Consider the following 288,358-nt stretch of genomic DNA (forward strand, 5'->3'; position numbering starts at 1 on the left):
AACGGCCACCCCATGTTAAAAGAATTCATGCACAGGCATCTTCCACCCTTCGAAATGAAGTTCGGTACCTAGCCCGCATTGGTCTCATCAATCACCTTGGAACTCATTTTGGTGTGGGAGAATGTCATCCTCGGCTCCAGGGGACTGTCTAAGAAGGAAGAAGATCATTAGTCCCCAGGCGGTGAAGATGATAAGCTACCCGCTTGACTTGGTGTCGCTGTGGCACCCACATTGAAATCAGCAGAAAACACAGCGGTAGTTACCAATGTCCCACCGCAGGAGGGCAATGGTCAGCCAAAGCCCAAAGGGCAGATAAGTCAGTTCATAAATAGAAAGGGAGCAAATTTCCATGGCAATCTCGCAATCGCCTGACACAACGTCAGCAGAACAGCCGGGAAAAGTGGCACAGACGGCAATCGCGCTGCTTTTCCAGGAATTTCGAGGCCCTTCCGCTGAAATGTCGGCAGGTGATCTGGAAAAGCCCCGCAAAAATTCAACAACAACAACTGCATTTATATAGCCCCCTCAACATAGTGAAACGTCCCAAGGCGCCTCGCAGGAGTGTTATCAGACAAAATTTGAAACTGAGCCACATATGGAGATATTCGAACAAGGTGACCAAAAGCTTGGTCAAAGAGGTAGGTTTTAAGGAGCGACTTAACGGCGGAGTGGGAAGTAGCGAGGCGGAGAGGATTAGGGAGAGAATGCCAGAGTTCAAGACCCAGGCAAGAGAAAGGCGCGGCCACCGATGGTGGAGCGATTATAATCAGGGATGCTCAAGAGGCCAGAATTGGAGGAGCGCAGACATCTCAGGAGGATTGTGGGGCTGGAGGAGATTACAGAGATAGGGAGGGGGCGAGGGCTATGGAGGGATTTGAAAACAACAATGATAATTTTAAAAGCTATGAGAAATACTAGCAGTGGTGAATATAAAACTGTGCTGAGCATCTTTCTGTAAAACTAATACTTCTCTGCATCAAGCTGATGAGATATGCTTGTTAACATTCCAAGTGACACAGATAAGCAATCAATCACAGACCTCAAAAGGCCTCGTTGAAAGCACATTTCAGACGTAAACCTAATTGACAAGGGAATAGCATGCGCTGAAAATGCCACATTTTCCATTCTCTGAATGATAGCAAATATATTGCATTGCAAAGTCGTGAACATCAATCATTCCATAGGACAGTATTAAAAATATTTGTTTCTGACAACTTCTCTAAATCACGGCGAAAATGATATTAAAGAGTTTGAGCTTTAACAGCATCAAGCTCATCGCAGGCTCTTTACAAATCCATCTTCAATCGAGTAATCTCACCGAGGCAGCTCATAGAACAGGAATATCAGTGCCATTCATCACACCCTGGTGTCAATAGACATGGGACGGGTAATGGGCTAGGAGCATTACATTACCAGTGAGCAGTGGTGTAATAGACTTTGTCAGAAACAGATCGTTTTCATACTGCCTTGTCGCAGATTGATTTTCATGAGTGTGCAATGCAATTTACTGGGTGACCCAATTTTCTGAGGAGCTGCATTTTGGAAGCCATGCCCCTTGGAAGCATACAAACATCTGAGTAGCATGGGCAGAAAAAGACCAGCTGGTCCATCAAGCCTGCCCCACACTTATGATGGCTGGGGGCATCATGATTGGACCCTTCCCAACTCCCCCGTTCCCCCCCCCCCCCCCACGCCAAGGCATGTGATCTTCCGGGAAAGGTAAAATAAGGAGTTTTTCTTAATTAAAAACAGAAAATGCTGGAAATCTCAACAGATCAGGCAGCATCTGTGGAGAGAAACAGAGTTAATGGGGTTGAAATTGAGGTGCATCAGAAAGCTGGCACACCTCTGATTTTTAGGGTGGTACTTACCGCTGGAATTCCTGGTACGGTAAGTAGATCCATTTTTTTCAAAGTCCTACTGGAAGTGGATCATAATGGGGGCAGGTCTTAGGCTCAAAGCCAGGCTGACTGGCTGAAAATGGTCAGGCCTCTGCCACTGTCAATCAGCGGTGGAGTCTTGGTGACGTCACAGCGCGTGAGTGTCACCGCGCGCTCTCCCCCCCCCCCCCATTAAAGGGCAGAGATTCGATTATTTTTTTATCTTTGGCCGGTGGGCCACCAGGGAGGGTTTCGACCGGGCCAGCAGTCTGGCACCCAAGAGCGGCTGCTAGGCTGCCCATTGGCGGCCCGGCCTAACCCGGGGGTGGTATTTTGCCGGCCGATCGGCAAGTTGGCCAGCAACATTTTTTTACATTGTGGCCGTGGTACTGGGCCTTCCCTTTTAAGGGTCGCCACGCTGCTGGGCCACACTCACTCTTCAGAGGATGCACCGACAGAAAATCCTGTCGGGGGCCACCACACGGTGGGGGATTGACAAGTTCAGCTGAATATCGATCGGTAATTTTTCTTTTATTTAAAAACGGCGGTGCACTAACTGATGACTCGCTTTTGGCGTTCATCATAATTGGGCGGTATGGGGTCCAGGCCGAAAAATCCCCGATCTAAATTTCGGTCGGGTCGGCCAGTTGACCCCAGAGTGGTGGCCATTCGATTTTGACGAGACCCTGAATTTCAGCCCCAACGTTTCAGGTTGATGACCCTTCGTCAGAACTGGCAATAGTTCGAAATGCAACCGATTATTAAAGATGTGCTGGGGTCCTGAAAGTGGGAGGGACTGAAAATGAACATTTTATTGAAACACCCTAAGGACAAGAAAAGTAACATGGGATCGTTCTATTCATTTTAAATGAACATTTTTTTTGCCACCAAACCCACAGACCAGGCAGGCTGGGAAATGTGTGGGCGGATACAGACATTGTGGAGTCTGGCTCACAAGCGAGACAGAGGCACTGGCCAATGGGGCAAAAGTGCGATCTGGCAGGCCAATCAGGGGTCGAGTCGGGCCTGAAGCGGGGAAATCCTCAACCAATAGGGACTGCCCGGCTCAGTTTGAAAATATGACTCAAATTATGAATGTGGACCATCATCCACCTAATTAATATGGACAGCGGACAATAGCCCTGAGATCACTGCAGTAATGGCCCATCAAAGGGGAGGCCCAAACCAATAGACTCCCAGGGCTGTAACAAAGGACCAGCAGACTTTTAGGCACCAATGTGCACTGAAACAATATCCCTGTCCTCACAACTATCTGTACCTGTGACATCTTCTGATTAAATATTCAAAGCTATCACCCCGCCCAAACTTACACAATGGACCACCAACTGAGTTTGAGCACGGAAAGGCCAGAACTAAATTGGTTATAGGACCCACAGAACCACCAGGAGGTAGAAACAGCAGGGTGTGGAAGGAGCTTGGAGCTTGCATCTAGAGAGAGCTCTCTCTCCCTCTCGCTCTCGCTCCACCAGAGGAAGAAGCAGCAGTTCCGCAGACGAAGCCAGCGAGACTGAACACCAGCAGGCAGTGGCAGTGACTTCCCACAGCTGAGCTGAGCAAGGAAACCAACCGGAGGTTGGAGGTTGGAGTCAGCTTTTGGGAGTTGAGTCAGCTGTTCACAGGGCCCTCGCTCTGGGGAAGGTGGTGCTTAACTCCAGCAGCTTTTTGCTTAGGAGCCAACCGAAAGGCAAAGAGAAGAAACCGACGCAACATCGAGGAGGAATACCGAACCGACCAACAACGTAAAACCCACCCCCGAGGGACCCCGAGCTGAAATAAGTGCCCCCAGAACCCCAGAGCTGATAGGATTGAGAGTATAGCTCAAACCCCCACACAGACTCAATTTAGGATAGGAATTGGTAAGAAGGGTGGAAGTGGGAGGTGTGGTTGGGTGTGAGTGGAATGTTTTAACCTCTTATTTTCTCCTTCCCTGTTGCGAGATTTTTCGTGTTGTTGAGTGAGATTGTGCCATTACTGCTATTTATGACCTCTTCCTATGCCCTCTATCTTGGTGTTTACTATTCTAAATAAACAACATTAGCCATTTTGTACTCTTACCCACTGTGTCTAGTGCCTCATTACTCACCCATCCTCATAAATCGCATGTACAGAACCCCAGGGGAGTGTGGATTCGAACCCACACTCCAAGCTCCCCTTACAGCGAGGGGAACATTTTGTTCCCTTTACACGCTTTTTTTTTAAACAAAAACTCTCCCCCTTTTTATTTTTATTTTGTTTCTCTCTGTTTTCCATGGTAGCTGGCAATTATTCCACCAGTCACACCCTATCTAGACATCTTTTGTTTCCTAATGTGTGCTATTACCATCTCAATTCGGCCCATCTTCCCCTTTGTCTCTCAAATCTCTTCTGCCTTCCACCCTATCACAGGCCTTCCCTTTTGTTCTTTCCACAACCCCTTTCAGGACTCCAGCACTTCCTTAAGTTATATTTCGAACTATTGCCAGTTCTGACGAAGGTTATGTTATATCCCTGTGGAAGTGTCCAGTTTGCATAAGAACATAAGAACATAAGAATTAAGAGCAGGAGTAGGCCACTCAGCCCCTCGAGCCTGCTCCACCTTTTAATAAGATCTTGGCTGATCTGACTTAACTCCACTTTCCCGTCCGATTCCCTTAGTGTTCAAAAATCTATTGATCTCAGTCTTGAATTTACTCAACAACTGAGCATCCACAGCTCTTTGGGGTAAAGAATTCCAAAGATTTATAACCCTCTGAGTGAAGAAATTTCTCATGTCCATGCCAGCCAATAAACAGCTATCCAGCCTAATCTCACTTTCCAGCTCTTGGTCTGTAGCCCTGCAGGTTACAGCACATTCAAGCCTCTCTTAAATGTGGTGAGGCTTTCTGCCTCTACCAACCTTTCAAGCATTGAGTTCCAGACCCCACCACCCTCTGGGTGAAGAAATTTCCCCTCATTTCTCCTCTAAACCTCTTACCAAGTACTTTAAATCGATGTCCCCTGGTTGTCGACCCCTGTGCCAAGGGAAGTAGGTGCACTCTATCTAGGCCCCTCATAATTTTATACACCTCAATCAGGTCTCCCCTCAGCCTCCTCTGTTCCAAGGAAAACAAATCCAGCCTGTTCAATCTGTCCTCATAGCTAAAATGATCTCAGTCCTAAATGGCAGACCCCTTATCCTAAGACTGTGCGCCCTGGTTGTAGACTCTCCAGCCAGAGTAAACAGCCTCTCAGCAGCTACCCTGTCAAGCCCCCTAAAAATTTTATACGTTTCAATGAGATCACCTCTCATTCTTCTAAACTCCACAGAATATTGACCCATTCTACACAATCTCTCCTCAAAGGAAAACCCCCTCATCTTTGGTCCTTATATTGCTGCTAATTGAAAATCTTGATACACGGCACAAGTGCCTCTGAAGGCGAGATACATGGCCGGCGATGTTACGTGATCAATCGATAAGAACGTGAGGGAGTCAAGAATACTACGAGCGACCAAGCTGAGATCATACAACTGTCCTGTTATCCCAGTCTCGACATATGGAGCAGATATATGTGCTCCTACAGTTTGAGGCCATGGCAGGGCTATGGGGACAGAACAGAGGAGTGGGACTAATTAGATAGTTCTTGCCTAGAGCCGGCATGGGCACAATGGACCAAATGGCCCCCTTCTGTACTGTTAAATTCTATGATTCAGTCAAGACTGGTGCCTTAGCAATGGTGCCACAACAATCATGTGGGCGGGGGGGGGGGGGGGGGGAGGGGGAGAAGGGGAAAGAGGGGCCCGCTGATGCAACTGCGCAAGGATCGCAGAGGTCAGATGGGTCATGGCGCAACCCAAAACCATCAGGCTTCCAACAACTGCTAACAGTCGGGGGAGGGTATCGCCCAGTCCAATGAGAACCTTGACATGAAACGAGCCCTTGCAGGCATCTCTGACAAGGCTCCCTTCAGATTGGCGTACAATTCGCGGCCGACCAGCACCTACCTGGATCCACGCAGTCATAGAGGGCCTAAATATACTCACCTCCGGTCTCCACACCATGTGGCGCTCCACGCAAGACAGGGAAGGCTTGAGATGTCCCACACACCACCACACTCATATTCAGCAGCTGTGAAAAGCCTCTTGACTTCAATGGAAATAAAAATGGGGAGTGCAGCGGAGTTGAGGTAGCACATTAGCCATGATCTTATTGAATGGCAGAGCAGGCTTGAGGGGAGGGTGTGGGGTGGGGGGGGGGGCGATCGGCCTACACCTGTTCCTATTTCTTATGTTCTTAAAACGGGCTGCTGACTTGCTATCACCCACTTTGCGCATCGCACCAAGTCAAGATCTACCCCCGAGGCCTATTGCCCAACAAAACACACTGAGAAATGAGGAGCACTGCAGAACGTCTATTTTTCTTACCCCACTTGTGTCAGCACTATTCGTTTTAAAAGATGTTGGTTGACCTGCAACTCATTAACCACATTTCCCAGATACAGCATTTCGCCCTATTTGTTTAGTGATAAGCTGAAGCACAGTGCAAATACGCAACAGCCAACAGCATGCATGTTAACTGTGCTCTGGAGTAACATCATTAATATAGTTCTTTAATTCCTGCTGCATTAGAACTTGGCGATGACAGGGGTTCTAACTAGTAAACTGTATTTTAGGATCGATATCGGGGTAGTTGGGGTGGGGGGGTGGGGTCATATTAACCTAACCCGGCCGATGGGAACCTGATGAAATGGGATCAGTCTGCCCGATTTATTCTCCCCGTTGACTTCAATAACCTACTCTGCTTCACTCTGCCCTGTTAACATGCTTTACACTCAACAAGGTGCTTTCGCCCAAAACCCTAAATTCTCTGGTTGAACCTTTCCACTTCCTGTACTAGCCCTCCTTGTGGATCCTGGCCATTGTCTGAGGCTGAACCAGACTGTTTTCAACCTCGCCATCCTATTTGACCCTTAGGTGAGCTTCTCACCCAATTACACTCAAGGCTCCCTACTTCCACCTCTCCAGCAATGCCGGCCTCCATCCCTGCCTCAGCTCATCTGCTGCTGAAACCTATTTAAAACAGAAATGAGGAAGAAGTTCTTCTCTCAGAGGGTCATGAATCTTTGCCATTCTCTGCCCCAGAGAGCTGTGGAGGCTGGGTCATTGAATGTATTTAAGGTGGAGGAGGTACACAGATTTTTGAACGATAAGGGAGTAAAGGATTATGGGGAGCAGGCAGGGAAGTGGAGTTGAGGTCAACATCAGATCAGCCATGATCTTATTAAACTCCAGCTCCTATTTCTTATGTTCCTATTCCAATGCGCTCCTGGTGGGCCTTCAATCTTCCACCCTCCATAAACCTGAGCTGATCCAATACTCTGTCAATGGAAAGTTTCTCCTCATTTACCTTATCAAAAACTTTCATGATTTTCAACTATCTCTGCTCCAAGGAGGACAAAGCTTCTCCAGTCTCCTCACGTAAGTGAAGTCCCGCATCCATGGTACCATTCTAGAACATCTCCTCTGCACCCTCTCTAAGGCCTTGACATCCTTCCGAAAGTGTTGTGCCCGGAATTGAAGACAATACTCCAGTTGGGGCCTAATTAGTGATTGAGACTCGCGGTTCACTAGATTGATTCCTGGGATGAGAGGGTTGTCCAATGGTGAGAGATTGCGTAGAATGGCCCTTTATACTTTGGAGTTTATTGAATGGTGGTGTATTCTTGAGGGGTTGTATGCCCTACTCCTATTTCTTATGTTCTTATAAAGGTGTAGCATGGATGAACAATCAAGAATGAAATTAAATCTACATTGCAGAATGGTTCCGTAAGCTTGGAACGAGTGGGGGATTCACCCTCTGTGACCATATCATTCCAGACAAGGTTGATATACTCAAGGTTGCCCAGTTAAGCAAGCACGTCTACTCACAGCATATTACCGAATGTTTACTGAATGGCATTTTTGCTTTGAGTCAATGACCTCAAACAGGTGACCTGCACCATGTACTGGCATCTGCCATTGTGACATTCAGGTAAACTTCTATTTTGCATTGATGCATCGAGCGGGCCAACTGCGAAACCTTGTGCTAGCCTTCCAGCAGGAACTAAAAGTAGAAAGAAGAACAAGAGACCTGTTGACTTCCTTTACCCTTTCTCTCGCCCACCCCCTGTTAATACTTAAGAGAATTAGAACATAGGAACATAAAAACATAACAAATAGGAGCAGGAGTAGACCATTTGTCCCCTCGAGCCTGCTCGGCCATTCAATAAGATCATGGCTGATCTGATCTTGGCCTCAGCTCCACTTCCCCGCCCACGCACCATGACCCTTTATTCCCTTATCGTTCAAAAATCTGTCTATCTCCACCTTAAATATATTCAATGACCCAGCCTCCACAGCTCTCTGGGGTAGAGAATTCCACAGATTCACAACCCCCTGAGAGAAGAAATTCCTCCTCATTTCTGTCTTAAATGGACGACCCCTTATTCTGAGCCTTAATTTTTGACTCATCGGGACCCTTTGTCGCATCCTGTACTTTGCTACCTTGCTTCTCCCGTTGTCAATTGTAGTGTCTTTACACACTACTATAAATTCACACGAGGCACATTCTGCAGACAAAGTCACTCTGTGACCCGAACCTTTATTCACAGGACCAAGAAGTGATGACCCTGCGTGGAACCTCCCTTTAAATACCTGGAAGACCAGGTGAGGATTGTCTCCGTCAAATTTACCCCCTGTGGTCAAGGTGTGCATTTCTTAGGTGTATACAATATGCAGTGTTGTTACATGAAGTTTACAGTTACATGAAGGTTACATACATGACATCTATAGGTCTTCATTACTCCACACAGAAAGGCACTTTTATTCTGCTTGTGTGATAGGTCACTTTCCTTAAACTGTTGCAAAACTTATTCTGAAACTATGGCCCCTAGTTCTAGATTCCCTCACGAGGGGGAACATCCTCTCTGCATCTACCCTGTCACGCCTCCTCAGAATCTTATATGTTTCAATAAGATCATCTCTCATTCTTCTAAACGCCAATGAGTATAGGCACAACCTGCCAAACCTTTCTTCATATAACAACCCATTCATCTCAGAATTGTTCAAAACGACTCATTCTCACTAATAAAGGAAACTGTGGTACTTTGTAACTGTTATGTATATAAACCCTGTAATTACCATGTCTAACCATCAGAGGGCTTATCCCCTGGAGTCCCAAGTGATCCCACAATCCCTTGGGAGCACCTGCATATAAGGAGGCCTCACAGGCTGGAGACGCACTATGATCTGTAATAAAGGACTACAGTGATACTTACTTTGAGCTTAGAGTATCTAGTCTTACTCCTTATTCAAGACATAACAACTGGCGACGAGATACCGATGACAAACCCCACCGCAACAATGCAGAGAACTGTGGGCATCCTGGAGAAATTTTCAGAGGGAGATGATTGGGAAACCTTCGTGGAGTGACTTGACCAATACTGAGTAGCCAATGAGCTGGAAGGAGAAGGGAACGCTGCCAAACGAAGGGCGATCCTCCTCACCGTTTGTGGGGCACCAACTTATGGCCTCATGAAAAACCTGCTCGCTCCAGCAAAACCCACAGACAAGTCGTACGATGAGTTGCGCACACTGGTCCGGGAGCATCTAAACCCGAAGGAAAGCGTTCTGATGACGAGGTATCGGTTCTACACGTACAAGAGGTCTGAAGGCCAGGACGTGGCGAGCTACGTCGCCGAGCTAAGGTGCCTGCAGGACATTGCGAATTTGAAGGACACTTGGAGCATATGCTCAGGAACTTCTTTGTACTTGGCATTGGCCATGAAATAATACTTCGTAAACCTTTGACTGTAGAGACCCCAACCTTGAGTAAAGCCATAGCGATATCCCAGGCATTTATCTCCACCAGTGACAATACCGTACAAATTTCTCAGCACACTAGTGCTGCTGCAAGTACTGTGAACAAAGTAACGTTGTTTTCGAATCGAAATGTACATGGCAGGATTTACACGCCTGTAGCTACACGTCCGCAGATGACTCAGAGTCCGCCATCAAGGGTGGTGAATACAGGCAATTAACATCTTGTTGGCGCTGCGGGGGTGATCATCAATTCCATTCATGCGGTTCAAAGGATATGTTTGCAAGGGCTGTGGAACAATGGGACACCTCCAGTGTATGTGCAGGCGAGCTGCAAACCCTGCTAATCCTGCAAACCACCATGTTGCAGAGGAGGACAGATCCACGGTGGATCATGACGAACCAGATCCTCAGACTGAGGAGGCAGAAGTATATGGGGTGCACACATTTATCACAAAGTGTCCCCCGATAATGCTGAAGGTTGAATTAAATGGACTCCCGGTGTTCATGGAGCTGGACACGGGTGCGAACCAGTCCATAATGAGTAAAAACACTTTCGATAAGTTGTGATGCAGCAAGGTTCCAAGACCAGTCCTGACTCCCATTCGTACTAAACTGAGAATGTACACAAATGAACTGATTCCCGTAATTGGCAGTGCTACCATAAAGGTCTCCTACGATGGTTCGGTGCACGATTTACCACTCTGGGTGGTACTGGGCGATGGCCCCACGCTGTTTGGCAGGAGCTGGCTGGGAAAGATACGCTGTAACTGGGATGACGTCCAAGTGCTTTCGTCCGTCGATGACACCTCATGTGCCCAAGTCCTAAGCAAGGTCCCCCTGCTGTTCGAGCCAGACATCGGGAAGTTCCAAGGAGCAAAAGTGCAGATCCATTTGATTCCGGGGGCACAACCCATCCATCACAAGGCGAGAGCAGTACCTTACATGATGAGAGAGAGGGTGGAGATCGAGCTGGACAGGCTGCAACGAGAGGCCATCATTTCGCCGATTGAATTCAATGAGTGGGCCAGTCCGATTGTTCCAGTCCTCAAGGGAGACGGCACCGTCAGAATCTGTGGTGATTACAAAGTAACCATCAATCGTTTCTCACTGCAGGATTGAATGGCCTATTCCTGCACGTATTTTCTATGTTTTTCTAGGATCAATACCCGCTACCAAAGGCAGACGACCTATTTGCGACACTGGCGGGAGGGAAAATGTTCACAAAGCTGGACTTGACCTCGGCCTACATGATGCTGGAGCTGGAGGAATCTCCAGGACGACATCTTGGTTACAGGTCAGGACACCGTCGAGCACCTGCAGAACCTGGAGGAGGTTCTTAGTCGGCTTAATCGTGTGGGGCTCAGGCTAAAATGCTCGATGTGCATTTTCCTGGCACCTGAAATGGAGTTCCTGGGGAGAAGAATCGCGGCGGATGGCATCAGGCCCACCGATTTGAAGACGGAGGCAATCAAAAACGCACCAAGACCACATAACCTGATGGAGCTGCGGTCATTTCTAGGACTCCTGAACTATTTTGGTAACTTCTTACTGTGTCTTAGTACATTGTTAGAACCCCTGCACTCTTTACTGCATAAAGGAGATGAATGTGTATGGGGTAAAAGCCAAGAAAATGCCTTTAAGAAAGCTAGGAAGCTGTTATGTTCAAATAAATTGCTTGTGTTTTACGATCCATGTAAATGTTTGGTACTAGCATGTGATGCGTCGTTGTACGGGATCGGGTGTGTATTGCAACAAGACAATGAACTTGGGAAATTGCACTGGTTGCTTGTGCATCCAGAAGTCTGTCTAAGGCCGAGAGGGCCTACAGTATGATCGAAAAAGAAGCATTAGCATGTGTTTATGGGGTAAAGAAAATGCATCAGTATCTGTTTGGCCTCAAATTTGAACCCTAACCCTAACCCTAACCCTAACGACCATAAGCCGCTTATATCCCTCTTTTCTGAAAGTAAGGAGATAAATACGAATGCATTGGCCCGCATTCAAAGATGGGCACTCACGTTGTCCGCATACAACTACGCCATCCGCCAGAGGCCAGGCACAGAAAACTGTGCCGATGCTCTCAGTAGGCTACCATTGCCCACCACCGGGGTGGAGATGGCACAGCCTGCAGATTTAGTTATGGTAATGGAAGCATTCGAGAGTGAGCAATCACCCGTTACCGCCCGAAAGATTAGAACCTGGACGAGCCAGGACCCCTTACTGTCCTTAGTAAAAAAAACTGTGTGCTCCACGGGAGTTGGTCTAGTGTCCCATTAGAGAGGCAGAAAGAAATAAAGCCATACCAGCGGCGCAAAGATGAAATGTCTATACAGGCAGAGTGCCTCCTATGGGGTAATCGTGTAGTTGTGCCAAAAAAGGGCAGGGAAACTTTCATTAGTGATCTCCACAGTACCCACCCAGGCATTGTAATGATGAAAGCGATAGCCAGATCCTACATGTGGTGGCCTGGTAACGATGCAGACTTAGAGTCCTGTGTGCACCCAGTTAAGCAATGCACCCACTAAGTTTATGGTCTTGGCCCTCCAAACCGTGGTCTCGGGTTTATGTCGACTATAAAGGCCCACTCTTGGGAAAAATGTTTTTAGTGGTTGTAGATGCGTACTCCAAGTGGATTGAATGTGTGATAATGTCGGAAAGCACGTCTGCTGCCACCATTGGAAGCCTACGGGCCATGTTTGCCACGCACAGCCTGCCTGATGTCCTTGTGAGTGACAATGGGCCGTGTTTTACCAGTGCCGAATTCAAGGAATTCATGACCCGCAATGGGGTCAAACATGTCATGTCTGCCCCCTTTAAGCCAGCGTCCAAGTGTCCGGCAGAACGAGCAGTTCAAACAATTGAGCAGAGCTTGAAAAGGGTAACTGAAGGCTCAATGCAGAATCATTTATCCTGAGTCCTGCTTAGTTACCGTACAAGACCTCACTCGCTCACCGGGTTCCCTCCCGCTGAACTCATGAAAAGGGCACTTAAGACAAGGCTCTCATTAGTCCACACTGATCTACATGAATAGGTAGAGAGCAGGCGGCTTCAACAGAATACATATCATGATTACATAGAAACATAGAAACATAGAAAATAGGTGCAGGAGTAGGCCATTCGGCCCTTCGAACCTGCATCACCATTCAATAAGATCATGGCTGATCATTCCCTCAGTACCCCTTTCCTGCTTTCTCTCCATACCCCTTGATCCCCTTAGCTGTAAGGGCCATATCTAACTCCCTCTTGAATATATCCAATGATCTGGCATCAACATCTCTCTGCGGCAGGGAATTCCACAGGTTAACAACTCTCTAAGTGAAGAAGTTTCTCCTCATCTCAGTCCTAAATGGCCTACCCCTTATCGTAAGACTATGTCCCCTGGTTCTGGACTTCCCCAACATCGGGATCATTCTTCTCGTATCTAACCTGTCCAGTCCCGTCGGAATCTTATACGATTCTATGAGATTCCCTCCCATCCTTCTAAACTCCAGTGAATAAAGGCCCAGTTGATCCAGTCTCTCCTCATATGTCAGTCCAGCCATCCCTGGAATCAGTCTGGTGAACCTTCACTGCACTCCCTCAATAGCAAGAACGTCCTTTCTCAGATTAGGAGACCAAAACTGTACACAATATTCCAGGTGGGGCCTCACCAAGACCCTGTACAACTGCAATAAGACCTCCCTGCTCCTATACTCAAATTCCCTAGCTATGAAGGCCAACATACCATTTGCCTTTTTCACTGCCTGCTGAGCCTGCATGCCCACTTTCAGTGACTGATGAACCATGACACCTAAGTCTCATTGCACCTCCCCTTTTCCTAATCTGCCGCTATCTAGATAATATTCTGCCTTCGTGTTTTTGCCCCCAAAATGGATAACCTCACTTTTATCCACATTATACTGCATCTGCCATGCATTTGCCCACTCACCTAACCTGTCCAAGTCACCCTGCAGCCTCTTAGCGTCCTCCTCACAGCTCACACCACCACCCAGTTTAGTGTCATCCGCAAACTTGGAGATATTACACTCAATTCCTTCATCTGAATCATTAATGTATATTGTAAAGAGCTGGGGTCCCAGCACTGAGCCCTGCGGCACTCCACTAGTCACTGTCTGCCATTCTGAAAAGGACCCATTTATCCCGACTCTCTGCTTCCTGTCTGCCAACCAGTTCGCTATGCACGTCAGTACATTACCCCCAATATCATGCGCTTTGATTTTGCACACCAATCTCTTGTGCGGGACCTTGTCAAAAGCCTTTTGAAAGTCCAAATACACCACATCCACTGGTTCTCCCTTTTCCACTCTGCTAGTTACATCCTCAAAAAATTCCAGAAGATTTGCCAAGCATGATTTCCCTTTCATAAATCCATGCTGACTTGGTCCGATCCTGTCACTGCTTTCCAAATGTGCTGCTATTTCATCCTTAACGGTTGATTCCAAAATTTTCCCCACTACTGATGTCAGGCTAACCGGTCTATAATTACCCGTTTTCTCTCTCCCTCCTTTTTTAAACAGTGGTGTTACATTAGCTACCCTCCAGTCCATAGGGACTGATCCAGAGTCAATAGACTGTTGGAAAATGATCACCAATGCATCCACTATTTCTAGGGCCACTTCCTTAAGTACTCTGGGATATAGACTATCAGGCCCCGGGTATTTATCGGCCTTCAATCCCATCAATTTCCCTAACACAATTTCCTGCCTAATAAGGATATCCTTCAGTTCCTCCTCCTCACTGGACCTACTATTCCCTAGTACAATCGGAAGGTTATTTGTGTCTTCCTTCGTGAAGACAGAACAGAAGTATTTGTTCAATTGGTCTGCCATTGCGCAAATGTGTCATGCGAAATTGAAGTAAATGATCCTGTATTTGTGTTGAACTATGGACAATGTCCCAAGTGGATTGCTGGCACTGTTTTGGCCAAAGAGGGGAGTAGGGTGTTTGTGGTCAAACTCGCAAATGGACTCACCTGCGGAAAACACTTGGACCAAATCAAACTCAGATTTACAGACTATCCAGAACAACCCACAATATATTCTACCTTTTTCGACCCTCCAACACACACACAAGTGGCAACTGACCCAGCGGTTGACCACGAAGCAGAACCCATCACCCGCAGCAGGCCAGCAAGACTCACCACCCACAGCAGTCCAGCAAGGCTAGCTGCGCAGCAGCCTAGCGAAGGCCCAACAAATGACTCACCAACACCAGCAGTTGCACTGAGACGCTCAACCAGGGAAAGGAAGGCCCCAGATCGACTCACATTGTAAATAGTTACACTATTGACTTTGGGGGGGGGGGGAGTGTTGTTATGTATGTAAACCTGTAATTACCATGTCTAACCACCAGCGGGCTTATCCCCTGGAGTCCCAAGGGATCCCTCAATTCCTTGGGGGCACCTGTATATAAGGAGGTCTCACAGGCTGGAGAGGCACTCTGAGATCTGTACTAAAGGACTATGGTCACATTTACTTTGAGCTTGCAGTAGCTAGTCTGACTCCTTATCCAAGACATAATAGTAACCATTTGACTTCTAAAATGTGTCTTAATGGTTAAAATTTCAATGTGATCATAGCGTGCAATCCTCCTCAATTGCTCTGCAGCTTTTTAGCTGGTCAATCACTTTCTACACCACTTGTCTTCATGGTCCAACACCATGGTTACCAGCCTATCTTGGTTCTATTCCCACCTGTCCCAGTGCAGTCAGTACATCCTCAATGGTTTCTCCTCCTGACCCTGCACAGTCACATTCATAAGATATTAAAAGGTGCACCTGAAGTGTATAATAAAAAGGAAGAGAGTAGCTAAAGTAAACGTTGGTCCCTTAGAGGATGAGACTGGGGAATTAATAATGGGGAACAGGGAAATGGCAGAGACTGTGAACAAATATTTTGTATCGGTCTTCATGGTAGAAGACACTAAAAACATACCAATAATGGATAATCAAGAGACTATAGGGAGGGAGGAACTTAAACCAATCACTGTCAATAAAGAAAAAGTATTTGGGAAAATAATGGGACTAAAGGTGGACAAGTCCCCTGGACTTGATGGGTTGCATCCTAGGGTCTTCAAAGAAGTGGCTGCAGAGATAGTTGATGCATTGGTTGTAATCTACCAAAATTCCCTGGATTCGGGAGAGGTCCCAGCAGATTGGAAAACTGCAAATATGACCCCCCCCCCCCATTAAAAAAAGGCAGACAGATAGCAGGAAACTATAGACCAGTTAGCCTAATATCTGTTGTTAGGAAAATGTTGGAGTCCATTATTAAGGAAGCAGTAGCAGGATATTTGGAAAAGCATGATTCAATCAAGCAGAGTCAGCATGGTTTTATGAAAGGAAAAGCATGTTTGGAAAATTTGCAGGAGTTCTTTGAGGATGTAATAAGCAGGGTGGATAAGGGGGAACCAATGGATGTGGTGTATTTGGATTTCCAGAAGGCATTTGACAAGGTGCCACATAAAAGGTTACTGCACAAGATAAAAGTTCACGGGGTTGGGGTAATATATTAGCATGGATAGAGGATTGGCTAACTAACAGAAAACAAAGAGTGGGGATAAATGGGTAATTTTCCAGTTGGCAAATGGTAACTAGTGGGGTGCCGCAGGGATCAGTGCTGGAGCCTGAACTATTTACAATCTATATTAATGACTTGGATGAAGGGACCGAGTATAATGTAGCCAAGTTTGCTGATGATACAAAGATGGGTGGAAAGCAAGTTTTGAGGAGGACACAAAAAAAATCTGCAAAAGGATATAGACAGGCTGAGTGAATTTGGCAGATGGAGTATAATGTGGGAAAATGTGAGGTTATCCACTTTGGCAGGAAAATAAAAAAGCAAATTATTATTTAAATGGACAGAAATTACAAAATGCTGCAGTGCAGAGGGACCTGGGGGTCCTTGTGCATGAAACACAAAAAGTTAGTATGCAGGTACAGCAAGTGATCAGGAAGGCTAATGGAATGTTGGCCTTTATTACAAGGGGGATGGAGTATAAAAGCAGTGAAGTCCTGCTACAACTGTACAGGCCACACCTGGAGTACTATGTACAGTTTTGGTCTCCGTATTTAAGGAGGGATATCCTTGCAATGGAGGCAGTTCAGAGAAGGTTCATTGGGTTGATTCCTGAGATAAAGGGGTTGATTTATGAAGAAAGGTTGAGTAGGTTGGGCTTATACTCATTGGAGTTTAGAAGAATGAGAGGTGATCTTATTGAAACATATAAGATACTGAGGGGACTTGGCAAGGTAGATGCAGAGAGGATGCTTCCCCTCCTGGGGGAATATAGAACTAGGGGGCATAGTTTCAGAATAAGGGGTTGCCCATTTAAAACTGAGATGAGGATGAATTTCTTCTCTCAGAAGGTTATAAATCTGTCGACTTCTCTGTCCCAGAGAGCTGTGGAGGCTGGGACATTATATTTAAGGTGGAGATAGACAGATTTTGAGCGATAATGGAGTGAAGGGTTTTGGGGAGTAGGCGGGGAAGTAGCACTGAGCCCAAGAATAAATCAGCTATGATCTTATTGAATGGCGGAGCAGACTCGATGGGCCAAATGGCCTGCTCCTGCTCCTATTTCTTATGTTCTTATGTTCTTATAAGGCCACAAAAGTCCCAATGGCACACTGGGTTTTACGGCAAGGTGTATCAAATATACAGGTCGAGATGTAAGTGTCTCACAAACAGCAATGTAACAATGACTAGATAATCCGTTTGTTAGTGATGTTATTTGCGGGATAAATCGGATGAGATTGCTGCCAACGAACCTGAAGTAATTGCTCATGCGCAGTCCCAGTGGTTTTCTTGTGTGTTGTCGCCGGATTTCCCGAAATGAGGAATAAAGAAACGGATTTTTAAAAAATTTGTTCATTTGTAGTTTAATTTAGAAATTGAGTGAATTGTAGAATTTATTCAGGTCCGAGCCACTTGGTTGAAATGGGATTGTGATCTGCCTCAGTGTGTCTGATCAGACATTTCTGCTAACAACTCCTGCGTCGACAGCCCTGACAAGTGATAAAATAGGTTAATTGTTTTTAAATTGACAATGCGGGGTGACGAGCAAAGGGTCATGATACCAGAGGTCGAGAAGGAATGAGAAGACTAGGCAATGGTGAGGTGACAGCAAGCTCGACTTTTAAACACCTGTAGATTGTCAGAGGAAGGGAATATTGAGGGAGGGAATAAGTTCCAGAAGTTTAAGATCCCAGGAATGTACAGAATGTGCAGGAGAAAGATGATGCTAATTACTGAGTGCTTAAAAATGTTTTCTGCCAAGCGATGGGTGCTTGGGGACTCTCAACTGCATAGCGACACGAGCCGTTGTGAATGTTATTTTTCAGTTTCCACGGCTGCAGGAGTCACTACGGGATAAATATTGGTCAGGACACTGGAGAGAACACCTTTGCCCTTCTTCGAAATAGTGCCTGAAATGGCAGATGGGCCTCAATTTAATGTTTCATCTGAAAGACGACAGTGCAGCACTCCCTCAGTATTGCACTGGGAGTGTTGCCTAGATCTTGTGCTCAAGTCTCAGAGGCGAGAGTGCTGTGCACTGAGCCACAAGCAGCAAGACTCTTGACCTTTCAAACGAAATACAATAGCCACATTTTTGTGTACATACCATTTATTATAATTTATTTGAAGAGGAGGAAAAATAATTGTCTCAGGAAATAATTAGTTGCTGCAAAAGACTCCTCCATATTTAAAAACAAATCTTATTACATGCCACAAGCGGAATTCATAAAATGTATAGAATATGAAGGGCCTTGGGAAAGAAACAGGAACATTATTCCGCCACGGGATGAATAGAAATATTTATAATTTTATCCATTACTGGACTGGTAAGGCTTGATTTCCTGCCTCCCAAGTCTAATGCGTGACTGAAGTAGGGTTACCAACCCTCCCGAATTGACCTGGAGTCTCCAGGAATTGAACACTAATCTCCGGGACTCTGCTGCAAGCAACACCCTGGAGAAAAATCATAGGGACGTTACAAAATTGAGATTTTTTTTTTTTTTAAATGTATTTGAGCACTTTTGTTTATTAGTTATAAAAATGTTGGAGATGGGAAAAGAGACAGTTTGACTGACAGTCAAGCATCACGAATCAGGTAACAAAGAGAACGCTCTGGAGTTTAGAATCATTGAAACATACAAGATTCTGAAGGGGATTGACAGGGTAGATGCTGAGAGGTTGTTTCCCCTGGATGGAGTGTCTAGAACTAGGGGGCACAGTCTCAGGATAAGGGGTAGGACATTTAAGACCGAGATGAAGAGGGTTGTGAATCTTAGGAATTCTCTGCCACAGAGAGCTGTGAATATTTTCAAGGCTGAGATATAGATTTTTGGAGTCTAGGGGAATCAAGGGATATGGAGATCGGGTGGGAAAGTGGAGTTGAGGTCGGTAATCAGCCCTGATCTTATTGAATGGTGGAGCAGGCTTGAGGGGCCGTAGGGCCTATTCCTGCTCCTATTACGTTCTTTCCAATTGGCCGTGGGGTGGGGGGGGCAAGGTGCCGCGAGGATGGACATGTTGGGCAACCAATGTCGGGAGTGTGGGAGCGGGGTGGTCGGAGCATCATGTGATGACACCTCCAGGAATAAGTTGCCTCAAATTAATGAAAATTGAATGAGTGTCTGTTTGCCCCTGTAATAAATCACCTGTAACTGAAATGGGGGGGGGGGGGGGGAATGCCTTGCTTTGAAACTTGGGGGGGGGGGGGAGAGGGAGGGGATGTGGGTCGATTTGTTCTCCTGGGCGGGATCACGAACAAGCGAGTGTCAGCAGGGGAGGCTGAGACAATTTTAATGTCCAGGCCTCGCTAGCAGCCGCTTCCTGGCCGAGGCAGCCAGAGGTCGGTGGGAAGCGGCTGCCTGGCAGTTAAAATCGGGCTGCTTGGAGGCCGTTGTCAGGGAGACCCGGGGAATGGTACCCTACACCAGGCAGGTCCAAGGGAGCACTGGGAGGGGGTGTGGGTGGTGGGCGCGGGGAATTGCGACTGGGGCAGAGACACGGTGGGATAAGCAGGGGAGGCCCACAAGGAAATATGTTTCAAAATTTGAAAATGTACACTTATCTGGGTCTCTTCTGACCCTGGAATCCAGATCCAGATCCCGAGAGCTTTGGCCTTGTGGAGAAACCACTACTGCTCCCCCTGCTCAGACCTCAGGTAAAAATAGTCGAGTCCCAATGACATCATCAGAGCCTGATTTGCCTATTTAAAGAAGGACCCACGCTGGGTGTATTTTGCCGCCTGCACTTTATAATTGCAGCCAGGCAAAGCAGGGCAGGTGCGGAATGGGTAAGCCCCTTAGTTCGATTTTTACCTGCCCCTCCTCCCTGTCAGGCCATGGGGGGGATGGGAAGGGAGTTAAAATCAACCCCACAATTTTGGAAATAAAAAGGATGATTTTATCCTTTGGCACTCCTGCCACAGAAGTTCCAAACGGGGAAAAACATTCTCCTGTCTGCCTTTTCAAAAAAAGAACCAGATCCTTCGAGTCCAAAGACACTCACAAAATCCAGCTCACACTGCTTCGGGATTCTCTACACATCTGTAATTCAATGCTGGCCATCTGTCAATCTGCACCTTAAAGCTTATTACCACTACTCGTGCAATGAACAGCAATTAAAGGGCTATCGTTGTTATATATGCAGACTGTAGATATACTCACTGTGTAGTCACTGTATAGTTGCATAAAATGGAGACTTGTTACCTGATGTACGATCAATAAGGTTTACACTGTGTATATACTATGCTGGCACCACTAGAGGGTGCAACTGGTGGAGACCGGGGTTTGCTGCCCCTGTGGCAGAGGCTGTCCACCAGAGGGCTCTACGGTGGGAGACCTAAGGGTCACCTGCATAGGTGTGCAGGGCCCAGTATAAAAGGCTGCTTACCGTGCTTGTGCCTCACTCTGGAGTTACGAATAAAGGACCAAGGTCACTATAGTTTGAGTACAACCCATTGCCTCGTGGAGTCATTCATAAGTGCATTACAGACATAACAACTGGTGACAAGTACACGGACTTTCATTCGATTATGGCTACCTGTGGCACACTTAAGTACTTCGCAGAGGGTGATGATTGGGATGCCTTCACGGAAAGGCTCGAGCAATATTTTGTGGTTAATGACCTGGCAGAGGAAACGGACACATTGGCGGAGAAGCGCAAGGCTATACTGCTGACCAGTTGTGGACCCGAGGTTTACCGCCCTGTCAGAGCCTTGTTGGCACCCACGAAGGCCAAGGATAAGACATACAATGAGCTGACTAAATTAATTCGCGACCAACTAAAACCAAAACAGATCATCCTCACGGTCAGGCACAGATTCTACACTCACTGCAGACCTGAGAGCCGGGGGTTGCAAAATATGCTGCCGACCTCAGGAGACTTGCGGCACCGTGTGATTTTGGCACGCACCTCAACCAAGCATTGCAAGACATCTTCGTTATGGGAATTGGCCACGAGGGCCTCCTTCACAACCTATTATCTGCCGACAGCACAGTCAACCTGCAGAAGGCCATCAGCATCAGTCAGGCGTTCATGACCTCGACCTGCAGCACCAAGCAAATTATTCATCCTGTGGACTCAAATTCGGCAAGTACTGTACCCAGAATGGTGTCTTTCACAGGCAACACTGTAGAACGTGGCTCTGCCCAGGGCAGAGAGCACAGACCTCAGGGTTCCAGAACTCAGAGCCCGCCGAGGGGTGCTAAACAAGTAGCACCATGCTGGCGTTGCGGAGGAAACCATAGGGCTCACCAGTGTCGGTTTGCTGAGTACGTATGCAAAGCCTGTAACATGAAGGGCCACCTCCAGCATATGTGTAAAAGAAATACGACTCACCATCGAGCAGAGGAGTCGGTAGATGACTTTGATGATTTGGCCAGGGAGGCAGCTCAGCCCCAAGAAGAAGTGCATGGATTGTATACCTGCACCACCGATTGTCCTCCAGTGAAGATGGAAGTCGAGATAAATGGCATTCCAGTCTTCATGGAAGTGGACACGGGAGCGAGCCAGTCAGTCATGAGCCAGGATGCCTTTGAGAGGCTATGGAACGAAAAATGACCCGAGCTGGTTCCAGTACAGGAAAAGTGGTGCACCTACACCAAGGAGCTGATCCCAGTCCTTGGTAGTGCGGATGTAAGTGTAATCCACAATGGCATGGTGCACAAGTTACTTCTGTGGATTGTTGCAGGTGATGGTCCAACGCCACTCGGAAGAAGGTGGATGGGGAAGATCCAGTGGAAATGGGAAGACCTCTTCACTCCAGCAATCGATGTCCCCCGTGCTCAGAGGCAGAGCAAAACCTCATCTTCACTTGGGCCAGGCACCAGAGAACAGACCAGCGCAGCACCTGAGGCACAGACCATCCATCATGACTGTGTGGCAATGATCAGATCGGAATGATCTAAAAGTACCATCCCGGCTCCAGTGGCAGGACTCCTGGGGAGGAAGATCGAATTCACAGGCACTCTTCCAGCTTTTGTGGCAGAATCATGGGAGAGAAGAATCAAGGCAGTCGACCTCGAGGACAGAGGCAATATGGCATCCCTTCTGCAGTGAGGTGCAGCGTGGCTGAAAAAAAATATGGCTGTGGCCATCGCTCGAGGTGCAACACTGAGGGACCAACACGTGGTGTCTAACAAAGGATTTGATTGGGGTAAAGCCAGCAGGGTTCTCTTAAAGGAGACCTGCAACCAACTGAACTTAAAGAGACATTGTATGCATGGCAATCAATAGAAACATAGAAACATATAAACATAGAAAATAGGTGCAGGAGTAGCCATTCGGCCCTTCGAGTCTGCACCGCCATTCAATGAGCTCATGGCTGAACATGCAACTTCAGTACCCCATTCCTGCTTTCTCGCCATACCCCTTGATCCCCATAATAGTAAGGACTACATCGAACTCCTTTTTGAATATATTTAGTGAATTGGCCTCAACAACTTTCTGTGGTAGAGAATTCCACAGGTTCACACTCTCTGGGTGAAGAAGTTTCTCCTCATCTCAGTCCTAAATGTCTTACCCCTTATCCTTAGACTGTGACCCCTGGTTCTGGACTTCCCCAACATTGGGAACATTCTTCCTGCATAGAACCTGTCTAAACCCGTCAGAATTTTAAACGTTTCTATGAGATCCCCTCTCATTCTTCTGAACTCCATTGAATACAAGCCCAGTTGATCCAGTCTTTCTTGATATGTCAGTCCTGCCATCCCGGGAATCGGTCTGGTGAACCTTTGCTGCACTCCCCCAATAGCAAGAATGTCCTTCCTCAAGTTAGGAGACCAAAACTGTACACAATACTCCAGGTGTGGCCTCACCAAGGCCCTGTACAACTGTAGTAACACCTCCCTGCCCCTGTACTCAAATCCCCTCGCTATGAAGGCCAGCATGCCATTTGCTTTCTTAACCGCCTGCTGTACCTGCATGCCAACCTTCAATGACTGATGTACCATGGCACCCAGGTCTCGTTGCATCTCCCCTTTTCCTAATTTGTCACCATTCAGATAATAGTCTGTCTCTCTGTTTTTACCACCAAAGTGGATAACCTCACATTTATCCACATTATAATTCATCTGCCATGCATTTTCCCACTCACCTAACCTATCCAAGTCACTCTGCAGCCTCATAGCATCCTCATCGCAGCTCACATTGCCACCCAACTTAGTGTCATCCGCAAATTTGGAAATACTACATTTAATCCCCTCGTCTAAATCATTAACGTACAATGTAAACAGCTGGGGTCCCAGCACAGAACCTTGCGGTAACCCACTGCCATTCAGAAAAGTCCCCATTTACTCCTACTCTTTGCTTCCTGTCTGACAACCAGTTCTCAATCCACGTCAGCACACTACCCCCAATCCCATGTGCTTTAACTTTGCATATTAATCTCTTGTGTGGGACCTTGTCAAAAGCCTTCCGAAAGTCCAAATACACCACATCAGCTGGTTCTCCCTTGTCCACTCTACTGGAAACATCCTCAAAATATTCCAGAAGATTTGTCAAGCATGATTTTCCTTTCACAAATCCATGCTGACTTGGACCTATCATGTCACCTCTTTCCAAATGCGCTGCTATGACATCCTTACTAATTGATTCCATCATTTTACCCACTACCGATGTCAGGCTGACCAGTCTGTTATTCTCTGTTTTCTCTCTCCCTCCTTTTTTCAAAAGTGGGGTTACATTGGCTACCCTCCACTCCATAGGAACTGATCCAGAGTCTATGGAATGTTGGAAAATGACGGTCAATGCATCCGCTATTTCCAAGACCAGCTCCTTAAGTACTCTGGGATGCAGACCATCAGGCCCTGGGGATTTATCGGCCTTCAATCCCATCAATTTCTCCAACACAATTTCCTGACTAATAAGGATTTCCCTCAGTACCCCTTTTATATCCGGAAGGTTGTTTGTGTCCTCCTTAGTGAATACCGAACCAAAGTACTTGTTCAATTGGTCTGCCATTTCCTTGTTCCCAGTTATAACTTCCCCTGATTCTGACTGCAGGGGACCTACGTTTGTCTTTACTAATCTTTTTCTCTTTACATATCTATAGAAGCTTTTGCAGTCCATTTTAATGTTCCCTGCGAGCTTCCTCTCGTACTCTATTTTCCCTGCCCTAATCAAACCCTTTGTCCTCCTCTGCTGAGTTCTAAATTTCTCCCAGTCCCCGGGTTCGCTGCTATTTCTGGCCAATTTGTATGCCACCTCCTTGGCTTTAATACTATCCCTGACTTCCCTTGATAGCCACGGTTGAGCCACCTTCCCTTTAACCGATTAAGATTGTGAACAAAATGTTGTTGCGAGATGTCAGTACCAGTCCTAATGTAAAGAACAAAATGTTGTTGCAAGATGTCGGGAATAGAGTGTCCCCAAAAGTAGCAAGCGAGCGAATTCAGGAGGGTAAAGGCACTGATCCTGATGCCCTGCCCCAGGTGAGCTACAAGTTATAGGCCAGTGACCTCAGGAGAGTGAAGGCACTGTTCCTGATACCCTGCCCCAGGTCTATCCCACGCTGCAGGCATCCGATGGTACTATTCGCCATGGACCTGGAAACGAAAACAGCGCCAATATGCGCAGTCGGCCGCCATTGCTCACCACCCGGGTGGAGACGGTGCAGCCCCCAGACCCAGTCGCTACCTCGGCCGTGTCTGGGAGCGAAAGGTCAGAACCAACAAGTTCCCCAAACGGGACCTGGAACAGCCAGGTTCCCAACACCGTTAGAGAGCAAGCAGAAGATTCTGCAGCCCTCAAAAGAGGACACGAAGGCCACACACATCTGTGGCTCTGCCCACCACTAGTCAATGGCAAAGGCCCTGAGTCCTGGCTAGGTGAGCGAACCAAGCCCACCACGCTAGCAAGGGGCACAGCGCTGCTATCAGCGTCCGTTGCTCTGGAACCTGCGCCCTCGCATACCTTTACTGCTACCTCAGTACTTACCATGACTGAATCATGAATGCAATCTACCCAATCTTGGTGCACGACCGCAAAACGTAACGAATGTAAGTCACTGAACCAAGGTGTCCGATACAAACTGTAACTTCCTTTCTTTGTGATTGCACTGTGTATGATCCTGTATGTTAATGTAACGATGTAACGGGCCTGCTGCATGATCTCGCTTGGGGGGCGGTGGGTCGGAAATTGATGTGTGTAGCCATGGACACACACATGGATCACACCCAGAACCCACTGGAACCTCCACTGCTTCGTCGAACCATCCAAACTGCTAACCACTACCCAACATTGTGGCAAAAGGACTTGGGAGTTAACAGGGAGAGAGCCAAGCCAAAACACAGCCAAGGTGCAAGGGCTATTGGCACTTAAGTCTGGGGAGAGCTAAGCCAGAGCACATAGTGCAAAGGTAATTGGCACAAAGGACTTGGGGGAGAGTGATGTTATATATGCAGACTATAGATATACTCTCTGTGTAGTCACTGTATAGTTGCATAAGATGGAGACTTGTTAACTGATGTACGATCAATAAGGTTTACACTGTGTATATACTATGCTGAAACCACTAGAGGGCGCAACTGGTGGAGACTGGGGTTTCCTGCCTCTGTGGCAGAGGCTGTCCACCAGAGGGCACTGCGGTGGGAGACCTGAGGGTCACCTGTTTAGGTGTGCAGGGCCCAGTATAAAAGGCTGCTCACCATGCTTGTGCCTCACTCTGGAGTTACGAATAAAGGACCAAGGTCACTAAGTTTGAGTACAACACATTGCCTCGTGGAGTCATTCATAAGTGCATTACAGACATAACAGCCGTGGTGTGACATGAAGCCTTGGAAATTTCATCTGATTTACTCCAAGTTGAAATGACGAATCCAATGATAGATTTTAAGGATAACACTTTAATAACAGTCCATTTTATTTTCCTCTCTAGTTAGTTAAATTAGTCAGAATAAAAGCGATGCAAAGCACAGGGTAACAAAAGGAAGATTTTACACTAAGATGAGAGTGCCAATATCTTGCAGATGACTGATTAGCAATGCTGCAGAACCCCATTAGTCATCAAAGTCTGTATAAAGTTCTGTCTGTGTTCCGAAAATCTTAAGGATTGGTCAACAATGGTGTTTGTGCGGTACAACGCACACCTGATGAGGCTTTGGATTCAATATTCCCCCTACGACAGGCGTGAGGTCCAGTTCGGTGACGCCGGGGGGACAAAGCAAGTCAAACTTCTGCAGCAAGGCTACAAAGATCAGGAAGAGCTCCACTTTGGCCAGTGTCTCTCCCGGGCAAATCCTGCGACCTATAGGACCAGAACAATCACCAGTGTTAACAGCTACTTTATCAATGCATAAATACAAAAGGCATAATACTGTGGATGCTGGAAATCTGAAATATAAACAGAGAATGCTGGAAATACTGAACGGGTCAGGCAGCATCTATAGAGAAAGCAACAGACTGACCTTTTCTCAGAACTGAAAAAAATTAGAAATGTTAAAATTTATAAGCAAGTACAGTAGAAGGGCAAGGGGAGAAAAGAACAAAATGGAAGGTCGGTGATTGGATGGAAGGCAGGAGAGATTAAATGACCAGCAGAATCATTGCCAGCACTGACTGTCCAAAAATAAAAATGGGATAGAGGTTATGATCTGAGATGTTGAGACTGGAAGGCTGTGAAGTGCCTAATCCTCAATTAGACACTTTAGCCGGTTATTTTCTATGTTTCTATAGTCCTTACTACTAGGGGGATCAAGGGGTATGGCGAGAAAGCAGGAATGGGGTACTGAGGTTGCATGTTCAGCCATGAACTCATTGAATGGCGGTGCAGGCTCGAAGGGCCGAATGGCCTACTCCTGCACCTATTTTCTATGTTTCTATGTTTTCTATGTTGCTGTTCCTTGAACTTACGTTGAGCTTCATTGGAACAGTGTAGGAGGCCAAAGACAGAGATGCCAGAGTGGGAATGGAGCGGAGAATTAAAGGGACAGACGACCAGTCACGGTTGCGGACTGAATGGAGGTGTTCAGCAAAGCGATCACACAATCTGCGTTTGGTCTCCCCAATGTAGAGGAGACCTTGTCAAAGCATCTCGGTTATCAAGATAAGCTAAAACAACTGGGACCCTACACTTTAGAGAAGCTTAGGCTTAGAGGTGGTCTGATCGAGGTTTATAAGGCGATGAAGGGAATAGATTGTGTTCCAGTTTGTTAGGGAGGACAAGGGGTCACAAGTTTAAGTTGTACAAGGCTACATCTAGGTTAGATGTCAGGAGGTGGTTCTTTTCCCAGAGAATAGTGGACCTCTGGAACAAGCTGCTCTCTCATGTGGTGGACACAGACTTCACTGAATTCCTTCAAGCGAGAGCTAGACCTGTTTCTGGCTGCGGCGGAGATCACCTCTGACAGAAGGTAGGTACTACAGGGAATTCAGGGCCAGAGTGATGATCTGGACTAGTTTCCATCACCTAGATAGGTCAGAGAGGAATTTCACAGATTTGTTTCCTCAAATTGGCCTGGGTTTTTATGTTTTTTGTCTCTCCCAGGAGATCACATGGTTTCAGGTGGGGTGGGGAGTGTAGATTGTGATACACAAGGTATCGCAAATGTGTGGAACAGGCAGGATGGACCAGAGGGCCTTATCTGTCCGTCATTATCCGTATACTCGTAAATCTTCATCTGGGGGACCCTGCATGGATTCATGGATTGGCACTGAACCATCTGGACTAGGAAGGTCCCACATACAATCACTGGTCTGTATTGAGTTAGCATATCTCAGTTGGGGGCATCAGTACATGTTCTGCCCAAGTGGGCAATTAGGTTCAGCATCCCAAGGGACAGAACAACATAAACCAGCCAGCCTTCCTTTCCTTCATTGATGTGCTTGTATGATGCCAGGTACTGACAGGAACAGACTTTACCCAGTGATTGCCCCACAGTCAAGTAGCTCACCAACACCACGAGAAGTTTAGCCAGTTGATTGATGTACCAAAGTGGGCATTGACACCCATAGAAAATCAGCCAATAGGCACCATCAGGGGTGATCCCACCAGCGTGAAGCAGAACTCGCAGGGAGACCGTCTCAGGGACTCGCTGACTGATGGCTCATGATTTTCCATCCATTCATTTTAACATTGGAAAATCGTGAGAGACAGACACGAGATACAACTTCCGAGGAGCAGCCTTCGCTGCGGAGAGTGGAGGATGCTCAACGCAGCTCCATCCGAAGAGACAAGGTTAAATTGTTCAGCCAACCCAGATATCCACAGTTTAAGGGGAAGTTAGATAGGTACATAGAATTATACAGCACAGGAGGAGCCATTTGGCCAATCATGTCTCTGCCGACTCTTTGGTAGAGCTATCCAACTACTCCTGCTCTTTCTCCATGGCCCTGCATTTTTTTTCCCTTCAATTATTTATCCATTTCTCTCTGGACTGTTACCACTGAATCTGCCTCCACCGTCCTTTCAGGCAGTGTGTTCCCAATCACAACAACTCGCTGTGTAAAAAAACGTTTCCTCATGTCACCTCTGGTTCTTCTGCCAATCACCTTAAATCTGTGTCCTCTGGTTACCGACCCTTCTGCTATTGGAAACAGTTTCTCCTTATTTACTCTATCAAAAGCATTCATGATTGAACACCTCAAATCTCCTCTTCACCTCTCTGCTCTAAGGATAACACCCCCAGTTTCTCCAGTCTCCCCACATAACTGAAGTCCCTCATCCCTGGTACCATTCTCGTCAATTTCTTCTGCACCTTCTTCAAGGCTTTGACAACTTTCCTAAAGCGCGGTGCCCTGAATTGAACACAATACTCCAGCTGAGGCCTAACCAGTGTTTTATAAAGGTTTAATATAACCTCCTTCCTTTTGTACTCTATTTCTCTCTTAGTAAGTGGAGTAATTGTTCACGTTACCTAGTGCTCTCACTAAACTAACTGCCGGTGATACATGCACAGTTACATAGCATTCCTATACTAGAACTGTATAAAACACTAGTAAGGCCACAGCTAGAGTACTGCATACAGTTCTGGTCACCACTCTGTAGGAAAGGTGTGATTGCACTAGAGAGGGTACAGAGGAGATTTACGAGGATGTTGCCTGGACTGGAGAATTTTAGCTACGAGGAAAGATTGGATAGGCCGGGCTTGTCATCTTTGTAACAGCGGAGGCTGAGGGGAGACTTCATTGAGGTGTGTAAAATTAAGAGTGGTCCGGATAGAGTGGATAGGAAGGACCTATTTCCATTAGCAGGGGTGTCAATAAACAGGAGGCATAGATTTAAAGTCATTGGTAGAAGGATTAGAGGGGAGTGGAGGAAAACTTTCTTCACCCAGAGGGTGGTGGGGGTTTGGAACTCACTGCCTGAAAGGGTCGTAGAGTTAGAAACCCTCATCATTTTATAAAGTACTTGGATATGCACTTGAAGTGCTGCATACGACAAGGCTACAGATCTAGAGCTGGAAAGTGGGATTAGGCTGGATAGCTCTTTTTTGGCCAGCACAGACATAATGGGCTGAATGGCCTCCATCTGTGCCGCAAATTTCTATGATTTCTATTTCGATGATTCTAAAGCCAAGGATCCTATGTGCTTTTTAACAACTTTTTCAACTTGTCCTGCCAAAGGTACACCCCCATGTCTCTTTGTTTCTGCACCCCCTTTAAATTGTACCATTTACTTCATATTGCCTCTCCTCATTGCTCCTACCAAAATGTGTCACTTCACACCATGTTAAATTTCATCTGCCATGTGTCTACCCATCTCGCCAGTCTGTCTATCTCCTCCTGAAGTCTGTTAGATGAGGGAGAAAGGTATAGAAGTATAAGGTGATGGGGTGAGATAAAATAAAGAGAGTGGGAGGAGGTTCGTGTGGAGCATAAACATCATCATAGGCAGTCCCTCGAAATCGAGGAAGACTTGCTTCCACTCTAAAAGTGAGTTCTCGGGTGACTGTACAGTCCAATACGGGAATTACAGTCTCTGTCATGGGTGGGACAGACAGTGGTTGAAGGAAAGGGTGGGTGGGGAGTCTGGTTTGCCGCACGCTCCTTCCGCTGTCCGCGCTTGATCTCTGCACGCTCTCGGCGACGAGACTCGAGGTGCTCAGCGCCCTCCCGGATGCTCTTCCTCCACTTAGGGCGGTCTTTGGCTAGGGACTCCCAGGTGTCGGTGGGGATGTTGCACTTTATCAGGGAGGCTTTGAGGGTGCCCTTGAAACGTTTCCTCTGCCCACCTGGGGATCGGTTGCCGTGTAGGAGTTCCGAGTAGAGCGCTTGCTTTGGGAGTCTTGTGACGGGCATGCGGACAATGTGGCCTGCACAGCGGAGCTGGTCGAGTGTGGCCAGTGCTTCGATGCTGGGGATCGAGAACTGACGTTGGTGCGTCTATCCTCCCAGGGGGTTTGCAGGATAGAAACATAGAAACATAGAAAACAGGTGCAGGAGTAGGCCATTCGGCCCTTCGAGCCTGCACCACCATTTAATATGATCATGGCTGATCATGCAACTTCAATACCCCATTCCTTCTTTCTCTCCATACCCCTTCATCCCTTTAGCCGTAAGTGCCACATCTAATTCCCTTTGAATATATCTAACGAACTGGCCTCAACAACTTTCTGTGGTAGAGAATTCCACAGGTTCACAATTCTCTGAGTGAAGAAGTTGAAGAAGATCTTACGGAGACATCGTTGGTGGTATTTCCCCAGCGATTTGAGGCGTCTACTTGTGGAGCATAAACACTGTCCTAATGGCCTGTCTGTGTGCTGTAAATTCTATGCAAATCTATGTAATACGCACTTCTGGAGTGGAGAGATAAAGGCCGAGAAAAAATGTCACTCAGAAAACAGCAGTGCATTCAAACACATGAAGTACAGACAGTGGGAAGCTTTTGAGTTCCATTCACAACTTGGCAAATGATTATTTATAGAGCATTCTAATCTGTTGAGAAGCAAGTACACAAATCATTTAAAGCTGATAGACAGATACAGAAAAGCAATCAGAAAGACGAATGGAGTGTTAGCCTTTATCGCAACGAAGTTGGAATACAAAGGAGAGGAAGTTATGCTTCAGTTGCACAGAACTTTGGTCAGAACCTATCTGGAGCACTGCGTTCAGTTCTGAGCACCGCACCTCAGGAGTGATATACTGGCCTTGGAGGGGTGCAGCACAGATTCACCAGAATGATACCGGGGCTAACAGGGTTAAATTGTATGGGCAGGTTGCATCCACTAGGCTTGTATTCCCTTGAGTATAGAAGATTAAGGGGTGATGTAATTGAGGTGTTCAAGATGATTAAAGGAGTTGATAGGGTAGATAGAGAGAAACTGTTTCCTCCCTGGTGGGGGCAGCCCAGAACAAGGGGACATAACCTTAAAATTAGAGCGAGGCTATTCAGGGGGATGATGTCAGGAAGCACTTGTTCACACAAAGGATAGTGGAAATCTGGAATTCTCTCACCCCAAAAAATGCTATTGATACTGGGGGTCAATTGAAAATTTCAAAACTGAGATCAATAGATTTTTGTTAAGTTAAGGATATTAGGGGATATGGAACCAAAGCGGATACAGATCAGCCGCTGTCCAACTGAATGTCAGTCCAGGCTCGAGGGTGTTAGAAACATAGAAACATAGAAAATAGGTGCAGGAGCAGGCCATTCGGCCCTTCTAGCCTGCACCGTCATTCAATGAGTTCATGGCTGAACATTCAACTTCAGTACCCCATTCCTGCTTTCTCGCCAAAGAATTTTCATGTTTTAAATACTGAGTAACTTTCCAGATGAGCTACCTGTAGAGAAAGGTATGAAGGCATCTCTTTTCACAAACTTGCCCGCGGCGTCCAGAAAGTGAGCTGGGTTGAATTCGTCGGGTTTTTCCCACTGCGTTTTATCGTAGAGCACCGAGGCCAGTAAAGGAATGATGTAAGTACCCTATGGAGAAAAGAAAAACCTATATCTAGTGCTTGCTTACAGTGCAGCTTGCTGCCTTGATACCGGAATGGAAAAGATGCAAAATGAGCGGGAAGCTTGAAGCAACACAGACGGTGACATTGGATCACATGGCAAACTGGGAACAATCTCAGCACCAGAACAGCTAGGCCCCAGGCCTAAGGCTGATCGATTAAGTTAGACAGGCCTGCTATGGGTCCTCTGATGCCCAGCCAGTCAAGTGGACATAAGGTTCGGGCAGTTGTGACACAGTGTACAATTTAAAGTCGTGCTTCTTATTCGTGCTTGATAATAGCACTGAAATAACTCACAATTAATTCGGCTTGAGCTAAATGAACAAGCTGATGTTGCTGAATACTGTAAAATGGTAGGACTTTATTTCCTTTTTCTTTATTGTATAATCTGGATTATATCATATAAAACACTCTGGGGTAGAACCAGTCTCCCGTTATATGGGAATCTAGAACTAGGGGCCATAGTTTCAGAATAAGGCGTTGCCCATTTAAAACGGAAATGGGGAAGAATTTCTTCTCTCGGAGGGTTGCAAATCTGTGGAATTCTCTACCCCAGAGAGCTGTGGAGTCTGGGTCATTGAATATATTTAAGGTGGCGATAGACTGATTTTTGAATGATAAGGGAGCCAAGGGTTATGGGGAGCGGGCAGGGAAGTGGAGATGAGGCCAAGATCAGATCAGCAGGCTCGAAGGGACAGATGGCCCTGCTCTTATTTCTCATGTTCTTATATCCTGGAACCGATCAAACTCTTACTTACGATGTATTTGCACCTGAGTATTTTTGAAGCCTACCTTAGGGATGAAATATCCTTGGAAGTTGGTGTCCACGGTTGTTGCTCGTGGGATGCCCAACGGGGCGATATTGGCAAACCTCTGTACCTCGTGTATAACTGCATCAGTGTAGGGCATGTGCTTACGGTCCTCCATTCTGGGAGATCGCTCTGATCCGATCACTCGGTCGATTTCTTCCTGCACTTTCGCTACAAGAAGAATAGACTAAAGTGGGTAGGAATTCATCTTGGGCTGCAGCGCAAATTGGGTGGCATTGCATTGGACGCCCGTTATACGCAACTACTGAATATCAAGCGGGGCTTATAACGTGGCTCTACCCCAGAGTGTTTTATATTATCTAATCCAGCTTATATAATAAAGGTAAAGGCACTGCTCCTGATGTAAATCAGTGTTCGGTACCACATAGCATAAACCCGTAGACCAGCTTTGAAAAGTATGGGATTTCTTTCCTTCCCGGTCTTTTCGATTCCACCAGTGGCACAGGCTGCTCCTGAAGTGGTACGGCACAATTCTGCTCCACCATGGCACATCTGACCACCAGAGCTCGGATTGGAGTCAACTCTCCAAAACAGGCCGCACCACACCACTCCATGTGCTGCTGATGCTTGATCCAACAGTCTAGCTCGTTGATAGGAGCTGGGGGTGGGGGGTGAGGGGTAGCGCGGGTGTGGGTGGGGCAGAAGGGGCTGTCGCTGGGGGGAGGCCGCGAAGATTCTTCCCTATTGGCTCATGATATAGCCCTGCAAGCCAATGTCACAATGGGTAGGGTGGAGAGGAAGCAGAAAGCTGACCAGTGATATATGCCTTGAGGCTATTTGGTTTTAGCTGGTTAAACTCTGCCCCTGTGCACACTTCGCGAGTCACTAAGCCTTGGCTGCTGCCAACCCTTGAACTAGGTTCTGTCAAGAGGACAGCTCATTGAATGTATTCAAATCACAGATAGATAGATTTTTAACCAATAAGGGAATTAAGGGTTACGGGGAGCGGGCGGGTAAGTGGAGCTGAGTCCACGGCCAGATCAGTCATGATCTTGTTGAATGGCGGAGCAGGCGCGAGGGGCTAGATGGCCTACTCCTGTTCCTAATTCTTATGTTCTTGTGTTATGTTATGTTCTTATGAAAATCAAATTAAAATTTTGGATATGTACCATCAATCATGAAACACCTCAAGCTCCCTCTTCTCTTTTCCATTGATGTTGATTGACTTCCTACATATTTCCAGAATCTGCAAGTATTTATTTTTCGAGTAAGTGTACTGTTTTCCAATAGCAGAGTTGCTTTTTCATGTCAGGCAAACAGAAATTCTATTTATAGGCACACAAAAACAAGAGGAGGCCATTCAACCCCTCAGGCCAGTTCTGACATTCAATTAGATCATGGCTGATCTGTGGTTTATCTCTATCTACCCACCTTAATGTACCTACCGAACAAAAGTTTTTCCAATCTCAGTACTAAAATTTTCAATTGATCTCCAGCCTCAGTAAGGGAAGAGGGTTCCAGATTTCCACTAACCTTTGTGTGAAGAAATGCTTCCTAACATCACTCCTAAATAGCCCAGCTCTAATTTTAAAGTTTTGCCCCTTGTTCTGGACCCCACCCCCAGAGCGAATATCTTCTCTCTATCTACCCTTTCAAATGCTTTACTCATCATGAACAGCTCAATTTGACTATTCCTTAATCCTCTATAACTCAAGGGAATACAAGCCTAGTTTATGTAAACTGCCCTCATAATTGAACCTTTTTAGCCCCCGGTAACATTCTGGTGAATATTTTTTTTTTATCGTTCCAGGTTGAGGGCATCGCTGGCAAGACCAGCATTTATTGCCCATCCCTAATTGCCCTGGAGAAGTTGGTGGTAGCCACCTTCTTGAACCTCTGCAGTCCTTGTGGTGAAGGTACTCCCACAGTGCTGTTAGGGTGTTCCAGGATTTTGATCAAGCGATGATGAAAGAATGGCGATATATTTCCAAGTCAGGATGGTTTGGAGGGGAACTTAGAGGTGGTGGTGTTCCCAATGTGCTTGCTGCCCTTGTCCTTCGAGGTGGTAGAGGTCGCAGGTTTGGGAGGTGCTGCCGAAGAAGCCTTGGTGAGTTAACTGGGTTTCTCAGTAGTTTGGAGATTGGAAAGTATGGTGATGGGTTTTCGCACATGTCAGACACCTGACTGACCAAGAGAAGGTGCCATTCCTTTGTTGAGAGGGTGGTAAAGGCTGGAGCCTTTTCTTCAGCTTCTGAGAAGCTCACTTGTCAATCAGCAGAGTGAGCTGCTGATTGGCAAACGACCAATTGAGCTATAAAAGTGAAAGGGATATTTGATGTTACTCCTTACCCTGGATGTCTGGGTACTTCATCATGATGTAAAGTGCCCAGCGAATGGTGGTGGCCGCAGTTCCCATCCCAGCGATGAACAGGTCACTTGTTGTGATCAGCAAGTTCTTCTCATGGAAGTAGGTGTTCGGGTTTCCCGACTCCTTGAAAAGAGAATGGAGATCACAGAATAAGATCAGAATACGCTGTTTCAATTAATCTGCAGTGTGCATTTTCACAATTATCTGTTTCTGTTATTCTATCGTGTGAGTTTCCATTGTAAACTCCATGTTGGTTGCACTGTTGTATAAATTATCACTCCGATCTCAGACCCTATTATTCTGGGGTTGTGAGTTATTACTGTAATCTCAGACCCTATTATTCTGGGGTTGTGATTTATTACTGTAATCTCAGACCCTATTATCCTGGGCTGTGAGTTATTACTGAAATCTCAGACCCTGTTACCCTGGGCTGTGTGTTAATATTGTAATCTCAGCCCCTATTACCCTGGGCTGTGAGTTAATACTGTAATCTCAGACCCTATTATTCTGGGGTTGTGAGTTATTACTATAATCTCAGACCCTATTATTCTGAGCTGTGAGTTATTACTGTAATCTCAGACCCTATTACCCTGGGGTTGTGAGTTATTACTGTAATCTCAGATCCTATTATCCTGGGCTGTGAGCTATTACTCTAATCTCAGATCCTATTATCCTGGGCTGTGAGTTAATACTGTAATCTCAGACCCTATTATTCTGAGCTGTGAGTTATTACTGTAATCTCAGACCCTATTATCCTGGGGTTGTGAGTTATTACTGTAATCTCAGACCCTATTATCCTGGACTGTGAGCTATTACTCTAATCTCAGATCTTATTATCCTGGGCTGTGAGTTAATACTGTAATCTCAGACCCTATTATTCTGAGCTGTGAGTTATTACTGTAATCTCAGACCTTATTATTCTGGGCTGTGAGCTATTACTCTAATCTCAGACCCTATTATCCTGGGCTGTGAGTTAATACTGTAATCTCAGACCCTATTATTCTGGGACTGTGAGTTATTATGGGAATTTGAGACCCTATTATTCTGGGGCTGTGAGTTATTATGGGAATTTGAGACCCTATTATTCTGGGGCTGTGAGTTATAACTGTAATCTCAGACCCTATTATTCTGGGCTGTGAGTTATTACTGTAATCTCAGGCCCTATTATTCTGGGGCTGTGAGGTATTACTCTAATCTCAGACCCTATTATTCTGGACTGTGAGTTATTAATGTAATCTCAGACCCTATTATTCTGGGCTGTAAATTATTACTGTAATCTCAGGCACTACTATTCTGGGCTTTGAATTATTACTGTAATCTCAGGCCCTATTATTCTGGGACTATGAGTTATTACTGTAATCTCAGGCCCTATTATTCTGGGCTGTGAGTTATTACTGTAATCTCAGACACTATTATTCTGGGCTGTGAGTTATTACTGTAATCCCGGACCCTATTATTCTGGGCTGTGAGTTATTACTGTAATCTCAGACCCTATTATTCTGGGCTGTGAGTTATTACTGTAATCTCAGACCCTATTATTCTGGGCTGTGAGTTATTACTGTAATCTCAGACCCTATTATTCTGGGCTGTGAGTTATTACTGTAATCTCAGACCCTATTATTCTGGGCTATGAGTTATTACTGTAATCTCAGACCCTATTACTCTGGGGCTGCGAGTTATTACTGCAATCTCAGATCCTATTATTCTGGGGCTGCGAGGTATTACTGTAATCTCAGACCCTATTATTCTGGGCTGTGAGTTATTACTCTAATCTCAGACCCCATTATTCTGGGCTGTGAGTTATTACTGAAATTGCAGACCCTGTTATACCAGGGCTGTGAGTTATTACTGAAATCTCAGACCCTGTTACCCTGGGCTGTGTGTTAATATTGTAATCTCAGCCCCTACTACCCTGGGCTGTGAGTTAATACTGTAATCTCAGACCCTATTATTCTGGGCTGTGAATTATTACTGTAATCTCAGACCCTATTATTCTGGGGTTGTGAGGTATTACTGTAATCTCAGACCCTATTATTCTGGGCTGTAAGTTAATACTGTAATCTCAGACCCTATTATCCTGGGATTGTGAGTTATTACTGTAATCTCAGACCCTATTATTCTTGGCTGTGAGTTATTACTGTAATCTCAGACCCTATTATTCTGGGCTGTGAGTTATTACTGCAATCTCAGACCCTATTATTCTTGGCTGTGAGTTATTACTGTAATCTCAGACCCTATTATTTTGGGCTGTGAGTTATTACTGTAATCTCAGGCCCTATTATTCTGGGGCTGTGAGGTATTACTCTAATCTCAGACCCTATTATTCTGGACTGTGAGTTATTAATGTAATCTCAGACCCTATTATTCTGGGCTGTAAATTATTACTGTAATCTCAGGCACTACTATTCTGGGCTATGAATTATTACTGTAATCTCAGGCCCTATTATTCTGCGACTATGAGTTATTACTGTAATCTCAGACCCTATTAATCTGAGATGTGAGTTATTACTGTAATCTCAGACCCTATTATTCTGAGGCTCTGAATTATTACTGTAATCTCAGACCCTATTATTCTGGGCTGTGAGTTATTACTGTAATCACAGACCCTATTATTCTGAGATGTGAGTTATTACTGTAATCTCAGACCCTATTATTCTGGGCTGTGAGTTATTATTGTAATCTCAGACCCTATTATTGTGGGGCTGTGTGTTATTACTGTAATCTCAGACCCTTTTATTTTGGGTTGTGAGTTATTACTGTAATCTCAGACCCTATTATTCTGGGGCTGTGTGTTATTACTGTAATCGCACACCCTATTATTCTGGAGTTGTGAGTTAACACTGTAATCTCAGTTACATAAGAACATGAGAACCTAAGAACATAAGAATTAGGAACAGGAGTAGGCCATCTAGCCCTTCGAGCCTGCTCCGCCATTCAATAAGATCATGGCTGATCTGGCCGTGGACCCAGCTCCACTTACCCGCCCTCTCCCCGTAACCCTTAATTCCCTTATTGGTTAAAAATCTATCGATCTGTGATTTGAATACATTCAATGAGCTAGCCTCAACTGCTTCCTTGGGCAGAGAATTCCACAGATTCACAAGCCTCTGGGAGAAGAAATTCCTTTTCAACTCGGTTTTAAATTGGCTCCCCGGTATTTTGAGGCTGTGCCCCCTAGTTCTAGTCTCCCCAACCAGTGGAAACAACCTCTCTGTCTCTATCTTGTCTATCCCTTTCATTATTTTAAATGTTTCTATAAGATCACCCCTCATCCTTCTGAACTCCAGCGAGTAAAGACTCAGTCTACTCAATCTATCATCATAAGGTAACCCCTTATCTCCGGAATCAGCCAAGTGAATCGTCTCTGTAGCCCCTCCAAAGCAAGAATATCCTTCCTTAAGTAAGGTGACCAAAACTGCACGCAGTACTCCAGGTGCGACCTCACCAATACCCTGTAAAGTTGCAGCAGGACATCTCTGCTTTTGTACTCCATCCCTCTTGCAATGAAGGCCAACATTTCATTCGCCTTCCTGATTAACTGCTGCACCTGCAAACTAACTTTTTGGGATTCATGCACAAGGACCCCCAGGTCCCTCTGCACCTCAGCATGTTGTAATTTCTCCCCATTCAAATAATATTCCCTTTTACTGTTTTTTTTTCCAAGGTGGATGACCTCACATTTTCCGACATTGTATTCCATCTGCCAAACCTTAGCCCATTCGCTTAACCTATCTAAATCGCTTTGCCGCCTCTCTGTGTCCTCTACACAACCCGCTTTCCCACTAATTTTTGTCATCTGCAAATTTTGTTACACTACACTCTGTTCCCTCTTCCAGGTCATCTATGTATATTGTAAACAGTTGTGGTCCCAGCACCGATCCCTATGGCAGACCACTAACCACCGATTTCCAACCCTAAAAGGACCCATTTATCCCGACTCTCTGCTTTGTGTTAGCCAGCCAATTCTCGATCCATGCTAATACATTTCCTCTGACTCCGCGTACCTTTATCTTCTGCAGTAACCTTTTGTGTTGCACCTTATCGAATGCCTTTTGGAAATCTAAATACACCACATCCATCGGTACACCTCTATCCACCATGTTTGTTATATCCTCAAAGAATTCCAGTAAATTAGTTAAACATGATTTCCCCTTCATGAGTCCATGTTGTGTCTGCTTGATTGCACTATTCCTATCTAGATGTCCCGCTATTTCTTCCTTAATGATAGCTTCAATCATTTTCCCCACTACAGATGTTAAACTAACCGGCCTATAGTCACCTGCCTTTTGTCTGCCCCCTTTTTTAAACAGAGGCGTTACATTAGCTGCTTTCCAATCCGATGGTACTTCCCCAGAGTCCAGAGAATTTTGGTAGATTATAACGAATGCATCTGCTATAATTTCCGCCATCTCTTTTAATACCCTAGGATGCATTTCATCAGGACCAGGGGACTTGTCTACCTTCAGTCCCATTAGCCTGTCCAGCACTACTCCCCTAGTGATAGTGATTATCTCAAGGTCCTCCCTTCCCACATTCCCGCGACCAGCAATTTTTGGCATGGTTTTTGTGTCTTCCACTGTGAAGACCGATGCAAAATAATTGTTTAAGGTCTCAGCCGTTTCCACATTTCCCATTATTAAATTCCTCTTCTCATCTTCTAAGGGACCAACATTTATTTTAGTCACTCTTTTCCGTTTTATATATCGGTAAAAGCTTTTACTATCTGTTTTTATGTTTTGCGCACATTTACTTTCGTAATCTATCTTTCCTTTCTTTATTACTTTCTTCGTCATTCTTTGCTGTCGTTTAAAATTTTCCCAATCTTCTAGTTTCCCACTAACCTTGGCCACCTTATACGCATTGTTTTTTTATTTGATACTCTCCTTTATTTCCTTGGTTATCCACGGCTGGTTATCCCTTCTGTTACCGCCCTTCTTTTTCACTGGAATATATTTTTGTTGAGCACTATGAAAGAGCTCCTTAAAAGTCCTCCACTGTTCCTCAATTGTGCCACCGTTTAGTCTGTGTTCCCAGTCTACTTTAGCCAACACTGCCCTCATCCCACTGTAGTCCCCTTTGTTTAAACATAGTATGCTCGTTTGAGACACTACTTCCTCACCCTCAATCTGTAGTACAAATTCAACCATACTGTGATCACTCATTCCGAGAGGATCTTTTACTCGGAGATCGTTTATTATTCCTGTTTCATTACACAGGACCAGATCTAAGATAGCTTGCTCCCTTGTAGTTTCTGTAACATACTGTTCTAAGAAACAATCCCATATGCATTCTATGAATTCCTCCTCAAGGCTACCCCGTGCAATTTGATTTGACCAATCGATATGTAGGTTAAAATCCCCCATGATTACTGCCATTCCTTTTTCACATTATTCCCTTCATTATTGTCCGACCCACCGTGAAGTTATTATTTGGGGGCCTATAAACCACGGCCACCAGTGACTTTTTCCCCTTACTATCTCTAATCTCCACCCACAATGATTCAATATTTTGTTCATTAGAGCCAATATCGTCTCTCACAACTGCCCTGATATCATCCTTTATTATCAGAGCTACCCCACCTCCTTTCCCTTCTTGTCTATCTTTCCGAATTGTCAGATGCCCCTGTATGTTTAATTCCCAGTCTTGGCCCTCCTGCAACCACGTTTCTGTTATTGCCACCAAATCATACCCATTTGTAATGATTTGTGCCGTCAACTCATTTACTTTATTTCGAATGCTGCGTGCATTTAGGTAGAGTGTTTTAATACTAGTTTTTAAACCATGATTTTTAGTTTTGACCCCTCCTGCAGCCCCTTTATATTCATACATAATGTCCCTTCCTATTACCTTGTGGTTTACACTTACCCCAGTGCTACTCTGCTCTATTGCCTCCTGCCTTTTGCATTCTTTCTTGTGGTCCTGTTCATCTGAGCTCTCACCCACTCTAACCAGCTCAGAGCCCTCTCCTGGGTTCTGAATTCTCCTCGCATTGAGGCACAGAGCTTTCAGACTTGCCTTTTTATTACACTTTGACCCTTTAGAATTTTGCTGTACAGTGGCCCTTTTTGTTTTTTGCCTTGGGTTTCTCTGCTCTCCACTTTTACTCATCTCCTTTCTGTCTTTTGCTTCTGTCTCCATTTTGTTTCCCCCTGTCTCCCTGCATTGGTTCCCATCCCCCTGCCATATTAGTTTAACTCCTCCCCAACAGCACTAGCAAACACTTCCCCTAGGACATTGGTTCCGGTCCTGCCCAGGTGCAGACCATCCGGTTTGTACTGGTCCCACCTCCCCCAGAACCGGTTCCAATGCCCCAGGAATTTGAATCCCTCCCTGCTGCACCACTGCTCAAGCCACGTATTCATCTGAGCTATCCTGCGATTCTTACTCTGACTAGCACATGGCACTGGTAGCAATTCCGAGATTACTACTTTTGAGGTCCTACTTTTTAATTTAGCTTCTAGCTCCTACGATTATCCTGCTCTGTGGATAGTCAAACAGTCTGAGATTCTAGTAATCTGAAAGAAAGAAAGAAATTACACTTGTACACCACCTTTTGCAATCCCAGTTCATCCCAAAGTGCTTGACAGCCAATGAGTTGTAGACACTGTTGTAATGTAGGAAATGCAGGCACTAATTTGCCCACAGCAAGATCCCACAAACGGCAATGTGATATTGTCCAGATTTTGGTGATGTTCGTTGAGGGATAAATGTAGGCCCAGGACACTGAGGAGAACTCCCCTGTTCTTGTTCATAATAGTTGCCATTCAATCTTTTCCATTCACCTGAGAGGGCAGATGGGGTTTAACATCTCATTTGAAAGACGAAGGCTGTATCCAGTGGGGTTCCGCAGGGCTCAGTGCTTGGTCCCTTGCTTTTTATGGTATATATCAATGACTTCGACTTGAATGTTGGGGGTATACATAAGAACATAAGAGCATAAGAAATAGGAGCAGGAATAGGCCATACGGCCCCTCGAGCCTGCTCCGCCATTTAGTACGATCTTGGCTGATCCAATCATGGACTCAGTTCCACTTCTCTGCCCACTACCCATAACCCCTTATTCCCTTATTGGTTAAGAAACTGTCTATCTCTGTCTTAAATTTATTCAATGTCCCAGCTTCCACAGCTCTCTGAGGCAGCGAATTCCACAGACTTATAACCCTCTGAGAAAAGAAATTTCTCCTCATCTCAGTTTTAAATGGGTGGCCCCTTATTCTAGTATTATGCCCTCTAGTTCTAGTCTCCCCATAACTGGAAACATTCTCTCTGCATCCACCTCGTCAAGCCCCCTCATAATCTTATATGTTTCAATAAAATCATCTCTTAATCTTCTGAATTCCAATGAGTAGAGGCCCAACCTACTCAACCTTTCCTCATAGGTCAACCCCCTCATCTCCGGAATCATCCTAGTGAACCTTCTCTGAAATGCCTCCAAAGCAAGTATTTCCTTTCGTAAATATGGAAACCAAAACTGCATGCAGTATTCCAGGTGTGGCCTCACCAATACCCTGTATAACTGTAGCAAGACTTCCCTGCTTTTATACTCCATCCCCTTTGCAATAAAGGCCAAGATTAAGAAGTTTGCAGATGACACTAAAATAGGCTGTGTGGTATATAATGAAGAAGAAAGCTGTGGCCTGCAGGAAGATATCAATCTACTGGTCAGGTGGGCAGAACAGTGACAAATGGAATTCAATCTGGATAAGTGTGAGGTAATGCATTTGGGGATTCTAACAAGGCAAGGGAATATACATTAAATGGTATGGCACTGAAAAGTGTAGAGGAACAAAGGGACCTTGGAGTGCAGGTCCACAGATCCCTGAAGGTTACAGGCCAGGTAGATAAGATGGTTAAGAAGGCATAAGGAATACTTGCCTTTATTAGTCTAGACATAGAATACAAGAGCAGGGAGGTTATGCTTGAACTGTATAAAACACTGGTTAGGCCGCACTGCAGCACTGTGTGCAATTCTGGTCACCATATTACAGAAAAGATTTGATTGCACTGGAAAGGGTGCAGAGGAGATTTACAAGAATGTTACCTGGACTGGAGAATTATGGCTATGAGGAAAGATTGGATAGGCTGGTTCTGTTTTATTTGGAACAGAGGAGGCTGAGGGGAGACCTGATTGAGCTGTATAAAATTATGAGGGGCCTGGATAGAGTGGATAGGAAGGACCTGTTTCCCTTGGCAGAGGGAACAACAACCAGGGTTTATAGATTTAAAGTAATTGAGGGGAGGTATAGAGGAGATCTAAGAGGGAATTTCTTCACCCAGAGGGTGGTGAGGGTCTGGAACTCACTGCCTGAAAGGATGGTGGAGGCAGAAACCCTCACCATATTTAAAAAATACTTGGATGTGCACAAAGTGTCGTAACCTACAGGGCTACGGACCAAGGGCTCGAAAATGGGTTTACGCTGGATAACTCTTGGTCAGCCGGCACGGATACGGTGGGCCAAAATGGCCTCCTTCTGTGCTGTAAATTTCTATGATTCTATGATTCTAGCCCTCCCTCTGTATTGCATGGGAGTGTCAGCCTAGATTTTGTGCTCAAGTCCCTAGAGTGGGACTACGAACCCACCACCTCCTGACTTAGAGGCGAGAGTGCTACTCACTGAGCTGAGGCTTTGGGTGTAGATTATCACTGTAATTGTGTTATTTTATTACTGGGTGCATATTATTACCCTACCTCTTGCTGTTTGACAATGTACGTGTCAATGAAGCTCCTGACATCATTCTCATTCATTTCTTGCTGTTTAACTTTGATGATGTCCTTCAAGCACATCTTCAGCATCTCAAAATGTTTGCAAATCTCTTTGTGACTTCCAGGCAAAAACCGCAGAAACGGATAAGCATTAAACACCTGCCAAACATTATATTAAACCATTAGTCGCTATCAAAATAATTCGGCATTAGCAACAGCTCATCGCTCCCACTCAAAAAGTTTGCACGGGGGAGAGCAAGTGGTATTAAAATTTATGCAGCAACAATTTTGATCTAAGTTTTCATGAGCCTGGAAATTACACTACGCGATGTTATTGCAAGTATGATGACGGAATTTGGATCAAATTCATTCTTTTAATGGAGCCATTAACCCACTTTCTTTAAATGGGCTAATACCTCTGTTAGAGTCAGATTTCTTTGTCCAATACTTTAAACTTCATACTTAACATCGCAAAGCGAAATTGTTAGGAACATGAACAGGAATTAGGCCATTCAGCCCCTCAAGCCTGTTCAGCCATTCAATTGGATCATGGCTGATCTGTGGTGTCGATATCAATGAGGATGAAAATCGGCCGGTTTCTACAAATTGAAAATCTGCCCCATGCATATGCATATCTCTTGGCACTTCACAATCTTTTTAAGTGCACCAGTTCCATTCAATAGTGCCAGGTGCAGGCCCTTGTCTCATTCAAAAGAAAACAGGAGCAATTTTAACTTTGGCCAATAGTGCAAGACGGGTGATATCAAATTGGTGCCCATTATGCATTCCGCCTGACTTTCCCCTCCATTGCCTTCCAATGTAAATCGGACATGGTATATAATCGGGCGCCTAATTCGATATCGCCCATGTTACACCTTCACCCAGAGTTAAAATTAGCCTAAACATTTCCAGCAATGCCACACACTTGCGATACTGCACGGGAAGGTAAGTCTAATGTAAATCTTGGAATAGGGCTCAAACCCACAACTTTCTGATAGAGGAGTTTCGACGTTAGCAGTGGAGTCAATGAATGGAGCAACTGTCCTTTGCCTTCTGAATGCAACTGATTGGCTGTTCTCGCTCTTCATATTCAGGGCTCAGGACTAATAGCTGTTCGAGCTCCAATCGCTGAAGGTGTTATGGCAACCTGTAAAGCGTGACATTCCCACAGTTGTAAGCAGCAAAAGTTACCTGAACCATGGGGCTGCCAAGCAGTCGAAAGCTTTCATGGACCATGTTTCCTATGGTAAGAAATGTCTTGTCCTCATAATCAAACCTGTCTCCAAAGACGATAGAACAGATGACATTGGCCGTGGCAAAGTTTGTAATAACATCCGTGTCAAACGGCTGGCCTGCAAACACAAAGATGCAAAGTGGGAACAGATAAATATCAGTCATTAGGAGAGGTATTCCTGAATCTGAGTTCATGTGAGTGTTTCCAAACTTTCCCCATTCATACCAATTTAACTCCTTCACTCACTGCATATATGCATGGACATACACGCACTCACTCACTCATAGATATACACACACGGATAAGATCATTTGAATCCAAATACATACATGCACACACCCAGATACAAACACACACCCAATATGTGCCAGATGTCAAAGTCCACAAGCTAAAACTCAACCAAGGTGCTTGCAAGACACTGGGAATTTCAAGAAATCGCAACAGTTAGACCTGCTCTCTATCTCCATGAGTACCCTCCACGCACACAATAACAAATCAGTGAGCAAATTCACCGTGGCAATGAACGGACATTTAGAAATTCACGCACATCCATTTTTCCGCTTCCTTTGCCACCCCAATTTCCATGCAATGCGGAATGTATGAGAAAAAAACTTTCCAAACTTAATTATACAAATGCGCAATGCACCAAACTTTGAATAAGATCATTTGTATCCACCATTGAAAAAACGCTAGTTAGGCCACAGCTAGAGGACTGCGTGCAGTTCTGGTCACCACATTACCGGAAGGATGTGATTGCATTAGAGATGGTGCAGAGGAGATTTACGAGAATGTTGTCTGGACTGGAGAATTTTAGCTATGAGAAAAGATTGGATAGGCTGGGCTTGTTTTCTTTGGAACAGAGGAGGCTGAAGGGAGACCTTATTGAGGTGTATAAAATTGTGAGGGGCCTAGATAGGGTGGATAGAAAGGACCTATTTCCCTTAGCAGAATGTTCAACCAGAGGGCATAGATTTAAAGTAATTGGTAGGAGGTTTAGAGGGGATTTGAAGAAACATTTTTTCACCTCGAGGATGTTGGGAGTTTGGAATTCACTGCCGGAAAGGATGGTCGAGGCAGAAACCCTCACCACATTTAAAAAGTACCTGGATATGCACTTGAAGTGCCGTAACCTACAAGGCTGGAAAGTGGGATAGCTGTAGGCTGGATAGCTCTTTGTCGGCTAGCATGGAGCAGATGGGTCAAAATGGCCTCCTTCTGCGCTATAAATTTCTATGATTGAAATACAGCTTAGTATTACTCGGGAGATCAAACAAGTTGGGTAGATTCTTCAATAAGGAAAATCAAACAGAGTCTGCAGCAGGTGCAGTTGTGGTGGGTCCAATGATCTTCTCTGATTTCATATTTCTCACGTACTTATACAGCTAAATCTATGTGAAATTGTACATTGTTTCATCCATTTGTTTTTATCTTACCTCATTAGATAGAATGGACTACCCGGACACACTGCTGGAAACGCACCTCACTACCTCCATTCAAACTCATTATTGAGAGGGTCTCACAACTGTGGAGCTCCTAACTTCAATGTTCACTTAATCCTATAATCATTTACAGAATTTTTAAAAATTGTCATCTCACCACGTGTTATGGTTTTGCTCATTACCTCCTCCTACTCTGTTCAATCTGAATTCTAATTCTGGCCTCTTGTGCATCCCCGATTTTCATCGCTCCACCATTGGCAGCCGTGCCTTCAGCTGTTTAGGACCTAAGCTCTGGAATTCCCTCACTAAACCTCTCCGCCACTCGACCTCTCTCTTCTCCTTTAAGACCCTCCTTAAAACCTACCTCTTTGACCAAGCTTTTGGTCACCTGTCCTCGTGTCTCCTTCTGCGGCTCAGTGCCAAGTGTTGTCTGATAACACTCCTGTGAAGCACCTTGGGACATTCTACTACATTAAAGTCGCTATATAAATGCAAGTTGTTGTTGTTGAATGATTTCTTACACTATGGGTCCTGGTCCATCATTTATTCCTTCACCTGGGATTACCGAGTTACCTGGGTCCAACCAGTAAATACTAGACAAGTGTGTGCAGAGGAGTTTAACCCCCTCAATGGAACTCAACCAGTTTTTATCCATTAATTTAATGATTGATAAAATCAGATGGGCTTCCCTGCCAGACATGATTAGATATACTGAAATTGATTCACTGGTTCCCGGTGCAGGAAGAGACAAATTCGCCTCTCTGAATCATTTCTTTTTTTTCTAGTTATTTATTACACAATTGTTTTAACCTCCCAGATATAAGCAAGCGTGCATGGCAGGAACTTTAAGGGCTGAAATGTCCGATATGTGAGGTCGGAATGGGTGAGCAATGATTCCTCATACAGTAATACTGAACTAGCACTCAGGCTCACCTTTGTACGTTTCAATCTTTCCCACCAGGAAGCCAGCTTCCTCGATTATCTTTTCCTCGATGGATTTCTTGCCCATCCCGAAATCCCGCAGAGTCGATAGCATGAACCTTCGCATTTGTTTCCACGGCTCACCATTGGACCAAACAACACCTGCAGGTCAAGCCAAAGAGCTCGTCAATTCTGTACGGCCTGCCTTAGTGAGATGAAGAGGTCAAAGGCCAGCTAATGTATACTATAATGACAGGGACACTCTAGTTATCATCTATAGAATCTTACAGCATGGAAGGAGTGCATTCAGCCCATTGTGCCTGTGCCAGCTCTTTGATAGAGCTATCCAATTAGTCCCAATCACCTACTCTTTCCCCATAGCCCTGCAAAGTTTTCCTTTTCAAGTATAAACCCAGTTCCCTTTTGAATGTTACTACTGAATCTACTTCCACCGCCCTTTCAGCCAGTGTATTCCAGATCATACTTCCAGTCCTTTGCTTTTTGTAGTATATATATTAATGATTTAGACTTAAATGTAGGTGACAAGATAAAGAAGTTTGTAGATGATACAAAAAATGGCGATGTGGTTGACAGTGAGGAGGAAAGCTCTAGACTGCAGGAAGATATTGATGGACTGGTCAGTTGGGCAGAAAAGTGGAAAATGGAATTCAATCTGGAGAAGTGTGAGGTAATGCATTTAGGGAGGTGCAACAAGGCAAGGGATAAATGGGAGGATACTGCGAGGTGTGGAGGAACAGAGGAACCTTGGAGTGCATGTCCACAGATCCTTAAAGGTAACAGGACAGGTCGATAAGGTAGTTAAAAAGGCATACAGAATGCTTTCCTTTATTAGCCGAGGCATAGCATATAAGAACAGGGAAGTTATGTTAGAACTGTATACAACACTGGTTAGGCCACAATTTGAGGATTGCATACAGTTCTGGTCACCACATTACAGGAAGGATGTGATTACACTGGAGAGGGTGCAGAGGAGATTTACGAGGATGTTACCAGGACTCTAAAATTTTAGCTATGAGGAAAGATTGGATAAGCTGGAGGTGCAACAAGGCAAGGGATAAATGGGAGGATACTGAGAGGAACAGAGGAGGCTGAGGGGAGATTTAATTGAGGTGTACAAAATGATGTGGGGCCTAGATATAGTGGATAGGAAGGACCGATTTCCCTTAGCAGAGTGATCAATAACCAGGGGGCATAGATTTAAAGCAGTTGGCAGAGGATTAGGGGGGAAATGAGGGAAAAAAATTTCACCCAGAGGTTGGTGGGGGTCTGGAACTCACTACCTAAAAGGTGGTAGAGGCAGAAACCCTCATCACATTTAAAAAGTACTTGGATGTGCACTTAAAGAGCCATGACCTACAGGGCTACGGACCTAGTGCTGGAAGGTGGGATTCGGCTGGGTAGCTCTTTTTCGACCAGCACAGACACAATGGGCCGAATGGCCTCCTTCTGTATCATAATTTTTCTATGATTCTATAATCATAACAACGCGCTGAGCAAAAAAAATTCTCATCTTCCCCTGGCAGTTTTGCCTTTTCTCTGGTGTTCCTATATGTCCAATTACATTATAATTTCTTTCCTCAAAATATTCTCATTTTTAAGCTAAGCCGCACCATCTATCCTCTTCACACAAGAGAAGCGAGGCTCTTTAGCTTGGGGAATTGCAAAGGAGGACTTACAGGGCTGGATTTGGGGCTTGTTGGATTTTGGGGTGTTAATCGCGGCGGGGGTGTTAAAGTTAGCGCCTGAAAATTGTTTGCACTTCCAACTGCAAGTTTCAGCGAAAATGTAAGTTGGAGGAGAATTGGCGTTAAGTCAGGCGTTACACAACGGACTTTGTGTGCCTGAGCCAAAGCTACGGTGGTGCAGATGTTTCATTGTTGTTTAGTGCCCTGCAACATAACGTTGTATATTGTATGGTTTTATTTTGGTGGGGGTGTTTTTGTGACTTGTTGCAGTAACATTTATGGCTCATCATTTGCCATTGGTGCCTTGTGCATCATCCCAACATTCACCGGAGATGTGCCTTCATGGGAGCACATAGTGTGTCCAGTATTAGCTCCATCCCTCAGTTTCCTCCATTTGGGGGAGCCGGTCCATTCCCCGCTGGTGACGTGTGACTCCACGCTGCCTCCCCCGTGGATGGGGTGGCTATCCAATGGGGCCCTCGCCAGGCTCCTCTTCATCGTCCTCCTCTTCCTGAGGTGACCATGCAGTCCCCACTGGCAATGCCTGGCCTCTTATGATGGCCCAGCTGTGTAACATGCAGCACATCACAGAATTCGGATACCTGCTGAGGGGAGTATTGAAGGCTGCCTCCAGAGCGATGCAGGCATGGGTCTGTCTGTAGGAGGTAGCATATCTTTGTCAGCACTTCCTTTTGGAAGCGCAGCCTTCTCACACACTGCTCCTCAGAGAGCTGGAGGTCTGAGTGTTGATGCCTGTAAACCCGTGTCGGGTAAGCCCTCCTCTCCGGATGTGTTCGGCCTCTCATCATCCATGGGCCGACATGGCCAAGAGTCCTTCCTCTAGCTTGACACCGCCTGGAAATAGCATGGAGCATGATACACTGGTGAACTAGCAATTCCCTCATTAAATTCTCTCACTGAAGTTGTAAGGGCACTGTAATGGCAGATAAAAGTGAAGTTTGCAAGTTGGAGCTTCACACAGCATTATGTGCGTAACCGTTGTAGTCAATGTGACCTGCGATGTAGGACCCTCATACTAGCATTTAAAAATGCTGCCAATACCGCAGGCTGCACCCTGGGACCGCCTGTTTTTTTCAGGCTTTTCCTGGGGCGGGCGTTAAATGAGGCGTTATGGCCGATTGTTCCATCTGGGGGCGCTAGCGTAGCCTTGCACGACGATAGATGTCATCATCATGCTACAAACGGAGGGGGTGGGCGGGCGCAGACCAATAGCCGAATCTTCCACCCGGGCGGTAAATCTTGGACACCCAGCATAACGCCCAAAAACAGCATTTAATGCCCCACCGGGACGCTAACCAAGGCGCAACTGAGCCCACAAGCTATTTCAGTCGAAGTGTGAAATATATCACGTCCCACCACCTGCACAAAGACATTATTAAAAAAAGCTACAAATTCACCAGCAGTCTTAATTCGAAGCCTCTATATATGTATGGCTCAGCAATATCTGTTGGGCGAATGGCCTCTTTCGGTGCTATAAAATTCATAGAAACATAGAAATTAGTTGCAGTGGTAGGCCATTCGGCCCTTCGAGCCTGCACCGCCAATTAATAAGATCATGGCTGATCATTCAACCTCAGTACCCCTTTCCTGCTTTCTCTCCATACCCCTTGATCCCTTTGGCCATAAGGGCCATATCTAACTCCCTTTTGAACATATCTAACAAACTGGCCTCAACAACTCTCTGCAGTAAGGAATTCCACAGGTTAACCACTCTCTGAGTGAAGAAGTTTCTCCTCATCTCAGTCCTAAATGGCTTACCCCTTATTCTTAGACTGTGACCCGTGGTTCTGGAACTCCCCAGCAATGGGAACATTCTTCCTGCCTCTAACCTGTCCAATCCCATCAGAATTTTGTATGTTTCTATGAGATCCCCTCTCATTCTTCTAAACTCCAGTGGATACAAGCCCAGTTGATTCAGTCTCTCCTCATATGTCAGTCCTGCCATCCCGGGAGTCAGTCTGGTGAACCTTCACTGTACTCCCTCAATAGCAAGAATGTCCTTCCTCAGATTAGGGGACCAAAACTGTACACAATATTCCAGGTGGGGCCTCATCAAGGCCCTGTACAACTGCAGAAGACCTCGCTGCTTCTGTACTCAAATCCCGTAGCTATGAAGGCCAACATACCATTTGCCTTCTTCACCGCCTGCTGTACCTGCATGCCACCCTTCAATGACTGATGTACCATGACACCCAGGTCTCGTTGCACCTCCCCTTTTCCTAATCTGTCACCATTCAGATAATATTCTGCCTTCCTGTTTTTGCCACCAAAGTGGATAACCTCACATCTATCCACATTATACTGTATCTGCCATGCATTTGCCCACTCACCTAACCTGTCCAAGTTACCCTGCAGCCTCTTAGCATCCTTCTCACAACTCACACCGCCACCCAGCTTAGTGTCATCTACAAACTTGGAGATATTACATTCAATTCCTTCATCTAAATCATTGATATATATTGTAAATAACTGGGGTCCCAGCACTGAACCCTGCGGCACCCCACTGGTCACTACCTGCCATTCTGAAAAGGAGCTGTTTATTCCAACTCTCTGCTTCCTGTCTGCCAACCAGTTCTCTATCCACGTCAATACATTACACGCAATACCATGTGCTTTAATTTTACACAACAATCTCTTGTGTGGGACCTTGTCAAAAGCCTTTTGAAAGTCCAGATACACCACATCCACTGGTTCTTCCTTGTCCACTCTACTAGTTACATCCTCAAAAAATTCTAGAAGATTTGTCAAGCATGATTTCCCTTTCATAAATCCATGCTGACTTGGACCGATCCTACCAAATGTGCTTTCCAAATGTGCTGCTATTTCATCTTTAATAATTGATTCCAACATTTTCCCCACTACTCATGTCAGGCTAACCGGTCTATAATTACCCGTTTTCTCTCTCCCTCCTTTTTTAAAAAGTGGTGTTACATTAGCTACCCCCCAGTCCATAGGAACTGATCCAGAGTCGATAGACTGTTGGAAAATGATCACCAATGCATCCACTATTTCTAGAACCACTTCCTTAAGTACTCTGGGATGCAACCTATCAGGCTCTGGGGATTTATCGGCCTTCAATCCCATCAATTTCCCTAACACAATTTCCTGACTAATAAGGATTTCCTTCAATTCCTCCTTTCCGCTAGACCCTCGAACCCCTAGTATTTCCGGAAGGTTATTTGTGTCTTTCTTAGTGAAGACAGATCCAAAGTATTTGTTCATTTGGTCTGCCATTTCTTTGTTCCCCATTATAAATTCACCTGATTCTGACTGCAAGGGACATACGTTGGTCTTCACTAATCTTTTTTTTTCACATATCTATAGAAGCTTTTGCAGTCTGTTTTTATGTTCCCTGCAAGCTTCCTCTCATACTCTATTTCCCCCTCCTAATTAAACCCTTTGTCCTCCTCTGCTGAATTCTAAATTTCTCCCAGTCCTCAGGTTTGCTGCTTTTTCTGGACAATTTATATGCCTCTTCCTTGGATTTAACACTATCCCTAATTTCCCTTGTTAGCCACGGTTGAGCCACCTTCTCCGTTTTATTTTTCCTCCAGACAGGGATGTACAATTGTTGAAGTTCATCCATGTAATCTATAAATGTCTGCCATTGCCTATCCACTGTCAACCCTTTAAGTATCATTTGCCAGTCTATGCTAGCCAATTCACGTCTCATACCATCGAAGTTATGTAAGAATGCTTTGATAAAGAGGCTTAAAGGTTCTTTACCTCCAATACCTAGTCTGCTCTAACTCAAACAAAGCAGGCAAGCTGGACAAATGTTCCTCTGTGGAAAATGGATGTCTTGAAGACCCTCACTACTTATTATTGATATAATCCCCACCAATCCTGCCCTGAATTCTGAAGTTCCATCTCTTTTAATGGTGTTATTGCAAATGTTTGGAAGAGGACAGAATTTAGAATGCATTTGATGTCCAAACTCCCAATCGTTTCAATTGGCCCAGTTCATGGCATCTCCAGCCCTGAGTTAGAGGCCCCTGAGCACATAATCAAGGCTTACACTTCAGGCAATGCTGCATCATTTCAGGTGCCTTCGTTAGGAAGAGATATTAAAACTGAGATCCCGTCTGTCTCGTCCTTTGGTTCCATTGGATGTTAACTATCCAATGGCATTATTCAGAGAAGAACACTGAGTTCTCCTGGTGCCCTAGTCTATATCCCTCTCTCAACCAATACCAACAAAAGCAGATTGACTGATCCTCCATCCAATTGGATGGCTGTTTGTGGGACCTAGCTGTGTACAAATTGGCTGCCAAGTTTCCCTAAACAACAACAGTGACTGCATTTCAAAAATAATTTATTGTATGTGTTAAATCGCTATGTAAATACAAGTCTTTTCATCTGCAATTTTTTTTTATTGTTCCTAGGGATTCTTCATCCCGTGCTGTAAATCTAAATTCTTGGCATCCTACAATCCACATATATTTGTTCTTTTGAACCAACTGTAATTCAGCTTTCAACTTCCACCCATCAGTACTAGATTAACTATCCATATTGGCAACGTGGTCATGTCTACAACCTCCTGTAATTGTGCTTCTAATTCCTCTCCGTTAGCAAGTGTTAGTTGCAGCTCAATGGCTAGCACCCTTGCCTCTGAGTCACAAGGTTGTGGCTTCAAGTCCCATTCCAAAAGACTTGAGCACAATGATCTAGGCTGACACTCCAATGCAGTGCGGAGTGAGTGCTGCACTGTCAGAGGTGCTGTCTTTTGGATGAAACGTTAAACCGAGGCCCCGTCTGCCCTCTCAGGTGGATGTAAACGATCCCATGGCACTCTTTCAAAGACGTACAGGGGAGTTATCCCCAGTGTCCTGGCCAATATTTATCCCTCAACCAACGTCTCTAAAACAGATTATCTGGTCATTATCACGTTGCTGTTTGTGGGAGCTTGCTGTGCACAAATTGGCTGCCGCGTTCCCTATATTACAACAGTGACTACACTTCAAAAGTACTTCACTGGCTGTAAATAGCTTTGGGATATATGGTGGGCATGAAAGGCGCGATATAAATGCCAATCTTTCTTTTTCTTTCTCCATGTGTTATTGTCTCCATATTAGCAGACAACACTTTCTAACACTTTGATGACATTGCTGGAGTCTGCTTGCAGTGCTACGATCACCATGTTATTCACACCTCCTCATGACCAATACAGGAGATTGCGGTGCTAATGCATTTTCTTTCACTGACCGCAGATTTACTGAGGCAGCCAGGTGTGTTTGACTAACTCGTACATTTACAGCTTCTAATATTCTTATTATCGTGCTACACTGTGCTAAAGTTAGAATAAATAGATTTCCCCAGCTACTTCCCCGGTTAATCTATAAAGTGCATAATTTGTTTGAGTGTAATATTTCCAATAACGACAGGGAAATGCAATTGGAAGGATGAGGAGCCAGTATGGTGAATACTCTCTGTACCTCAATACACTGCCAAGGACCGTTCTTCTAGCAAGGTCAGGCTGTGCAAGAACACATAGCAGAAAATTACCAGATCCTTCTTTAAGAACATTCATGATTGGTACATCAGGTCTTCCTAGGAATTCGTCGGCATGGTTAATGAGAGCATTCTTCACTGTCTCATACCCCGCCAGCACCACCACTTTCTCCGGACCCAGTCTCACTGAATATACTGTGCCATATTTCTCTGAGAGCTGAAAAGAAAAGAAACAAATTGTGTCCATCACTCAGCGGGTAGTTTATTACACTAGGAGATAGGGTTAGATGAAGAGGTGTGGGAGGAGGCTCATGTGGAGCATAGACTAGTTGGGGGCCTGTTTCTGTGCTGCACATTCTATGTAAGGAGAGAAGTGTTACAAAATACATTGATGATGTAATGGGTAACCACCATGGACTATTGAGACATCCATGTAAGTTTACCAATAAGGCACTCCCAGTTCAGAGCACGTGTTCTAGAATTGTACTTTATTGTTGTAGTTCCATCTCCAACCCAACCCTCCTTTTTAATTTGTGTCAGTCGTGGCTTGGTTGGCAGCACTCTCATTTCTGAATCATTAGGTTGCGCTGTATGCACAGCATTTTGAGACCTCTTCCTGAACATGTGAGAAGTGCTATTGAAGTGTAAAAGATCACCTTTGTGTTCACACTTAACACTTCCCACATATTTTTTTTTTTTTTTTTTGAAATTCGTAGCCAATCGTTCCAATTCTTTGTCAAATCACAAACGCCAGAGGTCACCTTGGGCCCATTCAAGGATCACTCTGCGCCAATGCTCTCAGCCAAAAGGCCTAGAGCCACTGCACCGTTCCTGGAAGTACTGCAATACCAGGTTCGTGCCATGGAGGTGGATGGGTCAGGTCCCCCACACACCTCCGTGGAGGTGGATGGGTCAAGCCACCCCACCCACCTCCTATTTCCAAAAAAGTAAGCATATACCTTCCTGATCCAGGGAGAACCACCTTGGGGTTATGGTGGTTACTCCCCTGTCAGGTCAGTTACGCATGATCTTAGCCAAAAGGTCCCACATATTGTCACACTACTTGCACTTTCTTTCAGTTTTGGAGGATGTAGCACCTTTCTTGCATCAGCTGTGGCTCAGTGGGTAGCACACTCACCTCTGAGTCAGAAGGTTGTGGGTTCAAGCACCACTCCAGAGACCTGAGCACAAGAATCTAGGCTAATACTCCAGTGTTACACGGTCGGAGGCACCGTCTATCTGGTGATTGCTGTTTGTGGGAGCTTGCTGTGTGCAAATGTGCTGCCTTATAACCATGATGACACTTCAAAAGTACTTAATTGGCTGTAAAGCGCTTTGGGATGTCTTGTGATTGTGAAAGGCCCACTGTTAGAAGTAGGGGATTAGTGAATTTAACCTATGATCCCTAATGTGGATGGTTCTCAATTTCCACTGGATTGTCAAGAGGGGAGATCAACTCAGGAACCCTCATCGTTGTGGGAAACAGCTGAAGATTGATTTCAAACCCTCAACTCAGACTGAGCTAAATGCCAAAATGAAACTCAGAACCAACAGAATTACAAAGACATACGCTGAAATTCGACAGGGCTGCTCCCAGTCTCCCGCTTTTAGCTATTTATTCCATATTCTCTGAGGTTTCCACCAGTCTCCTGAAGTTATGCCTGGCGATCAACTGTAGCCCCATGAATTGTCATGGCCACATTTTTATATTTAAGTCAAATTTTTCACACATCAAGTGAGAGAGATTAGGAGAATATTTTTTTATGCAGCAAGCTGTGGACATGGAATGCCTGGCCATAAACAATGGGGGAAGTTTTTAAAATGGAAGTGGATATATATTTGAGAAAGAAAAATGTTAAAAGACCTGGGGCAGGGGAATGAAACAAAATGAATAATACCTGTTTCAGAGAGCTAGCTTGCTGCGCTGCTAAGATTCTATAAACTCAAACGTGTACATTTGGTTTGCACGTTTTTGATAGCGTTTACAATTTGAATTGTGTCCAAGTGTTGCAATCAAAACAACCTGTATTTATATCGTGCCTTTAACATAGAAACAATGTCCCAAGGCACTTCACACAGGCACAAGGAAAATATGAATACCTAGCTAAAGAATTAACCATTAGGAGGGTTGGCACAAATCTTGGTCAACAAGGTAGGTTTTAAGGAAGACCTTAAAGGAACAAAGGGAGGTAGAGAGACAGAGAGGTTTAGGGAAGGAATCCAGAACATAGGATCTAGACAGCTGATGACACGGCCTTTATTGATGGGGCAAAGGGAGGAGATGCACATGAGCCCAGATGCAGAGGAATGGAGAGTCGTGGGGTCAGGGGGTGAGGAAAGTGGGGGGGGGGGGGGGCGGGTATAGTTTATAGGGCTGGAGGATACAGAGGTATGGAGTGGTGAGGACATGAGGAGATTTCCATATAAGTATGAGAATTTTTAATTTGAGATGTTGCGGGATTAGGAGCCAATGCAGGTCAGCAAGGACTTGGTGTAGGATAGGATACGGGAATAATCAGCACAATCAGAGAGGATGTCATTTGTGCCTTTGCTTCGGGTCATTTCGGTTCTGTGGTGGGGCAGAAACCAGATTAGAGAGATTCAACAGAGAATAATGCTAAATATGAGCACGAATTTTGGAGGCAACAAGGACTTTGGAGAGTAAAGGAACTTTGGAGACCATAAATTGCTACAGCACAGAAGGAAGCCGTTCTGATGAGGTGGTAGTTTGAAAGGTGGAGGGATCGAGGGTGAGTTTTTTGAGCAGTGGATTATGATGGCAATTTGAAAAGGTGGGGCCGCTACCTGAGCAGAAAGAACCATCCACAATATCAACTAGCATTGGGCCAGGATGGGAAGTTGGGTGGTCAGTAGTTTAGTGGGAATGGGGGTCAAGGAAGCAGTAGGTGGGTCCTCTTGAAAGACATAAAAAAAAGAATGAGCTTCCGTTTCTTAGTGCCTTCCACAACCTAAGGAGGTCCAACAGTGCTGCATAGCCAATGAAGTACTTTTCAAATGTAGTCATTGCTGTAATGCAGAGAAATGCAAGAGCCCACAAATAGCAATGAGACAAAATGATCTGTTTTTTTAATGATGTTCATTGATGAATAAATAATAACCAGGACGCTGGAAGAACTCCCCTGCTCTTTGCTGAAATAGTGACCATGGGATCTTTTACGTCCACCTGAGAGGGCAGACAGTGTCTTGGTTTAACATCTCATCTGAAAGAAGAGTGGAAGAGAGTAAACGGTTTTTAGGAAACAAGAGCATGAAAGGTGAAGTGAATATTTTTGTTCTTGTTAATGCTTATTTTGTCCCTTTATAAAGGTGAGTAATGTTGGTGCTGGGCAGTCAAAGACTTTCACATTGCGGGCATCTAATGTCAGCCTCACATGTTCCTCAGTCAGATACAGTTTGGGTTAAGTGCAGCGTTAAGCATTCTCTGTGTTTAACCGGTGGCTGAGCTGGTTAAGGCAGAGTGTCTAATCCATACATATCACAAAGACTCGAGTTCATCGCTTGTTTGGCCTTAATTATTGGCCTCAGCCTCCTTGAGTTAGACAGAGAAATGAGTGAGGGCAACCACTCCTGATCGCTATCCAACAATGTCTGCTGGAAGACATCGGTGAGCACAGGATCGCACTTGGTTGTGATGCTCAACTAGCTTGATAACACTTAACTAACCATGATGACACTCAACTGCCCTGATGATAATCAACTAGTCTGAAGTAATCAGGAAGGCAAATGGAATGTTGGCCTTTATTGCAAGGGGGATGGAGTATAAAAGTAGGGAAGTCCTGCTACAACTGTATTGGTGAGGCCACACCTGGATTACTGCATACAGTTTTGGTCTCCTTATTTAAGGAAATATGTACTTGCAGTTCAGAGAAAGTTCACAAGGTTGATTCCTGAGATGAAGGGCTTATCATATGAAGAAAGGTTGAGCAGGTTAGGCCTATACTCATTTGAGTTCAGAAAAATGAGAGGTGATCTTATTGAAACGTATAATATTCTGAAGGGGCTTGACAAGGTAGATACAGAGAGGATGTTTCCCCTCGTGGGGTAATCTAGAACTAGGGGGCATAGATTCAGAATAAGGGGTCGCCTATTTAAAACGGAAATGAGGAGAAATTTCTTCTCTCAGAAGGTCGGGAATCTTTGGAATTTTCTACCCCAGGGAGCTGTGGAGGCTGGGTCATTGAATATATTGAAGGTGAAGATAGACAGATTTTTGAATGATAAGGGAGTCAAGTGTTATGGGGAGTGGGCAGGGAAGTGGAGTTGAGGCCAGGATCAGATCAGCCATGATCTTATTAAATGGCGGAGCAGGCTCGGGGGGCCGAATGGCCGACTCCTGCTCCTATTTCTTATTTTCTTATGAAGGTACTCAACTAACCATGATGATGCTCAATTAGCCTGATCAATGTGTGGAGACTTTCACCCTCTCAGGTCTGGGCTGGGTAGAACTCAAATGCCAGAGGTAAATATTGACCTCTAGCCTACAACACCCTCCCTCCCCCAGGTCCCTCCTCTTGTCATATTATGTCAAATTATGTCACATCCAATGTTAATCTGACAATAATTTCTGTATTGACCTGACCTGGGCATTCTGTTGATTCGATAATTGACGGTGATATCCATGAGACAAATCCCCTTTTACTGTTCTCTGTTAATATTTCATCTCAATAAAAAGCTATCATCTATTTACTTTTTTCAAAATGAAAAATAAAATTGACTGCTGAGCCATACAGGTCAGTCTTAGCCTAGGGTTCAATCCCTGGTCTGTGTTAACATGGCTCGGTCATTGGTGGGTGTTCTATCAGTTCCTTAAAGACCTCTGGGCTAGAGAAGGATAACAACATAAGAAATAAGAGCAGGAGTAGGCCATTGGCCCCTCAAGCCTGCTCTGCCATTCAATAAGATCATGGCTGATCTGATCATGGACTCAGCTCCACTTTCCTGCCCGCTCCCCATAATCCTTTACTCCCTTATCATTCAAAAATCTGTCTATCTCCACCTTAAATGTATTCAATGTTCCAGCTTCCACAGCTCTCTGGGTCAGAGAACCCCACAGATTTACAACTCTCTGAGAGAAGAAATTTCTCCTCATCTCAGTTTTAAATGGGTGGTCCCTTATTTGAAAACTATGTCCCCTAGTTTTAGTTTCCCCTATCAGTGGAAGTATCCTCTCTGCATCCACCTTGTCGAGTCCCCTCATAAACTTATATGTTTCAATAAGATCACCTCTCATTCTTCTGAACTCCAATGAGTATAGGCCCAACCTACTCAACCTATCTTCATAAGTCAACCCCCTCATCTCCAGAATCAACCTAGTGAACCTTCTCTGAACAGCCTCCAATGCAAGTATCTCCTTTCTTAAATACGGAGACTTATACCTCAATTCCACTTTCCCGCTCGATCTCCATATCCCTTGATTCCCCTCGAGTCCAAAAATCATTCTCTCTCAGCCTTGAATATACTCACCGACTCAGCATCCACAGCACTTTGGGGCAGTGAATTCCAAAGATTCACAACCCTCTGAGTGAAGAAATTCCTCCTCATCTCAGTCTTAATTGGCAGACCCTTTATACTGAGACTATGCCCCCTAGTTCTAAACTCTCCATCCAGGGGAAACAGCTTCTTAGCATTTATCCTGTCAATCTCCCTCAGAATTGTATATGTTTCAATGAGATCAGCTCTCGCTCTTCTAAACTCCAGAGAATATAGGCCCAATCTACTCAACCTCTCCTCATAGGAAAACCCTCTCATGCCAGGAATCAATCTAATGAAACTTTATTGCATCACCTCTAAGGGAGGTATATCCTCCCTCAGGATATATCTGTCGCGGATCCAATGTCCAACTGTTATACAAGTGACACCTGCCGAAAAATAAGTGTGTGCATTGGTATCAGGTGCAAGCAGTATCGAGCTCAGCTGTGATATCTCACACAGTTGTGCAACCCATCAGGTCTCACTAGGCTCGTGTGAAGAGCAGGCAAGGTACTGAAGGGCAGCCAGCACCCATGGAACTGCTCCCCAACACAGAGGCCCTGTCTGCCCTCCCATAAAAGATCCCATGGCACCAATTGGAAAAAGAGCAGTGGAGTTCTCCCCAGTGTCCTGGGTCAATATTTACCCCTCAGCCAACATCTCTAAAATGGATGATCTCGCCATTGGCAATTTGTGGGGGTTTACTGCGCACAAATCTTGAGGTGAGGAGATGAGGAGGAAGGTAAATTGAACCAAACAAAACTAGTGACACTGTAAATATTACACAACTGAGGGGGCTCAGCATCACTGTGTTTAACACAATAGCAGCTGAAGCATTTCCAGTGGATAATTCCTGTCACAAAGTCCTGGCATAAGTGTAAGGCTCAAGACAGACCTAAATTGGATCCTGTCTTAACCTGAATGAACAAGTTCCATTGCATTAACATTTTCCAGAAAATCAAAGTATCCTTGGATCTCTAGGAGTAAATGGCCACTGTGGATGATGTCCTGCTCCCAGCTTACAAATGTACGAAAAGTGAGCAAAAAAACCATTGGGCCCATCAATATTCACTCTATCCACGCGATGGTAAAACCTCGTGCAATGCCCTTGGCTCAATGGTAGCAGTCTCGTCTGTGAGTCAGAAGGAGGGGGGGGGGCGTTCAAGCCCCCCTCCAGAGACTTGAGCACAAAATCTAGGCTGACACATCAGTGCAGTACGGAGGCCCTGTCTGCCCTCTCATAAAAGATCCCACGGCACCAATTGGAAAAAGAGCAGTCGAGTTCTCCCCAGTGTCCTGGGCCAATATTTATCCCTCAGCCAACATCTCTAAAATAGATGATCTCGCCATTGGCAATTTGTGGGAGCTTACTGTGCACAAATCTTCTGTGTGTTTCCTACATTACAACAGTGGCTGTACTCCATTCAAAGTAAAGCGCTTTGGGACATCCGGAGGTCATGAAAGACATTATATAAATGCAAGCCCTTTACTTTAATTTTGCCTTCGCCAGCCACAATTCACACTGACTCCAAAGGGGGAAAAATTACAGGGAGGATAAAAACATGACCAACTTAAGGAAACACTGTGGCAATAACCTTCCCTATTCTGCAAGGCAACGAAGTACGCTCCAAAGCTCCATGGTTACCAATCTTACGTCAGTGGACAAAATGAACTCAACCCCACAAATGTCTTCTCTTCTCAGGAACTTCTCAAGACTGAACGTACTGAAACATACTCGATGGTAATTTAAAATAATCAGTTCTAAATAAGTCAACAAGCTCTACAAGATCATCAAACATCTCAGGTGGAATTCCTCACTTCCCCTTGCCACCATTGCCACCTCGAATGAACTGGGAAAGCTAGTCGCAAAGTCATGGGATATCTGTCCCGGGATTTTCTGTCCAACAGCATTATGGATGGGAAATCTTTGGACAAGCCGCCTGAGATTTTCCAAAAAGCCGCCTGTTGTGTGTGAAGCATCCTGGCGTGGCCCCTCAGGAATACTGTTAACCGCAAAGTCTCACCAGTTAATGCCTGGTCAGTGGCCAATGAGTCTCTCTTACCTCAACCAGGGATTTGTAAAGTCTCCTCAGGTCCAGCTGGTGCAGGTTGCCGATTATTGGGAGGGGTGTGGGTCCAGGGGGGTAGTTGGACTGAGGCCTGCTCCCAGAGCCAGCAATGAAGTAAATCAGCAAAATCACAAATACAGAATAAACCAGTACGGTTGTGGTGACACTGAATGGAAGCAAGTTGAACAGAGACATTGCAGATGGACTTATCTGTGGAACCAAATCATCGGTTTCTTTCACTCCGTGTCTTCCCTGGATGCAGACATTAACTTCTATTGACTTTACGCAGGGGTTTGACACTCCTGCTTTGCCTGACTGGTGCCTCGCATCTATCCAGAAACCAGTTACATTCCAAGCGTAACTTGCTGCATGCAGTTGGACAGCCCATAATCAGATCCCTTTGCCTCTTTTGGAAACTATCCAAACAAGTTCATTGGACTTTTGACTGCACAGTGATTCATGTTCAAAGACCCTCCAATGGACTGTGACCCACCTCAGAGCAAACATGGCACATCGAATTTGTCATACGATTGTTGAAAAGCTCTTTGAGCTCAACAGAACAGGTCAATAAGGCTACAATTAAAACATTAGCTTTATTAATCATAGAAATCATAAAAAATTTACAGCATGGAAGGAGGCCATTTCGGCCCATCGTGCCCATGCCGGCCAACAAGAGACTCCCACGTGTGCCTTATTTTGCTGTCACATTCATTTGCTGACACGGAAGCCTAGATATGAGATTAAAAACAGAAAAAACTGGACATACTCAGCAGGTCAGACTGTGGAGAGAGAAACAGAGTCAACTTTTCAAGTCGATAACCTTTCATCAGCCTAGATATGGCTCTTGATATATGATATCTTGTCTCGGTTGAGTCGGCATATGCAGTTTAGCTGCACTCTGTACAACTTTGTGAGGGGTGTGATCGCTGGGCGAGCGCAACTGTGAACTTAGTAATCCAAATTCTTCAGTTTATGTTGAAATGTGTCTAGTGAGCTTGCAGTTACGTTTTCATTATCTAATTGGTGCTAGTCCACAACTGTTTATTGGGAAAAAGCTGAAACTGTGTACGTCCTTCTTGACCAGTCGTCCATTAATTTTTAGCTATTCCCTATTGTTGATCTATTGTTCTGTGCAGGTTGTGGCACACTTTCCATTCTAATTCCACTTTGCCCAGTGATAATCTTACACATCAAGTGGAACCTGGAGTTCCTCTCCTCTGAGTCAGGAGCTTGTGGGTTCAAGTGCCACTCCAGAGACTTGAGCACAAAAATCTAGCCTGACACTCCCAGTGCAGTACTGAGGGAGTGCTGCACTCTCAGAGGTGCAGTCTTTCAGATCAGACTTAAACCGAGACTCCCGTCTGTCCTCTCAGGTGGACATTGTTATGTCTCAAATAAAGCAATGTAACTGAGTACTGTAAACTTGAGTAAGTGTGACCTTAGTCTCTTTATTCTGACTCTAGAATTCCGGCACAGCATGGGAGGCCTGCTTATATGCAGTGCTCCCAAAGGATGCTGGGATCCCTTGGGACTCCCTTGCGCCCTTTGGTGGTGGTAGAATTCTGGTTACAAGGTGTTGCATACATAACATCACTCCCCCCCCCCAAAGTCAATAATACACTTATTTACAGGGTGAGACGATCTGGGGCTTTCCGCTCCCTAGTCAATCGTCTCGGTACAAACACAGGTGCAGTTGAGTTGGTTGGGCCTTCACTATGCTGCTGTGCAGCTGATCTTGCTGGGCTGCTGGGGATGATGAGTTCAGTTTCATGGTCAACCGTGATGTCAGTTGCTACTTGTGTGTGTATCAGAGGGTCAAAGTTGGTGGTGTCCTCTTCAGGTTGCTTGTGGCTGTCTGTGAATCACAGTTTGGTTTGGTCCAAATGCTTTCTACAAGTTAGTCCATTTGCCAGTTTGACCTCAAACACCCTACTCCCTTCTTTGGCTACAACAGTGCCAGCAAGCCATTTGGGACCATGTCCATAGTTGAGTATAAATACAAGGTCATTGATTTCAATATCGCGTGCCAAATTTGCGCGATCATGGTACATGCTTTGTTGATGCCGCCTGCCCTCGACATGATCATGGAGATCAGGGTGGACTACAGAGAGCCTTGTTTTGAGTGTTATTTTCATGAGCAGTTCGGCAAGGGGAACCCCAGTGAGCGAGTGGGGTCTTGTGCGGTAGCTGAGCAGGACTCGGGACAGGCGGGTCTGCAGGGAGCCTTCCGACATGCATGTCAAGCTTTGTTTGATGGTTTGGGCTGCCCGTTCTGCCTGGCCGTTAGATGCGGGTTTGAACGGGGCAGATGTGACGTGCTTGATCCCATTGCGGGTCATGAATTCCTTGAATTCAGCGCTGGTGAAGCACGGCCCATTGTCGCTGACAGGGACATCAGCCAGGCCGTGCGTGGAAAACATGGCTCGTAGGCTTTCAATGGTGGCAGTGGACATGCTTACAGACATTATTACACATTCAATCCATTTTGAATAAGCATCCACAACAACCAAAAACATTTTGCCTAGAAACTGACCAGTCAATGTGGATCCTAGACCACGATTTGGAGGGCCATGACCACAAACTTAGCAGTGCTTCCCTGGGTGCATTGCTCAGCATGCAAGACTCCAAATCTGAGTCGATGCCGGGCCACCACACATGGGATCTGGCTATAGATTCCATCACTACTATACCTGGGTAGGTACTGTGTAGGTCGTGTATGAACGTTTCCCTGCCTTTCTTAGGCAAAACCACGCGATTACCCCACAAAAGACAGTCCGCCTGTATGGACATTTCGTCTTTGCACCACTGGAACGGCTTGATCTCTTCATGCATCTCCGCTGGGATGCTGGAGCATAAAGGATCCTGGCTGGTCTAGGTCCTGATCTGGCGGGCCGTCACGGGTGACTTTTCATTTTCAAATGCACCATGAGCAAGTCTGCAGGCTGTGCCATTTCCACCCCGGTGGTGGGCAATGGTAGCCGACTGAGAGCATCAGCGCAGTTCTCTGTGCCTGGCCTGTGGCGAATTACATAGTTATATGCAGACAGCATGAGCGCCCATCTTTGGATGCGAGCAGAGGCATTGGTATTAATACCTAAGCTCTCTGAGAATAGTGATATGAGTGGCTTAAACTTAAGCCCAAACAGATACTGGTGCATTTTTTCACCCCGTAAGCATATGACAGAGCTTCTTTTTTAGTCATGCTGTAGGTCCTTTCAGCCTTGGACAAACTCCTGGATGCATAAGCGACCGGTTGCAAAGTTCCCGATTCATTTGCTTGTTGTAACAAACACCCGACCCCATACGAAGACGCATCGCAAGCTAGCACTAAACGTTTACATGGGTCATGCAGAACAAGCAGTGTCTTGTGATTTCCCCCATACACAGTCATCTCCCTTGTGTAGCGGTTTTAGCAAGGTGCTTAACCCGGGTAGGAAATTACCAAAATAGTTGAGGAGTCCCAGGAACGACCACAGCTCCTTCACATTCTGTGGTCACAGCGCACTCTTGATGGCCTCTGTCTTGGCGTCGGTGGATTTGATGCCATTTGCCGTGATTCTTCTCCCTAAGAATTTGACCTCTGGTGCCAGGAAAACACACTTCGAGCGTTTCAACCTGATTCCCACACGATCTAGCCGACTTAGAACCTCTTCCAGGTTCTGCAAGTGTTCGATGGTGTCCCGACCTGTGATCAATATGTCGTCCTGGAAAACCACGGTGCGCGGAACCGAATTTAGCAGGCTCTCCATGTTCCTTTGAAAAATAGCCGTGGCTGATCGAATCCCAAACGAGCATCTATTGTAGATGAACAGACCTTTGTGCGTGTTGTTGCAGGTGAGGCCTTTCGAAGATTCCACCAGCTCCTGCGTCACGTAGGCCGAGGTCAGGTCCAACTTGGTGAACGTCTTCCTTTCTGCCAGCGTCGTAAATAGGTCGTCTGCCTTGGGTAGCGGGTACTGGTCCTGCAGCGAAAAATGGTTAATCGTTACTTTATAGTACCCACAAATTCTGACTGTGCCATCGCCCTTGAGTACCGGAACAATCGGACTGGCCCACTCGAACTCAACTGGCGTGATGATGCCCTATCCAGCTTGATCTCCACTTTCTCTCGCATCATGTATGGCACCCCACGTGCCTTGTGGTGGATGGGTCGTGTACAGGAAACCAAGTGGATCTGCACCTTCGCCCCAGAGAAATTTCCGATGCCTGGCTCAAACAATGACAGGAACTTACTCAAAACCTGGGCACATGAGGCGTCGTCGATGGACGAAAGCGCTCGGATGTCGTCCCAGTTTCAGCGGATTTTTCCCAGCCAGCTTCTGCCGAACAGTGTGAGGCCATCTCCTGGTACAATCCATAGTGGTAGTTTGTGCACTGCTCCATCATAGGAGACTTTTACTGCTACGCTGCCAATTACAGGGATCAGCTCTTTAGTGTAAGTTCTCAGCTTGGTATGAATAGGGCTCAGCTTGGGCCTTCGTGCCTTGTTGCACCACAGCCTTTCGAAGGCCTTTTTGCTCATGATAGACTGACCCGTGTCCAATTCCATGGATATTGGAATTGCATTCAGTTCAACTTTTAACATGATCGGTGGACATTTTGTTATGAAGGTGTGTACCCCGTACACTTCTGCCTCCTCGGTTCGAGTCTCTAGTTCAGTCTGATCTACCATACATCAGTCTTTCTCTGCAACGTGGTGGTTTGCAGGGTTTACAGCTCGTCTGCACATTTGCTGGAGGTGTCATATTGTTCCACAGCCTTTGCACGCATAGTATTTGAAGCGGCATTGATGGGCTCGATGATCGCCTCCGCAGCACCAACAAGGTGTTAACTGCTTCGCATTAACACTTGATGGCGGACTCTGAGTCATCTGAGATCGTGCAGCTGCAGGCGTGTACGTTCTGCCATATGCATTCCTGTCTGAAAATGACATTAGTTTGTGTACAGTACTTGCCGATGCATCTTTATGCTGCAAAATTTATTTGATGTTATCGCTGGTGGACATAAATGCCTGGGCTATCGTTACGGCTTTGCTCAGGTTCAATGTTTCAACAGTCAACAGTTTGCGAAGGATAACCTCATGGCCAATGCCAAGCACAAAAATGTCTCTTAGCATTTGCTCCAGGAATCCATCGAATTCGCAGTGTCCTGCAAGGCGCCTTAGTTCGGCGACTTAGCTCGCCACTTCCTGGCCTTCCGACCGTTGACATGTGTAAAACCGATACCTTGCCATCAGAACACTCTCCCGGACCAGCGTACACAGTTCTTCATATGATTTGGTTGTTGGTTTCATCGGATCAAGAAGATTCTTCATGAGGCCACAGGTTGTTGCCCCGCAGACGGTGAGGAGGATCGCCCTTCGTTTATCAGCGTTCTCATCCCCTTCCAGCTCGTTGGCCACGAAGTATTGGTCTAGTCGCTCCACGAAGGCTTCCCAATCGTCACCTTCTGAGAATTTCTCCAGGATAGCAACAGTACTCTGCATTTTTGCGTGATGGTTCGTTATCTATTACATATCGCCAGTTGTTATGTCTCAAATAAAGCAATGTGACTGAGTACTGTAGACTTGAGTAAGTGTGACCTTAGTCTCTTTATTCTGACTCCAGAGTGCCGGCACAGCATGGGAGGCCTGCTTATATACAGTGCTCTCAAGGGATGCTGGGATCCCTTGGGACTCCAACAGATACACCCTCTGGTGGCGGTAGAATGCTGGTTACAAGGTGTTGCATACATAACAGATATAGAAGATTCTATCGCACTATTTTGAATAGTTCTTTGAATTCTCCCTTATGTCCTGGCCAGTATTTATCCCTCAAAATCAACATCACTACAAAACAAATTATCTGGTCATTATCACATTTCTGTTTGTGGGAGCTTGTTGTGCTCAAATTAGCTGCCACGTTTCCTACATTATAAAAGTGACTACATTCCAAAAGTACCTCATGGCTGTAAAGTGCTTTGTAGGTCGTGAAAGGCGCTATATAAATTCAAGTCCTTTCTTTTTTCTTTTACACCCATTCTTCTGTCTGGGGAGGTCAGCCGGGAAGATTCATACAATAGCTCTTTTACACACTTTGCAATTATATATGAAATGGTGTCATTCCACTTTATATATCAGTACTACATTGATGTGTAACAACATGGTGAGTGTGTTTGCAAAGATTTATTTTAGAGCATATTTACAATTGTTTGAGAAATGTCAAACAGAGGGAATCATCATGAACATACATATTATGTATAGTGACCAGAGGAATGTGTCACAGCCCTGTGAGTAAACACTTGCATCGACCGGGATCTCACTTTACTTATAAGGTTGTACTAATTAACCCAATGCCCAAACAGAAATGTTTCTGTTTATTTGCTCTGAGGCCAAACACAAGATTAGCAACACAAATGTCAACTGCGTTTTGTAATGAATTTTCCTGATAACGTTTTCCTCTCCCTCTCATTAGACACCCAGTATGCAGAGGCTTCCAATTCCGTTGATGAGTATGACATATTTGCAGAAGATCCAAGCATAACAAATTGCTACACCTCGCTACACCTCTCAGATGCTGAGTCCTGCAACTGATTCTCCGTTGGACTATACATTACTAATAATTGTCATGGCCGGATAAAGTACAACTCCAGAGACTTGAGCACAAAATCTAGGCTGACACTCCCATTGCAGTACTGAGGGAGCCTTGCACTGTCGGAGGGGCAGGACTGAGGGAGAGCCGCGCTTTTGGAGGGGCAGTACTGAGGGAGCGCCGCGTTTTTGGAGGGGCAGTACTGAGAGAGCGTTGCACTGTTGGAGGGTCAGTACTGAGGGAGACTCGCGCTATTGGAGGAGCAGTACGGAGGGAGCGCCGTGCTGTCGGAGGGCGGTACTGAGGGAGCGCCGCGCTGTTGGAGGGCGGTACTGAGGGAGCGTTGTACTGTTGGAGGGTCAGTGCTGGCGGAGACTCGCGCTATCGGAGGAGCAGTACGGAGGGAGCGCCGTGCTGTCGGAGGGCGGTACTGAGGGAGCGCTTTCTCTTTCTTTCTCTCTCTCTTTCTCCCGTTCTTTCTCCTCCGAGCTTGAAAACTGATTGGATTTGTATCACAGTTAACATTTACAGAAGTAATGGTGTCCTGCAGCGATTATCAAAACTGGTTCATGTCAGTGCCACATAGTACAACGGCTCAGAAACAGCACACTCCAGCTCATGGCCATTTCTGTTATTGCTTCATTGAACAAGTGCACAATAGTTAGCACCAGTTGCCAGCGATGGAGGAAAAACGTCTGCCTTTCTGTCAGTGCCGTTAGCTGCAAAAGTTAACCCCCTCATCTCAGGAATCAACCTCGTGAACCTTCTCTGAACTGTCTCTAATGCAAGTATATCTCTCTTTAAATAATGAGACCAAAACTGTACGCAGTACTCCAGGTGTGGCCTCACCAATACCCTGTACATTTGTAGCAGGACTTCTCTGCTTTTATACTCCAGCCCCTTGCAATAAAGGCCAACATTCCATTTCTCTTCCTGATTCCTTGCTGTACCCGAATACTTTGTGTTTCATGCACAAGCACCCTCATTTATCCCTACTCTCTGTTTTCTGTTAGTTAGCCAATCCTCTATCCATGCTAATATATTACCCCCAACCCTCTGAGCACTTACATTGTGCAGTAACCTTTTATCTGGCACGTATCGAATGCCCTCTGTACTGCAGCATTTTGCAATCTCTCACCATTTAAATAATAATTTGCTTTATCATTTTTCCTGCCAAAGTGGATAACCTGACATTTTCCCACATTCAGCTGCCTGGGCCCTAAGCTCTGGAACTCCCTCCCTAAACCTCTCCGCCTCTCTACCCCTCTTCCCTCCTTTAAGACGCTCCTTAAAACCTAGGTCCTTGGTCAAGCTTTTGGTCACCTGTTCTAATATCTCATGTGGCTCGGTGTCAAATGTATTGTATGAGAATAACTTCTGTGAAGCTCCTTGGGACATCGTGCTATGTTAAAGGCGCTATCTAAATGCAAGTTATTGTTGTGGGGCTGGAGGAGGTTACAGAGATAATAAGTGCTAGGCCATGGAGGGATTTGAACACAAGAATGAGAATTGCAACCAAGGTAGGTCAGGAAGCACCCACCGGGGTTGATGGGTGCATTGGTGCGAGTTAGAACACAGGCAGCAGAATTGTGGTTGAACTGAAGTTTAGGGAGAGTGGAGTGGCGCGTCTCTGAATTGGGATTTTCAAAACTGAGTTGGTGCCTTGCACTTGTGTAACAGGGGGCGGATCATTGCGTCTTTAAAGGTGATGTACTGCGGTTTAAGCCTGCAGGTCGGGCAGAGATTTGCAAGAGGTGTAGGTCACAGTTGTTGCTTGAACACACTGTGTCACTTCTGAGGCACTCGAGGTCATTTAGCTATCTCTGACCTTTAACCTTGGCTAAAGGCTTCTTATCGGGTTTTGACAGATCGACATTACTATGGCAAAACATTCCCAAGTTGCATTCACCACCCACCCCCCCAAATGTAACACGGTGCACAGCGACTCAGTCAACACCCATCACTATGGCAACAGCATTCCCAAATCCCACTCACGTGTTGTTCAGTTGAAAGCCTGCACAGCCAGCGATCGCATTGCTATCTTAACAGGGCCTCGGTCGCTCTGGAAACCACAGCTCCACGTCCCAGTTCCATCATTATCATCATCATAGGCAGTCCCTCGAAATCGAGCAAGACTTGCTTCCACTCTAAAAGTGAGTTCTCAGGTGATTGAACAGTCCAATACGAGAATCACAGTCTCTGTCACAAGTGGGACAGATAGTCGTTGAAGGAAAGGGTGGGTGGGACAGGTTTGCCGCACGCTCCTTCCGCTGCCTATTTTTGTTTTCTGCATGCTCTCGGTGACGAGACTCGAGGTACTCAGCTCCCTCCCAGATGCACTTCCACCACTGAGAAAATAGAAAATAGAAAATAGAAAATAGAAAATAGGTGCAGGATCAGGCCATTTAGCCCTTCAAGCCTGCACCACTATTCAATATGATCATGGCTGATCATGTAATTTCAGTATCCTACTCCTGCCTTCTCTCCATACCCCTTGATCCCTTTAGCCATAAGGGCCACATGTAACTCCCTTTTGAATATATCCAACGAACTGGACTCAACAACTTTCAGTGGTAGAGAATTCCATAGGTTCACAATTCTCTGGGTGAAGAAGTTTCTCCTCACCTCGGCCCTAGATGGCTTATCCTTTATCCGTAGACTGTGACCCCTGGTTCTGGACTTCCCCAACATTGGGAAAATTCTTCCTGCATCTAACCTGTCTAAACCCGTCAGAATTTTATATGCTTCAATGAGATCCCCTCTCATTCTTCTACATTCCAGTGAATATAAGCCTAGTCAATCCAGTCTCTCCTCATATGCCAGTCCTGCCATCCTGGGAATCAGTCTGGTGAACCTTCACTGCACTCCCTCAATAGCAAGAATGTCCTTCCTAAGATTAGGAGGCCAAAACTGCACACAATACTCAAGGTGTGGTCTCACCAAGGCCCTGCACAACTGCAACAAGACCTCCCTACTCCTGTACTCAAATCCTCTCGCTATGAAGGCTAACATGCCATTTGCTTTTTTAACTGCCTGCTGTACCTGCATACCTACTTTCAATGACTGATATACCATGACACCCAGGTCTCATTGCACCTCCCCTTTTACTAATCGGTCACCATTCAGATAATAATCTGCCTTCCTGTTTTTGCCACCAAAGTGGATAACCTCACACTTATCCACATTATACTGCATCTGCCATGCTTTTGCCCACTCACCTAACCTGTCCAAGTCACCCTGCAGCCTCTTAGCATCCTCCTCACAGCTCACACTGCCACCCAGCTTAGTGTCATCTGCAAACTTGGAGATATTACATTCAATTCCTTCATCTAAATCATTTATATATATTGTAAATAGCTGGGGTCCCAGCACTGAAGCTTGTGGTACCCCACTAGTCACTGCTTGCCATTCTGAAAAGGACCCGTTTATTTCCACTCTTTGCTTCCTGTCTGCCATCCAGTTCTCTATCCATGTCAATACATTACCACCAATCCAATGTGCCTTAATTTTGCACACTAATCTCTTGTGTGGGACCTTGTCAAAAGCCTTTTGAAAGTCCAAATATACCACATCCACTGGTTCTCTCTTATCCACTCTACTAGTTACATCCTCAAAAAATTCTAGAAGATTTATCAAGCATGATTTCCCTTTCATAAATCCATGCTGACTTGGATCGGTCCTGTCACTGCTTTCCAAATGCGTTGCTATTACATCTTTAAGAATTGATTCCAGCATTTTCCCCACTACTGATGTCAAGCTAACCGGTCTATAATTCCCTGTTTTCTCTCGCCCTCCTTTTTTAAAAAGTGAGGCTATATTAGCTACCCTCCAATCCATAGAAACTGATCCAGAGTCCATGGAATGATGGAAAATGACCACCAATGCATCTACTATTTCTAGGGCCACTTCCTTAAATACTCTGGGATGTTAGTGGGAGTTGTGAGCAGGCTATCAGGCCCTGGGGATTTATCGGCTTTCAATCCCATCAATTTTCCTAACACCATTTCCTGACTAATAAGGATTTCCCTCAGTTCCCTCAGTTCCTCCTTCTCACTAGACCCTTGGTCTCCTAGTATTTTCGGGAGGTTATTTGTGTCTTCCTTAGTGAAGACAGAACCAAAGTATTTGTTCAATTGGTCTGCCATTTCCTTGTTCCCCATTATGAATTCACCTGATTCTGACTGTAAGGGACCGACATTAGTCTTCCCTAATCTTTTTCTCTTCACATATTTATAGAAGCTTTTGCAGTCAGTTTTTATGTTCCCTGCAAGCTTACTCTCATACTCTATTTTTCTCCTCCTAATTAAACCCTTAGTCCTCCTTTGCTGAATTCTAAATTTCTCCCAGTCCTCAGGTTTGCTGCTTTTTCTGGCCAATTTATATGCCTCTTCCTTCGATTTAACACTATCCCTAATTTCCCTTGTTAGCTACGGTTGAGCCACCTTCCCCATTTTATTTTTACGCCAGACAGGGAGTACAATTGTTGTAGTTCATCCATGTGATCTCAAAATGTCTGCCATTGCCTATCTACAGTCAACCCTTTAAGTATCATTTGCAGCAGAGCAGGTCTTACAGCAGAGCAGGTCTCCAGTCGTCCTGGTTAAATTTGCCACTGGATAAAGGCCTAGCTCTGTCAAGCCCGTGTGGTGGCTGATGTGCAACGGTCACCACACGTGAAAAAAAATCCACGCACAGGTATCTTCCACCCCTTCAATTGGAGTTCAGGACTGGAATATCGGGTCCTTCATTGAAACATTGGTGAACTCGTTCGAGGGACCGTCTAATATGATGCATTCGCCAGTCTATCCTAGCCAATTCACATCTCATGCCATCGAAGTTACCTTTCTTTAAGTTCTACCATATTATGGTCACTCTTCACCAAGGGGCCTCGCACGACAAAATTGCTCATTAGTCCTTTCTCATTACACAAGACCCAGTCTAGGATGGTCTGCTCTCTGTTGGTTCCTTGACATATTGGTCTAAAAAAACATCCCTTATACACTCCAGGAAATCTTCCTCCACAGTATTGCTACCAGTTTGGTTAGCCCAATCTATATGTAGATTAAAGTCACCCATGATAACTGCTGTACCTTTATTGCATGCGTCCCTAATTTCCTGTTTGATGCCATCCCCAACCTCCCTATTACTGTTTGGTGGTCTGTACACAACTCCCACTAACGTTTTCTGCCTTTTGGTGTTTCGCAGCTCTACCCATATAGATTCCACATCATCCAAGCTAATGTCCTTCCTTACTATTGCGTTAATCTCCTCTTTAACCAGTAATGCTATCAAACCTCATTTTCCTTTCTGTCTGTCCTTCCTGAATATTGAATACCCCTGGATGTTGAGTTCCCAGCCTTGGTCACCTTGGAGCCATGTCTCTGTAATCCCAATTACGTCATATCCGTTAATAGTTATCCGCACACTTAATTCATCCACCTTATTACAAATACTCCTCGCATTGAGAATCAGAGCCTTCAGGCTTGTTTTTTTAGCACTCTTTGTCCCTTTAGAATTATGTTGTAATGTGGCCCCTTTTGATTTTTGCCTTTGATTTCTCTGCCCTCCACTCTTGCTTTTCTCCTTCCTACCTTTTGCTTCTGCCATCTTTTTACTTCCCTCTGTCTCCCTGCATAGATTCCCATCCCCCTGCCATATTAGTTTAAACCCTCCCCAACAACACTAGCAAACAGTCCACCTAGGACATGGTTCCAGTCCTGCCCAGGTGCAGACTGTCCGGTTTGTACTGGTCCCACCTCCCCCAGAACCAGTTCCAATGTCCCAGGAATTTGAATCCCTCCCCCGTGCACCACTCCTCAAGCCACATATTCATCTGAGCTATCCTGCGATTCCTACTCTCACTAGCACGTGGCACTGGTAGCAATCCTGAGATTACTACCTTTGAGGTCCTACTTATTAATTTAACTCCTAGCTCCCTAAATTCAGCTTGTAGGACCTCATCCCGTTTTTTACCTATATCGTTGGTACCTATATGCACCACAACAGCTGGCTGTTCACCCTCCCCCTCCAGAATGTCCTGCAGCCGCTCAGAGGGACCCTTGCACCAGGGAGGCAACATACCATCCTGGAGTCTCGTTTGCGACTGCAGAAACGCCTATCTATTCCCCTTACAATTGAATCCTCTATCACTATAGCTCTCCCACTCTTTTTCCTGCCCTTCTGCACAGCAGAGTCATCCCTGGTGCCATGAACTTGGCTGCTGCTGCCTTCCCCTGATGAGCCACCTCCCTCAACAGTATCCAAAACGGTATATCTGTTTTAGTTAGGTGACCGGAGGGGACCCTGCACTACCTTCCTTCCCTTGCTCTTCCTGATGGTCACCCATTCCCTATCTACCTACGGCGTGACCAGCTCACTAAATGTGCTATCCACGACATCCTCAGCATCGCGGATGCTCCAGAGTGAATCCATGCGCAGCTCCAGTGCCGCAATGCGGTCTGACAGGAGCTGCAGCTGGACACACTTCCTGCACCCATAGGGTGGTCTTTGGCCAGGGACTCCCAGGTGTTGGTGAGAATGTTGCATTTTATCAAGGAGGTCCAAGTTCCAGTGCTGTTCTGTTTGACAACAGCTGGCCACAGATGTGTTGAGCGCACTGTTTAGCAAGGCCCAGGTACCTGGAACCAATCGATGGTTTGGTGAACCCATGAGAACGTGCGCTCGTGATTCCCCCGTCAGATCAGAGAGAGCAGGTCTTTGCGATGTATGCGCAGGAGGTGGGCCCCAGTGTTGGCTCCTTCCATCTCAAAGTGGAGCCCTGCGCAATCCACAAAGACTGATTCCCCCAGTCTGTGTGTGAAATGGAAAAGTAGCAGAGACATCAGCCCTGAAATTGGGGCCTCCCCGGGTCCGTACGAATTTTGTACATCGGAAAAGCTGGTTTTCGGCACGCAATGCGCATGCGCTGAAAACCGGCTTTTCCGATCTGTCAAGTTTCTGGCTTGACAGATCCTCCACAGATCGGGAGCGAGGACATTTATAAGTGCAAATTTCCGATATTTACGCATACAAATGTCCTCAAAAATCTTACGCCTGAAAAAGCAGGCGCATAACCTACTTTTACAGGCGCAAGTGTTTTAAAAAAACAAAAACATCTAAAAATAAAGCTATTAAAACATATTTTAGCATTAAAAACCCTCCCCACAATGATAAGTTCTTTTTTAAATATCGGGAAAATGTATATTTTTTAAAGACATTAATAACTTTAATTTAAATGAATGTAGTGTATATTTTCTATTTTTTATTACTGTTTTGGGTGTTTGGGGGAGGTTTCTCATTCATAGTATTAAGACCCTGCGGAACTCCTATTACTATGAATGAGTATATACTTTACCTGATTGAAACATAGAAACATAGAAAATAGGTGCAGGAGTGGGCCATTCAACCCTTCTAGCCTGCACCGCCATTCAATGAGTTCATGGCTGAACATGCAACTTCAGTACCCCATTCCTGCTTTCTCGCCATACCCCTTGATCCCCCTAGTAGTAAGGACTACATCTAACTCCTTTTTGAATATTTTGGGAATTGGCCTCAACAACTTTCTGTGGCAGAGAATTCCACAGGTTCACCACTCTCTGGGTGAAGAAGTTTCTCCTCATCTCGGACCTAAATGTCTTACCACTTATCCTTAGACTGTGACCCCTGGTTCTGGACTTCCCCAACATTGGGAACATTCTTCCTGCATAGAACCTGTCTAAACCTGTCAGAATTTTAAATGTTTCTATGAGATCCCCTCTCATTCTTCTGAACTCCAGTGAATACAAGCCCAGTTGATCCAGTCTTTCTTGATAGTTTAGTCCCGCCATCCCGGGAATCAGTCTGATGAACCTTCGCTGCACTCCCTCAATAGTAAGAATGTCCTTCCTCAACTTAGGAGACCAAAACTGTACACAATACTCCAGGTGTGGCCTCACCAAGGCCCTGTACAACTGTAGCAACACCTCCCTGCTCCTGTACTCAAATCCCCTCGCTATGAAGGCCAACATGCCATTTGCTTTCTTAACCGCCTGCTGTACCTGCATGCCAACCTTCAATGACTGATGTACCATGACACCCAGGTCTCGTTGCACCTCCCCTTCTCCTAATCTGTCACCATTCAGATAATCATCTGTCTCTCTGTTTTTACCACCAAAGTGGATAACCTCATATCCACATTATACTTCATCTGCCATGCATTTGCCCACTCACCTAACCTATCCAAGTCACTCTGCAGCCTCATAGCATCCTCATCGCAGCTCACATTGCCACCCAATTGGCTGCCCAGAGCCATGTGACTCCAGCTCCAGGCCTGCGCACGTCCCGATGTGCACACGCAGCGATGCACAGTCAGCTCAGGCCACAGCATCGGAAAGTCAAATGTGGTCAGCAGCTTAAGGTGGGTGCGTATTTTTTCTCTAAAATGCCCGAGAAAAGGCCAAAATGGAATTTCAGGGTTAATATTCTTCCGAAACAGCCATCAGTGTAAAAAGGCGTTTCATTTATACCTCAGGACGTCCCAAAGCACTTTACAGCGAATGAAGTACTTTTGGAGTGTAATCACTGTTGTAATGTGGGAAACGCAGCAGCCAGAATTGTGTGCAGGAAGCTTCCACAATCATCATCATAGGCAGTCCCTTGGAATTGAGGAATTCTTGCTTCCACTCTAAAAATGATTTCTTAGGTGACTGAACATTCCAATACGGGAATTACAGTCTCTGTCACAGATGGGATAGATAGTCGTTGAGGGAAGGGGTGGGTGGGACTAGTTTGCCGCACGCTCCTTCCACTGCCTGCGCTTGATTTCTGCATGCTCTCGGTGATGAGACTCAAGGTGCTCAGCGCCCTCCCGGATGCACTTTCTCCACTTAGGGCGGTCTTTAGCCAGGGATTCCCAGGTGTCAGTGGGGATGTTGCATTTTATCAGGGAGGTTTTGAGGGTGTCCTTGAAACGTTTCTTCTGCTCACCTTGGGCTCGTTTGCCATGAAGGAGTTCCGAGTAGAGCGCTTGCTTTGGGAGTCATGTGTCAGGCATGCGAACAATGTGGCCTGCCCAGCGAGCGTGGTCGGTGCTTCAATGCTGGGGATGTTGGCCTGGTAGAGGACACTAATGTTGGTGCAGGGGATTTGCAGGATCTTGCGGCGACATCATTGGTGGTATTTCTCCAGTGATTTGAAGTATCTACTGTATATGGTACATATCTCTGAGCCATACAGGAGGATGGGTATCACTACAGCCCTGTAGATCATGAGCTTGGTGCCAGATTTGAGGGCCTGGTCTTCGAACACTCGCTTCCTCAGGCGGCTGAAGGCTGCACTGGTGCACTGGAGGCGGGACAGCAATGTAATAATCTGTTTCTTAGTGATAGAAACATAGATAGAAACATAGAAAATAGGTGCAGGAGTAGGCCATTCGGCCCTTCGAGCCTGCACTGCCATTCAATGAGTTCATGGCTGAACATGCAACTTCAGTACCCCATTCCTGCTTTCTCGCCATACCCCTTGATCCCCCTAGTAGTAAGGACTACATCTAACTCCTTTTTGAATGCTGGTTGAGGGATAAATATTGGTCAGGACACCAGGGAGAAGTCCCCTGCACTTCTTCACAATAGTACCCAGCAGAGGGGATTACCCCTTTCATCCGCGTCTTCTCATTTACAGTTAGTCACTGGTTCGTCTGTTCCCAGGTTGACTCTGTGAAGAACGCTTATGCAAGCATCAGGAATCAATTTTGAAAATGCAACAGCACCATCTAATGATGAACAGCTGGATTGCAGCTTTGCAAATTTTAAGGTTAAAAGGCATTAACGGTAGAAACTACAAAATTGGTGACTGCAGTAGATAAAAGTTTATGTTTTTCGTAAATCATTCCTCTCTCTGCCCTTTTAACAGAGATGGCAACCTGTTTATTTTAAAACAGCAAATACAAGAAAGGACTTGTAATCATATAGCACGTTTCACAACCTCCCAAAATGCTTCACAGCCGATGAAGTACTTTTAAAGTGCAGTCACTCTGTGCAGGGAAACACAGCGAGCAATTTGCACACAGCAAGATCCCAGAAACAGCAATGAGATGAATGGCCCGATAATCTGTTTTCAGTGGCTTTGGTTGAAGGATAAATGGTGGCCAGAACACCCTGCTCTTCTTCGAATAGTGTCTTAAGATCTAGTACCTGCGAGGGAAGATGGGTGCCTCGGTTTAACGACCCACGTGAAAGACGGCGCCTCCAACATTGCAGCGCTCCCTCATCACTGCACTGGCGTTTCAGCCTAGATCTTTGTGCTCAAGTCCTGGAGTGGGATTTGAACTTACAACGTTCTGACTCAGATCCGAGAGCACTACCCACTGAACCAGAGACAAAAGGGTGCCATATGAGCACATTAATTGTTTGATCACTAACAGTGCCAACAGCAATATCTATTCTACTCTCTTCTAAAGGAGATCTTTGCTTTAATTTTGGCTTAACTATGCTTTAGTTCAAATAATAGGTTTTGCTGAAACAGAATATATGGGTACAATAATGGACCAGTAATCCAGAGGCCTGGACTAATAATCCAGAGAACGTGAGTTCAAATTCCACCAGGGTAATTTGAGAATTTGAATTAAGTTGAAATTTGAATATAAAAAGTTGGTGTCAGTAACAGTGAACGTGTGAAGCATTCGGTTTGTGGTGAAAACTCAACTGGTCCAGGAATGTCCTTCGGGGAAGGAATCATGCCGTCCTTACCCCGCCCATGTGTAACTTCAATCCCACAACTGTTTTGACTCATGATTGCCCTCTGAACTAGCCTAGCAAGCCATTCAGCTGTATCAAAAACTGTTACCTGCGGTTCAAGAAGGCAACGAGGGGACGGGAAATATATGCCGGCTTTGCCAGCGATGCCCGTTGTTATATATGTAAACTTGTATTTACTCTGTACAGTCACCAGAGGGCTCATCCCTGGGAGTCCCAAGGGATCCCATAATCCCTTGGGAGCACAGGTATTTAAGGAGGCTTCACAGGTTGGAGAGGCACTCTGGAGACCTGCAATAAAAGACGACGGTCGCACTTTACTTTGCGCTCACAGTGTTCAGTCTGACTCTTTCTCCATACACAACACCCACGTCTGCGGAATGAATAAATTAAATTTTCAAGCTGTGAAGGTCCCATGGAGACATAGAACATCAGTGATTTATTAAGTGAGCCCGAGAGCAGAAGATTAGGTCTGTACCCACTACCACATGTTCTGTAGCTGAATCTCCCCCCCACCCCATCCCAACCATCTGAAGCAAGCCTTCACGACGAGGCACTCCAGATACTTTACCACACCCTGGTTACAGGAACACCACTGGCCAGCAGGTCTGAGAACCAGTCATGTCACAGATCGGAAGCGCTGCAGGCAGAGTATGATTATATCTTGTGTCAGCAGTCTGCTTTTGGGCTGCTGCTTTATTTAAAAAGAAAAGCGAGGGACAAAAGAATGTCACGTAAGCACATTAAATGTTTGTTCACTCCAGTAATTAAAAGAAAAGCCTGCAAGCTCGCCCCATTCAAGGTCTATGCACGAACGGACTTGTGTTTGTGTGTGCCACGCATGAATAGACCATCTTGCACTCATGTGAAATAGATTCAGTTGCTCGCGCACAAGTGACTCGGATAAACCTGTTGTGCTTCCCACATCACAACAGCAACTACGCTTCAGAAAAGCACGTCATTGGCTGTGAGACACTTTGGGACTCCGGAGGTTGTAAAAGGCGCTGTGTGAATGCAGTTCATGGTCGAGGAGAGGCGGTGCGGGAGTTTAGGAGCAGCCTCTAAAGGCCCAGCGTCCGTGAGTCGTCAGTAGTTCGTGGTCGAGGAGAGGCGGTGTGGGAGTTCGGGAACGGCCTATAAAGGCGCTGTGTGAATGCAGGTCGTGGTCGAGGAGAGGCGGTGTGGGAGTTCAGGAGCAGCCTCTAAAGGCCCAGCGTCCGTGAGTCATCGGGAGTTCGTGGTCGAGTAGAGGCAGTGCGGGAGTTTAGGAGCAGCCTCTAAAGGCCCAGCGTCCGTGAGTCATCGGGAGTTCGTGGTCGAGTAGAGGCAGTGTGGAAGTTCGGGATCGGCCTATAAAGGCGCTGTGTGAATGCAGGTCATGGTCGAGGAGAGGCGGTGTGGGAGTTCGGGAGCGGCCTATAAAGGCCCAGCGTCCGTGAGTCGTCAGTAGTTCGTGGTCGAGGAGAGGCGGTCTGGGAGTTCGGGAGCAGCCTATAAAGGCGCTGTGTGAATGCAGGTCGTGGTCGAGGAGAGGCGGTGTGGGAGTTCGGGATCGACCTATAAAGGCGCTGTGTGAATGCAGGTCGTGGTCGAGGAGAGGCGGTCTGGGAGTTCAGGAGCGGCCTATAAAGGCGCTGTGTGAATGCAGGTCATGGTCAAGGAGAGGCGGTCTGGGAGTTCGGGAGCGGCCTATAAAGGCGCTGTGTGAATGCAGGTCATGGTCGAGGAGAGGCGGTGTGGGAGTTCAGGAGCAGCCTATAAAGGCGCTGTGTGAATGCAGGTCATGGTCGAGGAGAGGCGGTGTGGGAGTTCAGGAGTGGCCTATAAAGGCGCTGTGTGAATGCAGGTCATGGTCGAGGAGAGGCGGTGTGGGAGTTCGGGAGTGGCCTAGTGCAGCTGCAGCAGGGAGAGAAGGCAAAAAAGAAGTAGAAAGAAATCGAAAGGTGACGTCACAGCCAAAGGGGTAAGTGATTGGCTGGTGATTGGTAAGTAGTTTTTCTTTTTCTTTTCTATATCAGTAAGTAACAGTTAGCATTGTCGTTGCCAATTTAAGGGTTAAGACATGGTAGGAGAGCGCAGACACATGTTATGCTCCTCCTGTACTATGTGGGAAGTCAGGGACGCTTCCGGTGTCCCTGACGACTACATGTGCGGGAAGTGCATCCGCCTGCAGCTCCTGATGGACTGCATTGCGGCGCTGGAGCTGCAGGTGGATTCACTCTGGAGCGTCCACGATGCTGAGAATGACATGAATAGCACGTTTAGCGAGTTGGTCTTACCGCAGGTTAAAGGTACGCAGCTAGATAGGGGATGGGTGACCAACAGGAAGAGCAGTGCAAGGAAGGTAGTGCAGGGGTCCCCTGCGGTCACCCCCCTGCAAATCAGATACACCGCTTTGGGTACTGTTGACGGGGATGACTCATCAGGGGAGAGCAGCAGCAGCCAAGTTCATGGCACCATGGGTGGCTCTGCTGCACAGGAGGGCAGGAAGAAGAGTGGGAGAGCTATAGTGATAGGGGATTCAATTGTAAGGGGAATAGATAGACGTTTCTGCGGCCGCAACCGAGACTCCAGGATGTTATGTTGCCTCCCTGGTGCAAGGGTCAAGGATGTCTCGGAGCGGGTGCAGGACATTCTGAAAAGGGAAGGTAAACAGCCAGTCGTGGTGCATATCGGTACTAACAAAAAAGGTAAAAAAACGGGATGAGGTCCTACGAGACGAATTTAGGGAGCTAGGAGCTAAATTAAAAAGTAGGACCTCAAAAGTAGTAATCTCAGGATTGCTACCAGTGCCACGTGCTAGTGAGAGTAGGAATTGCAGTTTAGCTCAGATGAATACATGGCTTGAGGAGTGATGCACAAGGGAGGGATTTAAATTCCTGGGATATTGGAACCGGTTCTGGGGGAGGTGGGACCAGTACAAACCGGATGGTCTGCACCTGGGCAGGACCGGAACCAATGTCCTAGGCAGAGTGTTTGCTAGTGCTGTTGGGGAGGAGTTAAACTAACATGGCAGGTGGATGGGAACCAATGCAGGGAGACAGAGGGGAATAAAATGGAGGCAGAAGCTAAAGATAGAAAGGAGAATAGTAAAAGTGGAGGGCAGAGAAACCCAAGGCAAAAAACAAAAAGGGCCACATTACAGCAAAATTCTAAAGGGGCAAAGTGTGTTAAAAGGACAAGCCTGAAGGCTCTGTGCCTCAATGCGAGAAGTATTCGGAATAAGGTGGACGAATTAACTGCACAGATAGCAGTTAACGGATATGATGTAATTGGCATCACGGAGATATGGCTCCAGGGTGACCAAGGCTGGGAACTCAACATCCAGGGGTATTCAACATTCAGGAAGGATAGACAGAGAGGAAAAAGAGGTGGGGTGGCATTGCTGGTTAAAGAGGAAATTAATGCAATAGTAAGGAGGGACATTAGCTTGGATGATATGGAATCGGTATGGGTGGAGCTGCGGAATACTAAAGGACAGAAAACGCTAGTGGGAGTTGTGTACAGACCACCAAACAGTAGTAGTGAGGTTGGGGACAGCATCAAACAAGAAATAAGAGATGTGTGCAATAGAGGTACAGCAGTTATCATGGGCAACTTTAATCTATTGATTGGGCTAACCAAACTGGTAGCAATGCGGTGGAGGAGGATTTCCTGGAGTGTATTAGGGATGGTTTTCAAGACCAATATGTCGAGGAACCAGCTAGAGAGCTGGCCATCCTAGACTGGGTGATGTGTAATGAGAAGGGACTAATTAGCAATCTTGTTGTACGAGGCCCCTTGGGGAAGAGTGACCATAATATGGTAGAATTCTTTATTAAGATGGAGAGGGACACAGTTAATTCAGAAACTAGGGTCCTGAACTTAAGGAAAGGTAACTTTGACGGTATGAGGCGTGAATTGGCTAGAATAGACTGCAAATGTTACTTAAAGGGTTGACGGTGGATAAGCAATGGCAAACATTTAAAGATCACATGGATGAACTTCAGCAATTGTACATCCCTGTCTGGAGTAAAAATAAAATGGGGAAGGTGACTCAACCGTGGCTAATAAGGGAAATTAAGGATAGTGTTAAAACCAAGGAAGAGGCATATAAATTGGTTAGAAAAAGCAGCAAACCTGAGGACTGGGAGAAATTTAGTATTCAACAGGGGAGGACTAAGGGTTTAATTAAGAGGGAGAAAATAGAGTATGAGAGGAAGCTTGCAGGGAACATAAAAACTGACTGCAAAAGCTTCTATAGATATGTGAAGAGAAAAAGATTAGTGAAGACTAATGTAGGTCCCTTGCAGTCGGATTCAGGTGAATTTATAATGGGGAACAAAGAAATGGCAGACCAATTGAACAAGTACTTTGGTTCTGTCTTCACGAAGGAAGACACAAATAACCTTCCGAATGCACTAGGGAACCAAGGGTCTCGTGAGAAGGAGGAACTGAAGGATATCCTTATTCGGCTGGAAATTGTGTTAGGGAAATTGATGGGATTGAAGGCCGATAAATCCCCGGGGCCTGATAGTCTGCATCCCAGAGTACTTAAGGAAGTGGCCCGAGAAATAGTAGATGCATTGGTGATCATTTTCCAACAGTCTATCGACTCTGGATCAGTTCCGATGGACTGGAGGGTAGCTAATGTAACACCACTTTGTAAGAAAGGAGGGAGAGAGAAAATGGGTAATTATAGACTGGTTAAACTGGCATCAGTAGTGGGGAAAATGTTGGAATCAATTATTAAAGATGAAATAGCAGCGCATTTGGAAAGCAGTGACAGGATCGGTTCAAGTCAGCATGGATTTATGAAAGGGAAATTATGGTTGACAAATCTTCTAGAATTTTTTGAGGATGTAACTAGCAGAGTGGACAAGGGAAAACCAGTGGATGTGGTATATTCGAACTTTCAAAAGGCTTTTGACAAGGTCCCACACAAGAGATTGGTGTGTAAAATTGTATTGGGGGTAATGTACTGACGTGGATAGAGAACTGGTTGGCAGACAGGAAGCAGAGAGTCGGGATAAACGGGTCCTTTTCAGAATGGCAGGCAGTGACTAGTGGGGTGCTGCAGGGCTCAGTGCTGGGACCCCAGCTATTTACAATATACATCAATGATTTAGATGAAGGAATTGAGTGTAATATCTCCAAGTTTGCAGATGACACTAAGCTGGGTGGCGGTGTGAGCTGTGAGGAGGATGCTAAGAGGCTGCAGGGTGACTTGGACAGGTTAGGTGAGTGGGCAAATGCATGGCAGAAAAAGTATAATGTGGATAAATGTGAGGTTTTCCACTTTGGTGGCAAAGACACGAAAGCAGAATATTATCTGAATGGCGGCAGATTAGGAAAAGGGGAGATGCAACGAGATTGGGTGTCATGGTACATCAGTCATTGAAAGTTGGCATGCAGGTACAGCAGGCGGTGAAGAAGGCAAATGGTATGTTGGTCTTCATAGCTAGGGGGTTTGAGTATCGGAGCAGGGAGTCTTATTGCAGTTGTACAGGGCCTTAGTGAGTCCTCACCTGGAATATTGTGTTCAGTTTTGGTCTCCTAATCTGAGGAAGGATGTTCTTGCTATTGAGGGAGTGCAGCGAAGGTTCACTAGACTGATTCCCGGGATGGCAGGACTGACATATGAGGAGAGACTGGATCAACTGGGCCTGTATTCACTGGAGTTTAGAAGGATGAGAGGGGATCTCATAGAAACATATAAAATTCTGACGGGACTGGACAGGTTAGATGCAGGAAGAATGTTCCCGATTTTGGGGACGACCAGAACCAGGGAACATAGTCTAAGGGTAAAGGATAAGCCATTTAAGACTGAGATGAGGAGAAACTTCTTCACTCAGAGTGTTGTTAACCTGTGGTATTCCCTGCCGCAGAGCGTTGTTGATGCCAGTTCATTGGATATATTCAAGAGGGAGTTAGATGTGGCCCTTTCGGCTAAAGGGATCAAGGGGTATGGTGAGAAAGCAAGAAAAGGGTACTGAGGTGAATGATCAGCCATGATCTTATTGAATGGTGGTGCAGGCTCGAAGGGCCGAATGGCCTACTCCTGCCCCTATTTTCTATGTTTCTATGTTTCTATTCCCCAGAAAAGACTTCCCTGTGGGCAAGTTCCAGATATGTCCGTTCGCCTGAGTGGCCATCTCACAAACTTCAGGACCTCCTGTGACTTCTCCCGGAGGGCTATATAAGGTAAGTCCTTCCTGCAGGACTGTTTAAATTTCCATCCCTTATCGTCTTAATCATAGTGCGTGCACTAACGTGTCGTTCGGCCTGATTAATTCATGCACAGGTTAACCCTACCCATACCATCAGGACCAGGCCCTGTATTACTATAAGTACATGTGATATGATCCTTATCCATGGGTGGATCTGAATATTAAGTCCAATGTTCCACAGTTTTGAGTACCAAGGCTGGTCGGCCAGCATCGCGTTAGTGTCTCTTTGTAGGTTGTTTATTTCATCCATCAGCCAGATATACTGTCGTCTTTGGTTTTGGATTCCTTGCACTAATTGTAATTGTTCCTCATTTAATTCGGGTGTCTGTTTTCCTTGCAGTTCCCATTCCGCCTCCTTGTACCCTTCTCGGAGGGTATCCGTGACCGTTCCGTGGATAATTTCCGTTGTCTTGGGATGTATGTGGTATCCATTTATGTATATTTTTCCCATGGGCCTGAAACAGAAGTTAGGGTTGGTGATGACACAGGGGGTGACTCCTCCCCTGGTCTTAACTGTCAGGTTGGCTGCTCCTGTGCTCACGCACCAATCTCCATTCCCTTGTGGAGCAGCGATTGTTTCAGAATCGCGTTGGAGAGGAGTGATACTCAGCATGCATCCATTTGTTTGATGGAATCCACAATCATCATCTGTCATTCATAGCGCACCTCAACATAACACCACTTGGTTATTTTTATAGCAGTCGGTCATGTCAATGCCTTTGGTACTATTGTTAATTTTAATCACCTGTCGGGAGGGTTGATGGTAATGCAAACGTGTTCGGTTTCTTACTTCACCGATATTGTCGGTTTGGTATAAGGGGTCTCCCTTTGTTACATCATATAGTGGTATTGATAACACGAATCCGATCATATTCACATGTCCAGTAATACATCTAAATTTTGGCACCCATGCCTGACTATTTTTCCATACCTCACACGTGTTGTTCATGTTTTTGTCTAGAGTCGAATTATTAAATATTTGGGATCCAATCTGGTATGTACCCATTCTGGAGTTGCTCCAGGTTATCTTGTACCTCACTCAGTATCCAGGCCCCATACCCGGAGCAAACTATCTCAGCTTGTAATCGTTTACTTAAGTCGTTCCCCATTGCATGGATCAAATTTATGGTCTTGGCATGTTCCTGTAATATATGGGCCACTTGTAACAGTTCCCCTTCCGCGCCATCTCCCAACCGCGCTTATAGGGCTTGACTATTTATTTCCCTCCCCAATAAACCCCTTAAGATTTGCGTCAAGGTCTTAACCCGGTCGTCTTTTGCATACAGGTCTATAGAATTCATCGTCGCAACCCCCGCCGCGTATCCCGTGCCTAGTGTTTCCAGTATTCCCCTTTTCGTTCGACTTTGTTCTGTTCCCTTTCTGACATTAAATCTCAGGGTCGTGGATTCCAGGCCTTCGAGGGTTCATTGTGTCAGGTTCTGGTATAGACTTATAGTTTCATTCCCACAGAAGCTAGGAAGGATAATATCCGTTAGGTTTAGGACTACCGTAAGTAGTCGCTGACACACCCCAAAATATTACTTTTCCTTAGATTCCTTTATTACTAGCCCCCCTTTGGCTCCACTCTTTATGGACGGGCATATGGGGGAGGTTTGCATGGTTGTGCTGGGAAGAGTTGTTGTCCCCAGGGTGGTTGTCGGGGCAACGGTGGGAGGTCTATCTCGGACAAGAATATCCCAACACCACTGGTCCGTACCCACGCACGGGAAGGCCGGACATATCTTCCATCTGGTCCCCTTGCCATGGCCTTCCCGAGAATTGAGTGAAAACGGGCATGCACCTTATCTGTATCCCCTCCCTACGAGTGCAACTTCCTCGTTCTTCTTCTAACACAAAGCATACTGCGATCTCATTTACTGCTAATGTTATGCCCTTGTTATTGTTCCATCCCCACTGTCGATTAAAGCTCATGTTAAGTTGTGTTATGCCCGTTAGTCCAATGCTACAAGTTAAATCTACCGTTGTGCCGACTACCACTATTAGGATTTTTGAATCGGGATCACAGCTAATATTTTCCGATGTCTTATAATATAGGCCTTGAGGTCCATTACTTTCTTCATCAGTGGATGGTCCGGCTCCAAGGTGGGATAGGATCCTGTAAAACACAACTTTTTCCGGTGGCCACCGGTTGGTTAGGATCTAAATCGTTTCAACTGGATCCAGTATTTCCATTTGCCAACACCTCCCATTTCTATGCAAGTGCATGTGTCACTAACCATAATCACCTGGTGGGGTCCGGTCCATTTTGGTGAGAATCCGGGTCTTTCAAGATTTATCTTTACCATGACCTGGCTCCCTATTTGAGGTACCTGAACCCTTTGTTCCTTTGTGTCCCTTTCTAGATCCCTAATAGTTTGTTGGTCTCTGGCTTGTGCTCGTAATTCATGTGATTGTTTGCAGAGTTCCATCACGAACTTCCGTATCTTATCCTTGTAGGGCCCTACGTCATCACTTCCAGTAACCAACACTTCTGGCAGCCTCATGGCTCTTCCTGTCATTAGTTCAAAGGGGGTCAGTCCAGTAGTCCAGTTAGGGGTAGCTCTTAATTTCATTAGGATTCGTGGTAGTAACTCAACCCACCCCTGTCCGGTCTCCTCGATTGCCTTAGCCAGTGCTATTTTTAAGGTCCTATTCATTCGCTCTACCAATTCGGAAGACTCCGGGTGGTATGGGATATGGAATTTTTGTTTAATCCCTTCATGATTTTTCCCGTAAAGTGTGTACCCTGGTCTGAGTCCAACTGTTGTGGCGTTCCCCACCTGGGTATTATTTACCCGGCCAGGATCTTAGCTACTGTATGAGCGATGCAGTTTCTAGTGGCGAAGGCTTCTACCCATTTTGTAAATTGGTCTATTATTACCAGACAGTACATATTTCCCCTTTGGCTAGGCAGTGGCCCAGAAAAGTCTATTTGTAAGGCTTCCCAGGGTCCCTTTGGGCGAGTTTGGTGACCCAGCCGGACCTTTATCTTTTCCCCCGGGTTGTGTTTAGCACATGTTATACATTTCCTACAATGGTTTTCCATGTCTCTACCCATTCCTTTCCATCAAGAGCTGCGACACATTGGGACAGCCCTGCGACCACCAGTCCTTGTTTCATGGAATAGTATGCCACGGGCCTTTGCCTATCCCCATGTTCCTGGGTTACCACCGCATTGTAATGGGTCTCACTATGGTACATATACAAGTGGAAGGGTCTATTCTAATCCGGCATTCCCAAGGCGGCTGCACTCATAAGCGCTTGCTTCAGTTGTATAAACTGTCAATGGGCTCCTAGGAGGGCCTTCCTCCTTTTACTAGTTCCTGTATCGGTTGGGCCATCTCCGCATACTCTAGAATAAAGTTCCGGCAATAGTTAAATAGTCCCAATACCTGTCGGACCCCTTTTACCGTTCCTGGTCTAGGCATTGTTCTAATAGCCTCCTTCCGATCTGCGGGCATCGGTCTATTCCCTTGGGCTACTACGTAGCCCAAGTACATAACCTCCTCCTTTCCCACCTGGGCTTTCCTAGGATTTGCCTTCAACCCTGAGCGCTGTAAGGCCCCTGATACTGTAGTTAGGGCCAACATGTGTTGTTGCTCAGTACCTGAAGCGATAAGAACATCGTCACGTACTGTAGTATAGTGCTTCCTTCTCCTACATCTAGGGGTTCCAGGATTCCTGACAATGCCCGGTGAAATATGCCAGGGCTATTGTGAAACCCTTGCAGCACCCTGGTCCAGGTATACTGTTTCCCCTTTACAGTGAAGGCAAACTTCCTCTGTGACTCCTCATCCAAAGGTATAGCCCAGAATCCGTTCATTATGTCGAGTACAGTAAAGATTTTATGTTCTGGGTTCAGGCCAGTGAAAATAGTGGATGGGCTCGCCACAATCGGATGTTCCCTTGGGGTGACCTTGTTCAGGGCCGTATAGTCGACAGTGAACCTGTAGGTTCCATCGGGTTTCTTTACGGCCACACCGGTGAATTAGTGGTGGCTGTCATGTATGTAACCTTTATGTAACACCACTGCAATACTGTATATACATAAGAAATGCACACCTTGACTACAGGGGGTGAACTTGTGGGAGACACTCCTAACCTGGTCATCCAGGTATATAAAGGGAAGTCCCACGCAGGGTCATCACTTCTTGGTCCTGTGAATAAAGGCTCAGGTCCATACAATGCGCCTCGTGTGGATTTGTATTATTGAGTAAGCACTTTACATTGGCGACGAGAAACGGGAATCAACGAGAATGGCCACCGGTAGCACAGAGGAATGGTACTGTGTTGGTGAGGACTGGGACGATTTCATTGAGAGGCTTCAGCAGAGCTTTGTCACAAAAGACTGGCTGGGAGATGCAGCAGCCAACAAGCGAAGGGCACATCTACTCACCAGCTGCGGACCTAAGACGAACGCGCTCATGAAAGACCTGCTAGCATCCGAGAAGCTGGCGGACAAAACCTTTGAAGAGCTCAGCAAACGAGTCGGTGAGCACCTCAAACCGGCAAGCAGCATACACATGGCCCAACACAGATTCTATACCCACTGACGTCGGGAAGGACAGAGCATACCGGATTTCGTTGTGGACCTCCGGCGCTTGGCCAGCCTCTGTAAGTTCACAGACGCCTGCAGAGGGGAGATGCTAAGGGATTTATTTATTGAGGGCATCGGTCATGCTGGGATTTTCAGGAAGTTAATTGAGACCAAGGACTTGACCTCGGAAGCGGCGGCGTTGATGGCTCAGACTTTTATGGCGGGGGAGGAGGAAACCAAGATAATATACGCGCACAACCCTGCTTCCAACGTGGCGATGGATCAGGGAGTCAATATCATAAATGCGACTCAGAGCCCCGCAGGCAGGCAAGGACAGTTTGACACACTCCAGGCAGCAATAGACCCAAGAGCAGGTTTTCAACAGAGACAATGGCAGGCTGAACGGACATTTACGCCATCCCAGTGGACAATGCAGCCCGGGATGGGGCCATTGACACCCACTAACAGGGTGGTCAGGAGTAGTCAAAGGGATAATCAGCGAGGAATGCCTTGTAACAGCTCTTTTGTTCACAACAATGGGAATCTCAGTTCATGCTGGAGGTGTGGGGGCAGACACACTGCTAGGACTTGCAAGTTTCAACAGTTCATCTGCGGAAATTGTAACCTAAGTGGCCATTTAGCCAGGATGTGCAGGAAGCCTGCAACCAGGCTAATTTACGAGGCGGATGGACCAGAAGAGGGGTCTGTGAGGCAGGATGATGCTTGGGACAACTCAATGGACGCTGAAGTTCAGCGGGTTCAGGTGGCAAACATTCACAGCTCATATACCAAAACGCCACCTTTGATGATAAAGGTCCTATTAAACGGCATCCCTGTGCGCATGGAGCTGGACATGGGGGCCAGCCAGTCACTCATGAGTGTTCAACAATTCAAATAGCTATGGCCGCTCAAAGCCAGCAGACCCAAACTAGAACCCATTGAGACACAACTACGGACGTACACCAAAGAAATCATTCCAGTGCTGGGCAGTGCAATGTTGGCGGTCACACATAATGGATCAGTGAACCGGCTGCTGCTCTGGATTGTCCCGGGCAATGGCCCCGCACTGTTGGGCAGGGGCTGGTTAGCTGAGATGAACTGGAAATGGGGGGATGTGCACGCAATGTCATCTGTGGAGCGAAGTTCATGCTCACAAGTCCTACAGTAATTTGAGTCACTATTCCAACCTGGTGTCGGGACGTTCAAAGGTACCAAAGTAGTGATACGCATCACCCCGAATGCCAGACCAGTGCACCACAAAGCCAGAGCTGTGCCGTATATGATGCGGGAGAAAACTGAGAGCGAATTGGACCGGTTGCTGAGAGAGGGCATCATCTCGCCCGTTGAATTCAGCGACTGGGCGAGCACCATCGTTCCCGTCCTAAAAGCGGATGGCTCGGTCAGGATTTGTGGTGACTACAAGGCCACTATCAACCGGGTGTCCCTACAAGACCAGTACCCGCTCCCGAGAGCGGAGGATCTTTTTGCCACGCTGGCAGGCGACAAGCTGTTCACCAAGTTGGACCTCACTTCAGCCTACATGACCCAAGAATTGGCCGACGAATCTAAACTACTGACCACCATCACCACACACACAAAGGACCATTCGTTTACAACAGGTGCCCGTTTGGCATTCGATCAGCGGCCACTATTTTTCAAAGAAACATGGAAAGCCTGCTTAAATCCATTCCTGGAACAATCGTATTTCAGGACGATATCCTTATCATGGTTCGTGACACCGAGGAACACCTCCACAACCTGGAGGAGGTGCTACGCCGACTGGACCGGGTAGGCCTGCGGCTCAAGAAGTCTAAGTGTGTGTTTTTGGCTCCTGAGGTCGAGTTTCTGGGCAGGAGGGTTGCGGCAGATGGGATTCGGCCTACCGAATCCAAAACAGAGGCGATTCGACGAGCGCCCAGGCCCTGCAACACATCGGAGTTGCATTCATTTCTGGGACTCTTGAACTATTTCGGGAACTTTCTGCCGAACTTAAGCACATTGTTGGAGCTGCTACAGGTGCTCTTGCGTAAGGGTTGTGATTGGTTTTGGGGGACTGTCAGGAACGGGCTTTCAATCGGGCGCGGAACCTACTTTGTTCAAATAAGTTGTTGACCCTGTACAACCCCTGTCGGAAATTGGTTCTGACATGTGATGCATCGTCCTATGGGGTTGGGTGCGTGTTGCAGCAGTGTAATGCTGAAGGCCAACTACAACCTGTGGCTTATGCCTCCAGGTCGCTCTCTCAAGCAGAACGGGGATATGGGATGTTTGAGAAGCAAGCACTCGTATGTGTCTATGGTGTGAAAAAGATGCAATCGTAGCTCTTTGGCAGGAGGTTCGAATTAGAAACAGACCAGAAGCCATTAACATCCCTGTTGTCAGACAGCAAGGCTGTCAATACCAATGCGTCAGCTCGCATACAGCGATGGGCTCTCATGCTGGCTGCGTATGACTACTCCATCCGGCACCAGCCGGGCACTGAAAATTGCGCTGACGCGCTCAGCAGGCTTCCACTGGCCACCACTGAGGGGGCAGCAGAGCAAAGCGCTGAGATGGTCATGGCCGTTGATGCCTTTGACAGTGCAGGCTCCCCCATCACAGTCCGCCAGATCAAAATCTGGACTAACAGAGATCCACTCCTATCCCTGATTAAGAAATGTGTCCTGACTGGGGATTGGGCGCCAGCACACGGAGCATGCCCTGAGGAGGTCAGACTGTTTCACAGATGGATGGATGAGCTCTCCATCCAAGCCGACTGCCGACTATGGGGCAGTCGGGTAGTCATGCCCCAGAGGGGCAGGGAAGCGTTCATCAGGGAACTCCACAGCGAGCACCCAGGCATCACGCTGATGAAGGCAATTGCCCGGTCACATGTCTGGTGGCCAGGAATTGATACAGACCTGAAACACTGTGTTCACAGATGCACGACGTGTGCTCAGCTGGACAATGTCCCCAGGGAGGCCCCACCCAGCCCGTGGCCCTGGCCCACCAGGCCATGGTCCCGCATTCAAGTGGACTACGCAGGCCCGTTCATGGGTAAAATGTTTCTCATTGTGGTTGATGTTAACTCGAAATGGATCGAGTGCATCATTTTGAATTCATGCACGACATCCACCACTGTGGGGAGTCTACGTGCGGTCTTCACGACCCACGGCTTGCCGGATATCCTTGTTAGCGATAATGGCCCATGTTTCACTAGCTACGAATTCCGGGAGTTCATGTCGGGTAATGGCATCAACCATGTCAGGACAGCACCGTTCAAGCCGGCCTCCAATGGCCAGGCGGAACGTGCGGTCCAAATCATAAAACAGGGCATGCTCAGGATTCAAAGACCCTCCCTTCAATGCTGCCTATCGCGCCTCCTGCTGGCCTATAGGTCCCGACCGCACTCACTCACGGGGGTCTCGCCCGCAGAGCTGCTTATGAAATGAACACTCAAAACTCGGCTGTCCCTCATTCATCCAGTCCTGTTTGACATTGTTGAGGGCAAGCGCCAGTCCCAAAACGAGTACCATGACCGAAACTCAAGGGGGAGATGTATAGAAATCAATGACTCCGTATTTGTTCTCAATCACGCTTTGGGGCCCAGATGGCTTGAGGGTACTGTAATAGACAAAGAAGGGAATAGGGTCATAGTGGTTAAACTTAACAATGGGCAGATATGCCGCAAGCATCTGGACCAAGTAAATAAAAGGTTCAGCATGGACACTGAAGAACCTGAGGAAGATCATGAGATGGTGCTCACACCACCATCAGTGAACGAGCAACAAGAATATTCAGCAGTATGCACAGTCCCGGCGGTCAGTCCGGACAGGCCGGAATCACCACAGGTGACAGACACGCATGCCAAGGCTCAACAACCAGAGCCCCAGTTGCGGCATTCCACGAGGGAGCGTAGATCACCTGAAAGACTTAACCTATGATCCCAATAAGACATTGTGGGGGGGAGGTGATGTCATGTATGTAACCTTTATGTAACACCACTGCAATACTGTATATACCTAAGAAATGCACACCTTGACCACAGGGGTGAACTTGTGGGAGACACTCCTTACCTGGTCATCCAGGTATATAAAGGGAGGTCCCACGCAGGGTCATCACTTCTTGGTCCTGTGAATAAAGGTTCAGGTCATAGAGTGACCTTGTCCATACAATGCGCCTCGTGTGGATTTGTGTTATTGAGTAAGGACTTTACAGTGGCAGTTACTAGCTTTACCACCCCTTGTGCTTCTGATTCTTGCACTATTTGGTGGATGGTTGCTTTAGCCTTGGGTTTTAAAGGATATTGTCTATGGGCCTTATGTTCCGGCCTGGGAATTTTGACCGGGTCAACTCTGCTGTGCACACAGAGCCGGGTATAGTCGGCATACGCTGCCCCACACGCCCTTCGTTTCCCACTCGGGCTGTATTGGGACAATCCTTGCTACTCGCTGCTGCTGATGTCTCAGACCATCGAACTTCTGTTGGGTCTGATGTTTCTCTCCCCATATTATCCGATTACGCTGGGGGTCTATAAGTGCCCCTACTTCCCTCAGGCTGTCTATCCCTAGTATGGTGCCTTCCGGGTTAGGGCAGCACCAAAATTGGGTGGGCATCATTATCCCCTGTATCTCTAATAGTACTACTTCGCTTAATGTCGCCTTTTTGGATCCTCCTCCTATCCCTTGAATATTAACCGTGGTTCTTGTAAGAGGACGGTCCAGATTAGTTATGGATACCGACGCTCCCGTGTCCACTAGCATGTTACACTGCCGGCCCCCTAACACTGCGCTAATAAACATACAGGGATCTAGCTTCAGCCGTCCCAACCTTCCCTCGGGGGCCAGTAACCCCTAGCGGGTACTGGCCAACTTAAGTAAGTTGATGAGCTCCTCGTTAGAGGGTGGCTCCGGAGGGGGTGGGGCTGGCAATGTTGTTTGTCGGAGAACTTCCATCAGTTCCTCACGCGTGCTGGGCGTCCCTGTCTGTTTTCTGGTGTGCTGAGGGCCCTTTCCTGCTGCCCTGCCTCTCGCTGCCCAGCATCTTTTTGCGACGTGTCCCAGTTTGTTGCAATTACGGCACCTGGGTCTATCTGACCCTTTTTCAGCCTCCCTTTGCGGGCAATCTCTGTTAAAATGCCCTTCCTGACGACATGTGTAATACGCCAAGGGGGCTGTGTGGAGGTCCCCCCCCCATCTTCCTTTTCTCCCGTCACTAATGCTGCCACCACTATCTTGGCTATTTTTTCCTTTTGCTCGGGCTTTAATTCCTCCACGTTTTGTGCCCATTCTCAGATTTCATCATAATCATCTCCTATCTTGAATCCCAGCTTAATTATTTTTTGATGTGCCTCCCCCAGTCCATCTTTAAACATTTCTAAAAATGCCGCGTCCTCATTATCGGGGTTGTTAGCACCGGAGTGGTTCATTTCCATATTCCCGTACAGTTTCGTTCGGTTTTTGGATTACTTTTAATATCCTGCTCCAATTAGTTCTTATTGGTCCCCAACATTCATCCATCCCGTGCTTGTGGTCTAGTATCCCCTGTGCCTTAGTTCGCATCGGATTTCCCATCGTCATCCGGTTGCCGTTTTGCACGGCTTGGGTAGCCCTTTCCCAGTTTACATTACCAGTTTTGGCCTTTACCAGACCGTGTACATCTCCTAGAATTAGATTATGTGCATCGAACATTTCCTCAACCTTATGCCAGAATTCTGTATTTCTGACATTTGGTTTGGGGGTGGGTAAATCTTTTAGCATTGTCTGTCTCTCATGCGGGGTAAGGGGAACTTCTTGTATGGTGACGTGACCGGTTGCTGCGTGTGTGCAGGGACCTAAGTACGGGAGCTGCCTGTATGTACCCGTCATATGCCAGGGGCCCTTCCTGGGTCCCGTTATTATCTTGGGGCTCCCCCACCTGTACTTCTTTCAGGGAGGGGTATATTTAGGGTACTGGGGGTTTATTTTTGGGTCGGGTGTTGCTGATGCATATTGTAGGGTTTGTCTGTTCTCCTTTACAGCCTTTTCTAATTCTGTTATTTTAGTTTTTAATTCCTGAATCAATTCAGTGTGGGTATCTATTTATTTTCCCTGTTCCCGGTAACAAGTAAGGGTAATTACTTGGGCCATTTCAACCGTGTGGTTGGTCTGACTATTCCACCATTTTTTCTGTCTATCGGGGGTATCCGTGGGCTGCCACCCTTTCTGTTTCATTTCTTCCATTAATGTTGCATATTTTTTTTGCCCAGAAAATTTAGTAGAGGTCCTTTTGGTCCCCAGTTACATTCTTCTTCCATTTTTTTGCTGGCCTGGGTTTCTGTTCCCTCATTGGTTTTATTCGCCTTTTTACTAGCCGGATTACCCATCTTACTTTGGGTAAGGTGTAGGGGTCTTGGGCATTCCCTTTAATTCATGTTCGGGATGCAGGACGTCTTCTATATGTCTCCCTTTGGCACCGTACACTCGTACTGCCACACTTGTGGGTCAATATGTCTCGTCTCTGCGGGAACATCGTCTATATGTCTTCCTTTTGCGCCGTACACCCGTACTGCCACACTTCCAGGTTAATATGTCTCGTCCCTGCGCCGTGCGCTCGTACCGCTTGGGTCATTAGTTCTCGTCCATATATCTTCCCTTGCGTCGTACCCTCGCACTGCCGTGCTTCCTACATGAGCGCGTCTCAGAGTATGCCTTTTAACCCCCTCCCATCCCTAGATCATCCCTGTCCTCTGTCTCCATCCCTCCACGACCCGCTGCAGATGGTTCTTTGTACAGGTGTCCTTCCCTCCCGGTTTACAATGCCACAGCTCTAACCTGAAAGTGGTAAATTAAACATACTCACCCCAACAGCTGGATCATTGTGCCGTTCGGGAAGTTCTTGTACCCTGCTCACAGCACCAAATTGAAGGGAAAAAATGGGAAGACTTCTCTTCCCACGTGCAGGCCCTCTAATATAAAGGATCAATGCTCGTCCCAACCTGCGTAGCAGCCCTCGAAGTTAGTGGACGGAGACGGATGGCAAGGTATAACAATCTTTAATTACGGACGTCCGGGAACACTTCTCATCACAGCCGCCTGTGAGTGCAGATGTTCCCCGAATAGCAAAATCGTGCATCATTTATACATTTCGTAGATCCCTTCGCTCCCCGGTATGACCTTCCTCGATCTCTAATTGGGTTACCTTATCAGTAATATTTTGGATTGACAGACCAGGATCTCAAGGTAACCTTAGACCTTAATTGGGATGACCTCATTGGGTTAGAATTTGCTGATCGTACATGGCACCTAAAAGTGTGTTTAGAGTCTTTTCACAGAGTCTTATCAGTATCTGGTTAGAGTCTTCCGTTGTGTCTTATCTTGTCGGACTGGACATACCTTGATGTTATCTAGTGTTCTGGTACTTCAATGTTGAATCAGAGGCCTCTGGGTCCTTGGTCCTTGGTACTGGAATATGTTAGAATGTGTGAGGTCACCTACAGACCTTCTGCCCTTTTTGCTGAGCCGATGTAGAAGCCGGCACTTTAAACTTATTTCGCTTATACCCCTAATGCCACTTTTCTCTTACATCAGCATAAATTTTGTGCTTCAGAGGCGAGAATACTAGGACTGACATTTGCAATTTCTACATAGCTCTAGGTAGAATGTAAGTTTGTTTCTCCCCCTCCCCCCCAACTTCTTTGTGTGGTGAAGTCCAAAACATCAATTTGTCTGCCAGAAAGGAGGCATTCTGGTAGGGAGGCCTGGGCAATGTCCTGTTGGAGGGGAGAGAAAATCAGAAAGCAAGTCAATGCCTGTTGAAATAAATCTGTGCAAAATGTGGTAGTAGAAATAAACACAGTCCAAAGGGACGGAGACAGAAAATTCACACAATCCAAGAATAATGGGCCAGAGATTGGCAGCATCATGTGTTCATTAAATGCACTGGCTCAAAATCAGCATTACAAAAAACTGCACCAGTGTGCTGGAACAAGACGCTTTCCTTCTAAACTCTTAGGATCAGTATTTTGGAAGGAAAAGGGTTTAAAATCCTTCTGCCTCATTCTCTGCCACTATAACATCATGCACAGTTGCCAAAGTGACATCTTTGCATTGCATGTGTACTAACAGAGAAATAAAATCTTGGGTTTCCCTGGTGAGCAAATGCAGCATGTGGTATTCAACTGTGGAGACCGGGTAGATCCCGAACGAGGCTTGATCCCTCATCTACAATGAGTTTACTGATGGTGGTAGTAGAGACTTGTCCAAAAGTTGTCTCAATGCTACTTGGCTGGGGAATGGGAAATATCAAAGAGGGTTGCTGTTCCTGATCTCAATCCAATGAGCATCCAGGACAAAGCAGCCCATTTGATTGGCAGTCCACCCACCACCTTAAACATTCACTCCCTCCACAACCAGCACACTGTGGCTGCAGTGCATACCAAGATGCATTACAGCAACTCGCCAAGGCTTCTTCGGCAACACCTCCCAAACCTGCGACTTCCACCATCTCGAAAGACAAGGGCAGCAGGCTCATGGGAGCACCATCACCTCCAAGTTCTTCTCCAAGTCACACATCATCCTGACTTGGAAATATATCGCCGTTCCTTCATTGTCGCTGGGTCACAATCCTGGAACTCCCTCCCTAACAGCATTGTGGGAGTACCTTCACCAAACGGACTGCAGCGGTTCAAGAAGGCGGCTCACCACCACAGTCTCAAGGGCAACTAGGAACGGGAAATAAAGGCTGGTCTTGTCAGTGAGGCCCACATCCCAAGAATGAATGAAATAAAAGAGTTTTGGAGTGAATGCTAGGTAAGAATTGGCTCAATCATGACATCCCGATTATTGAATTCACTGCCGTCTATCACATTTTCGTCTCACACATGAAGGATTGCTAATGTGAATTTGGTTTTAAAAAATCTGTAAATAATAATAAAGCTGGGATCAGTAAAAGTGGCCATGAAGCTGCCGGATTGTCGTTAAAGAACATTAGTGAACCAATTGGGTTTTAACGAAGGAAACCTGTCATCCTTACCCAGTTTGGCCTACAGGTGACTCCAGTCCCACACGAATGTAGTTAACTCTTAACTGAAGTGACCGAGCACACAGGCCCACTCCCACCTTCTCAAGGATGGGCAATAAATGCTGCTCTTGTCAGCGACGCCCACATGGCGAGAATTAATTTTTTAAGAAATTTGGATGAGATACAGGGGGGGCTAGGCCTGCTCCTATTTCTTATGTTCTTATGTTCACAGTGTTCCAATCGAGGATTCCCCACCCCAAGCATCAACCCGTCATTTAACCCTCTTCTGCATTTCATTTTACAAGTCATTCTGATTCCTCACTCCTCCAGCATCTTTCTCCTTTCTTTTAATATTTAAAATTCTCATCCTTGTGTTCAAATCCCTCACTCTAACTTCCTCCAGCCCTACAACCCTCTGGGATCACTGCGTTCCACCAATTCTGGCCTCTTGTGCATCCTTGATTTCCTTCACAATACCATTGGCAGTTGTGCCTTCAGCTACTCAAGCTCCAAGCTCTGGAATTCCCTCCCTAAACCTCTCCATCTCTTTGACAAGCTTCAGGTCACCTATCTATATCTTCTTATGTAGCTTAGTGTCAAATTTTGGCTGATAACGCTCCTGTGAAGCGCCTTGGGACATTTTACTATGTTTAAGGTGCTATATAAATGCAAGTATTGTCCCTGTTTAAATGTTGATCGTCTGTAATATTTCCCTGTGCAGTACTGAGGGAGCGCGGTACTGTCGGAGGTGCCGTCTTTCAGACGATACGTTAAACCGAGGCCCTTTCTGTCCTCCCAGGTGAACGTAAAATATCCCATGGCATAATTTCGAAGAACAGCGGAGATCTCCCCGGTGCCCTGGCCAATATTTATTCCTCAATCAACATCACTAAAATAGATTATCTGGTCATTATCACATTGATGATTATAGGAGCTTGCTGTGTGCAAATTGGGTGGCGCCTATTCGATATTACAACAATTACTACACTTCAAAAGTACTTCATTGGCTATGAAGCACTTTGGGACATCCTGCAGTCATGAAAGGCGATATATAAATGCAAATTCTTTGTTTCTTTCTGTTGAAAGGTTATATACCCAAAATGTTTACTGGTCTGCTTTCCCTACAGATGCAGACTGTAAGCGGCTGAGGACAGAGAGGTCAGAGTGGGAGTGCAGTGGTAAATTAAAGTGACAGGTGAATGGAAGCTCGGCTCACACTTACAGACTGAACAGAGGTGCTCCACGAAGCATTCATCCAGTCTGCATTTGATCTCCTCAATGTAGAGTAGACCTCATCGTGAGCAGTGAATACAATACAATAAATTGCAAGAAGTGCGCATCAATTGCTGTTTCACTGGAAGGAGTGTTTGGGGCACTGGCCAGTGGGAAGGAAGGAGGTAAAAGGGCAGATGTGCATCTGATTTAAAGATTGCTTGCAGCATTTTCTGTTTTTTGTTTAAGTTTCTGTGTAAGATTTACAGATTAAAAACAGAAAATGCTGGAAATACTCAGCAGGTCAGGCAGCATCTTTGGAGAGAGAAACAGATTTAAAGTTTCAGGTCGATAATCTTTTGTCAAGACTGGAAAAAGAGAGATTTAACAGATTTTAAGCATGTGCAGGGGAAGGGGGAGGGGAGGAATGAACAAACGAGAAGGTCTGTGATAGGGTGGAAGGCAGGAGAGATTAAATGAAAAAGCTATGATAATACAAAGCAAAAGGAGATGGTAATGGGACAAGTAAAGAAACAAAAGATGAGTCTAGAAGAGGAGTAAATGGGAATGGCAGGATCATCAACCGATGCCATGTAAAATAATAGAGCCAGAGGTTAGGGTCCGAAATTGTTGATTTCAATGTCGACTCCGGAAGGCTGTGAAGTGCCTCATCGAAAGACAAAACGCTTTTCCTCGAGCTTACATTGAGCTTCGTGGAAATAATGTAAGAGGCCGAGGACCGAGAGGTAAGAGTGGGAAGGGAGCAGAAAATTCAAGTGACAGGTGACTGGAGGTTCGGGGTCGCGCTTACGGACTGATTGGAGGGGCTCCACAAAGCAGTCACCCAGTCTGCATTTGGTCTACCCAATGTAGAGGAGACCACATCGTGAGCAGCAAATACACTGTATAGAAAAATAGAAAATAGGTGCAGGAGTAGGTCATTCGGCCCTTCGAGCCTGCACCACCATTCAATAAGATCATGGCTGATCATGCAACTTAAGTACCCCATTCCTGCTTTCGCTCCATGCGCCTTAATCCCTTTAGCCATAAGGTCCACATCTAACTCTCTTTGAATATATCTAACGGACCGGCCTCAACAACTTTCTGTGGTAGAGAATTCCACAGGTTCACAATTCTCTGAGTGAAAAAGTTTCTCCTCATCTCGGTCCTAAATGGCATACCCCTTATCTTTTGACCCCTGGTTCTGGACTTCCCCAACATCAGAAACATTCTTCCTGCATCTAACCTGTCCAATCCCATCAGAATTTTCTATGTTTCTATGAGATGCCCTCTCATTCTTCTAAATTCCAGTGAATATAAACCTAGTCGATCCAGTCTTTCTTCATATGTCAGTCCTGCCATCCCGGGAATCAGTCTGGTGAACCTTCGCTGCACTCCCTCAATAGCAAGAATGTCCTTCCTCAGATTATGAGACCAAAACTGTAGACAATATTCAAAGTGTGGCCTCACAAAGGCCCTGTACAACTGCAGTAACATAGAAACATAGAGAATAGGTGCAGGAGTAGGCTATTCGGCCCTTCGAGCCTGCACCACCATTCAATAAGATCATGGCTGATCATTCACCTCAGTACCCCTTTCCTGCTTTCTCTCCATACCCCTTGATCCCTTTAGCCGTAAGGGCCATATCTAACTCCCTCTTGAATATATCCAATGAACTGACATCAACAACCCATTGCGATAGGGAATTCCACAGTTTAACAACTCTCAGTGAAGAAGTTTCTCCTCAGCTCAGTCCTAAATGGCTTACCCCTTATCTTTAGACTATGTCCCCTGGTTCTGGACTTCCCCAACATTGGGAACATTCTTCCTGTCCAGTCCCATAAGAATTTTATATATTTCTATGAGATCCCCTCTCATCCTTCTAAACTCCAGTGAATACAGGCCCAGTCGATCCAGTCTCTCCTCTTATGTCAGTCCTGCCATCCTGGGAATCAGTCTGCTGAAATTTGGCTGCACTCCCTCAATAGCAAGAACGTCCTTCCTCAGATTAGGAGACCAAAACTGAACACAATATTCCAGGTGAGGCCTCACCAAAGCCCTGTACAACTACAGTAAGACCTCCCTGCTCCTATACTTAAATCCCTAGCTATGAAGGCCAACACACCATTTGCCTTCTGTACCTGCATGCCAACTTTCAATGACTGATGTACCATGACACCGAGGTCTCATTGCACCTCCCCTTTTTCTAATCTGCCACCATTCAGATAATATTCTGCCTTCGTGTTTTTGCCACCAAAGTGGAAAACCTCACATTTATCCACATTATACGGCATCTGTCATTCGTTTGCCCACTCACCTAATCTGTCCAAGTCACCCTGCAGCCTTTTAGCGCCCTCTTCACTGCCACCCAGCTTAGTGTCATCTGAAAACTTGGAGATATTACACTCAATTCCCTCATCCAAATCTTTAATGTATATTGTAAACAGCTGGGATCCCAGCACTGAGCCCTGCGGCACCCCACTAGTCACTGCCTGCCATTCTGAAAAGGACCCATTTATCACGACTCTCTGCTTCCTGTCTGCCAACCAATTCTCTATCCACGTCAGTACGTTACCCCCAATACCATGTGCTTTAATTTTGCACACCAATCTCTTTTGTGGGACCTTGTCAAAAGCCTTTTGAAAGTCCAAATACATCACATCCACCGGTTCTCCCTTGTCCACTCTATCAGTTACATCCTCAAAAAATTCTAGAAGATTTGTCAAGCAGGATTTCCCTTTCATAAATCCATGCTGACTTGGACCGATCCTGTCACTGATTTCCAAATGTGCTGCTATTTCATCTTGAATAATTGATTCCAACATTTTCCCCACTACTGATGTCAGGCTAATTGGTCTATAATTATCCGCCTTCTCTCTCCCTCCCTTCTTAAAAAGTGGTATAACGTTAGCTATCCTCCAGTCCATAGGAACCGATCTAGATTCGATAGACTGTTGGAAAATGATCACCAATGCATCCACTATTTCTAGGGCTACTTCCTTAAGTACTCTGGAATGCAGACTATCAGGCCCCGGGGATTTATCGGCCTTCAATCCCATCAATTTCCCTCACACAATTTGCCGCCTAATAAGGATTTCCTTCAGTTCCTCCTTCTCACTAGACTATCGGTCCCTTAGTATTTCCGGAAGGTTATTTGTGTCTTCCTTCGTGAAGACAGAACCAAAGTATTTGTTTAACTGGTCTACCATTTCTTTGTTCCCCATTCTAAATTCACCTGAATCTGACTGCAAGGGACCTATGTTTTTCTTCACTAATCTTTTTCTCTTCACATACCTATAGAAGCTTTTGCAGTCAGTTTTTATGTTCCCAGCAAGCTTCCTCTCATACTCTATTTTCCCCCTCCTAAGTAAACCCTTTCTCCTCCATTGAATTTTAAATTTCTCCCAGTCCTCAGGTTTGCTGCTTTTTCTGGCCAATTTATATGCCTCTTCATTGGATTTAACACTATCCTTAATTTCCCTTGTTAGCCACGGTTGAGCCACCTTCCGCGTTTTATTTTTTACTCCAGACAGGGATGTACAATTGTTGAAGTTCATCCATGTGATCTTTAAATGTTTGCCATTGCTTATCCACCGTCAACCCTTCAAGTATCACTCGCCAGTCTATTCTAGCCAATTCACATCTCATACCATCGAAGTTACCTTTCCTTAAATTCAGGACCCTAGTATCTGAATTAGTTTTGTCACTCTCCATCTTAATAAAGAATTCTACCATATTATGGTCACTCTTCCCCAAGGGGCCTTGCACAACAAGATTGCTAATTAGTCCTTTCCCACTACACATCACCTCGTCTAGGATGGCCAGCCCTCGAGTTGGCTCCTCAACATATTGGTCTAGAAAACCATTCCTAATATACTCCAGGAAATCCTCCTCCCCTGCATTGCTACCAGTTTGGTTAGCCCAATCTATGTAGATTAAAGTCGCCCATGGTAACTGCTGTACCTTTATTGCACTCATCCCTAATTTCTTGTTTGATGCTGTCCCCAACCTCACTACTACTGTTTGGTGGTCTGTACACAACTCCCACTAGCGTTTTCTGCCCTTTGCTATTCCGTAGCTCCACGCATACAGATTCCACATCATCCAAGCTAATGTCCCTCCTTACTATTGCATTAATTTCCTCTTGAACCAGCAACGCCACCCCACCTCCTTTTCCTTTCTGTCTACCTTTCCTAAATGTTGAATACCCATGGATGTTGAGTTCCCAGCCTTGGTCACCCTGGAGCCATGTCTCCGTGATGCCAATTGCATCATATCCGTTAACTGCTATCTGCGCAGTTAATTCATCCACCTTATTGCGAATACTCCTCTCATTGAGGTACAGAGCCTTCAGGCTTGTCTTTTTAACACCCTTTGCCCCTTTAGAATTTTGCTGTAATGTGGCCCTTTTTACTTTTTGCTTTGGGTTTCTCTGCCCTCCACTTTTACTTTTCCTCTTTCGAGCTTTTGCTTCTGCCCCCATTCTACTTTCCTCTGTCTCCCTGCATAGGTTCCCATCCCCCTGCCATATTAGTTTAACTCCTCCCCAACAGCACTAGCAAACACACCCCCTAGGACATTGGGTCCGGTCCTGCCTAGGTGCAGACCATCCGGTTTGTACTGGTCCCACCTCCCCCAGAACCTGTTCCAACCTCCCAGGAATTTGAATCCCTCCTTTCTGCACCACTCCTCAAGCCACGTATTCATCTGAGCTATCCTGCGATTCCTACTCTGACTATCACGTGGCAATCCTGAGATTACTACTTTTGTAAGATTCCCTGCTCTTATACTCAAATCCTCTCTGCTATAAAGGCCAACATGCCATTTGTCTTCTTCACCGCCTGCTGTACCTGCATGCTAACTTTCAATGACTGATGTACCATGACACCCAGGTCTCATTGCACCTCCCTCCCCTTTTCCTAATCGGTCACCATTCAGATAATATTCTGCCTTCCTGTTTTTGCCATGAAAGCGGATAAGCTCACATTTATCCACATTATACTGCATCTGCCATGCATTTGCCCACTCACCTAACCTGTCCAAGTCACCCTGCAGCCTCTTAGCATCCTCCTCACAGCCCACACTGCCACCCAGCTTAGTGTCATCTGTAAACTTGGAGATATTACATTCAATTCCTTCGTCCAAATCATTAATGCATATTGTAAATAGCTGGGGTCCCAGGACTGAACTTGCGGTACCCCACTAGTCACTGCCTGCCATTCTGAAAAGGACCCGTTTATTACTACTCATTGCTTCCTGTCTGCCAACCAGTTCTCTATCCACGTCAATACATTACTCCCAATACCAAATGCTTTAATTTTGCACACTAATCTCTTGTATGGGACCTGTCAAAAGCCTTTTGAAAGTCCAAATACACTACATCCACTGGTTCTCCCTTGCCCACTTTACTAGTTACATCCTCAAAAAATTTTAGAAGATTTGTCAAGCATGATTTCCCTTTCATAAATCCATGCTGACTTAGATCGATCCTGTCACTGCTTTCCAAAAGCGCTGCTATTACATCTTTAATTATTGATTCCAACATTTTCCCCACTACCGATGTCAGGCTAACCGGTCTATAATTCCCTGTTTTCTCACATAACTTTTTTTTTTAAAGTGTGGTTACATTAGCTACCCTCCAATCCATAGGAACTGATCCAGAGTCTATAGAATGTTGGAAAATGACCACCAATGCATCCACTATTTCTAGGGCCACTTCGTTAAGCACTCTGGGATGCAGACTATCAGGCCCTGGAGATTTATCGGCCTTCAATCCCATCAATTTCCCTAACACAATTTCCTGACTAATAAGGATTTCCTTCAGTTCCTCCTTCTCGCTAGACCCTCGGTCCTCTAGTATTTCTGGAATGTTATTTGAGTCTTCCTTAGTGAAGACAGAACTAAAGTATTTGTTCAATTGGTCTGCCATTTCTTTGTTCCCCATTTGTTCACCTGATTCTGACTGCAAGGGACCTACGTTTGTCTTCACTAATCTTTTTCTCTTCACTTATATATGGAAGCTTTTGCAATCAGTATTAAATTGCAAAAATCGCTGTTTCATCTGGGAGTGTTTGGGGCCCTGGGAAGGGAGGAGGTAAAAGGCTAGGTGTTGCATCTGATTTACAGATTGCTTGCAGCATTTTCTGTTCTTTGGTTTAAGTTTCAGATTTCCAACATCTGCAGTCATTTTCTTCAGCTTGTTGTTTGGGCAATTTGAGCAACCAGCAGTGCAAGGAGGCGGGACTAAGGTTGCGTGGGGCATGCGACCAATCAACAGCCACGAGCGCGGGTGACGGATGGCTGGCTGACCGCGCCTGCGTACACCGAGCTGTAGTTCCTCCCAGCGCTCGCTGCTGGTATTTCCCGAAAGAAAAACTACAACTCCCGGCATGCGCGGCGCCTGGAGAGCTGCAGCTGTTCCAAGCGGAAAGGAAAGATAAAAGTTGGACTTTGTGTGAGCTGCTGTGCACTTTTTAGAGAGAAAGAGAGATTAAAAGCAAGAATAAAAGATGGTCTGATTGATCATTAATGGTGAGTAAGAGAGTATTATGTTTGTAGAATAAATGACAACTTATAATTAGGAGTGGGACTAATTAAATAAAAAATATGAAGGGTTGGGGGCGTTGGTCACAGTTCACATTTTATCCACTCAAATACTTTATTGAGAAAATACATTCACGGTTGCTCATTCTATATTCTTAAAGGTGGCGGGTTCTATTAAGACTAGTCTTTTGCCGACACCAGGAAGTCATTTAAAAGAATTGGTTGGGGAGATGAAAGTTGTTTCTGGATCTGTCTAATATTTATCATGTCCGAGATTAGAAACTGGACTGAAATAACGACACTCGCCTCCCTGTACCTAGTTTTAAGATGTTCTTTGCACTTTTTAAAACTTGCACTATGGGAAGGATTTTAATCCATATTGGGCTGTCATGGCAGTCCATTCTTTGCAGGGCTGCACTGTACCGAGAACCTCCTGTTATGCAATCGGTTTGTAACTTCATTTTGCAGACTTTTTTTATTGTACAATTTAGACCCAGGATGGCTTTATGTGTACATGATGCAGGATTAAAAAAAAATAATGAAACCCAAGTATAATTTCTGCAAGGCAAGTGAGAGGTGTCAGTTGTTGAGGCCTCGTCAATCTCTGAAGATTTTTGCTTACATTTTGTAATGCCATGGGAGCTGGACCGGTCGTGTAAAAGCTCTGGGCTTGGATTCTCTTTTGGCTCATAAAATCCTTTGTTCTGCTAGCCCAGGGACAATCCATTTCTATGGTGGATGCTGTTGCTTTTTAATAATTGGCAAATATTTGAAGAACTAAGGACTTCACTCTTAAGGATTTAGTCATTAATGTATTTCTATATTTCCATGTGCATTCGTAGTCATTAATCCATAAACTTGAGCTCATCCAAAACTCTGCTGCCTGTTTCCTAAGTCCCATTCACCCTTCATACACCTGTGTTCAGCAATCGCCATTGGTTCCTGGTCCACCAACGCCTCAATTTTAAATCCCTCCATGGCCTCCGTCCCCCTCCCTATCTCTGTAACCTCCTCCAGCCTGACAAACCCTTCCACTCCCTAAAGCCTTTCCACCACCTACACAAGTCAGGAGTGTGATGGAATATTCTCCACCTGCCTGGATGGGTATAGCTCCAACAACATTCAAGAGGTTTGACACCATCCAGGACCAAGCAGCCCAATTGATTGGCACCCCATTCACCAGCTTAAACATTCACTCCCTCTGCCACCGACGTACCAGGCTGCAGGTGTACCATCTACAAAATGCACTGCAACAACTCACCAAGACTTCGTCGACAGCACCTCCCAAACCTGTGACCTCTACCACCTCGAAGGGCAAGGGCAGCAGGTGTATAGGAACAGCAACACCGCCAAGTCACACATCATCCTGACTTGAAAATATATCTCCATTCCTTCATCGTGCTGGGTCAAAGTCCTGCAACTTTCCACCTAACAGCACTGTAGGAGCACCATCACCACACGGACTACAGCGGTTCAAAAAGGCATCTTGCCATCACCTTCTCAAGGGCAATAAATGTTGTCCTTACCAGCGACCCCCATACCCCGTGAATTAATATTAAAAAAACCTCAGATCTCTGTGCTCCTCTAATTCTGGCCTCTTGTCCATCTCTGATTTTAAGTGCTCCACTATTTGTGGCTGTGTCTTCAGCTGTCTAGGGCCTAAGCTCCAGAATACCTTCCCTCAACCCTCTTCGACCAAGCTTTTGGCCACCTGTCCCAATATCTCCGTATGTGGTTCGGTGCCACATTTTGTTCAATAACACTCCTGTGAAGGGCCTTGGGATGTTTTACTACATTAAAAGGTACTTTATAAAGGCAAGTCGTTAATGAAACTACAATATATTCTGAATTTTATGTCTTTTGAAGCCTGCCGCTATGTGCTGAACAAGATCGGCAGCGTTTTAAGCAGGAAGGAAAGTCCATCCTCCGCTGACCAATCCAAGGCACCAGGTAGCCAGGTCAAAGGTTAGTATCTCTTGACGTTCACTAGATGGGTTCCATACTCTCTGTCTTGGATTCAATCCCTGCTCAATGCTGTTTTAGCTAATGTCAACTGTTGTGGTAGTGTGAGTGCTACCATTGTACTGAGCCTCCATGGAAGATGAACCTCCAATCTGCATGTACGGAAAGTGACAACAGGATTGGGCTTAGCTGTGATGACTCCCATAGGAAAATCGCCATTATCCCATTCATTTTAAACTGAGTATTGCTAATTGGAAAATTTAGGCTTGAATGCCTCGGCTCATACATCGAATCGTTTTACCCATCGTCCTTGTCACCAGCTCTTTTAATGAGCTATCCAATTAGTCCTACACCCTGTCTTTCCTCATAGCCCTGCAAATAATTTCTTTTCAAGTATATATCCAATTTCCTTTTGAAAGTTACTATCGAATCTGCTTCGATCACCTTTTCAGGCAGTGCATTCCAAATAATGATCTGTGTAAAAAGAGATTCTCCTTATCTCCCCAATTCTTTTTCCAAGTATCTTAAATTTGTGTTGTCTGTTTACCAATCCGTCTACTAGTGGAAACATATTCTCCCTATCTATTCCATCAAAACCCCATTTAATTTTGAACACCTCTTAAAATCGCCCTTGACCTTCTCTGCTCTATAAAGAAAAAAAATATCTTTATTTCGTGCCTTTCATGACCTTGGGACACCCCAAAGCACTTTACAATCAATGAAGTACTTCTGGAGAACACTTCCAACTTCTCCAGTCTCCTCACATAACTGAAGTCCCTCATCCCTGGTACCATTCTAATAAATCTCTTCTGCACCCTCTCCAAGGTCTTGACTTCCTTCCTAAAATGTGGTGCCAGAATTGGGCACAATATTCCCGCTGAGGCCTAACTAGCAATTTATAATAAGTTTAGCATCACTTCCTTGATTGAGGTACAGCCATTTGGGAGAGATACTGGAGGGTAACTGGCTGCAATGGAAGCCTACCCAGTGTGAACCAGCACCTACAGGAGGGGTTAGAAATTGGAGTGAGATTCTTTGTGGGGGAGAAATCAGCTGTGACTCAGTGGGCAGCACTCTCACCTGAGCCAGAAGGTTGTGGGTTCAAGTCCCACTCCAGAGACTTGAGCACAAAAATCTAGGCAATACCGAGGGAGTGCTCCACTGTCAGACGTGCCGTCTTTCGGATGCAACGCTAAACCGAGGCCCCATTTGTCCCCTCAGGCGGCGTAAAATCCTACGGCACTCTACTGAAGAAGAGCAGCGCGAGTTCTCCCTGGTGTCCTGGCAAATATTTATCCCTCAACCAACACCACTAAGACAGATTATCTGGTCATTATCTCATTGCTGTTTGTGGGAGCTTGCTGTGCGCAATTGGCTGCCGTATTTCCCACATTAGAACAGTGACTACACTTCAAAAAGTACTTCATTGACTGTAAAGCGTACTGGGACACCCTGAGGTCACTATATAAATGTAAGCCTTCCTTGATTAACTATTCAATGCCTCACTTGCCCAAACACAGATTAAATAAGTGATTGCTCTTTGTCTCAACTTTTTCTTGCTGTGCCCACACTAGAATGAATTCTGGATGCATGTCCACTGTCTATCATCAGTGTAAGATGATGAGCTTCTTTGGCACCAGTGTAGCTCCTTGTGAGTTAGGCCACAACTGACTAAGTACTTGAACCACTGTTGATGGTTACATTTTTCACAATCCATTTGCACTATGTACGTACCATTGTGGAAAATCAAAGTCAAATGTATGTCAGTTGCTTGGTTTAGGCCGACGTCTCCAGCAGCCACCGTGGTCCAGTGAAGGATTTCTCAAATGGGCCAAACAGCAATGCCCAGTTCGCACAATCCGTACTATCCGGCAATGATGCATCGATACAACAGATACCTGCATTGATGTAGAATTCTTCATGTGTAGATAGGAGATGAACACTGAGCAAGAGGCAGAGAATGGAGAGGTTAGGATAGGGAAACTGAATTATGTAGCTGAGGAAGAGGATTTAGAAAAGGTATTTTTGAAAACCCAGGAAGGTGGCAAGGCAGAGGAACTGGTTCAAGAGTTCCAGGGGACTGGAGGGAAATGATTGAAGAAATGGTCACTGGAGCAAGAGGACTAGTGTAAATCTGCATGTGATGCACACTAATCAGTTAAATGACTTTTTATTGGTTTGAATAATCCTTTAGTTACAAGGAAATGGCCACAATGAAAGAAACCCAAAAGGTGTATCTTTGTAATGCCTTATGTCATCTGGGTGTATCATCAAGAAATCCAATAGGAAATTCAGAAGAAACTTCTTTACCCAAAGAGTGATGAGAATGTGGAACCTGCTATCGTAGTAAGTGGTTGAAGCGAATAGTATTGATGCATTTAAAGGGAGGCTAGACAAACATGTGGGAGAAGGGAATAGAGGGTTATGCTGATAGATTTAGATGAGGAAAGATGGGAGGAGGCTCGAGTGGAGCATAGATGCCAGCATGGACTGGTTGGGCTTAATGGCCTGTTGTGATGTATATCCTATGTAATCCTCTGATGTAAAGTGCTGTACAATCTGTTTTCACTTCATGTCTTCAGATTTGACTTGGCGTCACATTTCTTGTAAAATTTCTGTCAACCATTTTATATTTAAATTCCTATGTCCACATTTATCATGGAGTTTGTCTCTGTAAACATTGCTGTGACTGAACAGGCTGAGGCTCTTTTCTCTAGAGAAGGCTGATGGGTGACATGATTGAGATCTTTAAGATTATGAAAGGGTTCGATAGAGTAGATATAGAGGAGATGTTTCCAACTTCTGGGGCAATCTAAAACTAGGGACCATAAATTCAAGACAGTCACTAATAAATCCAATAGGGAGAAACTTCTTTACCTTGAGAGTTGTCAAAATGTGGAACTCGCTACCACAGGGAGTAGTTGAAGCGAATAGCCTAGATGTATTACATAAGGTAGAAAAGGATTTGTTGAAAGGGTGAGGTAGAGTGGGAGGAGGCTTTTGTGGAGCACAAACAGGCATAGACCCGTTTATGCTGTAGAATAAATGTAATTCCGTGTATGGAAGCAACAGATTACTGTTGCAGTGCAGTCACCATAGCTGCGAACAATTGCTGACTTTATTTGCCTGTTTCTCTTTCTGCAGGTGAAAAGTATGACCAGATAAACTCATCGCTGGATGATGACTTGTTGCGGGAGAGGCCCCTGAATTCAGGACCCATGATTCAGCAATGTGGGTCCTGAGGTTAAAGCTTGCACCGGTTTAGCTGTTGGCAATCCAGACCGGTGCACTAGGGCAACTTCCTGACAAGTCAGTAAATATAACAGCAAAGAATGAAGATGTGCTCAGCAACTCGCTCACTAGGGAGATGAGCATCTCTGAAAATACCTGCTGTTTCAATGTTATCCAATTAAAAGCAACCATGCTTGACGATTGAGAACTTGTCTTCAATGTATAATACACAAGTTAAAACAATTTGCATTTAGACAGAGCCATTAACTTAGTAAAATGTCCCAAGATGCTTCAAAGCAGCGTTTCCAAACAAAATTTGACACCGAGCCATATAAGGAGATATTAGGACAGGCAACCAAAAGCTTGGTCAAAGAGGAAGGTTTTAAGGAGTGTCTTAAACAAGGAGCCAGGCGGAGAGGTATAGGGAGGGAATTCCAGAGCTCGGCAGTTGAAGACATGGCCGTGGCAAAGGAAAGTGAGGATGCGCAAAACTGGGGGGGGGTTCTCACAGCTGACTCTGGAGTTTGCGTGGGAAAGACCCAAAACTGCCAAGTACCTTTGACCGAAATGTCTCGAACTTACGGGTTCTATAGATATTCTCGTAAATGGTGTCAACTGTGGCTCAGAGTCAGTAGCACTCGAGTCAGAAAGTCAAGGGTTCAAGACCAACTCGAGCGACTCGAACACAAAATCTAGGCTGACATTCCCAGTGCAGTCTGAGGTGGGGTCTACCGGATGAGACTTTGAACCATCTGTCCTCTCGGGTGGACGCAAGATCCCACCTCAGTACTGGAAGGGAGGGCGGGGGGAGTTTTCCCCGGTTTCCTGGCCTACATTCATCCTTCAACCAACCAATCTCATTAAAACAGATGATCGGGTCATTATCACATTGCTGTTTGTGGGAGCTTGCTGTGCACAAATTGGCTGCTGCGTTTCCCACATTTCAACAGTGACTACACTTCAAAAAAGTACTGCAGTGGCTGTAAAACGCTTTGGGACATCCGAAGGTTGTGGAAAAAGCTAGGGCAAGTTTTTTTCCTGCTTTTACCACGAGTTCCTCTCCGCCCAATCTTCCTGTACTTGCTGCGCTCCAGTACATCGAAGTGCAGGAGAAGCTACCTCTACACATCAACACGCATTATATGCTGTCGGATAAGAGCAATTTAAAAAATGTGATGCTAATTGATAAGGCTAGAAGGAACCTACAGCAGTCCGTCAGGTGTTCATGCCAGACGTGGGTGTGGTGTCTCTGTCCTGTGCATTACCTAGGAAACGGGGCAAAGGCCATGATTCACCTGAGAAACAGATGATGCTGACTGGAAGGACGAGATAAAACGAGTTACGCAGCTTTGTTGTCCAAACCCATGAGCTCGTGACTGCTCGAGATTTGATTAAATGATCACTATTTACCCAGCGTGTATTGTGGACACACATCGCTTGCCTTTTCACCTAGTCATAATGGTGGTGTTTGACATTTGTGTCACAATTTAAACAAATCAACAAATACAGCTCAAACCTTTTAGCACAACCGTACGAAGTAACGCTGCTGGTAAGAAAAGCTTTTTATTTAAGACTAAAATACAGGGGGAGCTGTCCAGGGTCTACTTTGCCAGAAGCACACCAACTCTCCTTCAATCTCATTATTAAAATATTGTCTTCCTCACGCCATTAAATAATGTCTAACAAATTAAAACTAAAACTCTGTTGCATTTCATAAACCTTTTAAAATATTTACACTAAAAAAAATGTTCATTTTCGGTATGAAAACTAAGATGTGGCAGGGCATTTGTTCACACATTAAATGAACTCAACAAATGGAGTCATCGCTATATCTAAACATACGTATACAGAGTGGAATACACTGCAACCCTGCGCCACAGGCAAAGGCCTCACACATAATGGGGACTGATTGGAAAATCGGGGGTTCGTTGAATCATACAGCATTAGAAGGAGGTCATTCAGCCCATCGTGCCTGTGTCGGTTCTTTGAAAGACCTATCTAATTAGTCGCATTTCCCCCTGCCCTTTTTCCGTAGCAGATTCATTGAATCATGCAGCATAGAAGGAGGCCATTCGGCCCATTGTGCCTGTGTCGGCTCTTTGAAAGAGCTATCCAAGTAGACCCACACCCCCATGCCCTTGCAACTTTAATTTTTCAAGTATATATCCAGTTACATTTTGGAAGTTTCTGCTTCCACCACCCTTTCAGGCAGTGCATTCCAGACCATAGCCACTCGCTGCGTTAAAAAAAAATTCTACTCGGCTCCTCCTCTGGTTCTTTTGCCAATTATCTTAAATCTGTGTCCTCTGGCTCGTCACCCTCCTGCCACTGGAAACTGTTTCTTCCTACTCTTATCAAACTGCCTCATAATTTTGACTGCAATTTTCCATCTGTTACTGAATAAAAACCTGGCAACAATACACTCGTGTCTCTTCGATAAGTCACCCACTTTGTTGAGGTCCCACAGACGTTGAGGGAGGGGGTGGTCTCGGAAAAATCCGCCCACTGGATGCATCAACAGTTTTCGGATAAAGAGGTCAAAGTGCAATTGCTGAGTAAATCCTGCCTGTGCTTTTTTTGGAGCAAGCTAGCTGCTAGAGCAAGAGAGAGAGAGAAAGCACATTGGCCCCGAGTATATGGGCAGCCGTCCAATTGATCATTTTTATAAAAGCCTTTACATGTTCAGAAAACAACCCAGTCACAGGTTTAAAATCAGTTTGTGTTCAAGGTCCAATACTGTTACTGGAGAAAGGATCACGGTTGATAAACTCTCACAAAGTTCACAGTTGAAGAGGATTACCTCCGTCCGCAGCTTGACAGGTTCAGTATTGAAGTTTCTATGTACTGACAAAGGCAGGGAACGTGTGCATCTTTTGCATGAATGGTGGCCCTGGTGCGAGGAAGCTGTTGCGTTGTCAATAGTTTTACATAAAGTCCACTGTATATGATCAGCAACTGATAAGCTATTTCCTGTAATAAAAAGTAAAACACAGACCATAAAAAATGAACTTAGTCAAGGCAAAATAACATCGATCACAACCTTGGCTCAGTGGTAGCACTCTGAGGACATCCCAAAGTGTTTCACAACTGTAATGTATGCACCTGTGAGTATGCTCACACGTTTGTAGAGCTGTTGAGTCTAGGAGTCCGTGTTCCATATTTATGTCGAATATGTGAGGTTGCAGCCCCTCTTCCAATATTTGAAGGGGCTGCTCCTCAAATTCTGGTTGCACTTCAGTTCCACGCTCCTGATCTTTGGGCACCCTGTGCGGAGGGGAGCGGGCAGGTCCGAGGGCCTCCTCGCAGGACTGCTCCTGGGCACAGCCAAGGGGGCCATCGGCTGGAGCAGGCAGTCGAGGGGGTCGTTCAGCCTGACTGCCTGCCTCTCTTCCGCGGTTACATCCGGGCCAGGGTGTCCCTGGAGATGGAGCACGCGGTGTCCACCGGTATGCTCGCGGCCTTCCGCGAGAGGTGGGCGCCGGAGGGACTGAAGTGCATCATCGCCCCCGGCAACCAAATTTTTATTTGAACCACGTAATGTCTAAAGTTTAATTTGTTTAAGTTTGTCAGTTTTATTGCCCCCCCCTTTAATCAGGGGGCACTTGATTTAACGATTTAATTGTTTTACAGATACAACAAAATAGTTGTAGAGCTGTTGAATTGGGCGTAGCTTAGCCTGTCATGTGATGTTCACCAGATTCAATAAAACCCCAGCCAGTTAGGCTCAGGTGATCCACGATGAGGCAGGTTGTGAGCCTGGTGGATGAAATTGTAATGTGTAGTGTGATTGTTAAACCTTTGCTAATAAACCAACTAGTTCTTAATAGCAATGTGTTGCTATTACTTTTTAAGCAAAGAACCCATGAAGCAAATACATTGTAACAACTAATGAAGTACTTTTGAAGTGTAGTCACTGTTGTAAGGTGGGAAACACGGCAGCCATGTTGCACACAACAAGCCCCCCACAAACAACAATGTGATAATGACCAGATAATTTTTTTTTTTTTTAAATTGATGTTGGTCAAGAGTTAAATATTGGCCAGGACCCCAAGGAGAACTCTCCTGCTCTTCTTTGAAATAGTGCCTTGGGATCTTTCAAGTCAACTTGAGGGGGCAGATGATATCTCGGGTTAATGTCTCATCTGAAAGACGGCACCTCCGACTGTGCAGCGGTCCCTCAGTACTGCACCAGGAGTATCAGCCTGGATTTTGTTCTCAAGTCTGTGGAGTGGGACTGTAAACCACAACCTCATGCCTCAAGAGGCGAGAGTGCTACCCACTGAGTCAAATGATGGGGCAGGAGTAACTGGCAGGTTTAGTTACCGGGATGAGATTAAATCCCTGCCGAGGACTTAATTAATTATTGTTCTTGCATTTGTGTTGCTTTCATTTAGTTTCTTCTCTCTCATTCCGCCATACTTCTGCTGCTGTTCAGTTGCTTTTCACTTAAATGTGTTGCTAAATAATATTTACCAGTTAGTTCTTTCTGCTTTTTCAGGGCTCATCACCCACTACCCTGCGTAACCAATCTATCCTTGTTAAATACAAGCTGTTGTTGTTCTGCCGTGCAGTTTGTGGCTATGGCAGAGAGCTTACCTGCATCATCTTAGATCGACAACTCATAGCAAGAGTATTGTGGCCGTGAGCTCCACATTCTCGCCACTCACTCTCTGTAAAGAAATCCCTCCTACATCCAGGCAAAAAATCCAGAGGGGACATGAAGAAACTTCTTTTTTAAACACTGCAAGTTATGATCTGGATTTTGCTGCCTGAAAGGGCGGTGGAAGCAGATTCAGTAGTAACTTACAACTATTTTAGTTCAATAGTAACTTACAGAAGGGAAATGGGGAAAGACAGGTGAGTGGGACTAATTGGATAGCTCTTTGAAAGAGCTGGCACAAGCACGATGGGCCGAATGGCCTCCTGCATTGTACGATTCGATGTGTGAACCGAGGCATTCAAGCCTAGATTTTCCAATTGGCAAGAATTGGTTTAAAATAAATGGAATAAAGGTGATGTTACTATTGGAGTTACCACAGCTGAGCCCAGTGCTGTCCTCACTTTCCATACATGCAGTTTACGGATGGCAACTCTGGCTAATTATGGGGGATAAACAACCAGAGGCTCAGTACAATGGAAGCACTCGCACAACCACAACAGTTAACATTAGCTAACACTGCATCGAGCAAGGATTGAATACAAGACAGAGAGTATGAAACCCATCTAGTGAGCTATGGATTATGATGGGCCGAATGGCCTCCTTCTGCACTGTAAGATTCTATGATGAAACGTAAACAGATGTTAGAGTTTTTGATAACATCAAGCAGCCAGTCACTCGAAAAAGATTTGGACTCCTTGAGTTACAGCGACAATAGATCGGATTAGCACAATTTCGCTGGGACCCGTCCAACTGCCGTTTACCATCCGACTGGGCAGAGGGGTAGGTTAACAGGCAGTCTGTGAGGCTCCAAGAGGCATGCCAGAAAGGGACCTGCTTGAATTGGGCACCGCCGAGAACTTAAGTCAAATGGCTTCTTTAGCTCATTAACCTTCAACCACCTAGCACCATCAACAAATCATTTCTCAATCTTGAGCAGGGAACAGAAGAAATCTGATCACTTTTCATGTGTGAAGAGCACTCTGAAACCTTGAACGTTGAGCATCAAGGAAGGGCAGTGTTGCAATTATTGTGGATCAGTACTAGCTTTGTGCAGCAATTTGAGAATTTGTACTTTACAACAACAACTTGCATTTATATTGCACCTTTAACATAGTAAAACGTCCCAAGGTGCTTCACTGCAGTATTGTCAGACAAAACTTGACACTGAGCCACATAGATATTAGCACAGGTGACCAAAAAGAGCTAGGTTTTAAAGGAGCAACTTAAAGGAGAAGAGATGGATAGAGAGGTGTAGAGGATTAGGGTAGGAATTCCAGAGCTTAGGGCCCAGGCAGAAGGCGGCAATGGTGGAGCAATGGAAATTGTGGATGCGCCAGATATTAAAACACTATGGGGTAGAAAGTGACCTCGCCCAAAATGGGGTGCTCTCACCCCATTTCGATGGTTTTTAACCATAGCTGCAGTTCAGAGCAACATTTGGCTCTTTGTTTTTTTTCTCTCTCCGATCCAGAACTCGATCATAACGGGGGCGGTGATAGCAACTGAGGAGCGGAAGGTGCATGCGGATCGGAGTGACCGGCGCGATGATGTCATCATGGCGCCGCATCACTATGGCTCTCCCCTTCACTTCGCGATTATAAAACTTTGGCCCAGTGGGCCACCAGGCAGAGTTTCGGCCGAATCCGGGGACATGTTTGTCGGACTGACATGGCAGTCGGCCGACAAAATAAAACATGGCAGCCGCGGCAGTGCGCCCTCCCTCCCCTTCAAGAGAAGCCGCACCGCCATTGCAGAAGGCCACATCCTCACTGGACCACCGGAAAAAGCTTGTTTCGGCACTGCCGGAAAGATTTTCCGATGGGAATGTCGCTGCCGGGGCGTTAGGTCGGCGGTGCGCATGGTGGGATGGAGAAGAGAGATCGGGGCACCGCTGGGAAAACTCGGGAAGGCAATTGGGCTAGCAGCAGCCATTCCACCAAAAGTCGGCGGCCACTCCACTCCGCAGCGTAGCCACCGGGTAACAGGCCTTAAGGAGAGGGGCAATTTCAGCTCCAAAAAGTTAGTAATCTATCGATGTAAATACGTTACCTGAGCTGTGCCTTTGGGCACCAGGCATGTCAGTGTATTAAAAATATGTTGGGATTGGTGATTGTCATTACTCCGAGTGTCCTCATCATTCCCTGGTAACAGTCGAGTCTCTTCAGACTCCGCCTCCATGTCATTCTGAGGATTGACTTGATTTGTTTCGATGACGATGCAGAGGTGACCCAGCTTCTGATTCAAAAGGGTCTGTTGATTAAATGACAAACAATTAAATGGGAACACAATACACATGAGGCTTAAGGTGATGTTTATTTGTTTAGCGTATAGGAACAGGAGTAGGACATTAAGCTCCTCGAGCCTGTTCCGACATTCAACTAGATCATGGCTGACTGTATCTCAACTCCATTTACCCGCCTTAGCTCCCTATCTCTCCATACCCTCACCTAACACAAATCTATCCATCATCATCATCATCATCATCATCATAGGCGGTCCCTCAAACGAGGATGACTTGCTTCCACAAGTTCACAGGTGTTTCGATGAAGGAGCCGATGTTCCAGTCCTGAACTCCAATTGAGGAGGTGGAAGATGCCTGTGCGTTTAATTTTTTTTTAAACATGTGGTGACGTCACACACCAGCCACCACAAGGGCTTGACAGAGCTAGGTCTTGGTCCAGTGGTAAGGGTTAACCAAGACGACTAGAGACCTGCTCTGCTGCACTGACCTAGCGCGCACACATATCAGTGTGGGCTGGCCCGCACTGCTCCTGGGCCCTTGGCTCTTTTGGGCTCATTCACTCACTATCGCACTTTCACTCACTCTATCACTATCTCACACAGTCACACACACTCTCTCTCTCGCCCACGCTTTTGCTCACTCTCTTGCCGCCCACCCAGCCACCCTCTCACCCACCCTCTCACCCAGCTTAGTCTTGAAAGCACCAGTTGCCTCCCAGCATGCACAGATTGTTGGTGGAAGAGAGTTCCAGATTCCCGCTACCTTTTGTGTGACAAAGTGCTTCTTGACATCCGCCCCGATCAGCCTAGCTCTAATATTAAGGTACGCCCCCTTGTTCTGGACTCTTTCCCCCACCAGAGAAAATAGTTTCTCTCGATCTACCCTGTCAAATCATTTAATCATCTTAAGCATCTCAATTAGGTCAGCCCTTAAATTTTCTGTACGCTCTTGCACTTGAGCAACTATTCACCATGATTCTCCTCGCTCTTTGATTTTCTCTTCAAATTCAACGCGGTACTTCAAAATTGCCAATTAAAAAAATCTGTTAAAAAAAAAAACCTAAATGGAACGTTAGAGGCCGAAACTGCCCCCCGACCGATGAAGGTTTTTCTTCAGCCCAACCCATGGGGCGGACCTTGCGCTGATATTCAGGTCTTTGTTCTGCATTTCTGGTCGGGGCGGTGCTGAAGGGCGGAAGTACCCTTCGGTCGGGTCGGCCAGCCACCCCAACGAGTCATCAACGCCGCGCTGCTGACGTGACGTCAGCGTGAGGCGGACGTGCCGTGCCGCGCTGCCGCGTCCCAACGTCCCTCCCCTTCAGTTAAAGGGGAGGGACGCCGCAAGCTCTACATGGGGTTTAGTTAGGCCCACTGGGCCACCAGGGAGTGTTTCATCCGGGCCAGCAGCCTGGATCCAAAGAGCTGGTGCCGGGCTGCCTGTTGGCGGTCCGGCCGAACCCGCGGCCACCATTGTTGGGCCGACCTCGGAGTCGGCCAGACAATTCAAATAAAATTGAAGCGCCAGCAGCGCGCCCTCCCCTTTAAGGGTGGACCCACCGCCCAGCCACACACAGCTTCCCGCAGGGGGAAGCTTTGAGTGGCACTGACCGGCAGCGATGCCACTCCCGCGGGGCAATTTCCCACTGGGGTCCGTAAAGGGGTTGCCGCCGGTTGGTTTGGGGTTGGGCGTGTCCGACAGGCGGCAGCACAGAAACCCGTTCCCACCACTCCCGACTCGGGGGCAATTGCAGATGGGTCAGCCCATCCGCCTGCCCCCGGTCGGTGAGGCCTATCCACTCCATGGCTGCCTCTTCGAGGCGGTAATGACGTTTAAGGAGGGGGTCAATTTTGGCCCCAAAATGTTTGGAAAACATAGAAACATAGAAACATAGAAAATAGGTGCAGGAGTAGGCCATTCAGCCCTTCTAGCCTGCACCGCCATTCAATGAGTTCATGGCTGAACATGAAACTTCAGTACCCCCTTCCTGCTTTCTCGCCATAACCCTTGATCCCCCGAGTAGTAAGGACTTCATCTAACTCCCTTTTGAATATATTTAGTGAATTGGCCTCAACTACTTTCTGTGGAAGTTGAATGTCAGTACAAGTTCTCTGGCAGGCCCACTCAATGCTGATTCAGTTATTGTGCTGAGGAAGCTAAATGGACTGACTTGCTGAAGCAGCAGCGATGTGAAGTGAACACAAAAGGCTAGACAGGGAGATGAAAAATAAATCAGTCAACAGCCTGAAACGGGCACCAACAGTGGGACTGGTCAGATGGCCTTTTCTTATTCACACACTTTAACAGTGTGTCTTTATTTACAAGCGCACAAGGAAACCAAATGTTACCTGAAGTCCAGAACCTGTCTGATGTCTTTCTTCCAGCACAGAAGCGAGTCTCCTCTCGCACTCCTCAACATTAAAATAAATGAAGCAGAGCTGGCTGTTTGTCAAGGAATAAAATCGGTTAGTTGTTTCCCCTGCGCACGTTAGTTTATGGGGATAATTCTCCCCTGCTCCAACACACACAATCCAGTTCAAAAGGAGGTCGTTCAGCCCATTTGATTTGCTTTTTCCAGGATGCTAACTCTACCGACCACCCATTTGCAACATTCACTTGAACAGGGAGATAAGACCTCTGTCACAGCCAAGGGAGAGCACCAGGGAAATCATAGAATCATACAAGGAGGAGGCCATTCGGTCCATCATGCCTGTGTCAGCTCTTTGAAAGAGCATTCCAATTCGTCAAACACTTCCGATCTTTTCCCACAGTCCTTTTCAACTATATGTTCAATCCCCTTTTGTAAGTTATTACTGAATCTGCTTCCCCCGCTCTTTCAGCCAGTATAGTCCAGATCGTAACAACTTGCTGCATAAAAAAAAATTCTTCTCATCTCCCCCTGTGGTTTTTGTGTCAATGATCTTAAATCTGCGTCCTCTGCTTACCAACCCTCCTGTCACTGGAAACAGTTTCTCCCAATCTACTCGATCAAAACCCCTCAAATTTGAGCACCTCTATTAAATCTCCGCTTAACAGTCTCAGCTCTAAGGAGAACAAACCCAGCTTCTGTTGTGTCTCCACGTAACTGAAGTCCCTTATCCCTGATGTCAATCTACAGATGTTGAGTTTCTTAATTTGGCTCCGCTCAGGGTTAAATGACAAACCGTGAACAGATCATCCTGATTTCCGGGAAGGATACGTGAAGCATGCTTGTGCAAAATTTTGTAACATCCAACACTCCAACTAAGATGTTGTGCTTCATGAGTTTCTCGTTGGCCCAAATGAGACGCACATCTGTGTTTATATTAATCTGTAAAATAGATTTGAGTTAAGTTTAAAAAAAAACATTTAGCAGAGCATTTCACATTCCAGTCTAACATCTATGATCGTAAGTACTTTAGTAGGCCCCTATGGCCCCTCGAGCCTTCTCCGCCATTCAATAAGATCATGGCTGATTTCCAACCTTTCCCGCCCGATCTCCATATCCCTTGATTCCAAAAATCTATCGATCTCAGCCTTGAATATATTAAACGACCGTGCATCCACAACCCTCTGGGATAGAGGTTTCCAAAGATTCACAACCCTGAGTGAAGAAAGTTTTCCTCATCTCAGTCCTAAATGGCCGACCCCCTTAACCTAGACTATGACGCCCTAATTCTAGACTATCTAGCCAGGGGAAACAGCCCATCAAGCTCTCAGAATCTTACATGTTTCAATGAGATCACCTCTCATTCTTCTAAACTCCAAATTCCTAGGAGTATAGGCCAATCTATCCTCAAAGGACAACACTCTCATCCCAGGAATCAACCTAGTGAAGCTTTGTGTGTCACATTTATTTTGTATTTACATGAGTATAGGAACTAGAAGTTCAATCCCATGATATAAAATTTCAGGCAATATATTCAATCAGTAAAAAACGGGGAAGAATTTACTGTTGGCGCTGTTTCACACGATTAATTTCCTGCCATTGTTTTGTTGTCAGCCATGCTTCAGTGGGTCACCACACAACTCTCGAGTCAGAAGGGCATGGGTTCAAGTTCCACTCCAGAAACTTGAGCACATAATCTAGGCTGGCACTGCACTGTCGGAGGTGTCGATTTCGGATGAGACGTTAAACCAAAGCCCCGCCTGCCCTTTCAGGTGGGCATAAAAGATCCCAAGGCAGTTTTTCGAAGAAGCGAAAGGGGAGTTCTCCCCATGTGTCCTGGCCAATATCCCTCAACCAAGTCATTATCACATTGGTGGGATCTTGGTGTGTGTAAATTGGGCTGCCACATAGAAACATAGAAAATAGGTGCAGGAGTATGCCATTCGGCCCTTTGAGCCTGCACCACCATTCAATAAGATCATGGCTGATCATTCACCTCAGTACCACTTCCTGCTTTCTCTTCATACCTCTTGATTGCTTTAGCTGTAAGGCCATATCTAACTCCCTCTTGAATATAACCAACGAACTGGCATCAACAACTCTCTGCGGTAGAGAATTCCACAGGTTAACAACTCAATGAAGAAGTTTCTCCTCATCTTAGTCCTAAATGGCTTGCCCCTTATCCTTAGACTGTGTCCCCTAGTTCTGGACTTCCCCAACATTGGGAACATTCTTCCTGCATCTAACCTGTCCAATCCCATCAGAATTTTGTGTTTCTATGAGATCCCCTCTCATTCTTCTAAACTCCAGTGAGTAGAGGCCCAGTCGATCCAGTCTCTCCTCATATATCAGTCCTGCCATTCCGGGAATCAGTCTGGTGAACCTTCGCTGCACTCCCTCAATAGCAAGAACGTCCTTCCTCAGATTAGGAGACCAAAACTGAACACAATATTCCTGATGAGGCCTCACCAAGGCCCTGTACAACTGCAGTAAGACCTCCCTGCTCCTATACTCAAATCCCCTAGTTTTAAGGCCAACATGCCTTCTTCACCGCCTGCTGTACCTGCATGCCAACTTTCAATAACTAATGTACCACGACACCCAGGTCTTGTTGCACCTCCCCTTTTCCTAATCTGCCACCATTCAGATAATATTCTGCCTTCATGTTTTTGCCACCAAAGTGGATAACCTCACATTTATCCACATTATACTGCATTTGCCATGCATTTGCCCACTCACCTAACCTGTCCAAGTCACCCTGCAGCCTCTTCGCATCCTCCTCACAGCTCACACCGCCACCCAGCTTAGTGTCATCTGCAAACTTGGAGATATTACACTCCATTCTTTCATCTAAATCATTAATATATATTGTAAATAGCTGGGGTCCCAGCACTGAGCCCTGTGGCATCCCACTAGTCACTGCCTGCCATTCTGAAAAAGGACCCGTTTATCCCGACTCTCTGCTTCCTGCCTGCCAACCAATTCTCTATCCACGTCAGTACGTTACCCCCAATACCATGTGCTTTAATTTTGCACACCAATCTCTTGTGTGGGACCTTGTCAAAAGCCTTTTGAAAGTCCAAATACATCACATCCACTGGTTCTCCATTGTCCACTCTACTAGTTACATCCTCAAAAAATTCTCGAAGATTTGTCAAGCATGCTTTCCCTTTCATAAACCCATGCTGACTTGGAACGATCCCGTCACTGCTTTCCAAATGTGCTGCTATTTCATCTTTAGTAATTGATTCCAACATTTTCCCCACTACTGATGTCAGGCTAACTGGTCTATAATTACCCGTTTTCTCTCTCTCTCCTTTTTAAAAAAGTGGTGTTACATTAGCTACCCTCCAGTCCATAGGAACTGATCCAGAGTTGATAGATTGTTGGAAAATGATCACCAATGCATCCACTATTTCAAGGCCACTTCCTTAAGTACTCTGGGATGCAGACTATCAGGCCCATGGGATTTATCGGCCTTCAATCCTATCAATTTCCCGACTAATAAGGATTTCCTTCAGTTCCTCCTTTTCATTAGACCCTCGGTTCCCGTAGTATTTCTGGAAGGTTATTTGTGTCTTCCTTCGTGAAGACGTTTCCTTAAGTACTTAATTGGCTGTAAAGAGCTTTGGGATGTCTAAGGTCATGAACGATGCTATCGAAATGCAGGTCGTTTATTTTCTTTTAGTCTTTGTATCCCTGCATGTCGGACTGAGAAGGTAGGTGAACAACTTGCTCCAGGCTTGTATCCGGGCTGCTCTGAACCCTTCCTTCTTCCTGGTCTGCAGTTCATCCCACCTTACCTGCGGGGATGAACTTGGCCTTTACTCAGCAAACACGAGATCGGCAGCGGAGGCTTGTCAGCATGAACCTGTTGCCCATCTGTTAACACCGTGCGTACAACTACCACACCAAGTCGCCCTCCTTGTAATTTTGGTTGATTAAAACAAACGGATTCATTTTTGGTTTTTTGCCTCTGGAGATACCTGATGTGCTTTCATCTTCCTGCCTACATCAGCCTGTCCCTCCTTCATGTGGCGTGTTGTGGGATCAGTGAGGAGAAATTTGTTGTATGCCCTCTTGGTTCTTACCCAGTTCTAGCTGGCAGTCGAAGAATGAGTGCTGTGCAAGACACACCTTCCTAGTACACATACATTTGGTGGAAGGAGGTTAGCAGATGAATGCATCTTCCCACCTGTAGTAGCGAGTAGCGATATTCGGCACATCTATAAGTGGTCTACCTTTACTGTTCCTGCCTGCCTATCCTGCCATGAACTGCGTGATCCTAAAGTATACTGTTCTAAGTTTAGGGTCTTAGGAATTGCTGTCCTAATTTTCTCAGGTGCAGTGGTGCCAGCCACTCTTGCATGCAGTCAGAGCATTGTACGTTTAGGGATGTGCCTGAACAGTCCTTTATCTAATTATATAATAACTTTGATTTATATAGTAAAACATCCCAAGGTACTTCACAGCAGTGAAGATATGATAGAGTAACCGAGGTGCGTAACAACAGTGTCCCCTTGAGCGGAGCGGGATACTTGTGCAGTTACCCATGTGCTCCTTGAATCTCTGAAGATGATATCAAGGGAAAATGAGGCTTCTACCTTTTGCTGGGCTCTGGTTCATATTATCCTCATGGCACGGAGGCAAGATCGACCCCCCCCCACCCTTCCATGCTGCAAGCTTCTAATTTGGCCCAGGTCGTCAGTCTCACTCAGCGGCCACGAGGACAGTTTGTGGGAGAAACCGAAACATCGAACCTGTGTGGTGAGGATCTTCCTCGTCTGAAGTTGTGGTTGAAGTGCACGGTTGGCTGATTTCCTCTGTGCATGAACGTGTAACGAAAATCACAAGTTGTTTTATAAATGGCACGCAGGACCACAGAGAAAATCTTACTCTGTCGTTAAGGGCAGAGCACAAAGGAAACTTTGCCCTATTTTCAGCCACGCTGTCAGCCTGGCCTGGGAGCCTTTGACGCCGGTACTGGGCGCTCAAAGGGAAAAGTGTTCCCTTCCTCAGCACAGACATCCCTCACTTTCAAATGAAATGCGTAACAACTCCAAACCTGAATTGTTGTTACTCTATGTTTACTGCATTCGACTCTGGGATGAAAATAAAATCGCATTTGCAGGTGCAGAAGCATGAAAACGTGCGCAGATAGTCAAAGCAATCAGACGCTTCATTGGTTTTACAAGTAACCACAGCATCACGGGTACAGGCGCCTCTTTCCTACCTTTTTGTTGTGTCGGTGCAGAATGAGGAGCAGGAATGTGGTCAGCAGGACAGCGACGACACTGATTAGCAGGCAGAATGCCCAGAAGAAGCTCTTCAGATACTGGCCCAGGTAGTTATGAAAGGTCGTGTACAGACAGCACCAGGCTGCCAAATAGAATACCTAATAGATTAACAGACATCATTATACGGGTCGTGTCTCCAGTCTGTCGCCCTGGCCAAGGCTGGAAGCTAAAACTTCTGAAACATGGAGTGCACTGTCCAAATCTCTCGGCTCCTTCAATTCCAGCCTCTTGCGCATCCCTGATTTCCTTCACTGACCCCCTCCCCACTGCCATTCACATGCCTTCAGTCATCTAGGCTCCAATCTATGGAATTCCCTCCCTAAACCTCTCCACCACTCTCTCCTCCTACAAGGCGCTCCTTAAAACCTACATTACAACAGTGACCACACTTCATTGGCAGTAATGTTCTTTGGGATGTCAGGTGGTCGTGAAAGGTGCTATATAAATGCAAGTCTTTCTTTTACCTCTTTGACCAAGCTTTGGGCGACCTGTCCTAATATCTAATGTCAAATTCAATTTTTATTACACGTGATTGCAGGATTGTTACTAGGGTTTAGGGGATTATCCAGTTATCGGTGAAAAATTTGCATCATTATTGATGGAAAATGATGCGCCTTGCAGTTCTATAACAATCTTTGCATCCTCACCAAGTTAATATCTCAGCTGTTCCCAGACAAATATACTTGTGGGGACAATTGTAACCTAACCCACCCGTCAGGAAAATGCGACGCTGGTTTTGATCCCCAGTGAAGTCAACGGAGAATTATATTGGGTGGGAAGTAAAACCGACGTTCCCTGATCCCATGGGATTCCCGCCCGGAGAATTAGGTTTCCACTTAGAAATAAATTATGTTTTCTTAAGATATTCATGTAAAATGGTCGAAACGTTGATGGCTCAGTATCTAAATACACTCCATAGCATGGTACTCCACACAACAGAAGGTCCCAGCTTTGAGTGCAGCACTATATTCGGAATTTGCGCCCATGGTCTAGGAAGAGAGGGGGGAAAGGATTAGCCAGGATTCCAACTACTAATTGCTGTCCAACTACTTCAGTAGACAGAAAAACAAAGAGATGGGTTTGGCTTGACTGTGGTATTTCCCCCATGACTTTGCAACATTAAAAGGCACTATATAAATGCTAGTTATTGTTATGACCTACTGACCATGACTGTTGAGATTCACCTATAAAGAATGGGCAATTAACTAGAGGGCTGCTTAAGGAACCATACCCCAGCATAAGTCGCAATCTTTAGGAGAGGAGAGTAAAAATTGAACAGAATGGTCTCAACAAAGCTCAAAGGGTAAATCTATTACAGAGTGTAGCACTGAAGGTTAGTCACCAGGCTTCTGCCATTCTTGATTTGGCAGGCCAGGGAGCGGAAGGAGCAGCGTGGCTGCGTACCATTTCATGGAGCAGGAAGTGCTGGAGCAGGAGAGCGACGGCAGTGAATAAGGACGTCATCAAGATCCAGGTCGGTGATTGGAGCGTGGGCAGGTACTGAAGGAGCGCCGAGGTCGGGGCGAAGGAGCGGCGAGAGATTGTAGAGGGACGTGATCGGTGCCCAGGAGACGCGTGAGGTCGGGGCCCAGAAGAGGCGAGGGCCCAGGGCCAGCATGGGTCAGCCCACACTGCGATATGTGTGCGCACTAGGTCCGTGCAGCAGAGCTGGTCTCCAGTCGTCTTGGTTAATCCTTGCTACTGGACCAAGACTTAGCTCTGTCAAGCCCGTGTGGTGGCTGGTGTGCAACAGTCACCACACGTTAAAAAAATCCACGCACAGTCATCTTCCACCCTTCTAGATTTAGTTCCGACCTGGAATTTTAGGTCCATCATTGAAACACCTGTGAATTTTCCCCAACCCCGTTTTCTGGCGTGTTACTAGAGTTATGCCAAGTTTTCTAGGCCAGAAATATTTTGCCAAACTTTCCCCGATGTATAATTTGAATTTCGCGCCGCGCAGCGTAACCAGTCTCCTCGGGGGGTGGGGGGGGCGCCTTGATCTGCGCCAAAAAGGTCGGGTTGCCACGGTAACCAGGGACACAACGTGAACTGAGGCTGCCAAGTGAAACATACAGCCAGTTCCCAACACATTAAAACACATTGCATCAACATAAAAACACATTAAAGCATACTGCATCAACTTAAAAACACATTAAAATATATTGCAGCAACTTAGCTCCAATTATTAATGCTGGTCCCACTCCCTGCCCCTAACCCAGGCCGAAGGGCTTGCCGATCCGCTATCCCACCCCTATCCCAGACTGAATGGCCTCCTCCCTTCCTAGTCCCCACACCTAACTACACCCGAAAGGCTCCCCCCCCACCCCACAACCCCTTCCACCCCCCACCTCTCTCTCACCTTTCCTGCTGCTGCTGTCCGGGCATCTGCTGCACTTACCTGCACCGATTTCATTACTTGCGCCAATTTCTTTAATTCTCCATAAAGTTTTTCTGCAGAGGCCACATACGCCGGCCTAAGCAACACTGGAGTAATTCAGCTGGCCAAACTTGCCTAAATGGCCAGAATTGGCATGGGTGACAGGTTACACCCGCTTTGGCTGAAAAAAAAACGTACCTAAAAAAAAATCGTAACTAACAGAGTTACACTGGTACAAATTGATTGGGGAAACTGGGGATTTTTAAACTTAGACCAATAAAAGCAGCCTGCTCCAAAGAAACGGCGCAATGCACTGGGGGAAATTGAGCCCTCTATTTTTCCTACCAAAGTGGATAACTAGTGGATAATTTGTACTTGTGGAACTATACTCGGCACAAGTCACTATCTTCAGGGATCAGGGAAGAAAATCGGAGGAAGGATGACCAAAATATTGGTTTTACTTGTGACACAGACAAGTGTATTAATGCACATGCACAGTGCGGGATGTGGGTTCCTTGAAATTCATATGAATTGAACCTTAATTCTAGGAACATAAGAACAGAAGGAGGTCATTCAGCCCCTGGAGCCTGTGAAGTCTGCCATTCAATGAGATCATGGCTGATTTGTATTTTAACTCCATCTACCTGCCTTGGCTCCACCTTTTTATACCCTCGTTCAGCAAAAATCTATCGATCTCAAATTTAATGTTATTAATTGAGCTAGCTTTTTAATGGGAAAGAGTTCCACACTTCTACTGCCCTTTATGTGGAGAAGTGTTCCCCACCTTCTCTCCTGAATGGCTGGGCTCTGATTTGAAGGTTATGTCTTGTCTAGCGGAAAAATTTTCTCTCTATCCACTCCATCAATTCTATTTTGGGAGGCTTCCACCGAGGCAAAAAAAGGAAATGGATTACGAAGCGTCAACCCACATTGCTCTCATGCGATTCAGAGCTATGTTGACCACACTCTGAACACCGCTCAGCTTACCTTCTCGGTTACAAATAAATTGTTTCAAAAACAAAAATTGAACACATGGGTGAAAAGTTATGTTTGGTCTGACAATTGCAGGAGTTATCCCATTTCAGGCTGATTCAAACTCACTCAATTGGAAATGGCAGGATCACTTACTGGGGCAAGAAGCATCATGAAGCCAGTGGAACTGAAGTACATGTATCGTCTTACTTCTGTGCTCATGAGGGATTCTCGAATGGGCAGCTCGTAATCTTCTGGTGGCACCTGTGAAACAGGAAAACATTGCTTTAGTGAGGTGCTGGAGAGATAAGCTTCCATCTTCAATTTTCTTTCCTCGTCCTTGACTTTCCGAACTCTCACCAACTCCCATTCAACCATCACCAATGTTCCTCTTAAGCTGCGCGGCCACGCAGCACGCTGGAGGCAGCTGGCTGACTAGCTTTTGAATGGAAAAAAAACTGCTTGCGTGGAAATTTGAATGGGCCGTGCAGCCCATTAAAGGGGACGGGTGGCCCTCCCCAAAAATTAGAGGGAACATTGTGCATCACCTCTGTGCTCGCTGACCTACATTGGCTCTCGGTCCGACAACACCTCGATTTTAAAATTCTCATCCCAGTTTACAAATCCCTCCCGATCTCTGTAATCTCCTCCAGCCCCACAACTCCGAGATATCTGCGCTTCTCCAATTCTGGCCACTTGCGCATCGCCAATTTTAATCGCTCCATCATTGGCAGCGTTGCCTTCAGCTGCCTGGGTCCTAAACTCTGGAATTCCCTCCCTGAATCTCTCTACTTCTCCTCCTTTAAGACGCTCCCTAAAACTAGCTCTTTCACCAAGCTGTCTGAATATCTCCTGATGTGGTCCGGGGTCAAATTTTGTTTGATAACGCTCCTGTGAAGTGCCTTGGGATGTTATACTACGTTAAAGGCGCTATATAAATGTAACTTGTGGTTGCATATTCAATGAGATAAACAAAAACGAGAAGGGGAAAAAAAAAAAAATCAACACAAGTCACAAGCTAGAGGCTAAACTCAAAAACATTTCACGGACCAATGAACCGTAATTTCTCCTGTGGAATAAGCCAAGTGAGAAATAAGGTTATATTTGGAATCAACGTGATGATGTTGACATGTTGCTTTTGCAGAGCACCAGCTTAAAAAGGAACTGGGGCAATGCTAAAAGTTGTCTTGTATCTTTTGCTATATCTCATTCCTCTGCCATGTCACATGCCATGGCAGTCAGGTGGCCAGCTGATCAACCACTTCTGCAACCGAGAGCATCCACCAATCACTTCCCTGGTAAACTTGGTTTAGTCGTTTCCCCTCTCACTCCAACCAATCTCTGTTCCATTCTCACCCCACCCCCTCAAAAAAGCATGGTGGGAATCAGGAATTTCTTCTTTGAGGAAATTGCAGTCCACATCCCATCAGTCTGAGATACTATGCAAGTTTCAAGTTTATAATTAAATAAATGCACTCACGAAATGCAATGCTCCTAGAAAATTTGACTGGTTAAATGGAACGTAAAGTCTAAAGAAGCACTCGCTTGATCCTAAAGATATTTGACGGTTGTGGTTTCAAGTCCCATTGCACAAAATCTAGGCTGCCACTTCAGATTATTGCAACACTGAGGGAGAGTTCCAGTCTTTGGGATGACATGTTAAGCCCAGGCCACATCTGCCCCCTCAAGTGGACGGAAAAGAGCCCAAGGTATTATTTTGAAGAAGATGTGGTGTATTTGGATTTCCAGAAGGCATTCGATAAGGTGCCACAGAAAAGGTTTACTGCACAAGATAAAAATACATGGGGTTATATATTAGCATGGATAGAGGATTGGCTAACTAACAAAAAGTCGGGATAAATGGGTCATGTTCCGGTTGGCAAACAGTGACGAGTAGGGTGCCGTAGGGATCGGTGCTATGTCTTCAACTATTTACAATCTATATTAAATGACTTGGATGAAGGGACCGAGTGTAATGTAGCAAGTTTGCTGATGATGCAAAGATGAGTGGGAAAGCAAATTGTGAGGAGGACACACACAATCTGCAAAGGGATATAGACAGGCTGACTGAGTGGGCAAACATTTGTCAGATGGAGTATAATGTGGGAAAATTTGAGGTTATCCACTTTGGCAGAAAAAATAGAAAAGCAAATTATAATTTAAATGGAGCAAAAATTGCAAAGTGCTGCAGTACAGGGGGACCTAGGAGTCCTTGTGCATGAAACACAAAAGGTCAGTATGCAGGTACAGCAAGTGATCAGGAAGGCAAATGGAATGTTGGCCTTTATTGCAAGGGGGATAGAGTATAGAAACATAGAAAATAGGTGCAGGAGTAGGCCATTCGGCCCTTCTAGCCTGCAGCGCCATTCAATGAGTTCATGGCTGAACATGCAACTTCAGTACCCCATTCCTGCTTTCTCACCATACCCCTTGATCCCCCTAGTAGTAAGGACTTCATCTAACTCCTTTTTGAATATATTTAGTGAATTGGCCTCAACAACTTTCTGTGGTAGAGAATTCCACAGGTTCACCACTCTCTGGGTGAAGAAATTCCTCCTCATCTCGGTCCTAAATGGCTTAGCCCTTATCCTTAGACTGTGTCCCCTGGTTCTGGACTTCCCCAACATTGGGAACATTCTTCCTGCATCTAACCTGTCTAAACCCTTCAGAATTTTAAACGTTTCTATGAGGTCCCCTCTCATTCTTCTGAACTCCAGTGAATACAAGCCCAGTTGATCCAGTCTTTCTTGATAGGTCAGTCACGCCATCCCAGGAATCAGTCTGGTAAACCTTCGCTGCACTCCCTCAATAGCAAGAATGTCCTTCCTCAGGTTAGGAGACCAAAACTGTACACAATACTCCAGGTGTGGCCTCACCAAGGCCCTGCACAACTGTAGCAACACCTCCCTGCCCCTGTACTCAAATCCCCTCGCTATGAAGGCCAACATGCTATTTGCTTTCTTAACCGCCTGCTGTACCTGCATGCCAACCTTCAATGACTGATGTACCATGACACCCAGGTCTCTTTGCACCTCCCCTTTTCCTAATCTGTCACCATTCAGATAATAGTCTGTCTCTCTCTGTTTTTACCACCAAAGTGGATAACCTCACATTTATCCACATTATACTTCATCTGCCATGCATTTGCCCACTCACCTAACCTATCCAAGTCGCTCTGCAGCCTCATAGCATCCTCCTCGCAGCTCGCACTGCCACCCAACTTAGTGTCATCCGCAAATTTGGAGATACTACATTTAATCCCCTCGTCTAAATCATTAATGTACAGTGTAAACAGCTGGGGCCCCAGCACAGAACTTTGCGGTACCCCACTAGTCACTGCCTGCCATTCTGAAAAGTCCCCATTTACTCCTACTCTTTGCTTCCTGTCTGACAACCAGTTCTCAATCCATGTCAGCACACTACCCCCAATCCCATGTGCTTTAACTTTGCACATTAATCTCTTGTGTGGGACCTTGTCGAAAGCCTTCCGAAAGTCCAAATATACCACATCAACTGGTTCTCCCTTGTCCACTTTACTGGAAACATCCTCAAAAAATTCCAGAAGATTTGTCAAGCATGATTTCCCTTTCACAAATCCATGCTGACTTGGACCTATCATATCACTTCTTTCCAAATGAACTGCTATGACATCCTTAATAATTGATTCCATCATTTTACCCACTACCGATAATTCCCTGTTTTCTCTCTCCCTCCTTTTTGAAAAAGTAGGGTTACATTGGCTACCCTCCACTCCATAGGAACTGATCCAGAGTCAATGGAATGTTGGAAAATGACTGTCAATGCATCCACTATTTCCAAGGCCACCTCCTTAAGTACTCTGGGATGCAGTCCATCAGGCCCTGGGGATTTATCGGCCTTCAATCCCATCAATTTCCCGACTAATAAGGATTTCCCTCAGTTCCTCCTCCTTACTAGACCCTCCGACCCCTTTTATATCCGGAAGGTTGTTTGTGTCCTCCTTAGTGAATACCGAACCAAAGTACTTGTTCAATTGGTCCGCCATTTCTTTGTTCCCCGTTATGACTTCCCCTGATTCGGACTGCAGGGGACCTACGTTTGTTTTCTCTTTACATATCTATAGAAACTTTTGCAATCGTCTTAATGTTCCCTGCAAGCTTCTTCTCGTACTCCATTTTCCCGGCCCTAATCAAACCCTTTGTCCTCCTCTGCTGAGTTTTAAATTTCTCCCAGTCCCCGGGTTCGCTGCTATTTCTGGCCAATTTGTATGCCACTTCCTTGGCTTTAATACTATCCCTGATTTCCCTTGATAGCCACGGTTGAGCCACCTTCCCTTTTTTATTTTTACGCCAGACAGGAATGTACAATTGTTGTAGTTCATCCATGCGGTCTCTAAATGTCTACCATTGCCCATCCACAGTCAACCCCTTCAGTATCATTCGCCAATCTATCCTAGCCAATTCACGCCTCATACCTTCAAAGTTAGCCTTCTTTAAGTTCTGGACCATGGTCTCTGAATTAACTGTTTCATTCTCCATCCTAATGCAGAATTCCACCATATTATGGTCACTCTTCCCCAAGGGGCCTCGCACGAGATTGCTAATTAATCCTCTCTCATTACACAACACCCAGTCTAAGATGGCCTCCCCCCTCGTTGGTTCCTCGACATATTGGTCTAAAAAACCATCCCTTATGCACTCCAGGAAATCCTCCTCCACCATATTGCTTCCAGCTTGGTTAGCCCAATCTATGTGCATATTAAAGTCACCCATTATAACTGCTGCACCTTTATTGCACGCACCCCTAATTTCATGTTTGATGCCCTCCCCAACATCACTACTACTGTTTGGAGGTCTGTACACAACTCCCACTAACGTTTTTTGCCCTTTGGTGTTGTGCAGCTCTACCCATATAGATTCCACATCATCCAAGCTAATGTCCTTCCGAACTATTGCCTTAATTTCCTCCTTAACCAGAAATGCTACCCCACCTCCTTTTCCTTTTATTCTATCTTTCCTGAATGTTGAATACCCCTGGATGTTGAGTTCCCAGCCCTGATCATCCTGGAGCCACGTCTCCGTAATCCCAATCACATCATATTTGTTAACATCTATTTGCACAGTTAATTCATTCACCTTATTGCGGATACTCCTTGCATTAAGACACAAAGCCTTCAGGCTTGTTTTTTTAACACCCTTTGTCCTTTTAGAATTTTGCTGTACAATGGCCCTTTTTGTTCTTTGCCTTGGGTTTCTCTGCTCTCCACTTTTCCTCATCATCTTTCTGTCTTTTGCTTTTGCCTCCTTTTTGTTTCCCTCTGTCTCCCTGCATTGGTTCCCATCCCCCTGCCATATTAGTTTAACTCCTCTCCAACAGCACTAGCAAACACTCCCCCTAGGACATTGGTTCCGGTCCTGCCCAGGTGCAGACCGTCCAGTTTGTACTGGTCCCACCTCCCCCAGAACCGGTTCCAATGCCCCAGGAATTTGAATCCCTCCCTGCTGCACCACTGCTCAAGCCACATATTCATCTGCGCTATCCTGCGATTCCTACTCTGACTATCACGTGGCACTGGTAGCAATCCCGAGATTACTACTTTTGAGGTCCTACTTTTTTAATTTAGCTCCTAGTTCCTTAAATTCGTTTCGTAGGACCTCATCCCTTTTTTTACCTATGTTGTTGGTACCAATGTGCACTACGACAACTGGCTGATCGCCCTCCCTTTTTAGAATGTCCTGCACCCGCTCCGAGACATCCTTGACCCTTGCACCAGGGAGGCAACATACCATATTGGAGTCTCGGTTGCGGCCGCAGAAACGCCTATCTATTCCCCTTACAATTGAATCCCCTATCACTATCGCTCTCCCACTCTTTTTCCGGCACTCCTGTGCAACAGAGCCAGCCACGGTGCCATGAACTTGGCTGCTGCTGCCCTCCCCTGATGAGTCATCCCCCTCAACAGTACCCAAAGCAGTGTATCTATTTTGCAGGGGGATGACCACAGGGGACTCCTGCACTACCTTCCTTGCACTGCTCTTCCTGTTGGTCTTCCATTCCCTATCTGGCTGTGGACCCTTTCCCTGCGGTATGACCAACTCGCTACACGTGATACTCACGTCATTCTCAGCATCGTGGATGCTCCAAAGTGAATCCATCCTCAGCTCCAACTCCGCAACGCGGACCGTCAGGAGCTGGAGGTGGATACACTTCCTGCACACATAGTTGTCAGGGACACTGGAGTCGTCCCTGAGTTCCCACATGGTACAGGAGGAGCATAACACCCGACCGAGCTCTCCTGCCATGACTTAACCCTTAGATACACTTAAATTGGCAATAACAATGTTAAAGTTTACTCACTGTTATAGAAGAGAAAAAAGAAAAACTACTCACCAATCACCAGCCAATCACTTACCCTCTTGGCTGTGATGTCACCTTTTGATTTCTTTCTACTTCTTTTTTGCCTTCTCTCCCCGCTGCAGTTGCACAGGTACGCCTCTCGCTGCCGCTGGGCCTTTATAGGCCTCACCAACACCAGGAACTCCCGCCTCTCGGACTGCCGCCGCCTCTCGCTGCCGCTGAGCCTTTATAGGCCTCACCAACGCCAGGAACTCCCGCCTCTCGGACTGCCGCCGCCTCTCGCTGCCGCTGAGCTTTTATAGGCCTCACCAACGCCAGGAACTCCCGCCTCTCGGACTAAAAGCAGAGAAGTCCTGCTACAACTGCACAGGGTATTGGTGAGGCCACACCTGGAGTACTACGTACAGCTTTGGTCTCCATATTTAAGGAAGGATATACTTGCATTGGAGGCTGTTCAGAAAAAGTTGATTCCAGAGATGAGGGAGTTAACTTATGAAAATAGGTTGAGCAGGTTGGGCCTCTACTCATTGGAGTTCAGAAGAATGAGAGGTGATCTTTTTGAAACATATAAGCTAATGAGGGAACTTGACAAGGTGGATGCAGAGACGATATTTCCACTCATAGGGGCCAAAATTCACTGTCCCCGAAGGGACGGCTAGCGCGGAGTTTGGGCGGGCGACAGAAAAGAAAAGCGAGATGGGCTGCTGTGGTCAGATGATTTTCCCTCCCCGAGCCATATTCAGCTCGGGGTGGAGGAGTGGGGATTTGAGCGGTGTGCACTTCCACTGGAAACTGCACGGTGAAGCCGCTGTAAAGGTGAGTTTCCAGCGGTGAGCTCTGCAGCGTGCGGGCCGCTGAAAAGCAGCAAGGACAGAGATTTTCAGCTGCAAAAAGTAAGCCTTTTCCCAGCAGTGCCCCCACGAGGTATTCGAGTCGGTGCTCGAACGGAACACCGCTGGAGTGTTGCCGCGATCGGGGCCCTTTGGTAGGGAAATAGTTATATTAATTTTATTATGCAAGATTACAGCATCCATAATTGTTTTGGCTCCATTCAATCTGCCGAGTGCTGCTCAGAGGTTTGCACATACCCCTGTACTTCTGTACAACTATCAGGTTTTAGTGGAGTCCTGTGGGCTGCAAAGACCTGCTTGGCAGGGTTCACCCTGAGGATGGGAGGAGTGTTGGGTGGGCGACACCTCGTACACCTGCTCAGAAGCAGGGTGGTACGCAAGAGAAGTGGTCGCCGTCAGCATCGTGCAGACAGGCAGCGGGCAAGGGAGGCAGCAGCCATGATTCGTTCATTCTGTGCCAGACCAGTGTGCCCGCCGCCTTCGCTGGCCCGAATCAGGATTGCGGTTGGCTGCTTGGGGACAAGGGATATCCCCTGTACATTTGGCTGCTCACTCCACTGCGGAACCCCAGTACAGCGCCAGAGCAAACATACAATGACGCTCATTGTGCCACCAGGTACATCATCGAGCAGTGCATAGGCATCCTTAAGCAGAGGTTCCGGTGCCTGGACCGCTCTGGAGGCACCTTGTAGTACTCTCCCCAACGGGCCTCCATAATCCTTGTGGTCTGCTGCATGCTGCACAACCTGGCCATCATGAGGGGACAACCGCTGGAGGTCGAGCCAGCAGTACCACCTGAGGTGGCAGTGGTGCAGGAAGGAGGAGAAGGATCCACGTCGCCCCAGAGCTAGGAGGCGTTGACCCATCGCCACCCTCGAAGGGCTGGGTACAGACTGTTGAGTGGTCTGCAGAGACCCTGGGAGGGTGCGTCCTCACATATATGGAGGTGCCTGACACCTCTCCTACAGTCTCCCTCCATGCATTATGTACTGGCGGTCTGCCAGGCCTCCTCATATCAGGAAACAGTATTTTTCTTCTGTCCTCCACACCATCCATCAGTGTCTCCAGCTCCATATCAGTGAACCTGTTGTCTCTCCTTGCACCTCTTACACCAGCCATCCTTCCAAACTCCTTCCCCCCTCAGGGCCTTGCTGCAAACCTTAATCTTTAAAAAAAGGTCAGGGAGCAGCTGGCTCGGTAGAAACCCTTACCAGCATGCTGAATTTCTCAGTGGTGATAACGCTCAAATTAAGACAGCCACACCGCTGAAAAATCCACTTTGGAAGGGTTCATTAGCGCTGGAACCCATTTGTTCACTTTTGGAGCTGAATATGGGGTGGCCCAACCATGAAAAAATGTTGGCGCTAATGGCCCCAAAAAGGTGGGGGGAGCACCAGCTTTCCAGCGGTACTGAATTTCAGGCCCATAGTCTCAGAATAAGAGGCCGCCCATTTAAAACTGAGATGAGGAGGAATTTCTTCTCTCAGAGGGTTGTAAATCTGTGGAATTCTCTGCCCCAGAGAGCTGTGGAGGCTGGGTCATTGAATATATTTAAGGTGGAGATAGACAGATTTTTTGAACAATAAGGAGGGAATAAAGGGTTATGGGGAGCGGGCAGGAAAGTGGAGCTGAGCCCATGATCAGATCAGCCATGATCTTATTAAATGGCGGAGCAGGCTCGAGGGGCCGAATGGCCTACTCCTGCCCCTATTCCTTATGTTCTTAAGAGCAGGGGAATTCTTCCCGATGTCCTGGGCCAATATTTATTATCACATTACTGTTTGTGGGATCTGGCTGCACAAATTGGCTGCTGTGTTTCCTACATTAGAACGGTGACTGCACTTCCAAAGTACTTCATTGGCTGTAAACGCTTTGGGATGCCCTGCGGTCATGAAAGGTGTAAATAAATGTAAGTCTTTCTTCATCTGTTTTGTTCAACCAAAATGATTTGGATTATGTCATTTCAGCCCATCTTATCATCTGTATATGTATTTATGCAGTTGCTGTCGCGAATTTTGGTTATGCTTTTATGTCAACATTTAACATTGAAACTGCCTATGTAAACATTTAAATAGGAATTACTGTATGTAAATAGTAGCCTGTAACGAAGCAGCTGATGGAGCTGTGGAATAATTGTGTGAATTATCACCATCGTTATCTTAGAGATAGAGGTGTTGATGGGCAGAGGGGTCGCTGGAGATATAAATATTCAAAGAGTTATATTTATCAACTGACCATGGACAATACCAGGAGCAATTCATTTCAGCTTATTGCAGTCGGAAAAAAACGATTATTCGTGGTCGACACTTGTCGACTGTCGTCAGTCAACAGGGGGTCTGCTGACACCAAGCTCTTACTGACCGCCGTGAACCTGCATTAGTCATGAAGCGTGTGGCAAAGCACATCCTATACTCGCAATCCACAGGACGACACATGCCAGCAAGTCATTAAAAATAAAAATAAAAATGAAAACGAGGCGGATAATTTGGAGAACTAAAAAGGGGGAAGTGGGCCAACAATGCACGATCTGTGCTCTTGTGTTACCTGAACTCCACATCTGGCGAGATGTTCCTCACATGACTCTAGATCGAACCCCTGAGTCCACCAGAGACCGCTGGAAGTGAGGACTAGTAAAATCTGACCGTTGTACAATTCTGAAATGCAAATTGTGGAGATTTTGGTCTTTGAGTTATCACACAAGCAAGGAGTGCACTGTAGACAGAGTGTGTTTGGGACGGAAGGCAACTTCAGCTCCAAATGATCGTTGATTTACCGCCCCAATCGATGGGGCGGTGATTGGAGCGATTTTGCCCTCTTTTGCCATCTCCAAGTGTCGGCGGGGGTGGGGGGTGCGTGTTTCGGGCGGGGCGGAAGTTGGTCGGGAGCAGGGCGAAAGGCGAGCGGTGTCACGAGTGCCTTGCGTGTCACCAATTATGACTAATTTCCCTCGCGGGGTGGCAAAGGATCGCACCGGTTGGTAAGGGATTGCCGCATGGCCGATGGGGCAGGAAGGTAGCCTTCTCCACTAGAAATAGGGACGAGGGCAACATCCTAAATGTCGGCCACTCAGCCCCGACTGAGTGGTAGCTCCTTTCCGCCTTGTTAACAGCTCTTAACAAAAGGGGCAATGTCGGCTCCTTTTTATATTCTACAACTGTTTGCTGATGAGAAAACGTTTCATAGGAGCTTCTCGTATCAAAGGCATGTTACAGCAAGAAGCCAAGGATTTGTTTTTATAAACCTCTATATTTAGCCTAAGGCCCATGGTTTCATACGCCTCAGTAAATACGTCGACTATGTCCTGGAGTTCAGCCTCAGTATGTGCACAGACGCAGGCGTCGTCCGCGTACTGTAGCTCGACGACAGAGGTTGGGGTGGTCTTGGACCTGGCCTGGAGGCAGCGAAGGTTGAGCAGTTTCCCACTGGTTCTGTAGTTTAGTTTCACTCCAGAAGGGAGCTTGTCGACTGTGAGGTGGAGCATGGCAGCAAGAAAGATTGAGAAGAGGGTCAGGGCAATGACACCCGTTTGACCACGAACGTGGATTGGGTCTGTGATGGATCGGTTAGTAAAAATCACGGCCTGCATGACGTCATGGAGCAGACGGAGGATGGTGACGAACTTTTGGGGGCATCTGAAATGGAGGACGACGCTCCATAGACCCTCGCGGTTGACAGTGTCAAAAAGGTCTTTGTAAGGTCGAAGGCGGCCATGTATAAGGTGCTCGCGCTGTTCCCTACCTTTTTCCTGCAACTGTCGCGCTGCAAAAATCATGTCTGTTGTGCCCCGTAGGGGATGAAATCCGCACTGCGAATCCGGGAGGAGCTCCTCGGCGACAGGGAGAAAACGGTGGAGGAGGACTCTAGCGACGACTTTTCCAGTGGCTAATAGCAGGGAGATTTCTGTGTAGTTGCCATAGTCGGGTTTGTCCCCTTTTTTAAAGATGGTCACGATCACTGCATCTCTGAGATCTTCCGGCATGCTTTCCTCCCTCCAGGTGAGAGAGTTGAGGTCATGTATTCGCGCCAACAGTGCCCCTCCGCCATACTTCAGTGCCTCAGCAGGGATTCCATCTGCACCCGTAGCCTTGTTGTTTTTAAGCTGTCATATGTCTTTTTCTACCTCGTGCAGTGTTGGGGTCTCACTGAGGTGGTGGCGGGTAGCATGCTGCGGGATAGAGTTGAGAACACTCGAGTCAAAGGCAGAGTCTCGGTTGAGGGGATCTTCGAAGTGCTCCTTCCAGCGGTTCCCGACTGCCTCGGTCTCCTTGATTAGTGTCTCCCCGTTCTTGGCCAGCAGCGGGGGGTGGGGCGTTGGGTGTTCAGACCGTAGGTGGCCTTGACTGCGAAGAAGAATCCTCGCACATCATGGCTGTCGGCCAGCTGCTGTATCTCCTGTGCTTTCTCCATCCACCACCTGTTCTTTAGCTCCCGAGTTTTTTGTTGGACCTCAGCCTTGAGCCACCTGTAATGCTGTTTTGCTGCTCCCGAGTTGGGTTGTTCTTTAAGGCTTGCGATCTATTAGCTCTTGGCTCTCCTGATCATTCTCACCAAACCAGTCCTGGTGTATCCTGGTTGAGTGACCGAGCGTTTCTTTGCAGGCACTCGTTATGGAGGTCTGGAGGCAGACCAAGCGCTGTGGGCATTCTGCGTCTCGAGGTCATCAAGGCAAGCCAGGTTAGCCATGAGGCGCTGACTGTATAGGGTTCTCTTAGCTGGGTCCTTAAGCGCCCCGGCATTAACTTTTTTGCGACACTGCTTCTGCTGTCCCCTCCGCTTAGGGGCTATGTTGATGTCAATGATGGATCAGATTAGGCGGTGGTCCGTCCAGCAGTCGTCAGCTCCTGTCATGACATGGGTGACTCGCACATCCTTGCGATCCCTGGCTCGGTCGATGACATAGTCGAGCAGGTGCCAGTGCTTGGAGCGAGGGTGTTGCCATGATGCCCTGTATTTGTCCCTCTGGCGGAACAAGATGTTGGTGATGACACGTTCATGTTCTAGACATTTTGTCAGGAGTAGGGCATCACTGGAGTTGGTTTTCCCGACCCCCTCTCTGCCAATCACGCCTCCCCAGAGGTCTATGTCTTTGCCAACTCTGGCATTGAAGTCACCAAGGAGGATCAGTTTGTCGCCTGTGGGGATGCAGGACAGGGGATTTTGCGATGTTGGAGTAAAAACCCTCTTTGGACTCATCTAATGCATCGAGTGTTGGGGCATACGCACTGATGACTGTGGCACATTGATTCCGGGACAGGGTGAGTCGAAGAGTCATGAGGCGTTCGTTAACCCCGCAGGGGGAAATCTTTGAGGCAGTCGTCTTCCACTCTGTTAACATGAAGTACGGGACCTGGAATGTCAGGACCCTCATGGACAACACCAAAAGCGACAGGCTGGAACACCGCACCGCCATAGTTGCCCGGGAACTTAGATGCTTTGATATCGACATCGCCGCCCTAAGCGAGACCCGGCGGGCAGGGGAAGGCCAGTTCAAGGATTGGCTCCAATGCTTGTGCTGTAAAGTTGCGGAAAGTGCATAACCACAGCACGAGCACCTTTCCATTTATCCATCACTTACTGGGGAAGCACCTAACATCCACTCCACACTCTAAGGTGGACAATTCAAGATCAAGCACTCGCAATGCCATCAAATTCTCAGGCATCCTTATTCATTTTCTCATCTTAGGCTAGACTCCAGCGTTGCTTTCGCCACCATCTTCAACTTAAAAAAAAATCTGATGGGGTAATTTTATCCCAACTTGCTGGGTGAGAAACACACGGGACCAGTTTTACACCCCGCCCAGTATCACTCTCTGTTGACTTCAATGGAGAGTAAAATCGGGCAGGGTGACCCGATGAGCAGGTTTGAGTTAAAAGTGCCCCAACGTATTGTTGCAGTAATTCATTTCTGGTGCTCTACTTCCCTTCACTCCAACTGTTGCCCCTCCCTCCTCTCCGATGTCACTGACTCCTTGCTGGTTCCCAGCTCCAAGGCATCTCGACCAAGTAGCCATTCTTCAACAATATCATCATAGGCAGTCCCTCGAAACGAGGATGACTTGCTTCCACGCCAAAAAAGGATGAGTTCACAGGTGTTTTAATGAAGGATCTAATATTCCAGGTCCTAAACCACATGTTGACGGGTGGACAATGCCTGTGCGTGGATTTTTTTTTTAAAAACATGTGGTGGCCATTGCACACCAGCCACTACACGGGTTTGACAGTGCTAAGTATTGGTCCAGTGGCAAAGATTAACCAAGACGACTGGAGAGCTACTCTGCTGCATGGACCTAGTGTGCACACAATTCGCAATGTGGGCTGACCCATGCTGCCCCTGGGCCCATGCCTCTTCTGGCCCCGAACTCACGCCTCTTCTGGGCCCCGATCACGTCGCTCCACGATCACTCGCCACTCCTTCGCCCCAACAGCTCCTGCTGTACCTGCCCAAGCTCCAATCACCGACCTGGACCTTGACGTCCAATCCAGTTGTCCTCCTGCACCAGCTCGCACTGTACCTTGCCGCCACGATGCCCCATGGCTGCCGCTCCTTTTATGGCCCGAACTGCCGCTGATGGTCTCTCGCAGGATAGACCATCAACAATAATAGACTATGGGGAAGCATCACAGTCAAGCCAATTATTATTTAAATGGGGAGAGATTACAAAATGCTGCAGTACAGAGAGACTTGGGGGTCCTTGTGCATGAAACCCAAAAAGTGAGTATGCAGGTACAGCAAGTAATCAGGAAGGCAAATGGAATGTTGGCCTTTGTTGCAAGGGGTTAGAGTATAAAAGCAGAGAAGTCCTGCTACAACTGTACAGGGTATTGGTGAGACCACACCTGGAGTACTGCGTACAGTTTTGGTCTCCGTATTGAAGGAGGGATATACTTGTATTGGAGGCAGTTCAGAGAAGGTTCACGAGGTTGATACCCGAGATGAAGGGGTTGTCTTATGAAGAAAGGTTGAGCCTATATTCATTGGAGTTTAGAAGAATAGGGGTGATCTTATTGAAATGTCCGAGATTCTGAGGGGGCTTGACAGGATAGATACACAGAGGATGTTTCCCCTCGTGGGGGAATCTAAAACTAGGGGGCATAGTTTCAGAATAAGAGGTCGTCCATTTAAAATGGAAATGAGGAGGAATTTCTTCTCTCAGAGGGTTGTAAATCTGTGGAATTCTCTGCCCCAGAGAGCTGTGGAGGCTGGGTCATTGAATATATTTAAGATAGACAGATTTTTGACCGACAAGGGAGTTAAGGGTTATGGGGAGCGAACAGGGAAGTGAAGTCGAGGACAAGATCAGATCCGCCATGATCTTATTAAATGGCGGCGCAGGCTCAAGGGGCAAAATGGCTTACTCCTGCTCCGATTTATGTTCTTACGCAAGCCCAATCTGGTCCTCACTCACGCCCTCTTCTAGCAGGACTCTTGTTTGATTTCCCCCCCCCTTCCCCCCCCCCACACTAAACTTAGTGATTTTACGACAGCCCGCTGAGATCAGCTGACTCGGTACAGACCGAGGGTCGAACTTTGGTCTTGCTCCACATGGCGTCGCTACACGTTGAATAAACTTCACCGAGCTATCAGTTCATTCTGCTGTTCCCAAGTGAAACAGCTTCAACAAAACAGTATGTCAGCTTGCTCTCAAAGCCTCATTGTGTTTCCAGACTCACCTTGTCTCTCAGATGGGGCGTTGTACAGTTCTGAATCGTTCGTGCTGTTACTTCGACTAAGGAGGCCTGGTCCATTTGGATCTAAGATACAAAAATCAGTTCCTCGTATACTTTAATTTATCAGGAAAGGGATACGAAGCAGACACATTGGGCTCAGGTGTGACTCACGTGTGAGAACGCGACAAAACGAGTGAGAGAACTGTCCAGGAGTGGCAGGATTGTCCGGGATTGCCCAGGACTGCCTGGTCACAGGTAGGTTAAGCCGGGCCACATTAACATGCCGACTGCCGTCGAGAATTGGCCGGGAAGTCGCTAAAATCTGATGGTAGGAGGCCATCGCCGGGGACCCTGGGGAAACGGCCGGGCGTCGGCACAAGCTAAGTGATGTGGGAGGGGAATCCTGGTCGGGAAAACAATGCTGGAGGGGGAAAAGTCTGGGGGAAGAGAGAGAAGACGAGAGGGAAAGAAGAGTGTGGGGGGCGGGGGGGGGGGGGGGGAAGGGGGAAGGACAGAGAGAGGGCAAAGTGAAGAGAGAAGAGATACACAGCACAGAAGGCGGCCATGTGGCCCATCCTTCACCTTCCTGCTGATCGAGTCTGTATTCAGCGTGGGTGGAGATGGAAATTGAGGCAGAATCTGATAATGCCAGGTCGTCACCGCTTCCCTCCACCCTCCCCATTGAAATTCAAAGTCATTTGTGAGCAGGCGTACAGAACAACGTCATTTGCACATTTACACCCTTAGTAAACACTAAGCACAGGGGACACCTGTGTTTTATTTTAGGTCAATCCTTCGGGCTGGTCCACTAATGCTTCTGCCAGTCCCTGCTCTAACTTCCTGAGACCACACCTGCACTGATACAGGACAGAAATTGGGGCATGATCTGATTATGCCAGGTCTCGCCCCCAGCAATTTTATTCCCACCTGTTGCATTTAGGCCAAATGTGACATGGCCTTCCAGTAAATTAAATCCCTGTGTCTCCCATCAGGGGTCAGCCATGGTTGTGCTGGTCGTGCTCTCACCTCAGTCAGAAGATCGTGAGTTCAAGCCTCATTCCAGAGACTTGAGCACAAAATCTAGACTAACACTTCCAGTGCAGTGCTGAAGGAACCCTGCACTGTCGGAGGTGCTGTCTTTTGGATATGATGTTAAACCATGTTGGCGAGGACTGCGTTATAGTGAGGAGTGTGTTACAGAGATTATGGTGTTGTAGGGAGTGAACGTAAAAGATCCCACGGCAATAATTCGAAGAAGAGCAGGGGAATTCTCCCCAGTGTCCTGGCCAATATTTATCCCACTAAAAAAAAAATCATCTGGTCATTATCACACTGCTATTTGTGGGATCTTGCTGTGCACAAATTGGCTGCTGCGTTTCCGACATTACAACAGTGACTGCACTTCAACAAAGGTATTTCATTGGTTGTAAAGCGCTTTGGGGGTGCATCCTAAGGTTGTAAAAGGTGCTATATAAATACAAGTTATTTCTTTTGCACTCAGTCATATAATCACCTAATTGTTTAGTAATGTGTGCTTCATACCATTTATCCAGTGAATCACATCTGTTTCCTCTACAGCTTCAAATGACGTCAAGGAGGCTCGTGCTGACGATATGCTGTGGCCACTGTCATCATGCGCCATTCTGTGAGGTAATTATGAACTGATGAAGCACGGCAAGACAGTTCTCGGTTTCTGATTCATGCATGACACTAATGATGTAGCTCCTTTGTCCCCCTCGTACGAGACTCTAAGGTCAGACCCATCAGCAACACTTAGGGCGACAAGTCAACGGTAGTGCAACTTAAGCATGATTGCTTGTGATCTAAAAAAAAGAACCAAAATAAGATTAAAATGTTCCAAATTGATGGGGATTACATAGAATGTACAGCACAGAAACAGGCCATTCAGCCCAAATGGTCTATGCTGGTGTTTATGCCCCACACAAGCCTCCTCGCAGCCTACTTCATCTCACCTTCATTCTTCAGCCCTGGCTCAGTAGGTAGCACTCTCACCTCTGAGTCAGAAGGTTGTGGGTTCAAATCCCACTCCAGAAACTTGAGCACAAGAATCTAGGCTGGCACTCCAGTGCAATGCTGCACAGTCAGAGGTGCCGTCTATCGGATGAGACGTTAAACCAACGTCCCTCTAATTCTGCCCTCCTGAGCATCCCGGATTGCAATCGCTCATCATTGGTGGCCATGCCTAGGCCCCATGCTCTGGAACTCCCTGCCTAAACCACTCTGTCTCTCTACCTCTCTTTTCTCCTTCAAGACATTCCTTAAAACCTACCTATTTGACCAAGCTGTGCTAATTTCTACTTATGAGGCTCGGTGTCAAATTTTTAATCGCATAATATTCCCGTGAAGCGCCTTGGGACGTTCCAGTACGTTAAAGGCACTATATAAATACAAGTGGTTGTTGTTGTAAAAACCTGCTAATCGATTCAGCTACCTTGCATTACCTTCTCCACCACTTCCAAGGGTTGAGATTATCATCTCACAGGCAGTCCCTCGAGTCGAGGATGGCTTGCTTCCACGCCAAAAAGTTCACAGGTATTTCAATGATGGTCTTAATATTCCAGGTACCGAACTAAATCTTAAAAAAGGTGGAAGATGCCTGTGCTTGAATTTTTTTAACGTGTGATGGCTGTTGCACACCAGCCACCACACGGGCTTGACAGAGCTAGGTCTTGGTCCAGTGGCAATGATTAACCAAGACGATTGGAGTCCTGCTCTGCTGCACGGACCTAGTGTGCACACATATTGCAGTGTGGGCTGGCCCATGCTGTCCCTGGGCCCTCGCCTCTTCTGGACCCCGAACTCACGCCTCTCCTGGGCCCGATCACGCCCTTCTACAATCTCTCACTGCTCCTTCGCCCCGACCTCGCCGCTCCTGCAGTACCTGCCCACGCTCCAATCACCGACAGGGTTGACACACCTCGTTGTTTATTGCATTGTCCTCTTCATCTTCACTCTCCTAACCCAATGCAAACAGCCCTGCCATTGGCCCACCTATGCCACTAATACCAGCCAATAAAAAAGGAGCGAGCCAGAGGTTGGAAACTCTCCCGCGCCGATCGTTGCTCTCTCTGCCCGAGTAGAAGTTCCTGGTCATGTCTCCCTCGGAGACATTTATATAAATAAAGAGCTCGATGTGCGGGGAGCATCAACACAAAATCTGTCCATCACTCCATGACACACCATGTTGGGGCTTAAAAGCACTGCCACCACCAAGCTATTATCTCAGATCTTTAACCCAATTCTATATGTGCTGCAATTCCATTTAAATGTTATTGTTGCATTGCTGGAAATATCACATGGGATTTTCCACTTCAGTAATCCTGGCGCTTGACAGAACTCCTATTGGGAAATCATGCACCTTGGACTGTTATTTCCTGACAATTCATTTTAATGGGTAGAAAAATCAGAGCAATCTTCTGATACTTTATTCTTAGGCGGTCCCTCAAATCGAGGATGACTTGCTTCCACACCAAAATGGGATGTATTCACAGGTGTTTCAATGAAGGAACTAATATTCCAGGTCCCGAACTGCATATTGAAAGGTGGAAGATGCCTGTGCGTGGATTTTTTTTTAAAAAAACGTGTGGTGGCCGTTGCACAGCAGCCATAACACGGGCTTGACAGAACTTGGTCTTGGTCCAGTGGCAAGGGTGAACCAAGACGACTGGAGACCAGCTCTGCTGCACGGGCCTAGTGCACACACATATCGCAGTGTGGGCTGGGTGCTGCCCATGGGCCCACGCCTCTCCTGGGCCTCGGTCACATCGCGCTGCAATCTCTCGCCACTTCTGCCGTACCTTCCCATGCTTCAATCACCGACCTGGACTTTGGGGATGTCCAATCCAGTCACCCTCTTCACTGCCGTCGCCCTCTTGCACCAGCCCATGCTGCTCCCTGAAGTGTTCAGGGGCCGCTGGCCTTTTATGGCCCCGACCTGCCGCAGGTGTTTCCTCGCCTTCTGATACACATCCCCTCAATGTACGAGTGGAAAATCTGTACCTGTATCTCACTGGTTGACTTCACCTGGATCCCTGGATGTCTTATAATACACCACTAAAGAAAGAAAGAAAAAAAAAAAGAAAAAGAAGGAAAGGAGAAAAAGAAAGCAAGCAGCCACCTGGCGCACAGCAAGCTCCCACATACAACAATGTGATAATGACTAGATCATCTGGTTTTTTTTTGTTATGTTGATTGAGGGATAAATATTGGCCAGGACACTAGGGATGCATTTCATACAAAGCAAATGCTGGAGTGGATCAAAACGCACTCACGTGTTCATTGTCCATTGTTGGTATCGTCACAGATCAATCCCACCGTTAGCATCCAGACAGAGAACTGTCAATTAAAAAAAAACACTGAATGAAACCATTCCAAAATGAAAAGCCTATTACATAGAATATACAGCACAGAAACAGGCCATTCAGCCCAACTGGTCTATGCCGGCATCCACATGAGCCTCCTCAAACACCTCTTCATCTCATTCCATCAGCAAATTCTTTTCTCCATCTAGTTTCACATTCAGTTCACATTCTCTTCAGGTCAGAATTTTTTCCTCTCATTTGTTCTTGGGACGTGAGCAACATTGACAAGGTTTTGCTAATTACCCTTCTCCAGTTGCCCTGAGGTGGTAGATGGCGGCCGGCTCTCTGGCAATTGTGTTTGCAATTGAGTGGCTTACCAGGCCTCTTCAGAGGTAGCCTGGTGGTTATAGTACTGGACTGGTCAAGCCAGAGGTCGCGAGTTCAAATCCCACCATAACTCGATCCCAGAGGGTTGTGGTGCTCAGTCGATGAGTATATTCAAGACAGAGATCGATAGATTTTGGGATATTAAGGGAATCAAGGGATATGGGGATAGTGCAGGAAAGTGGAGTTGAGGTAGAAGATCAGCCATGATCTTATTGAATGGTGGAGCAGGCTCAAGGAGCTGAATGGCCTGCTCCTGCTTCTATTTATTATGTTCAAGTGATCAAAGTGAACTCAAAAATTTGGCATCTGTGGACCAGCACCAGGGAAATATCCATCCGCCACTCCCTTTGCCTCACCACTGCAGCCATGCCTTTAGCCATCGAGGCCCCAAGATGTAGAACTACCCTCACCCCTCTCTGCTCCTGCAAGACGCTCCTTAAAACCTACCTCGTTGACCAAGCATTTGGCCACCTGCCCTAATATTTTCTTCTTTTGGGTCGGTGTCAAACGTTTCTCTGATTTCGATCCTGTGAAGCGCCTAGGAACATTTTACAGTGTTAAAGGCGCTATATGAATGCACGTTGTTGTTGTTATTATTGAAAGCTTTCCGAGGGTCATAAAAACTGATGTCTTTCAGGGAAGGGAAACTTTGCTCCAAACTGGTGGCCTACACGTGACTCATGTCCCACACCATGTGGTTGACTCAATGCTGAGAGCAAATATGGATGGACAAGAAAAATACTGCCTTGCCGGAGTTGCCTACATCCCTAGAACACTAGTCAGTAAATCAGTTGGGGTTAGAACGACAATTTGACAGCTTTTATAGTGACCTATGTGGCTCGCTGTCAAATTTTGCCTGCCAATGCCCTTGTGAAGTGCCTAGGGACAGTTTACTACTTTAAAGGCACTATATAAATGTAAGTTGTTGTTGATTCCGTAAGTAGCTACAAATAATGGACATTATGGAAAACTCCAGGGGGATAGAATTAAATCAACATAACAATGAATGATTGAGTCTTGATGACCTGAATTCTCATTGAGTTCCTCCTTTCAGAGACTCGCATGCTGTTCTAACATCATCTTTTCATATATTGAGAAAATCTGCTCTCAAATTTTTTTTTTTAAATGTAGTTTTCTTTTTAAGTAAAACTTCCTTCTGGTACAAAGATAGAACACATATTACAACTCTGCGCAACGCACTTCCCCTTTAAGAAACCACACTGGTTTGACTACAGGCTAACGGCACATGATAGATGCAACTTAATGAAGACCTATGATAAAATATATTCAATAATTTTTAGGGTGGTTATAACATAACAATTGAATTAATTGTGCTTGCGTCAATAATAGAGGAGGTTGATTAAAAGCATTTTAATGTAAGTTTGATTTACAGCATCTCCACTTTGCATAGTCCACAAAGATTGTTATCGACAAACAGCCACTTGTGGCTGCAGCAGCAACATGGTAATAGCAGATTTATAAAATTGCACTGGCATTCTAAATGGGCAAATGGACAGGAACTTCAAAATAATTAAACATCCTGAAATCTCTTGACAAAGGTGACATCAAAACAATTAGTCAACCTTGTATTAATTATTGAAAATATACTCATTCCACTCTATTTTGAAAGAAAAACACACAATAAAGTTTTTGGGATAAACAGTAATCCCTCTCCCACACAAACACGTTCCTAGGTTGTCCTGCTTCCCATTTACTGACTACCCATAACTATCATTTATACTAATATTATGGGATCAATCACCAACAAACTTTAAATGTAATAACTGACATTCTACTTGCAGTAAGTGCTGTACAACTTCCAATTAACGGCTCAATAAACCTGCAGCAAATTGCTTTTCATAAACAAAAACACAAACAGTCTGCAAAATACTGGAGCAGGAAAATAAAACTGAATGACGCACCACTTTTTGCTTTCAATCACCTGCTGGTGTTTTGTTTGTTCTTTCGGATTTAGTTTCCACTGCCTCGGGATTGCCACAATCGTGTGACTGGCAGCTTGTGTTGCCACAGGCAGTGGTCTCAAGTTTCCACCGTACTCCCTGCTCCTTCCCTCTTCCAGTGCTTCACGCCTCTTGGCTCATTAATAGCCGAGGGCCGATGGGTGGTGCAGATCTCATGACTTACAGGAAACTCAGCTGCTCAATCCTTTCAGCTTGACAGCACCTTCATTTGTCACAAACCCCTCTCGCAATTTCGAGGGCAGCTGTACCAGCCTCTCCCCGGGGCAGCCAATGGTAGCATCGTGGTTATGTTACTGGACTAGTAATCGAGAACTAGAGGGCATAGTTTCAGAATAAGGGGCCACCCTTTTAGAACGGAGATGAGAAGGAATTTCTTCTCTTAAAGGTTCGTAAATCTGTGGAATTCTCTGCCCCAGAGAGCTGTGGAGGCTGGGTCATTGAATATATTTAAGGTGGAGATAGACAGACTTCTGAACGACAAGGGAGTTAAGGGTTATGGGGAGCGGGCGGGGAAGTAGAGCTGAGCCCAAGATCAGATCAGTCTTGATATTAAATAACGGAGCAGGCTCGAGGGGCCAAATGGCCTACTCCTGCTCTTATTTCTTATGTTCTTGTTCTAATCCAGAGGCCTAGACTAATAATCCGGAGACGCGAGTTCAAATCCCACCACAGCAGTGGTGGAATTTAAATTCAGTTACAATGGGCTTAATTTCCCCCCCCAAGCCCGTTTTCTGACGTATTGCCAGAGTTGTGCCGCTTATTTAGGTCAAGAAATGCGCGAGAAAAACTTGTCCGAAGTTTCCCCCGATGTTTGTGCTGTAATCTGGAGCAGCGCAGCGTGGCCAGTCGCCTCGGGGGGGGGTGGGGGTGGAGCCTGCATCTGCACTGGAAAAAGGAGCGGGGCCTTCTACGCATGCACGGGGAAAAAAAATTGATGTTCTTGACATCGCTGAAATGGCCGCGCATGCGCAGTAGTGACCTTCACTCCCTCCCGCTCCCCAGGCACCAAGCCTTCAGGTTGGCTGTCTGCGACCCTCTCCGGTCCCCGAGTGAGGTGCCTTCCTGGTCCGCTGTGGCCCCAGAATGCGTGCCGGTCAGTTTTGCTCCCTCTCCCGCCGAGCCTCTCCGGTCCAGAGTGCGAGAGCCGGTCCAAGTCTGCTCCGCCTCCCGCCCCAGTCCAGGCCGAATGGCCTCCGATTTACTTACCTGCGCCGATTTCTTCAACTCTCCGCAAGGCTTTTCCCCGAGAGGCCACATACGCTGGCCTAAGTAGAAATGGAGTAACTATCAGCTGGCCAAAGTTCCATAAATGGCCAGAATTGGCGTAGGTGTAGAAAAAAAAAAACTTACCTAAAAAAAAACGCTGAGTTACGCTGGTGCAAATTGATTGGGGAAACTGAGGATTTTTAAGTTAGGCCAGAAAAAGCAGCCTGCTCCAAAAAAAAACAGTGCAAATACTGGGGAAAATTGAGCCGATAGATCTGGAAGAAGAAGTTAGTATCAATACTGGTGACCATGAGACTACCAAATTGTCATAAAAACCCATCTGGTTCACTAATGTCCTTCGGGGAAGGAAATCTGCGGCCTCTATATGACTCCAGACCCGCAGCAACGTGGTTGACTCTTAATTGCCCTCTGAAATGGCCTCGCAAGCCACTCAAGGGCAATTAGGAATGTGCAATAAATGCAGGCATGATCACTGATGCCCACATCCTGTGAATTATATTTTGTTAAGCCCTCTAGGAATTAAAGATTAGTCTCCAGGATGTTGCTGCAAGCAACCCAGCCAATTTAAAAAAATCATTGTGGCATTAACAGAATTGTGGGTCTTCTTCATTTTCTTTGAACTTTTGATTATTAGTTATAAAACTATGGGGATGGAAGCACTGTTTGACTGGCCGAGGTCGGAGGTCATGTGATGAAATGTCCAGGAATACGCCCAGAGTTGGCAACCCTGACCCAAAATTTTCTTTAAACTGAGCTTTGCAGTTGTTGAGCTGGCTTTTAAAAACCGTGCTTGGAATTCTGAACGTTAAGCGTGGGTCAAAAAAAAAATTGGAGCGAATCTTTTTAGGCAGTGACTCGGAGTCGAGGATGACTTGCTTCCTTCCACCCTATGAGTTCTCAGGTGACTGATGAGTCCAATCTGGGACCTACAGTCTCTGTCACAGGTGGGGCAGACGGTGTTTGAAGGGACATTGGATGAGAGGACGGGTGGGCGGGGTGCTTGGGTTGTCGTGCGCTCCTTCAGCTGTTTGCGCTTGGCTTCCGCGTGCTCCCAGCGAAGAGATTCGAGGTGTTCGGCGCCTTCCCCAATGCTTCTCCTCCACCTTGCGCAGTCTTGGGCCAGGGATTCCCAGGTGTCGATGGGGATGTTGCACTTTTTCCAAGGAGGCTTTGAGGGTGTCCTTGAAACATTTCCTCTGCCCACCTGGGGCTCGCTTGCCGTGTCGGAGCACTGAGTGGAGCGCTTGTTTTGGGAGTCTATTTTCAGGCATGCGGACAATGTGGCCTGTCCATCGGAGCTGATCGAGAATGGTCAATGATTCGATGCTGGGGATGTTGTCCTGAGCGAGAACACTGGCGTTAGTGCGCCTATCCTGTCAATGGATTTGCAGGATCTTGCAGAGGCACCGTTGGTGGTACTTCTCCAGTGCTTTGAGGTGCCTGCTGTACATAGTCCATGTCTCTGAAGCATATAGGAGGTAAACCCTGAACAACATACCTCCCAAAAGGGGTTCTGGCAATGGGGAGGGCGAGATGCAACAGGCTGAGAATTTACATTCTACACTGTTTCGTTATCAGATCGGTATTAAAAGGACACCGTGTGCAGCAAATCAGCAGCTGGGCTGATTGTTTAAAAAATGAGTGTCCAGGCTAAAAATATCAAGCAGCATGATTAAGACATGTAAGCAAACCAAATAAACTCCACGTAATAATGACACTGGAGTTTCCAGTTGCTGGCAATATCTATTTTAAACATGGTTTGTCTGGCCGGGATATTTATCATTAAAAGGGCATCGAAGGTTTCGCTGGTGGCCCAACAAGTTTCTCCACGAGCCGTATGGAACCAGGCTGACCACAGGATCAATTCCCCAGTCTCTGATGAGTCACCTTGTCTCAGGAGGGGAGCAATAGGGTGCATCAAAAAGGCCACGGCATCCTCAGGTTAAGGTGGGTAAACGTGGCCACACTTAATCGCAATCCAGCATGACCACTTGGGTAAGGTCCAAAAGGGGTGCCCGATGGCTTCCCATCTTTTGCAGAGGCAGTGGAGAAAAAAAACTGCCGAGAGTGTAGCCATCGCATTAAAACAAAATTGCTAATAGCTTTATTAAGCTGAATTTTATCTCCATATTTATTTCCATGTCCCGCTCCAGAGACTGGAGCACATAAATCCAGGCTGACACTCCAGTGCAGTGCTGAGGGAGTGCTGCACTGGAATGGAATGGAATGGAATGGATGAGACGTTAAACCAAGGTCCCATCTGCTCTCTCAGGTGGGCGTAAAAAGATCCCATGGCACTATTTCGAAGAAGAGCGGGGGAGTTATCCCCGCTGTCCTGGCCAATATTTATCCCTCAATCAACATAACAAAAACAGATTATCTGATCATTATCACATTGCTGTTTGTGGGAGCTTGCTGTGCACAAATTGGCTGACGCGTTTCCAACATTACAACAGTGATTGTACTCCAAAAGAATTTCATTGGCTGGAAAGCGCTTTGAGACGTCTGGTGGTTGTGAAAGGTGCTATATAAATGCAAGTCTTTCTTTTTCTTTTATATTTAGCTAAAAGAGCTTTAGCAGCACAATTGTACAGTTGACACAGGCCCGTGTGGGAATAGGATACTGTATTGCAAGTAAATTCCTGTTTCCCAAGTACACCAAAGGCAAAGCTTGCAGCCCAGTGAACCATTCATTGCCTCATTTTGTAAAACAGATGCGCGCTGTCATAAGAACAGGTGAAGGCCTTTCAGCTCCTCGAGCCTGTTCAATAAGATCATGGCTTATCTGTATCTTAACTCCATTTACCCGCCTTGGCTCCATATCCTTGGCTAGCTATCGAGCTCAGATTTAAAATTATTAATTGAGCAGTCCATGCCCTCATGCAACAAGACTTAGACAACATTCAGGCTTGGGCTGATAAGTGGCAAGTAACATTCGCGCCACACAAGTGTCAGACAATGACCATCTCCAACAAGCGAGAGTCTAACCACCTCCACAGGATATTCAATGGCATTACCATCACTGAATCCCCCATCAACATCCTGGGGGTCACCATTGACCAGAAACTTAACTGGGCCAGCCCCATAACTACTGTGGCAACAAGAGCAGGTCAGAGGCTGGGTATTCTGCGGCGAGTGTCTCACCTCCTGACTCCCCAAAGCCTTTCCACCATCTACAAGGTGCAAGTGAGGAGTGTGATGAAATACTCTCCACTTACCTGGGTGAGTGCAGCTCCAACAACACTCAAGAAGCTCGACACCATCCAGGACAAAGCAAGCCGCTTGATTGGCACCCCATCCACCACCTTCAACATTCACTCCCTCCACCACCGGCGGACCGTGGCTGCAATGTGTAGCATCTACAAGATGCACTGCAGAAAATCGCCAAGGCGTCTTTGACAGCACCTCCCGAACACTCAACCGCTACCATCTAGAAGGACATGGGCAGCAAGCACATGGGAACATCATCACCTGCAAATTCACCTCCAAGTTACACACCATCCTGACTTGGAAGTATATCGGCTGTTCCTTCATCCTCATTGGGTCAAAATCCTGGAACTCCCTCCATACCAGCACTGTGGAAGAACCTTCACCACACGGACTGCAGCGGTTCAAGGTGGTGGCTCACTACCACCTTCTCAAGGGCAATTAGGGATGGGCAATAAATGCTGGTCTTGCCAGTGATGCCCAAATCCTGGAACAATTTAAAAAAATATATCTATTGCTTTTTGAGGGGGGGGGGGGGGGGGGGGAGGAGAGAGTGTCACAATTCTACCACCATTTGTGTGAAGAAGTGTTTCCTAACTTCTCTCCTGAATGGCTTGGCTCTGATTTTAAGTTTATGTCCCCTCGTCCTAGACTCACCCACCATAGTTTCTTTCCAACTACCCTATCAGTTCCTTTTAAAATCCTAACAACCTCAATCAAACCTATAGTCTTCTATAGTCCCACTCCAGAGACTTGAGCACAAAATCTAGGCTGACACTTCCAGTGCCGTACTAAGGGAGCGCTGAACTGTCAGAGGTGCCGTCTTTCGGATGAGACATTAAACCAATGCCCTCAACATCTAAAATATTGCTGTTTGTGGGAGCTTGCTGTGTACAAATGGGCTGCTGCATTTCCTACATTACAACAGTGACCAAACTTCAAAAGTACTTCATTGGCTGTAAAGCACTTTAGGATGTCTGGAGGTCGTGCAAAGCGCTGTATAAATACAAGTCCTTTTCTTTTTATTCAATTCATTGTAGTTATTGAGGGGCTCTCGGGGTAAGTGGAGCTGAGTCCACGGCCAGATCAGCCATGATCTTATTGAATGGCGGAGCAGGCTCGAGGGACTAGATGGCCTACTCCTGTTCCTAATTCTTATGTTCTTATGTTCTTATTTCTCTGGTCTGCTGCAGTAGCTGAAAAAGTGGAAGTCAGTGCTGGGAGTTAATCACACAGGAAGAATCATCCAATAAGGTGTGAGAGAGCAAAGTTGGATTAGGTTAAAATAAATTTAGAGAAGTGGTACATTTAAAGACTGCATGTCTTTTATTGTTTTATCCATAGAAACATAATCCAGGCTGAACAACGCAAAGCGGTTCCTTTTGTTTCCTAGTACTGCTTAACCTGTGGGATAACTGCAATAAAAGCAGCATTTCTGTGAGCCAAACCCCACCAAATTGCAACTCCCTTATCGAGACTTGTTGTGTTGACCAGTAAAACATCAGTGGCTCTGCCACAATCGTTTGATGATTACAAGTCTGTTTTTTTAATGTACACACAAGAGGGTGAGAGAGTTGGGGGGAGACTTCAGCACGCACACCGCAGAGCTACCTAGCCTCCTGACTAGGCAGCAACATCACGATCGGGAAATGTCGAGGTTGTAATTTACACTGGGAAGTCCCAGCAGAAAAGCGGCCACTAAAAAACTGTGACAAAAGGAAGTAAAGTTTGTCGACATAAAAGTGGGGTGGATATTGGACATTGAGTGGGGGACGCAAAACAGACGGAATCGCATCCACCGCCCATTATATCTTGCGCCTGAATACGGGCCGGAGCATATAATGGGCGACCAATGCAATATAGCCTGTTCTGAGACCCCCGTCCACTGGCCAATTTCACCCCCAAGGCTTTGCGATCTATGCTAGATTTTTAATCATATACAAAACAGCAGCAACCACATTTCAAAACCACGTTGTTGGCTGGAAAGCATTTTGCGATGTTCTGAGGAGGTGAAAGGCACTGTATAAACGCCAGTCGGTTTATTTGTTCCTCGGAAAGAAATGCTGATGGGGTAAGCTGAAGTAAGGTGGGAGGCGGCCCGTGTGGAGCATAAACACCGACATAGACCTGTTGGGCCGTAGGGCCTGTTTCCGTGGTGTAAAATCTAATGTAATCCATCCACTGTTGGCTGACTTGCACTGTGAATGTACACGGGCCCCAGTAACTTTGTGCCCACACTTTTGGAATACTACAGTGCACAAGGGTGATGTGGAATACAAGGGGGTATTTGCTACACATCAAGTCCGCACTCACTCCTCGCCCACACCCCGATTCAGTTGACTGATTGAGAATATTAATGTTACCAATATGCTGCCCTCCGTTGATGGCTCTGCTCGCGACACATTCTTTCCGATTTTCTGAAAACTGTGGAACCTTTTACCCCCCCTTCAATTAAAACCATGGCGACATCTATTCGCTGCTACTTGGCATAAACATGTCTTCTCTTTTGAAACGCAGCGACATCCTGCAATCTGGGCACTGGTTTCTCAGTTTAGAAAATCGAGCTGAAGGTACTTCTGTACCGACAGGCATAGGAAGCAAAACGCCCACCACTTGTTTTGTGATTTTGTTTTAAACCTAAGGTAGGCCGACTGCAGAACTTCAGATTCCTGCCCCCAGCTACAACGTATTAGAAAAACAACATTCAATTATCTCTTTGCTGTGTCTTTGATAAAACAAATTCGTTCCTGGTGTTATCTAGGCCTTAGCATTTTTTATTCCCCGATTTACAGCGCATTCGATCCAAGAGCTTTGCTGAGCTGGTCAGCTTTGCAACAACAACTTGCATTTATATAGCGCCTTTAGCGTAGTAACACATCCCAAGGTGTTTCACGGGAGCCTTATTGAACAAAATTTGACACTGAGCCACATAAGGAGATATTAAGGCAGGTGACCAAAAGCTTGGTCAAAGAGGTAGGTTTTAAAAAGGTATTTTTGTACCGCCTTTCATGACCACCGGACATCTCAAAGCTTTTTGCAGCCAATGAAGTACTTTTGGAGTGTAGTCACCTATTGTAATATGGGAAATGCGGCAGCCAATTTTGCACACAGCAAGCTCCTACAAGCAGCAATGTGATAATCAGATAATCTGTTTTTGTTATGTTGATTGAGGGATAAATATTGGTCGTGACACCGGAGATAACTACCCTGCTCTTCGTCGAAATAGTGCCATGGGATCTTTTATGTCCACCCAAGAGCGCAGACAGGGCCTCGATTTAACGTCTCATCCAAAAGGCGACACCTTTGAAAAGGAGCATCTTAAAGGAGGAGAGAGAGGTAGAGAGGGAGAGGTTTAGGAAGGGAGTTCCAGAGCTTAAGGCCTAACAACTGAAGGCACTGCCACCGATGATGGAGCGATGAAAATCAGAGATGAACAAGAGGCCAAAATTGGAGGAGTGCAGAGACCTCAGAGGGTTTTAGGACTGGAGAAGGTTACAGAAAGAGGGAGGAGCAAGGCCATGGAGGGATTTGAAAACAAGAATGAGAATTTTAAAATGTCAACAACAATCCAGGCGGCCTGCTATGTTGGTTGAAAAATAGCTGAGACTTACTGCTCAGACTGCCCTTCCAAAGGCATTGATGGTGGACTGGGATAATGACCACTGCTGTTCCTGAAACTCACCAGCTGCACAGTGCACCTAGCAAATGAACATTTGGAGAGAGCAGCGTTCTCGGTTTGTACCATAGACAAAAGCTAACAGAGCCCATCTGCAGGAAAATCCTGCTCATTATTCCATTCACCCCATAAATAACCTGGTCGGTCAGAACCTGAGAGTGCAGCTGGATCCAAGAAATGAGAATGGTTTCATTCTTCTTTTACAGGATTGTGGGGAAAGGTGCGGGGGAGTGACTGATTGGATAGCTCGTTCGACACTGGCACGATGGACCGAATGGATGCTTTCTTCATCATTCTATGATTCCTTCATTACAACAGTGACTATTTTGGATGTTTTCACTGCCCTCAGCCCCAGCTATTCAGACAAAAGAATGGTTAACTACACTGCCAGTCTATGCACTTTAAGAAACTGGAGGCACGGGCGTACACAACTAACTGACAAACAGTTACACCTAGCGAGGGTCCTCACAGTTTGCAACCATGGGTCAGTCGGTTGTTGACGTCCTGGTGGAATTCGCTTTACAATTGTGTACTATTTTATTCATTCTTCCAATTGCGTCTTTCAGTGAATTCACCATTGAGCCATGACCCTGGGTCTGTTCAACTTCAGGGAAATAGAATCATAGAATCTTACAGCACAGAAAGAAGCCATTCGGCCTGTCGTGCCTCTTCCGACTCTTTGAAAGAGCTATTCAAGTAGTCCCACTCACCTACTCTTTACTCATAGCCCCGCAAACTTTTCTTTTCAAGTATTTATCCAATTTCCTTTTGAAAGTTACTATTGGATCTGCTTCCACTGCCCTTTCAGGCAGTGTGTTCAACTCACTGCATTCAATTCACAACAACTGGCTCTGTAAAAATATTTCTGCTCATCTCCCGTCTGGTTCTTTTGAATAATTACCTCAAATCTGAGTCCTCTGGTTACTGAGCCCCCTGCCAGTGGGAACAGTTTCTCCCGAATTACTCTATCAAAAGCTCTCATAATTTTGAGCACATCCTTAACCTTCTCTACTCTAAGGAATGTAACCTTCTCTATGCTAAGGAATGTTTTCAAATGGGCCAGACCTCAAACAGGAGGCTGGTAACCTCAGATGAGTGCATGTTTTTCCCCCTGACAAAAAGAGTGAAATGAAACTCTTGATTTGAGTTTAAAACTTTAGGAATTGAAAAGTGTGAAAACACCATGAGTTACAATTGTACTCAGAACATCCAGACTCACTTAACACTGACATCATGTTCTGAATTAATAACTAGCATTCCAATTCTACAATTTAAGGGTACGGTAGCCTATGGGCCCAAGTTTCCGATATCCGCTAGAACGGCACACCTCCGCGAGACCTGCCTATTTAGTAGAATGAAAAGCGTGCCAAAAACTTACCTTGCGATTCTCCGAGTGCAGCAGGCCTGTTCAGCAATCAGCGCGGCGCAGCACAACAGCGGGGAGGGGGGGGGGGGGGGGAGCTACAGCCCTGCGCCAAATAGAGTAAGAGTGCTGGCAGCTGCACACGTATGCAGTAGCTCCGGGCCCTCCCAGCACGTCCTGTCTCGGGCGACCTTAGCCGTAGCCGAAGGGATGTCGCGATGTTCGCCGTCCCTATCCCAAGCCAAGTGGCCTCTTGTCTCACCATCCCTTGCTTCGTCGCCACTGCCCTTACCTCTTCAGTGGCGGGGCCCGCCCAACCAGCAGCTCTTTGGCAGTGGGGCCCGTCTGAACTACTCCCCAGTGGTGAGCTCCGCCCGACCAGCAGCTCTTCGGCGGCGGGGCCCGCCTGAACTACTCCCCAGTGGCGTGCCCCACCCAAACACCTCCTTGGCAGCGGGGCTCACCCAACTAGCTTTTCGGCAGGCTCACGGTGCTCCCGAACAGATAGGTGTTGCAGTAGGTGAGTAGAAACTTGATAGACAGACAGATTTTTAATGGTAAAAGTGAAGTGTTTAACACCTTTTAAAATCCCCCAACTTCCCTTCCCCCTCCCCCCTCCCCCCCTCCCAATCTCTGGCTTACCTGCGCCTAATTCTAAAGTGTACGCAAGGTTTTTGAGTGTACAAAAGTCGACACTTACTCCGTTCTAAGTTACTTTGGAGTAACTTTTCGCTGCCTAAACTTGCAAAACAGGCGTAAGTGACTGGTAACGACCCCTTTTGAAACAAAAACTGAACCAAAACGAAACTAAACTAACTCACTAGAACTGGAACAAGCTAAATGCCGAGAATTGCGATTTCTAAGATACTCCAAACTAAACAAGTTGCTCCAAAAAAATAGGAGCAACTCCAGCCGAAACTTGGGCCCTATGATACAAGACTAACGGCCCCCACGGTTCAAAACCCACCATGATAGGTTCTGAAAAATAATTTTATAAATCTGGTTAACCTGATGGATGGGGTGCCAATCAAGCGGGCTGCTTTTTTCTGGATGGTGTTGAGCTTCTTGAGTGTTATTGGAGCGGCACTCATCCAGGCAAGTGGAGAGTATTCCATTATTCTCCTGACTTGTGCCTTGTAGATGGTGGAAAGGATTTGGGGAGACAGGAGGCGAGTCACTCACCACAGAATACCCAGCCTCTGATTGCTCTGATAGCCACAGTATTTATGTGGCTGGTCCAGTTAAGTTTCTGGTCAATAGTGACCTCCAGGATGTTGATGGTGGGAGATTCAGCAATGGTAATGCCGTTGAATATCAAGAGGAGGTTGTTGGAGATGGTCACTGCCTGGCACTTGTGTGGCGCAAGTGTTACTTGCCACTAATAGTGGATGCATTGGTGATCATTTTCCAACAGTCTATCGATATGGATCAGTTGCTATGGACTGGAGGGTAGCTAATGTAACACCACTTTTTAAAAAAGGAGGGAGATAAAATGGGTAATTATAGACCAGTTCGACTGACATCAGTAGTGGGGAAAATGTTGGAATCAATCATTAAGGATGAAATAGCAGCGCATTTGGAAAGCAACGACAGGATCAGACCAAATCAGCATGGATTTATGAAAGTGAAATCATGCTTGACGAATCTTCTGGAATTTTTTGAGGATGTAACTAGCAGAGTGGACAAGGGAGAACCTGTGGATGTGGTGTATCGGGACTTTCAAAATGCTTTTGACAAGGTCCCGCATAAGAGATTGGTGTGTAAAATCAAAGCACATGGTATTGGGGGTAATATACTGACGTGGATAGGGAACTGGTTGGCAGACAGGAAGCAGAGAGTTGGGATAAACGGGTCCTTTTCAGAATAGAAACATAGGAAATAGGTGCAGGAGTAGGCCATTCGGCCCTTCGAGCCTGCACCGCCATTCAATGAGTTCATGGCAGGCAGTGACTAGTGGAGTGCCGCAGGGCTCAGTGCTGGGACCCCAGCTCTTTACAATGTACATTAACGATTTAGATGAAGGAATAGAGTGTAATATCTCCAAGTTTGCGAATGTCACTAAGCTGGGTGATGGTGTGAGCTGTGAGGAGGACGCTAAGAGGCTGCAGGTTAGATGAGTGGGCAAATACATGGCAGATGCAATATAATGTGGATAAATGTGAGGTTATCCATTTTGGGGGAAAAAACACGAAGGTAGACTATTATCTGAATGGCAGCAGACTCAGAAAAGGGGAGGTGCAACGAGACCTGGGTGTCATGGTTCATCAGTCACTGAAAGTGGGCACGCAGGTACAGCAAGCGGTAAAGAAGGCAAATGGTATGTTGGCCTTCATAGCTAGGGGATTTGAATATAGAAGCAGAGAGGTCTTAATGCAGTTGTACAGGGCCTTAGTGAGGCCTCACCTGGAATATTGTGTTCAGTTTTGGTCTCCTAGTCTGAGGAAGGATGTTCTTGTTATTGAGGGAGTGCAGCGAAGGTTCACCAGACTGATTCCAGGGATGGCTGGGCTGTCATATGAGGAGAGACTGGATCAACTGGGCCTTTATTCACTGGAGTTTAGAAGGATGAGAGGGGATCTCATAGAAACATATAAGATTATGACGGGATTGGAGAGGATATATGCGGGAAGAACGTTCCCAATGTTGGGGAAGTCCAGAACCAGGGGACATACTCTTAGGTTAAGGAGTCGGCCCTTTAGGACTGAGATGAGGAGAAACTACTTCACTCAGAGTTGTTAACCTGTGGAATTCCCTGCCGCAGAGAGTTGTTGATGCCCGTTCACTGGATGTATTCAAGAGGGAGTTAGATATGGCCCTTACAGTTAAGGGGATCAATGGGTATGGAGAGAAAGCAGGAAAGGGGTACTGAAGGAATGATCAGCCATGATCTTATTGAATGGCGGTGCAGGCTCGAAGGGCCAAATGGCCTACTCTTGCACCTATTTTCTATGTTTCTGTGTTTCTAATCAGCCCATGCCTGAATGTGATCCAGGTCTTACTGTGTGCAGGCATGGACTGCTCCATTATCTGAGAAGTTGCGAATGGAATTGAACACTGCGATCATCAGTGAACTTCAGTGAAGATGGAGGGAAGGTCATTGATGAAGCAGCTGAAGATAGTTGGGCCTCGGACACTGCAGTGATGTTCTGGGGCTGTGATAATTGATCTCCAACCATCACAACCATCTTCCTTTGTGCGAGGTTTGACTCCAGTCAGTGTAGAGTTCCCACTGACTTCTATTTTACTAGGACGCCTTGATGCCACACTCAGTCAAATGCTGCCTTGATGTCAAGGGCAGTCACTCTCACCTCACCTTTGGAATTCAGCTCTTTTGTCCATGTTTGGACCAAGGCTATAATGGATGTTTGGAGCAGAGTAGCCCTGGAGGAATGCAAACTGGGCATCAACGAGCAGGTTATTGGTGAGTAAATGCCATTTGATAGCACAGTCGATGGCATCTTACTTCACTTTGCTGATGATTAAGAGTAGACTGATGGGGTGGTAATTGGCTGGATTGGATTTGTGCTGCTTTTTGTGGACAGGACATACCTGGGCAGTTTTCCACATTGTCGTGTACTGTATCACTGCACAGCTAGTTCTAGAGCACAAGTCTTCAGCACAACAGCCAGAATGTTGTCAGGGCCCATAGCCTTTGCTGTACCCAGTGCGCTCAGCCGTTTCTTGATATCACATGGAGTGAATCGAATAGGCTTAAAACTGGCTTCTATGATAGTGGGCACCTCAGGAGGAGGCCGATATGGATCATCTACTCGGCACTTCTGGCTGAAGATGGTTGTAAACGATTCAGCCTTGTCTGTTCACTTGCGTGCTGGGCTCCACCATCATTAAGACATAGAAATTTACAGCACAGGAAAAGACTGTTTAGCCCAACCCTTCTGTGCTGGAGTTTGTGCTCCACACTAGGCTCCTCTCATCCTATCAGTATAACTTTCTGTTCCTTTCTCCCTCCTATGTTTATCCAGCTTCCCCTTAACTGCATCTGTGCTATTCACCTCAACCACGTGGTAATGAGTTTCACATTCTCAGCACTCTCTGGATAAAGAAGTTTCTCCTGAATTCCTTACTTAGCGGATTTATTGATGACTATATTTGTCTTTCTGAGCAAAACAGTCCCTTAATTAAATTGGTATAGTCAGCATGTTGTACTGCAGAGTTTAAAAAGAAAAACGTTACAACATTTTGAAAAGGAGCCAATAACTCGTAAGTGGAAATGAAACAGAAACGTCAGTGGCCACAAAGTGTTCAATTCAGAACACTGTTAATCTGTCTTCAAACTGAACATGTTTCTCAGAATTGTAACCATGGAGGGGAAAAAAAATGTCACTTTGTTACATGGAAGCTCAATTCTTGTTTCACTTCGAAACCTTGGATTATGAACTTGGTAACAGGAACTTACTTTGTAACTTCATTTAAACATACAAATGATAGAAGGTTGTGGGTCCAAGTCCCATTCCAGAGACTGGAGCACAAAAATCTAGGCTGATACACCCAGTGCAGTGTTGAGGGAGTGCTGCACTGTCAGAGGTGCCGTTTTTTTGGATGAGATGTTAGACCGAGGCCCCGTCTGCCCCCTCAGGTGGACGTAAAAGATCCCACAGCAAGATTTTGAAGATTGTTCCCGGTGTCCTGACCAATATTTATCCCTCAACCAACATCACTAAAACAGATTATTTGGTCATTGACACATTTCTGTTTGTGGGAGCTCGCTGTACTCAAATTGGCTGCCATGTTTCCTACATTACAAAAGTAATGACTTCAAAAGGTATTTCATTGTCTGCAAAATGCTTTGGGATGTCTGGTGGTCATGAAAGGTGTTATATAAATGCAAGTCTTTCTTTCATTTGGTAAGATTAAGGCGCAAGGTGGAGATGCAAAGCCTCAGTGAAAGGCTCCCAACCGATTCCTTTTTCCCAGTTTTCCTTCTTCTTTAGCCCCCTCGCTTGAAGGCACAATCAAACCGGTGCAGGATTCCCCAAGCACCAGCAGTTCCGGTACTTCATGCAATTGGCCAAAGATTGGACAGTATGCGTGCCAGTGACCTTCAGTCTGGTATTTTAACCCCTCACCCAGCAAGAATGGCACGTGGGAGGGCTTAACATTTGGAGCTTAATGCTCTGAGCTCCAAGCCACTGTGATCCCAGCCACTGTAATTTTTACGATGGAGAATCAGGCTACCACTAAAGACAGCCGGGGGCCTACTTAACACTCAAAAGTGACGGCCTGATGATGTCATCAACGGCATGACGTAACACAAGAACATAAGAAATAGGCCCCTCGAGCCTGCTCTGCCATTTAATAAGATCATGGCTGATCTGATCGTGGCCTCAACTCCACTTTAAGTCAGGGGATGGGGTGGAATCCCACACTATCTGTAGCCCAGCAGCAGAACTACGGCAGGAGGAACCGACTGGCCAGAAGAGGCCATGGTAAATCTTTTAAAATTACTTTAATCAGAACTTCTTGTGGGCCAGGAGGAGCAGAAGTGCTTCCCCCACCCCTAGGCCCCACGTGGAGTTGCTGTGCCTCCCCAAACTAGGTCCACCTCACCCTGCCCTGCCCCGCCCCCCCCAAAATCGCCTTCAACATTTGCATTTACTGGCAGTCCCCATGGGTCCACGGCTGCGGACTCCTGCTGATAAATTTCCACTCCTGCACACCCAGGCAGTGAATCTGGTCGGGTGTCGTGCGTGACTGCGGAAACTTATATTTAAACAAGGCCTTGGACCGCCACATTCTGAACTGTCCGGGTGCTCCACCCGCCTTGGGGCTCACGTGCACTCTTCCCTCCCACTAATGCTTCTAAAATCGGGCTCTTGCTATTTAACAGTGCAAGCCATTACAGCTGAGCTCCAACCTGCTCCCGCGCAGTATTCACATGCATACTTTTTGCAGTGATCAGTGGACACCAATGAGGAGCAGGAACACTGTCAAATCCGCCCCCCCACCCCAAGCAAACAATGCATTACTTTGAAATGCAAGTATTTAGTATATAACTATTTTAGTAAAACTATAAATCAATATTAAACAAATCAAATTAAAATTTGGTTGCCAGGAGTGATGATGCACTCTCATCCCTCCGGCGCCCACCTCTCGTGGAAGGCTGCGTGCGTACCAGTGAGCACTGCGTGCTCCATCAACAGGGAATCCTTGAATTCAACGGGGTGTGAAATTGATCTGGGACAGTATGACAAAATGGGTGACAGCAAATCAGCTGCCCGAATTACATCCCACCCTATCTTCACAGAAAATTACGACACAGGAGGCCATTCGGCCCATCGTGTCCGTGCTGGTTGAGAGTTACCCAGACTAATCCCACCTTCCAGCTCTTGGTCCGTAGCCCTATAGGTTACGGCACTTTAAATGCACATCCAAGTACCTTTTAAATGTGATGAGGGTTTCTGCCTCTACCACCCTTTCAGGCAGTGAGTTCCAGACCCCCACCACTCTCTGGATGAAGAAATGTTTCCTCATCTCTCCGCTAATCCGCCTACCAACTATTTTAAATGCCTGGTTATTGACCCCTGTGCTAAGGGAAATAGGTCCTTCCTATCCACTCTATCTAATTTTATACACTTCAATTAAATCTCCCCTCAGCCTCCTCTGTTCCAAGGAAAACAACCCCAGCTTATCCAGTCTTTCCTCATAGTTAACATTTTCTAGTCCTGGCAATTTCTATTTATGTCAACAGAAAGTATTGGGTGGGGTGTAAAAGGGGCTGCCTTTTCACTGTCGCCTGTTTTGTCCAACTGCCCAATAAGATCATGGCTGATCTTCGACCTCAACTACATCTTTCTTCACTATCCTCATATCGCTTGATCCCCTTAATATCCCTGATTCCCTGACTATGTCAGCTTTTAAGAATAGGTTAGTTCAGTGGTTAAAGGAAAGGGGAATGCAGGAATATGGGAACAGGGCAGGAACGTGGCATTAGGAGTCCAACTCATGTGGAGGATAAAGACCAACATGGGCTGAATGGCCTGTAATTTCAATTTATTCCTTTGAGGGGCATGTGGACTGTCTAACTCATTTCTCCCTATGGTATTTCTGACTTAACTATGTCTCCCTTATGTCATGTGCAGGATAAATTCAACACCAAATTATATTTTATATACATAACACACTGAAAAAATGGTTTGCTCCACTTGATCTGGTTAAGCATGCAGAACTCAACCAAATGTCTTGCTCTGCAAAACAGGTAAAAGGTAACATTCTATTAAATATATGATTAGAGGGCTCATTTCACTCCTCTCTAAAAAGGTTAATGATTGATTGGAGCTTCCAAACCAGGCGGAATCTGAAACATGAAATAACAATATCATGTTCATGATCTCTCTCTTGAAGAAGAACTATGCGCGCTTGTCTCAATCATTACTGGGCTAGCCCTTTCTTCCCAGCAATGGAACTAAAGGCAAACCACAAATTCCGTAGCCAACTGTCGTGAAAACATAGGCATGAGAAAGAGAATAAGACAAAGGGGGCCGGGGGTGGGGGGGGGGGGGAGAAAGAGAGAGAGAAAAAAATAAGAGGAATGGTAAGAAGCAAAAAGGTGAGTACAAGAGGGAATTATGAAGGGTTTAGATAATTAGATAGGGAGAAACTGTTCACATTGGCAGGAGGATATGTAGCCAGAGGACACCAATTTAAGATAATTGGCAAAAGAACCAGAGGAGAGAGGAGATTTTGTTTTTTATGCAGTAAGAATGATTTGGAATGCACTGCCTGAAGGGCAGATTCAATAGTAACTTTCAAATTGGAACTGGAGAAGTACTTGAAAGGAAAAAATTGCAGATCTACAGGGGAAAGAGCAGGGAGAGTGGGACTAATTGAATAGCTCTACCAAAGAGCTGGCACAGGCATGATGGAGCTGCAAGATGCTATGAGATAGAAAAGGAGGGACAACAGGTAAGAGGGATGAATATTTTAACGGGGCTTCACATAGCACTGAAGGGAGCAGCGTCAGTTTTATTTTAGCAACGCAAGCTATTTGTACATTTTCACCAACGCTCATTGTGAAGTTGAGCGAGGTGGAGTTCCAAGCACTTGCTCAATCAGGCCCATGGAGCATGACTCACTGAGCTTCCGCTGTCAGCATGCTGCTCCCCATCGCTGCCAGATGCAGCATCACAGTCAGGCCTTTGACAAAATCAGTGATCGAGTGGCCACAACCATGCCACGAAGATTTTGCCAACACTGCTTTGACATATTCCTTGCGGTTCCATCACATGACCACCCAGTCAAATAGAAGTTTGTCCCCTCCATCTCCAATATTTCGACAGCCAATGAGCAAAATTAAAACAATACCACACAATTGTTTTTTTTTTAAATGCACCCATGATTTTTTTCCCTCCCAGATGTTGCTCGTAATTCCTGGAGACTCCAGGACAACCCTGGAGGGTTGGTGACCCGACGATCATAGAAACATATCAAATAGGAGCAGTAGTCGGCCATTCAAGTCATGGCTGATCCTCTATCTCAACACCATATTCCCGCATTTTCCCCACACCCCTTGATGCCTTTTGTTTCTAGAAATCTATCGCCCTCTTAAATATATTCAGTTACTTGGCCTCCACAGCCTTCTGTGGTAGAGAATTCCACAGGTTCAATACCCTCTGAGTGAAAAAAATTCTCATCTTGGTCCTAAATTTCCTACCCAGTATCCTGAGACTGTGACCCCTGAGGCAACATACCCTCAGGCGAGGTAGGACGTGTTGGCTCGTGACTGAGAATCTCACACCTGGGATTTTGCACGATCCTGGCAGCTTTGGCCACAGCCAGGTGGTGTCCCGTGTGGCTCAGTGGGTAGCACTCTCACCTTCAGGTCAGAAGGTTGTAGGTTCAAGTCCCACTCCAGGCATTCAAATCTAGTACTGAGAGAGCACTGCACTGTTGGAGGGGCCATCTTTCACATGCGACATCGAACCGAGCTGCCATCTGGCCTCTCGGATGGGCGTAAAAGATCCCACGGCACCATTTCGAAGAGCAGGGGGAGTTCTCCTCGGTGCCCTGGCCAATATTTATCCATAAACCAACATCAGTAAAACAGAAAGACAAAAACAAAATACTGCAGATGCTGGAATCTGAAATAAAAACAGAAAATGCTGGAAATCTCAGCGGGTCAGGCAGTATTTGTGGAGAGAGAAACCGAGTTAACGTTTCAGGTTGAAGACTCGAACGAAAGGTCATCGACCCAAAACGTTAACTCGGTTTCTCTCTCCACAGATGCTGCCTGATCAGTAAAACAGATGATCTGGTCATTATCTCATTGCTGTTTGTGAGAGCTTGCTGTGCACAAATTGGCTGCCACGTTTCCCCACATTACAACAGTGGCTACATTTCAATAAGTACTTCATTGGCTGTAAAGCGCTTTTGGGACGAACTGAGGTCATGAAAGATGCTGTAAGAATACAAGTTCTTTCTCACAGAGACAGCATCAAATTCCTGAATTCCTTGAACCATGGTATTATTAGTGGAACCCAGCAAATGAGTGGTGCCTGTTGTACCTTGCATCACCCTGAGTTCCTGGCAACGGTTATCAATGCAGGTCGCACCTTCCACCTAAAGACTGCTCTTATCCACCCTTCCCCATCGTTAAAACCAGCCTTAAATGAACACTTACCCCCTTTCATCAGACCATTTCCTCGAATTTTCACTCAAACTCTTTCTAGGTCCTTCCTTCCTCTCCTCTCCTCCCCTCCCCCCTCCACAACTGAACCACCAACGCTCCGCATTAACATCGCAACAAACCCCGCCCCCCCACCGCCGTCACCGACGCCCGCTATTGGTGCGTCTGTCCCAGGTGAAGGCGACACCGCGGTGGATTGACGGGCCGAGCCGGCACTCGATTGGTTTGCCGCCGCGTCAATCGGCTGACGTCGAGTGCGCCGGGCGTGGTCCGACTCGGATCAAAGAGAAAGAGCGGCTGAGCCGGGCCGAGGGGGCGTGGCCGCGGGCGCCCTGATTTGCTGGGGAGGGCGGGGATCCCTCCGTGAACGACAGCTCGCCGCGAAAGCTGGTTGGTCTCAGCGGATGTCAGTCAAGGCGGAGGAGGCGGGGCCCGACCGGCCAACCGTCAGCAACGGTTTTTGCGCGCGCGAGGCTCAGGGTGAGGGAGTGGGGGGGAAATTTGAAATGGAAAACAGAAAATGCCAGAAAACACTCAGAAGGTGGAGGAAGAAATATAGTTATAGTCTCAGGACCACGACCTTTCAACAGAAGTGTGGGCATGATCATTAATTGAGGATGGAGTCATACCTAGCACAAAGGAAGATGGTTGTGGTGGTTGGAGATCAATCATCACAGCCCCAGGACATTGCTGCAGGAGTTCCTCAGGGCAGAATCCAAGGTCCAACCATCTTCAACTGCTTCAACAATGTCCCTCCCTCCATGATAATGTCAGAAGTGGGGATCTGAGGAAGGACATTCTTGCTATTGAGGGAGTGCAGCGAAGGTTCACCAGACTGATGACATATGAGGAGAGACTGGATCAAATGAGCCTGTATTCACTGGAGTTTAGAAGGATGAGAGGGGATCTCATAGAAACATATAAAATTCTGACGGGACTGGACAAGTTAGATGCGGGAAGAATGTTCCCGAAGTTGGGTAAGTCCAGAACAGGGGACATAGTCTAAGGATAAGGGATAGGCCATTTAGGACCGAGATGAGGAGAAACTTCTTCACTCAGAGAGTTGTTAACCTGTGGAATTCCCTGCCGCAGAGAGTTGTTGAGGCCAGTTCGTTGGATATATTCAAGAGGGAGTTAGATGTGGCCCTTGCGGCTAAAGGGATCAAGCGGTATGGAGAGAAAGCAGGAAAAGGGTACTGAGGTGAATGATCAGCCATGATCTTATTGAATGGTGGTGCAGGCTCGAAGGGTCGAATGGCCTACTCCTGCACCTATTTTCTATGTTCGCTGATGACTGTACAATATTCAGCTCCGTCCGCAACTCCTCGGATAATGAAGCAGTCCGTGCCCACATGCAGCAAGACCTGGACGACATTCAAGCTTGGGCTGATAAGTGGCAAGTAACATTCGCGCCACACAAGTGACAGGCGATGACCATCTCCAACAAGCGAGAGTCTATCCACCGCCCCTTGACATTCAACGGAATTACCATCGTCGAACTCCCCACCATCAACATCCTGGGGGGGTCACCATTGACCAGAAATTGAACTGGACCAGCCACATAAACACTGTGGCTACAAGAGCAGGTCAGAGGCTGGGTATTCAGCGACGAGAGTCTCACCTCCTGACTCCCTAAATCCTTTCCACAACCTACAAGGCACAAGTCAGGAATGGGATGGATACTCTCCACTTGCCTGGATGAGTGCAGCTCCAACAACACTCAAGAGGCTCATCACCATCCAGAACAAAGCAGCCCATTTGATTGGCACCCCTTCCACCACCTTAAACATTCAGTCCCTCCATCACCGGCACACCGTGGTTGCAGTGTGTACCATCTACAAGATGCAATGCAGCAACTTGCCAAGGCTTCTTTGACAACACTTCCCATATGCGCGACTTCTACCACCTAGAACGACGAGGGCAGCAGGCGCATGGGAACACCATCACCTGTGATAGAGTATTCAAACAGGCTCATTTAGACAGACTGTGAAAATTCACAGACCCCCAAGTCAAGGCTGCTACATGCAGTTCGGCATGTTGCATTAACTCATCAATCAACTTGACATTTTCGGACCTTGGGTAGTGAGCCAATAAGGTCAAAGAAGGCAAGTTCTTTTCTGTAAATTGATCCAGGTATAAAATACAGCCATTTTGACCATGTGTCTCAGTAAGAACAAAGACCTGGCTTGAAGCCAAGAAGTTTGTTACTCTCTGCCAAGATTAAAAAGTTAAAACTACCATCGGAGTTCGTATTTCATTTGAAATTAAGAGATCTAACAACCTGCAAGTTCTCCTCTAAATCACATACATCCTGACTTGGAAATATATCTCCATTCCTTCATCATGGCTGGGTCAAAATCTTGGAATTCCCTCCCTAACAGCACTATGCTAGAACCTTCACCACAAGGTCTGCAGTGGTTAAAGAAGGCGGCTTACCACCACCTTCTCAAGGGCAATTAAGGATGTGCAATAAATGCTGGCATTTACCAGTGATGCCCACAACCCAGTCTTTTTTTAATTCATTCCTGGGGAGGGCAGGTGTTGAAGTTGAGGCCTTGGCTGAGGACTGATCCTTTGGGGTCAGAGGGGAGAAGGTCAAAGAGCACAGTATAAACACCCCAAAGCGTGAGATTGCAAGGAGAGATGGGGTCAGGTCAAAGAGAGGGGAAGGAGGAATGTCCAGGGCCTGGTATCTAAGCATCATTGCAAAGCTGGATAGCTCTTTTTCGATTGGAGCAGACATGATGAGCCGAACGGCCTCCTCCTGTGCCATAAATTTCTATGACACCCAAAAGAAAAAAAAAGGTTTTCTGTTAAAATTCTGGATGAAATGGGAACAGAAGACCAGGATGGCACTGCATTGTACAAAAATCAAAGAATTTGCATTTCTATAGCATCTTTCACAACATCAGGATGACCCAAAGTGCTTTACAACCAATGAAGTACTTTTACAGTCACTCTTGTCATGTAGGAAACACAACAACAAATCTGCACTCAGCAAGCTCCCACAAACAGCACTGAGATAGAAATGATCCCGACGCCAGAGGCAAAATACCTGGGGAGGAAGATCACGGCAGTTGGCATTACGGACACGGATGAAAGGTGCGTCCAGACCATGGGACGAGAGTGCGTCCAGACCACGAGACGAGAAGGCATCCAGACCACAGGACGAAAGTGCGTCCAGACCACAGGACGAGAGAGCATCCAGACCACGGGAGGTCTCTGCAACGGAATGGAGAGATGTGTTGCCCAGCAAGGAAGATGACTGGGTTTGAGGCAAAGGTAAAGGGGTGGCCGGTGAGAAGGCCAGGAACCCACTATGCTCCAATAAATTGTGTGCACTATGTAACCCTTGTGAGCATTCTTTCGCGCCCAATGATATACCATTATATGGGGTTGGGGGTACCTTACAACAAGCCAAAGTAGCAGGCGAACATCAACCGGCCATATATGTATCTGACAAAGTACTTGTAACAAGTGATGTGTTATCATTTGTGTTATGGTACTTGTCTATTTGTGATCAAAAAAGCTTGTTTTGTATTGTATTGCTCAAAGTAAGAGGGTGTTTTTGTTTCAAAATTTTAAACGATAACATTGTACACCAAAAAAATGCATGTTTTTTTAAGGCCCATGGGACGCGCGTTAAGTGCATCATTTCGGGGAATTGTTTTTAAAAGTTTCAAATGTTTATTCTGTAAATGTGCCAATGTTGTACAGCAAGCCAAAGTAGCGGGCGAACCTCAACCAGTTGTATATGTATCTAACAAAGTATTCGTAGCAAGTGGGATGTTACTGCACGGGGTCGGGAGTGTTGTGCAGCAAGCAAAAGTAATGGGCGAGCCCCAAACGATTGAACATGCATCCAATAAGTTAAACAAAGGAGTAACCTGTATTCACGGGACTAAAGAGACGTACCAAAGAGTGTCCCGATATGTGTTCGAGTCAGACAAGATGCTCATTCCACAAGTTTAGGAGAGCAGAGGCACCATTATCGATGCGTTGTTTCGAGAATGTCTAACACTGTCTGTGCACTGTAACATGATCCGCCACGGGCCAGGCACTGAGAACGGCACTAATGCCCTCAGTAGGCTACCGTTGCCCACCACCAGGGTGGAAACAGCACAGCCTGCAGACCCACTCGCGGTTGTGGAAGTGCTAGAAAGTGAGGGATCAACCGTAACAGCCTCCCAGCTTATGACTTGGACCAGCCAGGATCCCATGTTACCACCTGCCAAAGGTGAACTGCAAGACGGGATGTAGCAACCTATCTGTTATATATGTAAACCTGTAAATACCTTGTTTAACCACCAGAGTGAGGTCTCCTTATGTACAGGTGTCCACAAGGGATCCCACAATCCCTTGGGAGCACCTGTACATAAGGGGTCCTCACAGGCTAGAGAAGCACTCTGGAGACCTGTAATAAAGGACTATGGTCACACGTTATTTTGAGCTTACATTATCTGATCAGATTCTTTATTCAAGACATAGCAACTGGCAACAAGATACAGATGACGAACCCCACCACAACAATGCAGAGAACCGCGGGCATCCTGGAGAAATTTTCGGAGGAAGATGATTGGGAAGCCTTCGTGGAGCGACTCGACCAATACTTCGTGGCCAACGAGCTGGAAGGAGAAGCAAACGCTGCCAAACGAAGGGCGATCCTCCTCACTGTTTGTGGAGCACTAACATATGGCCTCATGAAAAATCTGCTCGCTCCAGTGAAACCCACAGAGAAGTCGTACAATGATTTCTGCACACTGATCCGGGAGCATCTAAACCCGAAGGAAAGCTTTCTGATGGCGAGGTACCGGTTCTACACGTACAAGAGGTCTGAAGGCCAGGAAGTGGTGAACTACATCGTCGAGCTAAGGCGCCTTGCAGGACATTGCAAATTTGAAGGACACTTGAAGCACATGCTCAGTGACTTCTTTGTACTTGGCATTGGCCATGAAGTAATAATTCGCAAACTTTTGACTGTAGAGACCACGACCTTGAGTAAAGCCATAGCGATAGCCCAGGCGTTCATCGCCACCAGTGACAATACCAAACAAATTTCTCAACACACGAGTGCTGCTGCAAGTACTGTGAACAAAGTAATGTTGTTTTCGCATCGTAACGTACAGGGCAGGACTCATATGCCTGCAGCTGCATGTCTGCAGATGTCTCAGAGTCCACCATCAAGGGTGGTGAATGCAAGGCCATGAACACCTTGTTGGCGCTGTGGAGGTGATCATCGTTTCCATTCGTGCTGCTTTGAAGGATACGTTTGCAAGGGCTGTGGAACAATGGGACACCTCCAACGTATGTGCAGGCGAGCTGCAAACCCTGCTAATCCTGCAAACCACCATGTTGCAGAGGAGGACAGGTCCACGGTGGATCATGATGAACCAGAGCCTCAGACTGAGGAGGCAAAGGTATATGGGGTGCACACATTTACCACAAAGTATCCCCCGATAATGCAGAATGTTGAATTAAATGGACTCCCGGTGTCAATGGAGCTGGACACGGGCACGAGCCAGTCCATAATGAGCAAAAAGACTTTCAATAAATTGTGGTGCAGCAAGGCCTCAAGGCCAGTCCTGACTTCCATTCGTACACAAAGGAACTGATTCCCATAATCGGCAGTGCTACCGTAAAGGTCTCCGACGATGGAGTGGTGCACAATTTACCACTCTGGGTGGTACCAGGCGATGGCCCCACGCTGTTCGGCAGGAGCTGACTGGGAAAGATACGCTAGAACTGGGACGACGTCCAAGCACTTTTGTCCATCGACGACACTTCATGTGCCCAGGTCCTAAACAAGTTGCCCTCGCTGTTCGAACCGGACATCGGGGAGTTCCAAGGAGCAAAAGTGCAGCTCCACTTAATTCCGGGGGCACGACCCATCCATCACAAGGCGAGAGCGGTACCGTACATGATGAGAGAGAGGGTGGAGATCGAGCTGAACCGGCTGCAACGAGGGCATCATTTCGCCGATCAAATTCAACGAGTGGGCCAGTCCGATTGTTCCAGTTCTCAAGGAAGACGGTACCATCAGAATCTGTGGTGATTACTTCGAAACATAGAAAATAGGTGCAGGAGTAGGCCATTCGGCCCTTCGAGCCTGCACCGCCATTCAATGAGTTCATGGCTGAACATGCAACTTCAGTACCCCATTCCTGCTTTCTCACCATACCCCTTGATTCCCCTAGTAGTAACGACTTCATCTAACTCCTTTTTGAATATATTTAGTGAATTGGCCTCAACAACTTTCTGTGGTAGAGAATTCCACAGGTTCACCACTCTCTGGGTGAAGAAATTCCTCCTCATCTCAGTCCTAAATGGCTTCCCCCTTATCCTTAGACTGTGTCCCCTGGTTCTGGACTTCCCCAACATTGCGAACATTCTTCCTACATCTAACCTATCTAACCCCGTCAGAATTTTAAACGTTTCTATGAGGTCCCCTCTCATTCTTCTGAACTCCAGTGAATACAAGCCCAGTTGATCCAGTCTTTCTTGATAGGTCAGTCCCGCCATCCCGGGAATCAGTCTGGTGAACCTTCGCTGCACTCCCTCAATAGCAAGAATGTCCTTCCTCAGGTTAGGAGACCAAAACTGTACACAATACTCCAGGTGTGGCCTCACCAAGGCCCTGTACAATTGTAGCAACACCTCCCTGCCCCTGTACTCAAATCCCCTCGCTATGAAGGCCAACATGCCATTTGCTTTCTTAACCGCCTGCTGAACCTGCATGCCAACCTTCAATGACTGATGTACCATGACACCCAGGTCTCTTTGCACCTCCCCTTTTCCTAATCTGTCACCATTCAGATAATAGTCTGTCTCTCTGTTTTTACCACCAAAGTGGATAACCTCACATTTATCCACATTATACTTCATCTGCCATGCATTTGCCCACTCACCTAACCTATCCAAGTCGCTCTGCAGCCTCATAGCATCCTCCTCGCAGCTCACACTGCCACCCAACTTAGTGTCATCCGCAAATTTGGAGATACTACATTTAATCCCCTCGTCTAAATCATTAATGTACAGTGTAAACAGCTGGGGCCCCAGCACAGAACCTTGCGGTACCCCACTAGTCACTGCCTGCCATTCGGAAAAGTCCCCATTTACTCCTACTCTTTGCTTCCTGTCTGACAACCAGTTCTCAATCCATGTCAGCACACTACCCCCAATCCCATGTGCATTAACTTTGCACATTAATTTCTTGTGTGGGACCTTGTCGAAAGCCTTCTGAAAGTCCAAATATACCACATCAACTGGTTCTCCCTTGTCCACTCTACTGGAAACATCCTCAAAAAATTCCAGAAGATTTGTCAAGCATGATTTCCTTTTCACAAATCCATGCTGACTTGGACCTATCATATTACAAAGTAACTATCAATCGTTTCTTCCTGCAAGATCAATACCCGCAGACGACCTATTTGCGATGCTGGCGGGAGGAAAAACTTTCACGAAGCTGGACTTGACCTCAGCCTACATGACGCAGGAGCTGGAGGAATCATCGAAGGGCCTCACCTGCATCAACATGCACAAAAGTCTCTTCATTTACAACAGATGCCGATTTGGGATTCGATCAGCTGCGGGGATATTCCAGAGGAACATGGAAAGCTTGCTGAAGTTGGTCCCACCATGGTCTTCCAGGATGACATCTTGGTTACAGTTCGGGGCACCGTCAAGCACCTGCAGAACCTGGAGGAGGTTCTTAGTCGGCTTAATCGTGTGGGGCTCAGGTTAAAATGCTCAAATGCATTTTCCTGGCGCCTGAAGTGGAGTTCCTGGGGAGAAGATTCGCGGCGGACGGCATCAGGCCCACCGATTCAACGACGGAGGCAATCAAGAACGCACCGAGACTGCAGGACGTGACGAAGTTGCGGTCGTTTCTAGGACTCCTGAACTACTTTGGTAACTTCTTACCGGGTCTTAGCAAACTGTTAGAATCACTGCACTCTTTATTGCATAAAGGAGATGAATGGGTATGGGGGAAAAGCCAAGAAAATGCCTTTGAGAAAGCTAGGAAACCGTTATGCTCAAACAAATTGCTTGTGTTGTACGATCCATGTAAGAGTTTGGTACGAGCATGTGATGCGTTGTCATATGGTGTATTGCAACAAGCTAATGAATCTGGGAAATTGCAACTGGTTGCTTATGCATCCAGAAGTCTGTCTAAGGCTGAGAGGGCCTACAGCATGATCGAAAAAGAAGCGTTAGCATGTGTTGATGGGGTAAAGAAAATGCATCAATATCTGTTTGGGCTCAAATTTGAATTGGAAACCGACCATAAGCCACTTATATCCCTCGTTTCTGAAAGTAAGGGGATAAATACGAATGCATCGGCCCACATCCAGAGATGGGCGCTCACGTTGTCCGCATACAACTACGCGATCCGCCACAGGCCAGGCTCTCAGTAGGCTGCCATTGCCCATCACAGGGGTGGAAATGGCACAGCCTGCAGATTTAGTTATGGTCATGGAAGCATTGGAGAGTGAGCAATCACCTGTTACCGCCCAACAGATTAGAACCTGGACGAGCCAGGACCCCTTACTGTTCTTTGTAAAAAACTGTGTGCTCCACGGGAGTTGGTCTAGTGTCCCGTTAGAGATGCAGGAAGAAATAAAGCCGTACCAGCGGCGCAGAGATGAAATGTCCAGACAGGCAGACTGCCTCCTATGGGGTAATTGGGTAGTAGTGCCAAAAAAGGGCAGGGATACTTTCATTAGTGACCTCCACAGTACCCACCCAGGCATTGTAATGATGAAAGCGATAGCCAGATCCCACGTGTGGTGGCCCAGTATCGAGGCAGCCTTACAGTCCTGTGTGCACAAATGTAACATGTTCACAGTTAAGCAATGCACCCAAGGAGGCACCACTAAGTTTATGGTCCTGGCCCTCCAAAGCGTGGTCCAGGATCCATGTCGACTATGCAGGCCCATTCTTGGGAAAAATGTTCCTTGTGGTTGTAGATACGTACTCCAAATGGATTGAATGTGAGATAATGTCGGCAAACACGTCCACTGCCACCATTGAAAGCCTGCGGGCCATGTTTGCCGCGCACGGCCTGCCTGATGTCCTTGTGAGTGACAATGGACTGTGCGTTACCAGTGCCGAGTTCAAAGAGTTCATGACCCGGAATGGGATCAAACATGTCACATCTACCCCGTTTAAACCAGCATCCAATGGTCATGCAGAGCGAGCAGTGCAAACAATCAAGCAGAGCTTGAAGAGGGTAACTGAAGGCTCACTGCAGACTCGCCTATCCCGAGTCCTGCTTAGTTACCGCACAAGACCCCACTTGCTCACTGGGGTTCTTTCCACTGAACTGCTCCTGAAAAGGGCACTTAAGACAAGGCTCTCGTTAGTCCACCCTGATCTACACGAACAGGTAGCGAGCAGGCGGCTTCAACAGAATACATATCATGATCGTGCAAATGTGTCATGCGAAATCGAGATTAATGATCCTGTATTTGTGATGAATTATGGACAAGGTACCAAGTGGCTTCCCGGCACTGTCGTGGCCAAAGAGTGGAGTAGGGTGTTTCTGGTCAAACTTTCAAATGGACTCACCTGCAGAAAACACTTGGACCAAATCAAACTCAGATTCACGGACAATACAGTACAACCCACAATAGACTCTACCTTTTTCAACCCCCCCAACACACACACAAGTGGCAACCGACCCAGCGGTTGACCACAAAGCAGAACCTATCACCTGCCCAGCACGACTCACCACCCCTAGCAGCCCAGCAAGGCCAGCTGCACAGCAGCCCAGCGAAGGCCCAACAAACGACTCACCAAAACCAGCATTTGCACTGAGACGATCAACCAGGGAAAGGAAGGCCCCAGATCGACTCACATTGTAGTTACACTATTGACATTGGTGGCGGGGGGAGGGGGGAGTGTTGTTATATATGTAAACCTGTAAATATCTTGTTTAACCACCAGAGGGCTCATCCCCTGGTGTCCCAAAGGATCCCACAATCCCTTGGGAGCACCTGTACATAAGGAGGCCTCATAGGCTGGAGAGGCACTCTGGAGACCTATAATAAAGAACTACGGTCACACATTATTTTGAACTTACAGTCTCTGGTCAGATTCTTTATTCAAGACATAACACTATCCATCGCAGAGAAAGACGCACCCCAACGTTGCAAAGTAAGGCAGGGCGGCTACACACAGTCGGTAGTCCGGGGCCCCCATACTACGGCCCAAGGTCCACGGGGACCACTAGGCCTCCCGCCTACCAAAAGTATCAAGGCCATTGCGGCCATCCTGGGCTTGCTAAACCTCAGGATCAGCGACAATAGCCCGGAGCTGGCAGCCCAAATCACTAAACCTAGCACCACACGTGTCACGGTAGACTCCCTACAGACCCGGCTATCCTGGGTGTTACGCAGTCACCAGACAGAATCACTCAGAACCGACCCTTCCGCATGCCATCAGCAGAGAATGCACCATGATCACACGGCACCTCCAAGCGACATCAGAATAAGTGATGTAGACCATATTCAGGGCCCCAGTTAGGCTGCTAGCACTGCATCAGCCAAGGCGGGGGGAATGCAATGTATGTGATGAAAACAGAGCGTTTGATTGTGAAACCATATACCGGACTAAAGCATTTGGACGAGACCAAATTGCGAACTACAGATAACCAGGAACCACTGTGAAAGGACCTGGCCCCCAGCAACCCACTAACACTATCAACCTCGCCATCAACCACAAGGATGAACCCACCCTGTCAGGACTTGAACCCAGGCGATCGACCCGGGGATGCGGGGTACCATTTTGCCTCAACTTGCAAATAACTGCACATAAGACTTTGGGGGAAGAGTGATGTTATGTATATATGTAAACCTTACCAAAATGTAAGACTTGCCACTAAGGGGCACCCCTGTGGGAGACCTAAGGGTCACCTGAGCACCCTGGGGCAAGCAGGTATAAAAGGTGATTCACCATGCTGCTTTCTCACTCTGGAGTCTGAATAAAGAGACCAAGGTCACAACAGTTTGAGCTTGCGATATAGTCCTGCTGATTTATTCTGAACATAACAGGTCATAAGCAGGACGGAAGTGGGGGCTGGCGCCGTGTCCGCCGCTGTCAGTCATTAGCGTAGCGCTACAGATGTCATCACACTGGCACGTAACCATGTTTCTCCCCTTCACTTAAAAGGAAGGGCCGCTGCGAGCTCTGCGATTATTTTAGTTAGGTCCACTGGGCCACCAGGGTTTCGGTTGGGCCAGCGGACTGGCATCTAAGAAGGGATGCCAGGCTGCCTGATGATGGCCCGGCCGAACCCGGGGGTATAATTGCCGGGCTGGCCTTGGAGTCGGCCAACAAAAAAAATTAAATGGCGGCTGCAGCATTATGCCCTTCCCTTTAATGGCGGCCATACCGGCATTTTGCACACGCTGCAAACACAGTGCACCAACAGAAAAAACTGGGGGCACCGCGCGGCAGCCACGGGATTTTTTAAAATGAATTTTCCTTGCGGAGCAAGAGATTGGCGGTGCGCGCTTTGATGAAGCACTTAGGAGGGTTCGGCAGCAGCAGGGCGAATGTGGGGATTGCTGGAAAAACCACTGAGGAGAATTTCGCGAGCGGCGGTCATTCGACAGAAAATCGGCGGCTATTCGACACCACCGCGTGGCTGCCGCTTTCCAGCGGTAACAGGTTTTATCTGGAGGCTGAATTTCGGCCCCATTGTCTCTGGCGCACTTCCGATACAGATTGGGTGGGACAGAGCACAGCACAAAATTTACCAGGACAAAACAGGCCAAGCCAATAAGTTGAATTTGTCCCCCTAAGGTCTCGTTTTATGGTCAAGCCTGTGGGAATCTTTATTTGAATAATGGAGATGCTGTGTGGTAATAGCAGAGCTATAGTTGGTGTAATTACAGGTATTAATATAAGAACATGAGAAACTCCCATTCTGCTCATTAAGCCTGCTCTATCAAGGGCCTCAGTCTAACTATTGTCCTATAACTACCAAGGACCTCAGTATAACTATTGTCCTAGTTATACTGGGCCTCAGTATAACAATAGTTATACTGAGGCCCAGCTTCGCGAACCTTATGACTGCTGGCCCTCAGCCTTGGCATGGGGTGGCGGGCGGGGAGGTTCTTGACAAATTACATCCTGGGGCAGAGCAGTGCAAGGTCGCTTTCCAAAACAGGATGCAATTATAAACAGTTTCCGTAACGCATTCCAAAGCAGCTGTACATTTACGAACCACCCAAATAATTGGCATCCACTTATGTTTATTCACAGTAATTGGCATACCAAGAGCCCCACAGATCAACACCTTGCACATTACCAAATACAATATTCTCCATATGCACACCAAAATGACTGCGACGGCATCCACACTACGTGGAAATCGATTTCACATTGGCATCGTTATGCGACGAAAGAACTGTTAAAAGAACATCTCGCGTGTAAAGCATTGCTGTAATATTGTAAGTTTCACAAAGTAACACTGTAACTGCAAAACCATTAATGTGCCATTACTTACAAGAAACGCAGTGATAGGGAGCTTATTATTTTCACTGGTCCAGCAAAACTAATCTAGTTCTTTAAAAAAAAAAGTTCTTCCGGCCACAAGGTGTTAAGCCACACTGCAAAATTCAAGAGCTATAACTGTAGCAGTTAATTGTGTGAGGGAAATAGTAATAGCTGCTATGATGTCAGTGTCAAAAATGAATGTTTATTGGTGGAAAGCAATAGAAGACTATACCATTAAAAACTAGGAACAGGAGCGGGCCATTTGGCTCTTCAAGCCTGCTCCGCCATTCAATGAGATCATGGCTGATCTTCTATCTCAACTCCACCTTCCTGCATTATCCCTATATCCCTTGGTTCCCAAAAATCTATCGATGTCTGTCTTGAATATGCTCAACGACTGAGCATCCACAGCCTCTGGATTCCAAAGATTCACAACCCTTTGAGTGAAGAAATTTCTCCTCGTCTCAGTCCTAAATGGTCGACCACTTATTCTGAGACTGTGACGCTGGTTCTAGACTCCCCAACCAGGGGAAACATCCTCCCTGCATCTACCTTGTCAAGTCCCTTAAGATTTTATACGTTTCAATGAGATCACCTTTCATTCTTCTCAACTGTAGGCAATATAGGCCTTGTCAACTCAATCTCTCCTCATAGGACAATCCATCATATAGGAAAAAAACATGACCCTTGCATGTTTAAGGATATAATGCACCCTTGGAATTTAAATGAAATTTAGTATGTTCTTATAGTTCATGGTATCATCAACTTTGTTACAACTTTGAATTCAATGCCAATCATTTGCTGTTCTCTGTGTTAGTAATGAAACTGCTGATTAAATATGTAATAATCAAGTTTTTAGTATCGATTTATCATACCATCTTCTTCCTTTAAAACATGTTGGGGCCGAAATTATCCTCAGCGGGAAATTGGGGAAGGCAATTTGAATAATCTGAAAATTTTCTGCCCAGAGGGAGTCAGGGGAAGTGCCGGAAAATTTGTCTCTTTAACTCTGACACCGCCTCCCAGTGCTTTGCAGCACTGTTTGAGACGATGTAGGGGAAGAATTGAGCATGGAGTGGGACGGTGTCCATCACCGCCGAATGAGTTGACGCGTCGCAATGTCCCTCCCCTTCACTTAAAGGCGAGGGATGCTGCGCGGCCTACGTCGAGCCCACTGGGTCACCAGGGAGGGTTTCAGCTGGGCCAGTGGCCCGGCCGAACCAGCGGCCACCATTGTCGATTCAGGAGTCAACCGACAATTAAAACAAAATGGCGGCCACAGCGCTGCGCCCTCCCCTTTAAGGGCAGCTGCACCGTCCAGCCACCGGCAGCTTCCTGACTCTTGAAGCTGTCAGTGGCACTGACTGGCGCCGTCCGTGCTCCTGCGGGGCAATTTCCCCTGCAGGGCAAAAAAGGGGTTGCCGGCAGTCGGTAAGGGGTCGGCGCGCGGCCGACAATGGGTCCACATGCCAGGCGGGGCGGAAATATGGGGCACGGCAGAAACCCGGGGGGGCAATTCCAGATGGGTTGGCCACGCCTCCTGCCCCCGGGCGGCAAAGCCTTACCGCCCCATTCCCGCCTCTTAGCGAAATTCCCCCCGCCCCGTTGTATACAAAAGCATTTTATTTTCTTCCATTTTATGAAAATGTAATATTTGTTCTTACATAAAGTACATGCCAATTATGTTGCTTTAATATTGATGTTGACTGTTTTCATTGTAGACATCCTGGGTAGCCAGCTCAAACTAAATATGATAGAGGCCCAAGCTGGTGGAAAAAAGAGTATCTTGTAAGTACATATTTTATGAAATATGAATGTCAGGAATGAATTCTAGACAAATGTGGGGATTCCTTGTTATTTGTGGCTTGAGGCAGAAATGAATTACTCTGATCACCTGCGCTTACATTGTTATTTATGGAGTTTAACGTGCACTAGTATCCATGGTTTAAATCCTGAAATACCTTTCATGTTAAGTAGTTATTAGAACCAGTTTATATGGCGGGTATACCATAGCTGACTGGAACGCCAGCATACTGCACCAGAGAATGGTACTAGATGGTTTGGCATCTGCAATACTTCACATGCTAAGTTACTAACTTCAGCTATGCCACCGGGGAGAAGGGAAAATCAGAAGGGAGGGTAACTTAGGGCCATCCATCAAGGAGGAAAGTTGCAATGAAAACCAGGAAAAAGGGAAGAGGGGAACTGGGACAGGGAAGAATGGATCCTGCAGGAAATGGGGGAATGAGAGAGAAGAGTTACGGCCTGAAATACAGGTGAGGGAATGGAGAGTGGCTCTCCGAGAAGAGGGTGATTAATAAACAATTTAAGAATAATGTAACAATGTTATTTAGCACTGGAGAATCCATATCTGCAATTTCTCTGCAAGAAATGAGGAAAAATTCCTGCAATTTAGCAACAATCTTTCATAATTCTCTAGAGTCCTTGGACATAAGGAACTGAATGAACTTCTAGTTTTGGAATGTTGGATCTAACAGCGATGACAAGTGCTTTTTATATCAATGCTCTCTACATGTAGCATATTTTACACAACTTCACGTATTCTGAACTGTTACCATGGAATAACTGGGAGGGACACAATAATTTATAACATACAATGGGTATAGGACTAACAGGTGAAGTACTGCTCTAGTCGATTACGACTTAGTCCAAAAGGAGTTTGATTTCTTTGACGAGCGGGTAGCCCATTGTCGGTGAGGCCCCAGTGATGGTGCAGGAGTGGACCATCCAATTTGATGCTTGCCTACATGTTCACGCGATAATTCTGGTGAATTTCAGGCTTGATATCGCACACGAGTGTCAGCAGTTGGCGAAGGACCTTCTCCTTGTTGCGGTGGTGATTGGCTTGCATCGCCTGGATCTTCTGACGTGTCTGTTGCTCGACCTCTGCTGCCAGATTACCCTGGGACCCCATAACCTTCAACAAAAAGAGAAAGAGCAAACAAATGATTAGGAGCAGACCAGGGGTGGTATTTGTAAGAGGAAGTGGAAGGCTAAATTATCCAAAGTTAATTTTTGCTGCTGTTTTTCTTGGTGCTTTTCAAGCGCTCAAACTTAAAACTTGCCTTGTAACAAAAAAGATTATTGTTGATTTCCTTGCCCCCCCTGCCCCTCCACCTCCTCGCTAGAAAATACTGACTTATTACCTTGTACGCTTCCCAGGGTACTGGTTGCCCTCAGATACCTTGTTCGAGCGGCCATTATTCATGTATGAATCTTGAGACGGAGTATGGCAAGCTATTTGACTACAGAGGCATCACAATCAAACTCGACTCTCTCAGGTCAATCAGCATATGTGGAAAGAAGAGACAAGTTAACATTTCGAGTGTAATCTTTTGCCAAAGTAAAGAGTTACACCTGGAATATTAACTTGTCTGTTCTCTCCACAGATGCACTGATTAAACTAAATAGTGTGGTGGAGGGTTCAGATGAGCGGAAATTTAAAAAGTCAAAGAAAAAGGAGAAGGCAATAGAGCAGGGTAGCAATGGGGGAAATGATAGCCAGGGTGTATCAGAAAGTGGGGTCAAAGCAGGGAAAAATAGTACAAAGACAAGCATACAGCATTCGTAACAAGATAGATGAGTTGACAGCACAAATAGATATAAATAGTTATGATCTGATAGCCATTACAGAGAAGTGGTTGCAAGGTGACCAAGGTTGGGAACTGAATATTCAGAAGTATTTTACAATTCAGAAGGATAGACAGAAAGGAAAAGGAGGTGTGGTAGCTCGGTTAATAAAGGATGAGATCAGTGCAGTAGTGAAAAATAATATTGCCTCAGAGGATTAAGATGCAGAATCAATCTGGGTGGAGATAAGAAATAATCATTGGTGGGCATAATCTATAGTCCCCTAACAGTAGCTACACTTTTGGACAGAGTATAAATCAAGAAATAATGGAGGCCTGTAAGAAAGTTACGGCAATAATCACAGGTGATTGTAATCTTTATCGTGATTGGTCAAATCAAATTGACCAAGGTAGCTTTGAGGAAGAGTTCATAGAATGTATCTGGGATGGTTTCGTAGAACAGTACATTGTGGATCCAACCAGGAAACAGGCTATCTTAAGTCTGGTCCTGTGTAATGAGACAGGACTAATAAATAATCTCATAGTAAAGGAACCTCTAGGAAAGAGTGATCATAGCATGGTTGAATTTCAAATTCAGTTGGAGGGTGAGAAAGTTGGGTCTCAAACCAGTGTCCTGATCTTAAATAAAGGAGATTACAAAGGTATGAAGGCAGAGTTGGCTAAAGGACTAGGAAAATAGATTAAAGTCTAAGATGGTTGATAAGCCATGGCAGACATTTACGGAGATAGAAACATAGAAAATAGGTGCAGGAGTAGGCCATTCGGACCTTCAAGCCTGCACCATCATTCAATATGATCATGGCTGATCATGCATTTCAGTACCCTATTCCCACTTTCTCTCCATACCTCTTGATCCCTTTAGCCATAAGGGCCACATCTAACTCCCTTTTGAATATATCTAACAAACTGGCCTCAACAACTTTCTGTGGTAGAGAATTCCATATGCTCACAACTTTCTGAGTGAAAGAGTTTCTCCTCATCTCGGTCCTAAATGGCTTACCCCTTATCCTTAGACTGTGACCCCTGGTTCTGGACTTCCCCAACATCTGGAACATTCTTCCTGCATCTAACCTGTCCAATCCCGTCAGAATTTTATGTTTCTATGAGATCCCCTCTCATTCTTCTAAATTCCATTGAATATAAGCCTAGTCGATCCAGTCTTTCTTCATATGTCAGTCCTGTCATCCTGGGCATCAGTCTGGTGAACCTTCACTGCACTCCCTCAATAGCAAGAATGTCCTTCCTCAGATTAGGAGACCAAATCTGTACACAATATTCAAGGTGTGGCCTCACCAAGGCCCTGTACAATTGTAGTAAGATCTCCCTGCTCCTATACTCAAATCCTCTCGCTATGAAGGCCAACATGCCATTTGCCTTCTTCGCCGCCTGCTGTACCTGCATGCCAACTTTCAATGACTGATGCACCATGACACCCAGGTCCCATTACATCTCCCCTTTTACTAATCTGTCACCATTCAGATAATAATCTGCCTCTCTGTTTTTACCACCAAAGTGGATAACCTCACATTTATCTACATTATACCACATCTGCCATGCATTTGCCCACGCACCCAACCTGTCCAACTCACCCTGCAGCCTCTTAGCATCCTCCTCGCAGCTCACACTGCCACCCAGCTTAGTGTCATCTGCAAACCTGGAGATATTACATTCAATTCCTTCGTCTAAATCATTAATGTATATTGTAAATAGCTGGGGTCCCAGCACTGAACCTTGTGGTACCCCACTAGTCACTGCCTGCCATTCTGAAAAGGACCCATTTATTCCTACTCTTTGCTTCTTGTCTGCCAACCAGTTCTCTATCCACGTCAATACATTACCCCCAATACCATGTGCTTTAATTTTGCACACTAATTTCTTATGTGGGACCTTGTCAAAAGCCACTGGCTCCCCCTTGTCCACTCTACTAGTTACATCCTCAAGAAATTCTAGAAGATTTGTCAAGCATGATTTCCCTTTCATAAATCCATGCTGACTTGGATCGATCCTGTCACTGCTTTCCAAATGCACTGCTATTACATCTTTAATAATTGATTCCAACATTTTCCCCACCACCGATGTCAGGGTGACCGGTCTATAATTTCCTGTTTTCTCTCACCCTCCTTTTTTAAAAAGTGGGGTTACATTAGCTACCCTCCAGTCCATAGGAACTGATCCAGAGATATTTCATAACTCTCAACAAAAATATATTCCAGTGAGAAGGAAAGACTTTAAGAGAAGGATGAACCATCCGTGGCTAACTAAGGAAGTAAAGGATGGTATCAAATTGAAAACAATGGCATACAATATTGCCAAGATTAGCGGGAGGCCAGAGGATTGGGAATTTTTTTTTAAAAACCAGCGAAGGACAACTAAAAAAATAAGAGAGAGAAGATGGATTATAATAGTAAACTAGCAAGAAATATAAAAACAGATAGAAAGAGCTTCTACAGGTATATAAAAAAAAATAGTAGCTAAAGTTAACATTGGTCTCTTAGAGGAAGAGACTGGGGAATTAATAATGGGGAACAGGAAAATGGCAGAGACTTTGAACAAATATTTTGTAACGATCTTCACAGTAGAAGTAACTAAAAACATCCCAATATTAGATAATCAAAGGGCTATAGGAAAGGAGGAACTTAAAACAATTACTATCACTGAAGAAAAAGTACTCAGTAAAATAATGGGACTAAAGGTAGACAAGTCCCCTGGACCTGAGGGCCTGCATCCTAGGGTCTTAACAGAAGTGGCTACAGAGATAGTGGGTACATTAGTTGCAATCTACCAAAATTCGCTGGATTCTGGAAAGGTCCCAGCGGATTGGAAAACCGCAAATGTAATGCCCATATTTAAAAAATGAGAGAGACAGAAAGGAGGTAACTATAGAGCAGTTAGCCTAACATCTGTCGTTGGGAAAATACTGGAGGCCATTATTAAGGAAGCAGTAGCAGGACATTTGGAAAAGCATAATACAGTCAAGCAGAGTCAGCATGGTTTTATGAAAGGCAAATCATGTTTGGCAAATTTGCCAATGAAAGGAACGGCAATAATCATGGGCGATTTTAACTTTCATATTGATTGGACAAAGCAAATTGGCATGGGCAGCCTTAAGGACATTTAAGGAGATCATTATTGTGTTCCTAACACAGATGAGACTGCACACAGGGAGGTTAAAGTAACAGTGACCTCAGTGTTTATTAAGACACTCCAGAGTGAGGAACAGGCCTTAGGGGCCGGCTTTTATACAGTGCTCCCAAGGGATGCTGTGATCCCTTGGGACTTCAGGGGATGTGCTCCCTGGTGGTGGAACATGGGAGTGCATGCTTTACAGATACACAACATCACTCCCCCCCCAAAGTCAAAGTGAAAACTATTTACAAGGTGAGGCGGTCGGGAGCCTTTCTTTTCCTGGTGGACCGCCTCGGTACAAATGTCTGCTCTGGTGTGTTGGCTGTGCCCTTGCTGCGCTGGCGTGTTGTTGGCCCTGCAGGGCTGCTGGGTGAGCCTGGTCTTGCTGGGCTGTTGGGCGTGATAGGTTTGATTTCGTGGTCCGGTGTGGTGTCGTTGATCCTTTGGGTGTGTGTTGTGGGCTCAGAAAAGGTGGTGTCTGCTGTGGGCTGTTCAGGGCCACAGTGTAAACCGCAGTCCATTGTCGAGTTTGACGACAAACACCCTACTCCCTTCTTTAGCTATCACCGTGCCCGCGATCCACTTGGGACCATGCCCATAGTTTAGCACATACACAGGGTCATTCAGATCAATTTCCCGTGACACAGTGGCGCGACCATCGTTTACATTTTGTTGCTGCCGCCTGCTCTCTACCTGATCATGCAGGTCGGGGTGAACCAGCGAGAGTCTGGTTTTAAGTGTCCTTTTCATTCGTAGCTCAGCCGGGGGCACCCCTGTGAGCGAGTGCGGTAGCTGAGCAGTACTCGGGACAGGCGGGTTTGGAGTAAGCCTTCTGTGACTCTGTTTGATGGTTTGTACTGCCCGCTTTGCCTGCCCATTGGAGGCTGGTTTAAACGGGGCCGAGGCGACATGTTTGATCCCATTGCGGGTCATGAATTCTTTAAATTCGGCACTGGTGAAACATGGCCCGTTGTCACTGACCAGTATGTTAGGCAGGCCGTGGGTGGCAAGCATGGCCCTCAGGCTTTCAATGGTGGCGGTGGCGGTGCTTCCCACATTATTTCACATTCAATCCATTTTGAAAAAGCATCCACCACCACCAGGAACATTTTACCAAGAAACGGGCCCGCATAGCCGACATAGATCCTCGACCATGGTCTGGAGGGCCAGGACCACAAACTTAGTGGTGCCTCTCTGGGCGCGTTGCTCAACTGAGCACACACACTGCATTGCCCTACACAGGACTCTAAGTCAGAGTCGATACCGGGCCACCACACGTGGGATCTGGCTATCGCTTTCATCATTACTATACCCGGGTGTGTGCTGTGGAGATCCAAGATTAACATCTCCCTGCCCTTTTTTGGTAGCACTACGCAGTTACCCCATAACAGGCAGTCTTGCCTGAATGGACAGCTCATCCTTTTGCCGCTAGAACGGCTTGATTAGCTCTTGCATTTCAATGGGGATGCTGGCCCAGCTCCCATGCAGTACACAGTTTTTTACTAGGGACAGCAGAGGATCTTGGCTGGTCCAAGTCCTAATCTGGTGGTCCGTGACAGGTGATTTATCATTTTCAAACGCTTCCATGACCATCAATAAGTCTGCGGGCTGCGCCACCATCAACAAGTTTGCAGGCTGCGTCATTTCCACTCCAGTGGTGGGCAATGGTAGCCGACTGAGAGCATCCGCACAATTCTCGGTGCCTGGCCTGTGGCGGATGGTATAGTTATACGCTGATAGCGCGAGTGCCCACCTTTGTATGCAGGCTGAGGCATTAGTATTTATCCTCTTGTTTTCAGCGAACACGGATATGAGGGTCTTGTGATCGGTTTCCAGCTCAAATTTGAGGCCCAACAGGTACTGATGCATTTTCTTTACCCCGAATGCACACGCTAATGCCTCTTTCTCAATCATGCTGTTGGTTCTCTCGGCCTTAGACCAACTCCTGGAAGCATAGGCGACAGGTTGCAACTTCCCCGCAACGTTAGCTTGTTGTAATACACACCCAACTCCGTACGACGATGCATCACATGCTAGCACAAGTCTTTTACACGGGTTATACAATACAAGCAGCTTGTTGGAACATAAAATGTTTCTGGCTTTCTCAAAAGCAATTACTTGGTTTTTTTCCCCATATCCAGTTCTCACCTTTACGCAATAACACATGTAGGGGCTCTAAGAGGGTGCTTAACCCCGGTAGGAAGTTACCAAAATAGTTGAGGAGTCCCAGGAACGACCGCAGCTCCGTGACATTCTGTGGCCTGGACGTGTTCCTGATAGCCTCTGTCTTGGCGTCTGTGGGCTGAATGCCATCCGCCGTGATCTTTCTCCCCAAAAACTCCACTTCTGTTGCCATGAAAATGCATTTCGACCTCTGCAGCCGCAGCCCTATGTGATCCAGTCACTGGAGGACCTCCTCCAGGTTTTGTAGGTGCTCGACGGTGTCCCGACCCGTGACCAATATGTCATCCTGAAAAACCACCGTGCATGGTACCGACTTGAGTAGGCTCTCCATGTTTCTCTGGAAGATCGCTGCAGCCAACCAAATTCCAAACGGGCATCTGTTGTAGATGAACAGTCCCTTGTGCGTATTGATGCAGGTGAGGCCTTTCGAAGACTCCTCCAGCTCCAGCGTCATGCAGGCCAAAGTCAGGTCGAACTTGGTGAACGTTTTGCCTCCTGCCAGCGTCGCAAACAGGTTGTCTGCCTTAGGTAGCGGGTATTGGTCCTGTAGCGAGAAACGATTAATAGTTACTTTATAAACGCCACAAATCCTGACCGTGCCATCACTTTTGAGTACTGGAACAATCGGGCTGGCCCACTCGCTGAATTCCACTGGGGAGATGATGCCCTTGCGTTGCAGCCTGTCCAGCTCGATTTCCACTCTCTCCCTCATCATGTGAGATACCGCTCGCGCCTTGTGGTGAATGGGTCATGCCTCTGGGACCAAGTGGATCCGCACCTTCGCCCCGGAAAAGTTTCCAATGCCTGGCTCAAAAAGGGAAGGAAATTTGTTAAGAACCTGGGTACATGAGGCCTCATCGACATGTGATGGCGCTTGGATGTCATCCCAGTTCCAGCGGATTTTGCCCAGCCAGCTCCTTCCAAGCAGTGTGGGGCCATCGCCCGGGACAATCCAGAGTGGCAGTTCGTGCACCGTGCCCTCGTAGGTGACCTTGACCATGGCGCTGCCCAGAATAGTGATAAGCTCTTTGGTGTACGTTCTCAGTTTCGTGTGGATGGGGCTCAGGGCTGGTCTGAGTGCCTTGTTGCACCACAGTCTCTCAAACATCTTTTTACTCATGATGGATTGGCTAGTGCCAGTGTCCAGTTCCATGGTTACGGGTAAGCCATTCAATTTTACGTTTAACATTATAGGTGGACATTTCGTCAAATGTGTGCACCCTGTGTACTTCAGCATCTGCCTCCTCTCTCTGAGGCTCGAAATTGCTTTGATCCACCATGGACCGATCTTCCTCTGCCACGTGGTGGTTAGCAGGTTTTGCAAAGCTTGACCTTGTCTGCAAGCTCATTGGAGGTGTCCCATTGTTCCATGACACTTACAAACATACCCTTTGAGACGGCATGAAAAGGCTGAATGGAAGCCTCCACAACGCCAACAAGGTGTGAATTGCCTTGCATTCATCCTTTGTTACGGACTCCGAGTCATCTGGGTCACCTGAGGCCTGCTGGCAGCTGCAGACTCGTGGTTTCTGCCCTGTACATTTCTGCTCGCAAACACAGTTCCAGTTAATTTATAAACATTGCTAGCACTTGTGTGCTGAGAGATTTGTTTGGTGTTATCACTGGTGGACATAAATGCCTGTGCTATCGCAATGGTCTTACTGAGGGTCGATGTCTCTACAGTCAAAAGTTTTCGTAGTATGGTCTCGTGGCCAATACCCAGTACAAAAAGGTCTCTGAGCATTTGCTCCAGGTAGCCATCAAACTCATATTGTCCTGCAAGTTGCCTTAGCTCGGCGACGTAGCTCACCACTTCCTGACCTTCAGATCGCTGGCACATGTAGAACCGATACCTCGCCATCAGCACGCTCTCCCTCAGGTTAAGATGCTCCCGAACCAGTGTATACAGCTCCTCATATGACTTATCTGTGGGTTTCACCGGAGCCAGAAGCTGTAGGTTGGTGCCCCGCAGACCATGAGGAGGACCGCTCTCTTTTTTGCAGCGCTTCCTTCTCCGTCCAGCTCATTGGCTACAAAGTACTGGTCTAGCCATTCGACATAGGCTTTCCAGTCCTCACCCTCCGAGAACTTCTCCAGGATGCCCACAGCATCTTTGTGTTGGATTCGTATTCTCGTCACCAGTTATTGTGTTCCGAACACAGATGAGACTGCACACAGGGAGGTTAAAGTAACAGTGACCTCAGTCTTTATTAAGACACTCCAGAGTGAGGAACAGGCCTTAGGTGCCGGCTTATATACAGTGCTCCCAAGGGATGCTGGGATCCCTTGGGACTTCAGGGGATGCGCTCCCTGGTGGCGGAACATGGGAGTGCATGCTTTACAGATACACAACAATTATCATCATCATCATAAGCAGTCCCTCGAAACGAGGATGACTTGCTTCCTTCCTTCCAGGTCCCGAACTACATCCTGAAGGGTGGAAGATGCCTGTGCGTGAATTTTCTTAACGTGTGGAGACCGTTGCACACCAGCCACCCCACGGGCTTGACAGAGCTAGGTCTTGGTCCAGTGGCAAGGATTACCCAAGACGACTGGAGATCTGCTCTGCTGCACGGATCTAGCGCGCACACGTATCACTGTGTGAGCTGGACCGTGCTGCCCCTTGCCCGAACTCACGCCTCTCTGGGCCCCGATTACATCCCTCTACAGTCTCTCGACGCTCCTTCACCCAGTCTCTCGCCGCTCCTGCTGTACCTGCCCACGGTCCAATCAACGACCTGGACCTTGATGACATCACTCTTCGCTGCTGTTGCAGCTCGTGCTGCCCCCTGAAGTAGTATGTCTCCACGCTGCTCCTTTTATGGCCCCGACCTGCCGCTGGTGTTCTCCCGCAGGTCGGGTCCTCCATGCTGCTCCTGGGCCTCCGCATGCCGCTTTAAGGAGATATTCCATAAATAGCAACATAAATATATCCCAATGAGAAGGAAAGACTGTAATAGAAGGGATAACCATCCATGGCTAATGAAGAAAATAAGTGAGGGTATCAAATTGAAAACAAGAGCATACAATGTGGCCAAAACCTAGTGGGAGGCCAGAGAATTAGGAAACTTTTAAAAGCCAGCAAAGAACAACTAAAAAAATGATAGAGAGGGAAGAGAATAAACTAGCACAAAATATAAAAACAGATAGTAAGAGTTTCTACAGGTACATAAAAAGGAAAAGAGTGGCTAAAGTAAATGTTGGTCCCTAGAGGATGAGACTGGGGAATTAATAATGGAGAACAGGGAAATGGCAGAGATGTTGAACAAATATTTTGTATCGGTCTTCACAGTAGAAGGTGCTAAAAACATCCCAATAGAGGACAATCAAGGGGCTATAGGGAGGGAGGAACTTAATACAATCGCTATCACTAATGAAGTAGTTCTCGGTAAAATAATGGGACTAAAGGAGGAAGGCTTATATCCTGGGGTCTTAAAAGAGGTGGCTGCAGAGATCGTGAATGCATTGGTTGTAATCTACCAAAATTCCCTGGATTCTGGGGCAGTCCCAGCAGATTGGAAAACCACAAATGTAACGCCCCTATTTAAAAAAGGGGGCAGACAAAAATCAGGAAACTATAGACCAGTTAGCCTAACATCTGATGTTGGAAAAATACTTAAAGAAGCAGTAGCGGGACATTTGGAAAAGCATAATTCAATCAAGCAGAGCCAGCTTGGTTTTATGAAAGGGAAATCATATTTGACAAATTTGCTGGAGTTCTTTGAGGATGTAACGAGCAGAGTGGATAAGGGGGAACCAGTGGATCTAGTTTATTTGGACATCCCGAAGGCATTCGATAAGGTGCCACATAAAAGGTTACTGCACAAGATAAAAGTTTACGGGGTTGGTGGTAATAAATTAGCATGGATAGAGGATTGGTAAACTAACAGAAAACAGAGAGTCGGGATAAATGGTTCATTTACCAGTTGGCAAACAGTGACTAGTGGGGTGCCGCAGGGATCGGTGCTGGATCCTCAACTATTTACAATCTATGTTAATGACTTGGATGAAGGGACCGAGTATAATGTAGACAAGTTTGCTGATGATACAAAGATGGGTGGGAAAGCAAACTGTCAGGAGGACACAAAAAATCTGCAGAGATATAAGATATAGACAGGCTAAGTGAGTGGGCAAAGATCTGGCAGATGGGAGTATAATGTGGGAAAATGTGAGGTTATCCACTTTGGCAGTAAAAATAGAAAAACAAATTACAATTTAATGGAGAAAAATTGCAAAGTGCTGCAGTACAGAGGGACCTGGGGGTCCTTGTGCATGAAACACAAAAAGTGAGTATGCAGGTACAGCAAGTGATCAGGAAGGTAAATGGAATGTTGGCCTTTATTGCAAGGGGGATAGAGTATAAAAGCAGGGAAGTCCTGCTACAACTGTACAGGGTATTGGTAAGGCCACACCTAGAGTACTGTGTTCAGTTTTTGGTCTCCGTATTTAAGGAAGGATATATTTGCATTGAAGGCTGTTCAAAGAAGGTTCACTAGGTTGATTCCGGAGATGAGGGGGTTGACTTATGAAGATAGGTTGAGCAGGTTGTGCCTTTACACATTGGAGTTCAGAAGAGTGAGAGGTGATCTTATTAAAACATATAAGATAATGAAGGGACTCGGCAAGGTGGATGCAGAGAGGATATTTCCACTCATAGGGGAAACTAAAACTAGGGGACATTGTCTCAGAATAAGGGGCTACCCATTTATAACTGAGATGAGGAGGAATTTTTTCTCTCAGAGGGTTGTAAATCAATGGAATTCTCTGCCCAGAGAGCTGTGGAGGCTGGGTCTTTGAATATATTTAAGGCAGAGATAGACAGATTTTTGAGCGATAAGGGAGTGAAGGGTTATGGAGAATGGGCAGGAAAGTGGAACTGATTCCATGATCCAATCATATTGAATTGAGGAGCAGGCTCGATGGGCCGAATGTCCTAACCCTGCTCCTATTTCTTATGTTCTTATGGAGTTCTTTGAGGATGTACCGAGCAGGGTGGATAAGGGGGAACCAGTGGATGTGGTATATTTGGATTTCCAGAAGGCATTCACTAAGGTGCCAGCTAAAAGGTTACTGAACAAGATAAGAGCTCACGGGGTTGGGGGTAATATATTAGCATGGATAGAGGATTGGCTAACTAACAGAAAACAGAGAGTCGGGTAAGTGCGTCATTTTCCGGTTGGCAAACGGTAACTAGTGGGGTGCCACAGAGATCGGTGCTGGGTCCCCAACGATTTTCTATCTATATTAATGACTTGGCTGAAGGGACCGAGTGTAATGTAGCCAAGTTTGCTGATGAGGAGGACACAAAGAATCTGCAAAGGGATATAGACAGGCTAAATGAGTGGGCAAACATTTTGCAGATGGAGTATAATGTGGGAAAGTGTGAGGTTATCCACTTTGGAAGGAAAAATAAAAATGCAAATTATTTTTAAATGGAGATTACAAAATACTGCAGTACAAGGGACCTGGCCGTCCTTGTGCCTGAAACACAAAAATAGTAATCAGGAAGGCAAATGGAATGTTGCAAGGGGTATAAAGTATAAAAGCAAGGAAGTCCTGCTACAACTGTACAGGGTATTGGTGCGACCACATCTGGTGTACTGCGTACAGTTTTGGTCTCCTCATTTAAGGAGGGATATAATTGCATTGGAGGCAGTTCGGAGAAGGTTCATCAGGTTGATTCCTGAGATGAAGAGGTTGACATATGAAGAGAGATTGAGCAGGTTGGGCTTATATTCATTTAAGTTTAGAAGAATGAGAGGCGATCTTATTGAAAGATATAAGATACTGGTTGGCTTGACAATGTAGATGCAGAGAAGATGTTTCCCCTTGTGGGGGAATCTAGAACTAGGCATAGTTTCAGAATAAGGAGTCGTCCATTTAGAACTGAGATGAGAAGAAATTTCTTCTCTCAGAGGGTTGTGAATCTGTGGAATTCTCTGCCCCAGAGAGCTGTGGAGGCTGGGTCATTGAATATATTTAAGGTGGAGATAGACAGATTTTTGAGCGATAAGGGAGTCAAGGGTTATGGGGAGTGGGCAGGGAAGTGGAGTTGAGGCCAAGATCAGATCAGCCATGATCTTATTATATGGCGGAGCAGGCTCGAGGGGCCAAATGGTTTATTCCTGCTCCTATTTCTTATGTTCTTATGTTTTTATGCAGACTGAACTGCTGTTTATTTACAGTATTTGTGGGTTTTCTTTTGCTCTTATCAAACCTTTTGTCACCTGACATTCATGAGTGCACTCCCAGCAGCAGTCACTGGACTATGATCATGGAAAAGGAAAGACAAGATAGTATCTTCCCCCTTAGCCCAGGGACACTTAAGTCAATTGCAGTGTCTTTACTGCGGTGCTAGGTGAGATCAGCTAACTCAGCACAAACTGGGGATAAAGCTGCTGTTACTCAATGAACTCATTGAGCTCCTGGGCTGCTTGAAACATTTCTCTTATTGCAATCATTAAAAGTGAGTGGCCAAATGCAGCACAGTCATGCTTTAATATGCTATGTGGTAGCAGAAAGTCTGTCTTTATTTTTTTATGAATTCTCGGGATGTGGGCATCACTAGCAAGGTCGCATTTATTGCCCTTTCCTAGTTGCCCTGAGAAAGTGGTGGTGGGCCACGTTCTTATACCTCTGGGTGTGGCGGTTTGATACAGCTGAGTGGCTTGCAACGCCACTTTATAGGGCAGTTAGAGGTCAACCACGTCGATGTGGGACTGGAGTCACATATGGACCAGGCGGAGTAAGGGCGGAAGGTTTCCTTCCCTGAAGGACATTCGTGAACCAGATGGGTGTTTACGGCAATCCGAAAGCTTCACGTTCATTTTTACCGACACCAGCTTTTTAGTTCCAGATTTTCTTAAAATTGAATTCAAATTCTCAAACTGCCATGGTGGGATTTGAACACACCCACCAATTATAAGTCGAGACTTCTTTTGTATTCATTATTCTCCACATGCAGGCACATCCCCATCTAACAGCAGTGAAAATTCACGGTAATCATCCCAGGCCATTCTTGCGCATCTCTAACAGAGTACATGGTTGGCCTAAGGGATGAAATTACATGCAGACACATAAACACGTAGAATACAGAATGTGTTTTTCTTTTATTGGACGCTATAACACTCACAGTTGTATAGAATTAAACATATTTAATAAGCTGATGGCACAAATGTCTGGAAGAGAGCAAAAAAGGTGTGGTTTTATGAAAAAAAGAAAGACTTGCATTTATATAGCGCCTTTCACAATCATTGGATGTCTCAAAGCGTTTTACAGCCAATGAAGTACTTTTTGAAGTGTAGTCACTGTAGTAATGTAGGAAATGCGGCAATCAATTTATGCACAGCAAGCTCCCACAAACAGCAATGTGATAATAACTAGGTAACCTGCTTTAGTGATGTTGATTGAGGGATCAAATTTGGCCAGAGATGACACCCCTGCTCTTCAAAATAGTGCCAAGTGATCTTTTATTTCCATCTGAGAGAGAAGACAGGACCTCAGTTTAATGTCTCATTTGAAAGACCTCCTACAGTGCAGTGCTCCCTCAGTACTGTACTAAGTGTCAGTGTAGATTTTTGTGGAGTGGGACTTGAACCCACAACCTTCTGACTCAGAGGAGAGAGTACTACCACTGAGCCACAGCTGACACTACGATGGGTGAGGGGAATATAACCATTGACTTCAGTAGAACTGAATCTCAAGCAGGACATATAATAGGTGGCCGATGCGATAACGTCAGTTTACCACCCGAGACAAACTTCTACCCTGTTCTTTGTGAGCATTTCAGCGTCAGAGTTGTAAAGTGCAGCAGGTGCTGTTGATGTTAGAAATGTTATAGCTTGAAAGCTTCCTTTCAAAATCTGACAAATACGTGGCGTGGAGGCGAAACCTTTTAAACCAGTGGCAAGGTGGAGACACCACGAGAAACATTGCCAAGCGTTTCTTACCGCCTCTTGCTTATGTCGGAAGTCCTTCTCCCTCTCCAGACGGTACTGTTCAATCTCACCCTGTGCTTCCTCCTTCGCTTGCCTCAGCCTCCGAGCCTTCCCTAAAAGAAGAACAAGAGCTGCTCACTGGCTTGAACCTCACTAACCTTTCATTTGCATGACTCTGAAGTGCAGTAACCTCTGATTTACATTTGGAGTGTGCAATCTGTCATTTAACCAATATTCAATGGCAGTAACCCCTCATTTACAATGGGCTGAGAATAGTAACCTCACATTTACTTTATTCTCCAGACAGTAACTTCTGAAATTATCTAATTCCTGGAAATAGTAACTTCTCATTTATCTGATTCTAGACTACAGTGTCTAGAATGCAGTTAACCTTATAACTTGCCTGATTCTAATTCCATTTCTCCATTCTTTCTCTGTACCCTCCCATCTTAAATATTATGATTTAATCAGCTGCAATAGCCATTTGTGATTACATAATGTATTCATTATTCTAATAAGTTGTTGCGTGTAAAAGCTCCTCCTTTATAGAAACATAGAAAATAGGTGCAGGAGTAGGCCATTCGGCCCTTCGAGCCTGCACCACCATTCAATAAGATCATGGATGATCATTCGTTCAGTACTCCTTTCCTGCTTTCTCTCCATACTCCTTGATCCCTTTAGCTGTAAGGGCCATATCTAACTCCCTCTTGAATATATCCAATGAACTGGCATCAACAACTCTCTGAGGCAGGGAATTCCACAGGTTAACAACTCTCTGAGTGAAGAAGTTTCTCCTCATCTCAGTCGTAAATGGCCTGCCCCTTATCCTAAGACTGTGTCCCCTGGTTCTGGACTTCCTCAACATCGGGAACATTGTTCCCGCATCTAACCTTCCAGTCCATTCAGAATTTTATATATTTCTATGAGATCCCCTCTCATCCTTCTAAACTCCAATGTGTAAAGGCCCAGTTGATCCAGTCTCTCCTCATATGTCAGTTCAGCCATCCCGGAAATCAGTCTGGTGAACCTTCGCTGCACTCCCGCAATAGCAAGAACGTCCTTCCTCAGATTAGGAGACCAAAACTGAACACAATATTCCAGGTGAAATTGCCTCTAGTACAAATGCTAAGTTGTTATATCTGCTTTTTCTGATGCATTGACCAGTGGAAACTGTCCACCCTCAAAAATTAGATCAGCTCTTTCAGTTCTCCCCTTCAGCTGTGCTCCAGTGAATACAGTCCCAGTTTTTCCAAGTCTCTCCACGTAGGTTTGTCAGGGCTGGTTTTTTACAAGGCTCTGGCAGCTGTACAGAGCCTCACTGGTGGTAAGAATATCAGATGTCAACCACACACACCCATTTTGGGGGTGAGGGAACAAAAGAAGCAATGCTACAGCAGTGTTGACAAATAAGTCAGGCACTAGTCACGTGTGGTCAATGGAGAATCCAGATGTGGTGTAATTGGAAATCCAGATGTTGTGAATTAGGAATTCAGATGTGGTGAAATTAGAAATTCAAGTGTGAATTTGAAATCCAGATGTTAAATGGAAATCCAGATCTGGTGAATTGGAAATCCAGGTGTGGTGAATTGGGAATCCAGATGTGATGAATTAGTAATCCAAATGCGAATTGGGAAACTAGATGTGACGGAACTGGAAATCCAGATGTGGTGAATTGGGAATCCAGATGTGGTGAATTGGAAATCCAAATGTGATGAATTGGGAATCCAGATATGCAGATTAGCATTTCTGATTAGTTAATATAAAAAATGAGTAATAGACACCTTGTAATAGCGTAAAAAAAAGACTTGCATTGATACAGCGCCTTTCATTGCCTCAGAACATTCCAAAGTGCTTTACAGCCAATAAAGTACTTTTAAAAAATGTAGTCACTGCTGTAATGTGGGAATGTTGTAAAAACAGGCCAAAGGTTTGTTCCTTCACAAATGCAGGAAGGGTGACAAGGGCAAGGAAGATTTTTTACTCAGTATGGAGACAGAGTGATGCCCTTGGTCGCTGTCTGCCAGCTGGTTACAGAAGGCTACAGGCAGAGAGAGACCTAAAAGCAGGTTGCCTGCCACTTTGTTCTCCGGCCAGTATATATGAAGGGTTGAGGGAATCCAAGAGCAATGGGGAGGAAATAATTTAAATTAAAAATATATAAATAAGTAGATCATTTAAAAAAAACAAGGCAGACTCAATGTCATCCCTCACGTTATCTGGACATTATGTCAGTTAACATTTCTGGCAGATCTCCAGAAGAGCACAAATCTTTTAATCCTTGTTTTTCCTCGATGGAAGGTTGACGCTGAATGACGTTATTAAGGGAACAGATCGCACTATTTTCTAACGTTAATTTTCATTCATCAAAAATACTTAATAAAGCCTGGCTTATATCCTGATGTTTGGATCATAGGAAGTTATACTTGAAAAATATTAGCTAGTCAGCCTCAATACATTCATATTATTTTCAATTCAGTTTTACTTTTAATCTTGATCAAATTATTAATCTGCCCTGTGCCAAATGTAAAAAAACTCCCAAAATATTTGTATTAGATGGGAGATTGGAGCAAAGCATAAGCCTTAAAGCATAAGCCAAAAAGGAATCCATTAGGAAAACACAGCACAGGTGCCATTTTAAAATCCCCATATGTCTCAAAGAAGTAGACAGAATAATCGGAAAGATCTTACGTTTCCTGGCCTCAGCAACCTTCTCTGCAGCTCGTTTTTCAGCATGGAGAAGCTGCTGTATTCCCTGTGACTGGCTGGCCATTTTATTTTCTCTCTGTGTCTCTGCCTCTCCTCCGAGACCAGGTACCAGATGATGCTGAAAGAGAAGACGGATTCCTCCGGGTCCTAGTGCTTGTCGGATTCAAATTCAGAATGGCTGCCACAGATTACAAAGGCAGTTCATGTTTTTTCCCCCCAATTAAACATTTGTTGGATACTCAAGGTTGTCGTACTGTAGTACGCAAATAAATATCAACAATATTGAAGTTACCAATATAAGAGAGCTATCAATGTAATCTTGTATTCCTTTGAATATAGAAGATTACGTCATGAACTAAATGAGGTGTTTAAGATGATTAAAGGATTTGATCGGGTAGCTAGTGAGAAACTATTTCTTCTGGTGGGGGGTAGTCCAGAACAAGAGGATATAACCTTAAAATTAGAGCTAGGCCGATAATGGGTAATGTCAAGAAGCACTTCTTTGCACAAAGGGTAGTAGAAATCTGGAACTCTCCCAAAAAGCTGTTGATGCTAGGGGTCAAATGAAAATTTCACAACTGATCAGCCATGATCTAATTGAATGACAGAACACGCTCGAGGACTAAATGGCTGACTGCTGTTCCTATGTACTTTTGAAATACATTGTTGGCTTGTGCAGTGTGTGTTGACTCACAGCACGCCTTCAAAAGGGAGCTTGGCTAGGGCAGAGATCGCATCTTACAACAACAACTTTATTTATATAGCACCTTTAACGTAGTAAAACATCCCATGGCGCTTCACAGCAGTGTTATAAGACAAAACAGAAATCTGACACCGAGCCACATAAGAAATTACGGCAGATCACCAAAAACTTGGTTAAAGAGGTAAGTTTTAAGGTGCATCTTAAAGGAGGAAAGAGAGGTAGAGAGTTTATGGAGGTAATTTCAGAGCTTAGGATCCAGGCAGCTGAAGGCACAGCCACCGGTTGAGCAGTTCTAATTAGGGATGCTCAAGAGGGTAGAATTTGAGGAGCGAGGATATCTTGGAGGGGGGGTTGTGAGGCTGAAGGCGATTACAGAAATAGGGAGGGGTGAGGCCATGGAGGGATTTGTAAACAAGGCTGAGAATTTTGAAATTGAGGTGTTAACTGGGAGCCAATGGATGTCAGCAAGCACAGGGGTAATGGGTGAGTGGGACTTGATGCGAGTTAGGATACAGGCTGCCAAGTTTTAGATGACCTCAAGTTTACATAGTGTAGAATATGGGAGGCCAGCCAGGAGTGCCTTCGAATTGTCAAGTCTAGAGTTAACAAAGGCATGGATGAGCGCTTCAGCAGCAGATGAGCTGAGGCAGGGGCAGAGGGGGGCGAAGTTACGTAGGTGGAAATAGGCGGTTTTAGTTATGCTGTGGCTATGTGGCAAGAAGCTCATTTCAGGGTCAAATATGACACCTAGGTTGCGAACAGTCTGGTTCAGCCTTAGATAGATGCTAGGGAGAGGGAAAGGTAAGTGATTCAACAGTTAACATAGGTATGGTCAATATAATCGCCTGGACTGGTTTCTATTGCCTGATGGGTGAAAAGGAATGTTTCCAGATTTTGTTTTCCCATTTCGGCCCTTGGTTTCTTTTCCTGTTTTTTCCTTACCTCTCGCAGCACTGCTTCAATCCACGATTTCCTAAAATTTCATATATACCACAGCAATCCCTTTATCACCCTCATAATCTTCAAAAATGTAAGTTAAATTAGTCAGACACAACCGGCCCTTTCCAAATCTATGCTGACTGTTCCTAGTTAGCTTATGCCTTTCTAAGTGTTTTTTAATTTCATCCCTTAGTCAGCCAGTGGCACCCTCACCTTGGAGTCAGATGGCTGTGGGTTCAAATCGCACTCGAGACTCGAGCGCAAAAATCTCAGATGACACTCCAGTGCAGTGCTGAAGGAGTATGTCGGTGGTGCCATCTTTGTGATGAAACATGTAAACTGAGACGCTGTCTATTCGCTCAGGTGGACGTAAAAGATCCCATGGCACGATTTCGAAGAGCAGGGGAGTTCTCCCCGGTGCCTTGGGCCAATATTTATCCCTCAACCAGCATCACTACAACAGGTTATCTGGTCATTATCACATCGCTGCCTGTGGGAGCTTGCTGTGCGCAAACTCGCTGCCACGTTTCCTACATTACAACAGTGACTACACTTCAAAAAGTACTTATTAATTAGCTGAAAAGTGCTTTGGGACATCCGGTGGTCATGGAAGGCGCTATATGCACATCTTACTTTTTGTAGAGTCTGGAAGTTTAACCACAACAAAGAATAGGCCCATCATTTCCTGCCTTATCCTTCTACCCCTTTCTCAAACAGGAATGTCACATTAGCTCCCAGTTATAAACAGAACATTATAAAATATTATAGAAAGAAATAAAATACACAATAATGTACTGAGGCAATTTACTGTTTACTCTTGTATATCATTTTGTGGTGGTACAGTTAATTAGATGCGTGACACTGCTTCAGTATATATGGGTCGTTTACAGAGGTACAGACTTGGTTATGGCTGCAATACGGCAGTGTACACTACCACTTCCTCAGCTGTGTGCAACTCCTGTTTGTTTCTGCTATATCCAATGTGGTGAAATGGTTCTGGTTTGGCTGTATTTCCCACTTTGTGGTTGTAGCTATCTCTTACTTTTGATGCTGGCTTGTTAGTTTTAGCTTATCTTTTTTGCAATTAATTCTGGGCATATGGGCATCGCTATCAAGGGCAGCATTTATTGCCCATCCCTAGTTGAGCTTGGTCAATGAGATAGATTTTAACAACTTGCATTTATACAGCACCTTTACGTAGTAAAATGACCCAAGGCGCTTCCACAGAAGTGGGCCACAAAGAGGCATTAGGACAGGTGAGTCATAAACTTGGTCAAAGAGGTACAACTGTACCCTTTGTTGTGCTTAGCATTGGTATCAGTAAAATGTGAAACTACAGATATATTTTATGCATATACGACAACTTCAATCAAGAACAGGACACGGTTTATGAAAGTTCTTATGAAATTTTATTGTACAAATAATAGGATTATTTGGCAAACAGTAAAAATCCATAAAGCACTAATTGACATTTGCCATGGTCAGGCTCCAGCTTTATTTATTTACAGGTTTCAACACAATGCAATACTCTTCAGAGAAAACCTGAAAACAGAATGTACAAGTAAAATAGGTATTGAAACTCAAATAGTTACATTTGCATCATTGAACAGAGGGAATCTGAGCCGAGATTGTGGACAGGGACTTCAACCTTTGCAGTGGGACCCACTCCCTGTCTCAGCACTGATTCAAGGATGCTGCCCTATGCTAGAGAGAAAGATATCTTATAGCCTGGAACAATATTTTCAGGGACAGGTTAAAAAAATATTGCCCTGATTAAATATACAAATCTGAACTACCTAGTCAAATAAATTTTCTCTTATGGGCTAGTTACTTTTTAACCCTTTTGACCCCACCAAAAAAAACTTGAATGCACTGACATACTGGGGAATGGTTCCGTGGGCGCTGGCAATATTCCAGCACCAAAATGGGCAGTCATCACGTGCGAGCAAAGTCAGCAGGCTATTCAAAATGGAGGATGTTGCAACCGAGGCTCATCCTGCTATCCCTCAGCCTCCAATGTGCACACATTTGGGCAAGAGACACTGGCTGGCAGTCAGGAGGAGACACCATGGCTGCATATTTGTACCCTTCTCTACCCCAGATGTGCCACAACCCATTATAGAGCTCCTAACCGTTGCCCAGGTACCAGTTCTATTAAATCGCCCAGATATGCAGCAGCCAATTATAGAGCCCCTAATCATTGCCCATGTGCTTGTTTTATTTTAAAAGAATTTTCTCCGTCACATATACAGTATATGCATAAAATACTGCACCCCCACCCTCTAAATGCTCTTCCCCCACATAGAGGCAAGAGGACTGTCGCTAGCCAGGCTCAGATTTAAAATATACAAGACTTTATTCCAAAGAGTCAGCCTGCTCAGCTGACGTCACTTGAGGAGCAGAGCCTCGCATCCATAGACCACAACGCAAGGGAAATGAGAAAGGCCACCTGACCCATCCAGCTCAGCTGGTTGTTTAAAAAGTCACGTAATGCAGCAGCTTCCAGTACTTTCATCTTTCTCCGACAGGACTGGAAAGGATTGTCTTAAGGCTACATGGTCTAAATGGGGTTTCCTTGCAGTTTTCCCAAAAGGCCTCTTCTACTGGGCTACATCCTTCAGTAGACACCAATGGCTGGAACTGGGCCCACTGTCCAATGAGCTTGGACCAAGTAGGGAAACTCATTCTCACCAAGCCAGAGACCCAGTGGTGCTCTCCTCCAACTCAGATTGCAACATACTGACTGTCACACTAACAGTTCAGCAAGCTAACTATTCTTACCCTATTGTAATAAAAAATTAGTGTAGATTTAGCACCAGTTTCAATATAGTCCTGATGAAGTTCAAACGTTCAAGTCAGATAAAGAATGGGGCCCGCCACAGATACAAACTTCTCATGTGGCACATCCATTGAAGTCAGGTGACAAGTCCGGGTCACTTGCTCACCTTTAAGAGGAGGAATAAATACTGGCTACAAAGTGAGAGGAGTATAAAGAAAGAGTTTTACTACATGGATTTCAACTTAAAATACGGAAAACCAATTGTAACAGACGAAGTAATGGAAAATTATGAATTTATGCAGCAGAGTGTAAAAAAAAGATTCCCCCCAGTAAATCGGAGCCTGTGGTTCATTAAGACTTGGTCGGATCATGCACCCATGGCCTATGGAGGTTCTCAGGTGACGAGAAGAGGTATCAAGGCTCTCAATTAATGCGAATCTTCACGAATGAAATGGATTCCGTTATATCTAGGCGCCCCTTCTCAAAAATCAAATAGATGTATCGTTCATTGCTTGTGTTGCTTAAGGTTGTCATAGAGGAATAGCCACTTGGGCCATGCCAGATAACGATTTTGTCTTTTAGCCATGACTTCCCATCGTCATAACTCCATCTAAGGGTCAGATTTACACCTAGGGATTAAAAGAGGAGGAAAAATAAGATGATTTGAAAAGTTGTAATTATAACAGATGTACAATATTAGACACCAGCTATAGACCAGATTTTGCTGGAACGGATGCTCCGTTAGTTAGAATTTTTCCCTCATGCTTCAACTCAAAAATGTTTTCTCTGCAAGTTGGCGAAAGGGTGAGCGGATAATAGCAGCATAATAGGGGCATCTGGGACCTTGGTGAATGACAGGAGCAACAGTCTATCTCCTGAACAAATCAGATTTAAGAATAGAGAACAAAACAGAGGAATGATGAAGAATGAAATAGGGTGAGTTGGAGTCAAATCAGGTACAGAAAGAATTGAGAGGGAAAGAAAGAGTTGATTGAGAGAGAAAAGAGACAGAATGGTGGAGTACAAAAAAATTAAAAAATGTTAAATTAAAAAAATCTCCAACAACAATTTACTACCTGGATCAACAACACTACCATTTAAATTCTTTCCCCATAATCAGCATCACTAAAAATACATGATCTGGTCATTACCTCATTGGTGTTTGAGAGAACTCTGTGCAAATTGCTGCATTTCCTACAATGGAAAAGTGATGTTGCAAAAGTACTTCATTGGCTGTAATGCGCTGAGGTTGTGAAAGGTACAAGTTCTTTCTGGTTTTTCGTTTGCACTGGGGTTTAAATGTGCAGATCACTAGGAGGAAAATATCATGTTCCTCTTCCCTCCTCCTCCCCCCCCCCCCCCCACCCCCCGCTAACCATATTATACTTTCGTATGATTTGATATTGAGAAGTACAGATGCATTCAAGTAAAAGATGCTCAGATTCCTCACAAGAGTGACCGGTAGCTCACACTCGAGAATAACTCAAGGGAAGCATAGAGTGTTCATTATTTTGTGTTGTTACATGACGACAAGTTGTACAGATGGAATTAAGTGAATCGAAGTACAATTGTGGCTCTATACCTTCACTTGCTACAAACTGAAGCAGCTCAATGATTAATTCTTTACCAGTTGCTCCCTCGATCCGCTTTCAGAAAGACATAGGGGCACAAGGGAAAAACGTGCAAATCCCCTCCCCATGTTATATTATATATGTTTAGATATTGAGAAGTACAGATACACTCTGAATGAAGAGATGCTCAGATCGCTTACAAGAGTGACTGGTACCCTCACACTGGAGAATTTCTAAACCCTAGATTTGTTACACTTGCACTCAGTAAGAACGGAGTTGAAATCACCCAAACTCAATTTTATTTCACAGTCATCCCATCCATCTGGACTGGATTCTATACCCTTTTGAGTGTATGCTAGAATGTCCTCAACCCCAGGAGAACATACCGATGGGATGGTATCCACGATGACAACAGCCCCAGTGCCAGCAGTATGGTACTCACGTTTAGATGGGTTTGCGGGATTGCTGAAGAAAACAATGTTGTCTTTGACTAAAACTCCAGCGGCTACAGCTGGGTCTATCAGAGCCTCGTCGAAGGTCACGTTTTCTAACGGCAGGGACTCGCACGCATCGTAACTCTTCACTATTATCCGGCAGCGACAGTGGTAGAAATTCTGATTCCTTGCGTTAATCACCACAGAACCATCCGGTAATTCATACGGCTTTAAAAAAAAACACGATATTTGATGGAAATAAAAAGCATCAACCGATGATCACATTGAAAGGGGAACAGTGCCCAATTGGGACTGATCAATTGTCATATATCTTAGATTCACAGAAATAAATACTAGTTTCTCTAGGCCAGTGTGAGCCAAGGCTCAGTCGGCAGCACTCTCGATTTGGAGTTAGAAGACCATGGGTTCAAACCCCACTCCAGGGACTTCAGCACATAATCCAGGCAGACACTCCAATGAGGGAGTGCTGCACTGTCAGAGGTGTCATCTTTTGGATGCGATGTTAAACCAAGGCCCCATCTGCCCTCAGGTGGATGCAAAAGATCCCACGGCACTATTTTGATGAAGAGCAGGGGAGCTCCCCCGTGTCATGGGCAATATTTATCCCTCAACCAACATCAAAGATCTGGTCGTTATCACACTGCTATTTGTGGGACCTTGCTGTGCACAAAGTGGCTGCTACAATAGTGACTACACTTCAAAAGTATTTCATTGGCTGTAAAGCACTCTGGGACATCTCAAGACCACGAAAGGTGCTGTATAAATGCAAGTCTTTCTTCTAGAATTATGGGGATTCAAACATTGCTGAGATTGTTCCATAAAAACCTCTCAGCTGAAGAGTGAGGGGAAAAGTCAAACTAATGGGACTCCAGCAAGATTGTGGCCAATGTTTATATTTGAACCTTATTGTGAAATGCCAGTTTGCAAAATCGACCTTTTGAAGTAAAGACAGACTTGGATTTATACAGCGCCTTTCACGACCACCGGACATCTCGAAGCACTTTACAGCCAATGAAATACTTTTGGAGTGTAGTCATTGTTGTAATGTGGGCAATGCGGCAGCCAGTTTGCACTCAAGCAAGCTCCCACAAATAGCAATGTGATAAAGAGCAGATAATCTGTTTATGTTGATTGAGGGATAAATATTGGCCAGGACACCAGGAATAGCATCCCAAGCTCTTCCTCGAAATAATGCCATGGAATCGTTTCCGTCCACTTGAGAACAGACGGGACCTCAGTTTAACGTCTCATCCGAAAGACAGCACCTCCAACAGTGTCAGCTTAGAATTTTTTTTGTGCTCAAGTCCCTGGAGTGGGACTTGAACCCAACCTTCTGAAGTAGTCTTGTTTGGTTTGGCAATCTCATATCCAAATACCCATCCTCTCCCCTTCTAAAACCAATCCTGCCTACAACACTGATGTAAATTAAATTTCTATCTAGTCAACCTCAAACTAGCCTCCCACATGGCAGTCAGGTAATTCTTTCATTTCCTGCACTCGTTATCCCTGTGGTCTTCCCTCAGCGACTGTCTGTCCCACCTGTGAGAGAGACTGTAATTTCCCTTATTGGACTGTTCAGTCACCTAAGAACTCATTTTAAGAGTGGAAGCAGGTCTTCGATTCCAAGGGACTGCCTATGATGATGGTCTCTGAGGAAGATTCCCGATTGGATGGCAGTTAGTGCTGTGGGCCCAGTGAGGGACTGAAACACATTTCGGCAAAGATCTTTGCAGCCAGCAGAAAGAGAAGATGTTGGTCCTCTCCACTGTTGGCCAAGGTCGTGTGTACTGACTCAAACGCATGAACCCATTCTCAAGGGACATCACGACTTGACTCACTGGCACCAATGAGATCATGGGAAAATGGAACCGCCGGGATCTTAAAGCGGACTTTATGGTTACTCGTGATGATTCAGTGCCCGTGTCCTAACTCACACCAAGTCCCACTCACCAGTCATCCTGTGCTTGCTGACTTACACAACGCAACGCCTCGTTCAAAATTTTCATCCTTGTTTTCAAATCTCTCCATAGCCTCGCCCCTCCCCATCTCTAATCTCTCCAGCCCCATACCCCCGCGACCATGACGAGATGTATACGCTCCTCTAATTCTGCCCTTTTGAGTATCTCCGATTATAATTGCTCAACCATTGGTGGCCATGCCTTCAGTTGCCTAAGCTCTGGAATTCCCTGCCTAAACCTCACCACCTCTCTTTCCTCCTTCAAGACGCTTCTTAAAACCTATCAGTTTGACCAATATCTCATGAGGGTCGGTGTCCAATTTTTGTCTCATAATACTCCTGTGAAGCGCCTTCGGACATTTCACTTCGTTAAAGATGCTAGATAAATATAAGTTGTTGTTGTAATGCACCTCTACTGGCTACAGAGGTGGCTGCTGTACTTGTTAATGTAGGCCAGACTGTCCTCCGAGTCCTCCCAAGTTTTCAACATTCTGCTCTAGGGCTCAATTGTCAGCATTTTATAGTTAAATGTGCCTGGGAAGGCACATGAATGGACCCCTCACCCCAAAGTAGTGTCCACTTCGTCTGTTCCCTTATCAGAAACCCTCATATGCCACTCAGGCCAACTGAAAGGAGGTCATTACCTGGTTCTCATCCGGGTTGAAGTCCTTGAATTTTTTTGGCTGATTGTATGGAATTCCATTCAGACTTCCTCCATTCCTCCAGGTCTTGCCGTGGTCGTCGCTCAAAAGGCAGAATATCCCATCATCCTCAATTGTTCCATGCCCGCAGGCAATCAAACGGCCTTTCTTTGGATTGTATTTTTTCTAGGGGAAGGAGATTTTCTATCTTGAGAAAATGATCGGAACTCCAGAGATGTGCAAGCTTAGCTTATTGGGGTAGAAATTAGCCTTGGGTGGGAGTGGAAGACAGGTAGTATGGAATTGGCTGCCAGATATTGAATTCTATTGTAACCAAGGAATTTATTTATTTCTAAGCTATAGTTGCATCTTAAACTTTCCTTCGAGTTGAACAGTCAATCAGGCCCTTCCACTGTCCATAGGGAGCATTGCAGCTGTTTTGAGAATTTTAACTGTTGAACTTTTCAGTTCATTAGTAGAGGGATGTTAATAGTGTGAAAAGGATGACTTTTTAAAAATTTGGCACACAGTATAAATGTAAAAAAACTCTCCCTGCTCTTTCTCAAATGTTTCTCAACCGTTGCTCACACACATTAGGAGCAGGCTCGAGGGGCTAGATGGCCTACTCCTGTTCCTAATTCTTATGTTCTAAGGAGGAGGTAACTAAAAGTTTCAATTCCCAGCACTAGAACTCTTAATAATCTTGGCATGTAGTCGCTAAGTTATTGCCAATTTGCACAAATGTGTGCCTATTAACTGTTGGGTTGACACTGCCCAGAGATTATTTTAGGATCTTTATAGTTAGCAAACATTTGGTGTCAGATTCTAATCCAGTCAACCTGGTCTAGTTTCTGATCATCTCCGCTAGTTATATCAGCACAATCAAGATGGAAGCAGATGAACCAGTGCCAAACATCGGGAATTACATCCAAAACCACTTGCGTCATGTTTTCTGCAATCTTTTACAGTGGTTCAAGATTCAAGTTGCCAAAATGGAGAGATTCTGCCCATTGCACTGGTTCGGGAAGGCTTTCTCAATTGCTCCCATTTTCTTATGGGAAATTTTCAAACGTGCCCTTGCGCCTATCAAAAAATGCTTCATTTACTAAAAAAAAAACTGACTAGTGTACATTGAACTAGTAAATAGTTAAGTATTTTTTTTATATAATTTTTCAGTGATTTTAAATCAATCAAGTTACACACAGATATTAAAAAAGGTTTATTTTTGCTGATAAATCCATTTTCAACTGCATCAATAAAACTGCACCAGGTTACCAATCTTAAATACATCAAGGAATACTTTTTAATGGAAAGAAAAAAAATGATTACGCTCCATCACTCTGCCTAATTGTACTGGTTCATGGACAATTTTTAAGTTTATGATTATGCAAATGAAGTGTAACCAAACCAGCACAATTTCAAGCACATTGTGGGTGTGATTTTCAAATTGTGGTCAAAGCAGAAACTCTACCCCAGTGTGCTTATCAACTGTACCAGCCAGTTCCCCTTCTAATCTAGTCAAAAGCTCTGCATCTCTCCCCCTCCCATTTAACTCACTTGGATTCCAGATCCAGGGCCTGGCACAAACACCTTGGTGCCAATCATTTTGGACAGGTTTCTCGGTTGGCTCCAGGTCCTTCCATCATCCACGCTCTCGATCAGGAGTGTGCTGGAAACGTTACAATGATAGTGGTGGGCACACATTGTGTACATGATAAAAATGATAGCCTTTTCTTCATCGACCAGTATTACACCCAAGTTCAGGCCATCGATCTTTGAACCATCGTTGTCAAGGAAGGTGGTGGGGCTCCAGGTCTCACCTGAAGGAAGGTAATTATGAAGCAATTGGAAAATGTCAGTGTTAGGGCATGAAGTACTCTTCCATTCTAGTCATACTGTATCAGTTTTTCTATTCCCGGGAGATGGACTCGACTATAATACCATACCTAACCTCAGACTCAAGAGCAGCACATGCTTCTGCACCAAGGTGACACTTCCACTGCCCACATTAACAACTGTTACAGATATTGAGTGAACTGGCAATTTGTGCCATGGCATGGGTGATTTTGTGTGATATGCCTTACCCAGCAGGGTGTCGAGAGGGTCAATTAGGACCCGATAGCTGACATATAAGCCTCGAAATTCGTATTGGGCGGTGGTGCAAAACAGGCAGTATTGGATTGGCTGCCTGTTATTCAGTTCCATTGACTGCATAGTGAAACAAACAAAGCAGGTTAAATCAGAGGCTTCCAGTCTCATTATCATATTAAAATTGTAAACAGGTCTTTGCTTTTGCTCTGCAAAGCAAAGCAGAGGAAATCTCTGGTTCCAACATGGAGATTGGATTGCTGCCTGCAATTTTCTCGCAAAGTAGTAGTGCCGCGAGCTGGGGAGCAAAGGGGGGGAGGGGGTCACTGGATAGCAATCAGTAGCAGCAATCAGTCCCTAGCCCAAGAGCATTGTCAATTCAAGCACTCTTGCTGCTGTTCCAGCACAATCCAGAAGGGCTGAACCCAAGACTATCCTGGTGTGCTTGGTTCAGTTCCACACTGAGCCATTAGAAACTCCTGCCATTTTACTTACTGATTCTTTCTACAGTGTTAAAATTAATTTAAGAGCATCTGAATTTAACAAAAGACAATTGGTTACCGGACAAGAGATTTCAACTGTAGAACTAACCAGATTACAGACACAGTTGGTGATGACTGTAGAATTATGCTCTAAACAGCAGACACACCAACACTTAAAGACAGGAAGGACAGTCTATTGCATGCAAGCAGTGAGGCATATATGCAATTGTTCTTTGCCAATACCGTAGCACTTTTGAGGCACATTTCCTCTGCCTGCCCTCTCAGGTGGATGTCAAAGATTCTGTGGCACTATTCTGAAGAAGAGCCAGGGAGTTCAGCCCAATTTACCCCTCAACTATCACTAAAAAGCAGATTATCTGGTCATTTGTCTCACTGCTGTTTGTGGGAGCTTGCTGTGTGCCTTCTTGACTGCCAGGTTTCCTACATTACAATAGTAACTACATTTAAAGTATTTTCTTGGCTGTAAAGTATTTTGGGACGTCGAGGTCATGAAAGGCACTATATAAATGAAAGGTCTGTCTATCATGCATGTAGGGCACCAGAAATGGCCAAACTTATGAATTACTGAAAACTCTGGAAACTCGATATCTGAACCTGGAAGGCACTAGCTAATAGTTTTGCCTTACGAGTTTTAAAAAAAAAAAGGATTTGACATTTCACATCAGACCATTGCATATCCACTATATATAATCCAGAAAGCACCAATAGGTGTGTTCACAATAGGTGCATATGAACCACATTCAAGACATCTTTATGTCTGCACTGTGAATGCACAAATTGGAACTTTATGAATATCTTATGGGGGGGGGGGGGGGGGGGAAGTGGAGAGAGAAAAAGAGAAGAGACGAAACCACCAGTTAATTTAGTTATTTTTAAGTTTACAACTGGAATCCTGCAGTGCAGAGGGTTAAGTGAAAACGTCCTATTATCTTTCCAGGTTATGTATCAAGGCTCAATCTGCACTATTGTTTTCATGGCAGTCTATCTGCTGTTTAAGATGCTTACTAAGCAAATTGGAGAAAACCACATTTTGCTTCCCCCACAAAAGGCAGTGCCCAGTATCTACAATAGTACGACCCTTGGTCAGTGCAGTAAATCTCAGATTTGCACCTTGCACAGTTCATTCACCTTCTACCTCCCATGCCATGTTCTGCTTCAAACAAAGTGCCTTCAGTACCACGCCATTAAAAAATTCTGATTCTGTGGAGTGATTGTGATCCAGAGTTTTGAATCCCTTCACTGAGCACATGTCCAATGGTTTGACTGTAAACCAGGATCAGGTCAGACAACGGTTGCTATACTGCTAACCTGTTCTCAAAGACATTTGGTTCACTTTGTGTTACTGTGGAAAATCATTCGGAACAACATAGGACTGGAAAATTCACCCAGTTTGTTTAGTCAACTGCATTTCTGGCTTTAAATATGATTATGCGCTGATTATTTGCAGCATTTGAATAGTTGAACTGCCAGTACAAACGTTACTATTTGACTGTAGGGCGTTAAGGAGATGGAGCTCCCTCAATCAAAGATTTATGCAGACCTTTCATTCCTTATGAAACGCAACATTAATCAATCACCTTTATCATTAGATGTGCGGACGGCGATGAACTTAGCACCAATATCGGCCGCCGAGTGCTTTCTTGCCTCCGCCACGGCAATGAGGTTATTTTGGGGCGTGAGTGAGATGAGGGGGACCCTGAAGGTGTCGATATGGCCAATAATGCCACTTATCCACAATAACTGTTCACTTTCAATGACTGGCTTGATCTGGAAGAAAAACAGGGTGGAATGTATTATACAACACGCCAGCTGCAGTCATCCACATGACCTCCTTCACTGGGCAAAGCAGAATGGTTAAATTATGAGGACACGTTCATAGACTAGGTTTGTATTCCCTTGAATATAGAAGATTAAGGAGTGATCTATTTGAAGTATTTGAGATGATTAAAGGGATTTGAAAGGATTGATTGAGAGATACTAGTTCCTCTAGTGGGACAGACCAGAACTAAGGGATATAACCTTAACATTAGAGCTAGGTTGTTCAGGGGTGATGTCAGGAAGCACTTCTTCACAGAGTAGACAAAATCTGCAACTCCCTCCCCCAAAAATAGTTGAGGCTCGAGGTCAATTGAAAACTTCAAAATGGAGACAGAGAATTTTTTTAGGTAAGGATACTAAGGGAGATGGAATCAAGGTGGGTAATTGGAGTTAAGATACAGATCACCCATGATTTAATTGAATAGCAGAACAGACTCGAGGGGCTGAATGGCCTATCCCTGTTCCTAATCTTGATAGGAATTTTTTTTTTTAATTTGCATCTCAGAAGCAATATTTCACATTGAAATCATTTCACAAGGTACAGTGGACATATTTGACCAAAAATTGTTAAAAATCCATTTTAATTGTAATTCTGTTTTAATCTTACAATGGCGGATGTGGGACCTGACATCATCATCCTGGGACAGTACATCGTCAGAGTGGGGTAAAGCACAATGCAGAGGCAGAGTCCAGGGACTCCGAACATGTACTAGATCTGATCTGGGTGTACTCATTGCTGATACTGAGCAACATGTGGGAAAAATGTTCTTTCTCCACTGCTGATTCCTTTTGGCTCAAAAAGCACAAAATTATCTCCAAACCAAACTAACCACGATTAATATGATGGATCGTGACAGTTACAAAGTTTTGAATTTTACCAATGTCTGGCGTGGACATTAAGCCAGAAAACCTGTGAACTAATGTCTGCCCCAGGTAGCATCAGTTAACCAGAGTATAGTAATGTAGTTGTTATCCTCCTAATTGACTAGCAACACAAAGATTGAGAGTTCATGACAAGTTGTAAAATTCAATTCCTCAAATCTGATCATTTATGGTTTGGCATCAGAAGAATCTACACTGGTTCACATCATCATAGGCAGTCCCTCAGAATCGAGGAAGAATTGCTTCCACTCCAAGTGAGTTCTCTGGTTGCTGAACAATCCAATACGAGAGCCACAGACCCGGTCACAAGTGGGACAGACATTCGTCGAGGGAAGGGGTGGGTGGGGCTAGTTTGCCGCGCGCTCCTTCCGCTGTCTGCGCTTGACCTCTTCACACTCTTTGCGTTGAGACTTGAAGAACTCAACGCCCTGCCGGATGCACTTTCTCCACCTTGGGCGGTCTTCGGCCAGGGTCTCCCAGGTGTCAATGGTGATGTTGCACTTTACCAGGGAGGCTTTGAGGGTGTCCTTGTAACGCTTCCGCTGCCCACCTTTGGCTCGTTTACCATGAAGGAGCTCCGCTTAAAGCATTTGCTTAGGGAGTCTCTTATCTGGTATGCGAACTATGTGGCCTGCCCAGCGAAGCTGATAGTGTGTGGTTTGTGCTTCAATACTGGTTCACTAATAGCAAAATAAAAAGAAAAAGAAAAAGAGCTTGCATTTATGCAGCATCTTTCATGATTCCTTAAAAGCCAATTAAGTACTATTGAAGTGTAATCACTGTTATGATGTAGGAAATGCGGCAGTCAATTTGCACACAGCAAGATAATCTGCTTTGGTGATGTTGGTTGAGGGATAAATGTTGACTAGGACACACAGCAGCACTCCCTGCTCTTCTTCAAAATAGTACCTTGCAATGTTTCTCCCCTCTCCCCGCCCCCCCCCCCCCAATTTTTTAGGGTGCATGGCCCCTTTAAACGTTTTCACATGTCGCCCATTGAAAAGTCAGTTAGCGGCCTGCACAGGAACTCCGGACAGCTGCGTGGTCAGGCAGATTTGCGTGGTCAGGCAGATTAGCAGAAATATTGGGGCCGTGGTATTTTTTCACATCCACCCAAGGGGGCAGACAGGGCCTGGGCTTAACGGCTCATCCGAAAGGCGGCACCTCAGACTATCCTTACGGGAACCTTCTGCCCAGCCCTCCAACCCACCTTACCCAATCAACGTCAGGGTTAGGCCAGGCACATGTGGTTGAACCCCAATGCCCCCTGACCTAGTCTTGCAGACTATCTAGTTGACCCACCGCATCAAGATAGTGGCTCACCACCACCTTTTCAAAGCAGGAGGAATGGTCAGTAAACACTGCCTATCCTGCGTTGTCAAACCACTGAACACAATTCAGCTTCGAACTTTCAGAATTAGTCAACACAGTGGAAAGCAGCCTGTCTGCAATGCGAATTGGATCAAGGCCTATTATTTGTACAAAATTATGTAATCTTGATTAAACAAACAAACCATTGAAATAAAACAAACACTTGAAACTACTCAGCACTAATCGATTCCATTACTTTGCACAAACTTCACTGCTGTAAAAGTCGCTGCATGAAAGAAATGCAGAGAATCAGACATCAGAATAAAATAATTCAATAATTACATACAAAAGCAAAATAATGCAGATACTGCAAATCTGAAGTTTAAAAAAAACAGAAAATGCTGGGAATACTCAGCAGGTCAGGCAGCATCTGTGGAGAGTGAAACAGTTAACGTTTCAGGTCGAGGACCTTTCGTCAGAACTCAAACATGAACTCTTGTTTCTCTCTCCACAGATGCTGCCTGACTGGCTGAGTATTTCCACCATTTTCTCATTAACTACATGCATGGAAGCAACCAGCATTTTGGTCTGTGGGGGGAATTCTAACCTAACTGTTTACACTGTACATTAATGATTTAGATGAGGGGATTAAATGTAGTATCTCCAAATTTGCAGATGACACTAAGTTGGGTGGCAGTATGAGCTGCGAGGAGGATGCTGTGAGGCTGCAGAGCGACTTGGATAGGTTAGGTGAGTGGGCAAATGCATGGCAGATGAAGTATAATGTGGATAAATGTGAGGTTATCCACTTTGGTGGTAAAAACAGAGAGACAGACTATTATCTGAATGGTGACAGATTAGGAAAAGGGGAGGTGCAAAGAGACTTGGGTGTCATGGTACATCAGTCATTGAAGGTTGGCATGCAGGTGCAGCAGGCGGTTAAGAAAGCAAATGGCATGTTGGCCTTCATAGCAAGGGGATTTGAGTACAGGGGCAGGGAGGTGTTGCTACAGTTGTACAGGGCATTGGTGAGGCCACACCTGAAGTATTGTGTACAGTTTTGGTCTCCTAACCTGAGGAAGGACATTCTTGCTATTGAGGGAGTGCAGCGAAGGTTCACCAGACTGATTCCCGGGATGGCGGGACTGACCTATCAAGAAAGACTGGATCAACTGGGCTTGTATTCACTGGAGTTAAGAATGAGAGGGGACCTCATAGAAACATTTAAAATTCTGACAGGGTTAGACAGGTTAGATGCAGGAAGAATGTTCCCAATGTTGGGGAAGTCCAGAACCAGAGGTCACAGTCGAAGGATAAGGGGTAAGCCATTTAGGACCGAGATGCGGAGGAACTTCTTCACCCAGAGAGTGGTGAACCTGTGGAATTCTCTACCACAGAAAGTTGTTGAGGCCAATTCACTAAATATATTCAAAAAGGAGTTAGATGAGGTCCTTACTACTAGGGGGATCAAGGGGTATGGCGAGAAAGCAGGAATGGGGTACTGAAGTTAAATGTTCAGCCATGAACTCATTGAATGGCGGTGCAGGCTAGAAGGGCCGAATAGCCTACTCCTGCACCTATTTTCTATGTTTCTATGTAACTTGCCAGGTGGGAATCCCATGGGATCGAGTGGAACACATCGCCTAATATTACTCTCCATGGACTTTGATCGGGTTAAGTGTCAGCTGTGGCTCAGTGGGTAACAATCTCGCTTCTGAGTCAGAAGGTTGTGGGTTCAAGTCCCACGCCAGAGATTTGAGCACAAAAGTCTAGGCTGACACTCCCAGTGCAGTGCCGAGAGAGCGCTGAACTGCCAGAGGTGCCTTCGTTTAGATGAGACATTAAACCAAGGCCCCGTCTGCTCTCACAGGTGGGCACAAGAGATCCCACGGTACTATTTCGAAGAAGAACAAGAGAGTTCTCCCCAGTGACCTGGCCAATGCTTATCCCTCAGTCTACATCACTAACACGGATTATCTGGTCATTATCACATTGCTGTTTGTGGGAGCTTGCAGTGCCCAAAGTGGTAACTGCATTTCCTATATTACAACAGTGACTACACTTCAAAAGTACTTCATTGGCTGTGGGACTTTGGGACGTCCGGTGGTCATGAAAGACTCTACAAATGCAAGTCTTTCTTTTCTCCCCATTATTGTAACCAACCTCTCACACACATAGCCAGTAGCATTTTACAAAATGGATAAAAGCAGTTACCTCCATGCTGACTAACTTTGCTACATTTCACATATCCTAGAGTCAAGAGGCATCAGACTAGTAGAGCAGAGGCATCACCATACAGAGGCAGGTGCTGGACAGATCTAGGCTCTCGATTTCTTCATAGACTTCCCATGTTTAGAAAATTACCTCAAGTCATGTGCTGGCGTTAATTGCCATAGGTTGGAGATGATGGAATTACTTGTGCAGGTCTATAATGATTTATTTGTTGCATCTATTTTCAAATGTTGTTCCTCTATGATTGAATTTAACATGTTGCTCATCTATATGATTGCAATTATTTCTCAATGCTTCAATTGTTAACCACGCTACACTGTGGAACCAAACTGTTCTGTGAGGCGGTGATCAACTTCTGAACAGAGCAGAGCTCTGAGTTGTTATGAGGTTGGAGGAGCTTACAGAGATTGGGAGGGGAGGCGCCATGGAGGGATTTGAAAACAAGGACGAGAATTTTAAAATCAAGGCATTGTTTAACCAGGAGCCAATCTAGGTCAGTGAGCACAGGGGTGATGGTTGAACAGGACTTGGTGCGAGTTAGGATACGGGCAGCAGAGTTTTGGATAAGCTCAAGTTTACAAAGAGTAGAAAGAGAGAGACCAGCCAGGAGTGTGTTGGAAAAAAGTGAGAATGGAGGAAATTTTTACACAATGTGCTTAAGCAGCTGGATGCCACACAGCTATTCCAGGGTACGGCACCAGCAGAATGACCCTAGTTATATGGAGTACAGAATTCAAAATGCACAACTTGCTGCAAGGGCAAAAGGGCATTTGGCACCTCAGTGTATCTCCTTAAACAATTAAATTTAAGGATAGAAAAAGAAACAGAACAAATGACAGGGAAGGAAATCAGGTGAATTAGAGTCAAATTAGATGCAGAAAGAGAAAGAGAGAAAGATTGGATTGAAGAGAAAGATAGAGAAAAAGTAAAATATTAAAACATTTTAAATTTAACAACCTTGAGGAACAATTTACAACCCATAGCAATGATACGCCACTGTTTGAACAGTTCTCTTTCTAGGCTTCCAAGGTTGAGTGGCAATACAGGAAGATAAATCTAGTAACTAAAACGATCTGATATCATTAAATACCAGCTCTAACTTTCCAGGTCAAGTTTAATCCATATTTACGGTGCAAATCCAACATTATATTGAAACTCACGGGGAGGTCGACGGAGAGTTCCAATTTACACGAAGCTAATGGCGAAACAGCGCCAATCATCCAGCAACTCATGGCGAGTCCCTTCCTCGCCACAAATTGCTCTTTAATAAGGTGCGCACCTTTAACTCACCATTAGTTTCCCAACAAATTCTGTGCCAATGATCTTACTGTTCACTCCGTGTAGAGGGAAATCACATTAGCACGAACACACCTGCTGTATTCAGTGGGGACTGTACGTAAATGAGGTTTAAGATTTCAATTAAGTTCCTGGAACAATTTCAACCTGCGTGTAACCTGCTTTGGTGATTGAATACTCTACTGATTCGGAGCCCTCCAGCACCATTCTGCAAAGGTCCAATTGGATGTGGCGATCACAGTCACGTCAACTCATTCTGCACTACGTAAACTTGAGGTCATCCAAAACTCAGCAGCCCGTGTACTAACTCGCACCAAGTCACGATCACCCATCACCCCTGTGCTTTCTGACCTACACTGGCTCCCGGTTAAACAACACCTCCATTTCAAAATTCTCATCCTGGTTTACAAATCCGCTCCCTATCTCTGTAATCTTATTCAGCCTCACAACCCCACAAGATGTCTGCGCTCCTCAAATTCTGGCCTCTTGAACATCCCTCATTATAACTGCTCAACTATTGGTGGCCGTGCCTTCAGCTGTTTGGGCCCTAAGCTCTGGAGCTCCCTCCCTAAACCTCTCCACCTCTCTCCTTCTTTAAGACACTCTTTAAAACCTCCCTCTTTAAACAAACTTTTTGTCATCTGACTTAATTTCTTCTTTTGTGGCTCGGTGTCAAATTTATGTTTTGTCTTGTAACACTATTGTGAAGCACCTTAGGAAGTTTTACTACATTAAAGACACTATATAAAATGTAAAAATTAATAAACTCCATCTCGCCGTTGATTTTAAACGGGGCTAGCGGAACAACACGGGTCTCTCTGTTGATCAGCCCACAAGGCCCAGCAAAATTATGGCATGGTGGTACACAATGGCGCAAGCCACTTGTGCCACAATTTCCACGCCGCAATAGTGGCGTACCCTGTCGATACACCATTACCACAGAGCAAGTTCTCGACCAATTCAAATCAGAAAGACCCCACATTTAAGTCAGTCAGCTAATGTTTGACAAATCCCCAGGCATTATGGTGAAATCGGCTTGTAGCTTCTGGAGGGAGGAAGTCCTGGGCTGTAAGTACAAGGCTGGATCGTGGAACCCGCTGCTCACTGAACCAACCACCACCCCCCCCCCCTCCCTCCCTCTCTCCCTCTCTTCCTCCTCCTCCTCCTCCTCCTACCCTTCTCTCGGAGGGAACTGCAGACCAAGGGGACCCGGGATGGGCCACACAGTCCCCATCCCATCCTCTCTCTTCCCCCGCCCAATATCCCAATCTGACTCCCACTTCCCTGCGCCTGTTCCAGCTCCCACTTCCGTGTCTCGGATGAGCTGGGCTTTACCTGATCGGGCAGCGCCGTGCTGGAGAACAGCAGCAAGAAAAGGCCGCTCACCAGCGGCTGCAGGGCGCCCGCCGCTTTCCGCACTAACACGTCCTTGCGGGAGCTATGCCGCCGCCGTACGGCCGTCGCCATGATCCTAGCCAGTGCCTCTAAACCCACGGGCCGCTGGCAGGACACTCGCAGCCGAGTTGCTCCCGTCACTCGCTCCAACCGACATTGGTGCCGGATTATTACGTCGTATGACCACCCCTTGATGGGGCGGGGAATGGTTCATTTCGTATTCAGCTCCTGCCCATTAAAACACCTCTTGATAATCCTGCTCGTCGTGCCTTTTCTAAGTGAACCAATGAGGAGACTCACCAACTACAAGCCAAACAAAAGGGTCCCCTTCCAAACACAAAACTAATAAGGAAACTTATTGCTATGTATTTAACCCCTTGTAACCTGCATCACACCAGAGGGCCGACCTGTTGGAGTCCCAAGGGATCCCAGCATCCCATGGGAGCACAGTATATAAGCAGGCCACCCACGAGGTACCTGCACTCTGGAACCTTAATAAAGGAGCTAAGGTCACACTTGCACATGACACACAGTACTCGGTCTGACCATTTATTATGAGTAGAACAATTGGCAATAAGGTAACGAACAACCGCGCGAAAATGCAAAGAACAGTCGGCATCCTGGAGAAGTTCTCGGAGGGGGATGATTGGGAGGCCTTGGTGGATAGACTCGACCAATACTTCGTAGCCAACAAGCTGGAAGGGAACGAGACCGCAACCAAACGAAGGGCGATCCTCCTAACCGTCGGTGGGGCCACTACCTATGGCCTCATGAAGAATCTCCTGGACCCGACTAAACCTACAGATAAATAGAAACATAGAAAATAGGTGCAGGAGTAGGCCATTTGGCCCTTCGAGCCTGCACCACCATTCAATGAGTTCATGGCTGAACATGCAACTTCAGTACCCCATTCCTGCTTTCTCGCCATACCCTTGATGCCCCTAGTAGTAAGGACTACATCCAAATCCTTTTTGAATATATTTAGTGAATTGGCCTCAACAACTTTCTGTGGTAGAGAATTCCACAGGTTCACCACTCTCTGGGTGAAGAAGTTTCTCCTCATCTCGGTCCTAAATGGCTTACCCCTTATCCTTAGACTGTGACCCCTGGTTCTGGACTTCCCCAACATTGGGAACATTCTTCCTGCATCTAACCTGTCTAAACTCATCAGAATTTTAAACATTTCTAGGAGATCCCCTCTCATTCTTCTGAACTCCAGTGAATACAAGCCCAGTTGACCCAGTCTTTCTTGATATGTCAGTCCTGCCATCCCGGGAATCAGTCTGGTGAACCTTCGCTGCAGTCCCTCAATAGCAAGAATGTCCTTCCTCAGATTAGGACACCAAAACTGTACACAATACTCCAGGTGTGGCCTCACCAAGGCCCTGTACAACTGTAGTAACACCTCCCTGCCCCTGTACTCAAATCCCCTCGCTATGAAGGCCAACATGCCATTTGCTTTCTTAACCGCCTGCTGTACTTGCATGCCAACCTTCAATGACTAATGTACCATGACACCCAGATCTCACTGCACCTCCCCTTTTTCTAATCTGTCACCATTCAGATAATAGTCTGTCTCTCTGTTTTTACCACCAAAGTGGATAACCTCAAATTTATCCACATTATACTTCATCTGCCATACATTTGCCCACTCACCTAACTTATCCAAGTCACTCTGCAGCCTCATAGCATCCTCCTCGCAGCTCACACTGCCACCCAACTTAGTGTCATCCGCAAATTTGGAGATACTACATTTAATCCCCTCGTCGAAATCATTAATGCACAATGTAAACAGTTGGGGCCCCAGCACAGATCCTTGCGGTACCCCACTAGTCACTGCCTGCCATTCTGAAAAGTCCCCATTTACTCCTACTCTTTGCTTCCTGTCTGACAACCAGTTCTCAATCCACATCAGCACACTACCCCCATGTGCTTTAACTTTGCACATTAATCTCTTGTGTGGGACCTTGTCGAAAGCCTTCTGAAAGCCCAAATACACCACATCAACTGGTTCTCCCTTGCCCACTCGACTGGAAACATCCTCAAAAAATTCCAGAAGATTTGTCAAGCATGCTTTCCCTTTCACAAATCCATGCTGACTTATACCTATCAGGTCACCTCTTTCCAAATGCGCTGCTATGAATTCCTCAATAATTGATTCCATCATTTTGCCCACTACTTTAAAAAGTACTTGGCTGTGCACTTGAAGTGCCGCAACCCACAGGGCCACGGACGGAGAGCCCCGCCTGCCGGCACGGACACAATGGGCCAAAACGGCCTCCTTCCGTGCTGCAAATTTCGATGATCCTATGAAGAACTGTGTACGCTGGTCCGGGAGCACCTAAATCCTAAGGAAAGCATTTTGATGGCGAGATATTGGTTCTACACGTGTCAACGATCAGAGGGCCAGGAAGTGGCGAGCTACTTCGTCGAACTAAGGCAACTTGCAGGACATTGTGAGTTTGAGGGATTTCTAGAACAAATGCTCAGAGACTTTTTTGTACTGGGCATCGGACATGAGACAATCCTTTGCAAACTGTTGACTGTAAAAACTCCGAATCTGAGCAAAGCCATAACGATAGACCAAGCATTTATGTTCACCAGTGACAACACCAAGCAAATTTCGCAGAACAAGGAAGTTTCGGCCAGTACTGTGCATAAAGTAATGTCGGCTTTGAGCAGAAATGTACAGGGCAGAATGTACATGCCGGCTGCTGTGGCCCGAATTCAATTGACCCAGAGTCCGCCATCATCTGTTAATGCAAGGCAGTTAACACCCTGTTGGCGCTGTGGGGGTGATCATCGGCCCCATCAATGCCGCTTTATGCCGCTATGCGTGCAATGGCTGCAGAACAATGGGACACCTCCAACGAATGTGAAGGAGAGCTGCAAACCACCACATTGCAGAGGAAGATCGGTCCACAGTGGAATTGGAGGAGGCAGAAGTATACGGGGTACACACGTTCATGACGAAATGCCCACCAATAATGTTGAAAGTTGAACTGAATGGTATTCCAGTGTCTATGGAGCTGGACACGGGGGCAAGTCAGTCCATAATGAGTAAAACGGCCTTCGACAGGCTGTGGGGGAAGAAGGCACACAGGCCCAAGCTCAGCCTCATTCACACAAAGTTAAGGACTTATACAAAGGAACTAATCCTGGTAATTGACAGTGCTGAAGTCAAAGTCTCCTATGATGGAGCAGTACACAAACTCCCGCTATGGATTGTGCCAGGGGATAGTTATTTGGCAGAAGCTGGCTGGGGAAAATCCGCTGGAACTGGGACGACATCCGAGCGCCTTCGTCCGTTGACAACACCGCATGTATCCAAGTTCTGAGCAAGTTCCCATCGTTATTCGAGCCAGGCATTGGAAGTTTCTCGAGGGCGAAAGTGCAGATCCATTTGGTTCCCCGTACATGACCCATCCACCACAAGGCTCGGACGGTACATGATGCGTGAAAAAATGGAAATCGAGCTGGACAGACTGCAATGCAAGGGCATCATCACGCCGGTGGAGTTCAATGACTGGGCCAGTCCGATTGTTCCGGTACTCAAGGAGGACGTTACAGTTAGAATTTGCAGTGACTATAAAGTAACAATTAACCGTTTTTCGCTGCAGGACCAATACCCGCTACCCAAGGCAGACGACCTATTTGCAACCCTGGCTGGAGGGAAGACGTTCACCAAGCTGGACCTGACCTCGGCCTACATGACACAGGAGCTGGAGGAGTCTTCGAAAGGCCTCACCTGCATCAACATGCACAAAGGTCTATTTATTTACAACCAGTGTCCGTTCAGGATTCGGTCGGCTGGGCTGCAGCGATCTTCCAGCAAAACATGGAAAGCCTGCTAAAGTCGGTCCTTTGTACAGTGGTCTTCCGAGACGACATATTGGTTACAGGTCGGGACACCATGGAGCACTTGAAGAACCTGGAGGAGGTTCTTAGTCGGTTGGATCGCATGGGGCTCAGGTTGAAACACTCAAAGTGTGTTTTCCTGGCACAGGACGTTGAATTCTTAGGAAGAAGGATCGCAGCAGATGGCATCAGACCCACCGACGCCAAGACGGAGGTCATCAAGAACACGCCGCGATCACAGAACGTGACAGAGCTGCGGGCGTTTCTGGGACTCCTTAACTACTTCGGTAATTTCCTACCTGGGTTAGGCACCCTGCCAGAACCCCGCATGAGCTACTGCACAAGGGAGACGACTGGGTATGGGAGAATTCACAAGATGCTGCCTTTAAGAAAGCCAGAACTTTACTGTGTTCTAACAAACTGCTTGTCCTGTATAACCCATGTAAATGACTCGTGTTAGCTTGCGATGCGTTGTCATATGGGGTCGGGTGTGTGTTACAACAGGCTAATGAATCGGGAATTTTGCAACCGGTTGCGTATGCATCCAGGAGTTTGTCCAAGGCCAAAGGGGCCTACAGCATAGTTGAAAAAGAGGCTCTGGCGTGCGTTTACAGTGTAAAGAAAATGCACCAGTACTTGTTTGGCCTCAAGTTCGAACTTGAAACAGACCACAAGCCGCTCATATCGCTATTCTTGGAGAGCAAAGGGATCAATACCAATGCCTCTGCCCACATCCAAAGATGGGCGCTCATGCTGTCGGCATACAACTATGCAATTTGTCACAGACCGGGCACAGAGAACTGCACAGAATGCGCTCAGTCGGCTACCGTTGCCCACCACCGGGTGGAAATTGCACAGCCAGCGGACTTGCTTATGGTCATGGAGGCATTCGAGAACGAGAAATCCCTGTTACGGCCCGCCAGATCAGGACCTGGACCAGGCAGGATCCTTTACTGGCCCTGGTAAAAAACTGTGTTCGCCATCGGAGCTGGTCCAATGTCCTAGTGGAGATGCAGGAAGTGATTAAGCCATTCCACAGACGCAAAGGTGAGCTGTCCCTGCCGGCGGACTGTCTTTTGTGGGGCAATCGTGTGGTCTTGCCCAAGAAAGGCAGAGACACATTTATTGGGGAACTACACAGCACCCACCTGGGCATCGTGATGATGAAAGCCATAGCCAGATCCCACGTGTGGTGGCCAGGCACCGACTCAGATTTAGAGTCATGTGTACGCCAGTGCAACACTTGCTCTCAGTTGAGCAATGCACCCAGAGAGGCACCACTAAGTTTGTGGTCCTGGCCCTCCAAACTGTGGTCGAGGATGTAGACTATGCAGGCCCATTCCTAGGCAAAATGTTTTTGGTTGTCGTGGATGCTTACTCAAAATGGGTTGAATGTGCAATAATGTCTGGAAGCAGGTCCACGGCCACCATTGAAAGTCTACGAGCTATATTTGCCACGCACGGCCTGCCCAATGTCCTAGTCAGTGACAATGGGCTGTGCTTCACAAGTGTTGAATTCAAAGAATTCATGACCCGCAACGGGGTCAAACATGTCACATCTGCGCTGTTCAAGCCCGCATCCAACGGCCAGGCAGAACGGGCAGTCCAGACCATCAGCAAAGTTTGAAACGCGTGTCGGAAGGCTCCCTGTAGACACGGTTGTCCCGAGTACTGCTCTGCTAATGCACCAGACCCCACTCACTCACAGGGATTCCCCCAGCCGAGCTGCTCATGAAAAGTGCACTTAAAACAAGGCTCTCTCTGGTCCACCCTGATCTACATGATCACGTGGAGGACAAGCGGCATCAACAGAGTGTGTACCATGACTGTGCAAACTTGTCACGCGATATTGAGATCAACGATCCTGTGTTTGTGCTCAATTATGGACATAGTCCCAAATGGCTTGCTGGCACAGTCACAGCCAAAGAGGGGAGCAGGGTGTTTTGGGTCAAACTGACCAATGGACAAACGCACAGAAAACACTTGGACCAAATTAAACTGCGGTTCACCGACAGCTATGTACAACCCGAAGAAGACACCACCAACTTTGACCTTCCAACACATCACAGTTGACCATGAAACAGAACTCATCATCCCCAGCAGCCCGGCAAGACTGGCTGCCCAACAGCCCAATGAAGGACTGACCAACCCAACCACACCAACATTTGTACCGAGACGATCGACAAGGGAGCGCAGAGCCCCGCAGAGATTGTGGCACATATGGGTACCAATGACATAGGTAGAAAGAGGGATGATGTCCTGAGGCAGATTTTAGGGAGCTAGGAGAGAGATTCAAAAAGTAGTAATGTTCGGATTACTCCCGGTGCCACGTGCTAGTGAGTACAGAAAAAGGAGATTGGAACAGATGAATGCTGACTGCAGAGATGGTACAGGAGGGAAGGCTTTAGATTCCCGAGGCATTGGGACCATTTCTGGGGGAGGTGGGACCTGTACAAGCCAGACACATTTTACCTCAACAGAGCCAGGACCAATATCCTAGCAGGGAGTTTGCTAGTGCTGTTGGGGAGAGTTGAAGGGCCCAGGAGAGGCGCGAGTTCGGGACCCAGAAGAGGCGAGGGCCTGGGGCAGCATGGGCCAGCCCACACTGTGATTATGTGTGTGCACTAGGTCCGTGCAGCAGAGGGGGTCTCCAGTCGCCTTGGCTACTGGACCAAGACCTAGCTCTGTCAAGCCCTTGTGGTGGCTTGTGTGCAACGGTCACCACACGTTGAAAAATCCAAACACAGGCATCTTCTACCCTTCAAGATTTAGTTCGGACCTGGAATTTTAGGTCCATCATTGAAACTTTTGACGTGGAAGCAAGTCATCCTCGATTCGAGGGACTGCCTAAAATGATGATGATAGCTTGGCAGGGGATGGGAACCTGAGAGTAGATTCAGAAGGGAGCAAAGCAAAGCTGGAATTGGAAAGCAGAAAATTAGAAAGTCAATTTGGAAGGCAGAGGAAACACAGGCTAGAAAATAGACAATAAGGGAGTTTAGAAACATAGAAACATAGAAATTCGGTGTAGGAGCAGGCCATTCGGCCCTTCGAGCCTGTACCGCCATTCAATAAGATCATGGCTGATCATTCAACCTCAGTACCCCTTTCTTGCTTTCTCTCCATACCCCTTGATCCCTTTGGCCATAAGGGCCATATCTAACTCCCTTTTGAATATATCTAACGAACTGGCCTCAACAACTTTCTGCGGTAGAGAATTCCACGGGTGAACCACTCTCTGAGTGAAGAGGTTTCTCCTCATCTCGGTCCTAAATGGCTTACCCCTTATCCTTGGACTGTGACCCCTGGTTCTGGAACTCCCCAGCAACGGGAACATTCTTCCTGCCTCTAACCTGTCCAATCCCGTCAGAATTTTATATTTTTATGAGATCCCCTCTCATTCTTCTAAACTCCAGTGGATACAAGCCTAGTTGATCCAATCTCTCCTCATATGTCAGTCCTGCCGTCCCGGGAATCAGTCTGGTGAACGTTCGCTGTACTCCCTCAATAGCAAGAATGTCCTTCCTCAGATTAGGAGACCAAAACTGAACACAATATTCTAGGTTTGGCCTCACCAATGCTCTGTGCAACTGCAGTGAGACCTCCCTGTTCCTATACTCAAATCCTCTAGCTATGAAGGCCAACATGCCATTTGCCTTCTTCACCGCCTGCTGTACCTGCATGCCAACCTTCAATGACTGATGTACCATGACACCCAGGTCTCATTGCACCTCCCCTTTTACTAATCTGTTACCATTGAGATAATATTCTGTCTTCCTGTTTTTGCCACCAAAGTGGATAACCTCACATTTATCCACATTATACTGCATCTGCTATACATTTGCCCAATCACCTAACCTGTCCAAGTCACCCTGCAGCCTCTTAGCGTCCTCCTCACAGCTCACACTGCCCTGCGGCACTCCACTAGTCACTGCCTTCTGAAAAGGACCCGTTTATCCCAACTCTCTGCTTCCTGTCTGCCAACCAGTTCTCTATCCACGCCAATACATTACTCCCAATACCAGGCGCTTTAATTTTACACACCAATCTCTTGTGTGGGACCTTCTCAAAAGCCTTTTGAAAGTCCAAATACAACACATCCACTGGTTCTCCCTTGTCCACTCTACGAGTTACATCCGCAAAAAATTTTAGAAGATTTGTCAGGCATGATTTCCCTTTCACAAATCCATGCGGACTTGGGCCAAACCTGTCACTGCTTTCCAAATGCGCTGCTATGTCATCTTTAATAATTGATTCCAACATTTTCCCAACGACTGATGTCAGGCTAACCGGGCTATAATTCCCCATTTTCTCTCTCCCTCCTTTTTTAAACAGTGGTGTTACATTAGCTACCCTCCAGTCCAAAGGAACCGATCCAGAGTCGATAGACTGTTGGAAAATGATCACCAATGCATTCACTATTTCTAGGGCCACTTCCTTAAGTACTCTGGGATGCAGACTATCAGGCCCCGGGGATTTATCGGTCTTCAATCCCATCAATTTCCCGAACACAATTTCCCGCCTAATAAGGATTTCCTTCAGTTCCTCCTTCTCACTAGATCCTCGGTCCCCTAGTATTTCCGGAAGGTTATTTGTGTCTTCCTCCGTGAAGACAGAACCAAAGTATTTGTTCAACTGGTCTGCCATTTCTTTGTTCCCCATTATAAATTCACCTGAATCTGACTGCAAGGGACCTACTTCTGTCTTCACTAATCTTTTTTTTTCATATATCTATAGAAGCTTTTGCAGTCAGTTTTTGTGTTCCCAGCAAGCTTCCTCTCATACTCTATTTTCCCCCTCCTAATTAAACCCTTTGTCCTCCTCTGCTGAATTATAAATTTCTCCCAGTCCTCAGGTTTGCTGCTTTTTCTGGCCAATTTATATGCCTCTTCCTTGGATTTAGCACTATCCTTAATTTCCCTTGTTTGCCATGGTTGAGCCACCTTCCCCGTTTTACTTTTACTCCAGACAGGGATGTACAATTGTTGAAGTTCATCCATGTGATCTTTAAATGTTTGCTATTGCCTATCCGCCGTCAACCCTTTAAGTATCATTCGCCAGTCTATACTAGCCAATTCATGTCTCATACCATTGAAGTTACCTTTCCTTAAGTTCAGGACCCTTGTCTCTGAATTCACTGTGTCACTCTCCATCTTAATAAAGAATTCTACCATATTATGGTCACTCTTCCCCATGGGGCCTAGCATAACAAGATTGATAATTAGTCTTTTCTCATTATATATCACCCCGTCTAGGATGGCCAGCCCTCTAGTTGGTTCCTCGACATATTGGTCTAGAAAACCATCCCTAATACACTCCAGGAAATCCTCCTCCACCGTATTGCTACCAGTTTGGTTAGCCCTATCTATATGTAGATTAAAGTCGCCCATGATAACTGCTGCACCTTTACTGCATGCATCCCACTTTCTTGTTTGATGCTGTCTCCACTACTACTACCAACCTCACTACTACTGTTTGGTGGTCTGTACATAACTCCCACTAGCATTTCCTACCCTTTGGTATTCCGCAGCTCTGCCCATACAGATTCCACATCATCCAAGCTAATGGCCTTCCTTACTATTGCGTTAATTTCCTCTTTAACCAGCAACGCTACCCCACCTCATTTTCCTTTCTGTCTATCCTTCCTGAATCTTGAATACCCCTGGATGTTGAGTTCCCAGCCTTGGTCACCCTGGAGCCATGTCTCCGTGATGCCAATTATGTCATATTCATTAATTGCTGCCTGTGCAGTTAATTTGTCCACTTTATTACGAATACTCCTCACATTGAGGCACAGAGTCTTCAGACTTATCTTTTTAACACACTTTGCCCCTTTAGAATTTTGCCATAATGTGGCCCTTTTTGATTTTTGCCTTGAGTTTCTCTGCGTTCCACTTTTAATTTTCTTCTTTCTACCTTTTACTTCTGCCCCCATTCTACTCTGTCTCCCTGCGTAGGTTCCCATCCCCCTGCCATATTAGTTTAACTCCTCCCCAACAGCACTAGAAAACACTCCCCCTAGGACATTGGTTCCGGTCCTGCCCAGGTGCAGACCGTCCAGTTTGTACTGGTCCCACTTCCCCCAGAATCAGTTCCAATGTCCCAGGAATTTGAATCCCTCCCTTCTGCACCACACCTCAAGCCACATATTCATCTGAGCTATCCTGCGATTCCCACTCTGACTAGCATGTGGCACTGGTAGCAATCCTGAGATTACTACCTTTGAGGTCCTACTTTTTAATTTAACTCCTAGCTCCCTAAATTCACCTTGTAGGACCTCATCCTGTTTTTTCCCTATATCGTTGGTACCTATATGCACCTCGACAACTGTCTGTTCACCCTCCCCCACCAAAATGTCCTGCAACTGCTCCGAGACATCCTTGATCCTTGCACCAGGGAGGCAACATACCATCCTGGAGTCTCGATTGTGGCCGCAGAAATGTCTAACTATTTCCCTTACAATAGAATCCCCCACCACTATAGCTCTCCCACTCTTTTTCCTGCCTTCCTGTGCAGCAGAGTCACCTATGGTGCCATGGACGTGGCTGCTGCTGCCCTCCCCTGATGAGTAATCCCCCCCCCAGCAGTACCCAAAATGGTTTATCTGTTTTGGAGGGGGATGACCGCAGGGGACCCCTGTGCTACCTTCCTTCCACTGCTCTTCCTGTTGGTCACCCATTCCCTATCTGTCTGTGTAACCTTTACCTGCTATAAGACCAACTCACTAAACATGCTATTCACGGCATCCTCAGCATCGCAGATGCTCCAGAGTGAATCCACCCGCAGCTGCAGTGCTGCAATGCGGTCTGTCAGGAGCCGCAGCAGGATACACTGGAAGCTTCCCTGAGTTCCCACATAGCACAGGAGGAGCATGACACGTGTCCAAGCTCTCCTGCCATGACTTAACCCCTAGATTAACTTAATTTGGCAACAACAATGATAAAGGTTACCTACTGATAAAGGAAAAGAAAAAGAAAAACTACTCACCAATCACCAGCCAATCATTTACCCCCTTGGCTGTGAAGTCACCTTTCAATTTCTTTCTACTTCTTTGTTTACCTTCTGCCCCTGCTGCAGCTGCACCAGCTGGCCTCCGCCGACTGTTGGGCCTTTTATAGACCTCGCGACTCACCGGACTCGCGCTGCTCCGAACTCCTGCCTCCGCCGACTGTTGGGCCTTTTATAGGCCTCCCGACTCAAACTCGTGCTGCTCCAAACTCCCGCCACCCAATGATGTTGTGCCTTTTATAGGCCTCCTCCGACTTCCCGGACTCGCGATGCTCCGAACTCCCGCCTCTTGACGAAGTTGGGCCTTTGATAGGCCTCGTCCGACTCCCCGGACTCGCGCTGCTCTGAACTCCCGCCTCCCGACGACATTGGGCCTTTTATAGGCCTCCTCCGACTCCCCGGACTCGCGCTGCTCCGAACTCCCACCTCCCGATGACGTTGGGCCTTTTATAGGCCTCCTCGGACTCCCCGGACTCGCGCTGCTCCGAACTCCCACCTCCCGACGACGTTGGGCCTTTTATAGGCCTCCTCCGACTCCCCGGATAAAGGGGAACCAGTGGATGTGGTGTATTTGGACTTCCAGAAGGCACTTGAGAAGGTGCCACATAAAAGGTTACTGCACAAGATATAAGTTCACGGAGTTTGTGGTAATATCTTAGCATGGATAGAGGATTGGTTAACTAACAGAAAACAGAGAGTCGGGAAAAATGGTTCATTCTCGGGTTGGCAATCAGTGACTAGTGGGGTGCCGCAGGGATCAGTGTTGGGACCCCAACTATTTACAATCAATATTAATGACTTGGATGAAGGGACCGAGTGTAATGTAGCTGAGTTTTCTGGTGATACAAAAATGGGAGGAAAAGCAATGTGTGAGGAGGACACAAAAAATCTGCAAAAGGACATAGACAGGCTGTGAGTGGGCAATAATTTGGCAGATGGAGTATAATGTTGGAAAATGTGAGGTTATACACTTTGCAGAAAAAAATCAATGATAAAGTTATTATTTAAATGGTGAAAAATTGTAAAGCGCTGCAGTACAGTGGGACCTGGGGGTCCTGGTGCATGAAACGCAAAAGGTTAGTATGCAGGTACAGCAAGTGGTCAGGAAGGCAAATGGAATCTTGGCCTTTATTGCAAAGGGATGGAGAATAAATGTTGGGAAATCTTGCTACAGTTATACAGAGTATTGGTGAGGCCACACCTGGAATACTGCGTACAGTTTTGGTTTCCATATTTAAGAAAGGATATACTTGTTTTGGAGGCAGTTCAGAGAAGATTCACTAGATTGATTCCGGAGGTGAGGGGGTTGACTTATGAGAAAAGGTTGAGTAAATTGGGCCTCTACTCATTGGAATTCAGAAGACTGAGAGGTGATCTTATCAAAACGTATAAGATTATGAGGGGTCTTGACAAGGTGGATGCAGAGAAAATGTTTCCACTGATGGGGAAGACTAGAACTAGAGGGCATGATCTTAAAATAAGGGGCCGCCCATTCAAAACTGAGATGAGGAGAAATTTCTTCTCTCAGTGTTGTAAATCTATGGAATTCACTGCCTGAGAGAGCTGTGGAACCTGGATCATTTAATAAATTTAAGACAGAGATAGACAGTTTCTTAATCGATAAGGGAATAAGTGGTTATGAGGAGCAGGCAAGGAAGTGGACCTGGCACCATGATCGGATCAGCCATGATCGTATTAAATGGCGGAGCAGGTTCAAGGAGCCGTATGGCCTACTCCTGCTCCTATTTCTTATGTTCTTATGTAACTGTATGCAGTACTCCAGGTGAGGCCTCACCAGTACCCTGTACAGTTGTAGCAGGACTTCTCTGCTTTTATACTCTATTCCCCCTTCCAATAACGGCCAATATTCCATTTGCCTTCCTGATTACTTGCATACTAACTTTTTGTGTTTCATGCATAAGGACCACCAGGTCTCTCTGTACTGCAGCACTTTGCAATTTTTCTCCATTTAAATTATAATTTGCTTTTCTGTTATTTCTGCCAAAGTGGATAACCTCACATTTTCCCACATTATACTCCATCTGCCAAATTTTTGCCTACTCACTTAGCCTGTCTATATCCCTTTGCAGATTTTTTGTGTGCTCCTACAATTTGCTTTCCCACTCATCTTTGTATCACCAGCAAACTCGCTACGTTACATGCAGTCCCTTCATCCAAGTCATTAATATAGATTGTAAATTGTTGAGAACCCAGAACCGATCCCTGTGGCACCCCACTAGTCACTGTTTGCGAACCGGAAAATGACCCATTTATCCCGACTATCTGTTTTCTGTTAGTTAGCCAATCCTCTATCCATACTAATAAATTCATCATCATCATCATAGGCAGTCCCTCGAAATCGAGGAAGACTTGCTTCCACTCCTAAAGTGAGTTCTTTGGTGGCTGAACAATCCAACACGAAAGCACAGACTTTGTCACAGGTGGGACAGATATTTGTCGGGGGAAGGGGTGGGTGGGACTGATTTGCCGCATGCTCCTTCCGCTACCTGCGCCTGATCTCTTCACGCTCGCAGCGTTGAGATTCGAAGAGCTCAACGCCCTCCCGGATGCACTTTCTTCACCTAGGTCTTCGGCCAGGGTCTCCCAGGCGTCAGTGGTGATGTCGCACTTCACCAGGGAGGCTTTGAGGGTGTTCTTGTACCGTTTCCGCTGCCCACCTTTGGCTCGTTTGCCATGAAGGAGCTCCGCATATAGCAGTTGTTCAGGGAATCTCGTGTCTGGCATGTGAACTAAGTGGCCTGCCCAACGAAGCTGATCTAACGTGGTCAGTGCTTCAATACTGGGGATGTTAGCCTGGGTGAGGACACTGATATTGGTGCGTCTATCCTTCCAGGGGATTTGCAGGATCTTGCGGAGACATCGTTGGTGATACATCTGCAGCGATTTGATGTGTCTTCTGTAAGTTGTCCATGTCTCTGATCCATAAAGGAGACCATGAGCTTGGTGGTAGGTTTGAGGGCTTGGTCTTCGAACATTCTTTTCCTCAGGCGGCCGAAGGTATGGGAAGTGGTCCATGTTGTCGAGAACCGCGCTGTGAATCTTGATGACTGGGGGGCAGTGCTGTGCGGCGAGGACAGGTTGGTGTAGAACCTTTGTCTTACGGATGTTAAGCATAAGGCCCATGCTTTCATATGCCTCAGTGAATACATTGACTATTTCCTGGAGTTCAGGAATGTGCGCAGACGCAGGCGCTGTCCGCGTACTGCAGTTCAATGACAGAGGTTTGGGTGGTCTTGGACCTGGCCTGGAGGTGGCGTAGGTTAAACAGCTTCCCACTGGTTCTGTAGTTTAGTTCCACTCCGGCGGGGAGCTTGTCGACCGTGAAGGCTTATGGAGCGGCCTCATCCGTTTTGGGTGCCCCCAAAAGTTTGTCAACGTCCTTCGCCTGCTCCTCGATGACATGCAGGCTGTGACCCTTACCAGCGGATCCGTTACAGACCCATTCCACGTCCAAACTGGGGTCAAACAGGTCTGTGTCATCGTTCCAACCCTCTTTTCAATCTTCCTAATATATTACCACCAACCCCATGAGCTTTTATCCTGTGCAGTAACCTCTTATGTGGCACCTTATCGAATGCCTTCTAGAAATCCAAATATACCACATCCACTGGTTCCCCCTTATCCACCCTGCTCGTTACATCCTCAAAGAACTCCAGCAAATTTGTCAAACAGGATTTCCCTTTCATAAAACCATGCTGACTCTGCTTGATTGAATTATGCTTTTCCAAATATCTGGCTATTGCTTCCTTAATAATGGACTCCAGTATTTTTCCAACGACAGATATTAGGCTCACTGGTCTATAGTTTCCTGCTTTTTGTCTGCCTCCTTTTTTAAATAGGGGCGTTACATTTGCGGTTTTCCAATCTGCTGGGAACGTCCCAGAATCCAAGGTATTTTGGTAGATTACAACCAATGCATCCACTATCTCTGCAGCCACTTCTCTTAAGATCCTAGGATGTAAGGCATCAGGTCCAAGGGACTTGTCTGCCTTTAGTCCCATTATTTTACCTAGTACTACTTCATTAGTGATAGCGATTGTATTAAGTTCCTCCCGACCTCTAGCCCCTTGATTATCCACTATTGGGTGTTTTTAATGTCTTCTACCGTGAAGACCGATACAAAATATTTGTTTATCGTCTCTGCCATTTCCCTGTTCTCCATTATTAATTCCCCAGTCTCATCCTCCGGGGGAGCAACATTTACTTTAGCTACTCTTTTCCTTTTTATATACCTGTAGAAACTCTTACTCTTACTCTGGAATTTTTTGAGGATGTTTCCAGTAGAGTGGATAAGGGAGAACCAGTTGATGTGGTATATTTGGACTTTCAGAAGGCGTTCGACAAGGTCCCACACAAGAGATTGATGTGCAAAGTTAGAGCACATGGGATTGGGGGTAGTGTACTGACATGGATTGAGAACTGGTTGTCAGACAGGAAGCAAAGAGTAGGAGTAAATGGGTACTTTTCAGAATGGCAGGCAGTGACTAGTGGGGTACCGCAAGGTTCTGTGCTGGGGCCCCAGCTGTTTACACTGTACATTAATGATTTAGATGAGGGGATTAAATGTAGTATCTCCAAATTTGCGGATGACACTAAGTTGGGTGGCAGTGTGAGCTGCGAGGAGGATGCTGTGAGGCTGCAGAGCGACTTGGATAGGTTAGGTGAGTGGGCAAATGCATGGCAGATGAAGTATAATGTGGATAAATGTGAGGTTATCCACTTTGGTGGTAAAAACAGAGAGACAGACTATTATCTGAATGGTGACAGATTAGGAAAAGGGGAGGTGCAAAGAGACCTGGGTGTCATGGTACATCAGTCATTGAAGGTTGGCATGCAGGTGCAGCAGGCGGTTAAGAAAGCAAATGGCATGTTGGCCTTCATAGCAAGGGGATTTGAGTACAGGGGCAGGGAGGTGTTGCTACAGTTGTACAGGGCATTGGTGAGGCCACACCTGGAGTATTGTGTACAGTTTTGGTCTCCTAACCTGAGGAAGGACATTCTTGCTATTGAGGGAGTGCAGCGAAGGTTCACCAGACTGATTCCCGGGATGGCGGGACTGACCTATCAAGAAAGACTGGATCAACTGGGCTTGTATTCACTGGAGTTCAGAAGAATGAGAGGGGACCTCATAGAAACATATAAAATTCTGACGGGGTTAGACAGGTTAGATGCAGGAAGAATGTTCCCAATGTTGGGGAAGTCCAGAACCAGGGGTCACAGTCTAAGGATAAGGGGTAAGCCATTTAGGACCGAGATGCGGAGGAACTTCTTCACCCAGAGAGTGGTGAACCTGTGGAATTCTCTACCACAGAAAGTTGTTGAGGCCAATTCACTAAATATATTCAAAAAGGAGTTAGATGAGGTCCTTACTGCTAGGGGGATCAAGGGGTATGGCGAGAAAGCAGGAAGGGGGTACTGAAGTTTCATGTTCAGCCATGAACTCATTGAATGGCGGTGCAGGCTAGAAGGGCTGAATGGCCTGCTCCTGCACCTATTTTCTATGTTTCTATGTTTCTATCTATTTTTACATTTTGTGCTAGTTTGCTTTCATCATCTATCTTCCCTCTCTTAATCATTTTTTTAGTCATTCTATGTTGGCTTTTAAAAATGTCCCAATCCTCTGGCCTCCCACTAGTCTTGGCCACATTGTATACCTTTGTTTTCAATTTGATACCCTCCCTTATTTCATTCCTTAGCCATGGATGGTTATCCCTTCTCTTACAGTCTTTTCTTCTCATTGGGATATATTTTTGTTGAGAGCTCCTTAAATATCTGCCATTGCTCATCAACTGTCCCATTCTTTAGTCTATTTTCCCAGTCCACTTTAGTCAACTCTGCCCTCATACCTTTGTAGTCTCCTTTATTTAAGCTTAGGATCCAGATTTAAGAACCAACTTTCTCACCCTCCAACTGAATTTGAAATTTAACCATATTATGGTCACTCATTCCTCGAGGTTCTTTTATTACAAGATAATTTATTAATCCTGCCTCATTACACAGTACTAGATCTAAGATAGCCTGCTCCCTGGCTGGTTCCACAACGTACTGTTCAAGGAAACTATCCTGGATACACTCTATGAATGCCTCCTCAAGGCTACCCTGGTCAATTTGCTTTGTTCAATCTATATGAAGGTTAAAATCACCCATGATTATTGCCATTCCTTTATTACGAGCCTCCATTATTTCTTAATTTACACTCCGTCCAATAGTATAGCTACTGTCAGGGGACCTATAGACTATTCCCACCAGTGACTTTTTCCCATTTTTATTCCTTATCTCTACCCAAACTGATTCAACATCTTGATCCTCAACCAATGTCGTTTCTCACTTACATACTGTTCCATCTTTTATGAACAGTGCTACCCCACTTCCTTTTCCTTTCTGTCTCTCCTTCCGAGGAACCAACTAGGGGGGAGGCCATCTTAGACTGGGTGTTGTGTAATGAGAGAGGATTAATTAGCAATCTCGTTGTGCGAGGCCCCTTGGGGAAGAGTGACCATAATATGGTGGAATTCTGCATTAGGATGCAGAATGAAACAGTTAATTCAGAGACCATGGTCCAGAACTTAAAGAAGGCTAACTTTGAAGGTATGAGGCGTGAATTGGCTAGGATAGATTGGCGAATGATACTTAAGGGGTTAACTGTGGATGGGCAATGGCAGATATTTAGAGACCACATGGATGAACTACAACAATTGTACATTCCTGTCTGGCGTAAAAATAAAAAAGGGAAGGTGGCTCAACCGTGGCTATCAAGGGAAATCAGGGATAGTATTAAAGCTAAGGAAGTGGCATACAAATTGGCCAGAAATAGCAGCGAACCCGGGGACTGGGAGAAATTTAGAACTCAGCAGAGGAGGACAAAGGGTTTGATTAGGGCAGGGAAAATGGAGTACGAGAAGAAGCTTGCAGGGAACAATAAGACGAATTGCAAAAGTTTCTATAGATATGTAAAGAGAAAAAGGTTAGTAAAGACAAACGTAGGTCCCCTGCAGTCAGAATCAGGGGAAGTCATAACGGGAACAGAGAAATGGCGGACCAATTGAACAAGTACTTTGGTTCGGTATTCACTAAGGAGGACACAAACAACCTTCCGGATATAAAAGGGGTCAGAGGGTCTAGTAAGGAGGAGGAACTGAGGGAAATCCTTATTAGTCGGGAAATTGTGTTGGGGAAATTGATGGGATTGAAGGCCGATAAATCCCCAGGGCCTGATGGACTGCATCCCAGAGTACTTAAGGAGGTGGCCTTGGAAATAGCGGATGCATTGACAGTCATTTTCCAACATTCCATTGATTCTGGATCAGTTCCTATCGAGTGGAGGGTAGCCAATGTAACCCCACTTTTTAAAAAAGGAGGGAGAGAGAAAACAGGGAATTATAGACCAGTCAGCCTGACATCGGTAGTGGGTAAAATGATGGAATCAATTATTAAGGATGTCATAGCAGTGCATTTGGAAAGAGGTGACATGATAGGTCCAAGTCAGCATGGATTTGTGAAAGGGAAATCATGCTTGACAAATCTTCTGGAATTTTTTGAGGATGTTTCCAGTAGAGTGGACAAGGGAGAACCAGTTGATGTGGTGTATTTGGACTTTCAGAAGGCTTTCGACAAGGTCCCACACAAGAGATTAATGTGCAAAGTTAAAGCACATGGGATTGGAGGTAGTGTGCTGACATGGATTGAGAACTGGTTGTCAGACAGGAAGCAAAGAGTAGGAGTAAATGGGGACTTTTCAGAATGGCAGGCAGTGACTAGTGGGGTACCACAAGGTTCCGTGCTGGGGCCCCAGCTGTTTACACTGTACATTAATGATTTAGACGAGTGGATTAAATGTAGTATCTCCAAATTTGCGGATGACACTAAGTTGGGTGGCAGTGTGAGCTGCGAGGAGGATGCTATGAGGCTGCAGAGTGACTTGGATAGGTTAGGTGAGTGGGCAAATGCATGGCAGATGAAGTATAAGGTGGATAAATGTGAGGTTATCCACTTTGGTGGTAAAAACAGAGAGACAGACTATTATCTGAATGGTGACAGATTAGGAAAAGGGGAGGTGCAACGAGACCTGGGTGTCATGGTACATCAGTCATTGAAGGTTGGCATGCAGGTACAGCAGGCGGTTAAGAAAGCAAATGGCATGTTGGCCTTCATAGCGAGGGGATTTGAGTACAGGGGCAGGGAGGTCACAACTGGAGTATTGTGTACAGTTTTGGTCTCCTAACCTGAGGAAGGACATTCTTGCTATTGAGGGAGTGCAGCGAAGGTTCACCAGACTGATTCCCGGGATGGCGGGACTGACCTATCAAGAAAGACTGGATCAACTGGGCTTGTATTCACTGGAGTTCAGAAGAATGAGAGGGGACCTCATAGAAACGTTTAAAATTCTGATGGGTTTAGACAGGTTAGATGCAGGAAGAATGTTCCCAATGTTGGGGAAGTCCAGAACCAGGGGACACAGTCTAAGGATAAGGGGTAAGCCATTTAGGACCGAGATGAGGAGAAACTTCTTCACCCAGAGAGTAGTGAACCTGTGGAATTCTCCACCACAGAAAGTAGTTAAGGCCAATTCACTAAATGTATTCAAAAAGGAGTTAGATGAAGTCCTTACCACTAGGGGGATCAAGGGGTATGGCGAGAAAGCAGGAATGTGGTACTGAAGTTGCATGTTCAGCCATGAACTAATTGAATGGCGGTGCAGGCTAGAAGGGCCGAATGGCCTCCTCCTGCACCTATTTTCTATGTTTCTATGTTTCTATTGTCAAATACCCCTGAATATTTAGTTCCCAGTCCGGTCACCTTGCAACCACATCTCTGGAATCAGATCATACCCATTTGTATGTATTTGTGCCTTCAACTCATATATTTTGTTATGAATGCTACGTGCATTTAGACAAAGAGCTTTTAAATTTGTTTTGTTACCCTTTTTTCCTGCTTGTTTCCTCTGTCCTTCAAACTCACTTTCTCCATTTTTGCTTTCTAATTCGAGCTTTAATCACCTCCCGACTGAATCTATTCTCAGGTTCCCATCCCTCTGCCAAGCTAGCTTATAACCTCCCCAACAGCACTAGCAAACCGCCACCCCCCAACCCCGTGAGGATACTGGTCCCGGCTCTATTGAGGTGCAACCCATCCGGCTTGTACAGGACCCACCTCCCCCAGAAGCGGTCCCAATGCCTCAGCAATCTAAAGGCCTCCCTCCTGCACCATCTCTCCAACCACGCATTCACTGCTCTATCCTCCTATTTCTGTACTCACTAGCTCGTGGCACTGGGAGTTTATCCGGAGGTTCTTGCTTTTTAATCTCTCTCCTCGCTCCCTAAACTCTGCCTGCAGGACCTCATCCCTCTTTCTACTTATGTCATTGGTCCCGATATGGACCATGACCTCTGGCTGTTCACCCTCTCCCCCCAGAATACCCTGCAGCCGCTCGGTGACATCCTCGACCACCAGGGAACAACGTACCATCCTGGAGTTACCTCTGCAGCCGCAGAAATGCCTGTTTGCTCCCCTGACTATTGAATCTACCACTATAGCTCTTCCATTCTTCTTCCTCCCCCCACCCCCCCGTGCAGCTGAGCCACCTGTGGTGCCATGGTCTTGGCTCTGGCTGCACTCCCCTGAGGCACCATCACCCCCACCGGTACTCAGAAGAGAATACCGGTTGCTGAGCGAGATGGACTCAGGGATCTCCTGCACTACCTGCCGAGTCCTCCTCTTCTGTCTGGCGGTCACCCACTCCCTCTCTACCTGCACATTCTTAAGCTGCGGGGTGACCACCTCTAGAAACGTGCTATCCACGTAACTCTCAGTCTCGTGGATGCACTGCAGTGACTCCAGCCACCGCTCAAGCTCCAAAACGCAGAGCTCGAGTTGGTGCAGCTGGAGACACCTCCTGCACACGTGGTTGACCCGGCCATGTGAAGCGTCCAGGACTGCCCATATGCCACCGGATGTGCAATCTACGGACTGAGCTGCCCTGCCATCCCTTTAGTTAGACTTGGAACTATCAAGCAAAAATAAACTCTAAACCTGAGCAAAACACACCCAGCAACTACTCAGCAATTAACTGATTTAACTAACCTTTATTTAAAGACTAAATACTAACTTAACAGAGAAAACAATTACATGAAAGATGTGATTGGATTGGAAAGGGTGCCGAGGAGATTGACAACAATGTTGCCTGGACTGGAGAATTTTGGCTATGAGGAAAGATTGGAGATGCTGGATCTGTTTTCTTGGACAGGGGAGGCTGAGGGGAGACCTGATTGAGGTGTATACAATTATGAGGGGCCTAGATAGAGTGGATAGAATGCACTTACTTCCTTTAGCAGTGGAGTCAACAACCAGGGGGCATAGATTTAAAGTAATTGGTAGGAGGTTTAGAGGGGATTTGAGGGAGGATTTCTTCACTTAGAGGGTGGTGGGGTCTGGAACTCATTGCCTGAAAGAGTAGTAGAGGCAGAAAGTCTCACCACATTTAAAAAGTACTTGGATGTGCACCTAAAATGCTGTAACTTACAGACCAAGAGCTGTAAAGTGAGATTAGGCTGGATAGCTCTTGGTCAGCCTGCACTGGACACGATGGGCCGAAATGGCCTCCTTTCGTGCTGTAAATTTTGACGATTCTATAAGAAATAGAAGCAGGAGTAGGCCATGTGGCCCTTCAAGCCTTCTCCGCTATTCAATAAGATTATGGCTGATCTTCGACCTCAACTCCACTTTCCCGCTCAATTCCCATATCACTTGATTCCCAAGAGTCGAAAAATCATTCTATCTCAGCCTTGAATATACTCTTTTGGGTAGATAATTCCAAAGATTCACAACACTGAGTTAAGAAATTCGTCCTCAAATCAGTCTTAAATGGCAAACCCCTTATACTGAGACTATGCCCCCTAATTCTGGACTCTCCAGACAGGGGAAACAACCTCTCAGTATCTACTCTGTCAATCCCCGTCAGAATCGTATATGTTTCAATGAGATCACTCTCATTCTTCTGAACTCAATCTTACTATTATTATCCAATGTGCACTCCAGCCCTGAGGTGCCCCAGTTCCACTAAACACACACACACTTTTTAGAGGGCACGACTAATAAGGAACTAAACCATAAAACAAAGGAAATTGATCAGCTTAAATCATAATATTATTTACAGTGTCGAATACGCCCTCCAGTCCCTGCGGTGCCCATCGGTCTCGGAAGGCCTTAAGCGTACTGGCGGATATGGCGTGCTCCTTCTCCAGGGCCACCTGGACATGGACAAGAATGCGGAAAAGAGACAGGCAGCCAGGGAGACCGTCCCCAACAGCCATGTCAAACATGGACCTGTGCCTGCTCGGGATGTTAGTGCACATGTGTGCATGGGGTGTTTTTATCATTGTTGTTGCCTCTTACTTTTTGATAGAGTAAACAAGGAGTAACTGTCTCCACTGGCAGGAGGATCGATAATCAGAGTTCACAGATTTATGACAATTGGCAAAAGAGCTGGTGGAGAGATGAGGAGATTTTTTTTTAACGAAGTGAGTTGTTGATCTCTGGAATGCACTGCCTGAAAGGACGGTGGAAGCAGATTCGATGGTAACTTTGTGAAAATTGATGGGCTGTGTGGGGAAAGAGCAGGGGAGTGGGACTAATTGGATAGCTCATTCAAAGAGCCAGCATAGGCACAATGGGCCGAATGGTCTCCGTATGTGCTGTTAGATTCTATAATTGTTAGTATCAAACAGTGAGGTAAGGAATGTAAACATACGCAGTTATGATTAAAGCTGCCATCACTCCAACAGTGTGGTTTCCCAGCATTGCTACAGAGTTACATGGGTGGCTCTAAGGGCTGTTGTTGAACCCTTACAGTTTATCAGTCAGGACCATTGTAAAACATTGCTATAAAATGTAAAGCGCTTGGGACATCTTGAGGTCCGATAGAAATGCAACTCTTTTCTGCCCAGGAAAAAATACAAGAAATCAATCTGGTTTATTTTAAGTGTTGTTCCATGCACAATAAAACATCTAAAAGATTCACTAGCTAAATATTTCTGTTTATTAAATGACATGATCAAATCTGCTTGGGGTTGAGGCCCAGACTTGTTCTGGGAGGAAATGACACATTAAAGACAACAGCTCCACCGTCTGTTCACATCATTTTACTGCATGAGAAATCCTTGGGCCAGTCTCATACGATGAAAACCTGCAGAAGGTTGATGCAAAATGTTCAATGATTCCTCAAACTCACAAAAATAAGTACATTTCCACGATTCAAATTAATTATGAAACACAATGTACTCTTCACCTTCTTCTCCTGTTAACTTTTAGCTACAAGAGAACTAGCTTTTTCGGAGGGGGGTCATCTGTCTGGATCAGGTGGAGTATACGTTGGGTAGGTTTCTTTTTAAAAGTTTCTATTTCTCTTCCCCAATACCGTATATGCCAAACTAGAAAACTAGCAAAAAAAAACCCTCAACAAAGTCCCTAAAAAGCAAACAAATTCAAAATAAGCCATGAATATCATCTTGTACCAATACCACTTCAAGCTTTCAATCGGGAGCTATGCATTCTAATCCTATTTCCCCATCCTTTCCTAGTATCCTATTATATTCTTCCTTTTCAAGTACTTGTCCCCTTTCCCATTTCAAATAATGTTGCGGAGGTTGAATATCTGGGTGAGACCCTTTGGGGGGAATCTGAGCAGATTCTTCCCCCCCGCCCCCCACGGCCCCAGCTCCTCTCGCTCTCTCTTCCCCCCAGCCTCTCTTCCCCTCCCAGCCCCTCTCGCTCTCTCTAACCCCCAGCCCCTCTTCCCCTCCCAGCCCTTCTCGCTCTCTCTAGCCCCCAGCCCCTCTTCCCCCCCAGCCCCTCTCGCTCTCTTCCCCCACCAGCCCCTCTTCCCCCCCCCAGCTCCTCTCGCTCTCTCTTGCCCCCCCAGCCCCTCTTCCCCCCCAGCCCCTCTCGCTCTTGCTTGTCCCCCCCAGCCCCTCTCACTCTCTCTTGCCCCCCCCAGCCCCTCTTACTCACTCTTGTCCCCCCCAGCCCCTCTCGCTCTTTCTCTTGCCCCCCCAGCCCCTCTCGCTCTCTTTTGTCCCCCCCAGCCCCTCTCGCTCTCTCTTGTCCCCCCCAGCCCCTCTGGCTCTCTTCCCCCCCCAGCCCCTCTTCCCCTCCCAGCCCCTCTCGCTCTCTCTTCCCCCCTCAGCACCTCTTCCCCCCCAGCCCCTCTCGCTTTCTTCCCCCACCAGCCCCTCTTCCCCCCCCAACCCCTCTCGCTCTCTCTTGCCCCCCCAGCCCCTCTCGCTCTCTTTCCCCCCGCAGTCCCTCTTCCTCTCTTTCCCCCCCCAGTCCCTCTTTCACCCCCAGTCTTTCTCGCTCTCTCTTCCCCTCCCCCCCAGCCCCTCTCGCTCTCTCTTGCCACCCCCAGCTCTTCTCGCTCTCTCTTGCCCCCACCCCCAGCCGCTTTCTCTTGTCCCCCCCTCAGCCCCTCTCGCTCTCTCTTGTCCCCCCCAGCCCCTCTCGCTCTCGCTTGTCCCCCCCAGCCCCTCTTGCTCTCTCTTGCCCCCCCCAGCCCCTCTCGCTCTCTTTTGTCCACCCCCAGCCCCTCACTTTCTCTTGTCCCCCCCCCCAGCCCCTCTCGCTCTCTCTTGTCCCCCCCAGCCCCTCTTGCTCTCTCTTGCCCCTCTCGCTCTCTTTTGTCCACCCCCAGCCCCAGCCCCACTCGCTTTCGCTTGTCCCCCCCAGCCCCTCTTGCTCTCTCTTGCCCCCCCCAGCCCCTCTCGCTCTCTTTTGTCCACCCCCAGCCCCTCACTTTCTCTTGTCCCCCCCCAGCCCCTCTCGCTCTCTCTTGTCCCCCCCAGCCCCTCTTGCTCTCTCTTGCCCCTCTCGCTCTCTTTTGTCCACCCCCAGCCCCAGCCCCACTCGCTTTCTCTTGTCCCCCCCCAGCCCCTCTCGCTCTCTCTTGTCCCCCCCAGCCCCTCTTGCTCTCTCTTGCCCCCCCCAGCCCCCCCCCAGCTCCTCTCGCTCTCTCTTCCCCCCCAGCCCCTCTTCCCCCCCGCCCCTCCTCTTCTCCCCCAGCCCCTCTCGCTCACTCTCTCTCTTTCACCCCCAGCCCCTCTTTTCCACCCAGCCCATCTTTTCCCCCCTCCACCCTCCACCCAGCCTCTCTTCCCCCTCCCCACAGCCCCTCTTCTTCCCCCCAGCCCCTCTTCACCCCTCCCAGCCCCTCTCTCTCTCTCTCTCTCTCACCTCCCCTCAGCCGCTCTCTCTCACCCCACCCCCCCCCCAGCCTCTCTCTCTCTCCGCCCCCCACAGCCTCTCTCTCACCCAACCTCAGCTTCTCTCTCTCTCTCACCCCCCCTGCCTCTCCCTCCCCCCTCAGCCTCTCTCCCCCTCCTTCAGCCTCTCCCTCTTTCCCCCGCCCCTCAGCCTCTCCCTCTCTCCCCCCTCAGCCTCTCCCTCTCTCTCCCCCCCACTCAGCCTCTCTCTCTCTCCCCCCCACTCAGCCTCTCCCTCTCCCCCCCTCAGCCTCTCAGCCTCTCCCTTCCCTGCCCCCCCCAGCCTCTCCCTCTCTCCCCACCCCTTCAGCCTCTCCCTGGCCCACCCCCTCAGCCTCTCCCCTTCAGCCTCTCCCTCTCCCCCCTCAGCCTCTCCCTCCCCCCCAGCCTCTCCCTCTCTCCCCCCCTCAGCCTCTCCCTCTCTTCCCTCTCCATTCCCCCCAGCCTCTCCCTCTACCTCCCCAACCTCCCCTGCCCCCCGCCTCAGGCAGTGGGGGGGGGGGGGAAAACCTCCACCCTCCACATATCCCAGCATGAGGGGTATTTGAATGGTGCTGGGGAGGTCACCCAAACCATTTGTGGTGACTTTGGGAGTCAAGAATAAAATGATTGACCAATTGGAAAATGAGAATGATTTGATAGTGGAGGAATTATCAAGTGTTCAGAAGGTTTCCTTGAAGAGGTTAACTCAGGTGCTAAACCTAAACCTTCCATCTAGCAGGAACTGTACACTTTTTCTGATGACAGAATGGGGTTCCATTTGAATATTATGAACAAGTCCTATAGTGCAGGACAGACTTTCAGTGAACTTTACAATGAAAAAATGTCCTTCTGTCAGTTTATGTACTTTGCAGAAATAATAGACTTGACTGCACAAGTACATGCAAACAGAAGTAAAAAGGTTACTCAGTTGTGCTAACCGGAATGTATATGTATGTGTAATAAAAACAGAAAATGCTGGAAATCTCAGCGAATCAGGCAGCATCTGCAAAGAGAAGTGGAGTTAATATTTCAGGCTGAAGACCCTTTGTCAGAACTGGCGAATGTGCAAAAGAACAGATTTTTAACAATCAATGAAAGGAGGAGGGGAGGAAAGAACAAAATGGGATGTCTGTGATAAGGTGGAAGACAGGAGAGATTAGAGAGACAAACTCAAAACAGTCGCTCTGTTTCTCTCCACAGATGCTGCCTGACCCGTTGTGATTTCCAGCATTTTTTGTTTTTATTTCAGATCCCACCATCCACAGTATTTTGCTTTTGTATATTTGGTGTATGGACTGGAATCTGTATTCAGTGTATGGATTGCAATGTATATTCAGTGTATAGACCGGAATGTATACACAGTGTATGGATTGGAATGTGTATTCAGTGTATAGACTGAATGTGTATTCAGTGTATGGACTGGAATGTGTATTCAGTATATGGATTGGAATGTATATTCAGTGTATAGACAGGAATGTATGTTCAGTGTATGGATTGGAATGTATAATCAGTGTATAGACCGGAATGTATATTCAGTGTATAGACTGGAATGTATATTCAGTGTATAGACTGAATGTGTATTCAGTGTATTGATTGGAATGTATAATCAGTGTATAGACCGGATTATAAATTCAGTGTATAGACTGGAATGTATATTCAGTGTATAGACTGGAATGTATATTCAGTGTATGGACTGGAATGTGTATTCAGTATATGGACTGGAATGTGTATTCAGTATATGGATTGGAATGTACACTCAGTGTATAGACTTAATGTGTATTCAGTGTCTGGATTGGAATGTATATTCAGTGTATCGACTGGAATGTATATTCAGTGTATGGATTGGAATGTATATTCAGTGTATAGACTGGAATGTATATTCATTGCATTGACTGGAATGTATATTCAGTGTTTAGACTGGAATGTGCATTCAGTGTATGGATTAGAATGTATATTCAGTCTGTGGATTGGAATGTATATTCAGTGTATAGACTGGAATGTATAATCATTGAATGGATTGGAATGTATATTCAGTGTATAGACTAGAATATATATTCAATGTATAGACTAGAATGTATATTCAGTGTGTGGACTGGAATGTATATTCAGTGTATAGATTGGAACGTGTATTCAGTGTATAGACTGAATGCATATTCAGTGTATAGACTGGAATGTATATTCAGTGCGGGATTGGAATGTATATTCAGTGTATAGATTGGAATGTACATTCAGTGTATGGATTGGAATGTATATTCCGTGTATGGACTGGAATGTATATTCAGTGTATAGATTGGAATGTATATTTAGTGTATAGATTGGAATGTATCGTCAGTGTGTGGACTGGAATGTAAATTCAGTGCATGGATTGGAATGTATATTCAGTGTATGCTTTGGAATGTATTTTCAGTGTGTGGACTGGAAGGTAGATTCAGTGTATTGATTGGAATGTTTATTCAGTGTATAGACTGGAATGTTGAATCAGTATATAGAGTGGAATGCATATTCAGTGTATAGACTGGAGTGTATGTTCATTGTATGGATTGGAATGTAAATTCAGTGTGTGGACTGGAATGTATGTTCAGTGTATGGACTGGAATGTGTATTCAGTGTATGGATTGGAATGTATATTCAGTGTGTGGACTGGAATATATATTCAGTTTACAGACTGGAATGTATATTCAGTGTATGAAGTGGAATGTAAATTTAGTGAATAGACTGGAATGTATATTCACTGTATGGATTGCAATGTATATTCAGTGTATAGATTGGAATGTATATTCAGTGTATAGACTGGAATGTATATTCAGTATATAGATTTGAATGTCTATTCACTGTATAGATTGGAATGTATATTCAGTGTATGGACTGGAATGTCTCTTCATTCTATGGACTGGAATGTATTTTCCGTGTATGGATTGGAATGTATATTCAGTGTATAGATTGGAATGTGTATTCAGTGTATAGACTGGAATGTATCTTCAGTGTATGGACTGGAATGTATATTCAGTGTATAGGTTGGAATGTTTATTCAGTTTATAGACTGGAATGTATATTCAGTGTATGGACTGGAATGTATATTCAGTGTATAGACTGAATGTATATTCAGTGTATAGACTGGAATGTATATTCAGTGTATAGACAGGAATGTATATTCAGTGTGTGGACTGGAATGTATATTCCGTGTATGGACTGGAATGTATATTCAGTGCCTAGACTGGAATGTATATTCAGTGTATAGACTGGAATGTATATTCAGTGTATGGATTGGATTGTATATGCAGTGTATAGATTGGAATGTATATTCAGTGTATAGACTGGAATGTATATTCAGTGTATAGACTAAAATGTATATTCAGTGTATAGACTGGAATGTGTATTCGGTGTATAGACTGGAATGTATATTCAGTGTGAGCACTGGAATGTGTATTCAGTGTATAGATTGTAATGTATATTCAGTGTATGGATTGGAATGTATATTCAGTGTATAGATTGGAATGTATATTCAGTGTATAGATTGGAATGTGTATTCGGTGTATAGATTGGAATGTATATTCAGTGTATGGATTGGAATGTATATTCAGTGTATGGATTGGAATGTGTACGGAATGGAATGAATATTCAATGTATAGATTATATGTATATTCAGTGTATGGACTGGAATGTCTATTCCATGTATAGACTGGAATGTCTATTCCGTGTATGGACTGGAATGTGTATTCATTCTATGGACTGGAATGTGTATTCAGTGTAGGGATTGGAATGTATATTCAGTGTATAGACTGGAATGTGTATTCAGGTTATAGACTGGAATGTATATTCAGTGTATGGACTGGAATGTATTTTCAGTGTATAGGTTGGAATGTGTATTCTGTTTATAGACTGGAATGTATATTCAGTATATAGATTTGAATGTCTATTCAGTGTATAGATTGGAATGTATATTCAGTGTATGGACTGGAATGTCACTTCATTCTATGGACTGGAATGTATTTTCCGTGTATGGATTGGAATGTATATTCAGTGTATAGATTGGAATGTGTATTCAGTGTATAGACTGGAATGTATATTCAGTGTATGGACTGGAATGTATATTCAGTGTATAGGTTGGAATGTATATTCAGTGTATGGACTGGAATGTATATTCAGTGTATAGATTGGAATGTATATTCAGTGTATGGACTGGAATGTATATTCAGTGTACAGACTGAATGTATATTCAGTGTATAGACTGGAATGTATATTCATTGTATAGATTTGAGTGTATATTCAGTGTGTGGATTGGAATGTATATTCAGTATGTAGACTGGAATGTATAGTCAGTGTATTGATTGGAATGTTTATTCAGTGTATAGACTGGAATTTATATTCAGTGTATGGATTGGAATGTACATTCAGTGTGTGGACTGGAATGTATATTCAGTGTATATATTGGAATGTGTATTCAGTGTATAGACTGGAATGTATATTCAGTGTATGGACTGAAATGCATATTCAGTGTATAGATTGGAATGTGTATTCAGTGTATAGGCTGGAATGTATATTCATTGTATAGATTGGAGTGTATATTCAGTGTGTGGATTGGAATGTATATTCAGTGTATGGACTGAAATGCATTTTCAGTGTATTGATTGGAATGTGTATTCAGTGTATAGGCTGGAATGTATATTCATTGTATAGATTGGAGTGTATATTCAGTGTGTGGATTGGAATGTATATTCAGTGTGTAGACTGGAATGTATATTCAGTGTATAGTTTGGAATGTTTATTCAGTGTATAGACTGGAATGTATATTCAGTGTATGGATTGGAATGTACATTCAGTGTGTGGACTGGAATGTATATTCAGTGTATGGATTGGACTGTGTATGGAATGGATTGAATATTCAATGTATAGATTGGAATGTATATTCAGTGTATGGACTGGAATGTGTCTTCATTCTATGGACAGGAATGTATATTCCGTGTATCGACTGGAATGTAGAATCAGTGTATGGATTGGAATGTATATGCAGTGTATAGATTGGAATGTATATTCAGTGTGTGGACTGGAATGTATACTCAGTGTGTAGATTGGAGTGTATATTCAGTGTATAGATTGGAACGTGTATTCAGTGTATAGACTGGAATGTATATTCAGTGCATGGATTGGAATGTATATTCAGTGTGTGGATTGCAATGTACATTCAGTGTGTGGACTGGAATGTATATTCAGTTTATGAATTGGAATGTGTATTCAGTGTCTAGATTGGAATGTGTTTTCAGTGTATAGACTGGAGTGTACATTCAGTGTATAGAATGGAATGTGTATTCAGTGTAGATTGGAATGCATATTCAGTGCAGCGATTGGACTGTACATTCAGTGTGTGGACTGGAATGTGTATTCAGTGAAAAGATTGGAATGTGTATTCAGTGTATCGATTGGAATGTATATACAGTGTATAGATTGTAATGTGTAGTCAGTGTATGGATTGGATTGTATATTCCGTGTGTGGACTGGAATATATATTCAGTGTATGGATTGGAATGTATATTCAGTGTATAGACTGGAATGTCTATTCAGTGTATGGACTGAAATGTGTATTCAGTGTATAAACCGGAATGTGTATTCAGTGTATGGATTGGAATGTATATTCAGTGTATAGACTGGAATGTATATTCATTATATCGACTGGAATGTATATTCAGTATATAGACTGGAATGTCTCTTCATTCTATGGACTGGAATGTATATTCCGTGTATGGATTGGAATGTATATTCAGTGTATAGACTGGACTGTACATTCAGTGTGTGGACTGGAATGTGTATTCAGTGTGTGGACTGGAATGTATATTCAGTGTGTGGATTGGAATGTATATTCAGTGTATAGACTGGAATGTGTATTCAGTGTATAGACTGGAATGTGTATTCAGTGTATAGACTGGAATGGGTATTCAGTATATAGACTAGAATGTATATTCAGTGTATTGACTGGAATGTATATTCAGTGTATAGATTGGAATGTGTATTCAGTGTATAGACTGGAATGTATATTCAGTGTATTGACTGAAATGTATATTCATTGTCTGGACTGAAATGTGTATTCAGTGTATAGACTGGAATGTATATTCAGTGAATGGACTGGAATTTATATTCAGTTTATGAACTTGAATGTGTATTCAGTGTATTGATTGGAATGTGTATTCAGTGAAAAGACTGGAATGTGTATTCAGCGTATAGACTGGAATGTGTATTCAGTGTATAGACTGGAATGTGTATTCAGGTTATAGACTGGAATGTATATTCAGTATATAGACTTGAATGTATATTCAGTGTATGGATTGGAATGGATATTCAGTGTCTGGATTGGAATGTATATTCGGTGTATAGATTGGAATGTCTCTTCATTCTATGGACTGGAATGTATTTTCAGTGTGTGGACTGGACTGTATATTCAGTGTGTGGATTGGAATGTATATTCAGTGTATAGATTGGAATGTATATTCAGTGTGTGGATTGGAATGTGTATTCAGTGTCTAGATTGGAATGTGTTTTCAATGTATATACTGGAGTGTACATTCAGTTTATAGAATGGAATGTGTATTCAGTGTTTGGACTGGAATGTATATTCAGTGTATCGATTGGAATGTATATTCAGTGTCTGGATTGGAATGTATATTCAGTGTATCGACTGGAATGTGTATTCAGTGTATGGGCTGGAATGTGCATTCAGTGTATGGATTAGAATGTATATTCAGTCTGTGGATTGGAATGTATATTCAGTGTATAGACTGGAATGTATAATCATTGAATGGATTGGAATGTATATTCAGTGTATAGACTAGAATATATATTCAATGTATAGACTAGAATGTATATTCAGTGTGTGGACTGGAATGTCTCTTCATTCTATGGACTGGAATGTATATTCAGTGTGTGGACTGGAATGTATATTCAGTGTATAGATTGGAACGTGTATTCAGTGTATAGACTGAATGCATATTCAGTGTATAGACTGGAATGTATATTCAGTGCGGGATTGGAATGTATATTCAGTGTATAGATTGGAATGTATATTCAGTGTGTGGATTGGAATGTACATTCAGTGTATGGATTGGAATGTGTATTCAGTGTCTAGATTGGAATGTATATTCAGTGTATAGACTGGAGTGTACATTCAGTGTATAGATTGGAATGTATCGTCAGTGTGTGGACTGGAATATAAATTCAGTGCATGGATTGGAATGTATATTCAGTGTATGCTTTGGAATGTATTTTCAGTGTGTGGACTGGAAGGTAGATTCAGTGTATTGATTGGAATGTTTATTCAGTGTATAGACTGGAATGTTGAATCAGTATATAGAGTGGAATGCATATTCAGTGTATAGACTGGATTGTATATTCCGTGTGTGGACTGGAATATATATTCAGTGTATGGATTGGAATGTATATTCAGTGTATAGACTGGAATGTCTATTCAGTGTATGGACTGAAATGTGTATTCAGTGTATAAACCGGAATGTGTATTCAGTGTATGGATTGGAATGTATATTCAGTGTATAGACTGGAATGTATATTCATTATATCGACTGGAATGTATATTCAGTATATAGACTGGAATGTCTCTTCATTCTATGGACTGGAATGTATATTCCGTGTATGGATTGGAATGTATATTCAGTGTATAGACTGGACTGTACATTCAGTGTGTGGACTGGAATGTGTATTCAGTGTGTGGACTGGAATGTATATTCAGTGTGTGGATTGGAATGTATATTCAGTGTATAGACTGGAATGTGTATTCAGTGTATAGACTGGAATGGGTATTCAGTATATAGACTAGAATGTATATTCAGTGTATTGACTGGAATGTATATTCAGTGTATAGATTGGAATGTGTATTCAGTGTATAGACTGGAATGTATATTCAGTGTATTGACTGAAATGTATATTCATTGTCTGGACTGAAATGTGTATTCAGTGTATAGACTGGAATGTATATTCAGTGAATGGACTGGAATTTATATTCAGTTTATGAACTTGAATGTGTATTCAGTGTATTGATTGGAATGTGTATTCAGTGAAAAGACTGGAATGTGTATTCAGCGTATAGACTGGAATGTGTATTCAGTGTATAGACTGGAATGTGTATTCAGGTTATAGACTGGAATGTATATTCAGTATATAGACTTGAATGTATATTCAGTGTATGGATTGGAATGGATATTCAGTGTCTGGATTGGAATGTATATTCGGTGTATAGATTGGAATGTCTCTTCATTCTATGGACTGGAATGTATTTTCAGTGTGTGGACTGGACTGTATATTCAGTGTGTGGATTGGAATGTATATTCAGTGTATAGATTGGAATGTATATTCAGTGTGTGGATTGGAATGTGTATTCAGTGTCTAGATTGGAATGTGTTTTCAATGTATATACTGGAGTGTACATTCAGTGTATAGAATGGAATGTGTATTCAGTGTTTGGACTGGAATGTATATTCAGTGTATCGATTGGAATGTATATTCAGTGTCTGGATTGGAATGTATATTCAGTGTATCGACTGGAATGTGTATTCAGTGTATGGGCTGGAATGTGCATTCAGTGTATGGATTAGAATGTATATTCAGTCTGTGGATTGGAATGTATATTCAGTGTATAGACTGGAATGTATAATCATTGAATGGATTGGAATGTATATTCAGTGTATAGACTAGAATATATATTCAATGTATAGACTAGAATGTATATTCAGTGTGTGGACTGGAATGTCTCTTCATTCTATGGACTGGAATGTATATTCAGTGTGTGGACTGGAATGTATATTCAGTGTATAGATTGGAACGTGTATTCAGTGTATAGACTGAATGCATATTCAGTGTATAGACTGGAATGTATATTCAGTGCGGGATTGGAATGTATATTCAGTGTATAGATTGGAATGTATATTCAGTGTGTGGATTGGAATGTACATTCAGTGTATGGATTGGAATGTGTATTCAGTGTCTAGATTGGAATGTATATTCAGTGTATAGACTGGAGTGTACATTCAGTGTATAGATTGGAATGTATCGTCAGTGTGTGGACTGGAATATAAATTCAGTGCATGGATTGGAATGTATATTCAGTGTATGCTTTGGAATGTATTTTCAGTGTGTGGACTGGAAGGTAGATTCAGTGTATTGATTGGAATGTTTATTCAGTGTATAGACTGGAATGTTGAATCAGTATATAGAGTGGAATGCATATTCAGTGTATAGACTGGAGTGTATGTTCATTGTATGGATTGGAATGTAAATTCAGTGTATGGATTGAAATGTATATTCAGTGTGTGGACTGGAATGTATATTCAGTGTGTGTACTGGAATGTATATTCAGTGTATGGATTGGAATGTATATTCAGTGTATGGATTTGAATGTATATTCAGTGCATGGATTGGAATGTGTATTCAGTGTATAGACTGGAATGTATATTCAGTGTATGGACTGTAATGTATATTCAGTGTGTGGACTGGAATGTATGTTCAGTGTATGGAGTGGAATGTGTATTCAGTGTATGGATTGGAATGTATATTCAGTGTGTGGACTGGAATATATATTCAGTTTACAGACTGGAATGTATATTCAGTGTATGAATTGGAATATAAATTTAGTGAATAGACTGGAATGTGTATTCAGTGTATAGACTGGAATGTGTATACAGGTTATAGACTGGAATGTATATTCAGTGTATAGACTGGAATGTATATTCAGTGTATGGACTGGAATGTCTCTTCATTCTATGGACTGGAATGTACATTCCGCGTATGGATTGGAATGCATTTTCAGTGTACAGATTGGAATGTGTATTCAGTGTATAGACTGGAATTTATATTCAGAGTCTAGATTGGAATGTTTATTCAGTGTATAGATTGCAATGTACATTCAGTGTGTGGACTGGAATGTATATTTAGTGCATGGATTGGAATGTATATTCAGTGTCTGGATTGGAATGTATATTCAGTGTGTAGATTGGAATGTACATTCAGTGTATGGATTGGAATGTATATTCAGTGTCTAGATTGGAATGTGTTTTCAGTGTCTAGACTGGAATGTGTATTCAGTGTATGGACTGGAATGTGTATTCAGTGTCTGGATTGGAATGTGTATTCAGTGTCTGGACTGGAATGTATATTCATTGTATCGATTGGAATGTATATTCAGTGTATGGATTGGAATGTATATTCAGTGTCTGGATTGGAATGTGTATTCAATGTCTGGACTGGAATGTATTTTCAGTGTATCGATTGGAATGTACATTCAGTGTATGGATTGGAATGTATAATCAGTGTATAGACTGGAATGTGTATTCAGTGTATGGACTGGAATGTGTATTCAATGTATAGACTGGAATGTGTATTCAGTATATGGACTGGAATATATATTCAGTGTATAGATTGGAATGTATATTCAGTGTATGGACTGGAATGTCTCTTCATTCTATGGACTGGAATTTATATTCCGTGTATGGATTGGAATGTGTATTCAGTGTATGGATTGGAATGTATATACAGTGTATAGATTCGGATGTGTTTTCAGTGTATGGACTGGAATACATATTATGCGTATAGACTGGAATGGATATTCAGTGTATGGACTGGAATGTGTATTCAGTGTACAGACTGGAATGTATATTCAGTGTATGGACTGGAATGTATATTCAGTGTATAGACTGGAATGTGTATTCAGTATATAGACTGGAATGTTTATTCAGTGTATGGATTGGAATGTATATTCAGTGTGTGAACTGGAGTGTATATTCAGTGTATGGATTGGATTGTACATTCAGTGTATGGATTGAAATGTATATTCAGTGTGTGGACTGGAGTGTATATTCAGTGTGTGGATTGGAATGTCTATTCAGTGTATGGATTGAAATGTATATTCAGTGTATAGACTGGAATGTATATTCAGTGTATGGATTGGAATGTATATTCAGTGTATAGACTGGAATGTATATTCAGTGTATGGATTAAACTGTATATTCAGTGTATAGATTGGAATGTATAATTCGTGTATGGATTGGAATGCATATTCCGTGTATAGATTGGAATGTATATTCAGTGTATGGATTGGAATGTATATTCAGTGTATGGATTGGAATGTGTATTCAGTGTATAGACTGGAATGTATATTCATTGTATGGACTGGAATGTATATTCAGTGTTTAGACTGGAATGTGTATTCAGTGTATGGATTGGAATGTATATTCAGTCTGTGGATTGGAATGTATATTCAGTGTATATAGTGGAATGTATAATCATTGAATGGATTGGAATGTATATTCAGTGTATATACGAGAATATATATTCAGTGTATAGACTAGAATGTATATTCAGTGTATGGATTGGAATGTAGATTCAGTGCATTGACTGGAATGTATATTCAGTGTGTGGACTGGATTGTATATTCAGTGTGTGGATTGGAATGTATATTCAGTGTATAGATTGGAACGTATATTCAGTGTATAGACTGAATGCATATTCAGTGTATAGACTGGAATGTATATTCAGTGCGGGATTAGAATGTATATTCAGTGTATAGATTGGAATGTATATTCAGTGTGTGGATTGGAATGTACATTCAGTGTATAGAATGGAATGTGTATTCAGTGTTTGGACTGGAATGTATATTCAGTGTATAGAATGGAATGTGTATTCAGTGTATGGACTGGAATGTGTATTCAGTGTCTGGATTGGAATGTGTATTCAGTGTCTGGACTGGAATGTATATTCATTGTATCGATTGGAATGTATATTCAGTGTATGGATTGGAATGTATATTCAGTGTCTGGATTGGAATGTGTATTCAATGTCTGGACTGGAATGTATTTTCAGTGTATCGATTGGAATGTACATTCAGTGTATGGATTGGAATGTATAATCAGTGTATAGACTGGAATGTGTATTCAGTGTATGGACTGGAATGTGTATTCAATGTATAGACTGGAATGTGTATTCAGTATATGGACTGGAATATATATTCAGTGTATAGATTGGAATGTATATTCAGTGTATGGACTGGAATGTCTCTTCATTCTATGGACTGGAATTTATATTCCGTGTATGGATTGGAATGTGTATTCAGTGTATGGATTGGAATGTATATACAGTGTATAGATACGGATGTGTTTTCAGTGTATGGACTGGAATACATATTATGCGTATAGACTGGAATGGATATTCAGTGTATGGACTGGAATGTGTATTCAGTGTACAGACTGGAATGTATATTCAGTGTATGGACTGGAATGTATATTCAGTGTATAGACTGGAATGTGTATTCAGTATATAGACTGGAATGTTTATTCAGTGTATGGATTGGAATGTACATTCAGTGCATGGACTGGAATGTATATTCAGTGTATCGACTGGAATGTGTATTCAGTATATAGAGTGAAATGTATGTTCAATGTATGGATTGGATTGTATATTGTGTGTATAGACTGGATATATATGCCGTGTGTGGACTGGAATGTGTATTCAGTGTATAGACTGGAATGTATATTCAGTGTGTGGACTGGAGTGTATATTCAGTGTATGGATTGGATTGTACATTCAGTGTATGGATTGAAATGTATATTCAGTGTGTGGACTGGAGTGTATATTCAGTGTATGGATTGGAATGTCTATTCAGTGTATGGATTGAAATGTATATTCAGTGTATAGACTGGAATGTATATTCAGTGTATGGATTGGAATGTATATTCAGTGTATAGACTGGAATGTATATTCAGTGTATGGATTAAACTGTATATTCAGTGTATAGATTGGAATGTATAATTCGTGTATGGATTGGAATGCATATTCCGTGTATAGATTGGAATGTATATTCAGTGTATGGATTGGAATGTATATTCAGTGTATGAATTGGAATGTATATTCAGTGTATAGATTGGAATGTGTATTCAGTGTATAGACTGGAATGTATATACATTGTATAGACTAGAATGTATATTCAGTGTATAGACTGGAATGTATATTCATTGTATGGACTGGAATGTATATTCAGTGTTTAGACTGGAATGTGCATTCAGTGTATGGATTGGAATGTATATTCAGTCTGTGGATTGGAATGTATATTCAGTGTATAGACTGGAATGTATAATCATTGAATGGATTGGAATGTATATTCAGTGTATAGACGAGAATATATATTCAGTGTATAGACTGAATGCATATTCAGTGTATAGACTGGAATGTATATTCAGTGCGGGATTGGAATGTATATTCAGTGTATAGATTGGAATGTATATTCAGTGTGTGGATTGGAATGTACATTCAGTGTATAGAATGGAATGTGTATTCAGTGTTTTGGACTGGAATGTATATTCAGTGTATAGACTGGAATGTGTATTCAGTGTATGGATTGGAATGTATATCAGTGTATAGACTGGAATGTATATTCATTGCATGGACTGGAATGTATATTCAGTGTTTAGACTGGAATGTGTATTCAGTGTATGGATTGGAATGTATATTCAGTGTATAGACTGGAATGTATAATCATTGAATGGATTGTAATGTATATTCAGTGTATAGACTAGAGTATATTTTCAGTGTATAGACTAGAATGTATATTCAATGTATGGATTGGAATGTATATTCAGTGTGTGGACTGGAATGTCTCTTCATTCTATGGACTGGATGTATATTCAGTGTGTGGACTGGACTGTATATTCAGTGTGTGGATTGGAATGTATATTCAGTGTATAGATTGGAACGTGTATTCAGTGTATAGACTGAATGCATATTCAGTGTATAGACTGGAATGTATATTCAGTGCGGGATTGGAATGTATATTCAGTGTATAGATTGGAATGTATATTCTGTGTGGATTGGAATGTACATTCAGGGTGTGGATTGGAATGTACATTCAGTGTATGGATTGGAATATGTATTCAGTGTCTAGATTGGAATGTGTTTTCAGTGTATAGACTGGATTGTACATTCAGTGTATAGAATGGAATGTGTATTCAGTGTTTGGACTGGAATGTATATTCACTGTATCGATTGGAATGTACATTCAGTGTATGGATTGGAATGTATATTCCGTGTATGTACTGGAATGTATATTCAGTGTATAGATTGGAATGTATATTTAGTGTATAGATTGGAATGTATCGTCAGTGTGTGGACTGGAATGTAAATTCAGTGCATGTATTGGAATGTATATTCAGTGTATGCTTTGGAATGTATTTTCAGTGTGTGGACTGGAAGGTAGATTCAGTGTATGGATTGGAATGGTTATTCAGTGTATAGACTGGAATGTTTATTCAGTATCTAGAATGGAATGCATATTCAGTGTATAGACTGGAATAAATATTCCGTGTGTGGACTGGAATGTATATTCAGTGTGTCGACTGGAATGTATATTCAGTGTATAGACTGTAATGTATAATCAGTGTATAGATTGTAATGTATATTCAGTGGATAGATTGGAATGTATCGTCAGTGTGTGGACTGGAAGGTAGATTCATTGTATGGATTGGAATGTTTATTCAGTGTATAGACTGGAATGTTGAATAAGTATATAGAATAAAATGCATATTCAGTGTATAGACTGGAATATTTATTCCGTGTGTGGACTGGAATATATATTCAGTGTGTGGACTGGAATGTATATTCAGTGTATGGATTGGAATGTAAATTCAGTGTATGGATTGAAATGTATATTCAGTGTGTGGTCTGGAATGTATATTCAGTGTATGGACTGGAATGTGTATTCAGTGTATGGGTTGGAATGTATATTCAGTGTATGGATTTGAATGTATATTCAGTGCATGGATTGGAATGTGTATTCAGTGTATGGACTGGAATGTATATTCAGTGTATGGACTGTAATGTATATTCAGTGTGTGGACTGGAATATATATTCAGTTTACAGACTGGAATGTATATTCAGTGTATGAATTGGAATGTAAATTTAGTGAATAGACTGGAATGTATATTCACTGTATGGATTGCAATGTATATTCAGTGTATAGATTGGAATGTATATTCAGTGTATAGACTGGAATGTATATTCCGTGTCTGGACTGGAATATGTATTCAGTGTAAAGACTGGAATGCATATTCAGTGTATGGACTGGAATGTGTATTCAGTGTATAGACTGGAACGTTTATTCCATGTATGGACTGGAATGTGTATTCAGTGTACAGACTGTAATGTATATTCAGTGTATAGATTGGAATGTATAATCAGTGTATGGATTGGAATCTATATTCAGGGTGTGGACTGGAATGTATATTAAGTGTATAGATTGAAATGTATATTCAATGCATCGACTGGAATGTATATTTCGTGTATGAATTTGAATGTATATTCAGTGTTTAGTCTGGAATGTATATTCAGTGTATGGATTGGAATGTGTATTCATTCTATGGATTGGAATGTATATTCATTGTATGGATTGGAATGTATATTCTGCGGTTAGTCTGGAATGTATATTCAGTGTATGGATTGGAATGTGTATTCATTTTATGGATTGGAATGTATATTCCATGTATGGATTGGAATGTAAATTCAGTGAATAGACTGGAATGTATATTCAGTGTATGGACTGGAATGTGTATTCAGTGTATTTATTGGAATGTTTATTCAGTGTATGGATTGGAATGTATATTCCGTGTATTGATTGGAAGGTATATTCAGTGTATAATCTGGAATGTGTATTCATTCCATGGACTGGAATGTCTATTCGGTGTATGGATTGGAATGTATATTCAGGGTATGGACTGCAATGTATATTCAGTGTATGGACTGGAATGTATATTCATTGTGTGGATAGGGATGTATATTCACTGTATAGATTGGAATGTATATTCAGTGTATAGATTGGAATTTATCTTCAGGGTTTGGACTGGAATGTATATTCAGTGTAGGGATTGGAATATTTATTCAGTATAGAGACTGGAATGTTTATTCAGTATATAGAGTGGAGTGCATATTCAGTGTATAGACTGGAATGTATATTCTGTGTGTGGACTGGAATGTATATTCAGTGTATGGACTGGAATGTATATTCAGTGTAGGGGTTGGAAAGTATATTCAGTGTGTGGACTAGAATGTATATTCAGTGTAAGGATTGGAAAGTATATTCAGTGTATGGATTGGAATGTATATTCATTGTATGGATTGGAATGTATATTCAGTGTATAGGCGGGAATGTATATTCAGTGTATAGATTGGAATGTATATTGATTGTATGGATTGGAATGTATATTCAGTGTTTAGACTGGAATGTATATTCAGTGTATGGTCTGCAATGTATATTCATTCTATGGACTGGAATGTATATTCAGTGTATAGACGGGAATGTATATTCAGTGTATGGATTGGAATGTATATTGATTGTATGGATTGGAATGTATATTCAGTGTATAGTCTGGAATGTATATTCAGTGTATGGAGTGGAATGTATATTCAGTGTATGCAGTGGAATGTATATTCAGTGTGTGGATTGGAATGTATATTCCTTCTGTGGACGGGAATGTGTATTCATTCTATGGACTGGAATGTATATTCCGTGTATGGATTGGAATGTATATTCAGTGTATGGTCTGCAATGTGTATTCATTCTATGGACTGGAATGTATATTCAATGTATGGACTGGAATGTATATTAAGTGTATGGATTGGATTGTGTATGCAGTGTATAGACTGGAATTTATATTCAGTGTATGGATTGGAATGTATATTCAGTGTATAGATTGGAATGTATATTCAGTGTGTGGACTGGAATGTATATTCAGTGTGTGGATTGGAATGTATATTCAGTGTATAGATTGGAATGTGTATTCAGTTCGTAGACTGGAATGTGTATTCAGTGTATAGACTGGAATGTATATTAAGTGTATAGACTGGAGTGTATGTTTATTGTATGGATTGGAATGTATATTCAGTGTATGGATTGGAATGTATATTCCGTGTATTGATTGGACTGTATATGCAGTGTATAGACTGGAATGTATATTCAGTGTTTGGATTGAAATGTATTTTCAGTGTATGGATTGAAATGTATTTTCAGTGTGTCGACTGGAATGTATATTCAGTGTGTGGATTGGAGTGTATATTCAGTGCATGGATTGAAATGTGTATTCAGCATATAGACTGGAATATATATTCAGTGTATGGACTGGAATGTTTATTCATTCTATGGACTGGAATGTATATTCCATGTATGGATAGAAATGTATATTCAGTGTATAGACCGGAATGTATATTCATTGTATGGATTGGAATGTATATTCAGTGTATAGGCGGGAATGTATATTCAGTGTATAGATTGGAATGTATATTGATTGTATGGATTGGAATGTATATTCAGTGTATGGATTGGAATGTATATTCAGTGTGTGGATTGGAATGTATATTCATTCTATGGACTGGAATGTGTATTCATTCTATGGACTGGAATGTATATTCCGTGTATGGATTGGAATGTATATTCAGTGTTTAGACTGGAATGTATATTCAGTATATGGTCTGCAATGTGTATTCATTCTATGGACTGGAATGTATATTCAGTGTATAGACGGGAATGTATATTCAGTGTATGGATTGGAATGTATATTGATTGTATGGATTGGAATGTATATTCAGTGTATAGTCTGGAATGTATATTCAGTTCATGGACTGGAATGTATATTCAGTGTATATACTGGAATGTGTATTCAGTGTATGGATTGAAATGTGTATTCGGCGTATAGACTGAAATGTGTATTCATTCTTTGGATTGGAATGAATATTCAATGTATACATTGGAATGTATATTCAGTGTATAGATGGGAATGTATATTCAGTGTATGGATTGGAATGTATATTGATTGTATGGATTGGAATGTATATTCAGTGTATGGAATGGAATGTCTCTTCAGTGTGGAGATTGGAATATTTATTCAGTATAGAGACTGGAATGTTTATTCAGTATATAAAGTGGAATGCATATTCAGTGTATAGACTGGAATGTATATTCTGTGTGTGTACTGGAATGTATATTCAGTGTATGGACTGGAATGTATATTCAGTGTAGGGGTTGGAAAGTATATTCAGTGTGTGGACTAGAATGTATATTCAGTGTAAGGATTGGAAAGTATATTCAGTGTATGGATTGGAATGTATATTCATTGTATGGATTGGAATGTATATTCAGTGTATAGGCGGGAATGTATATTCAGTGTATAGATTGGAATGTATATTGATTGTATGGATTGGAATGTATATTCAGTGTATGGATTGGAATGTATATTCAGTGTATCGTCTGGAATGTATATTGAGTGTATGGAGTGGAATGTATATTCAGTGTATGGAGTGAAATGTATATTCCGTGTATGGATTGGAATGTATATTCAGTGTTTAGACTGGAATGTATATTCAGTGTATGGTCTGCAATGTGTATTCATTCTATGGACTGGAATGTATATTCAGTGTATAGTCTGGAATGTATATTCAGTGTATGGAGTGGAATGTATATTCAGTGTATGCAGTGGAATGTATATTCAGTGTGTGGATTGGAATGTATATTCCTTCTCTGGACTGAAATGTTTATTCATTCTATGGACTGGAATTTTTATTCAGTGTATGGATTGGAATGTATATTCAGTGTATAGATTGGAATGTATATTCAGTGTGTGGACTGGAATGTATATTCAGTGTGTGGATTGGAATGTATATTCAGTGTATAGATTGGAATGTGTATTCAGTTCATAGACTGGAATGTGTATTCAGTGTATAGACTGGAATGTATATTCAGTGTATAGACTGGAGTGTATATTTATTGTATGGATTGGAATGTATATTCAGTGTATGGATTGGAATGTATATTCCATGTATTGATTGGACTGTATATGCAGTGTATAGACTGGAATGTATATTCAGTGTTTGGATTGAAATGTATATTCAGTGTATGGTTTGAAATGTATTTTCAGGGTGTCGACTGGAATGTATATTCAGTGTGTGGATTGGAATGTATATTCAGTGCATGGATTGAAATGTGTATTCAGCGTATAGACTGGAATATATATTCAGTGTATGGACTGGAATGTTTATTCATTCTATGGACTGGAATGTATATTCCATGTATGGATAGAAATGTATATTCAGTGTATAGACTGGAATGTATATTCAGTGTATGGATTGAAATGTGTATTCAGCGTATAGACTGGAATATATATTCAGTGCATGGACTGGAATGTATATTCAGTGTATATACTGGAATGTGTATTCAGTGTATGGATTGAAATGTGTATTCGGCGTATAGACTGGAATGTGTATTCATTCTTTGGATTGGAATGAATATTCAATGTATACATTGGAATGTATATTCAGTGTATAGATGGGAATGTATATTCAGTGTATGGAATGGAATGTATATTCAGTGTGTGGACTGGAATGTATTTTCATTCTATGGACTGGAATGTGTATTCATTCTATGGACTGGAATGTATATTCCGTGTATGGATTGGAATGTATATTCCGTGTATAGACTGGAATGTATATTCAGTGTATGGTCTGCAATGTGTATTCATTCTATGGGCTGGAATGTATATTCCGTGTATGGATTGGAATGTATATTCAGTGTATAGACTGGAATGTATATTCAGTGTATGGATTGGAATGTATATTCAGTGTATAGTCTGGAATGTATATTGAGTGTATGGAGTGGAATGTATATTCAGTGTATGGAGTGAAATGTATATTCAGTGTATGGATTGGAATGTATATTCATTCTATGGACTGGAATGTGTATTCATTCTATGGACTGGAATGTATATTCCGTGTATGGATTGGAATGTATATTCAGTGTTTAGACTGGAATGTATATTCAGTGTATGGTCTGCAATGTGTATTCATTCTATGGACTGGAATGTATATTCAGTGTATAGACTGGAGTGTATATTTATTGTATGGATTGGAATGTATATTCAGTGTATGGATTGGAATGTATATTCCGTGTATTGATTGGACTGTATATGCAGTGTATAGACTGGAATGTATATTCAGTGTTTGGATTGAAATGTATATTCAGTGTATGGATTGAAATGTATTTTCAGTGTGTCGACTGGAATGTATATTCAGTGTGTGGATTGGAATGTATATTCAGTGCATGGATTGAAATGTGTATTCAGCGTATAGACTGGAATATATATTCAGTGCATGGACTGGAATGTATATTCAGTGTATGGATTGAAATGTGTATTCGGCATATAGACTGGAATGTGTATTCATTCTTTGGATTGGAATGAATATTCAATGTATACATTGGAATGTATATTCAGTGTATAGATGGGAATGTATATTCAGTGTATGGATTGGAATGTATATTGATTGTATGGATTGGAATGTATATTCAGTGTATGGATTGGAATGTATATTCAGTGTATAGTCTGGAATGTATATTCAGTGTATGGACTGGAATGTATATTCAGTGTATGGAATGGAATGTATATTCAGTGTGTGGACCGGAATGTATTTTCATTCTATGGACTGGAATGTGTATTCATTCTATGGACTGGAATGTATATTCCGTGTATGGATTGGAATGTATATTCAGTGTATAGACTGGAATGTATATTCAGTGTATGGTCTGCAATGTGTATTCATTCTATGGACTGGAATGTGTATTCATTCTATGGACTGGAATGTATATTCCATGTATGGATTGGAATGTATATCCGTGTATTGATTGGAATGTATATTCAGTGTATGGACTGCAATGTGTATTCATTCTATGGATTGGAATGTATATTCCGTGTATGGATTGGAATGTATATTCAGTGTATAGACTGGAATGTATATTCAGTGTATGGACTGGAATGTAAGTTCAGTGTATGGATTGGAATGTATATTCAGTGTATAGATTGGAATGTATATTCAGTGTGTGGACTGGAATGTATATTCAGTGTATGATTTGGAATGTGTATTCAGTGCATAGACTGGAATGTGTATTCAGTGTATAGGCTGGAATGTATAGTCAGTGTATAGATTGGAATGTATATTTCGTGCATGGACTGGAATGTATATTCAGTGTATAGACTGGAATGTATATTCAGTGTATAGACTGGAATTGTGTATTCAGTATGTAGACGGGAATGTATATTCAGTTTATAGACTGCAATGTATATTCAGTGTATAGATTGGAATATATATTCAATGTGTGGACTGGAATGTATATTCAGTGTATGTATTGGAATATGTATTCAGTGCATAGACTGGAATGTGTATTCAGTCTATAGACTGGAATGTATATTCAGTGTATAGATTGGAATGTATATTCAGTGTATGGACTGGAATGTAAATTCAGTGTATGGATTGGAATGTATATTCAGTGTATAGACTGGAATGTATATTCAGTTTATAGACTGCAATGTATATTCAGTGTATAGATTGGAATATATATTCAATGTGTGGACTGGAATGTATATTCAGTGTATGTATTGGAATGTGTATTCAGTGCATAGACTGGAATGTGTATTCAGTCTATAGACTGGAATGTATATTCAGTGTATAGATTGGAATGTGTATTCAGTGTATAGACTGTAATGTATATTTCTTGTATGGATGGAATGTGTATTCATTCTATGGACTGGAATGCATATTCAGTGTATAGACTGGAATGTATATTCAGTGCATGGATCGGAATGTATATTCAGTGTATAGACTGGAATGTATATTCAGTGTATGGACTGGAATGCAAATTCAGTGTATAGATTGGAATGTATATTTCGTGCATGGACTGGAATGTATATTCAGTGTATAGATTGGAATGTATATTCAGTGTGTGGATCGGATTATCTATTCACTCTATAGACTGGAATGGGTATTCAGTATATAGACTGAAATTTCGATTCAGTGTATCGACTGGAATGTAGATTCATTGTATGAATTGGAATGTATATTTAGTGTGTGGACTGAAATGTGTATTCAGTGTATGGACTGGAATGTGTATTCAGTGTATAGACTGGAATCTATATTCAGTCTATAGACTGGAATGTATATTCAGTGAATCAACTGGAATTTATATTCAGTGCATAGATTGGAATGTATATTACGTGTATGGATTGGAATGTATATTCCGTGTATTGATTGGAATGTATATTCAGTGTATGGACTTCAATGTGTATTAATTCTATGGATTGGCATGTGTATTCATTCTACGGACTTGAATGTTTATTCCGTGTATGGATTGGAATGTATATTCCGTGTATTGATTGGAATGTATATTCAGTGTATGGACTGTAATGTGTATTCATTCTATGGATTGGAATGTATATTCCGTGTATGGATTGGAGTGTATATTCAGTGTATATACTGGAATGTATATACATTGTATAGACTAGAATGTATATTCAGTGTATAGACTGGAATGTATATTCATTGTATGGACTGGAATGTATATTCAGTGTTTAGACTGGAATGTGCATTCAGTGTATGGATTGGAATGTATATTCAGTCTGTGGATTGGAATGTATATTCAGTGTATAGACTGGAATGTATAATCATTGAATGGATTGGAATGTATATTCAGTGTATAGACGAGAATATATATTCAGTGTATAGACTGAATGCATATTCAGTGTATAGACTGGAATGTATATTCAGTGCGGGATTGGAATGTATATTCAGTGTATAGATTGGAATGTATATTCAGTGTGTGGATTGGAATGTACATTCAGTGTATAGAATGGAATGTGTATTCAGTGTTTTGGACTGGAATGTATATTCAGTGTATAGACTGGAATGTGTATTCAGTGTATGGATTGGAATGTATATCAGTGTATAGACTGGAATGTATATTCATTGCATGGACTGGAATGTATATTCAGTGTTTAGACTGGAATGTGTATTCAGTGTATGGATTGGAATGTATATTCAGTGTATAGACTGGAATGTATAATCATTGAATGGATTGTAATGTATATTCAGTGTATAGACTAGAGTATATATTCAGTGTATAGACTAGAATGTATATTCAATGTATGGATTGGAATGTATATTCAGTGTGTGGACTGGAATGTCTCTTCATTCTATGGACTGGATGTATATTCAGTGTGTGGACTGGACTGTATATTCAGTGTGTGGATTGGAATGTATATTCAGTGTATAGATTGGAACGTGTATTCAGTGTATAGACTGAATGCATATTCAGTGTATAGACTGGAATGTATATTCAGTGCGGGATTGGAATGTATATTCAGTGTATAGATTGGAATGTATATTCTGTGTGGATTGGAATGTACATTCAGGGTGTGGATTGGAATGTACATTCAGTGTATGGATTGGAATATGTATTCAGTGTCTAGATTGGAATGTGTTTTCAGTGTATAGACTGGATTGTACATTCAGTGTATAGAATGGAATGTGTATTCAGTGTTTGGACTGGAATGTATATTCACTGTATCGATTGGAATGTACATTCAGTGTATGGATTGGAATGTATATTCCGTGTATGTACTGGAATGTATATTCCGTGTATGGATTGGAATGTATATTCAGTGTTTAGACTGGAATGTATATTCAGTGTATGGTCTGCAATGTGTATTCATTCTATGGACTGGAATGTATATTCAGTGTATAGTCTGGAATGTATATTCAGTGTATGGAGTGGAATGTATATTCAGTGTATGCAGTGGAATGTATATTCAGTGTGTGGATTGGAATGTATATTCCTTCTCTGGACTGAAATGTTTATTCATTCTATGGACTGGAATTTTTATTCAGTGTATGGATTGGAATGTATATTCAGTGTATAGATTGGAATGTATATTCAGTGTGTGGACTGGAATGTATATTCAGTGTGTGGATTGGAATGTATATTCAGTGTATAGATTGGAATGTGTATTCAGTTCATAGACTGGAATGTGTATTCAGTGTATAGACTGGAATGTATATTCAGTGTATAGACTGGAGTGTATATTTATTGTATGGATTGGAATGTATATTCAGTGTATGGATTGGAATGTATATTCCATGTATTGATTGGACTGTATATGCAGTGTATAGACTGGAATGTATATTCAGTGTTTGGATTGAAATGTATATTCAGTGTATGGTTTGAAATGTATTTTCAGGGTGTCGACTGGAATGTATATTCAGTGTGTGGATTGGAATGTATATTCAGTGCATGGATTGAAATGTGTATTCAGCGTATAGACTGGAATATATATTCAGTGTATGGACTGGAATGTTTATTCATTCTATGGACTGGAATGTATATTCCATGTATGGATAGAAATGTATATTCAGTGTATAGACTGGAATGTATATTCAGTGTATGGATTGAAATGTGTATTCAGCGTATAGACTGGAATATATATTCAGTGCATGGACTGGAATGTATATTCAGTGTATATACTGGAATGTGTATTCAGTGTATGGATTGAAATGTGTATTCGGCGTATAGACTGGAATGTGTATTCATTCTTTGGATTGGAATGAATATTCAATGTATACATTGGAATGTATATTCAGTGTATAGATGGGAATGTATATTCAGTGTATGGAATGGAATGTATATTCAGTGTGTGGACTGGAATGTATTTTCATTCTATGGACTGGAATGTGTATTCATTCTATGGACTGGAATGTATATTCCGTGTATGGATTGGAATGTATATTCCGTGTATAGACTGGAATGTATATTCAGTGTATGGTCTGCAATGTGTATTCATTCTATGGGCTGGAATGTATATTCCGTGTATGGATTGGAATGTATATTCAGTGTATAGACTGGAATGTATATTCAGTGTATGGATTGGAATGTATATTCAGTGTATAGTCTGGAATGTATATTGAGTGTATGGAGTGGAATGTATATTCAGTGTATGGAGTGAAATGTATATTCAGTGTATGGATTGGAATGTATATTCATTCTATGGACTGGAATGTGTATTCATTCTATGGACTGGAATGTATATTCCGTGTATGGATTGGAATGTATATTCAGTGTTTAGACTGGAATGTATATTCAGTGTATGGTCTGCAATGTGTATTCATTCTATGGACTGGAATGTATATTCAGTGTATAGACTGGAGTGTATATTTATTGTATGGATTGGAATGTATATTCAGTGTATGGATTGGAATGTATATTCCGTGTATTGATTGGACTGTATATGCAGTGTATAGACTGGAATGTATATTCAGTGTTTGGATTGAAATGTATATTCAGTGTATGGATTGAAATGTATTTTCAGTGTGTCGACTGGAATGTATATTCAGTGTGTGGATTGGAATGTATATTCAGTGCATGGATTGAAATGTGTATTCAGCGTATAGACTGGAATATATATTCAGTGCATGGACTGGAATGTATATTCAGTGTATGGATTGAAATGTGTATTCGGCATATAGACTGGAATGTGTATTCATTCTTTGGATTGGAATGAATATTCAATGTATACATTGGAATGTATATTCAGTGTATAGATGGGAATGTATATTCAGTGTATGGATTGGAATGTATATTGATTGTATGGATTGGAATGTATATTCAGTGTATGGATTGGAATGTATATTCAGTGTATAGTCTGGAATGTATATTCAGTGTATGGACTGGAATGTATATTCAGTGTATGGAATGGAATGTATATTCAGTGTGTGGACCGGAATGTATTTTCATTCTATGGACTGGAATGTGTATTCATTCTATGGACTGGAATGTATATTCCGTGTATGGATTGGAATGTATATTCAGTGTATAGACTGGAATGTATATTCAGTGTATGGTCTGCAATGTGTATTCATTCTATGGACTGGAATGTGTATTCATTCTATGGACTGGAATGTATATTCCATGTATGGATTGGAATGTATATCCGTGTATTGATTGGAATGTATATTCAGTGTATGGACTGCAATGTGTATTCATTCTATGGATTGGAATGTATATTCCGTGTATGGATTGGAATGTATATTCAGTGTATAGACTGGAATGTATATTCAGTGTATGGACTGGAATGTAAGTTCAGTGTATGGATTGGAATGTGTATTCAGTTCATAGACTGGAATGTGTATTCAGTGTATAGACTGGAATGTATATTCAGTGTATAGACTGGAGTGTATATTTATTGTATGGATTGGAATGTATATTCAGTGTATGGATTGGAATGTATATTCCATGTATTGATTGGACTGTATATGCAGTGTATAGACTGGAATGTATATTCAGTGTTTGGATTGAAATGTATATTCAGTGTATGGTTTGAAATGTATTTTCAGGGTGTCGACTGGAATGTATATTCAGTGTGTGGATTGGAATGTATATTCAGTGCATGGATTGAAATGTGTATTCAGCGTATAGACTGGAATATATATTCAGTGTATGGACTGGAATGTTTATTCATTCTATGGACTGGAATGTATATTCCATGTATGGATAGAAATGTATATTCAGTGTATAGACTGGAATGTATATTCAGTGTATGGATTGAAATGTGTATTCAGCGTATAGACTGGAATATATATTCAGTGCATGGACTGGAATGTATATTCAGTGTATATACTGGAATGTGTATTCAGTGTATGGATTGAAATGTGTATTCGGCGTATAGACTGGAATGTGTATTCATTCTTTGGATTGGAATGAATATTCAATGTATACATTGGAATGTATATTCAGTGTATAGATGGGAATGTATATTCAGTGTATGGAATGGAATGTATATTCAGTGTGTGGACTGGAATGTATTTTCATTCTATGGACTGGAATGTGTATTCATTCTATGGACTGGAATGTATATTCCGTGTATGGATTGGAATGTATATTCCGTGTATAGACTGGAATGTATATTCAGTGTATGGTCTGCAATGTGTATTCATTCTATGGGCTGGAATGTATATTCCGTGTATGGATTGGAATGTATATTCAGTGTATAGACTGGAATGTATATTCAGTGTATGGATTGGAATGTATATTCAGTGTATAGTCTGGAATGTATATTGAGTGTATGGAGTGGAATGTATATTCAGTGTATGGAGTGAAATGTATATTCAGTGTATGGATTGGAATGTATATTCATTCTATGGACTGGAATGTGTATTCATTCTATGGACTGGAATGTATATTCCGTGTATGGATTGGAATGTATATTCAGTGTTTAGACTGGAATGTATATTCAGTGTATGGTCTGCAATGTGTATTCATTCTATGGACTGGAATGTATATTCAGTGTATAGACTGGAGTGTATATTTATTGTATGGATTGGAATGTATATTCAGTGTATGGATTGGAATGTATATTCCGTGTATTGATTGGACTGTATATGCAGTGTATAGACTGGAATGTATATTCAGTGTTTGGATTGAAATGTATATTCAGTGTATGGATTGAAATGTATTTTCAGTGTGTCGACTGGAATGTATATTCAGTGTGTGGATTGGAATGTATATTCAGTGCATGGATTGAAATGTGTATTCAGCGTATAGACTGGAATATATATTCAGTGCATGGACTGGAATGTATATTCAGTGTATGGATTGAAATGTGTATTCGGCATATAGACTGGAATGTGTATTCATTCTTTGGATTGGAATGAATATTCAATGTATACATTGGAATGTATATTCAGTGTATAGATGGGAATGTATATTCAGTGTATGGATTGGAATGTATATTGATTGTATGGATTGGAATGTATATTCAGTGTATGGATTGGAATGTATATTCAGTGTATAGTCTGGAATGTATATTCAGTGTATGGACTGGAATGTATATTCAGTGTATGGAATGGAATGTATATTCAGTGTGTGGACCGGAATGTATTTTCATTCTATGGACTGGAATGTGTATTCATTCTATGGACTGGAATGTATATTCAGTGTATAGACTGGAGTGTATATTTATTGTATGGATTGGAATGTATATTCAGTGTATGGATTGGAATGTATATTCCGTGTATTGATTGGACTGTATATGCAGTGTATAGACTGGAATGTATATTCAGTGTTTGGATTGAAATGTATATTCAGTGTATGGATTGAAATGTATTTTCAGTGTGTCGACTGGAATGTATATTCAGTGTGTGGATTGGAATGTATATTCAGTGCATGGATTGAAATGTGTATTCAGCGTATAGACTGGAATATATATTCAGTGCATGGACTGGAATGTATATTCAGTGTATGGATTGAAATGTGTATTCGGCATATAGACTGGAATGTGTATTCATTCTTTGGATTGGAATGAATATTCAATGTATACATTGGAATGTATATTCAGTGTATAGATGGGAATGTATATTCAGTGTATGGATTGGAATGTATATTGATTGTATGGATTGGAATGTATATTCAGTGTATGGATTGGAATGTATATTCAGTGTATAGTCTGGAATGTATATTCAGTGTATGGACTGGAATGTATATTCAGTGTATGGAATGGAATGTATATTCAGTGTGTGGACCGGAATGTATTTTCATTCTATGGACTGGAATGTGTATTCATTCTATGGACTGGAATGTATATTCCGTGTATGGATTGGAATGTATATTCAGTGTATAGACTGGAATGTATATTCAGTGTATGGTCTGCAATGTGTATTCATTCTATGGACTGGAATGTGTATTCATTCTATGGACTGGAATGTATATTCCATGTATGGATTGGAATGTATATCCGTGTATTGATTGGAATGTATATTCAGTGTATGGACTGCAATGTGTATTCATTCTATGGATTGGAATGTATATTCCGTGTATGGATTGGAATGTATATTCAGTGTATAGACTGGAATGTATATTCAGTGTATGGACTGGAATGTAAGTTCAGTGTATGGATTGGAATGTATATTCAGTGTATAGATTGGAATGTATATTCAGTGTGTGGACTGGAATGTATATTCAGTGTATGATTTGGAATGTGTATTCAGTGCATAGACTGGAATGTGTATTCAGTGTATAGGCTGGAATGTATAGTCAGTGTATAGATTGGAATGTATATTTCGTGCATGGACTGGAATGTATATTCAGTGTATAGACTGGAATGTATATTCAGTGTATAGACTGGAATTGTGTATTCAGTATGTAGACGGGAATGTATATTCAGTTTATAGACTGCAATGTATATTCAGTGTATAGATTGGAATATATATTCAATGTGTGGACTGGAATGTATATTCAGTGTATGTATTGGAATATGTATTCAGTGCATAGACTGGAATGTGTATTCAGTCTATAGACTGGAATGTATATTCAGTGTATAGATTGGAATGTATATTCAGTGTATGGACTGGAATGTAAATTCAGTGTATGGATTGGAATGTATATTCAGTGTATAGACTGGAATGTATATTCAGTTTATAGACTGCAATGTATATTCAGTGTATAGATTGGAATATATATTCAATGTGTGGACTGGAATGTATATTCAGTGTATGTATTGGAATGTGTATTCAGTGCATAGACTGGAATGTGTATTCAGTCTATAGACTGGAATGTATATTCAGTGTATAGATTGGAATGTGTATTCAGTGTATAGACTGTAATGTATATTTCTTGTATGGATGGAATGTGTATTCATTCTATGGACTGGAATGCATATTCAGTGTATAGACTGGAATGTATATTCAGTGCATGGATCGGAATGTATATTCAGTGTATAGACTGGAATGTATATTCAGTGTATGGACTGGAATGCAAATTCAGTGTATAGATTGGAATGTATATTTCGTGCATGGACTGGAATGTATATTCAGTGTATAGATTGGAATGTATATTCAGTGTGTGGATCGGATTATCTATTCACTCTATAGACTGGAATGGGTATTCAGTATATAGACTGAAATTTCGATTCAGTGTATCGACTGGAATGTAGATTCATTGTATGAATTGGAATGTATATTTAGTGTGTGGACTGAAATGTGTATTCAGTGTATGGACTGGAATGTGTATTCAGTGTATAGACTGGAATCTATATTCAGTCTATAGACTGGAATGTATATTCAGTGAATCAACTGGAATTTATATTCAGTGCATAGATTGGAATGTATATTACGTGTATGGATTGGAATGTATATTCCGTGTATTGATTGGAATGTATATTCAGTGTATGGACTTCAATGTGTATTAATTCTATGGATTGGCATGTGTATTCATTCTACGGACTTGAATGTTTATTCCGTGTATGGATTGGAATGTATATTCCGTGTATTGATTGGAATGTATATTCAGTGTATGGACTGTAATGTGTATTCATTCTATGGATTGGAATGTATATTCCGTGTATGGATTGGAGTGTATATTCAGTGTATATACTGGAATGTATATACATTGTATAGACTAGAATGTATATTCAGTGTATAGACTGGAATGTATATTCATTGTATGGACTGGAATGTATATTCAGTGTTTAGACTGGAATGTGCATTCAGTGTATGGATTGGAATGTATATTCAGTCTGTGGATTGGAATGTATATTCAGTGTATAGACTGGAATGTATAATCATTGAATGGATTGGAATGTATATTCAGTGTATAGACGAGAATATATATTCAGTGTATAGACTGAATGCATATTCAGTGTATAGACTGGAATGTATATTCAGTGCGGGATTGGAATGTATATTCAGTGTATAGATTGGAATGTATATTCAGTGTGTGGATTGGAATGTACATTCAGTGTATAGAATGGAATGTGTATTCAGTGTTTTGGACTGGAATGTATATTCAGTGTATAGACTGGAATGTGTATTCAGTGTATGGATTGGAATGTATATCAGTGTATAGACTGGAATGTATATTCATTGCATGGACTGGAATGTATATTCAGTGTTTAGACTGGAATGTGTATTCAGTGTATGGATTGGAATGTATATTCAGTGTATAGACTGGAATGTATAATCATTGAATGGATTGTAATGTATATTCAGTGTATAGACTAGAGTATATATTCAGTGTATAGACTAGAATGTATATTCAATGTATGGATTGGAATGTATATTCAGTGTGTGGACTGGAATGTCTCTTCATTCTATGGACTGGATGTATATTCAGTGTGTGGACTGGACTGTATATTCAGTGTGTGGATTGGAATGTATATTCAGTGTATAGATTGGAACGTGTATTCAGTGTATAGACTGAATGCATATTCAGTGTATAGACTGGAATGTATATTCAGTGCGGGATTGGAATGTATATTCAGTGTATAGATTGGAATGTATATTCTGTGTGGATTGGAATGTACATTCAGGGTGTGGATTGGAATGTACATTCAGTGTATGGATTGGAATATGTATTCAGTGTCTAGATTGGAATGTGTTTTCAGTGTATAGACTGGATTGTACATTCAGTGTATAGAATGGAATGTGTATTCAGTGTTTGGACTGGAATGTATATTCACTGTATCGATTGGAATGTACATTCAGTGTATGGATTGGAATGTATATTCCGTGTATGTACTGGAATGTATATTCAGTGTATAGATTGGAATGTATATTTAGTGTATAGATTGGAATGTATCGTCAGTGTGTGGACTGGAATGTAAATTCAGTGCATGTATTGGAATGTATATTCAGTGTATGCTTTGGAATGTATTTTCAGTGTGTGGACTGGAAGGTAGATTCAGTGTATGGATTGGAATGGTTATTCAGTGTATAGACTGGAATGTTTATTCAGTATCTAGAATGGAATGCATATTCAGTGTATAGACTGGAATAAATATTCCGTGTGTGGACTGGAATGTATATTCAGTGTGTCGACTGGAATGTATATTCAGTGTATAGACTGTAATGTATATTCAGTGTATAGATTGTAATGTATATTCAGTGGATAGATTGGAATGTATCGTCAGTGTGTGGACTGGAAGGTAGATTCATTGTATGGATTGGAATGTTTATTCAGTGTATAGACTGGAATGTTGAATAAGTATATAGAATAAAATGCATATTCAGTGTATAGACTGGAATATTTATTCCGTGTGTGGACTGGAATGTATATTCAGTGTGTGGACTGGAATGTATATTCAGTGTATGGATTGGAATGTAAATTCAGTGTATGGATTGAAATGTATATTCAGTGTGTGGTCTGGAATGTATATTCAGTGTATGGACTGGAATGTGTATTCAGTGTATGGGTTGGAATGTATATTCAGTGTATGGATTTGAATGTATATTCAGTGCATGGATTGGAATGTGTATTCAGTGTATGGACTGGAATGTATATTCAGTGTATGGACTGTAATGTATATTCAGTGTGTGGACTGGAATATATATTCAGTTTACAGACTGGAATGTATATTCAGTGTATGAATTGGAATGTAAATTTAGTGAATAGACTGGAATGTATATTCACTGTATGGATTGCAATGTATATTCAGTGTATAGATTGGAATGTATATTCAGTGTATAGACTGGAATGTATATTCCGTGTCTGGACTGGAATATGTATTCAGTGTAAAGACTGGAATGCATATTCAGTGTATGGACTGGAATGTGTATTCAGTGTATAGACTGGAACGTTTATTCCATGTATGGACTGGAATGTGTATTCAGTGTACAGACTGTAATGTATATTCAGTGTATAGATTGGAATGTATAATCAGTGTATGGATTGGAATCTATATTCAGGGTGTGGACTGGAATGTATATTAAGTGTATAGATTGAAATGTATATTCAATGCATCGACTGGAATGTATATTTCGTGTATGAATTTGAATGTATATTCAGTGTTTAGTCTGGAATGTATATTCAGTGTATGGATTGGAATGTGTATTCATTCTATGGATTGGAATGTATATTCATTGTATGGATTGGAATGTATATTCTGCGGTTAGTCTGGAATGTATATTCAGTGTATGGATTGGAATGTGTATTCATTTTATGGATTGGAATGTATATTCCATGTATGGATTGGAATGTAAATTCAGTGAATAGACTGGAATGTATATTCAGTGTATGTACTGGAATGTGTATTCAGTGTATTTATTGGAATGTTTATTCAGTGTATGGATTGGAATGTATATTCCGTGTATTGATTGGAAGGTATATTCAGTGTATAATCTGGAATGTGTATTCATTCCATGGACTGGAATGTCTATTCGGTGTATGGATTGGAATGTATATTCAGTGTATGGACTGCAATGTATATTCAGTGTATGGACTGGAATGTATATTCATTGTGTGGATAGGGATGTATATTCACTGTATAGATTGGAATGTATATTCAGTGTATAGATTGGAATTTATCTTCAGGGTGTGGACTGGAATGTATATTCAGTGTAGGGATTGGAATATTTATTCAGTATAGAGACTGGAATGTTTATTCAGTATATAGAGTGGAGTGCATATTCAGTGTATAGACTGGAATGTATATTCTGTGTGTGGACTGGAATGTATATTCAGTGTATGGACTGGAATGTATATTCAGTGTAGGGGTTGGAAAGTATATTCAGTGTGTGGACTAGAATGTATATTCAGTGTAAGGATTGGAAAGTATATTCAGTGTATGGATTGGAATGTATATTCATTGTATGGATTGGAATGTATATTCAGTGTATAGGCGGGAATGTATATTCAGTGTATAGATTGGAATGTATATTGATTGTATGGATTGGAATGTATATTCAGTGTATGGATTGGAATGTATATTCAGTGTGTGGATTGGAATGTATATTCATTCTATGGACTGGAATGTGTATTCATTCTATGGACTGGAATGTATATTCCGTGTATGGATTGGAATGTATATTCAGTGTTTAGACTGGAATGTATATTCAGTGTATGGTCTGCAATGTATATTCATTCTATGGACTGGAATGTATATTCAGTGTATAGACGGGAATGTATATTCAGTGTATGGATTGGAATGTATATTGATTGTATGGATTGGAATGTATATTCAGTGTATAGTCTGGAATGTATATTCAGTGTATGGAGTGGAATGTATATTCAGTGTATGCAGTGGAATGTATATTCAGTGTGTGGATTGGAATGTATATTCCTTCTGTGGACGGGAATGTGTATTCATTCTATGGACTGGAATGTATATTCCGTGTATGGATTGGAATGTATATTCAGTGTATGGTCTGCAATGTGTATTCATTCTATGGACTGGAATGTATATTCAATGTATGGACTGGAATGTATATTAAGTGTATGGATTGGATTGTGTATGCAGTGTATAGACTGGAATTTATATTCAGTGTATGGATTGGAATGTATATTCAGTGTATAGATTGGAATGTATATTCAGTGTGTGGACTGGAATGTATATTCAGTGTGTGGATTGGAATGTATATTCAGTGTATAGATTGGAATGTGTATTCAGTTCATAGACTGGAATGTGTATTCAGTGTATAGACTGGAATGTATATTAAGTGTATAGACTGGAGTGTATGTTTATTGTATGGATTGGAATGTATATTCAGTGTATGGATTGGAATGTATATTCCGTGTATTGATTGGACTGTATATGCAGTGTATAGACTGGAATGTATATTCAGTGTTTGGATTGAAATGTATTTTCAGTGTATGGATTGAAATGTATTTTCAGTGTGTCGACTGGAATGTATATTCAGTGTGTGGATTGGAGTGTATATTCAGTGCATGGATTGAAATGTGTATTCAGCATATAGACTGGAATATATATTCAGTGTATGGACTGGAATGTTTATTCATTCTATGGACTGGAATGTATATTCCATGTATGGATAGAAATGTATATTCAGTGTATAGACCGGAATGTATATTCATTGTATGGATTGGAATGTATATTCAGTGTATAGGCGGGAATGTATATTCAGTGTATAGATTGGAATGTATATTGATTGTATGGATTGGAATGTATATTCAGTGTATGGATTGGAATGTATATTCAGTGTGTGGATTGGAATGTATATTCATTCTATGGACTGGAATGTGTATTCATTCTATGGACTGGAATGTATATTCCGTGTATGGATTGGAATGTATATTCAGTGTTTAGACTGGAATGTATATTCAGTATATGGTCTGCAATGTGTATTCATTCTATGGACTGGAATGTATATTCAGTGTATAGACGGGAATGTATATTCAGTGTATGGATTGGAATGTATATTGATTGTATGGATTGGAATGTATATTCAGTGTATAGTCTGGAATGTATATTCAGTTCATGGACTGGAATGTATATTCAGTGTATATACTGGAATGTGTATTCAGTGTATGGATTGAAATGTGTATTCGGCGTATAGACTGGAATGTGTATTCATTCTTTGGATTGGAATGAATATTCAATGTATACATTGGAATGTATATTCAGTGTATAGATGGGAATGTATATTCAGTGTATGGATTGGAATGTATATTGATTGTATGGATTGGAATGTATATTCAGTGTATGGAATGGAATGTATATTCAGTGTGGGGATTGGAATATTTATTCAGTATAGAGACTGGAATGTTTATTCAGTATATAAAGTGGAATGCATATTCAGTGTATAGACTGGAATGTATATTCTGTGTGTGTACTGGAATGTATATTCAGTGTATGGACTGGAATGTATATTCAGTGTAGGGGTTGGAAAGTATATTCAGTGTGTGGACTAGAATGTATATTCAGTGTAAGGATTGGAAAGTATATTCAGTGTATGGATTGGAATGTATATTCATTGTATGGATTGGAATGTATATTCAGTGTATAGGCGGGAATGTATATTCAGTGTATAGATTGGAATGTATATTGATTGTATGGATTGGAATGTATATTCAGTGTATGGATTGGAATGTATATTCAGTGTATCGTCTGGAATGTATATTGAGTGTATGGAGTGGAATGTATATTCAGTGTATGGAGTGAAATGTATATTCCGTGTATGGATTGGAATGTATATTCAGTGTTTAGACTGGAATGTATATTCAGTGTATGGTCTGCAATGTGTATTCATTCTATGGACTGGAATGTATATTCAGTGTATAGTCTGGAATGTATATTCAGTGTATGGAGTGGAATGTATATTCAGTGTATGCAGTGGAATGTATATTCAGTGTGTGGATTGGAATGTATATTCCTTCTCTGGACTGAAATGTTTATTCATTCTATGGACTGGAATTTTTATTCAGTGTATGGATTGGAATGTATATTCAGTGTATAGATTGGAATGTATATTCAGTGTGTGGACTGGAATGTATATTCAGTGTGTGGATTGGAATGTATATTCAGTGTATAGATTGGAATGTGTATTCAGTTCATAGACTGGAATGTGTATTCAGTGTATAGACTGGAATGTATATTCAGTGTATAGACTGGAGTGTATATTTATTGTATGGATTGGAATGTATATTCAGTGTATGGATTGGAATGTATATTCCATGTATTGATTGGACTGTATATGCAGTGTATAGACTGGAATGTATATTCAGTGTTTGGATTGAAATGTATATTCAGTGTATGGTTTGAAATGTATTTTCAGGGTGTCGACTGGAATGTATATTCAGTGTGTGGATTGGAATGTATATTCAGTGCATGGATTGAAATGTGTATTCAGCGTATAGACTGGAATATATATTCAGTGTATGGACTGGAATGTTTATTCATTCTATGGACTGGAATGTATATTCCATGTATGGATAGAAATGTATATTCAGTGTATAGACTGGAATGTATATTCAGTGTATGGATTGAAATGTGTATTCAGCGTATAGACTGGAATATATATTCAGTGCATGGACTGGAATGTATATTCAGTGTATATACTGGAATGTGTATTCAGTGTATGGATTGAAATGTGTATTCGGCGTATAGACTGGAATGTGTATTCATTCTTTGGATTGGAATGAATATTCAATGTATACATTGGAATGTATATTCAGTGTATAGATGGGAATGTATATTCAGTGTATGGAATGGAATGTATATTCAGTGTGTGGACTGGAATGTATTTTCATTCTATGGACTGGAATGTGTATTCATTCTATGGACTGGAATGTATATTCCGTGTATGGATTGGAATGTATATTCCGTGTATAGACTGGAATGTATATTCAGTGTATGGTCTGCAATGTGTATTCAGTGTATAGTCTGGAATGTATATTGAGTGTATGGAGTGGAATGTATATTCAGTGTATGGAGTGAAATGTATATTCAGTGTATGGATTGGAATGTATATTCATTCTATGGACTGGAATGTGTATTCATTCTATGGACTGGAATGTATATTCCGTGTATGGATTGGAATGTATATTCAGTGTTTAGACTGGAATGTATATTCAGTGTATGGTCTGCAATGTGTATTCATTCTATGGACTGGAATGTATATTCAGTGTATAGACTGGAGTGTATATTTATTGTATGGATTGGAATGTATATTCAGTGTATGGATTGGAATGTATATTCCGTGTATTGATTGGACTGTATATGCAGTGTATAGACTGGAATGTATATTCAGTGTTTGGATTGAAATGTATATTCAGTGTATGGATTGAAATGTATTTTCAGTGTGTCGACTGGAATGTATATTCAGTGTGTGGATTGGAATGTATATTCAGTGCATGGATTGAAATGTGTATTCAGCGTATAGACTGGAATATATATTCAGTGCATGGACTGGAATGTATATTCAGTGTATGGATTGAAATGTGTATTCGGCATATAGACTGGAATGTGTATTCATTCTTTGGATTGGAATGAATATTCAATGTATACATTGGAATGTATATTCAGTGTATAGATGGGAATGTATATTCAGTGTATGGATTGGAATGTATATTGATTGTATGGATTGGAATGTATATTCAGTGTATGGATTGGAATGTATATTCAGTGTATAGTCTGGAATGTATATTCAGTGTATGGACTGGAATGTATATTCAGTGTATGGAATGGAATGTATATTCAGTGTGTGGACCGGAATGTATTTTCATTCTATGGACTGGAATGTGTATTCATTCTATGGACTGGAATGTATATTCCGTGTATGGATTGGAATGTATATTCAGTGTATAGACTGGAATGTATATTCAGTGTATGGTCTGCAATGTGTATTCATTCTATGGACTGGAATGTGTATTCATTCTATGGACTGGAATGTATATTCCATGTATGGATTGGAATGTATATCCGTGTATTGATTGGAATGTATATTCAGTGTATGGACTGCAATGTGTATTCATTCTATGGATTGGAATGTATATTCCGTGTATGGATTGGAATGTATATTCAGTGTATAGACTGGAATGTATATTCAGTGTATGGACTGGAATGTAAGTTCAGTGTATGGATTGGAATGTATATTCAGTGTATAGATTGGAATGTATATTCAGTGTGTGGACTGGAATGTATATTCAGTGTATGATTTGGAATGTGTATTCAGTGCATAGACTGGAATGTGTATTCAGTGTATAGGCTGGAATGTATAGTCAGTGTATAGATTGGAATGTATATTTCGTGCATGGACTGGAATGTATATTCAGTGTATAGACTGGAATGTATATTCAGTGTATAGACTGGAATTGTGTATTCAGTATGTAGACGGGAATGTATATTCAGTTTATAGACTGCAATGTATATTCAGTGTATAGATTGGAATATATATTCAATGTGTGGACTGGAATGTATATTCAGTGTATGTATTGGAATATGTATTCAGTGCATAGACTGGAATGTGTATTCAGTCTATAGACTGGAATGTATATTCAGTGTATAGATTGGAATGTATATTCAGTGTATGGACTGGAATGTAAATTCAGTGTATGGATTGGAATGTATATTCAGTGTATAGACTGGAATGTATATTCAGTTTATAGACTGCAATGTATATTCAGTGTATAGATTGGAATATATATTCAATGTGTGGACTGGAATGTATATTCAGTGTATGTATTGGAATGTGTATTCAGTGCATAGACTGGAATGTGTATTCAGTCTATAGACTGGAATGTATATTCAGTGTATAGATTGGAATGTATATTCAGTGTATAGACTGTAATGTATATTTCTTGTATGGATGGAATGTGTATTCATTCTATGGACTGGAATGCATATTCAGTGTATAGACTGGAATGTATATTCAGTGCATGGATCGGAATGTATATTCAGTGTATAGACTGGAATGTATATTCAGTGTATGGACTGGAATGTAAATTCAGTGTATAGATTGGAATGTATATTTCGTGCATGGACTGGAATGTATATTCAGTGTATAGATTGGAATGTATATTCAGTGTGTGGATCGGATTATCTATTCACTCTATAGACTGGAATGGGTATTCAGTATATAGACTGAAATTTCGATTCAGTGTATCGACTGGAATGTAGATTCATTGTATGAATTGGAATGTATATTTAGTGTGTGGACTGAAATGTGTATTCAGTGTATGGACTGGAATGTGTATTCAGTGTATAGACTGGAATCTATATTCAGTCTATAGACTGGAATGTATATTCAGTGAATCAACTGGAATTTATATTCAGTGCATAGATTGGAATGTATATTACGTGTATGGATTGGAATGTATATTCCGTGTATTGATTGGAATGTATATTCAGTGTATGGACTTCAATGTGTATTAATTCTATGGATTGGCATGTGTATTCATTCTACGGACTTGAATGTTTATTCCGTGTATGGATTGGAATGTATATTCCGTGTATTGATTGGAATGTATATTCAGTGTATGGACTGTAATGTGTATTCATTCTATGGATTGGAATGTATATTCCGTGTATGGATTGGAGTGTATATTCAGTGTATATACTGGAATGTATATTCAGTGTATGGACTGGAATGTATATTCATTCTATGGATTGGAATGTATATTCCATGTATGG

The 288,358-nt window shown here is 44.6% G+C and overlaps 4 protein-coding genes and 1 long non-coding RNA gene across 11 annotated transcripts; 1 reads left to right on the forward strand and 4 right to left on the reverse strand.

Moving 5' to 3' along the window:
• Nucleotides 1-26,281: 26,281 nt before the first annotated feature.
• LOC139230652 (cytochrome P450 2K1-like) lies at nucleotides 26,282-62,488 on the reverse strand. Its single transcript, XM_070862461.1, has 9 exons — nucleotides 62,288-62,488; nucleotides 54,789-54,951; nucleotides 47,569-47,718; nucleotides 45,154-45,314; nucleotides 43,948-44,121; nucleotides 35,240-35,381; nucleotides 32,913-33,100; nucleotides 31,947-32,088; nucleotides 26,282-26,472 (listed from the first exon to the last, which is right to left on the reverse strand). The coding sequence occupies exons 1-9, from the start codon at nucleotides 62,486-62,488 to the stop codon at nucleotides 26,282-26,284; spliced, it is 1,512 nt and encodes a 503-aa protein (XP_070718562.1).
• A 34,931-nt stretch (nucleotides 62,489-97,419) lies between these two features.
• On the reverse strand, nucleotides 97,420-170,919 carry tmem268 (transmembrane protein 268). 7 transcript variants are annotated; one of them, XM_070861228.1, is made up of 12 exons: nucleotides 170,838-170,919; nucleotides 149,329-149,392; nucleotides 146,579-146,859; nucleotides 145,040-145,120; nucleotides 139,913-140,022; nucleotides 130,338-130,445; nucleotides 126,766-126,927; nucleotides 122,364-122,474; nucleotides 121,513-121,602; nucleotides 118,975-119,175; nucleotides 115,066-115,235; nucleotides 97,420-98,067 (listed from the first exon to the last, which is right to left on the reverse strand). In XM_070861228.1, exons 3-12 carry the CDS (start codon nucleotides 146,676-146,678, stop codon nucleotides 97,938-97,940), a joined length of 1,263 nt encoding a protein of 420 aa, XP_070717329.1. In that variant the 5' UTR covers nucleotides 146,679-146,859; nucleotides 149,329-149,392; nucleotides 170,838-170,919; the 3' UTR covers nucleotides 97,420-97,937. The 7 variants fall into 7 exon arrangements, with proteins under 7 accessions (XP_070717329.1, XP_070717324.1, XP_070717325.1 ...); XM_070861223.1 differs by lacking the exon at nucleotides 97,420-98,067 and adding an exon at nucleotides 110,774-110,976; XM_070861224.1 differs by lacking the exons at nucleotides 97,420-98,067; nucleotides 170,838-170,919 and adding exons at nucleotides 110,774-110,976; nucleotides 156,173-156,258.
• On the forward strand, nucleotides 106,933-112,473 carry LOC139229698 (uncharacterized). Its single transcript, XR_011587786.1, has 3 exons — nucleotides 106,933-107,060; nucleotides 108,939-109,037; nucleotides 112,179-112,473. It is a non-coding gene; the product is annotated as an uncharacterized lncRNA (long non-coding RNA).
• Nucleotides 170,920-182,933: 12,014 nt separating the features above from the next.
• Nucleotides 182,934-203,029, reverse strand: LOC139229699 (V-type proton ATPase subunit G 2-like). Its single transcript, XM_070861231.1, has 3 exons — nucleotides 202,891-203,029; nucleotides 200,215-200,315; nucleotides 182,934-186,282 (listed from the first exon to the last, which is right to left on the reverse strand). Exons 1-3 carry the CDS (start codon nucleotides 202,970-202,972, stop codon nucleotides 186,109-186,111), a joined length of 357 nt encoding a protein of 118 aa, XP_070717332.1. The 5' UTR covers nucleotides 202,973-203,029; the 3' UTR covers nucleotides 182,934-186,108.
• Nucleotides 203,030-205,936: 2,907 nt separating this feature from the next.
• neu1 (neuraminidase 1) lies at nucleotides 205,937-223,663 on the reverse strand. The gene is made up of 6 exons (XM_070862170.1): nucleotides 223,419-223,663; nucleotides 216,122-216,311; nucleotides 213,511-213,773; nucleotides 211,957-212,139; nucleotides 209,343-209,562; nucleotides 205,937-207,958 (listed from the first exon to the last, which is right to left on the reverse strand). The coding sequence occupies exons 1-6, from the start codon at nucleotides 223,548-223,550 to the stop codon at nucleotides 207,753-207,755; spliced, it is 1,194 nt and encodes a 397-aa protein (XP_070718271.1). The 5' UTR covers nucleotides 223,551-223,663; the 3' UTR covers nucleotides 205,937-207,752.
• Nucleotides 223,664-288,358: the final 64,695 nt, after the last annotated feature.

Source organism: Pristiophorus japonicus, chromosome 19 (genome assembly GCF_044704955.1).
Source record: "Pristiophorus japonicus isolate sPriJap1 chromosome 19, sPriJap1.hap1, whole genome shotgun sequence".
Lineage (NCBI taxonomy): Eukaryota > Metazoa > Chordata > Chondrichthyes > Pristiophoridae > Pristiophorus > Pristiophorus japonicus.

What these genes read in the sequence shown, in the direction of transcription:
- LOC139230652 (XM_070862461.1), bottom strand. Translation starts at nt 62,488, where the DNA reads ATGTCTCTGTTCAACTTGCTTCCATTCAGTGTCACCACAACCGTACTG. An exon ending in TTTACAAATCCCTGGTTGAG is followed by an intron (nt 54,952 to 62,287) that starts GTAAGAGAGACT and finishes TTTTCTTTTCAG; the next exon opens with CTCTCAGAGAAATATGGCAC. An exon ending in TTGGCAGCCCCATGGTTCAG is followed by an intron (nt 44,122 to 45,153) that starts GTAACTTTTGCT and finishes AATGTTTGGCAG; the next exon opens with GTGTTTAATGCTTATCCGTT.
- tmem268 (XM_070861223.1), bottom strand. Translation starts at nt 146,678, where the DNA reads ATGGCGCATGATGACAGTGGCCACAGCATATCGTCAGCACGAGCCTCC. An exon ending in TGTGATTCACTGGATAAATG is followed by an intron (nt 145,121 to 146,578) that starts GTATGAAGCACA and finishes TTTGTATCTTAG; the next exon opens with ATCCAAATGGACCAGGCCTC. An exon ending in CGCCCCATCTGAGAGACAAG is followed by an intron (nt 140,023 to 145,039) that starts GTGAGTCTGGAA and finishes TTTGCATTTCAG; the next exon opens with AATTGTACAACGGTCAGATT.
- neu1 (XM_070862170.1), bottom strand. Translation starts at nt 223,550, where the DNA reads ATGGCGACGGCCGTACGGCGGCGGCATAGCTCCCGCAAGGACGTGTTA. An exon ending in CCGCACATCTAATGATAAAG is followed by an intron (nt 213,774 to 216,121) that starts GTGATTGATTAA and finishes ACCTTCCTTCAG; the next exon opens with GTGAGACCTGGAGCCCCACC. An exon ending in TCAACCCGGATGAGAACCAG is followed by an intron (nt 209,563 to 211,956) that starts GTAATGACCTCC and finishes TTTTTTTTAAAG; the next exon opens with CCGTATGAATTACCGGATGG.
- LOC139229699 (XM_070861231.1), bottom strand. Translation starts at nt 202,972, where the DNA reads ATGGCCAGCCAGTCACAGGGAATACAGCAGCTTCTCCATGCTGAAAAA. An exon ending in GGTTGCTGAGGCCAGGAAAC is followed by an intron (nt 200,316 to 202,890) that starts GTAAGATCTTTC and finishes TTCTTCTTTTAG; the next exon opens with GGAAGGCTCGGAGGCTGAGG. An exon ending in TCCGACATAAGCAAGAGGCG is followed by an intron (nt 186,283 to 200,214) that starts GTAAGAAACGCT and finishes TTTTTGTTGAAG; the next exon opens with GTTATGGGGTCCCAGGGTAA.